The sequence below is a fragment of the Sporothrix brasiliensis genome, assembly GCF_000820605.1.
Source record: "Sporothrix brasiliensis 5110 chromosome Unknown Cont17, whole genome shotgun sequence".
NCBI lineage: Eukaryota > Fungi > Ascomycota > Sordariomycetes > Ophiostomatales > Ophiostomataceae > Sporothrix > Sporothrix brasiliensis.
Window position 1 is genome coordinate 2,820,675 of NW_024467136.1, and position 214,327 is coordinate 3,035,001.

General features: G+C 55.5%; 65 protein-coding genes and 2 non-coding genes across 67 annotated transcripts in view; 34 read left to right on the forward strand and 33 right to left on the reverse strand.

The window, feature by feature from the left end:
* SPBR_02636 (microfibrillar-associated protein) overlaps positions 1 to 923 on the reverse strand; it is a gene marked incomplete at both ends in the record, with an annotated part of 1,731 nt that extends 808 nt beyond the window's left edge. Inside the window, one exon of the mRNA XM_040760939.1 lies at positions 1 to 923. This exon is cut by the window's left edge and continues 808 nt beyond it. Within this exon, the coding sequence (XP_040620834.1) occupies positions 1 to 923 (923 nt within the window).
* An 885-nt stretch (positions 924 to 1,808) lies between these two features.
* SPBR_03016 (hydroxymethylbilane synthase) lies at positions 1,809 to 2,846 on the forward strand (the record flags this gene model as incomplete). The annotated part of the gene is made up of 1 exon (XM_040761319.1): positions 1,809 to 2,846. The coding sequence occupies one exon, from the start codon at positions 1,809 to 1,811 to the stop codon at positions 2,844 to 2,846; it is 1,038 nt and encodes a 345-aa protein (XP_040620835.1).
* Positions 2,847 to 3,335: 489 nt separating this feature from the next.
* SPBR_03263 (glycine cleavage system H protein) lies at positions 3,336 to 3,947 on the reverse strand (the record flags this gene model as incomplete). The annotated part of the gene is made up of 2 exons (XM_040761566.1): positions 3,336 to 3,739; positions 3,821 to 3,947. The coding sequence occupies 2 exons, from the start codon at positions 3,945 to 3,947 to the stop codon at positions 3,336 to 3,338; spliced, it is 531 nt and encodes a 176-aa protein (XP_040620836.1).
* Positions 3,948 to 6,759: 2,812 nt separating this feature from the next.
* SPBR_02919 (Rab family, other) lies at positions 6,760 to 7,965 on the forward strand (the record flags this gene model as incomplete). Its single annotated transcript, XM_040761222.1, has 3 exons — positions 6,760 to 7,659; positions 7,727 to 7,801; positions 7,867 to 7,965. 3 exons carry the CDS (start codon positions 6,760 to 6,762, stop codon positions 7,963 to 7,965), a joined length of 1,074 nt encoding a protein of 357 aa, XP_040620837.1.
* A 1,129-nt stretch (positions 7,966 to 9,094) lies between these two features.
* SPBR_02889 (uncharacterized protein) lies at positions 9,095 to 10,339 on the forward strand (the record flags this gene model as incomplete). Its single annotated transcript, XM_040761192.1, has 1 exon — positions 9,095 to 10,339. The coding sequence occupies one exon, from the start codon at positions 9,095 to 9,097 to the stop codon at positions 10,337 to 10,339; it is 1,245 nt and encodes a 414-aa protein (XP_040620838.1).
* An 810-nt stretch (positions 10,340 to 11,149) lies between these two features.
* On the forward strand, positions 11,150 to 15,315 carry SPBR_02193 (cullin-binding protein; the record flags this gene model as incomplete). Its single annotated transcript, XM_040760496.1, has 3 exons — positions 11,150 to 11,388; positions 11,445 to 11,826; positions 11,854 to 15,315. The coding sequence occupies 3 exons, from the start codon at positions 11,150 to 11,152 to the stop codon at positions 15,313 to 15,315; spliced, it is 4,083 nt and encodes a 1,360-aa protein (XP_040620839.1).
* A 375-nt stretch (positions 15,316 to 15,690) lies between these two features.
* Positions 15,691 to 17,215, reverse strand: SPBR_02742 (uncharacterized protein; the record flags this gene model as incomplete). Its single annotated transcript, XM_040761045.1, has 2 exons — positions 15,691 to 16,679; positions 16,954 to 17,215. The coding sequence occupies 2 exons, from the start codon at positions 17,213 to 17,215 to the stop codon at positions 15,691 to 15,693; spliced, it is 1,251 nt and encodes a 416-aa protein (XP_040620840.1).
* A 9,282-nt stretch (positions 17,216 to 26,497) lies between these two features.
* SPBR_02439 (uncharacterized protein) lies at positions 26,498 to 28,712 on the forward strand (the record flags this gene model as incomplete). Its single annotated transcript, XM_040760742.1, has 3 exons — positions 26,498 to 26,937; positions 27,015 to 27,223; positions 27,301 to 28,712. 3 exons carry the CDS (start codon positions 26,498 to 26,500, stop codon positions 28,710 to 28,712), a joined length of 2,061 nt encoding a protein of 686 aa, XP_040620841.1.
* A 2,287-nt stretch (positions 28,713 to 30,999) lies between these two features.
* SPBR_09497 lies at positions 31,000 to 31,106 on the forward strand. The gene has a single exon. It is a non-coding gene; the product is annotated as a tRNA-Ala (tRNA).
* A 3,011-nt stretch (positions 31,107 to 34,117) lies between these two features.
* On the forward strand, positions 34,118 to 39,937 carry SPBR_02171 (phospholipid-translocating ATPase; the record flags this gene model as incomplete). Its single annotated transcript, XM_040760474.1, has 1 exon — positions 34,118 to 39,937. The coding sequence occupies one exon, from the start codon at positions 34,118 to 34,120 to the stop codon at positions 39,935 to 39,937; it is 5,820 nt and encodes a 1,939-aa protein (XP_040620842.1).
* A 356-nt stretch (positions 39,938 to 40,293) lies between these two features.
* On the reverse strand, positions 40,294 to 42,210 carry SPBR_02549 (glutamyl-tRNA synthetase; the record flags this gene model as incomplete). The annotated part of the gene is made up of 1 exon (XM_040760852.1): positions 40,294 to 42,210. The coding sequence occupies one exon, from the start codon at positions 42,208 to 42,210 to the stop codon at positions 40,294 to 40,296; it is 1,917 nt and encodes a 638-aa protein (XP_040620843.1).
* A 428-nt stretch (positions 42,211 to 42,638) lies between these two features.
* On the forward strand, positions 42,639 to 43,553 carry SPBR_03102 (large subunit ribosomal protein L1; the record flags this gene model as incomplete). The annotated part of the gene is made up of 1 exon (XM_040761405.1): positions 42,639 to 43,553. The coding sequence occupies one exon, from the start codon at positions 42,639 to 42,641 to the stop codon at positions 43,551 to 43,553; it is 915 nt and encodes a 304-aa protein (XP_040620844.1).
* Positions 43,554 to 48,233: 4,680 nt separating this feature from the next.
* Positions 48,234 to 50,495, forward strand: SPBR_02434 (bzip transcription factor; the record flags this gene model as incomplete). Its single annotated transcript, XM_040760737.1, has 1 exon — positions 48,234 to 50,495. The coding sequence occupies one exon, from the start codon at positions 48,234 to 48,236 to the stop codon at positions 50,493 to 50,495; it is 2,262 nt and encodes a 753-aa protein (XP_040620845.1).
* A 2,732-nt stretch (positions 50,496 to 53,227) lies between these two features.
* On the forward strand, positions 53,228 to 54,647 carry SPBR_09122 (uncharacterized protein; the record flags this gene model as incomplete). The annotated part of the gene is made up of 3 exons (XM_040767248.1): positions 53,228 to 54,418; positions 54,483 to 54,551; positions 54,609 to 54,647. The coding sequence occupies 3 exons, from the start codon at positions 53,228 to 53,230 to the stop codon at positions 54,645 to 54,647; spliced, it is 1,299 nt and encodes a 432-aa protein (XP_040620846.1).
* Positions 54,648 to 56,432: 1,785 nt separating this feature from the next.
* Positions 56,433 to 62,366, forward strand: SPBR_02169 (uncharacterized protein; the record flags this gene model as incomplete). The annotated part of the gene is made up of 1 exon (XM_040760472.1): positions 56,433 to 62,366. The coding sequence occupies one exon, from the start codon at positions 56,433 to 56,435 to the stop codon at positions 62,364 to 62,366; it is 5,934 nt and encodes a 1,977-aa protein (XP_040620847.1).
* A 430-nt stretch (positions 62,367 to 62,796) lies between these two features.
* Positions 62,797 to 67,131, reverse strand: SPBR_02190 (uncharacterized protein; the record flags this gene model as incomplete). The annotated part of the gene is made up of 1 exon (XM_040760493.1): positions 62,797 to 67,131. One exon carries the CDS (start codon positions 67,129 to 67,131, stop codon positions 62,797 to 62,799), a length of 4,335 nt encoding a protein of 1,444 aa, XP_040620848.1.
* Positions 67,132 to 70,560: 3,429 nt separating this feature from the next.
* SPBR_02619 (MFS gliotoxin efflux transporter GliA) lies at positions 70,561 to 72,327 on the forward strand (the record flags this gene model as incomplete). The annotated part of the gene is made up of 1 exon (XM_040760922.1): positions 70,561 to 72,327. One exon carries the CDS (start codon positions 70,561 to 70,563, stop codon positions 72,325 to 72,327), a length of 1,767 nt encoding a protein of 588 aa, XP_040620849.1.
* Positions 72,328 to 73,206: 879 nt separating this feature from the next.
* SPBR_02590 (Quinate permease) lies at positions 73,207 to 75,021 on the reverse strand (the record flags this gene model as incomplete). Its single annotated transcript, XM_040760893.1, has 2 exons — positions 73,207 to 74,841; positions 74,920 to 75,021. The coding sequence occupies 2 exons, from the start codon at positions 75,019 to 75,021 to the stop codon at positions 73,207 to 73,209; spliced, it is 1,737 nt and encodes a 578-aa protein (XP_040620850.1).
* A 738-nt stretch (positions 75,022 to 75,759) lies between these two features.
* SPBR_03080 (methylisocitrate lyase) lies at positions 75,760 to 76,713 on the forward strand (the record flags this gene model as incomplete). Its single annotated transcript, XM_040761383.1, has 1 exon — positions 75,760 to 76,713. The coding sequence occupies one exon, from the start codon at positions 75,760 to 75,762 to the stop codon at positions 76,711 to 76,713; it is 954 nt and encodes a 317-aa protein (XP_040620851.1).
* Positions 76,714 to 77,241: 528 nt separating this feature from the next.
* SPBR_02390 (uncharacterized protein) lies at positions 77,242 to 79,692 on the forward strand (the record flags this gene model as incomplete). Its single annotated transcript, XM_040760693.1, has 1 exon — positions 77,242 to 79,692. The coding sequence occupies one exon, from the start codon at positions 77,242 to 77,244 to the stop codon at positions 79,690 to 79,692; it is 2,451 nt and encodes an 816-aa protein (XP_040620852.1).
* A 2,949-nt stretch (positions 79,693 to 82,641) lies between these two features.
* Positions 82,642 to 84,405, forward strand: SPBR_02621 (triacylglycerol lipase; the record flags this gene model as incomplete). The annotated part of the gene is made up of 1 exon (XM_040760924.1): positions 82,642 to 84,405. The coding sequence occupies one exon, from the start codon at positions 82,642 to 82,644 to the stop codon at positions 84,403 to 84,405; it is 1,764 nt and encodes a 587-aa protein (XP_040620853.1).
* A 1,186-nt stretch (positions 84,406 to 85,591) lies between these two features.
* On the reverse strand, positions 85,592 to 86,800 carry SPBR_02916 (uncharacterized protein; the record flags this gene model as incomplete). Its single annotated transcript, XM_040761219.1, has 1 exon — positions 85,592 to 86,800. The coding sequence occupies one exon, from the start codon at positions 86,798 to 86,800 to the stop codon at positions 85,592 to 85,594; it is 1,209 nt and encodes a 402-aa protein (XP_040620854.1).
* A 1,058-nt stretch (positions 86,801 to 87,858) lies between these two features.
* SPBR_03293 (uncharacterized protein) lies at positions 87,859 to 88,398 on the forward strand (the record flags this gene model as incomplete). Its single annotated transcript, XM_040761596.1, has 1 exon — positions 87,859 to 88,398. The coding sequence occupies one exon, from the start codon at positions 87,859 to 87,861 to the stop codon at positions 88,396 to 88,398; it is 540 nt and encodes a 179-aa protein (XP_040620855.1).
* A 9-nt stretch (positions 88,399 to 88,407) lies between these two features.
* SPBR_02896 (microsomal epoxide hydrolase) lies at positions 88,408 to 89,640 on the reverse strand (the record flags this gene model as incomplete). The annotated part of the gene is made up of 1 exon (XM_040761199.1): positions 88,408 to 89,640. The coding sequence occupies one exon, from the start codon at positions 89,638 to 89,640 to the stop codon at positions 88,408 to 88,410; it is 1,233 nt and encodes a 410-aa protein (XP_040620856.1).
* Positions 89,641 to 90,074: 434 nt separating this feature from the next.
* On the forward strand, positions 90,075 to 92,059 carry SPBR_02521 (uncharacterized protein; the record flags this gene model as incomplete). The annotated part of the gene is made up of 2 exons (XM_040760824.1): positions 90,075 to 90,310; positions 90,370 to 92,059. 2 exons carry the CDS (start codon positions 90,075 to 90,077, stop codon positions 92,057 to 92,059), a joined length of 1,926 nt encoding a protein of 641 aa, XP_040620857.1.
* A 490-nt stretch (positions 92,060 to 92,549) lies between these two features.
* Positions 92,550 to 93,503, forward strand: SPBR_09131 (uncharacterized protein; the record flags this gene model as incomplete). Its single annotated transcript, XM_040767257.1, has 2 exons — positions 92,550 to 93,143; positions 93,213 to 93,503. The coding sequence occupies 2 exons, from the start codon at positions 92,550 to 92,552 to the stop codon at positions 93,501 to 93,503; spliced, it is 885 nt and encodes a 294-aa protein (XP_040620858.1).
* Positions 93,504 to 93,826: 323 nt separating this feature from the next.
* On the reverse strand, positions 93,827 to 94,531 carry SPBR_03226 (uncharacterized protein; the record flags this gene model as incomplete). The annotated part of the gene is made up of 1 exon (XM_040761529.1): positions 93,827 to 94,531. The coding sequence occupies one exon, from the start codon at positions 94,529 to 94,531 to the stop codon at positions 93,827 to 93,829; it is 705 nt and encodes a 234-aa protein (XP_040620859.1).
* Positions 94,532 to 95,029: 498 nt separating this feature from the next.
* SPBR_02624 (inorganic phosphate transporter) lies at positions 95,030 to 96,789 on the reverse strand (the record flags this gene model as incomplete). The annotated part of the gene is made up of 6 exons (XM_040760927.1): positions 95,030 to 95,569; positions 95,625 to 95,754; positions 95,823 to 95,955; positions 96,014 to 96,286; positions 96,343 to 96,636; positions 96,696 to 96,789. 6 exons carry the CDS (start codon positions 96,787 to 96,789, stop codon positions 95,030 to 95,032), a joined length of 1,464 nt encoding a protein of 487 aa, XP_040620860.1.
* An 826-nt stretch (positions 96,790 to 97,615) lies between these two features.
* On the forward strand, positions 97,616 to 98,371 carry SPBR_03188 (uncharacterized protein; the record flags this gene model as incomplete). Its single annotated transcript, XM_040761491.1, has 2 exons — positions 97,616 to 98,048; positions 98,106 to 98,371. The coding sequence occupies 2 exons, from the start codon at positions 97,616 to 97,618 to the stop codon at positions 98,369 to 98,371; spliced, it is 699 nt and encodes a 232-aa protein (XP_040620861.1).
* Positions 98,372 to 100,892: 2,521 nt separating this feature from the next.
* On the forward strand, positions 100,893 to 103,604 carry SPBR_02337 (uncharacterized protein; the record flags this gene model as incomplete). The annotated part of the gene is made up of 8 exons (XM_040760640.1): positions 100,893 to 101,386; positions 101,455 to 101,859; positions 101,927 to 102,323; positions 102,386 to 102,461; positions 102,533 to 102,603; positions 102,683 to 102,698; positions 102,771 to 103,089; positions 103,163 to 103,604. 8 exons carry the CDS (start codon positions 100,893 to 100,895, stop codon positions 103,602 to 103,604), a joined length of 2,220 nt encoding a protein of 739 aa, XP_040620862.1.
* Positions 103,605 to 103,725: 121 nt separating this feature from the next.
* SPBR_03133 (uncharacterized protein) lies at positions 103,726 to 104,598 on the reverse strand (the record flags this gene model as incomplete). Its single annotated transcript, XM_040761436.1, has 2 exons — positions 103,726 to 104,055; positions 104,146 to 104,598. The coding sequence occupies 2 exons, from the start codon at positions 104,596 to 104,598 to the stop codon at positions 103,726 to 103,728; spliced, it is 783 nt and encodes a 260-aa protein (XP_040620863.1).
* Positions 104,599 to 108,096: 3,498 nt separating this feature from the next.
* SPBR_03055 (uncharacterized protein) lies at positions 108,097 to 109,081 on the reverse strand (the record flags this gene model as incomplete). Its single annotated transcript, XM_040761358.1, has 3 exons — positions 108,097 to 108,441; positions 108,501 to 108,942; positions 109,041 to 109,081. 3 exons carry the CDS (start codon positions 109,079 to 109,081, stop codon positions 108,097 to 108,099), a joined length of 828 nt encoding a protein of 275 aa, XP_040620864.1.
* A 1,960-nt stretch (positions 109,082 to 111,041) lies between these two features.
* On the reverse strand, positions 111,042 to 113,182 carry SPBR_02460 (uncharacterized protein; the record flags this gene model as incomplete). Its single annotated transcript, XM_040760763.1, has 2 exons — positions 111,042 to 112,178; positions 112,247 to 113,182. 2 exons carry the CDS (start codon positions 113,180 to 113,182, stop codon positions 111,042 to 111,044), a joined length of 2,073 nt encoding a protein of 690 aa, XP_040620865.1.
* Positions 113,183 to 115,547: 2,365 nt separating this feature from the next.
* SPBR_03166 (uncharacterized protein) lies at positions 115,548 to 116,357 on the reverse strand (the record flags this gene model as incomplete). The annotated part of the gene is made up of 1 exon (XM_040761469.1): positions 115,548 to 116,357. One exon carries the CDS (start codon positions 116,355 to 116,357, stop codon positions 115,548 to 115,550), a length of 810 nt encoding a protein of 269 aa, XP_040620866.1.
* A 1,902-nt stretch (positions 116,358 to 118,259) lies between these two features.
* On the forward strand, positions 118,260 to 119,288 carry SPBR_03026 (uncharacterized protein; the record flags this gene model as incomplete). The annotated part of the gene is made up of 1 exon (XM_040761329.1): positions 118,260 to 119,288. One exon carries the CDS (start codon positions 118,260 to 118,262, stop codon positions 119,286 to 119,288), a length of 1,029 nt encoding a protein of 342 aa, XP_040620867.1.
* Positions 119,289 to 119,601: 313 nt separating this feature from the next.
* SPBR_02642 (mitochondrial carrier protein) lies at positions 119,602 to 121,323 on the reverse strand (the record flags this gene model as incomplete). The annotated part of the gene is made up of 1 exon (XM_040760945.1): positions 119,602 to 121,323. One exon carries the CDS (start codon positions 121,321 to 121,323, stop codon positions 119,602 to 119,604), a length of 1,722 nt encoding a protein of 573 aa, XP_040620868.1.
* Positions 121,324 to 124,063: 2,740 nt separating this feature from the next.
* On the forward strand, positions 124,064 to 127,498 carry SPBR_02232 (uncharacterized protein; the record flags this gene model as incomplete). Its single annotated transcript, XM_040760535.1, has 4 exons — positions 124,064 to 124,245; positions 124,829 to 125,200; positions 125,321 to 126,185; positions 126,320 to 127,498. The coding sequence occupies 4 exons, from the start codon at positions 124,064 to 124,066 to the stop codon at positions 127,496 to 127,498; spliced, it is 2,598 nt and encodes an 865-aa protein (XP_040620869.1).
* An 848-nt stretch (positions 127,499 to 128,346) lies between these two features.
* SPBR_02603 (uncharacterized protein) lies at positions 128,347 to 130,140 on the reverse strand (the record flags this gene model as incomplete). The annotated part of the gene is made up of 1 exon (XM_040760906.1): positions 128,347 to 130,140. The coding sequence occupies one exon, from the start codon at positions 130,138 to 130,140 to the stop codon at positions 128,347 to 128,349; it is 1,794 nt and encodes a 597-aa protein (XP_040620870.1).
* Positions 130,141 to 130,220: 80 nt separating this feature from the next.
* On the reverse strand, positions 130,221 to 131,826 carry SPBR_02702 (uncharacterized protein; the record flags this gene model as incomplete). The annotated part of the gene is made up of 3 exons (XM_040761005.1): positions 130,221 to 130,966; positions 131,026 to 131,566; positions 131,644 to 131,826. 3 exons carry the CDS (start codon positions 131,824 to 131,826, stop codon positions 130,221 to 130,223), a joined length of 1,470 nt encoding a protein of 489 aa, XP_040620871.1.
* Positions 131,827 to 134,125: 2,299 nt separating this feature from the next.
* On the forward strand, positions 134,126 to 136,900 carry SPBR_02323 (uncharacterized protein; the record flags this gene model as incomplete). Its single annotated transcript, XM_040760626.1, has 6 exons — positions 134,126 to 134,195; positions 134,316 to 134,335; positions 134,395 to 134,729; positions 134,802 to 135,443; positions 135,526 to 136,543; positions 136,817 to 136,900. 6 exons carry the CDS (start codon positions 134,126 to 134,128, stop codon positions 136,898 to 136,900), a joined length of 2,169 nt encoding a protein of 722 aa, XP_040620872.1.
* A 544-nt stretch (positions 136,901 to 137,444) lies between these two features.
* Positions 137,445 to 139,790, reverse strand: SPBR_02412 (c6 zinc finger domain containing protein; the record flags this gene model as incomplete). The annotated part of the gene is made up of 2 exons (XM_040760715.1): positions 137,445 to 139,604; positions 139,731 to 139,790. The coding sequence occupies 2 exons, from the start codon at positions 139,788 to 139,790 to the stop codon at positions 137,445 to 137,447; spliced, it is 2,220 nt and encodes a 739-aa protein (XP_040620873.1).
* Positions 139,791 to 141,456: 1,666 nt separating this feature from the next.
* SPBR_03378 (uncharacterized protein) lies at positions 141,457 to 141,717 on the reverse strand (the record flags this gene model as incomplete). Its single annotated transcript, XM_040761679.1, has 1 exon — positions 141,457 to 141,717. The coding sequence occupies one exon, from the start codon at positions 141,715 to 141,717 to the stop codon at positions 141,457 to 141,459; it is 261 nt and encodes an 86-aa protein (XP_040620874.1).
* A 511-nt stretch (positions 141,718 to 142,228) lies between these two features.
* Positions 142,229 to 143,317, forward strand: SPBR_02985 (uncharacterized protein; the record flags this gene model as incomplete). The annotated part of the gene is made up of 1 exon (XM_040761288.1): positions 142,229 to 143,317. One exon carries the CDS (start codon positions 142,229 to 142,231, stop codon positions 143,315 to 143,317), a length of 1,089 nt encoding a protein of 362 aa, XP_040620875.1.
* A 691-nt stretch (positions 143,318 to 144,008) lies between these two features.
* Positions 144,009 to 145,207, forward strand: SPBR_02920 (uncharacterized protein; the record flags this gene model as incomplete). The annotated part of the gene is made up of 2 exons (XM_040761223.1): positions 144,009 to 144,123; positions 144,189 to 145,207. The coding sequence occupies 2 exons, from the start codon at positions 144,009 to 144,011 to the stop codon at positions 145,205 to 145,207; spliced, it is 1,134 nt and encodes a 377-aa protein (XP_040620876.1).
* Positions 145,208 to 145,401: 194 nt separating this feature from the next.
* On the reverse strand, positions 145,402 to 147,176 carry SPBR_09117 (uncharacterized protein; the record flags this gene model as incomplete). Its single annotated transcript, XM_040767243.1, has 2 exons — positions 145,402 to 145,482; positions 145,545 to 147,176. 2 exons carry the CDS (start codon positions 147,174 to 147,176, stop codon positions 145,402 to 145,404), a joined length of 1,713 nt encoding a protein of 570 aa, XP_040620877.1.
* Positions 147,177 to 148,187: 1,011 nt separating this feature from the next.
* Positions 148,188 to 149,541, reverse strand: SPBR_02829 (methyltransferase type 12; the record flags this gene model as incomplete). The annotated part of the gene is made up of 4 exons (XM_040761132.1): positions 148,188 to 148,945; positions 149,112 to 149,194; positions 149,248 to 149,300; positions 149,371 to 149,541. The coding sequence occupies 4 exons, from the start codon at positions 149,539 to 149,541 to the stop codon at positions 148,188 to 148,190; spliced, it is 1,065 nt and encodes a 354-aa protein (XP_040620878.1).
* Positions 149,542 to 151,838: 2,297 nt separating this feature from the next.
* SPBR_02366 (uncharacterized protein) lies at positions 151,839 to 154,408 on the reverse strand (the record flags this gene model as incomplete). Its single annotated transcript, XM_040760669.1, has 3 exons — positions 151,839 to 152,723; positions 152,967 to 153,383; positions 153,461 to 154,408. 3 exons carry the CDS (start codon positions 154,406 to 154,408, stop codon positions 151,839 to 151,841), a joined length of 2,250 nt encoding a protein of 749 aa, XP_040620879.1.
* Positions 154,409 to 156,295: 1,887 nt separating this feature from the next.
* SPBR_02692 (annexin) lies at positions 156,296 to 157,922 on the reverse strand (the record flags this gene model as incomplete). The annotated part of the gene is made up of 2 exons (XM_040760995.1): positions 156,296 to 157,662; positions 157,898 to 157,922. The coding sequence occupies 2 exons, from the start codon at positions 157,920 to 157,922 to the stop codon at positions 156,296 to 156,298; spliced, it is 1,392 nt and encodes a 463-aa protein (XP_040620880.1).
* A 3,189-nt stretch (positions 157,923 to 161,111) lies between these two features.
* SPBR_09152 (uncharacterized protein) lies at positions 161,112 to 161,318 on the forward strand (the record flags this gene model as incomplete). Its single annotated transcript, XM_040767278.1, has 1 exon — positions 161,112 to 161,318. The coding sequence occupies one exon, from the start codon at positions 161,112 to 161,114 to the stop codon at positions 161,316 to 161,318; it is 207 nt and encodes a 68-aa protein (XP_040620881.1).
* A 1,733-nt stretch (positions 161,319 to 163,051) lies between these two features.
* SPBR_02223 (uncharacterized protein) lies at positions 163,052 to 166,663 on the reverse strand (the record flags this gene model as incomplete). The annotated part of the gene is made up of 8 exons (XM_040760526.1): positions 163,052 to 163,350; positions 163,432 to 163,539; positions 163,771 to 163,945; positions 164,663 to 165,695; positions 165,766 to 166,043; positions 166,107 to 166,158; positions 166,215 to 166,291; positions 166,352 to 166,663. The coding sequence occupies 8 exons, from the start codon at positions 166,661 to 166,663 to the stop codon at positions 163,052 to 163,054; spliced, it is 2,334 nt and encodes a 777-aa protein (XP_040620882.1).
* A 1,436-nt stretch (positions 166,664 to 168,099) lies between these two features.
* SPBR_03218 (uncharacterized protein) lies at positions 168,100 to 168,815 on the reverse strand (the record flags this gene model as incomplete). The annotated part of the gene is made up of 2 exons (XM_040761521.1): positions 168,100 to 168,619; positions 168,691 to 168,815. 2 exons carry the CDS (start codon positions 168,813 to 168,815, stop codon positions 168,100 to 168,102), a joined length of 645 nt encoding a protein of 214 aa, XP_040620883.1.
* Positions 168,816 to 174,768: 5,953 nt separating this feature from the next.
* Positions 174,769 to 175,702, forward strand: SPBR_03090 (pyridoxamine 5'-phosphate oxidase; the record flags this gene model as incomplete). The annotated part of the gene is made up of 2 exons (XM_040761393.1): positions 174,769 to 175,481; positions 175,567 to 175,702. 2 exons carry the CDS (start codon positions 174,769 to 174,771, stop codon positions 175,700 to 175,702), a joined length of 849 nt encoding a protein of 282 aa, XP_040620884.1.
* An 881-nt stretch (positions 175,703 to 176,583) lies between these two features.
* SPBR_03050 (uncharacterized protein) lies at positions 176,584 to 177,578 on the forward strand (the record flags this gene model as incomplete). The annotated part of the gene is made up of 2 exons (XM_040761353.1): positions 176,584 to 176,654; positions 176,723 to 177,578. 2 exons carry the CDS (start codon positions 176,584 to 176,586, stop codon positions 177,576 to 177,578), a joined length of 927 nt encoding a protein of 308 aa, XP_040620885.1.
* Positions 177,579 to 178,065: 487 nt separating this feature from the next.
* On the reverse strand, positions 178,066 to 178,578 carry SPBR_03302 (uncharacterized protein; the record flags this gene model as incomplete). Its single annotated transcript, XM_040761605.1, has 1 exon — positions 178,066 to 178,578. The coding sequence occupies one exon, from the start codon at positions 178,576 to 178,578 to the stop codon at positions 178,066 to 178,068; it is 513 nt and encodes a 170-aa protein (XP_040620886.1).
* Positions 178,579 to 179,057: 479 nt separating this feature from the next.
* SPBR_09136 (uncharacterized protein) lies at positions 179,058 to 179,858 on the reverse strand (the record flags this gene model as incomplete). Its single annotated transcript, XM_040767262.1, has 1 exon — positions 179,058 to 179,858. One exon carries the CDS (start codon positions 179,856 to 179,858, stop codon positions 179,058 to 179,060), a length of 801 nt encoding a protein of 266 aa, XP_040620887.1.
* A 3,693-nt stretch (positions 179,859 to 183,551) lies between these two features.
* On the forward strand, positions 183,552 to 185,624 carry SPBR_02484 (major facilitator superfamily MFS-1; the record flags this gene model as incomplete). Its single annotated transcript, XM_040760787.1, has 1 exon — positions 183,552 to 185,624. The coding sequence occupies one exon, from the start codon at positions 183,552 to 183,554 to the stop codon at positions 185,622 to 185,624; it is 2,073 nt and encodes a 690-aa protein (XP_040620888.1).
* A 939-nt stretch (positions 185,625 to 186,563) lies between these two features.
* SPBR_02464 (uncharacterized protein) lies at positions 186,564 to 188,690 on the reverse strand (the record flags this gene model as incomplete). Its single annotated transcript, XM_040760767.1, has 1 exon — positions 186,564 to 188,690. One exon carries the CDS (start codon positions 188,688 to 188,690, stop codon positions 186,564 to 186,566), a length of 2,127 nt encoding a protein of 708 aa, XP_040620889.1.
* Positions 188,691 to 191,274: 2,584 nt separating this feature from the next.
* SPBR_03120 (class II aldolase/adducin domain protein) lies at positions 191,275 to 192,165 on the reverse strand (the record flags this gene model as incomplete). The annotated part of the gene is made up of 1 exon (XM_040761423.1): positions 191,275 to 192,165. The coding sequence occupies one exon, from the start codon at positions 192,163 to 192,165 to the stop codon at positions 191,275 to 191,277; it is 891 nt and encodes a 296-aa protein (XP_040620890.1).
* A 625-nt stretch (positions 192,166 to 192,790) lies between these two features.
* SPBR_02924 (histone-lysine N-methyltransferase SUV39H) lies at positions 192,791 to 193,984 on the forward strand (the record flags this gene model as incomplete). Its single annotated transcript, XM_040761227.1, has 2 exons — positions 192,791 to 192,844; positions 192,959 to 193,984. The coding sequence occupies 2 exons, from the start codon at positions 192,791 to 192,793 to the stop codon at positions 193,982 to 193,984; spliced, it is 1,080 nt and encodes a 359-aa protein (XP_040620891.1).
* Positions 193,985 to 195,217: 1,233 nt separating this feature from the next.
* On the forward strand, positions 195,218 to 196,527 carry SPBR_02853 (uncharacterized protein; the record flags this gene model as incomplete). Its single annotated transcript, XM_040761156.1, has 2 exons — positions 195,218 to 195,388; positions 195,448 to 196,527. 2 exons carry the CDS (start codon positions 195,218 to 195,220, stop codon positions 196,525 to 196,527), a joined length of 1,251 nt encoding a protein of 416 aa, XP_040620892.1.
* Positions 196,528 to 197,335: 808 nt separating this feature from the next.
* Positions 197,336 to 200,338, reverse strand: SPBR_02292 (coatomer beta subunit; the record flags this gene model as incomplete). The annotated part of the gene is made up of 3 exons (XM_040760595.1): positions 197,336 to 197,484; positions 197,543 to 199,544; positions 199,634 to 200,338. 3 exons carry the CDS (start codon positions 200,336 to 200,338, stop codon positions 197,336 to 197,338), a joined length of 2,856 nt encoding a protein of 951 aa, XP_040620893.1.
* A 688-nt stretch (positions 200,339 to 201,026) lies between these two features.
* On the forward strand, positions 201,027 to 201,750 carry SPBR_03213 (protein mago nashi; the record flags this gene model as incomplete). Its single annotated transcript, XM_040761516.1, has 5 exons — positions 201,027 to 201,064; positions 201,128 to 201,165; positions 201,228 to 201,323; positions 201,388 to 201,451; positions 201,522 to 201,750. The coding sequence occupies 5 exons, from the start codon at positions 201,027 to 201,029 to the stop codon at positions 201,748 to 201,750; spliced, it is 465 nt and encodes a 154-aa protein (XP_040620894.1).
* A 2,845-nt stretch (positions 201,751 to 204,595) lies between these two features.
* Positions 204,596 to 206,147, forward strand: SPBR_02733 (vesicle-mediated transport protein; the record flags this gene model as incomplete). The annotated part of the gene is made up of 4 exons (XM_040761036.1): positions 204,596 to 205,357; positions 205,430 to 205,580; positions 205,654 to 206,011; positions 206,081 to 206,147. The coding sequence occupies 4 exons, from the start codon at positions 204,596 to 204,598 to the stop codon at positions 206,145 to 206,147; spliced, it is 1,338 nt and encodes a 445-aa protein (XP_040620895.1).
* Positions 206,148 to 206,866: 719 nt separating this feature from the next.
* On the reverse strand, positions 206,867 to 208,624 carry SPBR_02626 (tRNA (guanine10-N2)-methyltransferase; the record flags this gene model as incomplete). Its single annotated transcript, XM_040760929.1, has 4 exons — positions 206,867 to 207,222; positions 207,282 to 207,487; positions 207,550 to 208,448; positions 208,529 to 208,624. The coding sequence occupies 4 exons, from the start codon at positions 208,622 to 208,624 to the stop codon at positions 206,867 to 206,869; spliced, it is 1,557 nt and encodes a 518-aa protein (XP_040620896.1).
* Positions 208,625 to 209,021: 397 nt separating this feature from the next.
* SPBR_02870 (ribonucleases P/MRP protein subunit RPP40) lies at positions 209,022 to 210,305 on the forward strand (the record flags this gene model as incomplete). Its single annotated transcript, XM_040761173.1, has 2 exons — positions 209,022 to 209,694; positions 209,752 to 210,305. 2 exons carry the CDS (start codon positions 209,022 to 209,024, stop codon positions 210,303 to 210,305), a joined length of 1,227 nt encoding a protein of 408 aa, XP_040620897.1.
* Positions 210,306 to 210,361: 56 nt separating this feature from the next.
* SPBR_03204 (uncharacterized protein) lies at positions 210,362 to 211,102 on the reverse strand (the record flags this gene model as incomplete). The annotated part of the gene is made up of 1 exon (XM_040761507.1): positions 210,362 to 211,102. One exon carries the CDS (start codon positions 211,100 to 211,102, stop codon positions 210,362 to 210,364), a length of 741 nt encoding a protein of 246 aa, XP_040620898.1.
* A 1,533-nt stretch (positions 211,103 to 212,635) lies between these two features.
* SPBR_09504 lies at positions 212,636 to 212,708 on the reverse strand. The gene has a single exon. It is a non-coding gene; the product is annotated as a tRNA-Lys (tRNA).
* Between the last annotated feature and the right edge of the window lie 1,619 nt (positions 212,709 to 214,327).

Consider the following 214,327-nt stretch of genomic DNA (forward strand, 5'->3'; position numbering starts at 1 on the left):
CGCTTGAGCTCGCGTAGTTTCCACGCGGCGTACTCGGCCTCGGGGTCGACGTCGTCCTCGGTGTCGACATCGAGCAGTGCGGCGGCGGCCGCAGCCGCTGCAGCCGCTGCCGACGCAGCGGCCTCGTTGCCCTCGTCGTCCTCGTCCGACTCGTCGGAGCCCGAGCTGGCCTCAGCCTTGGTCTTGGCCTTGGCCGCAAGGGCCGCTGCCGCCGCCGCCGCCGCCGCCGCCGCGGCAGCCTCGTTGGAGTCTTCCCACATCTTCTTGCTCTTGCTGGCCACGCGCGCCTCGGCCCGCTTGCGCATCTGCTCTTCGACGAGCGCGTCAGCCGCCGCCAAGCGTTCCCGCTCCGCCTTTTCTTCGTCGTGTTCGTCTTCGTTTGAGTCTGGTTTTGGCGCAGACGAGGCGGCGGCCACCTTTTCTCGTTGTGCTTTTGTCATATACTTGGGCAGGACAAACTTGGGTGGTTGAAGGTCGTCGTCTGAGCTGCTCTCCTCGTCGCTGTCGCTGTCGCTCTCGTCATCGTCGTCGTCCTCTTCGCTTTCGTCCCCACTCCCACTGTCGTCGCCATTTTTTGCATTCGTATTTTGGGCTTTGCCATCGACTTCGTCCTCAGACTCAGTGACAAAGCCCTCTTCGGCCGCTTTCCGCTCCAGCTCGGCGCGCCGCCTCCGCTGCTCGTCGTCTTGGCTGATGGCACTCGCAAGCGTCGCGTGTGTCACGACGCGTCCGGGCCCCGTCCGTTTCGGTGCAGAAGCAGTTGAAGACGCTGTTGGAGGCGGCCGCTTTGCTTTGGAGGCCGCCGTGGTGACCTGTTCGCTGCCGCTCTCCTCTTCCGACGACGAGTCCGAGTCGACGCCTGTCGGTTTGCCTGCCCGATGCCGCGCCGGCCGCACGATCCTGGTCATCGGTTTCGGCGGCATACTGACAAAAGCTTGTGGAGCGTTCTCGATATGGGCGGCGACGTTGGGCGTTGTTGGCAGTGTGGTGCCGTGGATGTGGATGTGTCGATGCGAGAAACGTCACAGAACGCAATATCCAGCGTCTAACAATTTGAGTCCGCGATCAGCGATAAGGACTCACGGCTCCCTTATCACTAATCCAGCCCAGCACTGTTGTAACCCACTGGTTGATAGCGGCGTTAGTGTGCCACCCAGGCACTAACCACCACCCACAGCGTTCTGCCGGACCTTTACAGCAATCTCACATGCAAGTCCAGGGACATTCAAATACCAACACAACGACGGAAAGTTGAGAATGTAAATACGGTGAAACAGGATACAAGGCTATATTCAAAAGCTCCAATGACGTCTAAAAGTATAAATTAAAAAAGTCTGAGCGTGTCCGCCCTGTTTTCTAGCTTCTGGTGACAAATGCAGGCTTTCACTTATACAGCAAAGATGGCCTAAAACCCATCGCAGCATATGTCGAATTTTTAAATGCTCGTGGACCAACATCTGGAGTGTTACAGACCGGCTTTGACCTGCATTACCCTCGTCATTTGCTAGCAATTTATTTCGAAACCTCGCAGTTTCAGAGAGGCGGGATTCTCCACGGTGTCTTGGCTAGGCTCGGCCGGCGATTGGATTTTTACCCCACCAAAAAGGCCCCCAACAGGTACTGGTCAGTGCCGAATGACTTGCGCCCATACCGTCTACAAAATCTCTAGCCTTGCCGAAACAACATCCAGCCACCTGACGAGAAACGCGCGTTGCTTGCAACGCTCCCAGCAGACTACAGTCTTGTCAGACCAAGACCATACCACCTCCGACTCCCCCTATACACCCCGCACACGACCACACGCCACAATGGCTTCCTCGGCCCCGACGACCGTCCGCGTCGGAACTCGCAGTTCGAAGCTGGCCGTGCGCCAGGCCGAGACTGTTGTTGCTGCCCTCGAGGCCGCCAATCCGGGCGTCAACTTTGTCATTGACGCTCGCGAGACCGCCGGCGACCGCGACAAGGTCACCCCGCTGCCCAACCTGGGCAAGGGCCTGTGGACCTCCGAGTTCGAGGCCCGCCTTGTGGCCGGCGACCTGGACCTCGTCGTCCACTGTGCCAAGGACATGCCGACTGCCTTGCCCGCCGGCTGCATCCTCGGCGCCATTCTGGACCGTGAGGACCCCCGCGACGCCGTTATCTTCCCCGTCGGCAGCCAGTATACCGAAATTGGCCAGCTGCCCGCGGGCAGCGTTGTCGGCACCAGCAGCGTGCGCCGGTCTGCCCAGCTCAAGCGCCGCTACCCCGGCCTTTCCTTCCTGGACCTGCGCGGCAACATCGACACCCGCCTGCGCAAGCTCGACGACTCTGTCAACCCGAACCGCCCCGCCGACGCCCCCCGCTACGACTGCATCATCCTGGCCGCCGCCGGCCTCAAGCGCATGAAGTTTGACGGCCGCATCTCCCAGTACCTCCAGGACTCGACCTCGGGCACTCTGTACGCCGTCGGCCAGGGTGCGCTCGCCCTGGAGATCCGCGAGGGCGATGCGCAGACGCAGAAGCTGCTCGACCCCATCCTGCACAAGCCGACGACGCTCGAGTGCACGGCAGAGCGCGCCGTGATGCGCGCGCTCGAGGGCGGCTGCAGCGTGCCGATCGGCGTCGAGTGCCAGTGGAGCGGCGACGACAAGAGCGACCTGGAGCTCAAGGCGACCGTGGTCAGCCTGGACGGCCGGCAGGCGGTGAACTCGGCGGCCAAGCGGCGCGTGGCCACGGTCGAGGAGGCAGATGCGCTGGGCCTGCATGTGGCGAGCACCATGGTCCAGATGGGCGCACAGGCCATCCTCGACGAGATCAACAAGAACCGGGTGCCGCCCCCGGCGGTTGTGCCGGCGCCGACGGCGTAGACCATGCAGTGAAGTGACGCTGGATCAGAGGAGGAACTTTTCTCATACGCTATATATATGAACATATTGCGCGATCATGAGTCACGAGGCTAAAAAAAGGGAAAAAAGGCGTAAGGTCACAAAAGGGTTCTTTAGGACATGACAAGATCGTTGTTGCATGTACGTTGAGTTTCTAAAATACAAATCCCCAGGTCATCGTTGAAGTGAGATTGCTCGCGCCATTGTTGCATCGTTTGGACGTGCGTATGATTCATGGTTTTCGTTTTGTTTTCATAGGTCCGTCTTTCGACGTCGGCCCAGTCTTGGCTTTCTTTTCGTTTTGTTCTGTCAGTCTATCTATCGTTTACCCTTGCTATCCAGCCTCGCAATTGTTGAAATGGATCTCAGCTCTCCCACCAACGCAGTGGCACCAACGCCATTAAACAACCAAGAAGAAGATGGAAAGAAAGGTGATGCATTCGTACGCTGGGTCAGCCTTCGCCGTCTACTCTAGTGGTCCTCCGATGCAGTGAATGCCTTGTATTCGTCGGCGCTCATCAGCTCCTCAAACTCCTTGACGCCCTGCTCGTCCACCTGCACCTTGGCAATCCAGCCGCCACCCGCCGAATCGTCCTCGGGCGTCTGGTTGATCGTGCCGGGCGTCTCCTCCAGGCTGGTGTTGACGTGCGTCACCTTGCACGCAATCGGCGCATTGATGTCGGCGGCCGACTTGACCGACTCGACGGCACCAATCGCATCGCCCTGGCCCACCTCCTTGCCCTCGGCCGGCAGCTCAACGTACACAACGTCGCCCAGCGCCTCGGCGGCGAACTCCGAGATGCCAATCACGCCCGTCGTGTTGTCGGCGTTCAGGTCGACCCACTCGTGGTCCTTGGTGTATCGCCGGACGTTGACTGGAAGCGGTCAGTACGAGCCCACGCAAACGGTATGCATCCTGCGAATGGCTTCACGCCCCAAATCCTCCGCAAACTCACACTGTGCCGAAACAGAAAAGGCTCGCGCAGAAGGCATGGCCGGACGGAACTGAACGGCCGACCGGGCCACTGGGCGGACCGATGTCCGGGCAGCCACCGTCCAGCAGCGGGCAATCGAGGCAGCCATTGTGTATGTGTGTTTCTCGGTGGTCGGAAAGGAGTCGGAGTGGAGAGCTGATGTGAATGTCGCAGCAAAAAGGAGACCGTTGACGAGGTGGCTGTAGAAAAGGCGGTCGTTAAGAAGCGGTTGGCGAGAGTGAGTTCAAAATGGGAGGGGCAGCAAGTCGGAACGACAATGGAAAGCGCCGCCGGCTCAAGGTGTGAAAAACGCTGCTACTGGGCACTTTTTGTCAGATACGGCGGAGCTTGGGTGGAGGTTTTTTCCTATCTGAGCAGTCTTTCTTGACTTGGGCTAGCTCCTTCCCTGTAACGCATGGCTGCCAATTGCTCGACTGACGAAAGCTCCGTTTCCATTGGCTGCAGGGCGGACGAATCCGGACCACTGGCCCAAACGGCAGGAGACAGCATCCCAGGAGGGAAAATGCCACTAAAACGAGAAAGCACCACGGTTTGCCGCGGCAGAGTCGCAGGCACCTTCCTGTTTGGCGCCAAATTGGTCTGCTTAGTCAGTTCATGCCTGGGTTCACATGGAACCTAAGTTTACCGTGGCGGCCTGACAGCCAGACAGCCTGACGGCTTGTCAACAATATCACAGTCAAGTTGGCGGCCCGTCAGGAAATCACCCTCCGAGATACGTTGAACCGATAATTCAGACCTATATGCGCTAAGCTGCAAAAAGCATCAAGATTGCCAGCCCGTCTGTTCACTCGCACACGGCATGTGAAAGAACCGCTGGGACATTTAAAATTGGGACAGTGCCATCCGCCTGGCCGCGGAGTATTGCTCCATAGCAAAGAAGACGCACAGCAGGGGAAGAAGCATGGAAGAGAAAGATGAAAGCGGCTCTTCGCACCTGTCCCATCTATCCGTCATCCTTGTCCCGTACGATACATATCGTGTATATTTCGGGCTTCGTCTTTCACTCGTATTTGCTCATTGCCTTCCTAAACTTTGGTCTTTTCTCTTTTTCTGTCTCATGGCCTTTGTGCCCTCCGACGCCCATTCCAGGCATGGCGCGTCGCGTCGCGTGAGTCTCCACGCTGTTAAAGTGCACTGCCATCCTGGCTTCCCATTCGTTCTTGGCCACTCGCTTGGCCGCCTCAGTGGCGCGTTCCTGCAGGCTCTTTGGCAAAAGCAGACGCTAAATCGCAGCAAGCAGTCCTTAGGGAGCCTGTTTTAGGCCTGTTTTATTATGGGCTGGTGTTTTCAGCTGGTCTCGTGAAAAGTGTAAAGCAAGTTGCTCGTGCTTTTGTCTCCCGGCATTAGCCTTTTTGCTCGCACTTCCCTCCTTGGAAACGCGGTACTTAAGAAAGCAAACAACAACAGCAACCGCAACCACAACATAAATAAAGATACTGTCGGGACGGCTCATCGACGTGCCCTCCAACGCCCGAGTAAACAAATAACACAAGTCGTCCGCCCCTTATTGGACGTGTGATCTGCTGTAAGCGCCATCACGACCAACCCACGGCAGGCCCACTAAAGCACAGCTCCCGTGGGACTTTCAAGTGCACGAGCACACCTAGAATAAGCAGAGGATATTTAGAAAGTGCATCGCGCCTTTTGAGGCTGCACCACCCCACCCCTTCCTTGCTGTCCGGACATGTCTCTGGCTCTCCTGTGCCCCTGGCCTGGCCTGGTCCGCTGGTCTTGGCTGTCCATGAAATAAACAGAGCCAGCACAACGATTCCCCCTCATCCAAGTCCGATCGTTCCTGGCCAACCAAAAGTCGTGTATGGAGAAGGGGAAGCACAGCATAATTCCACGCATCTCACGAATATTCAGAGTCTAGCATCAACGCTGCTGGTAAACCTGCATTAGGCCAGGCCCAACTTTTCCCTCCCCATTTCCTCCTCCTTTTTCTCCTTTCGTAGTTTCCCGTTTCTGTCTCTCGATCGTGTTTGGTGTTATTCTTTCAGCACGTCGTCCGGAAAGAAGCAGTTGTGATACTTGCACGTTGTTGGTTTTGCTTCGCACCGTTCAAATCCCCTGTTCGTTCTTTCCTGTCGCTTCTTTCGTTCCTTCTGATTCTCATTCCCAGTCCCCTCTTTCCCGTATTAGCAATATACAACGTGCTGAAAGCCTGCTCGGCCGCCCTATTTTTCCCCTTCCGCACCCATCGTGCTCCACTCTTTCCCTCCTCTTGCATGGTGTCTCCTTCCCTTGAACACTCACGCAAGCCTTGTCGAAAGTATCCTCCGCTGCTGTCTTGCCTGGATCTCGTTGCATGAATTCGAGCCGTTCGAATACGTGAAACTCAAACGACCATCGTCGTCCATTGCACACCTTATCTCGACGCCCAGCCCTCAACACCTGACGCGACGAGCACACCGTATGCACGCTGTTTGACGCGAGTGGACACGGTGCCTGACGACCACTCTCGACACGCCCCTCGAGCACTTTGACGTCGTCCCCCCACTCTTTTTTCACCCTCTTCGCCCACGACATCCCTCGTTTTCAACGACACACCTCTTGCTCCAGCACTTGTCGTATCACTTTCGTCAAGCACAGCGTCGAATCCCTTGGCTTTCATCTTCACGACTATCCCCTTCCTACCCTGCTGTGACGGCCACCGCGTTTGAGACCAAGGCTTCACAAGTATAGCCTCGTGCTCTTCGGCTGGCAGTCTACTTACTACCTTGTCCGTATCCCGACAACCTCACGAACCGACTGGCTTCACGGCCGGAAGCCGTTGCGACTCTACCCCTCTTTCCACTGTATCTTATCTAGACCGTCGGCCCGCAGGGCACAGCGCCAACCTGGATTCCTCAACGCTCTCAGTAGGGTCGCCGGCCCAGTTCCATGACGCCCGCGACGTAATGGAGGCCGAGCCCCCGACCCCGACGTCGATGCAGGCCCCATCAGCCCTCCTGTCCCAGGACCAGGACGACTCGACTCTGGGTATTGAGGGAAGCCCGCATATGGGCGTCACCAACGGCCACAACGGCCGGACACACCATACACAGTCCCAATCGCTCGACCAGGGCCTCCCAAACTCGCCACGCCACAGCTATGGCGTCGCATCCGCCGGCGGTCCCGATGAGCTAGACCGGTACGCCACGCCGCCGTTGTCACAGCAGGCGCAGTACGCGCAACATCCACAGCAGCAGCAGCAGCAGCAATACCCATACCAGCAACACCAACAGTCCCAGTCACAAGCACCGCAACAGCAACATTACCACCACCAACAGCAAGCACAGCAGCATCCCATCTCCAGACCACCGTCTGGCCTGTCGGGCAGCGGTGCGGCCGGCGGTTACCCGGACCATGTCTCTCGCAGCAGCGGCGGGCAGGCCGAGGCCAACAGCGGACGGAACCACGTTGTGATCAAGGTGGGCATGGTCGGCGATGCGCAGATCGGCAAGACGTCGCTGATGGTCAAGTACGTCGAGGGCAGCTGGGACGAGGACTACATCCAGACCCTTGGCGTCAACTTCATGGAGAAGACAATCAGCATCCGCAACACGGAGATCACGTTCAGCATCTGGGATCTGGGTGGCCAGCGCGAGTTTGTCAACATGCTGCCGCTGGTCTGCAACGACGCTGTGGCGATCCTGTTCATGTTTGATCTGACGCGCAAGAGCACGCTCAACAGCATCAAGGAGTGGTACCGCCAGGGCCGCGGCTTCAACAAGACGGCCATTCCGATTCTGGTCGGCACCAAGTACGACCACTTTGTCAACTTCCCGCGTGAGGACCAAGAGGAGATTTCAAACCAGGTATGTTCATCCCGATGGCGTGGGAGAGTACAAGAACGAAACCAAACTCCCATGCTAATACTGCCAGGCTCGCCGGTTCGCCAAGGCTATGCGTGCTGCACTCATTTTTAGCAGCACGAGTCACAGCATCAACGTTCAAAAGGTCCGTTTCCATTCCTATCCTTTTTCTCTGAGCCAGCAACATACAAACGACTAACCCACTCGCAGATTTTCAAGATCGTCCTGTCCAAGGCATTCGATCTGAAGTGCACAATACCCGAGATCGAAAACGTGGGAGAGCCACTTCTGTTGTATCAGTCGTGCTAATATCGATCCTGATTCCCAACTGAACATTTCGAAACCACCAACAAATCAAACAACAACACTGCTTTCCTTTGTCACAACATTTTGTCTGGAACGTACAAATCATTTTTATGTCTTCTATTCTTTTCTTTGCGTTCACTTACCCTGATATAATTGATGCTTTATGCCCCTATCCCATTTTGTTAGTTAATAAGCTGTTTGGCTGTTTGGCCTGAGTAAGTAGCCAGGGAGTACCACCTCAACATGCTGTGCTCATCTGAGAAACAGAGAGGAAGAGAGACGAGAACATCGTTGTGTAAGAACTTGCCAGACAATAGCCTGGAGTTACCTTGTGAACACAAGACCACCCTGGAGCTGGACTGGCAAGCGGAAGCCAGACACAGCAATACGATAGTGTGGGTGGAAAGGGAAAAATATCAGACAATGCATCAATGCATAGCAGCAGACTGGATTTGTTTTCGATTCTTTCCTTTACTTCAACCCTGTGTCACTATCTGTCAATCATATATCAGTCCCGTCGTTTACTTTTTGTCCAATCGCTCGTTTTGAAATTTCGCTGTGGATTGCACGAGGGCTGGAGCATATCTGCGTTTATCGACTTAAATTATAAGACCATTCTGAGCGTTTTCCCATATGCCCTCTTGCCACATTGGGCGACCCCTTTTCTTTATTTTTTTTGGTCGGAAAAGGAAGCAGCGAGTCAAAGGCATTGAACAGGCAACGTATTTTGGCAGGAGCAACCTGTAGCTGTGTATGATTATGATTATTACCAAAATGGGAAATAGATGCACTTTCCATTCTGGTTACAAACTAGCCACGACACCTTCTGTCCTTTCGTTGTCTTTCTTCGGCCTCTCCGGGCCACAAATTGTTTTGTCCGCTTCTTGTACCATCGACATGTGTATCATCCTTATAGATCATTTGTGTACTCGACATTTTCGTCGCCTCTTCCTCCGTTTCGCATCGGTGAACATCCAATGATACCACCGTCCAATCCAAACTGCCCAAAGCGGTTACCAGCTGGCTTCTTGTAATACACCCCTTTATCAAGAAGCAAGAGGTTAGGCCTCTAAAAACAAAGCGTCACGCGTTCGAATCGAAGACCAACTTATGCGACACCTGCCATCTGATCATGGGACAAAACTGTTGCAAACCTTACAAGGGTTCCCGGTTCAACCGTCTCTCCAAGCTCAAGGCTGAGGCCGATGCTGCTGCCCAGGCAGCTAGAGACTCTGACCACACGGAGCCCCATCCTACACTCGTCCAGTTTCTCGAGAACAGCCACGACCCGTCGACGGCCGCACCCGGCTCAGAGCCGATGTCCTCTCCTTTGCTTATACCGCAGATCGATGCTAATCGTGAGATGCGGATAGAGATCGAGACCAACGATCCCCAAGGCACGACCCAAAACTTGCAAAAAAGTCGCCGCAGGAACTCCCGTGAATGGCTGCAGCAGCAGCGCAAGCGGCTCACGAAGTCCCGCTCGTTCGGCCAGCTCAAAAAGAACAAAGTAGCACTCGCCCATGACGAGGTCATCAGGCTGGGGCCGCATCCGATCACTGTGGTGGAAGCATCGACATTGTCCCGTGAAGCGAGCACAAACTCCAACGGAAGCCTCGAACCACTGCCGGCGGGAGGAGAGAGCATTGTCTTGTCACCTGGCGGGCCGGACGCTTGCCAAGCTCGTTATCAACAAGACCCAACGTTGCTGGCGCCCACGCCACGTCGGCCCATGGCCACCCGCTTCCCATTCTTGAACCCGGCCACGGTCAGCGCCACGACAACACACAGCAGCAACGATTGCGAGGAAAACGAGGGAATGGGACCGAGCCAGCAAAACATGGCCCAGGGCACCCAAGAAGGTGAAGCCGACCATGCAGACGATGGGGTCAACGTGGTCAACAGTGATTCCTTACCATCATCGGCAATCGTCGCGCTGCGTCCGCGCGAGGATCGCGAGCAGCGTTCCGAGTACGGAAGCATTCACTCGAACGCGCCGAGCATATACTACCTCGCTCCAAGCTCGCCACAGATCCCGCCCAAGGACAGTGCGGCTTCTCTCGTCCCCAAAGAAACCCATGCAGCCAGTCCGCACCATTCTGTCACTTTGCGATACGGGAGTGGGGCTCAAGACAACGCTGTGGAGACTAATGAGAGTCGGGACAATGAGGTAGAGGAAAGGTCAGAGCAGAACGGCGAAGTACACCGCAGTGAAGCTCCAGGCAGCACGGCCAAGGTGGATAACGAACTCGACAACAATTTCCTCTACGCAGTCATGGCGTTTGTGGCCTCGCAAGGACCACGTCCGCAGTCACCTTCGCCGAGTCATGAGGAAAGAAGATTGGAAGTTCTCGTGGCCGGCAGCGGCTCAGTGTGAGTGTCGAGCTGTCTTCTGCGCTTTGCAGCATGTGTTTTTACAGTATCTTATTCCTCGGGCTGTGTTTGGTAGACTTATATCTTCGTTTCATAATGGAGCATTGAGAGTAGAACTTGTTGCTTCGCTGTCTGCTGCACAAGAGTCGAAATGGCTTTCGCGAGTGACCTGATAATTGGTGCACGATACGAGTAATAAGATGTACCTTTTTCGCATCACTCCGTTGATGTTTTTGTCGTGTAAACAGACCCACAATTCAGAGAACACGGTGAACGCTAACCCCGCCTGACTACAGCAGTTGACAACGGCACGCAAACGACCCCGCCGGAGTTTCCAGTAGCTTACGAGCCTTGCGTCCAGGGCACGCTGACAGTCCATTCCGCACGCATTAACTCCAGCTCCTTCCGCCTCCTGCCACATCGACCAGCAACCGTTCGCACCTGCCCTCTGGTCGGCGAATTCCCAACCCCGAGCAACACCTTCTTTTCTTTCCTCATACATATTCGCCCATTTTCGAAGCATCACGAAATAACCATCACCTGCTTCAATCTTGCTGTCCCCCTGCTAGCGACGAGATTAGCATCGGCCTTCAACGACCCCCCGCCAAACGGCGGCATAGGTAAGCCTCCCCGGGTACCGACAGCACCGTACAGCAGAATACAGGATCTGACGAAAGACTTCAAGGCTAGATAGGCATTTTGCGGTCCCTACACACTATCGCTATAATCTCATAGCGGCCGTGTCCTCGTCTCGATCCCATCCATATACTCCTACCGTCCCGTACCACCGTCCCCGAGAGGGCTTTCTCTCACCATGACGACGATCAACCCGCACGTGGCGACGTCCTCGACCATCAGCGGCCTGCTGCAGAAGCTGGGCGACTCGGATCCGGATTTCCGGTTCATGTCGCTCAACGATCTGCTACTCGTCCTCGTGAATGGTCGGCCCGAGATCCTGCAGAACGACTATAACGTGGCATCTAAGACTGTGGACCACCTTGTTCGCGCGCTGGACGACCAAAATGGCGAGGTGCAGAACCTGGCAATCAAATGGTGCGAGCCCACGCGTGTTCTCCTGTGTCCGATTATGCCTAACCACTTTCAAATAGTCTCGGGCCCCTCGTGCACCGGCTGCCGCTGGCCATCATCGCGACACTTATGGAGAAGCTGACAGCCCTGCGGCTCAAGAACTCGGTCGATAATACCGTCCCTGCCATGGCCCTCAAGGCAGTGGTGGTCTCTCTCCCTGCCCCGGCCCCCGGCGAGCACCCTACAAAGGACAACATCGACGCGTATTCGACCATCAACCGCGTGCTGATTCCTCGCTTCATCGGCTTGCCGACCTCCTCCAAGGTCACCACGGGCAGCCGCACCAACACCCACCACCAGCGCCAAGTGGCTGCTTCGCAGGCGTCCGGTGGTGCTCCGGAAAGCATTCTCGACATCAACGCCAACCCGACCGCCGAGTCGGTCGACGTTCTTATCGAGGTCGTGCGTTGCTTCGGTCCCATGCTGCAGGTTTTCGAGGTCGAGGCCCTCCAGGAGGCCGTCTTCTCCGTCCTGCACGGCGACCGTGGCAATTCCGCCGTCAAGAAGCGCGCCGTAGTTGCGGCGTCCATTCTCGCCGTGTACCTGTCCGAGGACGCCCTGACCAAATTTATTACCATGACGGTGCAGGCGCTGAATAGGCCCAGCTCTGCCACCCAGCGGCTGTACATTTCTATCCTGGGCTCCATGGCACGCTCCATCCCCCTGCGCTTTGGCCGTCACATTGGCGCCGTCATTCCATTCATCCTGCACGCACTGAACGAAGAGGAGCTCGAGAAGCAGCTCGAGGCCATCTCCGACGGCAACGACCCGAGCGACTTCAACGACGTGCGCGAAGCCGCCCTCGTGGCCCTGGATGCGTTTTTGGCGTCGTGCCCCAACCAGATGCGCCCGTACACCGATGAAACCATGCAGGCGTGCTTGCGGTACGTCAAGTACGACCCCAACTACGTCGGCGATGACGACGACATGGAGGACGCCGATGACGAGGACGACGAGGACGACGACTTTGGCGGCGACGAGGACGATGAGTTTGACGCCGATGCCGGATTTGATGACGACGATGACGCGAGCTGGAAGGTGCGCCGCTGTGCGGCCAAGGCGATCCACACCCTCATCTCGACGCGGAGCAGTGGCGACCTGCTGGACAACGGTGTGCTCTACCGCGATGCGGCGCCGCTGTTGATCAAGCGGTTCGAGGAGCGCGAGGAGACGGTCCGTCTCGAGGTGATTTCGGCCGTGTCGCTGCTGGTGCGCAAGACCGGCGAAGGCATCATCCCCGAATTCTCGCTGGACAGCCTGGATTCACAGAGCGAGTCTGGCGCCCAGCTACCGCTCAGCCGCAAGCGCCGGCGCCAGAGCAGCGTAACCGCTCTTCCTCTGCGGCAAAACTCCATCACCAGCCCTACGTCACCGACACATGAGCGCCGGCCGTCTATCCCTACGACAGGCCCGCGTGCCGACCTCGCTGAGCAGACCCGGTCAATTGTGACTGCCTGCACCAAGATTCTCAAGGGCAAGCAGGTGCCGACAAAGCAGGCGGCCATCAACCTCCTCAACGACATTGTTTCTGTGCAGCGCGGTGGTCTCTCGGACTACTTTGAGCAGGTCTTGGACTTGGTGCTGGTGACAGTCAAGTCCCCCACAGCCTCGGCGGCTACGTCGTCGCTGTCACTCGGCGGTGGCAATGCCTCGGCGACACCGACGACGCTTCGCATTGCGGCGCTCCGTCTCGTCGGCCACATCGCTAACACCCACAGCTCCCAGGTCCTGCAGCCGTACCTGGCGCGTGTCGTGGACGCTGTTCTCACCGTGGTGTCAGACCGCTTCTACAAGCTGTCGGCCGAGGCCGTCTCGGCCAGTGAGGAGGTGATCAAGTCCATCACACCGCCCCGGTCGCGGTCAACGGCAGCGGCCAAGTTCAAACCAGAGATTCAAAAGCTGTACGACGTGCTCATGAACCGGGCCACCGCATCTAACGTTGACACGGAGGTTCGCACAAAGGCCATCCAGGCACTGGGCACGCTTCTGTCACGCACTGGTGCCGAAGGCGCTTCGCTGCTGGCCCTGGAGAAGCGCAGCATCGCTTTGGAATCGTTGCTTGAGCTGCTCGGCAACGAGACGTCCCGCTTGGCAGCGGTGCGGGCGATTGATGTCATTGCGGCATCGGCCACGACGGCTGTCCCCTTTGACGGCCGGTGGACGCGCCGGGTCACAGTGCACTTGGCGTCGCAGCTGGGCAAGGCTAACCACTCGCTCCGAAGCTCGTGCATCCACGCCCTGCGCCACCTTGTACAGAGCCCGGCTGCCCAGGGTGAGCTCGACGACACCACCATCCCCGTCCTGGTCACGGCGCTCTATCCCGTCATCTCGCGCAACGACCAGCGTCTGTTGAGCCCGACGTTGCGGATCCTCAAGGTTCTTGTCGAGATCCAACCACAGCTCGTTGTGACGACCGAAGTGATCGAATCCATCTGCCACCTGCTGCAGTCGAGCGTGGCGGCAACCGTCTTGGACCCTCTACTGCAACTCGTGACGGTGATTGGCCGCAGCGGCCATGGTGGTCCCCTCATGAAGGGCCTGCTGCGGGATGTCGGTGTTGTCGGCGACCCGGCCATCGTTGGCAAGGTGGTTGGCAATCTTCTGGTGGCCAGCGGCAGCTCAGCCGGTGTGACGATCGACAGCTTCATTAAGGAGACACAAACCTTCAAGGCCGACCAGGTGCGGGCCAGCCTTGCGCTGTCGGTCCTCGGCGAGGCCGGCCTGCGGCTGGGCAAGGACTCGCCCATTCAGCCCGAGCTGTTCGTCGAGCAGTTCACGAGCGACTACGACAAGGTGTCGATCTCGGCGGCCGTGGCACTGGGCCGTGCGGGCGCGGGCAACGTGCCTCTGTACGTGCCGGTGATTCTGCAGGGCATGGAGTCGGGCAGTTCCACACAGTACCTCCTGCTGCAGTCGATCAAAGAGGTGCTTCAGCAGGTCACTATTGACCACACGGACATTAGTGAGTACACGGCCGTGATCTGGGATAAGCTGCTGCAGATGGCCGATGTGGAGAACAACAAGGCGGCGTGTGCGGAGTGCATCGGCCGGCTGGCCATCACGGCGCCCGAGACGTACATCCCGAGGCTGCACAGTCTCCTGGGCGACCAGTCAGCGGTGCTGCGGGCCATCTCGGTGCAGGCGATCCGGTACGCGCTGCCGGACACGGGCGAGGCGTTTGATACGCTCTTGCGCGAGCACCTAGTGGCGATGCTCAACAAGGCACTGAGCGACAAGGACATGGAGATTCGGCGGCTGGCCATGACGGCGCTCAACTCGGCGGCCAACAACAAGCCGGAACTCATCCTAGGCCACCTCAACGAGCTGCTGCCGTACATTATGGAGGAGTCCAAGCCGAAGCCGGAGCTGGTTCGCGAGGTGATGATGGGGCCGTTCAAGCACCTGGTCGACGACGGCCTTGAGGTGCGCAAGGGTGCGTATGAGACGCTGTACGCGCTGATGGAGACGGCGTTTTCGCGCATATCGATCATCAGCCTGTTCGACCGCATCATTGATGGCCTGGGCGATGAGCACGACATCCGGGCGATGTGCACCATCATGGTCAGCCGGCTGGCGTACATTGCGCCAGAGGAGACGACGAGACACCTCAACAGCATCGCGGACAAGTTCCGGGCGACACTTTCGAACAAACTCAAGGACAACGCGGTCAAGCAGGAGCACGAGAAGCAGGAGGATGCCAACAAGAGCGTGCTGCGGGCGACGCTGCTGCTGGCGGACCGGCTCAAGGCGGCGCTCAACGATGGCAGCTCGACGGTGGACGTGGGCGCGCACCAGACGTGGACGCAGTACTGGGAGTGGGTCAACCGGGCCTTTGAGGCGCAGCTGCGGACGCTGCGCAGCGAAAGCCGTGACAAGGGTGCGGCTTATTAGTCGAACGGCCGGCCCTCTCCGACCAGCGAGGAACGCCATCGGCACGCCGTGGAGGAGGTGGAGACTGCCATCAATAACGCGCTATCCAGTGGCGACCTCTTACTTTCGTATTATTGAAAAAAACAAGCAACATTACAGAGCGGAGGGGAAAGGAATGGTGGTAAGAAAAGGGGCTCAAGTATGAGTATCGACGTGATGAGACGCCTAAAGTAGCAACTTGCAAACGAGAGGAATAGGAATTCGATTCGAGTTTATGGTTTGCAAGAATCTATATACGTCGGTATCTTGACAAGGTCTGCGGCGTATATGCTTTGTGTAGTCCGTTGTATAGTCCCATAGTGCCTTGGCCGGCTGTACCATCTTGGCTTCTTGGCTTCAGCTTGCCCAGCCATTGCGGCACACTGCTCCCTCGCCGCGCCGAAAGGCCAAAGCCCGGTTCACGCCCCCTATGTGCGTCACGGCCGCGGCCAGCACGGCCAGATGCATCAGCTGGTGGCTTGCGCCCACGAGATCAAAGTGCCTTGGCCACCGGCGCTCCGGGAAATGCGTCGTGTACGCCACGAATCCCACCGCATTGCACAGCAGCGTGCCGATCACGCCGGGCCAGAGGTCGATGCGTGCTGCCCAGTCGGCCGGGTCGGCCTGTCGCATCCATACCAGGGGTCCCGCGCACGATACAGTGACAAAGCCCAGAAACAGTGCGGCGCGGCGGTGGCCGTTGGCCGGGCCCTGGACGGATACCCAGTGAAGCATGGAACGTATGGGGTAAATCAGCATACGGTAGAGGCCGTTGTCCGTAGCGGAGGTGCGGGGGGCAGAAGAGGTGCACGGGCCCGGACCCTCCTCCCAGGTGGTGGCGGCGGCGAGCGTGCCGAGGACAGCCGTGGCCACGTAAAAGGCCTGGCGCACGTAGGCGTGCTCGCAGGCGAGGCCAAAGTGGATGAGCGGGATGACGGCGCCGGCCATGAGGACAAGGACGCCCGTAATGTCCATGGCCATGCCGCGGGCCGCGCAGTCGGCGCTGTGGCACATGAGCGTGTGAAAGAGGGCGGACAAGCTGAAGCAGACAATGACGCCGAGCATGTAGGCCGTGGCAGCGAGCTTGTCGGCCGTCGAGTTGCCGCTGTTGGGCATCACGTCGCGCGTCTGGAGGGACGGCAGGGTCCAGGGCCAGGTGTCGAGCCAGAGGGTGACGGCGAGGCCGACAAAGGCGACGGTGCCAAAGGCATGGGAGAGAATGTTGACTGGCGACCCGTCAGGCTGGTTGTTCTGATTTTTATGTACAATCGGTTTAACAGGCGACTCACCAGACTCGTTGTGCAGATAGGTCCAGCTGTAGAAACAGGTCGAGTAGGACGCGTGGGCTTCTCTGGGAGGTGTCAGTACATCCGTGTGCATCCATTTGCCAGTCGATGAGATGCCGGAAGAAAGAATATACCGATAGCCTGTCAGGATTCGCTCGCTTCCAGGCCTATATTGATATTGCGCCAGACTTGTCAGTGGCGTAGAAACACCCGCTTGTCGAAATCGAGAGATCTCATATACACGTACTGCTGCCATGGCGCTACCAAGACGTTTGTCAGTCAGCCTATGGGAATGTATTGGACACAGTTGGTCATCCGGAACACGGTGGCTTACCCAGCTCGTCCCATGTTAAGAGATGGCGACGGCGAATGCGCAATGCCGTCTTGCTGCCCGCCCTCGGCCCCGTGGCTCCTGTTGTGGTCGCCGCCCGGGACGCCGCTTGTCGACTCTCGCGCAGCAGCTGGCGTGCGATACCGGCATCGCTGTCGTCACTCGAGCTACTTTTCCGTCGTAATCGCCGTCGTGTCGCCACACGGACTGGTGTCGATGTAGCACTGGACGTGGACGACGCTGTGCCCGATGCCAGCGCAGTCATTGTCGGACGGGACCAGGAGAAGAGCGGGAGGCGGGGGACGACTATGAAGAGCGGCTTTAGGCGGGCGGACAGCTGGTCAGAGGACAGGGCTACAGGGCTGTGTCAAAACAAGGTGAGGTTTTTAAGCTGTTGTTTATTTCGTGACAATTTTCCAGCAGACGGGGTCGCTCCTTCCGATTGTGAGGATGAGCCTGCACCTTGCGAAGCTCTTTCCTTCTGAAGAATTCCCATACAAAAGAGTATCCCCCCCCCCCCACAGGCGATACCGGAACGCATTGGATCCGCGAGGGGGCAGTCGACGCGGGATGCTGGCCGTGTCCATGTCCGAGCGTAAAACAATTGTGGTTCACGAACTGGTTCGACTAACGTCTGCAGTATTAATTATTCTGTTTTCACTACTAGGTGATTTGGTTAAACTAGGCTTTGAAAATAGGTAAGAGTTAAAAATAATATTGAGAAAGAAAACAAAGGTATTTTATTTTTATATTATTATGTCTCCCGTTTCTGTCATAAAAATTAAATAAAATAAACGAATTGTTCAAAATAAGATTTACTTCGCAAATAATAGTATAATTTTGAATAGCATTTGACAAATGGTAGATTATGTCGTCACTAGTATCATTATCTAGTTTGTGACATCGTCCGGCATGATCTCGCTTTCCTATATTCCTTGCCATCACCATCTCGTCCCCTTTGATGGTGCGGACATTCGGGAGCCCTCGACGCTCTCGAGATAGCCACCCCGCGCAGTGACGCGGAGGCCTGGCGGAAGAACTCGTAACACGATACAATCGAAATCTAAACTCTCACAACGTGTGTCCTGTCTTATCAGTACGTGGTATTGCCGACCTCGCGGTGAAACGTCCTGCCTCGGATGATCCGGTACTTGCGGATGGGCGAGATGGATGCCGTGGAGCCCAGGCTGTCACCGGCTCACGAAGACTTTGCGTCGTTGTCCAAGACACAAGCTGCATGCATGGCACTATACAAATAATTATCCGCAGGACGAAGCACATAACAAAATCAACCTCTTGATGACGCGTAGACATACTCGTCCGAGCGGTGTCTAGATCAGAGCCGGCTTTGTCTCCCAGGTGAGAGGCAAAGACCAGGACATTGCATTGCATGCAAGACTTTCACGGCTAGGAAAGGTCATGGTGTGGATCCTGACAAGAGCTGACAAGCACCGCTTGTCTCTTGTGTTCTTTATCTCGCCGACCGACCACATGTTTAGGGGGTCGCGTTGAGAGAGGATGGCGCTGTCCTGCAGAGAAGTGGAAATGCATGACGGGTCTGCAGAGCCGTATATTATTATTGCATGGCGACGCTGCTGCGAGGTGGGACAGATGTCTCTCCCATAAATATTGCTGTGGGTGTTTTGGGCAATCCTGCAGCTTTTTTTGGCTTGTGTGGGGTGAGATGCTCACTGTTGTGTCTCGTTCATATTCAGACATGCATCACCACTACATGCTAGCCGCTTCTGCACTTGCAGTGCGGCGTATCTAGCACATTGTCATAGAGCCGGTGACGCAAGGGACAATCCACGCTGGTCGAAAGCTGAAAAGGGCCTTCGTCATTTCGGTTTCCCGGAAACCAGGGAGATCCAAGGCTTTTACTTGTCGGTCCCCTTCCGGCGCGTGTTTTCCAATGGTTTGTCTTATGAGACTGGTTCTGGCCGTTGCTTGTAAAGCGTGATTCTTGACATTGTCCGTCGCTTGCGAGGAGCAAAACAACGCCACACTCCGAGATTGAGATATGGCAAGGAGCGTGGTGTTTCTGGGACAATATTCTGTGGCTTCCGCGTGGTTTCCTCCGGTCTCTAGGATCCGACAACGGTAAAGCCCTGGCGGCATTGCAGTTCGTGTACCGCGTAAGGCGCTGGAGTGGGTATTCTGGGGGATGTTGCATGGGTCTTTCAGTCTTGTCTGATTTTGTCGCCGTATTCGCAAGGCATGAACGGAGCCAGGAGTTGAGTGCAAGACCAACGGGGCAGGGCACGGGAATACCTATTGCGTATTTCGTACATGATCTCTCAAGCGTCACGCCGTACCCCATTCTCTTTCCCACAAAGTTTGCTGGGCAGAAGCTCGAAAAGGAACAGAACCAGGGCTCGTGCACAACCTTGGCGCTTCGAAACGCATTTTCTCTCATCGGCGATGGAGAGAGGGAGAATCCTGTAGCAAGAAAAAAAGGAGGCCCGGCGCAGGATGCTGCCCCTTTGTGGTGGATTCACGCTTGAGGCACGGTCGAATGGAGCACCTACGACGCCAAAAAGACGTCTGAAGTCGCCAGGGGGCCGACTTTGCACGTTGTTTGGTTAGCGCGCACCCTGCATCAACGCTTCGACGAAAGCCGGAAAACGCGCTTGTGCAGGAACCCACCGACAAGCGTCTTGTCTCGACTCGTGTTCACACACCCTGTCCCTTCTGCCGCCTTAGGTACCTAGCACCAGTATTTTGTACTCGAAGGTTTTTCTTTCTTTCTTCTTGCGCCCCCTTCTTCCGACTTGGCGAGTCGACATTGATTCGGGAGGTGGCAGTGCTGTTAGAGCCAGTCAGGGAGGAAGTAGATGGCCGACGCCCACTGAGTGACCAACGGCCAACAGCCACAACAAATAGATAATAGACAGGGCGCACCTCGATCCTTGGGCGATACGTTCTTCGAGAAACGCACTGTTTGCGTGTAGCGATTGGCCAACAACCAGACCAAGCTGAAAAGGTGAGCAAAACGGCTCCAAAGGGAGAGGATTGAGAATGGACTTGAGGGTTGCCTTAGACGAACGGGGCTTAACCTGTTTGATGCTCGCAGCCTCCACAAGCCCAGGAAAATGGTCGTGCGTGAACATTAACATCCACAGCATGCTCGTGTCTCTCCCATTGCGAGGTGTTGACTTTATCGTGTCTTGTGGGCCTGGCGTACGAAGTATAAATACGTCGTGTCAGTTTCTGTGTTTGGGTTTGCGAACAAGTGGAAAAGCAACGGCAAAGCAAAAGCTGTGGGATGCCACGACTGACCTGTAGCAAATCAGTGGTGCCGTCACTGTTGTGAGCCTGCCTTTGCCTTCCCTCGTGTCGCCATTGCCTCAATCTTTGCTCTCGCCTCGTTTTTGCCTTTCCTATCGACTCCTACTTCTAATCAGGCCTTCACACCTCTCCGTCACTGCTGTTGCAGCCTGACTGATGCAAACTTCCGTACTTTGACGGTCACAGCGCTATGACGAAGAACGCAATGATTTCTGAAGCTTGGGGATCGCCGCCGGATAACCACAAACAACGATCAGAGCATGGCCCCAGTGTTGAGCAAGCCTAGGGTCCAACGGGCAACAGCGAGGCGAAAAAGGCGAGGGACAAGACGGGCTAAGCCCAGACAAGGCCAGGTCAAGCCAAGAATTGGCCAGCGCTTTGGTTCAGACTGTCTATTGAATACGTCGTAGGGTTGCAGCCGTGCTGTGGTCTGTGGACTGTCTTTCTTCGTGACGCATTTTTTCTCATTTATCGGCACTCGGCTTTTGGTTTGCGATCCACTCGATGCGGTTGAGATTTCCGTGTCTTGCTTTACTTCGTAGATGGGACCAGAGACGAAAATTCAGACGATCGTCCGCCGCGCGAAACTCTAAGTAGTAGTTGAGCTTGACAGCTGAAAAGGGGGAGCGCAGACCGACCGGTTTGTTCCTTCCGATTTGGGGTTCGTCGGCTCGTGCCTGCCTTACTTCGCCGTTGCTCCTGCCTCTCAGAGAGACATTTTGTCCGTACCTTCCATTCTACCTGCGTCGTAGAATAACGCTTCACTTTGCCGGCATCTGCTGCAGCTATCACAGTGGCTCCTTCGTGCCCTCCTTTTTCACGTCCCACCTGCTCTTGCCCTTTCCAAATATCGCGGCGTCTAGCCGGCGGCTAGGTCTTGCCATGGTGAACAAGAGGATTTTCGTCGAAAAGAGAAGGAACGGCCTGCCGTCTGTCGGCTGTTGCTGCTTCAACTCAGAGATACAAAGTGCTATGTTTGTCAAACCGCCCTTCCTATTGGCTCTTGATAGCACCGCTATCCTTTCTTTGTTCAACCATCAACTTACTTCGTACGCCGTTTGTGTCTCCGCCATTCGCCATCGGACTCTGTAAAATACCACCAAACAGTGTCAGTGCGGCGAGGCTCCATCTATTTTGCCAGCCTATTCCACATTTCTCATCATGGCATGCATCGTACCTGTTTGCCTGCCCAATTCTCGTTGTCCCTCGCTTCAGGCTGTCCGATCGTGACGGCCATCGAGCCGTTGCCCGTGTTTCCCTTTCGGTCTGCTCCTGTTTCCGCCTTCAGGAGTGTTTGGAAGTCAACTCGGGCACAAGGGTGACATACGATAACAGGGTGGAAGCGGACATTGAGAAGGCGATACAAAGACGAACAAAAAAGGACCAGTCAGGCGTGAGGAATGGTGGGTACCAACGAAGGAGCAAGTCCCACCCTATCCAGTCCCTTTCCCTTTCCCTCCCCTTTGCCCCCGTTTTCACAAGGAGGATACCACTCCGTGCTCCGCCAGATTCGCACAAGGGCCTGGCCAGGCCAGACCAGGGCAGGACAGGTCAGGAGATCGGAGCGGACTGCCCTCTCCGGCTGACTCAGTGGGCCACGCATTGAATGGAAGAAACCAAATGCGACGACGAACTGGGCACCGCATTGTTCTAACATGAGTTTGGTGATGCAGGGAGAAACGAGACACATGCGGACGTGGTATGATGCAAAGAGCAGCACCGCAACACCAACTGGCAACCAAAGGCCAACCAGAGCCCAAGCAGAGGCGTGCATGAAACGATACAAGGCGCGGATGCAAAGAGACACAAGGAAAACAGAAGCACGAGAGGCATACGAAGAAGAAACCTGCAAAGGCACTGCGAAACACAAAATCCATGAAACAAAATGGCCGGCGAGACTACGAAGTAAGATACTGAGTAGTCACATACCACAAGCACCCCTGGCCCGCCTTTTCGCCTTTTGCCTTTCCCTTTTTTTGGCGCCAACATCTCTCTGATCTCCCTTTGGGCTCGCGATCTCAGTCTGTTGTCTCGGTGGCCGCATCATAGGTACACTGGACCCTGGCCCGGCGTCCTGCACACGGATAAAAGAACAGGATAAGAGGTGCCAGAATGACTAGGCGCTCCAAAGCATTCGCCCATTTACTCTACTTCGTCTCTTTGTGTACGGCGTACTGGCAAACGGTTTTTTTCGTGTCTCGCCATCACTCTGTGCTGGGCAAGTTCAGGCGCCGCCTGCCAATCCACCCACCATTCGACCAGAACCCTGTCTTGCCCGAGTGTGCCCATCAAGTGGAGAAGACGAAAAAGCATGCGAAGTCATACGTGACTCGTCGCGGAGCAGACTGGGAGAAAGCGAATATCGACGAAGCCGGTGAACCGCATTGCGAATGGCAAGATAAAAAGACCGGACAGAGTCGTCCTCGCGGATCGGATGCTCAACTGACGAGGAACCTGTTGTTCGACGGTCCGTCGATTGCTGTTCGTTGTACAGAATACCGCGCCGTCATGCCTTGACGTGACTGTGTGGCTAAGGTCAGCTGGCTTCCCACACGTCCGCCTAGTGCAGGGGACTGCAGGCCGCTTGTTCGGTGCTAGTCCTAAACAGGAAGAAAAGCTGCCAAGGATCCCAGGGGCACAGAGGGCGTGCCGCTGCTCTGGCCAGCTTTAACCGGGCTGTACGATTTACACATATGTCGTAATACCTTGCAGGACACCAGCAGAAACAGGTCCCCCATGCGGAAAAGGTTCCTGTGTTTTCAGAGGGGACAGGAGGATCCCTCGCATGGCACCCCTTGTTCTGGTCACAAAGCGCGAAGGTAAAGGCAACAGTTGACAATCTTTGTGTTTTGCAAATCAGTGGGCATGACGTTAGGTTTGGGCAGCGTGACGGTGGATCGAACGTCCCGATACTTGCATGACACTGGTAATGTGTCTGTACAGAACTTAGACGACGAGATGTGCTCCGTTTCCTCCAGAAGACAAGCAAAACACTGCCTCGTTCGTCGCAAGTTACCCGCTGGTGCAAGGTGCACGCATAACTAACACAGATCTCGGCGTTTTGTCCACGAAACAACAAGCAGGTAAGATACTCAGCCTCATTCTGGGACTCTCTCAGCCAGTCTCATATTGCTGCCTTTTCTTTTTCCTTTTGTACCTTTCTTATTCTTCTATTCCAGAACTCAGAGAAAACGAGTCTCGCCGCATTGCTGGCTGCGGAGTCAGTGACTTTGAGGTGCTGTTGCGAGCCAATGGGAAGTTTGGTGGGCACATCCCCGTTTAGCCTTTTGCTACCCCTTTTCGTCCGGTGCATGCCCCCTTTTGTTTTGCCGCGATCGCTGTGCGTTTTCTGGTACTGATTGCCCACAAACTATGCAATACTCACGCACGCCACGATAAGGGGAAGAACAAAAATAAAGAAATAATGGGACGAAACAACACAAAAGCCGCACCGCCCAACATCACCCAGGACAATGTCCTGACGAACGTCATGTGCTGAACATAGCTTGGCCTGTTCGTCCCTCCTTGATTCGCCATTCGTTCCTCACGACTCTGCATCCCAAAGGTGCACAGGAGAAGTGGGTGTGAAGGGATGGTATGCTGACCACACCAACTCTACCCGTCTCACCAACCAGAAAGCAAGAAAGGACGGCCCAACGTTGCAGCAGATGGTGTGGTAGGGCCAGTCGGCGGTCAGGTAAAAGCGACGACAGGCGGGTACTTTGGACTGAAGAGCACAAAATACAATGCACGCGCCTCAGTGCAGGCACGACCAACACGACGCGCCACAGGACAGAGCACAGGAACAAGAGTTACAAGACTGACCACAAAACAAGGCCAGCCGAGGGCCCAGTCAAAATGCGAGTTTGGAGGGCCGCTGTCTGACAAGGAACGGAAACCAGGATTTGCTTGTGCAGCCTTGACGACAGGTGCTTGGTGATGGAGACAGTTGGTTGGTCGGAATTTACGCCGTAGGAACGGCCAATGCAGGTACACAAAACGGCGGAGAACACGAACGAACCAGAATCGAGACAGAACCAAGAAAACGAAACTCACAGAGTGATGCCCCTGTCCTACTCCGGTGGGTATTTTGGGTGGCAAACCCTTCTATGCTCGCTGAAGTGGCACGGCTGTCGGTCTGTTGAAAGGCGCCCAGCTCCTGTCGGGTGAGCGTCTGATCCGTTTTGTAGGGAGCAGGGCTTTGGAGCCTTTCCTTTTACGGAAAGGTCTGGGCAACATTCGATTCCCACCAAGGACGCGACCGACCGAACGTTGGCCACTATCTAGTAGCGCTGTTCGTTAGCCAGGAACAGAACGGAACCTTTGTCGTTGACTGAGGAGCACCACCACTGAGAGTCTGTGCAGATGGTGCGGGACGCACAGCGAGCTGCTTCTGGGCGAGACGACTTCTTGCCGCCGTTGACGCTGGCCACTGACTCCGTTTTGAATCTTCAACACCGCTGTTTGCACACGCTTCTCGTACCGGGTAACGATGTACGGAGCGCGGAATATGGCTCCGTATTCCCACCCACTCATGCAGCAGGAATTGCCTACTGCAGGAACGACGCAGGAACACAAGTGGTGTCTAGTACAACGCGTTGCAGACGGTCTGCACGTTGCTGCACCTGACAGGAGTCTGCGTCTCACGGACATCTCACACCTCTGCTGGGGGGTGAATAGACTGCCGCCAAGCCAGGGCCAAACAAGCACAGGTGTGGAAAGGGCGACTGCAGAAAGCCGTGCCAACAACTACAACGTCGGTGATAGTGCGGGACAAGGGGAAAGGAGCAGGGCGAGACAGAGACAGAAATAGGAACACGGCAGTAGATGCCTGGCCTGCTGGTTCGACCCACCAACGAGCACCGCTGCTTGTCGTGTTCCTGTTTCTTTGTGGGATGGAGAAAAGGAGAGTGTTTGGGCAAGCCTCAGCGTCAGACAAGGCTCAGTTTCGTGAACTGTTTGTTTTCTCTCTTCGTTTCCTTCGTCCGACATCTTGGACGATCATGACCCCGTCACTGCTGCCTGTCAGCGCGATGGAATACTTTCTCTGGCTCACGGTCGCACTTGAGCACGACGTCTTAAATCTTTCCTAGTGGAAATCTGCTTTGCCTTTCCGTGCTGCTTTCGTGTTCGATGCAACGCATCTGGTGGAGGTGTCTGTCCAGTGGGAGCCGCCCTTTCGAACGACCGGCCCACTTTCTCCGTCTTTTCCCTTTTCCCCTTTTCCCTTTTGCCTGTCCACCCCCTCGACCAAGACCAGCGCTCACACGCCCCCACCCCCCAAGATCCCATCCCTCCCTTCGACTTGTGTCTGCCAGTCTGAAGGTTGGTCGGCTCTTTTGCTGGCTCCTATTCTCTGTCGACAGTCGACCAGGCTGGTTGTTTGCTGGGACCCCCCCTTCAGGGTTTTCGTTTTTGTGGCGCCCCGTTTCCCTTATCCCATCCCTATCCTTTTCGTCTCTCTTCTCCTTCTTGTCTTTTCCTTTCCCTTTTTTCTCTTTCTTTCTTCTTCCCCTCTCCTTTCCTCATCCATCGTGGTCGTTCCTGTCGACATATCTCTCTCACTCTCTTTGTTGTGTCTTTCTTTTCTTGCTTTTCTTTTCGTTCGCTCATTTATCACACATTCATTTGTTCTCACCACAGTCGTTCTCTTATATGTAAATCCCATCGTTTTTTTTCAGCCCAGGACTCTCGCTTGACCCCCCATCCATCCGCTCATTTCGGCATCTATTCCACTACATTCTTTCGGCTTGAGATCCAACTTTATTTCGTCCACCACCTCTCTTTTTGGTGAACGGCCTTTTCTTCTAGCAGTTACTTGTGCTATCGATCTATTCTTTATCATAAGAGATTTCTATCTCGTCCTCAAAACACTTCCCCAGTTCCATCACCAACTCGGGAGGAAACAGGACCACACTCATTTGCAACATTTTGTTAACTATTGTCGGCGCTCTTTTCTTGCTTCGACATTCCGGTATCCAATCGACCAATCCCTATCTACACGAAAGACACATCGAACTCTCCTCAACCTATCATTTGCCTCCCCCCCGACGTCGTGTTCTGCCAAGCAAATCCAACTTTCGCTGCAGAGATACACGCAACCAAGTCAAACGTCCCTCGTTCTCGACAACCCACCGCCTAATCAAGGAGCTTTTCGCCTCTCCTTTGCTTTCGACGACGCGTACACCATCTTGGCAATTTGATTAACTACGAAAGACAAAAGACCCTGATCTGCCAGCTTCCACCACAGTCTCCCGAAATGGCGACTGACATCAAGGTTGAGATGCCGGTGCATCCAGGCATGATGATGCCTCTGTCTGTGGGCCATGACATGGGCCAGTCTGCCCCGATGCAACCCCCTATGAACATGAACCTCAAGGTTTCTACGCCTAACCAGTCCTCCTGCGCCGCGCCCATGCCAACTCCCAACTCTGCCATCACGACCAAGAGCTCTCAGACTCCTTCGCCGTCGGCATCCGCAACCAGCCAAAGCGCCTCTTCTTCGAAACGTCCTGCTCGCAAGAGCACGCTGACGCAGCAGCAGAAGAACCAGAAGCGGCAGCGGGCTACTCAAGATCAGCTGACGACGCTGGAGTTGGAATTTAACAAGAATCCCACCCCCAACGCCGAGACGCGGAACGCGATCGCGGAGCAGATCAACATGACCGAAAGGTCTGTCCAGATCTGGTTCCAGAACCGGTACGTTGACAGCAGTCTACCACGCATTTCCTAAGCCAATGATCAATCCGGAGCATACCGCTAACTAGTCAACACAGCCGTGCTAAGATCAAGTTGCTCGCGAAGAAGAGCATCGAGACTGGCGAGGACATTGATCTCATTCCCGAGTCGATGCGTGCTTATCTGGCCATGCAGGCTGCCGAGAGCGGCAAGGGCCTCGGTGGTGCTTTCTACGGCCGCACCGGCCTGATGGGCTATGGTCCCGGTATGCTCCTTGGTGGGGAGCACGCTAACCAGGGCAAACTTTGTATGTTGACTTTTTTTTTAACGCTACCCCTATTTTTAACGCGCGACGGTGTTCTAACACTTGACGTCTCGCTTCAGTGATCCACCATCTCACATGCCGGTCTCTGAGCATTGGCAAGTGGGTTCGCGTTGGTCAGAACACCATGGACCTGATCATCTTCTACTCTCCCCACAACGGCACTATGACGTACTACATCAACAATGAGAACGCCGGCTACAAGATCGAGTACCCGTTTTCGTACATCAAGCATATCTACCTTGACCAGGAGGAGGACCCAAACAAGTCCGGCGGTATCGTCATCGAGCTGAATCAGCCGCCCACCTTTATGATGGACTGCACCCCGAACGGCAGCGGCTTTAGTGTCTGCGGTGACTTCACCGAGAACCAGCAGGCGTCCCAGTGCCTTGTGCATCAGCTCGGCGGCAACCCCAAGGTTCTGAGTGGCCAGTTGGCCAAGCTCATCTCGCTCGAGACCTTTATGACCCGCCACAGCCCTCATAACCCTCACAACATTGCTGCCGCTGCTGCTGCCGCCGCTGCGTCTGCTGCCGCCACGACACCCGGTGGCCCCATTGTTCCCCTCGTCGCTCCCATCCCGCTGGACGCGGCCGCTCACAACCTGTCCGTCTCGGCACCCGTCTCGCCCACCGGGCGTCCGTCATCGCAGCCCAACTTCCTGCAGCCCCATGTGGGCGTGTTCCAGGAGTCGCAATGGGGCATCAACGCCATGCACTCTGCTGGTGGCATGCGGTCGGGCCCCGGTCACAAACGGCAGCGGTCTCGGTCGGTTCCCATGGCTATTGACTTCTCAATGCTGCAGGCCCCGATGCCGTCGTTCTACATCCAGCATCCCGGCGAGACGCAGCCGCAGCCGCACAGCCCCAGCATTTATGCGCCCGTGCCGCAGAACCCCAACGGCCTGAGCCCTGCGGGCTCCAACCTGCGGATCGACACGCAGGCCGGCTTCGGCCTCGACATGCGCCAGTACCCCATGTCGGCCACGACAGCGCCCTCGCCTTCCGAATACGGCTCAAGCCCCAACTTTTTCGCTCCGCCGGGTGGTGACAACGCTGGCCTGCCAGCCTCGAGCTACAACACGCCGTACGGCACCACTTTCCTGTCGCCCATGATGGGCGCCCAGAGCATGGTTCCGCCGCCGTCGGTGTCACCGCTGTCCTTTGCTGGCCGTTCCGATCCTGCTATTGTCGACCAGTCACCGCCTATGACGATGATGGGCCGCAGCGCATCGGCTGACATCTACCACCCGCTGAACGGCGGTGGCGACTCTTCGGCCATTTCGGACGACGGAGGCAACCTCAACGACATGTACTCGAAGCACTCGATCAACCTCCCGCTGCACCCGCATTCGCCCGGCCAGTATACGGACAACCAAGCCGAGCTGGATATGAGCCAGCTTGTGCAATTTGACCCAGTTGACGCCGCCAGTCTGTCTCCCGAGAGCCTGCCTCCTCATTCGGCAGCAGCATGAGAAACGAACGCCATGATTCACAAGTTTTGGGTGAATTATCGACCTTTGTTTCAGCTACTGTGGGAGACATCCTACCTAATATACTTGGCAGCGTTTTCTGTTTTCTTATTGCATACTGCTTCTTTTTCAGCTTCGTTTACGTTCATATACCCGCAGGTTGCGTATTTGTTCGTCTCTTGTCGAGACCGGCGTTTTATTGTTGCTCTCTCTTCGCCCCTACCGCCCAATCATCAACCACTCTATTATTATTACGTTTTGTCCTCTTGCTCTGTTCCCCAAGGCAGACGATTGGCAAGACAAGTCATTCCTTTTGACCAAACTATTTCCTATCTTATCATTTTTCTTTGTCCGCCACGAATCTGCATGACGATAACCTACATTCGGATCTCGATCATGCATGTCTGGGCACAGCGATCGTACATATACTTTTTTTTTTAGCTTTATTTCTTTTTCTGTTTTGGTTTCTTTTCCCCTCGCTCTTACCCTTCTCATCCGTTTTTGACCGCTCCGCCTGCATATTTCTGTTCGTCTATTTTTGATTTAATAGGGTTTCTATACCTACAGTGTCCTTTTGACTATTCGATTTTTTTTGATTTTTTTTTTTTTTTTTTTTTTTTTTTTTTTTTTTTTGGGCTTGGAGTTCTCTAATGTCCCTTGAACGTCCTAAGCCAGAACTTTCCGGTTGGCGCACCACTTAATACCCGATGAGATGGCTGTTGACCATCGCCATTGGCCGGCATTTTTTTTTTATTCCTCGATTTTCGTTCTGCTGTTTGGAAGAATAGCAGGACGAGGGGAATGTGTGAATTGGGGCGGGGAGATGGGTATCATGGAAGGATGGAGAAAAATGGCCCAGGTGGCTCGGGTTTTTTACTGTTGAGGTATTGCTTGTTTTAATATTACCGCTCTTGGATGTTTACTGTTTTCTATTTCCCCAAGGGAACGACACATTGGAGCCAAGACGTATCTTTTGCCTTGTGTCTTTTGTTTCCCATTTTTCTTCATTCTTCTTTTGTGTGTATCTCAGCGAACTGTTTTGTGAAGGAGTTTGGTTTTTGGTTTGTTACACATTTTGTTTATCCTGCTAGTTATCCTGGATGTTCTTTTACCTAGTACGATACAAAAGTTTTAAATGGCCTGTCCTCTGTTTTGTAGATTGCGATACAGATGTTGCTTTTAGCAAGAGCGTATCCAACGACGAACGCTCTTGTTTCAACTATGAATAGGGGCACACGTATGAAGTGCATTCTAGGCCATTCGCGTATTAATACTTTGTATAAAGACACGCCGCGGCTACCTTTCTTAATATCACGGCACAAAAAAACGGCACGGCCTCGCTTCCCTAAATTCGATCATTGGCGTGGTGTGTTTGCATATCATATAAATCATACGCCGCAATATTTTATGTATTTTGCGCTGGTATTTTGGCCGTTCCGTAGTCATAATGGAGGCAGGGCGATGCTTTGCCCCATGTCCACAGCCGCGTCAATATCTGGTGTGGCATATGACACGGACGCCCCGGACTGTTGGCACTATGTGAAGCACTCTATCTGGTAACATTGGACACAGGGACGGCACAGCACAAATGCAGCCCTTGGGCTTTGTGGAGAAAGGGCAATATTCTAGAAACGCAAAAGAATGGCGAAATGAAGGGACCTGGATAAATGCCGTCCAACGGACAATTGCAATGGTGCTTTGTGCTGCCGCTACGCACTCGTGGCACTCTTCCATTCCGCATAAATGAGTCTGCGCGGTTGGCCGGCGTTTTTGTATGTCGACTTCACATTGCCTTGCAAAATCCGTAGATGACGAGAAATGGTCATTGCGTTGTCCTTTTTTTGCTCGACGCTTTTTTGGCCCCGTTTCTGGTCCCTTCAGATGAGATCCCTGGAGATTTGTACATTTTCTTATGCCATGGAGCAGCCTAGCAAATGTGACGTTTATACGGCCGCCTCCATTGTACCGTCTGAGTGCAGGTTTTATTGCGAACAGCCTCTTTTTGCCTCTCTATCTCCCTCTCTTTCTGCACTTGTTCGCCTACAATTTGCTGGTCGCTGATCGCCTGTTTCTATTTTGGTCTCGTTGCCACGCCGAACCTTTTGCTACTTTAGTGCCTTGTGGCTGCTTTTTTCTGTCATTCTGTCGATGTTCTCTTGCCTCACTTTGGCGCAGTGGAGGCCTTTCGTGTGGAGTGGAGTCCGCACAGTGCAAAACAAGTTGTGGGTTGAGAAACGACATGCCTGGCTATATAAGATCTAAACCACCTCAGTCTTTCAACAATCAGCAAGGGCGTGTGGTTTAGGGGTATAACGTTCGCTTCGCATGGTTTAGTGGTATAAGCACTACGGCCTTCGAATCTGCGAAAGGTCCTGGGTTCGATTCCCAGCCCGTCCATTTTTTTCATGTTGACTTTTAGTAGTCTCGCTTTCTTTTTTTTTTGTTTCGTCTTTTATTTTATTTTATTATTTTATTTCATTTTTTTTTTTCAATGTGACTAGGTATTTGCTTACGTTTGCAATTTTATTAACCCATAAAATGCGTGTTCTTTGTTGATCTAAACTGTCTTCATTCCTCGCAGCCATCCCTGCAGATCTTGGTTCTGGTTCAATGAATTGTGATGCAACGCTGATGACGTCGCTTTGGCTGGAGTAGGAGTTTTCACTTTTGCTTCCAGCTCCGGACCAAGTCATGGTAGTTTTGTGACGGTTCCTTGGCTGGTTTGATAGACACGAGCTGGGAATACTGTTGATGATGCTTCGCTAGGCAGCGACATTTCGGCGTGGCTTTGTAACGTTTGTTTGAGGCGAACGACAGCTTACGGCGTACGGAGTACCTGCCAGCTGTACCGAAGATCTATTTTTGTAAATGTCAGCTCGGCCATATTGCCCATTGATAACTGGCATAGCTCGCGAACGGGCGCAGACTCTGTGCCGTGCTGTAGGATACGCCCGTATGGATGAGCACGGACATGAAAGAGTCATGTATCCAGAAGCTTTGGAAGGGCCCGACCATGCTGCGCCGCCTCATTTTTTGAGAACCACTGCAGGACGAACATGCAAACACGACAGGCAGAAGTGGAACCGTCGAATGAAACATCGTGAACAGGATTTACGAATGTGCCGCCACAACAAGGTAATCAATAGAGGTTTCCTCATAAGCCAACAGGCATAGTGCCGGGAAGCTACATTATAATTTAGAACGGAACAAAAGATTACAAGTTTCTGTAACATGTCATCTCGGTAAAAAAAGCGCAAAAAAGAAATAAAAGTAAGAAACGACATACGAACGCGCCTAAAAACGCAAGGTTCTACACATTTTCTGCACCGCCTTACCAATCCAACCGTCCTACACACCTCCGTCTCAAGCTCGTTGCCGGCCGATGGGTTGTCGCGCCCTGAGGTCTCTTGGCATCGGCAGTCTTTCGGGCCGCACTGCGGATAGACCAATCGGCGTGTTGAGCCTCAATTGAAAGTCCGTCTGTGCCGGAATCGCACTGCGGACGGCGATTTTGACAGTGTAATTCACTTCCGATGTCCATCTTCGGACACCAAGATTAACCAAAAAAAGCAACGCGGAACAGGATATGCACCGCGTCGTCTGGTCTGCGTTCTTGGCAAATCTCCCTAAGCAAGATGGACCAAATTTTATGGAATCATACAGAGAACGCGCAATTGCACGGATGCGGATGCTTTAGAGTAGGAAACAGACGACAGAGAATACCAGAAATGGTAAGAGCGAGGGCGGCGCTTGAAGATCGCACCCGAATCGCACCTGCTCCATCTACTGCTTCCCAGTGACTGCAGTTCATAAAAGGAAGGAGTCCTCCGTGCATGCCATGTGCATTGTTGTGCGTGTCGAGCTCTTTCCGCGTTGATATGCCACGATTCCCTTCTTCAGCCTTGTCGACCCCTTATTGTCCATCTCCAATTCCATCAACAAACGTCACTTCGTGCCACGGAGCATCTGCCAAAGAATGGCATCCGGCGTCCGGCAGAACGCCAACAACGTGCTTCCGTCCTACGAGTCAGTCCCTCTCGAACCTGCGAGCCGCAGCAGTAGCAAGAGACAACGCAGGCTGACCAGAGAGTCCAGAGAACCGAGACACTCGAGCGAGACAACATTCAGCCCGGCTGAGGCGACCTTGACAACGCCTCCCAGCAGACCGCCTGCCCGCTTGGCCTTTGTGCTTGTCTGCGCGATCTCACTGCTGGTCCTCTTCGCCCTCCTTGTCCGGCTACTTCTGACCACGATTCCCGATCAAGTATCTGTTTCCGCTGTCACAGCCAAGGTGACGACCACTTCTGGACATTTGTGATTGTGGACGACCGACCTTTCGACATTTACATCTGCGACGTACGACGCACTCGTCGTAAAGCAAAGTGCATGGCTTGATGCATCGGAGAATCTGTTGGTTCTGGACCTACCTCTTCAAGCAAGCATAATTGAATCAAGTCAAGAACAAGGGGGCGAAACAGCCCGGTCAAGGTGTTGACTTTCAAATTCTGCTTCACCCGCCTGGCTAGCCCCGCTCTTACTCTTATGGAACCCAACAAAATCGAATAAGTCGAGCAACAAAGAACGAGACGAGCCTAGCCCAATCAGCCCCAGTGGCCGACCTCGTGTCCAATCCCTCCGAGACCTGAATTTAGAAAGACAGTGCATTAACGCAGAGGCGCAGCCATCAATCAGCCGCTAATCCGGTCTCCTTCAGCATCCACACTGTATGCAGGCATCTTCGTTCCTTTTCGACGTCTCCTTCCCCTTTCGACCGCGGCCGCTTACGACCCTGGAACCAATACCAAAACAGCCTGGCCCTGCACCTCCAACGCATTCTTTTGCATTTGCAGCCTGGCTGGCCTTGTCTTGGATTGTCTCTCACTTTTACGTTTCGCTTTTCACTCCAAAAAACGGGGCACGGGCGAGACGAAAGAGGCAAGTTCCGTTCTCGGGCGTTGCGTCTCCTCCTTTTGTCCTTGTCTCACAGCGACTTTTTGCAGCGCTATCCCACACTGTCAACTTCGTTTCCGCATTTCTTCATTCTTGGTCTTGGCATCTCCGCAGCCCGTTCTCTGCATTCTTTGTGCCTGCATTCTCCCTGCATCAACAACGGGCGATGTTCGTGCAACACACGTTGCCTAAGCATCTGTTTCTATTGTGTTGTTGTGCCCCCATTTCCTCGCCGCCTTTTGTCTGCGTGCGTGCCTCTCGTTTTTTTCAGTTCGGACGAGAGACGACGTCGAACCGTTTTCTCGGCACCTTATTCGCGATACGACCGACTATTACACCCTCGCATCGAGCGCTACTCGGACGTCAATCGACCCTGCCCGGACTGCGATTGTTGTGACACATCGTGCTTTCGCTGACACGGACGACAACCGCCGCGGCTGCGTCAACAACAGACCGCCATGGCGGGCCGCCGCAGCGCCGACGACGCGGCTGCTGCCGACGCCGCGGCCATTGCAGCACGCATTCGCTTCTCCGAAGACATTCTTCGTGACACGACGCTGCGGGATCAGCCGAATAACGACGAGCGGCAGCACTCCCAGTCGCAAGCGCAATCGCCGACACAGTCGTCACAACCTGTACAGCCTACCCTTCCACCATTAGCCACGCAACCGACTTCGACACCACGATCGGCGCTGCGGCACACAGACAACCATACTTCTCTCTCGCCCTCTTCGTCTTCTGCTCTTGCAGCTCGATTTCCACCCGCCGCCGCCGCCTCCTCCTCCTCCTCCCAACAGAACCCTCCGTCGTTACGATTGAACACGAATCTATACACGATCCAGTCCAATGTTGAAGGCCCGGCTCCAACAGCCAACGGCGCAGACGGCGCAGCTGCAATGAAAGGGGCAGGCAAAGGCGGCGCTCTGGCAATTATTACCTCGCCTGTGCGAGACGACGGCTCCTCAGCGGCCACCTTGGTATCGCCCCAGGTACGGCGGCGATTACCTGAGAATGGCGATGGGCAGCTTCAATCACCAGCCGTCCAGCTGGGACGACGGAGCGGCGTCAGCTTTGTCGAGCCGCCACGGACTTCCATCACACGCAGGCGTCTGGGCCTGACTGACGGTGAGAGCTTTGACGGGCCTGTCAAGGCCTCGGCCGTGTCGTCTTCGACCAACACCCGTGTCACCGACGCGAGCGATACTTTGGCCCACTACCGAGACTGGCTGGACCGCCAGCGTGAGCGCCAGCGACGATGGACTACCGGCCCATACTATCGTTTCAAGAGCAGGACCGCCGGCATGTACCGAAAATACATTATCGAGGGCCTGCTCCGCCAGCGTCCCTTGCCGCCGAGCGTCGACGGCCGCCACATTCAGCTGGACCCGGGCCACGTTCGCACCACACCCTACACCGACGAACGCTCCGGCAAGCCATACATCTCCAACTTTATTCGCTCGAGCCGATACACTGTCTGGAACTTCTTGCCCAAGCAGCTTGTCTTCCAGTTCATGAAGCTAGCCAACTTTTATTTTCTTATCATCTCCATCCTGCAGATGATCCCCGGCCTGAGTTCGACCGGCACCTACACCACCATTGCGCCCCTGCTGTTCTTCGTCGCCATCAGTATGTTCAAAGAGGGCTATGACGACTACCGCCGTTACCGCCTCGACCGGGTGGAGAACCGCAGCACGGCATATGTCCTGGACCCGGGCCGTACTGTGCAGGCCGCTGCTAGCGAGAAATCAAAAAATGACAACACCTGGCACAAATTCCGGCCACAGAGGTGGACCAAGTCTGCCCGCCAAACGGTCACTGCTACCGGCACCAATGATGCGGATGAGGCTGGTGGGATCGGTGTGATTGGCGCCGTCGACGCCGGCAGCGTCCCCCTCAGTACAGTCACATCAGCCAACGTCGCTGCCGACCTCGATCGCGTCCAATCGAACTCAGGCGAATGTCCGCGCGCAGACGAGGACAATAGTGCTATCGGCCGCATGCCCTGGTCGGCCGTGCAATGGCAGGAACTGCGTGTAGGTGACGTTGTGCGCCTGCGCCGTGACGACCCTGTCCCAGCCGATATGATTGTTCTGCACGCCTCTGGCCCCAACGGCATCGCCTACATTGAGACCATGGCTCTCGATGGCGAGACCAACTTGAAGACGAAGCAGGCCTGCGCGTTGCTCTCCGAGCATTGTGAGTCGCTTGCCGGCATGGCCGCTTGTGGTGCCGAGATTGTGTCCGAAGACCCCAACCTGGATCTCTACAACTACGAAGGCCGTGTCCTGGTCAACGGCGAGGCGATGCCGCTGACCCTCAACCAGGTTGTCTTCCGTGGCTCAGTTGTGCGCAACACGGCGGACATGATTGGCCTCGTGGTCAACTCTGGCGAGGAGTGCAAGATCCGCATGAATGCCCACCGCCACAAGCGCGCCAAGGCCCCCGCCATGCAGTCCGTTGTCAACCGCATCGTCATCCTGCTAGTCATATTTGTTGTTCTGCTATCTGTCGGTTGCTCCGTCGGCAACGGCATCTGGGTCTCGAACTTTGCAGACCATGCCTGGTACTTGGCCGGCGCCAACCTGCCGCTCAGCCAGATCTTGTTCGCGTTCATCATCATGTTCAACACGCTCATTCCGCTCTCGCTGTACGTTAGCCTGGAAATCATCAAGATTGGCCAGCTGTACCTGCTTGCCGACACGGAGATGTACGACCCGGACACCGACACAGCCTTTGTTGCCAACACGACGACCATCCTTGAGAACCTCGGCCAGGTCAGCTACATCTTTTCGGACAAGACCGGCACCCTGACCGAGAACAAGATGCGCTTCCGCAAGATGAGCGTTGCCGGAACGGCCTGGCTGCATGACATGGACATTGCCCGCGACGAGGACGAGAAGGAACGCAAGCGGCGGCAGCTGCGGCACCGGGGCAAGAAGAGCAAGCGTGCCCGGTCCTCGAGCCGCCACCGGCCTAGCAAGGTGGAAGGCAAGCAGTCGCAGCAGCAGCCGTACGAGCAGCCCATGTCGCCTGGTCGGCTGTCTTCTTCGCCCTCGCCTTCCAACGCCCACCTGCCGATTCCCAAGTCACCTGGGACACCGTCCTTTGTGAGCGAGGTGCCCACCACCAACCCTCGCAACTCGACCGCGATTGAGTTTGAGGCTCCGCGCCGTTCCATGTCTTCAGCCTGGCGGTCGACCGCACGTCCATCCCGCCCGCAGCACGAATTGAAGACGGAGGACCTCATCCAGTACATCCGACGCCGCCCTCATACGGCATTTTCCCGCAAGGCACGCCACTTTATCCTGTGCATCGCCCTCTGCCACACCTGTATCCCAGAGAAGACCGCCAGTGGCGAGATCGACTTTCAGGCGGCGTCTCCCGACGAGCTGGCCCTTGTTCAGGCCGCACGCGACCTCGGTTACCTGCTCATTGACCGCCCGGGTCAATCCATCAAGCTGCAGTTTCACCAGCTCGACGGCTCGTCCGTCACCGAGACCTACCAAGTCTTGGACGTCATCGAGTTCAGCAGCAAGCGCAAGCGCATGACAATCGTCATCCGCATGCCCGACGGCCGCATCTGCATGTTCTGCAAGGGCGCCGACAGCGTCATCTTGCCACGCCTCAAGCTCAACCACATGGCCCTGGCCAAGGCCAGTGCTGTCGAGCGCCGTGCCAGCAAGCGCAAGAGTGTCGAGCAGGAGCGCGCCATGATGCGCAGGAGCACGACGATCAGCATCAACGGCGGCGGCAATGGCGGGAATGGCGGCATGTCCACGCCCCGTTCCAGCATGAACCTCGTCCGCGCCGCGTCCATGCACCAGTTCCGCAACCTGCCGCGCCTCAGCACCGGCAAGAAGTCGGTGGACAATGCCCACCGCCGCTCGGCTGTGATCTCGGGCGACATAGACGACTGGCTGCGGCGCCGTGAGCGCGAGGACCTGGACATTGTCGACGACGTGCTCGCCGGCAGCTCGTCCAACGGTGGCAGTGGAGAGGGAAGCCGTCGCCCCGGTGGCGGTCTGAGCCAACAGCAGCGCCAGTGGTCGCATGACAGCAGCATTGCCGCCGTGGCGGCAGCGGAGAGTCTTTATGCCGACCCGTACAGCGGCATGGTCGACGAGTCCATTGCCATCAACGAAGGCGCCGTGTTTGAGCGCTGCTTCCAGCACATTGACGACTTTGCCTCCGAGGGCCTGCGCACGCTGCTCTTTGCCTACCGCTACGTCGAGGAGGACGACTACCGCAAGTGGCGCACGCTGTACCAGGACGCCACCACGTCGCTGGTCAACCGCCAGGAACGCATCGAGGCCGCCGCCGATCTGATCGAGCAAGGGTTCGACCTGGCCGGTGCCACGGCCATCGAGGACAAGCTGCAGCAGGGTGTGCCCGAGACGATCGACAAGATGCGCCGTGCCAACATTAAGATCTGGATGCTGACGGGAGACAAGCGCGAGACCGCCATCAACATTGCGCATGCCGCCCGTATCTGCAAGCCCTTCTCGGAGATTTATGTGCTTGACGCCTTAATTGACCAGGACAACCTGCAGGAGCGGATCGCGTCGACGCTCGTCGACGTCGGCCGCGGTATGACGCCGCACTCTGTCGTTGTCATTGACGGCCACACGCTCAGTGTCGTTGAGGCCCAGGAGGAGATGCGGATTCTGTTTTTCGACCTCGTGGCCCGCGTCGACTCGGTCATCTGCTGTCGCGCGTCGCCCTCGCAAAAAGCAACGCTGGTCAAGTGCATTCGCCAGCGCGTGCCCTCGTCCATGACGCTGGCCATTGGCGACGGCGCGAACGACATTGCCATGATCCAGGCCTCGCACGTTGGCATTGGCATTTCGGGCCGCGAGGGCCTGCAGGCCGCGCGCATCTCGGACTACTCGATTGCCCAGTTCCGCTTCCTGCAGCGCCTGCTTCTCGTGCACGGCCGCTGGAACTACGCGCGCACCGGCAAGTACATTCTCGGCACGTTCTGGAAGGAGATGGTCTTTTACCTCGTCCAGGCCTTGTACCAGCGCTACAACGGCTACACGGGTACCTCGTTGTACGAGTCTACCAGTCTGACCGTCTTCAACACGCTCTTCACATCGCTTCCCGTCATTCTCTTTGGTATCTTTGAAAAGGACCTGCGCGCCGACACGCTCCTCGCGGTACCCGAGCTCTACACGTATGGACAGCGCAATCTGGGCTTCTGTTTCCGCAAGTACGTCGGATGGACGGTCACTGGTGTACTCGAGGCCTTGCTCATCTTCTACATCTTGTACGCCGTCTACACCACCACGCTGTTTACAAGTGACACGAGTTTGTACGCCATGGGCAGTCTGGCGTTTTCGGTCTGCATCATGCTGATCAACATCAAAATGCTTGTCCTGGAGATGCACAACCAGACGATAATCTCAGCTGTTGGTTTGTTGGTGTCCGTGGGTGGCTGGTTCGTTTGGTCGCTCCTGTTGTCCGGCGTCTACGCCGCCAAGCCCAGCGCTTACCTCGTCCACGGCACCTTTTTGCACGACTTTGGCCGCCAAGGCATCTGGTGGGTCACGCTGATCCTGGCGCTGGCGGCCGTCCTGGTCTTTGAGCTCATCATCAACGGCGTCCGCCGTGCCGTCGCGCCGACGGACCTCGACCTCGTGCAGCAGATCGAGCACGACCGCGACGTGCGTGCCGTCATGCGCGAGCACGCCGCCGAGACCGGCGAGGCGGGCGTGGCTGGCGGGATGGCGATGGAGATGGATGGCCGGCCGTCAAATGTCGACGGTGGACGCAAGAGCAGCATTGGCGACGACTACTTCAACTACCGGTCTTCCAACACGTACAGCGTGCACGGCAACGACAATATAGCACCGCCTTCACCGGCCGTCCTGCGGACGAGCTTTGGCGGTGGCAGCCGCTCTGTGCCGTCGCCGTTCTCCCCGCTGCCGACGGAGCGTGAGAATCCCATGGTGGCGGCCGTGACGGTGTCCTCGCCCACGCATATGGTGGCCAGCCCGACGATATCTGTGTCGTCACCGGCGGTTACGGCGGCCGAGGCTGTGACGAGCGTGTCGTCAGGCCCTGCCAAGGGCAAAGACACCGGGACCGTGAAGACGTCGCCCGTTGCTGCGCATCGCCCTCAGGTCCCTGCCCTCAACACGTCGTCCCGCAAGTACGTTGGTCACCATGATGTGGGTAGTCCGAGCAGCCCGTCGATTGCGACTTCGCTGGCGGCGAGCCCGGTCGAAGTACGTCTGCCGCAGGTGCCCGAGTCCAAGGAAAAGAAAGCAGGGGAGTAGGAGGGCCTCCCACCAATCTATTGTCTATCATCTTTCCTGACTGAGTCTTTTTTGGCATACATCCGTTATTTCATTGTATTTAGAGCGGTTAGAATGGTTCGCAAGTTTGGCATTTGGGTTTGCATTTTGGATTCGGATTTTAGATGCTGGAATTTTTGGGTTGGTTTGGATTTCAGTTCATAGTTTTATCACGATACCCTGACACGGCCGACAATTACACGCCCAATTTAACTAACGCCCTTGGATTGAATTTTTTAATTTTGTATAGGTCCCCATCCTCCCGGGCCACAAGCCATGCTTTGCATTTTGATTTTGTCTTCCACCATCGTCATCTCATACACGGCGCAGTTTTCCCTCTACGTCGACTTGCCGCTGGGAATCAGGAACATGACGATCCGCGCGCCCTTCTCGCCGGCCTGGCCCTCGGCCCAGTCGCCCAGGCCCTTGTCTACCCGGTAGAAGCCGCGGCGCTCGAGCTGGATGATGTCGTCCTTCTTGAGGTCCTTCATGTTGGCGCCGCCCAGCACATCCTCCTCAGTGGCGGTCACGGGGTTCAGGCAGTCCTCGAGCACGTCGTCCTCGGTCAGCGTGTTCTTGGTCAGCAGGTAATCAAAGTCCCACGCCTCGCCCTTGAGGAGCGTCTGGCCGGCGGTCGACAGCCAGGTCACCTTCTTCTCCGTCTTCTTGACGTCGCCGGCGAGGTGCAGCTCGACGGTCGCGGCGGTCACGACACCATCCGCGCCGGCCTGGATGTCCTTGACAATGGCGTTGCCCCAGGACATGAGGGTGATCTCCTCGCCGACCTTCATGAGCTTGACGTCGGCCTGGTCGAGCAAAATCTCGGACGAGAAGACGACCTGCTTGGTGCCGACGTCCTTGTTCTTGGGATGCAGCGGCTTCTCGACCGACTGGGGCGCCGCGGGCGCGTCGGCGCCGGTGACGGTGACCTTGACGGCGTCCTTGGCGGACACGACGGTGTGGCGGGGCGCGACGGGGTCAATCTCCTTCTTGTTGGCGGCCCAGAAGACGCCCCACTCCATGGTGGTGACGGAGCGGCTGGGGCCCTGCTTGAGGATAAAGTCGCGCAGGGCGGGGATGGTCATGCCGCGGCGGCGCACGCCGCGGATGGTGGGCATGCGCGGGTCGTCCCAGCCCCAGACGCGGCCGGTGTCGACGAGCTTGGCCAGCTTGCGCTTGGACAGGAACGTGCGGATAAAGTTCATGCGGGCAAAGTCAAACATGTGGACCTGGCGCAGCTGCAGGGTGGTGAGGAACCACTGGTACTGGGCGTTGCGGTCGGTGTACTCGGTGGAGCGCATGGCGTGCGTGATGCCCTCGTGGCTGTCGATGACGGGGCAGGCAAAGTCGTACGTCGGGTACATCTTCCAGGTGGTGCCGGTGCGGTGGTGGGCGGTCTCGACGTTGACGCGGTAGATGACAGGGTCGCGCAGGGTCTTGTTGTTGTCGTCGACGGAGATCTTGGCGCGGATGCAGTGCTTGGCGCCCACGGCCGTGGCGTTCTTCATCTCCTCGGTGAAGATCTGCAGCGTCTCCGCGACGGGGCGGTCGCGGTGCTGCGAGGCGACGCCGTTCATGCGCTGGTCGCGCATGGTGTCCTGGTCGGTGTCGTCGGCGTACGCGTGGCCCTCCTGGATGAGGCGCAGGGCCATGGCGTACAGGTAGTCGAAGTAGTCGGACGTGTACGACAGGGTGTCGGGCCGGATGCCCATGAGGCGAAGGTCCTCGATGATGGCGTCCTGGAACTCCTCCTTCTCCTTGGATGGGTTGGTGTCGTCGAGGCGCAGCTTGAGCGTGCCCTTGTACTGGCGCGCAAAGTAGTCGCTCAGCAGCGCGGCCTTGGCGTGGCCAATGTGCAGGTAGCCGCTCGGCTCCGGCAGGAAGCGCGTCACCACGCCCTTGTCGGCGTCCTTGAGCGACATGTTGTAGCTGCCGCCGGCGCGGCTGGCCGCCGCCACTTTGGCCTTGAGGGCCGCGCTGGCCGCCTTGACGCTGTCCTGGATCTCCGGGTGGCGGTCCTCGACAAAGAGGAACCAGCGCTTGAGGTTGACGAGCGTGCCGCGGCGCACAAACGACACGGCCGCGCGGTTCTCCGCCAGGGCGACCCAGATCTTGCTGTCGACATCGCTCAGGGTGTAGCCGTCGAGGTACGAGCGCAGGGTCAGGTGCTTGTCGAGCGCGGCCAGGGACGGCTCGATGGAGCGGAAGTCGCCTGCGAGCTTGGGCGGCAGGGCCTTGAGGTCGTCGGTCTTCATTGTGGAGGTGGTTGGGGGGGAGGGGGGGGAATGTGGCTCGAATGTCGAGGGACGCGTCGCGTGCTGTTTTGGGGGGGGAGTGAAGCCTTTTTTTTACGTCGTCGCCTGTCGATCTGGTATCGCGGGGTTGATACACGTCTGGGGGTAGCCTGAAAAGTGCCTGACCTGCCTGTTGGTTAGTGGGGTGTTTAGGCGCTGGAGGAGGCGACTGGGGGCGGCTTATCTTATCGGGTGGGAAAATTATTTTGGGCTAACTGACCACCACAGCCTTCCGCCTTAAATCCGAGGCACCAACTCATTTGCAAGGCCTATAGGGCTTGTACGGTAAATTTTGAAGCTCCAATTGACCCCCAAAACGAGACGATCGCGCGACCTCTCTTCACGACAACGTCTCGACGCACACGACCACACACAGTTCCCCCCTCACAATGGCCTCACAACGCCAATGCCTCGCCGCCATGGCGGGCACAGCCTTGTCGACAACAGCACGGCCACGGCCGCAGATGGCGTCGATTCCGCAGTTCCTTGTCCCAGCCATGGCCATTGGCCGTCTCCAGCAGCAACAACAGACACGGCAGGCCTCTCAGTCCAAGAAGCGGGACAAGAAGGCCAAGTTCAAGGCGTACCGGGTCCACGACAAGTCCAAGCTCGAAAGGTTCTCACTGTGCGACGCCATGCGCTACCTGCGCGCCGTCGAGGTCGGCCGCCCGCCGCTGCGCATCTGCTATGACCTTGCCGTCAAGCTGCAGACCAACAAGGACGGCGCCGTGCTGCGCGACCGCATCCGGCTGCCGTTCCCGACAAGCTCCGACTTCCGCATTGCCGTCGTGTGCAAAGAGGGCAGCAAGGTGGCCGCCGACGCGCGCCAAGACGGCGCCGTGGCCGTGGGCGAGGAGACGCTGTTTGCCGCCATCAAGGCCGGCGACATCAACTTCAACCGGCTGTTGTGCCACATCGACTCGGTGCCCGCGCTGATGAAGGCCGGGCTGGGCCCCGTGCTGGGCCCGCGCGGCCTCATGCCCAGCACCAAGACCAAGACGGTGACCAACGACGTGCGCGCGCAGATGCGCGACATTGCCGGCACGGCCAACTACCGCGAGCGGCAGGGCGTGGTGCGCCTGGCCATTGGCCAGCTCAGCTTCACGCCGCAGATGGTGGCCGAGAACATCAAGGCGCTGATGGCGCAGCTGCGGGCGGACATGCGCGCGGTGGAGCGCAACACGGTCAAGGTGGTCGACGAGGTGGTGCTGAGCACGACCAACGGTCCCGGCTTCAGCTTGGATGGCTCGTTCAACTCGACCGACGACAAGGTCACGCCGGAAATGCTGTCGACGGTGATGTAGGAACCTGCGAGCGAAGCGAGGACAAGCAAAACGAGAAAACGCGAGCGAGGCGAGGACAAATAAAATGAAGGAAACGCGAGCGAAGCGAGGACGAAGACATAAAACCGTTGTATGATATATCCAATTTGGGGCTCGGGCATATTTGGATTTACCTGTATATCACCACCGTAGCATTCTTTACAAAAGCACAAAACACACACACAGACGAGACATAAAGACTGCGTTTCATTACTCTATAGATGCATTATATTCGCCTTTTGGCTTGCAGTGAATGCCGTGACGTGGTCGAAAAACGGATGCGCTACCTCTCCCTCAAAACACGCACAGCCTCGTCTTCCCGGTCCAGCACCCGGTAGATGGCCAGAAGTTTCAGCAACCGGGCTTGTGCTGCCTTGTTCTTGCTCCTCGAAATCGACCGTGCCTCCTTGACGGCCGCATTGAGATCCAGTATCAGCGTGCTCTCGCACTTGTCCAGCCGCTCGTCCATCTTCTTGACAAACGGCAGCTGGTGTCCCAGGCTGTCGGCCAGCCGTGTGGCCAGCAGCAGGTCGCGTGCCAGCGCGCCCAGTTTCCTCGGCCCGCTGGCCACAAAATCGGGCGTTATTTCGTCGTCTGCAATTTCGTTTGCCGTCCCCCGAACCCCCCCGCCCCCGCCCCCGCCCCTGCCTCTTTCTCCTCCTCTTCCTCGTCTTCGTCTTCTTCGTCGTCGTCGTCCATGTCTGCAAAGTCGAGGCCGTCGTCGTTTTGTGTTTCGGCCGTCGGGTGTGCGCCGTTCTCGCCAATCGACAGCCGGTCTTCCAGCTGGGCTACCCGCTCGTCGAGCTCCAGCAGCCGCCGCCCCGTGTCGATGGCGGTCCGCACCTGGCCCAGCTCCTGGCACGCAGCGCCCACGGCCACGCGCCGCTCACGTACGCGCGCCTGCACGTCCTCGACGGACCGTCGGAATCCAAACAGGGCCACCCGCACGTCCTCGACCTTCTCGTCGCCGCCTTTGAGCTCGTCGCCCAGCCCCAGGAAGCTCGTGTAGTTGGCATTCACCAGCTCGAGCAGCTCCGCACTGATTGCGCTGCTGCGCTCGCGCAGTTCGGCCCGCAGGTCTTCGAGCGTCTGGTGGCGCAGCTGGGCCGACGTGCCGTCGTCGCCCGACCGGAAGAGGGAGGAGAGGTAGGCCGTGGCGTCGAACGCGGGCGTCAAAAAGTCCTTGCGCGAGAGCGCCGTGGGGAAGGGCAGGTCGAGGTCGTCGTCGTCGCCAAAGTCGTCGTCGCCGTCACCGACACCAACACCAATGCCCAAACCGTTGTTGCGATAGGCCCCCCCACTACCGCCGGGGCCGGCGCCGCTATCTGAGGAAGAGGATGAAGGAAGCTGGAAGCCGCCGTAGCTGCTGTAGGGGGATGGTGGTGGCCGGCCGCGGGCCGAGCTCAGTTGTGAGGACTCCATCTCTGTGTGTGTTGTGTACAAGAGAAGGCCCTGGGTCTGAGCACGTCGTGTCGGCTAAGTAGGTTCCGATGGATGGCTCTCTCGCCAAATGCGTCGTGTTGATGGAGCTTGATGCCCCTCGTGGGTTGGCTGTACACCGTGGCCTTCAGTGCTGACATAATATCACGTGCATCTCGTTCCTCAGTGGAATTACAGTTCGTGTAAATCGTACATCCTCGCGTAAAGTTTAACATAGTCGATCACCACTTTTGGGCTCATTTGATCTGACAGTTCAGTGGAATTCCTTTTCTCAAGCTTCTTCTGCTATTTCAATCCAACATTCGAAAATGCCGCCCCGGCCGGCAAATGTGCCCGAAAGTATTTTGGAAGAGGCATAATTCCTCCTTCACTAATGGTTCTTCGCCCTGCCAAACAACAGAGCGGTAAGTCCTTCGTTCTTGGCTGGGTTTGTGTACTTTCAGTTCATGGCCTCGATCCAGGTCTGCAAATTCGTGCATCTCTCGCAAATTGGTGTATTACTTCTTACTATTGCTGTCCATTCGCCATAGATTGTCCAAAGATAAGTTAGACGTGGGGGGCGGTGAACGTGTGAGACAGGGCACACAAGGCGCTACCACGAGCATGTTGGCGCCCTGTATTGCCTGAACTGCCTCTGGAGACTGTGCTGAACACACCAAATTGGCATCTGTGGGGTGAGACGAATCTTGTCGGCACAGAACGTGGGCATTTCTCGGCTTTCGTGCACTTTGTCGTGGCCTTTTTACCTCCTGATTCGTTCTTTCGCTCTATTATCGCCTTTTCTTTCTTTTCCTCTTTTTATCCACATCCCGGTTTTTTTTTCCGGCGCCGACCGCCCACGAATGGCCGTCCTTTGTCTCCTCCGATGAGATTGATAATCTTGCATGGATGTGTGCTTTGATCTGATAAAAAATCAACATCTCCCGTGCACCGCCTGCTCGCTCTTGGCTACCCACTCTCAGGATCCGGCATGCGTCTATGTAGATTGCATTTTGTTTTGGGTTTTCTCAATGTATTTCAAGCCGTGGCCGTTTCCAGCTCTTGACCACATAATTTTCGAAGACAACTAGAGTTCGTCTATTTTAAACCAGATTCGTCTCTAACTCATTGCACGAACGACATGAATAGATCCTCTGCTTTTCTATTCTGTGTATCATACAATGAATTTTGCTTCTCTCGAACCAAGCTCCCAACGGACTCCGAACCTGGTGCCGTATTTCCTGCCGCTGCATTTGTTGGATAAACGGGACAATTTGCTCGGTCCGTACTCTGAGCAGTCGTCAACCCCCACATGCCCACTCACCTACACGCCCGCAGAAGGGAGTGCAATCCCAACGGCCCTTTGGCTCGGCAGGCAGGTTTATCCAGCAGTTCATACGGTTAAACTTGCAACGCAGCAAATACCACACCATGCCAGACCGATGCGTCCGAAGTCGCTCCTCGTCTCTCGGCGGAACGAGTCGAGGCACTTATGCGACGTTGTCGTCTAGACCGACGCCGCTTGGCACCACTGCCTGGTCTGTGCCTTGTTGTACCTCTGTACCTCTTTTGCGCTACAGTCTGAACCTCCTGAAGCGCAGCAACATAGTCCCATGAGCCATGGCTGTACGGATTTCTCGCAGGGCATACAAGCAACCAATTCGGCTGACGCTGCATTGGGCCAGATAGAATCCAGGCTGTGGCCTCTAGAGTATCCCATCATGACATACTGATGCATCTTCCTGTAGAGTGGGGAGTAAGATAATAAATAGGAAACGAATGTTCCTGGAATGCGTTTGTTTAAAGGAAAACCCCTCTTCCGAGAGGCGCAAATGGCGCGATTTCGTGTCGATGCAAAGGGGGGATAAGAGTGAGAGACCGAAAAAGAGCGCGCGCCAAGAAGCCTAGTGAAAATTATCTTATCAATCGCATCAGTGGCCCCACTTTCCTTTGAATTTTCTTCGTGTGTCGTTTCCCTCGCTTCTTCGTCGTCGCCATCAGCCGAGCTAGCAAATCAGCGTGTTAGCCGGACATTGAGAGACTCCACTCCACCACACGCGGCCCATAAATTATGACGAGGACAGAACGCAAGAACGCCCAAGGAAAATGGACGGGCAGATGAGGGAAAGAGCGTTCGGTCGGCCCTAACTGGAGAAGGCTGCTCCTGACTCTCGTGAGCGGAAGGAACGAGGGAAGAGTAAAACGTACAGTTGGGAGCAGGTCCTTCCTTGCCAGGCCACCGCGTGATTTTGGCTGCTTCTTTTCTGTCGTGTGCCAGTCGTCTCCAACTACATTGTATGACTCGTATGACTATCGGTGCAGAGTCGCATTGGATGATCAGCTTTCACTTCCTTTCATCAGGCAATCCACAGAGGCAACAAACGGACTGCTCTAAATACGGTGTGGTGGGGTCGCTGTTCGAGTCCGCCACCGCAAATTTGCACTACCTTCTACCCAGGCCTCTCCAGGTGGCTCCTTCCGCACGAATGCGAGCTGTTTTTGGCTCCTTTCCACAGCGTGAGCTCCTTCCTGTTCTTTATCATCTGCCGTTGTTCTTTCCTCTTCGTCTTGACTGCCCCCTTTTCTTTCCCCTACATCCAATCTCCTTTTTCACATTTTCTACTCTGCATCCTCTCACCACATCGTTGAACCCCATCAATTGCCACGGCCTGAGCTCCCAACCCACGAGGGGCAAACAGCAGCTGCAAATGCGCAAGCTACCCGGAGAGTGAAACGTGCATCTCTAGAATTCCGCTACACGACCTTGGTGGGGCTAATACGCCAGAGCGCACGAGCGACCGATCTTTTTCCTGGCAGCGCCAAAACTAAGCGCACCAATTCGGCAACTCTGCGCCCTAACAGCCAAGGGCGATTCCGGCCACCCATCCAGCCGGCTCATGAAAGAGGGATAAAAAACGTGCTAATTAATAACACCCTTCCGGTCATCGCCGCACACTGAATTCGGATTTCCTCGCATTATCGTGCCTCGCCCATCGTATGACCACATCTTGCTTCGAAACATTCAAACGCAGCATATCGGTTATTCACGACAACACCACAATCGCCACAGGTTCAGCTTACTGCTTCTCAGATCCCATAGAACCTCACCTCGTCACCCATCACACCACAGATCGCGGTCCCGAGATCCCGCTCATCCTAGATCCGTTGGTCCGTCATCGCAACGATCGGCCTTGTGCATGACCACGACGCCGCAGCGCTTCTCAGTTTGAGATGTTTGCTGTCATGGCGCCGTCGTCACATAACCCGCCTCTCGCAGTACAGTCGCCACCGTCTGCGGCCTTTTCACCGGCGCCGCTCGCCTCGGCCTACAGCGGCAGAAGCAGCAGCATAGGCGGCAGCGGCAGCAACGGCAGCACGCCGATTTCGCCCGCCTCGCCCATGTCGTCGCACGACTCTCCCAAGCCCAGCACAGCAACCTCCACGTCGTCCTCATCTAGTACGTCTGTGGCCCCCAAGCCACAGCTGGCCATCAAGCCCGTGGCTCCGACACCAGCCGCTGCCGTGCGGCCACTACAGATGCAGATTGCCGCCAACGCGCCCACTGGCAATGCTATTCCCACAGCTTCCGCTGCATCTCCGGCACCCCAGTCGCCAGCCCCAGTACAGAGTCCGGCAGCGATCGCCGGCAAGCCACCCATATCCATCACCAGCAAGCAGTGGGTGATCCCGCCGCGTCCCAAGCCGGGCCGCAAGCCGGCCACAGACACGCCGCCGACGAAGCGGAAAGCCCAGAACCGCGCCGCACAGCGTGCCTTCCGTGAGCGGAGAGCAGCTCGTGTGGGTGAGCTCGAGGACCTCTTGGAGGAGCAGAAGAACGAACACGACCGTGCCGAACTAGAAAGCCAAAACAAGATCCGGACACTCGAATCCGAGATCCAGGTCCTCCGCAGCCGGTGCCAGATACTGGAGAACCTGCTCGAGAAGGAAAAGGCCACCAACCAAGCGTGGGCCAACAAAGAGCGCCAGGCATCACATTCGTCGGCGCGGAGCAGCAGCATGCAACGAGCCAACTCCATCCAGCCACAAAAGACACAACACCACCCACAGCAGCTGCAGCAGCAGCAACAACACCAGCAATCCGTAAACCACATCCACTCGCCCGCACCGCACAAACCGCTCCACCACGATCAGCAGCGTGGCAGCACATGCAGCTCCATCTCATCCGTTTCCGGTCGCCGTGTCTCCGCCCAACCCTTTTCCATCTCTCAAATCATCTCGCCACCTGACGACGAGCAGCTGACCTGCGGCAACTGCAACGTGAACGGCTCGTGCGCTTGTGCCGACGAAGTTATGGCTGCCACTGTCTCGATGGACTGTGGCAAGTGCACGCTTGGCACCAAGTGTGCCTGCCTCGAGGAGAGCATCAACGCATTGACGGGGGTTGGCTTCAGCAATATCTCGTCGGAGCTCAAAAGGTCCCACTCGAGCTCTTCGCCGACACCAATGGCACCCGAAGAAAAGCGTGCGCGCCACTTCAGCGACGTCGACACGAATACCGAGACCGACTTTACCCACATGTTCCCCCGTTCCAAGGCCGCCGGCGCCGATGCCCCCGTCCGCACGCCTCTGCCGTCTATGCAGCCCCGCCACCTACCGCAGCCGCAGCTGCATCAACAGCAGCAACAGCAGCAACAACAGAACCCGCAAGCCGCACCGCGCTTTGAGATTCCTCTCAAAGAGCGCTGTGGCTTCTGCTCGGACGGCACATACTGTGTTTGCGCTGACAGCATGCCGGGCGTCACGATGACGGGCAGCCTCGCCATCTCGGCCGGCACGGTCGTGGCCCAGCAGAAGACCCCACCCCCATCAGAGAACGACATGCCGCCCATGTCCATGCCGCTGGAAGTGACGCCTACGGGCGCCATCAAGCTGTCGAGCATGGCCGCTTTCAGACGGCAGCAGCAGCAGCAACTACAACAAAAGCAGCAGGAGAGCAAGCTTGTGCCTCCCACGCTAGCTGCGTCGTCCTCTGACACGACTCGTTCCAAGTGTGGACCTGCCGGCCCTGGTACGTGCGCCCAGTGCTTGTCTGACCCGGTCTCGGGCCTCTTCTGTCGGTCTCTGGCCGCCAACTTTGAGCGCCAGGGTGCCAGTGCCGGTGCTGGAGATGGATGCTGTGGCAGCGGTGGCGGCGGCGGCGGCAGTGGCTGCTGCAAGGACAAAAAGGGCGCACCAGCGGCCCCCGGCGGCGCGTCCTCCTCCACATCCACGTCCACCGTCGTGGGACCCAGCGGCAACGCATTGGCCGCTGACGCGGTCAAGACGAGCATTAGCCTGTCGTGTGCCGACGCCTACAAGACGCTGTCAAGCCACCGACACTTTGACGAAGCCACGGACGAGATCAGCACGTGGCTGCCCAAGCTGCGGGCCGCGCCACGGCACGACACCAACGCGCCCGCCCAGCGGCACCCCATGGAGGTCGAGGCCGCCAGCATCATGAGCGTGCTCAAGGGCTTTGACGTGCGGTTCGGCAAGGAGCCTTGAATCCCGCTCCGTCTACTGGACCTTTAGATCTTGTGACGTTTTTCTCTTGTTTCCAGCGACTACCCTCTGCATTTCTCTGTTCTGTTCTCACAACAGATACAGATATGACCGACGTGAAGGGACTCTAGGCCTAGGCTAATGCCCTTTGGTTTTCTTTATGTTATTTCTGCCTTTGCCTTGTTTGGGGATGTGTATGATATGATTTACGGGCGTGCAGAAAATTTGAAAGAGATACCAGCTCGAAGAAAGACGGATATCCCACATGGCCGAGTTTTTTGCCTTTTGTTCTTTTGCCCTGTATATTTTTTGCTCCTATTTCTTGTCACGGCCTTACACCAAGTGTATATAGTTGTACGAGGCACGTTTCATGGGCAGGTTCACATGGCCATGTTGTGTGCCCGTCTTTGTCAGAAGTCACGGCGTATTGCTCGATAAAATTCAAAAGCATGGTTTTTTAAATTTTATGTTTTGTTCCTCCATGCTGAGCATTATTTTACATTATGATTTTACTTTTTAAAATCGGGATATATCACGTCTTTTTACAGCTTGAATTTATTTTAATTCCATGTTTTCGTTGAACAAATAAAATTGTTACGTGTCAGAGTATATGATATTTCATTTGAGATCTGCCAATGTCATCAAGTTGCATTCAGTCGCTTTTGCCAACCAACATCTGTGTTACTTTACTGGCTGGAATATCTGGATGCCTTGTCTCATACGATATGCATGTCACTCGAACGAAACTTGGAGCTCGCATATATACAACCTGCTATATGAACAGGGTTTCTATTACGGGCCTTCCACGCCTGCCTATTGGTACGAACGGCGACAGGGTGTAGGCGAATGAGATGCGTACATGACGGCACTGCTGATGGTGGGAGGACGGAGCTTGCATACATACGTTGGCTCGTATGGGACTGTGGGTATGGGTAGTTTGTCGAATAATTGCATCGTTCACACTCTTTCGCGACCCAGCGGGCGTGTGTGCGTGTATGTGCACAAGTGATTGCTGCACGCACAGTCCTATCTGGCTAGGAGAGGTAGACGTAAGCGTTCTCGAAACCATGTACATGAAAGGGTTGCACGGCTGGAGACGTACATGTCCAGACAAAAGCCGTCGGGATGTACTTGGTCATGTGTTCCGCCTCCAGCACTGGAATTGTCTTTGTAGGGGTAAAAGCAGGGCGTTCCTCCTGCGACCTCTCATCAGCGACATAACCATTCCCGTATCATGATTCGTGATACAGGCCGAGTCGCAGAGCCAATGGATTGATCGGCTGCATCGTGTCTTGGCTCCCATCCCGTTGCTTGCTCCTATAAGAGGGCTCAGTTGCTTTTTTACATTTTTTAATGACCCTTTCCCGCCCGCCCTCCCAAGTGCGGCGAGAGCCGACCGATGAGATGCAAAACACGGACAGCGGCTTGCGACATCACATCTGTATTGCTGGGCTGTGGTTGGAGGGGTGAGAAAAGGGTCCAAGTGTACCGATGTCGAGTGTACCAAGTGGCCTACGTGACAAAAATGTGTTGGAAAGGAGCACTTTGAGAGGACGCAACATGTTTGCCACTGCTGGACGCAACCAACGGACGGCATCGTGCATACACGAAGACCACAAGACCATGTGGCAGGCCCCGTCCACGCGAAGAAAAGCGGTCAGAGAGCACAGCTGGCTGGATGGTCGGCACACATTCCCTCGACATCCACTCACCGATCACTTTGATACGCCCGCGCACACTTTTTCAGCTCTTCTGCCCCATCGTTTTAGTTCTAAATGTTCATTTATTTTATTTTACTTTATTTTTATGTCTATTCAATGGGATTTTGTTTCCTGGGCTTGGACTGTAGGAAACTACTTTGTAGGTTGTCGATTTGGGACCATAGGATGTCGTATATGTTGGCCGACAGCCTGGGACGGCCAAGGGGTTTTCGTAGACAACCTAACATGAGGCCGAGCTGGAGGCCCTTGTCGAGGCTATGTGTTGGCAGATGTTAAACAAAGGAAAACCGGTAGATGCAGCCTGGGAGAAGCGTGGAGCTCCGGGATTGGCTGGCTGCAGGCTGAGAAGGGTATTGGAGGCGGGGCGAGATGGGGTCCAAGATGAAAGAAGAGGGGGTGTCTCGTTTTTGGATCGGACGGACGAGAATGCTTGTGGTATGACATGACAATGCTAAATGGTGGTAAACGTGTTCTGGACCGACGAGTTGAGCGATTGGCGCGAGATGCCACCGAGAAAGAGGGTACTCGTTTTCAGTGGCTGATATTTCGCTGGTTTCAGGGCCGATGCCAGAGGACGAGACTGATTTGATCGCCGACGTGCGAGAAGAGGTCCGTCGATCCCAGACAAAGACCACGAACCCCTTCGTCTGCAATCCTGGGCTGCAATATAAAGAGTCAAAATGGGTTGGAACAATGAAAAAAAGAGCCCCAGGGTGCTGTTATCCAACTGATTGGCCGGACAAAGTGTGCCTAAACATCGACGCTTACTCAAGGCGCAGCATCGCCGTCGAGAGACAAAGAATGTAGATACACAGAACGACGTACGTCCTGTGCAGAAGGTCCCAAGACATACCGCATGTATCAGGCCATAAAAGGCCCTCCGCATCATTTAATGCCACCTCGAAACTTTGACGCCCTTGGGCGACATTCATGTTCAGATCATGTCACATCTCTATCCTCCCGGTGAACCTTGCACAAATCACGTTCCACAGCTGCATAGTTGTTGCTTGACACATGGACGACTTCGATGCTCTTGTAATAGTGCTTGACACTGCGCCGCTTCGTCCGACCGCTGCCCGGCCCCCTGAGGCTGCAGAGTTTATCCGTCAGTTCTTGACCGATGGCGAGGTTGTGAAGCTGGATCAAGAGTTCGACTCATCATGCGAGCCAAACAAGCAAGTCATGTGGACCGGAATCACTTGTGAGGCGGCACAGAAATGGGCGGACCACAGGGGCATGCAGACGCTGTCGACAGCCATGGGGCCGTTACGAACGCGCGACGCATTGCGAAAGCGCCTCGGGAAGAATGGGATGACCAAATACATGAGAGGCGCGTCAGCCGAATTTGCGTGGTATATTGCGAGCACCAGTCATGTCGTGACAGTCATCTGCCCACCGCCTCCGCAGCGATTTAACCCAAATGGCGGAACGAACATGCAACTGGTCGAACTGCCAATATTGACTGGCATAGTTGGCGGCCGCGCCGTTGCAAAAATCATTGCTATTCACCCTACGGTTCCAGAAGCTGTGGACTTCCGGTACCAGTTATGGCCAATCGACAAGTGTGACATCTGGCGGAAGAACCATGTCCAAAACGTCGACGGAGTGACACAATGGCTGCGGCGATCAAGAAAGGCCACCGTTACACGAATTGAAGAAAGGCTGCGCTTGATCCTGAACGGAACCAACGATATGGTGGCTTTGGAAGCAATATTGCCTCGAGACACAGCTGCAAGCACAGCAGCGACCTGGGGAGAGACGAGGATGGCAACAAATACGGCGTCAACGAGTAACAGGAGCAAGACGGAGGGAAAGAAGAAAGCGACGGACGAAAAGCAACGGGTGAAGGCAGCGCCAACGGCCTTGACGGATGTCGAAGATGAAGATGGCGCAAAATCAAAGATGAAATCCCAAACGACAACGATGACAGCACCAACGACGAAGGCCAAGAAAGAGATCAAGAATGAGACCAAGAAAGAAGCCAAGAAAAACATCAAAACGAATGAGAAAACCATCACGGAAACGACCAAAGTTGAGCCCCCAAATAAATCCAGGGCGATGGCCAGGGGAGAAACCGAAAGAAAAGCCAAAGAAACGGCCAAAAACATGAAAGAAAAGTCCAAAGAAAAATCCAAGAAGAAACCAAAGCAATATCCCAAGGAAACCAACCGATGCAGACAACACCAAAGCCCCGTCAAGGCACAGGTGTCTCAAAATCAAAGAGGAAAGCTGGTACTAAGAAGATGGACAAGCACATGCGCATCTCGAGAATGAGTTTGCCGGAGCGGGTGAGCGCCTCCGGCCGCACGGCAACAAGACCGTGGCAGGTGGTCGTGATGTTTGGATTGCAGTTTTTGTTGCTGTTGCTGAGGCCGGCTGTTTTTTGGTTCTTTAGTCGCTCTCTCTCAAGACCAGCGAGCCGATGCCTTCTTGACTTCTTGACCATGTCCGGGCAGAGCTGTTGATGTAGTAAAAGAATGGCGAGCGAGGACCTACTTGTTGAATATAGCAACCTCCGTCTTGTTTTGTGCCTTTCTGGCAGCATAAGCTTTTCCCCTTTTCAGTGATAAAAGCTGATTCAGCAAGGCTCCGCTGCGTCCATTACGGATGCGTATGGCAGGCGAGTAGGTCAAAGAAGAGCGGAAGGCACGATGGGATGCTATGTGCCCTCTTAAGCCGGAACAGAAAGAGCGAGGCGCACAAGCGGAAAGAAGCACCGACACGCAGGGCAACACGCCCGCAACGCATTACGCCAGAACACAGACAATACACTTGCACGAAAATAACCGTGGCAAAGGGTGTCGTGGGCCACCTGACCGGTCCCACGTTGCACTCAATAAGAGACATCGCCTTGTGTCCTGATTGTTGCCGCGTCGTCGTGTTCCAATGCGCACGTTCCGGGTGAACGTCGTATCAGGGAAAGAGCGGCGTGGTTCTTTCTACATTTGACCGCTGGCGCCTACCTTTCCACGCTTGTGGGCTGGCCCGCTTCATCGGCTCACAAAGTCCCAGGCCGGCCCTCCCTGGCGTAGTTTGCCCTGACGCCGCGTACGCTGACAGCTGTGTAGCGCGAAGTGTGGGCTCGCCGCGTTGGCGACGCTATCCTGATCCGTGGGGTAAAATGGTTGGCGTGAGGTCCCCAGCTCGGTTAAGCTAGGCCAGCCAGGCCAGGCCAGCCTGGGATAGGTCGGCCAGCTTGCGGTCTGCTCATCCGGCTAGGGCCCCTGGGTCGCTCCTTCTGGCTGCACGCACGCATGTACGCAGCTGCATGCACAGCACAGCACCTGGCAGGGAAGGTACAACGCATCACTCACGCATCCTGCAGCCGCAGTTCCCCTCCTGCCTTGGCTGGGGCAGCAACGAAAAAGTGAATCGCCGTTCGCCGCTTCCCTCGTTGGCCATTTGCATCTCTGGATCTGTCACCCTCCGTCGTCATCGCTTGCTTCCCTTCTTCCTTTCTTCCTCCCCCTTTTCTTCTCTCGTTGTTTTCTCCTGACCACCCTTTCGCTGCGGCTGCCCTCATCTGCATTCGCGCGTGTCCTACGGGCGTTACGTGTAAACTCGCCGCATTTCATCAGCCTCCGCACCATAATCGCCAAGTGGGCTGGCACGTATGTGGCGCCACGACCACTAACCTTGCCATCACCTGCGTCTTGTAATCGGGACAACACACGCATACAGACTCTTTTACGGATCACGGCATACGTATACACGGCTCTCTCACCACCCCTCGCTTTTCTTTCTTGTCCCCCGTCGCACCCGCCTCGTTGATTGCTGCGGCGTTGCGTACTGCCGTTGCTTGCCGCTCGCCTCGGCTTTGGCGCACGGCGAAACGCCTGGAGGCGCACCATCGGAGCAGTTTTTCCTTTCTACTGATACGACTGTCTTTTACTCGACAACGTCCAACGTCCACCCAACCTCCCTCCGCCGCGTTCGTACCGTTATGGTCCCTTTGCAACGGTCTCTCTCGTCACCTGTGAACAAAGACCTGTCCTGTATGTCGCTTCGTCCCGTATCCTCTGGTCACACGTTTGTCGTGACATTTTGTACCGTGCTGCTAACTGTCCGTTTAGCTCCTCTTCCGACCTCTAAGCCGCATGGCTTGGCGAGATCCCCGACACCGCCGCTCCTTGAACGCCAGGAGAAGAATGTCGATCAGCCGCGTCTTCCCCCGCCCGCGACCGCTTTCCGAAGTCTTGCGCGCCTTGCCGAAGGCAACATGTCGTACTCAAATCGTCGTAGCGACGGCGCCTCGCGAAGGACATCAGCCGGTCCGCTGACCGTGCCGCCGACATTGACCAACTTGATGATCTCCAGCAAGACAACCGCCGCTGCAGCTACCACTGCTACTGTGACAGCAACCGCCACAACGGCCTCCATGATCTCGACCATATCGTCTATTTCCTCCACCGAAGGCGCATCTCTGCCGATGTTGGGCTCTCCCCTCGTCGGACACTCCGACACTGGCACCGTGCCTGGGTACTCTTCGTCAGCTCCCCACAGACCGTCCGTCGTGCAGAGCCACTGGCCAATGCCGCCATCCATGCATGAGCTACCTACATCCTCACACGGCCAAATTTCTAACAAGAAAGCCTCTTCGCACTCTACCTCAAATGCCAGCCCTCCCGCCAGTCCAGCGGGCATCTCTGGAATAAAGTATCATTTCACAGCCAAACCACTTTTGCAGGATGCGTCCGTCAACCCAGGCGGACGTGCTGCCGCCGAGTCGGAAGGCACGTCGCTAAGCGAACTGGCTCACTTGGTGAGATTATCCAAATACCAGGAGCGAAAGCGGACACAGACAAGGACTCGGCTGCAGCTGAACCTTATCGCCACTGCCCTGACTGCTCGCCTGGTGCGATGCGGCGACATGGCGCACCGTAACTTGACAGAGTGCTTTCGCAGCGACGACCGCACCGGTTTCGCGAATCTGTACAACGCCGTCCACAACGTACGGAAAAGCTGCGACGAGCTGCGAAAGTATGCTCTCTTCGAACCGGAGCTGGACGCCCTGCGATCGCCGGCCTCAACCGCGAGCTTGGACACGGCCGTGGATGCTGGCTCGCTCAACGGAGCGGCACCTTCCCCTGGCACCATATCTACCGCTCCGTTCTTGAATGACATTTCAACCGAAGCCCGGGATATTTTCATATCGTTTTTGACCAACATCAGGAACAACCCAGATTTTCTGGCTACCCGGTTGTGCTCCTTGGGCACGGCCGAGTTGAGTGCGCTAACATCCTTCTACCAGGGCATGGAGCCGATTGACTCGGTTCTCCCCTTTCACAGCCGGCCGCCATCAACGCGCAGCGGAGCGCCATCAGGACGCACACCTCCGATCAATACGTCGCTCGGTGGCCCTGGAAAGGACGCGAACCCGGTGCAAAAGCTTTTGTCATTTCAACGCCACGACCCGCTGTCCGCTCTGATCCATACCTGTTTTGCCAATTCAGCTGGACCCGACAGTGCCGAAGACAGGCGAAGAACTGATATTTGGGCAACAGCATGCGCTCGGCTCATCTCGGAAAAGGGAGCAGCTGGTGAGCCTGTCTTGGTGGCCGTCCTCAATGCCTGGGCCTCTCTGCGTGACTGGTCAGGTCGATCCAACATGGAATGGTTCCTCATGAAGATTCTTGAAGACGGTGCTTTCCTCCTGGACCGCGCCGAGGACCAAAACGGAACGCGGTTCAACTTGAACGAGTGGACCACAAAGGACCAGATTGCTGCCGAGGAGTTTTATGACCGTGCCATTAACGACCTTTTTGACGTCATTGACGACGAGGACGCAACCGGGATCCCGGAGGGCCTAATTGAACTCGGCAACCAGATTTTGACGAAGCTGGACGCGAAATTCGTCGACAACACGCGAAGCTGGTTTGTTTACAAGTGGCTGTTTGGGGCCTGGCTTTTGAGTGTCATCATTCACCCTGAAACGCACGGCCTCATGGCCGAATACCACATCACCGAGTACGGGCGGCAAAAGATCCTCAAGGAAGTTGCTTTGCGTGCACAGAGGCTCGTCGTCGAGAAGACCATGTCTCTGAGCCATGCGCAAAATACGAAACCGGTCTCGACGCCCCCGTCTATCAAGGCCCACATCGACAGCATCATGAATCGGTTCCGCGACTCAAAGGCCCATCGCCCAGCAGCTCGGCTTCTCCCTGCCCGCTCTATCACGTCCCTGCGAGAGACTGTTGAGGTGCACCCGTACCTCGTTGTCAGCTCGGCAGATTTGGTAACCATGGTCAATGCCCTGTTCCCGGAACGTCGACCCCGATCCGCTCAATCCGGAAGCTTCCGCTCTGGACCCGGGTCGATTTCGAACTTCTCCGTACTATCCCAACCCGTCCCCGTGAGTGCGCAGCGAAGCAACACCGACGCCTACTCGGTCTTGAGCACGAGCGTATCTTCAGCAAACAGCGACGCGACGACGTCTGTGGAACCTCTCCTTGAGAGCCAGCAGACCGGCACATCGTCGTACCGGTCGTCCCCTCCACCTCCGTCACTCTCGGGGGCGGAGCAACGACGACGTAACAGCTATGAAAGTGACGGCTACAGACTCCGATTGGCCATCCAGGATATGGCCCATTTCCTGGGCCACGACCGCGTGCTCGGATCTTGCCACCCCTGTGCCGAACGCTGGGCGGTCCTGTTTATTTCACCAGACGGCAACACCTTGTCCACCCAAATGACATACGATCCGGACGAAGACGACGAAATTGGAGAAGACGCCACTTCGTCGTCTGATGAGGCGGACGACGACCCATCGGAAGATGAGCAATCGGGACCGGACAAGACCGAACTGGACACCGACTACCACCACATGCGAAACTCTATATTAAAACTGGTTGAAGACTACGAGATTCCACAGGCCGTCGACGCTGGAAGCGGTGTGACCCACACGTTCAGCAACAGAGCGAACCGTCTGAAGAAGTACCGTCTCAAGAACAACAGAGTGGTCACGACCGAAGCAAGCAGGACGTCAGAAGCATTCTCTCCCCTCCAGAGCCGCAATCCATATCTCCGCCGCGTGGATGCAAACGGGGAAGAACCAGCCAGGTCTGCGACGCACCGGACACACGAATCACAGGACTCGCAAGCGTCGTTTGACTCGCTCCACGGAGATACGGGGACGAGCTCCGTTGTCGTCAATGCAGATCAAGAGCCCGAAGCCACCGAATCTGTCCTGATTTCGATGCTCGCCGCCGCATCGTCCCAGTCACGTTCCCAGTCTGATTTCCTATCTGCACACCAGTATTGGAAAACAATACAGCAGCTGAATGCTCTCAACTCGGAATCTTTGCGACACAATGGATTTGCCGCTCTGCTCAATATCTTCTCTCGTGGCCCGCGGGATTCCATCCGTCGCTCAGCTGCTGCTGTCGAAGAGTACGAGGCCTGGCTCATTTGGCTAAAACAGTCCCAGGAGCGAGCAGAAGGAGCAATCGATGCGATGATGAGGCGCCTCAGAGCGCTTCGCGACAAGATGTGGTACGTCACCGATGTGCGCAACTCGGCTCCATACGAGTTTACGCGCAACATTGCCGTTGCTCTGAAAACAATGGGTACGAGCCGCAAGTGGGATGCCTATCAGCGCTCTCGACACGGCAAACAACGAGGACCTGCGGCATCGTATCTCTACCGAACAGAGAGCGAGATTGTCGAGCTCCTAGCTGCCACAGAAAGCCAAGGCGGGCCCAACAAGCTGTCCGACGACCAGGCCGAGAAAACGCTGCGATGGCTGCAGCATTGTGGCATTGCCAACTTTTGCCAGGGAGAAGAGCGTATCCACCGCTTCTCCTGCGAGGTCGCCAGCTGCACGGAGAAGTTGATCGGGGAGAGCATTGTCGATGCCCCCGTGTTGTGGTCCAGCGACTTGTACACGCGAGACCGGCAATACCTGGAGTCTGGCGGTCGCTCCGCCGGTCGGGACCAAGATGGTGCGGCCACACCCTGGGATGACGCATCCAGCATTCGGAGCTTCGACTCCGACAACCGGCGGTTCGGTGTGAGCCGGCGTCCCAGCACATCGATGCGTGGCGGTGATCTACGAGCGACGCTCGGCCAAAACAACCCCAGTGTACAGTCCTTTGACTCTGGCCGCTACAGCTTTTCGCGTGCCAGCACGTCGTTTTCGGAGGTCTTGGGCGGACAAGATTACTTTTCTGGCGGGCTGCACTCTCCCGTTCCGGCCATCGACACATCGACAACGTTTTGGTCTCCGTTCCCATCGTCCATGTCGCCCAGTGCGGCGACGTCTCGTGCGCAATCGCCGACTGCGAGCTCCACCAATCTCGCCAACCCATTTTCTCTGAACCAAACCTCCCGTCGCCCTCTCTTTTCTCGCCACGGTGGCATTGACGGGATACAGGCGTCGTCGCACGCCGCCAGTGGAGACCGACCGGGAACATCGGCGTCTTCTGTTGACACTGCTTTCCATCAGCGGGTGTCGGAGGAGAAGAGTTGGTTCCTGAACGACCTTCGGCAGACCCTGACGAGCTTGCTCCTGTCGGATCTCGGAAATCTGGTGTTTGCTCGTGGCTCAGAGACCGATTATTGGTTTGGCGGCCTGGGTCAAGAATGCATTGAGCGGCGTGAGGCCATTGAGAAGAGACAGCGACACGAGGCTGCGGTGGAAAAAAAGCGAAGAAACAACCGCAACTCTCTAAAGCAGATGGTCGTCGACAACATGGAATGGAAGAACGACTTGTACGACACGCGGACGGTTGCGACCGAAAGTAGCGGAGGTTCCGCTGGCGACCAATCCCCGTCCACGCTGAGTCGCCGAAGCCAGACACCGGATGCCAATGGAAGCGGGAGCCGCGCCAATGATAGCTCTGCCACAGCCAGCGACCACACGGCGACTGTGGCCCGTCACGAACGCTCCCCGCTGTACGCGAGCTCGAAACCCACGGGTGTACCGACGACAAAAAAGACGACTACGTCCGATTTCCCGTTCACCAAGGCGTACCAACGGCTCCTGCGGATGTTTTGCGTGCACCCCAACCCGCACGCGAAATTGGCAGCCTTGTTCGAGCTCGAAAATCTGATTACGGCCTCGCTGTCGTCGCGCAGCACGCGCAGGCGGCTGGCCTTGATGACAAAATCTGGCACGAGCCCCGTCGTGAGCCATGCCACAGCGCTTGGTGGCCAAGCCCCGACCGTGACGACCATTCTTAGCCCGCCGACCAACCGGCCTAAGCCACTCGAGGAGGCCATCGACAACGTGAAGGAGCGGCGATCGAGCACGCTTGGCTCTACGCAGCTGCCCGCCTTGTCCCGCCGTGGCAGTATTGGCGCCACGGGGCACGGTGCTGGTGCTGGGCAGAATCGCAGTGCACCGACGAAAGATGCTGTGACTTGCATCCTGCAGTCGCTGTTCTGCGACCCAACGATCCGGCCCAAAACTCTGTTCCGCGACTTGCAGTTCATCGCAGTATTTGTGCCGACCGAGGTGTTGGACCGATCGGAGCGCGGCAAGTCGTTCTGGGCAGCTGGCCTGGCAGCATTGCTGCTCAAAAGCGAGGTGTGCACCACGATGATCGAGGTGGCCGACGAGATCGTCGGGGTGTATACAAAAACCAGGAAAGCGCCCACGGCACCGCCCCCACCGCCGCCCCCTTCTGCGTCGTCGCTGACAAGCGACGGTTCGAATGGATCCCCGACGTCTTCTCCCTACTCGACACCACTCCCGCTATCGAGTGCCTACTCGCTCGCTGACGCGGCCCGCATGCTGACCATCACGGCCAAAGAGGGCGACCCGACGTCGCAGCGTGAGCTCGCCATCTTCTACCTGTCCAACCCGGAGCTGGTCGAGCGCACGACGCTGCCACTTTCGAAGCCACGCGAGGTGTTTAAGAAGGCGGTGATGGACAAGTACGGAGGCAGCGGAAGCAGCAGCGGCGGCGGCGGCGGTGGGGGGTCGTCTGGCATGATGTCGGGTGGACACGGCGGGCCTGGCGGCGGCGGCCCGGGCGGTCATGGTCATGGTCATTATGGCCACGGCGGCAGCGGCCCTGGCGGCAATGGTGTGTACGATGTGCGCAACGACCCGGCACTCATGTGTGTGGCCATCCACTGGATGGAGGCGGCCGAGCAGGGCGGTGACGAGCTGGCGCGGACCTTCCTGGGCCAGAACGAGATGATGAAATGATGGAGTATGCGGATTGTCTTGCTTTGTTTTGGAACCTTTTTTTTCTTTTTTTTTCCCCTTTGTTTTCTTTTTAAGGCAGTCGGTGTCACATTCGTATTGTTGCTTTTGAGTCTTTTTTGGCTGCGTGCTTTTCTGCATGTGCTTTTTCTTTTATGCCAGCTATTTTATGTCCCATTTTCATTTATATACCCGCATGTTCCTGTCAAAACACTCGGACATGGCTATATAGAAACTGATTCTTTGCTTATTTCTGCCAGGCCTTTGCATACTCGCTCACCTTCTCTCCCATCGGCACGACACACTTCACTCAACAGAGGATAATAAGCGGGTGATGATACACGTGAGATGGTCATTGCAGTCGTTCTATGAAAATTTGCTATCATACAAAACACGATCCGGATAGGCTAATTGGTGTGTTACTTGTTTCTTCTTACGGCCACACCCAGTGGCCGCCCAGACGGCCTTCTCGCTGGTCAGTTGAGATGGGTATGTTGTCGCCATCGTCGCCCTCGTCGCCGGCGGCATTCTCGGCACTGTTTCGGCCACCTGCGACCACAGCTGACGACGCCTTGTGTCCCGCCGCCTTGACCACGGTGGTCGATGAACGGCTCGTTGTGGCCATGCCACGGTCCGCCAGTGGGATGTCTTTGTCCGCTGAGCTGGTTAGGGCGTTTCCAGCGTGTGGATTGGCGCTGATGTTGCTGCTGCCGCTGCCGCCCACGTTGTTACCGCCATCATAGGTGGCCGTTGTTTGGCCAGAGGACAGGTCTCCCAGCCCGCCGTGCATCAGCAGATTCTCGAAAAAGGCAAAGTCCACACCCTGCAGGGTCCAGTCGTCTGCGGAGCCGCCGACGCGGGTGTCGCTGTCGTCTGTCACAACGCTGGAAGGAATCATAAAGGCGCCACCGGTGGTGTTGGAGGCGATCGCTGGCGTGTTGCCGCTGCTGCCGCTGCTGCCGTCGGCTACGTTGGTGTAGAACACTTGGTTGCTGGCCTGGGGGTTGGCATTGGCCAAGAACATGAGCGACGGGCTCGCCGTGCTCAGGGCACCAGCGCTCGACCAGCTGGGGCCCATGCCGAGCCCAGTCAGTGGGTTGACAACACGGGTCGCGCCGGCGCTGTAGGTTGGGTAGGTAGCGATGAGGTCGTTGTTGAAGGACGGGTTGGCGCCCATAGCGGGTAGGAGGGACTCTAGGGAGCTGAGAGGCGGTCCGTTCTGGAGATACGGTGCATGCTGCTGCTGCTGCTGCTGTTGTTGCTGCTGTTGCATTTGGAACTGTTGCTGGAGCTGCTGCTGCTGCTGCTGCTGCTGCCGCCGTTCCTGCTCTTGTTGCAACTGCTGTGTTTGCTGCCTGTCGTTTTGCATTTGCTCCGCCTGCTGCATCTGTTGCTGCTGCTTGGCCTGGTTCTCCACGTTGGGACCCCCAATCACACAGGTGACGCCGTCGTCTGGCCTTGTCGTGCCGTTGGCGCGACCGCCCGGGATGTTGCTGTTCTTGGCTTCGGGCGACAGGACCAGCGAGCAATCGTTGCCGTTGACGCGCAGGATGCCCTCCTTGTTGATGCGGATGGTGCCCAAGAAGGGCACCCACACGCGGAGGTCGTCGGGTGACTGTTTGGCCCGCGCGCGCAGCGTCTCCTGTGCGTCCTGGCAGCCCAGCGACGCGGCCACGGCCAGCGAGGCGTCCAGCTCGACGTCGAGCATGCGCCGCAAAAAAGCGGCGCTCTTGGCCGACAGCGCGTCGTCCTCGTTGAGACGGACCATCTCGTCCATGCTCTCGAGCACGCGCTCCATCATGCCGCGGTCGCTGAGGCGCTGGTGGGCCAAGAAGTCGTTGGCGACCATTTGGTTCTGCTGCTGCTCGTTGCGGTGGCTGTCGAGGTGGGCGAGACAGAGGGTCATGCTCGCGAGCAGAGCGAAAAAGTCAATGCAGCGGCAGAAAAAGGTGACCTGCTTGAAGCTGCGCAGCGACAGGAAGCGCGTCAAGACCTCGCGGCTGGCGCTGACACAGGTGATTTTGCTGTAGGCATACTTGTCGACGCTGCCCGCGCTGCTACCCGTTCCGGTTGCCCTGGACGTGCTGTTGGGGTCAGAGGCGGCGGCTGCCGAGGCCATCGAGGCAGTCGCAGCCGGGTTGCTGCTGGTGCTGCTGGTGCTGGTGCTGCCTGGCAACGAAAAGTCCGGCGGCAGACTCGTGGGCAGCTTTGAGCCGTCTCCCCGCAGCAGGTGTGCCGTCGGGCGGTCCATGGTGGTCGCCGCAGCCGCCTCCTCGGGGACGGTGCCCGTTGCAGACGAGCCGGCGGCCTCGGCGGCGGCGGCAGCGACTTCTTCTGCTACGGAGGCCGCGGCCGACTGGCACGTTTTCGTGCCCCGGCGCAGCATGTATGGCAGGTGCAGCTGGGTCAGCAGGTGGTAGTGGAACAGCTGGTCGACCAGGCGCTGGGTCTGCATGAAGATGGCGGTGCTGTCGCCGTCCCACTCGTCGATCTGCGGGGTCAACCACCAGCGCGCCGGCATGCTGCGCGAGGCGCGCTGCAGGGCCTGGTCGATGGACTGCGTGGAGAGCACATTGTTGACGTCGCTGTAGCCGTCGCTGTCCGACTCCGCGCCGTCGCAGCCCCGTTCGTCGTCGTCTTCGCCGCGCCAGGCCTCGTTGCGTTCGATGATGCGGCCGACAATGACGGCATGGACCTCTTCGATGCGGCGCAGGTCCTTGTACGTCGAAATGTAAGCAGCGGCGCCAGCGTCGTCGCCCTCGAGACTGCGGGGGATGGGCGGCGGCGGGATGTCGATTTGCTTTTGGAGTGCGCCGTCGGGGGACAAGGTCTTGAGAGCACCTTTGCCGTAGGACGGGTGAAGGACGGCCGCGTCGCCGGGGGCGCCTTGGGGCAGGCCCAGCATCAGCGAGAGGTAACGGTCGGCGTAGACGATGCGGAACCACAGGCACTGGGGCACAATGGGCAGATTTGTGCTGGCGTCAATGGTCTTGATGGTGGCGGCAGGAAAGCCGCGCTGCAGGCCCATCAGCTGGCCCATGGTCATGGCGCGGCGGAAGGCCAGCCAGGCGCGGCGCAGGTTGCCCTGGTTGGACTGGATGATGCCCTGCATGACGAGGCACTGCACGCCCTCGAGCGAGCCGATCAGGCTGTCGTTGCCCGTCACGACGGTGTTGGTGGCGCAAAGGGCGCGCTGCATGAGCTCGCGATGGGGCACCTGCAGCCGGCGCAGGGCCGGATCAAACTCGGGGTGCAGGTGCTGCAGGAAGGAGGCAAGCATCAGCAGCTTCTGGGCGACGAGCACGAGATGCGACCCCAGCGGTGGAAGGACGAGGACGGTGCTGGCGACGTCGCGGCTGAGGGGCGGCGACTGGGCGGCGAGCACGGCGGAGAAGGGCGTGTACACGAGCACCTTGTGCAGCCCCGCGCGCTCCGGCGCGGCGAGGGCGTCCAGGACGAGGCCGAGATCCTCCGGCGACGGCCAGGCGGCGGCCAGGGTGTTGTAGCGGCGCACGTACTCGTCGTGCATGTAGCTGGCCGCCTGGATGATGCGTTTCGAGACATTGGGCGGCGCGTCTGCATTGGAGGAGCCGCTGTGGGCAGGCGCGCCGGCTGTGGGTTGTCGGGACGGGCCAGCTCGGTCGCCGGCGTGGGCGGCGCTGTGGCTGTTGGTCGGCTGGGTGGAAGAGTCGCCTTCAGGGCCATCGGCTGCGTCCGCGTCGGAGCCAGCAGCGGCCCCGCCTTGGCTGCTGCCACTGCCGACACGCGTTGCTGATGTGCTTGCGGTGGACGCCGGGGTGGCCGGGCCAACAATCTTGGGTAGCATGGTGCCAGGCTGCTCCTCCTCGCCCATGCCTACGCCCCGCTCGTGGCCAAACCAGGTTGTGTACGTCGTCGGCCCTGTTCGCTGCTCGTCGGCATCCGTTGGGGTTGTCGTCCCCGTGCGGTTGAGGGCGAGGAAGCTTTCGCGGAGGCTGACCAACGTCTCGGGTGCCGGGGGCCGCACATTGAGATCGTGGCGCTGTGCAGCCGGTGGCTCGTGTCGATGCGGTCCGAGGCCGTCTGGCCCGCCCTCTTCTTCGTCTGAGCCGTCTCCTGTGTTCACGTGTCGGCGATAGCGCCGTGATGCTGCGGGCCGTGACCGCTCGGACGTCGGGGACCCCGCCGCGGTCATAGTAGAGGACGTGGACGGCGTGCCATGCGTTGGGCCGCGGCCTGTGCTGTCTTTGATGGCCTGGTATTGCTGTTGGTTGAGGCTGAGCTGTTGCTGTTGTTGCTGCTGTTGCTGCTGCTGCTGCCGCTGGTTCTGCACGAGCATCTCCACCAGCGCCTCCATGCGCCCCAGCCGGTCATCGACATGGCGGCTGTGGTTGGCGGCTGCTGACAGCGCCGTCGCCTCCGGCAGGTCTTGGCTCACACAGGGAGTGCCCCGGCGGCGGCACCCGTCGCAGACCAGACCGGCCAAGGCCTCGCCATCGCCAATCTCGTCTGGGTCGAGAGGCGTGCCATCGAGGGCGGAGAACGTGCAGCGGATCTTCTTGCGCTTGCAGGCCCAGCAGCTGTGCGTCCCCTTGCGAATCTTGCGGCGCTTGGCGGCATGTGTTGGCGGTGGTGAGTTGGAGGCGGCAGGGGGTGGTGGTGAGCCGGTGGCCGACCCCGAAGCAGATATGGAGGCGGACGAGGCGGCGACGGACGCTGGGTGGCTCTTGCCTGCTCGGGCAGCCGTGGCAGGGCTGGTGTCCGAGGAAAGAGCGCGTCGCGGGGGCATTGTGTGAGGGAAGGTTCAAGAGGGGAAGGTACAATGGAACAGGGCAGGTGCGTCTGTGGCTGACATCAGAGGAACACCACGGCCTTTGTGGATGACAGCACACCGTGCGTTGTGCGTTGTGCGTTGTAGTCTTGTTGGATTGCTCCGTGCCAGGCGTCACAGTGAGGATTCATAGATTGTGTTTTGCCATGCCTTTTCTCGGCGGAAGGACGATGGCCATTAAGAAGAGGGAGGAAAATAGAAGAGCAATTGACAAACGAGTAACAAGTAACGAGAATAAAGTTGAGCCGTTGTAGGGAAATGGATGACTATGAAAACCAGAATAGAGCCCAAACGGCTCACAACGGATCCCAGAGGATCGAGTGGTGACAAACACTTACACGCAGTTTCCGCCGAGCGCGGCGGACGAAATGTGCTTGGCTCCTGCTCAATCTGGATATATTGCGGAAACGGACAGTCATCGACCCGAGTCTTTGTCATCTTGACTTGGTGGGTGGCCCCAGCGCACCTTCCAGTCCACGCCTTTGCAGGCGCTTTCAGCTCCACAGCCAAAGTCGTGAAAACGGTGAAAGAGCTGATCTGTACGAAGTATGTCCCGTCTTGGCTTTATTTTTCTGCCTCTGCAATGACCGTGTGAATGGCCTGTGGTCTGGACCTCTGAAGTATTCACGCTCCGTTTGCACATGCCGTGACACACGCCATCACACCCGACTGGCAGAGCCTCCGAAACCGCCATTTGCTAAGCCAAACCTGTCTTGTGATGTTTGTAGATTGTGACGCGCCAATGGCCGTTTCTCATTGAAGCCCCTCTACCGCCAAGATGTCTGTTAGTCGTGGTACTTCTGTATAACGAAATGAGCTGTATGGGGTGGCTCGACCGCCGCACATATTGACTGTCCGTAGCCCGACAACCTGCTCAGAGCTGAAAGTGTCGACAAGAAGACGACAGGCACAAAGGCAGCAAAACACAGAACCGTGACCAGAGCCGTGAATGGGGCGCCATTACCATGTTTCGAGACTGACGGTCCTTCTGCACTAAATTTAAGGTTGATGCTGGCGCCGGGACTTTTGTGACCGTGGACCGATCGTGACGGGCGAAAGACGCGCAGTCACGTGGATGGCTTACACCCACAATGAGGCGGTATAAGCCTGAGACGGACGAAACGCAGAAGCACAAGAGCCAAGCGAACAGAGTGTCAGTGTCGTATTTCGAGAGGCGGTTTCGAGCACGGCCCGGACATCGGACTGAGGCAAGGCCGACTCCTCTGTGTGCTTTGTACTTTTCAGTTTCCATTGACTCTTGCTGACGTGAAGTCGGGCCAATGTTGTGCAGGGCGTGGTGTCGTGGATAGCAGGGAGACAACCTTGTCGGCGTCGTGCTGCATCGTGTTGTCAAAGCGGCGTTTATTTGGCCGATGATTGATAATGGACAGGACAAAGGCTGGCATAGGAACATCACATCCCCTTGGCCTTTGTATACGCTGCAGGATGCATGAGACAGGAGGAGGGAGTTTCCTGGACATCAACCAAACGAGCCATCAAGAACAATGTGGACAGAATGTGCTGCATGTCTGTACGTCGTGGGCATAAGTCGGCGGCCTCACGCAGACAATATAGACAGAATGCATGATACGATGTACCATGTGAGTTGCAGTGTGATGGGGTGCTTCATTCGTACTGCAGACATTGGTTGCTTGTCTTTTGACGGCCGGCCGGAGCTGGTGCCGCCAGTACTCTCATATCTAGCTTGACAAGCCTTTGTTGAACAGGCGCAACGTTGGAAGGATTCGGCTTGTGCCGACATAATTTTTGATCATTTGTAAACAAGGACAATGCATTCTTGTTTATAGTTCTGCCAAATCTGGATGCAGTGTCTGTGGACGAGACACTCTATACATTAAATGCAATGCTGTGTTCATAACAAAAGTAAATACTTTCCCAGTGATACACTTAGTTTTGGTCGTTGCAGTACTGTCTAACAGCCTGCTCAATCAAAAATCAAAACACTTGCCATCACGACTGCCAAGACAACCAAGACGTAAGCTGATTACCGAGGAATACTTTGCGTTGTGTATGCGATGGTAAATGGTCGTAGTCGGCACCTGTTTCTATCTTATTCCCGGCAGGTTTTATGCTCCTTCTGTCGTTTATTTTGTCTTTCATGGTCATGAGGTGTCTCTTTAACTTTCACTTTCGTCTTACGAACACAACTGATGTCCGTCAGACATATGCCTTTGGTGGTCCATTCGTCCGCCGCGCTCTCGGTGCTAACCCAGTTCGTGCCTTGGCCCACGGGCCCACCTGAAACGCTTCTCTGCCGCCATCCGTGCCGGATTAAACCTTGACTTAATTCCGTTGGTTTTGAATATTTGAATATCGTTCCGTTATCTCTCTATCTGCAAAGCTTGACTCTGAAAGCTAGACACCACCCCGGCGCTTGGTCTTGAGTTCTAGATTGTGTGCCGGCGAGCTGTTTGGCTGCGATTGATTCCGTTTGCATGTCTGCGTTATGGCTCCGTCTTTTTCAATCGTTTCTTTGTTTCGTATTGACTCCTTTCTGTTGCTCCGTTTCTCCTTTCTGACAAATGCTCCACAGTGCCCTCCTGCCCTCCTCAACATCACTCTGCGTGAAGGCCCTTCTGGTGGACTGCTTCTGTGGCCGTGTTGTCGGCGGAAAGAAGACAACAAACAGGATATCAAAAGGACCCAGAATCAGCCACAAACGCCAGTCACACCATAACGGCAGCCATCTCACAGGGCATCAAGGCTCCACATTGCACTGCCGATTGGCTCTTGATGCATCTTGTTGGGCGTGTCAGTACAGCATTTGAGCATGCCTTTGCAGACAAAATCGCAGTTCGTCGTCCGTCGTACGTTGCAATACATACACCATATGTGGTTTAACCTTCTTTTTCTACCTGCTCAGAGCGGTCCCTAGCTGATCGGGTCTGGGACATACATAGTACCGGATGACTGAGTGCCTAAAGCGTGCTCCGTAGCGTGACGGTAGATGCATGGTTGTTTGATACTTTTCACAGAAACGGCTGTCAATAATAACAGGGGGTTGCACAACATTGGTTTATGGGAATGGGGGCCACTGGCTTGAAGACAGTACCGAAAGAGAGAAAGCGAAGAAGAAAGAAAAAAAAAGGAAAACGACACGGTTGGGTGAAGCACCGGATGGGTTCCAGTGTGTATATAATACCAAGATCAAGCCACAACTGCCCAACTATTTATTTCCCGTTGTGTCTTGTTTCCTGTGGTCTCTTTACTCTTTTCTTTGCCAATTTCTGTGAACAGACCAAGTATCCCGTAGTCCACTAGCTGCACGGCTCTGTCCACGCTTCATTTTGTTTTCTTCGTCTTGACATTTGATTGTCAACACAAGCCCTACAGGACAACATCGACCAGCCACCACCGCCCAATATCATGAGCGGCGACAACACCCGCGTGCCGACGCCGGCCGCCAACCTCACAGACCACGAGAACAACGCCACCAGGGGCGGCGAGACGACCGACTACGACGAGAAGAAGGACGCGGCCGGCGGCGACGCCACGAGTCTCGACCTCGAGAAGACGGATGCAGCAGCCCAGGCCGCTGGCGCCAAGGACGGCACCAAGGACGGCGCCAAGGACGGCGTGGCCGTCGACGCCAACGGCGATGCCTACCCGTCAGGCTTCAAGCTCGTGCTCGTCGTGGTGGCGCTGATGCTGACGACGCTGCTGATTGCCATGGACATGACGATTGTGGCGACGGAGATCCCCAAGATCACCGACGACTTCCACGGGCTCGACAAGGTCTCGTGGTACGGTGCGGCCTACTTTATGTGCGTGGGCGGCTCGCAGTCCACCTGGGGCAAGATGTTCAAGTACTTCCCGCTCAAGACGACCTACCTCGTGGCCCTGGTCCTGTTCGAGGCCGCCAGCGCTCTGTGCGGCGCGTCGCCCAACGCCACGGCCCTGATTGTCGGCCGGGCCATTACCGGCTTCAGCGCGTCCGGCCTCATGTCCGGCGCCTACATCATCATTGGCTTTTCGGCGCCGCCGGCCACGCGCCCGCTGCTGACGAGCTTCGTGGGCGCCGCGTACGGCATCTCGTCGGTGATTGCGCCGCTGATCGGCGGCGCCTTTGCCGACCACGTCAGCTGGCGCTGGGCCTTCTACATCAACCTGCCCATCGGCGCCGTGTCCGGCCTGCTGTTCCTCGTCTTCTTCGCCACGCCGGCGGCCTCGCGCCCGACGCCCGCGACGCTGCCCCAAAAGATCTGGCACACGGACCCGCTCGGCGCCGCGCTGCTCATGGGCGCCATCATCTGCTTCATTCTGGGCCTGCAGTGGGGCGGCCAGACCAAGGCGTGGAGCAGCGGCAGCGTGATCGGCGTGCTCGTGGCGTTTGGCGTGATCCTCCTCGTCTTTGCCGCCTGGCAGGTCGTCCAGGGCGAGCGCGCCATGATCACGCCGCGGCTGCTGCGCCAGCGGTCCGTGTGGGTGTCGGCGCTCTTCTCGTTCCACTTTGCCGGCGGCTACTTTCTGATTGTGTACTTTCTGCCCGTCTACTTCCAGAGCATCGACGGCGTCAGCCCGACGGCCTCGGGCGTGCGCAACCTGCCCATCATCATTGCCGTCACCATTGCCACCGTCTCGTCGGGCATGATCATGGCCAAGACGGGCCGCGTGGCCGCCATGCTGGCCGCGGGCGCCGTGCCGGCGACGGTGGCCTCGGGCCTGCTGTACACGCTCAAGGTCGGCAGCACCACGGGCGAGTGGATCGGCTACCAGGTGCTCGCGGGCCTCGGCTACGGCTTCGCCTTCCAGCTGCCCATCATCTACGCGCAGAGCATGACCACCGCCGACGACATGGCCGCCACCACGGCCATTGTGCTCTGCTTCCAGACGATCGGCGGCGCCTTTTACGTCTCGTCCGCCCAGTCGGCCTTTGTCAACACCATGGTCCGCCGGCTGGCCGTGCTGGCGCCCGACCTCAACCCGGCCGTCGTCATCAACACGGGCAACACGCAGCTGCGCACCGTCTTTGCGGGCCCCGACCTCGCCGGCGTGCTGCAGTCGTACGCGGACGGCATCCAGCGGGCGTTTGCCCTGTCGATTGTCGGCGCGGGCCTGGCGACGCTGTTCGGCCTGGCCGCCACCTGGAAGCGCGTCGGCCAAAACCCGGATGCCGTGGGCGGTGCTGCGTAGAGGTATTGGGTTATGGAAGCTTTCAAATGCCATCCCGACGTCGCCCAACTCGACAGGCTGTCTGCCTCGGTTATTGCTGCTCTCATCTCATTACTGGTCATCGTCGCCGTTATTTTTAATTTCATCTTTGTTTTCACTTCCATCGACTCCTGTTGGATTGCCTTCACCCCCTGTATTAATCTTTGTTATTTTACTGTCGTGTATTTGTTATGCATCCATAGTAGCAAGTAAATCTACCATTGGACACCCAAGCCGGTATGCTGCCCGTTTCTCCGGACGTCCTTTTTTTAATCCTAGAAAATTTTGCCCTTGGCCTGCGTCCCCTTTTCTCGAGCACCGGCACGCTGACGGCCACGCGATGGACCTGGCAAAGACGGTCGCAATGGTCGGCGTCTGGTTGAGGCCGAAGACGAGCAGCCGCTTCTGGAGCGTCGTCATGTCGGCCACCACCACGTTCAGCGTGTACAGCAGGCCCAGGTACGTCCCTAAATGCTCTGCTCTTCTTTTGTTGGTTCCCAGATTTGTCACCCCCAGGGACTACAACAGACCTAGGTAGAGTGAGCAAACAAGCAAAGGACAAACAAAAGACAAAAACGACAAACAAATGACAGAGACAGAATGCACAGTTCGTTTCCGTCGAGCCAGCGCCAAGTGGGCCTGTGACTGTCCTTCAGAGGGTGTCAACATCACAAAAGGGACCAGTCTGCGGTTGGTACAGGCGACATTGGCTTTCGTCATTACGTTTCTCTTACCGTCTATCCATTCGTGCGCTGCGCATATTGAACTTTCGAGGACCTTTCGTTTTATGCTGCATATTATCCGACTACATACTGTTGGATTACACAATGAGATAGACAGAAGACCAAACAAAGCAAGCGACTACGCTCCCTCAATCTGCTCGACACCGCCCACCTGCACCTCCTTCCCGTCCGTCTCCAACCGGTGCACCGCGACCGCCGTCACACCCGCCGCATGCGCCGTCTCGTAGCGGCGACGGGCGGCACGCGCCCAGACCGGCGCCCCTGCGTCGAACAGCAGGTCCATGTCCTCGAGCGTGACGCCCTTGGTCTCGGGCACGAAGAAGTAGGTAAAGACAAAGCCGACGACGATCCAGGCGGCGTAGAAGAGGTAGGTGCCGTACTGGATGCTGTTGACCATGTAGGGCAGGCTGTAGACGACGACAAACTGGCCGAGGTACTGGGTGCAGGTGGGGAACATCATGGCGAAGCTGCGGACGCGCGTGGGAAAGACCTCGGCGGCAAAGATCCAGGGGATGGAGGTCCAGCTGGCGCTGTTGGCGATGATGTAGATGTAGATCATGGCGAGCGCGGCCTGGCCGCCGGGGCTGCCGCCGCCGACCTGGGCGGTGGCGGTGGCGGTGGCGGTGGCGGTGGCCGGGCTGCTGCCGACAATCTTGGCAAAGGCGCCGACATAAAACATGCAGACGGCCATGACGACGGCGCCGACGAGCATGGGCGGGCGGCGGCCGAAGCGGTCGACGACGAAAAAGGAAAACAGGACGCTGCTGACCATCTTGACGATGCCGTAGACGCCCGTGGCGAGCAGCGCGACTTCGGTGGTCGAGTAGCCGAGCTCCTGGAAGATGACGGGGCTGAAGTAGTTGACGGCGTTGATGCCCGTCAGCTGCTGCAGCATCATCAGGGCGACAGACAGCAGGACGCGGTTGCGCACGCCGGGGGCCGCGAGCTCGCGCCACAGACGGCGGTGTTCGCGGACGACGCCGGCGGGAGGGCGGCGTCCGCTGCGTCCGCTGCGTCCGCTGCTGCTCCCCACCCCCCTCCCATCGTCGAGCTCCTGCTCCAGGGCGATGCTGGCCTGCGCGTCGGCCAGCTCGGCCTGCACGAGCGCGTGGTCGTCCGGCAGGTGGCGCACCCAGGCCAGCGCCGCGCGCGCCTCGTCGACGCGGCCCCGCGTGAGGAGCCAGCGCGGCGACTCAATCATGCAGGGGACGCTGACGATGCAGAGCACGGCGGGGATGAACTGCAGGGCAAAGGGGATGCGCCACTGGGCGCTGCTGGTTGCGCCCGGCAGGTTGCGCACGACGCCGTAGTTGACCCAGAAGCCGAGCACCAGAAAGACCTGGACCATGATCTCGAAGATGGCCACCAGGCGGCCGCGGATGGCGTTGGGCGCGACCTCGGCAATGTAGATGGGCAGCACGAGCATGGCGCTGCCGACGGCGAGGCCGGTCAGGGCGCGGCCCGTGTACAGCATGGCGACGTGCGCAAACAGCTCCAGGATGCTGCCGACGACCATGGTGGCCATGGCGGCCAGGAGGGCCGGTTTGCGGCCGACGCCGAGCACGGCGCCGGCAAAGTAGCCGACGATGGCGCCAAAGAAGGCGCCCGCCTGGAAGGTGGTGACAATGTTGGACTTGAGGCCGGCGAGCGCCTTGGCGGAGGCGGCGTCGTCCAGGCCAAAGGCGTGCTGGAACGACGGCAGGGCCAGCGTGCCGCCGATGAAGCCTCCATCGTAGCCATAGCAAGCGGCGGCCTAGGGTGTGTCAGGATGGAGGTGGTTGGTAGAGAATGGCTGAATTGAAGCTCAGGATGTCAGGATGGCGTGACTCACCCAGGATGCGGAAAACGTCACGAGATAGGGCCGCCAGCCAAAGACCTCACGTGGGAGGCCGCTGCTCTCTGGGACGGCAAAGGGATTGGTGAGGTACTTCATTGCGGTGACGGGCAATGGAGGGATGAAGGGGGATAGCAATGCAGACAGACGACGATCGTCTCGTGGGACCGTCACCTACTTATAGCGATGCAAGTCAACGCGGCGCGATGGCACGAGGGATCCCCATGGGGTATGGGTGTCGGCTGCAGGTGAGACGAGTACCATAGGCAAAGGCAAATGGGATTGCAAGGGGACCTGAGTCGCGCACTCCCGGCAGAGTCGTCGGTGGCCGTCTGGGCCGTCTGGGGATGGTACGAGACGGCAGTGCATGGATGGTTCGCAGTCGCTTCGGAATTCGATGGACAAGGAAGAACGAACAGACACAGAGGAGAATTCACTAGCGTCGGTTGTCAGCTAGGCGAAGCAGGGGAAGTGAGGAGAAGGCGGAGCCATTCTGGGGTAGGCTGACATTTGTCGGGAAGCCGTCGGAAAGCCGATGACGTGAAGTTGTGAGGCTGGTGGCAAGAGACAACGCCGACTCGGGTCCGTGTCGACGGCACGCGAGCGAAGGGCCGAGAACGGACGATAAGCGACTTGAAAAAGACGACGGTGATGGATTTGAGATGGAGATACTCTGTATATAATGCGGCAAAAGTGCTTGGCCTTTTCGTGACATTTTCGACATTGCGCCCTGCATCCTTTCACAACTCCAACAGACATTGCCTTCACTCTCCGTTTCCTCCATAGCCGACATCTCCCCCCCCCCCTTATCACACTGACACCGCGAAAATCTCCACTATGGAATCCAACGCCAACGGCTCTTCCGGCCCCATGTCGGCGTGCGCGCGTCTGCGGCAGATGCTCGCGCAGCCGGACCACATTGTGACGGCGGTGGGTGTCTACGACGGCATCTCGGCGCGGTTGGCGCTGAACGAGGGCTTCCGGTGCCTGTACATGACCGGCGCGGGCACGGCGGCGTCGGTGCTCGGCATGCCGGACCTCGGCATCACCAACATGACGGACATGGCGACCAACGCCGGCATGATTGCGGGCCTCGACCCGACGGTGCCGGTCATTGCCGACGCCGACACGGGCTTTGGCGAGTCGCTGGCGGTGGCGCGCACGGTGCGCGCGTACATGGCGGCGGGCGTGGCCGCGATGCACCTCGAGGACCAGCCGCTCAACAAGCGCTGCGGCCACCTGGGCAGCAAGGAGCTCGTCGCCGAGGACGTGTACCTGCGGCGGCTGCGCGCGGCCGCGGCCACGCGCGACGCCCTGCGCGCCCAGACGGGCCAGGACATGATGATCGTGGCGCGCACGGACAGCCTGCAGGCGCTGGGCTACGCGGCGGCGGTGGCGCGGCTGCGGCGGGCGGGCGCGGCCGGCGCCGAGGTGGCGTTCCTCGAGGGCATCGTGACGGCGGAGCAGCTCGCGCGCGTCTGCGGCGACCTCCGCGACACGGGCATGCCGGTGCTGCTCAACATGGTGTCCGGCGGCGTGACGCCCGAGGTCAGCGTGGCCGAGGCGCGCCAGCTGGGGTTCCGCATCATCATCTACCCGTCGGCGGTGCTGAGCGTCGTGATGGAGGCGGCGCAGGCGCAGCTCAAGTACCTCAAGGAGACGGGGCGGCAGCGGATCCCCGCGTCGCGCAAGCACCAGGGCCCCAAGGTGCTGTTCCAGGCCATGGGCATGGACGAGCGGGTGGAGTTTGACCGCAAGGTGGGCGGGCAGTCGTACTCGACGGCCATTTAGTGTTGCTGTTGTGCTGTTGTACTGTTGTGCTGTGATGTTGATAGGTGCCTCGTGAATATATCATCACGTGTTTACACGTGTTTATGGCTACAAGTGATATTGGCACTGTATATACGTGACTTGGCACAACCACCGCAGGATTCATTTCAATAAACATACCAGTCAGGACACAACATGCCCTCTGCTACCGTCCTTTTATTCCCGTATTGTTCATCTCGCCGACTGACGATTTCCGTGGAAGACGCTATCACATCGGCTTTCCGACAGAATACCACTAACACAGCTAGTGTTGATTCCCCGCTTTCATTGTCGGATTTCCGAATCCTTCGTATTTGGCATGACCTGCTTTGCACATCCCGTCTGTGGGCATTCGGCATTCGGCAATCGTTTCCCATGGCGAGAGGCTGTCAGACGGGGTCGTAATGAGGACGGTCCAAGACAAAGCACGACACGACTCGGCACTGCATTGACAGTCAAATACAGTCAGCATACAGTCAACATCGCCACAACATCACCACATAACACCATATGCCTCCATCGACATCCTCTCCGACAGGTAAAGTCGCCAAGCAGCGGCACAGCAAGTCGTGCAAACGGTGCACGCGCCGCAAACAACGATGCCACGGCTTCCCGGTCTGCCGCGCGTGTGAAGAGGCCCGCGTGCCGTGCGAGCCGTCGGCGTATGCGATCCAGCTGCACGGCGAGGCAGGGGCTCCGTCGACGGCTGTGCAGCGCATCCAGGTGCTGGAGACGCGGCTGGCAGGGGCCCTGGCCGAGTTGGCCGTCGTCCGGGAGCAGCAGAAGCATCAGCAGCAGCAGCAGCAGCGACAAGAACAAACACCACTGCCCCAGCCGCCACCGCAAACGCAATCGCAAACTCCGCAGCACACGCCATATCCCGACCCCAACCCGTTTCTCGTCGACCGCGACATGCCGCTCCTGTTTGGCGATGCCGACGCGAGCACACTAGTTGGTGGAGGTGGAGGAGGGCGACATACGGGACAGCACTCACAACGCGTGGAGCAGAACGGCAGCATCCAGCCAACCGTCGAGCAGATGGTGCAGGCCACGGTGTGGTCCAAAGGACTGTTTTCGGTCGGCGACGGAGGACAGCCACTGCCGCCTGTGCCACCGTCACCCATGTCGCTCATGTCGCCGTTGCCACAGATGCCGCCGATGCCGCTGTCGTTTACGGTGCCATCGTTCCAGCCGCAACCTGAACCGCCTCAACAGATACAAACGCAACAACAGCATCCTCACCGTCCTCCGCCTCCGCCTCCGCCTCCGCCTCCGCCTCCACCTCCGCCTCTACCTTCCGATGCCATGGGATGCCGCATGCTCGACGCCTACTTTGCCAAGATCCATCCTCGCTACCCGTTCCTCGACCGTCATCACCTGTTCTCGTTCCACGAACGCGCCCAGCAGCACGACGCCGCGCCGCCGCCCTCCAGCCCCGGCCTCGCCCGCCGCTTCGACGTGTTTCGCCTCAACATGGTCTACGCCATCGGCGGGACCCTCCTCAAGATCACGGACCCGCTGTGCGAGGCGCAGGCCGAGACGTACCTGGGCGTGGCGCTGCGGGACGTGGCCGTCGTCCAGGACGCCCAGTCGCTGTCGACCCTCCTCTGCATCGAGGGCCTCCTGCTCCTCGTCCTCTACAACCTGCGGGCGCCCACGAACACGGGCATCTGGTACCTGACCAACCTGGCCATGCAGACCTGCATCGACCTGCGCATGCACCTGGAGGCGGCGTACCACGACGCGGCCCTGTCGCCGGCGCAGGCGCGGACGATGCGCCGTCTCTTCTGGAGCGCGTATGTGCTGGACCGGTTCATTGCGCTGTCGTTCAAGCGGCCGTTTAGCATCGCCGAGAACGACATTGAGACGCACATTCCCGACGGCGACGACGCCGAGCCCATGTGGCGCCGCTTCATCCAGATCAAGCGCCTCGAGTCGCGCATCCAGACGGACGTCTACGGGCTCGGCGAGCCGCACGCCGTCCGCCGCGCCAGGCTGGCGCCGCTGCTGCGCGCCGTCGACGCCTGGGGCGCGTCCTTGGACGTGGACGCCGAGTCGGCGTCGTCGCCCCAGCGGCAGCTGACCGGCGCCGAGCGCGTCTATCTCCGCCTCCAGTGGCACGCCGCCGTCGCGCAGCTGCTGCGGCCCTTTCTGTCCGTCCTGCCCGCCGACGACCCGCTGCTGGCCCGCTGCCTGCACGCCGCCGGCCACGTCTGCGCCCTCTTCCGCGCGATGCACATGCGCGACGCCTACGGGCACTCGTTTGTCTCGGCCCACCTGACCTTTCTGACGGGCGTCACCATGTGCTACTGCCTGTTCCGGGCCTCGTCGGCCGGGCGCCTGGGCCGCCTGCTCGACCACCGCGTGGCGCACCACCTGCGCGCGTGCTCGTCGACCATGTTCATCATTGCCGAGCAGTACCACCGGCTGCGGCGGCACCGCGACATTCTCGAGGACATTATTGGGCGGATCATGGATGCGCGGATGCAAGAGGGGCAGGGACCAGAGGGACAGGAACCAGACGGACAGGAGGGAGGGGAGGGACGCGAGGCGGCTGGGTGGCCTTCCACCTTGGCAGCGCCGGCAGACGCGTCCGGCGGCAACCGCCGTGCCACCGCGCTGGGACGCACGGCCGACGTGACCACCCCCGACGCGGCCCGCCCCCAGTTCTCCCAGCTGGACTTGGTCGCCGTCCAGAGCCTGCTGGACCTCGCCGCCCAGCAAGAGCCGCCGGCGACGTGCACATCGCCAGCCGCGTCGACAAGGGCTGCGGCGACGGTAACGCCCGAGGAGCCGGCCAACACGTACAGCGACCAGCACCAGCCGGCCAGCGCGATGCTGCCTTATTCGTGGCCGACCCTCGACTTGCACGCCACGGGCGCGTGGGACGTGGACCGCTACAGCCTGGAGATGCTGGGACGGATGATTTCATCGGGGGGCGGACAGATGCGCAGTTTTTGACACTGCCATGTGAAAGACCACGGGGCATGCGTGTCCGCAGCGTACACTATGCGATCGGGCAAATGTCATGCCGACATAAGAATGATAGTCATGGAGTAAAAACGTGAGAGAGAATCAGACCGTGTCGGCCATGCATGTGCAGTTTGTTGACAGCACAGTGTCTTCTTGGGCGCTTGGGACCCTCTCGGTTGGACAAGGTCAATGGGACTTTTGCAAGCGCAATTGCGGCGAGCAATAAGGAAGTACCTGCTTGGCCCGACCTAGAGAGCTGATCCAAACAATCGGCACTCTTCCTGTCTTTTTCGTTGGCCGTCACAGATCATATAGACTGGCGAACACAGTGGTACTTGCGGGAATATACGACCATTTCCGAGTTCAAATTCGACATCGGTTAACCTTCTGTTTATCTGACTGGCATCACTTGTTAAGGCACTTTTCTTTTTGTTTTATTTTATGTCTTGTTTTTAACTTGGTCCCAGTAATTACTCGCCTCTCGCCCGACCCCCTACTTTCTTTTTGCTTTTGCACATTCGTACCTCTTTACCCCAACATTTCTTCCTCGCCAACTAACAGACCCCTGTCACCACGCCGTCCTTTTTCCATTTTCGTTTTTCCGGACCTTTCATATTTCCCGTCTTTTTGCGTCTACTCAGTATTGTCAATCCCCCGCACAAAGAGCGCCAAGCAGGCCCCCCTGTCATGCCGTCCCACCAAGTTCCCAGAAACGACCCGATGCAACTGCAGATGCCGAGGCTCTGCGATTGGAAGAGCGTCAGGGCCAGGCACATGGGATTTTGGCATGCGGCGATGCCCTTTGTGAATCTCGCTCTCGCACCGTATTGCGTATACGACCTGACGACGTTGGGAGCAATGTTGGTACGTTGGACTCTAAGAATACTTTTATTTCTTATTTCGTGCATTTATTTTTTATTTTATTTGATTTTGTGAAAAGAACACAAGAAATACGAATATCCCGCAGGAAGCGTCGAGAGCAAAGTCACTCCCACGTTTGACATGTGCTCTTGCATCCCAACACCATCCGCTTCCACAATTGTCTCCATCACGGGGCCGCCATCGCACTGCACAGCTCAGACCCAACGCTCTGTGCCTCTTCTGTCGTACCCCATATTGCGACGCTCGCGCCCCGTGGCTGCCCCGTGGGGTTTGCCCGCCCAACACCCCGCAAACCCTCTCTGTGTCCGCTCGCCGGTTCATCTGGTGGTACCCTCGCATCGTGAAATATCCAGTGGCCCCCAACGAGCCTCATGCCATCCACCATCCACCATCCACCATCCACAGAATAATGGTAGACGCGGCACGTTACGATTGTGGTTCTATAGTCCGGCTTGTATGCGCTGCGTGTTGTATTCGTTGGCAACGGTAGAGAAAAAAGCAAACTCGTGATAGATCGAGCGATACTAAATCGATTGGGGAATGACCGCCGAGTGCAGGGTGGGCAGAGGCGTTCAATGCAAGATACACCGCCTGAAAAGAAGTACCATCTATTTTGCATGTGCTGCATTGTGTTGGAGCCGACGTCCTTGGCTTCGTCCTTTTGTCTGACCTCACATCCTGTCGTCCCTCTTTCACGACGATGCTTCCAAGACCCGGACAAGCCGCAGGGCCGTTTCGCCGGTCTCCGATGGTCTGCCAGTCCGAAAGAGGGCATTCCTGCGATGCGTACTTTTATTTCTCAACAACTCAAATGACCAAACGAGCCAGCGAGCCGGCGAGCCAGCGAGCGCCCACAGTCTGCTGGGTAACCGGTGACGATCCCCTTTGGAGGTCCACTCTTTGCTCACGACCGGCGTGCTTTGTCTCATTTCTTTTAGTTGTCTCATGAGTCTTCTCTGCTTTTCAGCTTCGGTCCTACCGTTTCTTCTTCACCCTTCCTGCACACGCCCAACCTGTCCGGGATCACGGTCCAGGGCGCATGTTCTTGTCCCTTGCGTTGATTGTTATTTCAGGTGCTTTTGTTCTTTGTTCTTTGGTCTTTCTGTCGGGATCCATTTATCGCCCGTCACGATGCACTTCTGCTCAACATCGTCGCTCTTCTGCCTCCTGCCTCATCGAGTTGTCTCATTTTCGGCCGACGTCGTCTTTTCCTTGTGATTTCCCCTCACGACGGCCCAACGTTATGTACGCCGTCTGTGCGATTCGTTGCGGCGCAGCGATCCGGCGTAGCCTTACGAGAGACGCCAAGAAAGCAGCATCATAGTCAATTTGCAAAGGTGTGGGTGGCCCTGGAATGGGAGGGCCAGAGGGCATACCGGGGGATGCAAAATCGGGCAATGATCGGCCAACGGCTCCGCGTTCTCCGCGCCAGCCAACCAGCCAACCAAGCCAAACAGACCACAGAAGCGGTTCGGAGCACAAGAACGATGAATAAATATATAAAAAAAAAAAAAAAGGCAGCAAGCACAACATCGTCACTTCTGGGCCATGTATTTTGCCCACTCCCCCCTCCTGCTCGCCCACATTCGTCGACCGTTGGCAGTCGCAAGAGTCATGCCCGCGCGCTGCTCAAGTTCTTTCTACACTTCTACTCCTGATGATATTTTTGCCTTGTCTCTTGTAGCCGCCTTAGCCGTCCTTGGTTTTCATGGTTATTTTTTAGTTTTAGTTTTTATTCTTTTGGGCAGAAGCCCCATATTTACTATTCACAAGGAAGGTCCACCAGGCCAAAAGTCCTCCCCGCGACCGACCCCGTACCCCAAGATTCCAACCAGCCGGTGCAAGCTATGCCATACGCCGTTCTCCGCTGAGGCACTGGAAACTATAAAGATGGTCTCAGATCCGCCCCGTTGCCCTCTCGCGATCGCCGCTTCTTGTCCACCAGCCTCTTCTTCTGTGGTCTGGCCGTCCCTCCCTCCCTCTCTCTGACCCTGTCCCGTTTTCGCTCCTTGTTGGCACATACTTTGTCTCGTCACATCCCATTCCCTCGCCGTCATGAAGTCTGTCTTTGCGACGGCCGTGCTGGCCGGCCTGGCCGGCTACGCGGCCGCCCACCCGGCTGCTGCCCCAGCCGCTGCCCCGGTTGCTGCCCCTGTCCCGATCCCCGTCCCGGTCGCTCCCCCCACCGCGCCGCTCGAGGAACGCGGCGTCGGTGTCAGCGTGACCTACCCCGAGGGCACCGTGAACGGCGTGTCGCTGCTCAACATTGACTCGTTCCGGAGCATTCCCTTTGCCGCGCCGCCCGTCGGCAACCTGCGCCTCAAGCCGCCGCAGCGCACCACAAACGTCGGCACCATCGACGGCTCGCGCATCGGCCCCAGCTGCCCGCAGATGTACATGTCGTCCGGCAGCGGCAACGCCATCTTCCAGCTGCTCGGCGACTTCACCAACCTGCCGCTGTTCCAGACCGTCACGGGCGCCAGCGAGGACTGCCTGACGCTCAACGTGCAGCGGCCCGCCGGCACCAACGCGACCTCCAAGCTGCCCGTGCTCTTCTGGATCTACGGCGGCGGCTTCGAGTTTGGCACCAACGCCATGTACGACGGCGTCTCGCTGCTGGGGCAGGCGGCCAAGATCAACGAGCCCTTTGTGTTTGTGGCCGTCAACTACCGCATGGGCGGCTTCGGCTTCCTGGGCGGCAAGGAGATCAAGGCCGACGGCGCCGCCAACCTGGGTCTGCTGGACCAGCGCGCCGGCCTCGAGTGGGTGGCCGACAACATTGCCGCCTTTGGCGGCGACCCGGCGCGCGTGACCATCTGGGGCGAGTCGGCCGGCGCCATCTCGTGCTTTGACCAGATGGCCCTGTACGGCGGCGACCACACCTACAAGGGCAAGCCGCTGTTCCGCGGCGCCATCATGGACAGCGGCAGCATCGTCCCGGCCGAGCCCGTCGACGGCGTCAAGGCGCAGGCCATCTACGACCAGGTCGTCAAGGTCGGCGGCTGCAGCGGCGCCGCCGACACGCTCGCGTGCCTGCGCGGCCTCGACTACCAGACGTTTCTGAACGCGGCCACGTCGGTGCCGGGCATCTTCTCGTACAACTCGCTCGCCCTGTCGTACCTGCCGCGCCCCGACGGCACCGTGCTGACCGACAGCCCCAGCGTGCTGGCCCTCAGCGGGCAGTACGCCGACGTGCCCTTTATCATCGGCGACCAGGAGGACGAGGGCACGCTGTTTGCCATCCTGCCCAACGACGTCACCAGCACCGACCGCATCGTCAAGTACCTGTCCGAGTACTACTTCTTCAACGCCTCCCAGCAGGTCCTGCAGGGCCTCGTCAACACGTACCCCACCGACATCACGGCCGGCTCGCCCTTCCGCACGAGCATCTTCAACGAGCTGTACCCCGGCTTCAAGCGCCTCGCCGCCCTCCTCGGCGACATGACCTTTACGCTCGCGCGCCGCGCCTTTCTGCTCATCGACAGCGTCAACAAGCCCGCCACCCCCTCGTGGTCCTACCTGGCCTCGTACGACTACGGCGTGCCCTTCCTCGGCACCTTCCACGCCACCGACATTCTGCAGACCTTTTACGGAGTCCTGCCCAACTACGCCAGCGGCGCCATCCAGACCTACTACATCAACTTTGTCACCACCGGCGACCCCAACAAGGGCGCCCCCGTCAAGATGCAGTGGCCGCAGTGGAGCGCCGGCCAGAAGCTCATGAACTTTTTCCCCGACCGCGCCGCCCTGCTGCCGGACAACTTCCGCCAGCAGAGCTTTGAGTACCTCGTCTCCAACATGGCCTCGTTCCTCATCTAACGGTCGTGTCGACGGGACGAGGCGGAGTGGAGTGGGGGGCTATGATAACGATGCGTCATGTACATATGGGGTGGTCTTGCGTTTGCTTTCTGTTTGGTATGCATCCAGCTCGTCATTCGGGTGGATGTCGGTTTCGCTAGTTCATGCACATAATTCATGTTTTTGGTCCTTTGCCGAGGTTCCTACTTGACCGTAGTGGTGATTCGTTTGTGATCATTAAGCCAGCCACGAAATATTTCAAAAATTCAGACGGTGTACTTGTAATGTACAATTTATTAGTAATTTATTATTTTAATATCTAGTATCTTCATGGCATCCGACACGATTCATTTATTTTCAAAATTATATATTCAAACAAGTCTTCAAAATAAAAACAGGAATAAAAATAAACGCACATGAAGCACTGTAAAAATTGTAACATATAATGACCAACACCAGAAAGGAAACAACAGGAATACACTCGCTCTTTTTTTCAGGTACAAAATAAACTGCTTCTCGATTCCCCCAAAACCGGAGCCGTCAAGTTTGGCGCAATCAATGTCTTGCACTGGCGGCCTCCCACAATTGGCGCCGCTGACTATTTAGACCATTGTCGTTCATTGCACCCCGGCATCTTGATCCCGGCGGTTCCTTTCCAATCCTCACTCTCCTTCACTTGATGTCCTACTTGGACGCCGAGATGAACAACCTCGGAGACTACCTATACGTCCTTTTGGTTAGTCGCCGATGAACCCTCAATGCTACTCGACCAGGGACAAGCACACTACCGACATGGCACTAATACAACTGCGGTACGGCGTAACCATGAGCAGCTAAAGTATGTCGAACTGCGGAGAGGAAAAGCGGACCTCGGCCAATGTGGCGGTCAATAGTGCAAAATGGCGGGCAATTAGTACATTTTCGACCAGGCGAGGTCCTGTAGACGACATTTGGAACGATGCTCTTATTGGCAGAGGACGACGGACGACGAGGGAAGTAAATAAAGCAAACAAAGTAGGAAAAGTGCATTAGTATCCATCTATTAGTACCGGCCGTGTCTTGTATACGACGACTCCGTGTTTTAACTATTATGCAGTCTGGCTGTTTGAAATACAATGTCGGCCTGTGTGTGAGATGCCTTGCCAAAGAAATGAGGCAAAAACGACGCAAAAATATCATCACCACCCTGACCCCACCCGCGACCTCCTCAAACGCTTGGCGCCCCCGGTGCAGTGGTCGGCTGGCACACGCAGCCCTGGCCTTCAATGCTCGTCACGGGCGGGGCCGCGCACGTGTCGGCGGTGGTCCAGGGCACGCCCGCGCCCGGACCCTTGTGGCCGTCCACACGGTCTGCACGCACGAGCACCGAGATGATCTGGCCCGTCGAGAGGGGAAAGGGGCGGTGGCCGAGCACGCGCAGTAGGCTGGCGATGGCGCCGCTGTGGCTCGTGAAGCTGATCCAGGTGCTGTCGTCGCTGCCAAACACGTCGTCCAGCAAGGCCTGGTTGCGGACGTCGTGGTCCTCGGGCGGCTCGTCCGTCGTGCCGGTCCACAGGGGGTCGTGCTCGGCAAAGCCGTGCTCGACGACGAACCCGGGGAAGGCCTTTTTGATGGCCGTCTTGGTCGACCGGCGGTCGCACGTGTGCGTGCTGACGTCTTCGCGCAGCCGCTCCTTGATGGTCGGCCGGAACGGGCTGTGCGCCGGCAGCGCCAGCCCGCCAAACGTCAGCTGCGCCGTCTGCAGGCACCGCGTCAGCGGGCTCACGTAGTAGCGCTGCGGCGCCGGCTGCTTCTGGACGGCCAGCTGATCGGCCCAGACGTCGTGGGCGCGCGTGGCCTGCGCGGCGCCGACGGGCGTCAGGTGCGCGTCGCTCCAGGTAATGGGCGTCGTGGCCGTCGTGTCCTTGCTGTTGTCGTCCTGCTGCGCCCAGTAGCAGTTCCAGGCCGGCGTGCCGTAGTACGCCTCGGCGACGTTGTGGTCGCCCTCGCCGTGGCGGCCCATGAAGAGGACCTTGTATTTGGCGCCCGAGTGCGTCTCGGCCGCCGCCGCGTTCAGGTCGTCGACGTACCGCGCAAACCGCAGCCACAGGGGCCGGATCTGCGCCGCACTCCCACCATCCTCGTCGTCCGCGTCCACGTCCGTCGGGTACGACCGGGAAATGAGGCCAAAGTTAGTCGTCGCATAGTCGAAGCCGTCGGCGGACGTGCTGGCCTCGCTCTGCAGGAAGACGCCCTTGACGACGGTGTACTTGTATCGGTGACCCTCCGTTGGTCGCCCCTTTGTCTTTTCACCCAAGGCAGCCATGATGCCCGGCGGCGGCCACGACGATCCCGACACGGAGCGCGCCAGCACCAACAGTGTTCCAACGGCCGCCAATAGGGCAAGGACACGGCGAAGGGGAAACGAGACGACCATGAGGAGGAAGGGAGGGGAAATTGGGGGAGACGCAGAAGAGAAGTATGCTGTGATGCGACTGCTACCAAAAACAAAAAAACCGATGGACGAGCCGGGACAGAGTTGAGTGCGGGATGGTGGAGATGCTCGCGTGGCAGTGGAGATAGAACCAAGATATATAGTGTGAGGCGAAAATGGGAGAGACCAGATGGGAAAAGACGATGCTGACGGCGCGGGAAGGAACGTAGGCTGGTAAGGTCCAGGGAAGACCACCAGTAAAAGACGGACCGGGAAACAGGGTTGCAGGGGCTACAGGCGGCAGCTGGCGGAAGGGGGACAAAAGTTCGCTGAAGACGACCTATCATGCTAGGCCATGCCTCATTTCCGCACTTTTATTGGCTCAAAACGGGAATGGTCCGTCCGGGACCCAGCAGCCAGTAATATGTTGTATCTTACGAACGAAAGCTTTGGCCAGAAAGGTCCCAATAGTGGCGCTTGTCACCGACAAATCGCAGCTACCCCACACCACTAACGACACTACACTGGTAGCGGCCTCAGCGGTATCTTGCCGAGATTGCGTGCAGCGAGCCAAAAGAGTATCGCATACGGCAACCAGGATACGGGATGCGCACAGGAAAGACTATGGAAGAAGACAAATTCGTTTGGAATAAATCTTATTTTTAAACATAAGAAAAAAGAAAGTACATCAACCTTTTTAAAAAGTAATCCAGGACAACATTTGTGAGCATCGCCAAATGGGAGATGACCGCATTTGCCGGCGCATTTTATACCATGATCCGTTGCATCGCGAAGTTCCTGGGGTGATTCCAGAGCAAGCAGAAACATTAAAACAGATTTACGTTCCAAATCAGAACTAACAGTGTTTGCCGTGGAGTTGAATTTCCTGGAAAATGCCGTCCACACCCTCAGGATCCAATGTTCCGATGCTCACGGCAACTGCCACTAACAGCAACCCCTCTTCTTCTCCGTCAGCGTCTGCTTAAATAACAGCTTCCATCACCAACGCAATTCTGTCTACAACCAGTCCAGGACAACTGCAACCGCGCACCTCTCGCATCATGTCGAACAACTCTTTCCCAACCGACGGCCTTCCGGCCGACTTCACACCGCAGGCCTTCCCGCTGCCTGTCCCTACTCTCCAGCCCGACTTCCGCCTCGTCTGCAACCTCGACGAGCGGATCCCCATCGGTCCGACTCCGACGGGTGGACAGCGCAACTGGATCGGCATTGGCAACGGCTGGTTTGCCGGCCGCTGGGGCACCGGCACCGTCGTCCCCGGTGGCCAGGACAACCAGGTGGTGACGCCCGAGCTCAGCACCAACATCGATACGCACTATCTCATGAAGACGAACGATGCCGAGCCGGCGTACATTACCGTGCACACCGAGGGCTGGCGCACGGGCGGCCCCGACGTGCTGGCCAAGCTATTCGACCCGGCACAGGCGGACGGCGTCCCACCAGACGCATACTCGTTTCGGCTGTATGTGCATTTGGAGACGGGCGATCCGCGGTACAAGCATTTGTGTACGGGCATGTGGGTGGCGTCGGGCGCGCGTTTGGGCGTGAAAGTCATTTATGATGCGTACAGAATCCGATAGACGGGTGTGTCAAGTGGCCGACGGCCTGAACTCGTCCTTGACAATATCAATAAAGTCCTCCACGTCCTGCCACAATCTGTCTGGCTGCTCAAACGCCGCAAAGTGGCCGCCCCTGTCGTGCTGGCGGTAGAAGACCAGCTGCCCCGTCGTCTCGACCCACGCCTTGGGCACGGGCGTGATTTCTTTTGGGAACCACGAGAAGCCCAGCGGCTTGTGAATGTGCCACCGCTTCGTGCCGTGGCTCTCTGCGCCGGGGCCGTAAAACTGCCGGTACGACCACAGACTCGTGGCCGCACAGTTGGTCACCCAGTACAGCGTGATGCACGTCAGAATGTCGTCGACGGGTGGATCCGCGTCCGTCCAGTCCATGTATTTTTCGCCGATCCAGGCCAAGAGGGCCACCGGGCTGCTCGAGAGCACAAATCCCATTGTGGCGGGCCGTGTCGCGTGGGCATAGGCATAGGCACTGCCCGTTTCTCTGAACAAAGCGTGTCGATCCAGGCCCGCCTGCTCTGTCTCGGTAATCTCGCTTGCCAGGGCGGCCGGCTCGGGCGGCGGCATTGGCCCCGTGTTGAGGTGGATGGCCTTGCACGCCGCATAGTTGGCCGCCACGACGCGCCCGATGCGCCCGCCGAGATCGCCGCCCTGGATCATGTATTTGTCGAAGCCGAGCTCGACCGTCAGGCCGTGCAGGATCCGCGCCGCGCCGTCCGAGTCAATGTTCTTGTCGATCGGCGGTGGTGACGAGAGCGTGTAGCCCGGGAGACTGGGCACGACCAAGTGGTAGGGCAGCGTGTCGGGTTTGTACCGCGCCCGCACCCCGTCGAGGATGCCTAGAAACTCGACAAAACAGCCCGGCCAACCGTGCAGCAGCAGGATCGGGATGGCATCGCTTCGTTGTGAGAAGAGGCCGACAAAGTGGAGGTCGAAATGGCCGAGCTCGCCGTCCTCGATCTGGGCCCGAAAGTGCGGAAACGAGTTGATGTACGCCTCTTGTTCGCGCCAGTCAAAGTCTGTCTCCCAGTGCTGCTTTGTGGCCGAGATCCAGTCGTGGCGAACGCCGAGTGTGCGTTGCTTATTGGGGAGGGAGTTCTCGTAGGTTTGCGGCGCCAGAGGTGTCACTTTGAGCAGTGCCTTTAGGTTGTCCAGAGACGCCTGGGGAATGTGCACTTTCCAGGGCTTAATAGCGTCCGATGCCCCTGTAGGCAAGTTGCCAAAGCCGCCGAAGCCATCGATTGCCATGTCGAACTGAGGAGATTGGTACGTTACGTGTTCTTTGGTTGTTCTTTCTTTTGGATCCTGGTATAATAAGCAGCTTTAGTGCGGAACAATAAACATAATTATAGTCTTCGACCATTGTTTCGAAATTAGACGAGAGCTGCTAAAGAAAGTACTTGTTGACTCTACAGTTTACCATGCTTCCGTAGCGTACCACCGCGAAAGGGCCAGGGCAGTCATTGCTGGCGAGATCGGACTTTGTGCCGCGTTTTAGCTCACTGTCCAGTCAAGACCAGTAGCACTGCGGCACAAAGTCCGCGGTTTCCTATTTTGAATCCCGTCCTGCCACACCCGCTTGGCATAACAGGAGCAAACCTCTCCACAAACGACAAGGCACTTCGCCGAGACACAAAACAAGTCGGCCGACGTTCGTTTCTCCTCACATCACACCTGCCATCATGTCGATACCCACGCCGTCATCGCCGACAGCGTCGGCGCTCGCCCTCCGCGAGTTCTTTGGCGACCGCAAACCGCCGGAGATCAGCCGCAAGATCACGGCCTGTGTCGCGTGCCGCAAGCTCAAGATCAAATGCCATATGCAAGATTCCAGACCGCCGTGCACACGCTGCAAGCGACGCGACCTCACGTGCACGGTCAACCACAGCCTACAGATGCTGCTCGAGAGTGATGTTACGTGAGTACAGGCGCTCTGCAGCGCTGCTGGTCATGGACTCGTCTAACTTTCAACCGCAGATGGAAACGATCCGTCGAACAGAAGCTGCAGCTTATGGAAGAACAGATCGCCAACATCAGCAACGCCACTGCCACCAACCATGCTCCCGCATCCACGGGCCCTGAGGCCACCCCGACGGCCCCGTCAACATCATCTGCAACACTATACGAGCTTCACAGTGGAACACATGGCGAGACACACAGCAATTCAGACACCGACGCAGGTGCAGACAATGCAGCCCGACGCCAGCCCGGCTGGGAGGTCGTCATGGATGCACGACTCAACCCGGCTGCGATGCCCGCCAGCTGCGTGTCTCAAGTACCAGACACATCTCCATCTGGGCAGTTGTCGGAAAGCAGCCGCCAGAACGACTTGATTTCCCGCGGTGCCATCGCCCTCGACATGGCGGAGCAGTTTTTTGAGGTGTACAAAAAGCTAGATCACTACGTTTACGGCATCCTCGCCAATCACGACAGCTTGTCGAGTCTACGTGCAGGATCCAGCCTGTTGACGGCCGCCGTCTGTGCTGTTGCCGCTCTGCATTCGAGCAGCCCCGGATACGCTGCGAGCTACGACGAGTTTGTGCGCGAGTTTGCCGCACAGTCTATATCCCGAAACCACACGCTGGATGACGTCCGCGGGCTCTGCATTGGTGCCTTCTGGCTCAGCGACATGTCGTGGACCCTGGCAGCAACAGCCGCCCGCATCGCCATCGAGATGAATCTCCATCGAGGCGTCTCCAAGGCCAAGCATACCTGCTTCGACAAGCCAATGGCCGACCGCATCTCCTGCTACGTACGCACACGCCTGTACCTTATCGTCTACGTCTGCGACCACCACTTCAGCATCGCGTACGGTCGAGCACCCATGACACGCGAGTTCACAGCACTGATTGCGCCGCGTGCCTTTCATGGCATGGAGCATGCCAACACCCCGGACGACTTTCGTCTGGTCGCGCAGGTCGAGCTGTGGTCTGTTCTTAGCCGCGTGTACGATACTTTTGGCGTCAATACGGACATGGCGATCCCGGCCCACCAGATGTCCGAGTTCCGCAGGCTGGGCGTGGCCCTGGAGTCGTGGCGCATCGACGCCTACGACAAATTGCCGGCCGACGCCGACTCCAAATCCATCGACGTCGGCCTGCACGCGTACTTTGCCAAGCTGTATCTGTGCACACACGCCTTCCGTGGCGTGACGCGCACGTCGGCCGTGCCCCAGGACATGGAAGAGTTTGCCGATGCGGCCGTCTACACGGGCCACTCGCTGCTGCGGTCTCTTGTCGTCAACCCCGACCTGCAAATGCATTTTCAGGGGCTACCTACCTACTTTGCCACCATGGTCGCGGCATCCTTTGTCTTTCTCCTCAAAATGACAATCAAGCGCCCTGCCAATGTCCGCTTTAACAGAGACGAAACGTGCGCCCTACTGCGTCAGGCGTCAGAAGTTTTGATTGCAATTTCGAGAACCATGCATTCGCAACACGTGCTGTACAGCATCGCCGTGAGCATTGCCAAGCTTGTCAACGGGGTACCGTGCACGACCACCAGTCCGCCGAGTTCTGCCATCGGCATGGACAGTATTCAGGTTGCCACGCGCGATCCGACCTTGGAGGCTTCACACCCGCTTATCAGTGACGACATGTCCTGGCTGCAAGATGGCGATTTTGGCATCGATTGGTTCGAGTTTGACCAAGCCTTACACAATACATAGCGACATGGGTCATTTGATGATTGTTGCCGTGGAAGATGACTGCGTAGATTGCCCTTTACGATACGCCAAATTGAATACGTGTTGTGCAGCCATGACTTTCCACTGTATCTTCCATCGCCACCATATTTCTTCCAGGATCAAATCACATACGGTCCCACCTTTCCTTCCAGAAGTAAAATCCCGCTAAAGGGCAACTGTTGCGTAGCCCTCCCAACGATATGTAGGTCCTTTTTGGCGTCCGGGACTCGGTGTTGATGGGACAGCTTGTTTTGTTGGTTGCGGATGTCATGTGACTCAGCGCACCATTTTCAGTTGCACCTTTTCGAAAACATTTGTGCCGTTGGCAAACTTGCGTTCACGTCCAATCCCCAGAACGACCAATGTACGAGCAGGGCTTTTGCTGTTTCCCGTCAATCTTTTGACATTTTGTTCAAGCTGCCATCACCATCTTCGCACTTCCCTTCGCCATGTCCCTCCCTCGAAAAATAGCATGGCCAGTGTCATAAATCCCTTTCGTGACATCTTTTTTGCTGACCTCCGGGACCCGAGCACGGACCTCGGGGGCCTCATCAGCTCGACAAGCATTACACAAACGGTCTTTTACTCTATCGTCGCAGTTGTTATCAACTGCGATAAAACGGCATTCGACATCCAAAATGACAACGGCGAACAAGTAGCGCGAGATGACGATCAGGTTCTTCCAGGCCGCTATCTCATCGTGTCAGACGAGCCCGCCATACAAAGCAAGCGGCCTTTTTTCACGCGAGCCCTGTCTACGTCGGCATCTACGCGGCTCGAGTCCTTTCGGAATCAAGTGCGCGCTCGAGACGGGCGCTGTACAATTACAAAGGTCGCCTCTGTTCTAGGTCCTAGTATGGATATCTGGACTGCCTTTGAGGTGGCACACCTTGTGCCCATCGCTTACACAGATGAGTGGCGTCGCCGTGGATTTTCTGATCGCATCACCGTCCCGCCGCCGCCACCGCGCGAACGGGACACCATCAACTCGGTTCAAAACGGACTGCTGATGCAATCTCATATTCACCAAGCATTCGACGCCTATCATTTTTCCATTTTACCAAGTGTGAGCATCCCTGTCTTGTCGGTCATATCACTTTCAGCGTGTAGGCCACTTTTAAACTAACTTCGCCAGTCCGGGTATAAACTCATTTGCTTTCAGCCCGACATTTTCGGTATCGCGGGAACATATTTGGATCAGCAACTACTCCAAGACCACCGCCGCCCCCCCGACGAGCTGTTGGAATGGCACTTCGAACAAGCTGTTTTGTGCAATGCCCGTGGTGCTGGAGAGCCGAATCTGGAATTTGATTTTCCGCCGGGATCGGATATGGTCGGAGAGATTCTTGCAGGGCCTAAGGCTGCAGAGCGCATGGAGTTCGAGTTGTTTTCGCGTCTTGACGAACTTGAGACGGAACAGGATTGATGAATATTTCCTGCAGCGCAGCGAACACGGGTCCAAGCCACATTTCATTGGATTGTTGAAGAGACAAACAAAAAAATGACACAAGGAGAGTTTGCTTTCCTGTCAGCATCCTTTGTATTATATTCTGATGCAGTTTTGACACTCCTTTGATTATGGTGGAATGCATGTCGGTTCATGCATGGTTAGGCGTCTCCGGCGTTTTGTGTTTATTAAAATTTGATTTGGGCTCCTCACTACTGATCACCAAGAACTTTGACGCGTTGTCGATTCCGCTGTATAGGTTGATACATTATCTGCCAACCAACTACCGGCCCGCCTCGCCCTTAGACCTTTTTCGCCACCGGTCCCAGAGGCACCGATAGATAGCCGCCGAACTCCTTGACAAAGTCCACGGACACGCGTGCATGCACACGCCCCTGCCGGTCTAGAATCCGGCTGTGGTCGTCCAACGGCACCACGGCTCCATGCCAGATGTTGGGGTGAATGTAGAGGCCCTTGCCGCCCGTGCAGCGAAACGCCACGAACTTTTCGGGCGTGACATCGTCGCCGGGGAGGGCCAGGGGCACTAGGAAGCCGCTGCTGTCGTCGGCATCCATGGGGAAAAAGAGCTGCCCACCGTCCGGATGGTAGTTGGCCCGCCAGATCAGCACCTTGTCCCGCGGATGATTGGCCGGTCCGGTGGCGGCCGCCTGCTCCGGCAGCACGCTCCACGCAAAGAGGTAGCTGTCGCCCACGGCGTTGTTGCGCGCGTACAGGGTGTCGCCCTTCCACCAAAACTCAAACAGGCCCTCCGTCACGCCGCCCTGGTCGCCCGAGTTGGCATCGACTGGGCGTGTGCCCTGGGCGGGCCACTGCACGATTTCAATGGGGAAGTTCTTGGGGTCGGTGTCGACAATCTGGCCGTAGCCTTTGATGTTTTCGGATGTGGCGTCGACAACGGGCACGTCAAACACCTTGGTGACGCCGGTCGTTGGTACGTAAGCAATCTCTCCGAGATCAATGTCGACGTCAGCGTCTTTGATGGCCATGTTGAGTGTCCGTGGGATGGGTGTGAGAACTATTGGGTATTGACTGTTTTAACTTTGACGGGTATAGCCAAGACAACATGGTATAAGTACTAAGGAAGCTCCAAGTCTGAGCTGCAATGGCCTACCAAATATCTCGACCAGGACATCAAACGAGGTAGAATTTGTCGTAGCGTATGTGTCGGAATCTCGGCCGATAATCGTTTGCCAGTGTTGTGATGGCAATTCTTCCATGCGATGGTGTCAGACGCTATATCGCGGCGATGCGCCGAGTCTCGTATCGTCGACTTGAACCACACGCCAGGTTTCCACAAACTGGCATACGAGCGGCTTCTCCCCGAGACACGTGGGCAATGCTGAAGGAAGCGTTCATTTCTTAGCCATCATTGATTTGGTACGAACAATTTCTATCCCTTTGCGATTTTTTATTCTGGTGTATTGGTGCATCGCTCTAGATTGTTGTCTTGGCTGAATCTAACAGCACTACGTTGGTCTACAGCGTTACTCCACAGGCTGACTCTTCTCCCCCTTAACCACAGGTGCCTCTATCTCCGACTCGCCCTCCACCTCACGCACGACCGTCACGGCACTGCCGTACAAAATACCCGACTCAATCTCCTCGAGTGTCCGGCCCTTTGTCTCAGGGATCAAGAGCGTGATCAGGGCGACCAGGGCCATAATACCGGAAAACAGACCCAGGACGCCCTTAAGACCGATCTTGTCCGTCGCCGTGCCGAATGTGAAGGCGGCCAAAATGGCACCGGCTTTGCCCGAGGCGGCAGACAATCCATGGGCAGTGGCCCGTACACGAGTCGGAAAAACCTCGACGGGGATCAGAAACGTGGTGGCACTGGGTCCGACGCAGAGGAAGAACTGGGAAAAGGTGAAGAGCGTGAGCAGCCCACCGGCCGATGTGTGGTCGGTGACGCCCGCCCAGATGGCATAGAAGACGGCCACGGCCATGCTGCAAATGACTTGTTGGCGGACGCGGCCCAAGAGGTCGGGCAGGAACATGGACAGATAGTAGCCCGGCAGGAATCCCTAGGACTGTTAGATGCTGGTCATCCCAACGAATATGCCCCGGGGTCTAACGTACCGCGGCACAGACGATTATGTTTCCAATAGCGGTATTGTGAAGCGTTGCCCATGGCGTAGGGCCCGTTCCATAGCCAATCTTTCCGAGAATAACGCTCTGGTTCAGGCTAATACCGTAAAATGCAATATCGCTATAACAGGAGTCAGCTCTATGGTCTGTTAAAGCAAAGGCAGGGTAGATTGCATTGTTGTAACGTACAAGAGAAACCAGGTCGAACAGGTCGCAAACAACACTTTGGCATGCTTCCACTCGGCAAAGTATTCACGGAAATCACGGAGCTGCTGCTTCAGACCACGGCGGCCCCTTTGCAAGCTCGCGTCGGCACCGACATCTATTGCGGTCAATGAGTCGATTTTTTCAAGTATTGTTAACCGTCGTGCTCTACTTACACTCCTCGTAGGGCTTGGTCTCGGGCATGGTGAGCCGAGCGTATACGGTCAATGCCGAAGGGATGATGCCAATGCCAAACAGAAGACGCCACACCCACTGCAGGTGGTCGATGTTGCTCTCCACAGCGCCTTTGAAGGCTTCCAGGAGGACGACGTACACGACGCCCGATGCCATTGTGCCCAGGCCGAGAGACGCAAAGACGAGGAGGACGAGACGTGCACGCGAGCCGACGGGGTTGTGCTCGGCCGAAAGAGATGCCGTCACTGGATAGTCTGGCGTGGATTAGTGGCATTCTGATAAATCGTTTCAAAGACCGTGGAAGACGCACCACCTCCTGTCCCTATGCCACTGAGAACGCGAAAGACGGAGAGCCACGCCACGATGCCGTTGTGCGAAATCGTCTTGGACCAGGGAAGGAGAATCACAAGCAGAGTTCCGATGATGGTCACCAGCAGCTCCTTGCCATAGACGTGTCGCCGGCCCAGTGTATCACCAAAAAGGCCAAAGAGAAACTGGCCGAGGACCATGCCAATGGACAGAGCGCCCTTGATGATGTCGGCAGGCACTGTCGGGACTTTGCTGCCCTCGTCCTGGTAGTAGATGTACCCAATCATGGGCACAACTGTGCTGTCAGTTGTGGTCCGCTTTGTTTGCCAAAAACGGCGCATCGAAACGACGTACCCAAACCAATGCTAACGTTCAGATAGCCGTCACCAAACAGCCCAATGCCTGCTACAACGAGGAACTTTAAATCGGAAAAAAATGCCGGAGCCATGGCGAATCGAATCAGAATAGAATCGTATTATGTGAGTGTCGAGAAGGAGATGCTATGCTGCCTGAATCTGCAAAGTAATAGCCGTCCTCTCCAACACAAATGACCGTCCGAGAACTCTTAAAATATGTTTCCTCACCATCCATCAGCTTCGAATCCGTCGGGCCATCGCCGCTCTCGACTTGGGTTGTCCATGGACACGGTCCTCGAAATCGCCATTGTCGAGACGAAGGGTGAAGATGTCATAAACACAAAACAACGCCACGTGCCTTTCGTAGCAGACACAACTGGCTCTAGAGGCGTGGCGACTAGGATGTGTGGCCCTATAAGTGCTAGTCGATGTTTTGGTGTGGTTTTGGGCCACGGCATCAAGTCCGTGTATTAGTCTGCTGCTGCCGCTGCCATGAAGTAAAATCTCACGAATCTCACTTAGGTCCAGATTAGACACGTGCGTAGCGAAGATGCCATGATGTAGTCTATTCGCAATTTCTAAAATTCTACACTTTTACCATCTACATCCTTTTTCCAACAAGTGACAGCCGAGACTTGTCGCTGCTGAAGTATGTGGAATCCAAGGTCTCCTGGTGCAGCGTAGCCTGGTTGAAGCCTGGTTGGTGGCGACAATCCTGCCTGGTTCAATGACTTCAATGACCTCTTTGTTACGACAGGATCTGACGGACTGCATCGTGCGGTATTGCATGCGGTCACAGTGACAGATCTGGTGCAATTCGAACAGTTGATGGGCATTGACAGCTCCAAGAAGAATCACGAAAAAGAAAAATCAGGAAAAAGTGACACTTTTGGCAAGAATTCACTACGCATACAAACCATGCCGCCGCACCTAACACACGCGGCCCTCGCTCTGGAACCAGCCACAATCGACGATTTGGAGACATTGACACGCATAATGTATGAGGCCACAGAATCGACAGCGCCCGTGCTTTCTGTGATCCATCCGCGCGGCGCAACAGAGGCAATCATCGCCAGCGATGTAGCAGCATACAAGCGCGCATTCTATCGCCCGGAAGTGTTTTATAGGAAGATTGTTGCAAAGAGAGTCCACGGAGACGACGAGATCGTGGCCATTGTGCGGTGGTATCTCTGGCCAGAGGGCCGCAACGATGCGGCCTGGACCCAGCCATACAAGTTCACGGCCGACGCGGCTCTGCCGCCGGACGACATCAATCTAGCTGCGGCCGATGCGTACTATAGCAGGGTTGACGCTATGAAAAAGCGGAACGTGCAAAACACACCGCATCTATGTACGTGGACGACGAGCTGTGTACTGCGAGCAAGAGGGTGCTAACCGCATGTCCCAGACATCTCCCTTCTCGCAACACGGCCCGGACACCAGGGCCATGGTTACGGCAAGCGGCTCGTGGAAGAGGCCGTGGCCATGGCGAAACGTCACGGACTCGACAACGTGTTCCTCTTGTCCGTTTCGGGATCGCGCTCGTTCTATGAGCGATGTGGCTTCAAGGTGATTGACACATTGTCGCTCAACTTGGCGGCCTTGTCGGGTGCACAAGACGATAAGGCAGACAAATGGGTCGATACATATATGATGCATGCTAGACTGTCGTGATCGGCGGCAAGGAGGCCGTTCGTCACAACACAGTGTATTGGAGAGATGCGGTCGCCGTGATCGTGTGCATGCTATCCGGTATCAGATATTTTCCTCCCACTGCGGTCTGTGGCAATTTTGTACCTCATTTCTTTTGAGAGTTGCGTCCAGCTAGTTGCCAATGGTTGGGATTCTCCGAGAAGCGTGAGAAATAAGATACTATGACGAATCGGATAGACGGCACGCCGATTATTCTGACATAAATGAGGGGAAGGCTACATCCACCCTGCAGACAAGAAAATTGCACACACCACTCCTGCTACAAACGTTGCGACTCTGCCGGAGCTGCAGGGCCTGGTCGTTTGCAGTTGGCTAAGTCGCGCCTGGTCTGACGATATCCGAGCATCTTGAAGCACGCGAATAGTCGTATTTAGGAGGCCTTTGGATGTCGGTTACAGCGCACCGGCTGTGCGGCCGTTATCTACCTGCAGGAGATACCCTGGAATGAGTAGCATACTGCCAACCTAGCCACTGAAAGCAAGCTCTGTGGGGGAAAGTCGGTCACTACAATGCAGCAAACAGATATTCTGTAATGGTGAACACAGAATGCCCTCATTAGTGTAGCCCCCGGTGACGCAGCCACCCGTCAATCTTGGCGGGCACATTAGCGACCGAAAGTCCCGTCTTTCCCGCCGCGACCGTTGTAGTCTCCGCCCAATGACGCCTGCCGCGGACCTGGCTAGTGGCGTTTGCCTTTCGCCAATACTTATTTTAGTGGCTGTTGTCTCCCACTGGCATCTTTGGGGCGAGCTTTCCTGTGCTCCGATGTTGCCCACAAACACGACAAACAGGCCACCGGGAAGCGCCAACATCCATACGGCCCTCAAACCAAATTTATTCCCCTAAAAATACTCCGTACAAAGTGCGAAACACTTACTTCTCCTGTCCGGGTGGCCTCTTGTAGCCTTTTGGCCCCCAATCAGGCGGCCGGCGAGGTGGGTTGCTTCTTCTCTGCCCCTGAAGGCATCAGCGACTGGCAAACAACAACAAACAGGCGGGGACACTGCCACCTATCTTTACCATATTTCCGGCAACTAAAGGCACGTCCGCAGAATCTCAAACATTATCGACAACACCATGATGCACACGCACTGTCGTATCACCCCAACCAACGGCCGAGCATTGGTCCATTTACGCGCTGGGCTCACTCTAACATGGGCTGCAGCATGGCCGGCGGTCAAGGCCAATCCGTCCTGGCCTGGCCACTGCACAGCCAATACGCAACCACGACGTAGGCGCCAGGTTGAAACCGACAAGCAGAGACAACAGGCCTCTCAGGTGGGTTGATTGTCCGTGGAGGGTTATCCGTGTTGATGCACGTACAAATTAAAGCACGCTCGCCGAACCATTTCTTGTTTCACAGCATCATCGGATATCCATCCTAAGCAGACACACGCCAGTGATTTGTCTACCTCAGCAACTTCGAACTTACCACGACCATGACAGCCGAATCCCAAACGAACAGACGGACGAGTTCAGGCCGCCAAGTGATTGTCAGGCTCCCTCCACCTGTCACCGCGTCTGGCAACGCAGCTACGCCCCGGCAGCCAGCGATTTCAAGACCACCGATGTTCATATTTGGTTCTGGTCCCGCAACAACAGAAACGACTCCGTCGCGAAGCGACAGAGGATTCGAGTATGCTTTTAGACCTGCCATCAGCAACACGCCCGACTCGCCCTTCGACTCTGCGACTGCATCGCGTCGGGACACCCCAACATCCAGCCGAAGCAATGCCAGTCTGTCCTTTCGCTCCCCGAGGCCCACCTGCCCGCAGGCGCAAGGCCATTCGTTACCACAATCGCCTTGTGAGGAATCGACGGCGTCTCCCATGGTCACATTTGCTACAGCACCGACCAGCCCGGCCGTGTCCACGGTTACAACGACGACGTCGACTAGAAACGGTGCTGCATCCGGGACAAACAGGGCCGCTACCATCATCGTGCCCATCGCCGAGTCTTTGCTAGCTACACACGCCACCGGTTCTGAACTCGATGGTGTGCCAACAACCCTCGCTCCTGGCCTGACACGGCCAGACGTGCCGGAGCTGGCATCTTTCCCAGCACCTCGAGCGGATACTCAACCCTCTCGACCATACAATCCATGCGAAGAGGAAGCCCCAGCCCAGCCCTTCTTCTCCCCCCCAGTGCAAAATGCAATCAAGGATGGAACCCGGCTGGCGCATGATATTTCTTTGGAAATTTCCAGACTCGTCTCCGGTTCCAGTATGGATGATAATATCAAGCACCTCCTCGAAGATGCATGTCGTCTTACGACGTTCCAGGGACGGAGTGACCGTACTATTGCCGTATTGGGAAATACTGGAGACGGTACGTATCTCACGCTTCCGCCCTACTTATACAGTGTCTCATGTTTCTGCAGGGAAAAGCAGTCTGATCAATTCTCTCCTGCACGTTCCGGGTCTTGCTCCCGAAGTACGTTTTTCTCAACATCGCCTACTGTATATGCCGTACAGCAACTGACATGACTCCTCGCCAACCACAGAGCGACAGTGGTCGTGCCTGTACGTCAATTGTCACAGAGTACCACCGCAAAAAGCCGAATCAGGAAGCGCCGTTTTTGATCGAGGTCGAATACTTGAACTCTGCCGGCATAAAGGCCCACTTACAAGAGCTGCTTTGGAACTATCGCCGCATCTACCGTCCGGATATTGACCCAGAGGCATTGGGTGATGCCGAATACAAGCGACTCGAGGCTACATCCAGCACGGCGTGGTCGACTCTACAGACAGCGTTCCGCCATGAACGTGGCTTTAGTTCCTCGTTTGCCCTGAACATGGACGACGGTTCCGACGAGCGCATCCTGGAACAGCTTGTCACATGGGCGGGCCGCATTGAATGGCCACGCGGAAGTGACGAGGGCTTCTGGACAACTACGGCCCTCTCCGTGGACGAGTGTTGTGATGCTACGCGGCCATTCATGGAGGATAAGTTCTGGCCGTTTACCAATCTTATCAGGTGTCTACAAGTTCCTGTACTTCCAACCCATTGCCGTAATTACATTTCACTAACGGATCTCGATCTAGGATATTTCTCAGTGCACGTGTGCTCGACTCCGGTATCATCCTAGCCGACCTCCCCGGACTCCAGGACGTCAACCTGGCTCGAGTCCGTGCGGCCCACGAATACGTTCTGCAATGTGACAGCATTCTTGTCGTGGGCCGCATTGCGCGGGCAATCTCTGATCAGTCTTTGCGGTCATCACTCTACACGTCCCTTGCAAGTCACGCCCCAAACGAGTGGCAGGAACAAGGCGCAGCCCGCCTAAACATCGCCGTTGCACTTTCGCATGCGGAAGACATTAATGTTCGATCTGCACGGCGTGAGATCCAAGACCCAGAAATCAAGGCCAAACTGGATCGCCTCGACATCGAGATAAACAATGCACAAGCCGCAGGTTCCCTTCGAACGGAACAAAATATGAAACTCATGTAAGATGATGGTACATCCCATCCACGGACGTCATGGCACATGAATCTGACATGTTATTCTGTGTAGGCGAAAGCGACTGTTGGTCGAGGAGAGAAACAAGAACGTCACGAAAGGCTTGCAGGATGCTTATGCCTCCAAGATGATCAACCAAAACAGGCAGTTGCCCGTTTTCTGTATTTCCAACAAGTGGTACGAAAAGTTTACGGCCATTGGAAACACAGAGCTCGTGCGGGAAAGTCAGATTCCCGCCCTCCGACGACACTGCCAAGCCATCGCAGCGGATGCCCTACTGGGCGAAGCAAGGCACTACTTACGAACAAGTCTTCCCTCTCTCGTCACCTCGCTCGACCTCTGGGTCACAAATTCCATTGCCACGCAGGCTCTGCAGGGAGACGGCCGACACGACCGATCTGATCCCTCCGTAGATCGCGTCCGCCAAGTGGTCCGCGGAATCGACGACGAAGTATGCTCGACGCAGATTTCTCGAATATCATGCCTTTGTCAATCTATCTAACTGTGCCATAGAATTTGCTAGGCCCGGAAAGTGACTGGGTCGACAACGTCGAAAGTTGTTTCAACGAGGAAATAATGGAATTTTTCGGTACGTCCGACACCCGAGCCCCAACGTCCACTCTGCCTATGATTGATCTCTAACAATGGCACAACAAACAGCCAATAGGGGTGACATATGGAAGGATCAAGCTGTCAACGAAAGCAACAAGTGGACTGTAAAGTCAGGTCCTGTGAGTTCGAAACCGCGCCCATCACCGCCCACCTTGAAACAAGTACACAAGGCTAATGACTCTGATTCTTTTGATGCAGAACTACTGGCATCAAAGTAAGAGAACCAAAACTCAACCCCGTCATCTCGCCTTGGCATGGCCGAATCACTGACGCCGTCTTTACGCAGCCCATTACAATTCATGGTGTCTTCATGATGGCGATTGGAGCACACCAAAGAAGCCACATGTCAACTGGAATGCCGAGTTGATCTGGAAGATGCGGACCGAGCTCGAGCTGCAGTGGGACATTTTCGAAGAGCAAACGCATGACGAGTTCAAGGCCGTACACGAGAACCTTGGTGCAAGCCTCGTTGAGCTGAAGGACGCTATTGGGTCTGCAACTAGCGTCCCAGGGCGTGAAGGACTGGTGCGCTTGATCAACTTCAGCTTGCACGAGTTCAAGCACTCCCTGGACCAAAGAGAGCGACGCTTCCTCGTGACGCTGAGGTACGTATACATGCAAAAGGAATCATCATGCACTTTGTGGCAACCGACTAACGCCTACGGCCCATCGGAGCAGGGCTACGCGCAGCAAGACCAGTGAAGCCACATGCGCGTCGTATATTGTCGAGCACATGCTTCCGGCATACCGCGACGCGTCGCTGGAGTTTGGGACCGGACGGCGTATCAGGCAGGAGACGATCATCGGCTCAAAGGTAAGCAGAGGTGACATATTTCTCAGCATGGGCAGTGCATTGGCGCGTGATATCCAAAGTCTTCTCCGACACACAGAGGAGGAGATCGAGCGCGCCATAGAATCGATGGCTGAACACATTCTGCGGAATGTCAAAATGGCATTTGGGGCCGATGAGACTCCTCACACGTCTGTGCCATCAGCTGCCCTGCGGAATGCCGAATACAACGAGCGCCTGCAGCACTTTTCGAGTATGGTCTCTGTCTGGAGAGAACAGTACTCGCTTTTGTTTGCGAGCGAAGATGGGGCGTTGGACTCTCTGTTGTGATTGGATGTATGTGTTTTTGCTTTCCCGGAATTGAGTTCATACTTTAAGTCTCTACATCAAGGTCGGCGTGATATTGCTCCAATTGGCCAAGTGATGGCAGAACTGCGTATGTCTATGCTAATTATGAGCTCGCGACTTGACGGATGATGTCAACAATCTTCTCCGGCATGTTGAGCATCGGAGCATGGCCTGACTTGATCTTGATCACATTTTCAAACTGCCCGGCTTGGATAAATGCCGTCTGATACTGCGGAACCACAGCTTGGTCCTCCTCCGTCAAGACCCACGTCTTGGGGATCTTGATATCTGACGTGACAAAGTCCGGGAACAACAGGAAACTTTGCCGCGATTGCGTTTTAATGAGATCTGCCCACGCAGCCTCTTGTGCTTCCGGTGTGAGGTCGCTGTACCAAAGAGGAACGCAGTCTTTTTGGAGGTGGAGGATGCCGTTCTGCACAGTGGGACGTCATGATCAGTAAACAGGACATTCTAGGAGAGGGACAAAATCAAGGCAGCACGAAAGGTATCATTTCTCACTCACATCCAAGATATGGTACGGCATAACGGGCGGCTCGCTGTCGTCTCCCATAATGCCCTTGCCCCGAACGGGATAGGCAACGCCGGCGACGGCGACAAAGGAAACGATCCCTCCCGGCAAGCCCCGCGCCGCACGCTCGGCAACCGTCTGGCCCTCGACGACAAGGCTGGCGGGGATGCTGCCATAGCTGTGGGCCACAAGGATGGCCGTGTTGCCCTTGTCTAGCTCGGGCAGCAACACGTCGCGAATGGCTTGGACATCCTCGGGGACGCCTTTAGCCGCCAGGTCCTTCCATTCGGCAGACTCGGCCGTCGCGGAATGCAGGTCTCGGCAGACCGTGAGAGCCGGCGTCAGGACGGTATAGCCCTCTTTGCGGAGCGGCTCGGTGACGGCGTTCCACGACGAGGGCCGATGGAAGGCGCCAGGCACGAAGACGAGAATCGGTTTAGAAGCCATGGTGCAGAGAGTGGGATAGTTTGTTCTGTTCTTGCGTAAATATCCCATAGCCGCATGACAGAACACAAGACAAGCACGAATATATATACGACCCCAGTCTCGCACATTCGCCGAGTTGGACGTTGGATCGTGCCTTGGGCCAGCATTCTGCGTTCTCGACCACTCTTAGCGGTGAAGCCTGCTTATTCTAGCACTGACGCCCTGACTAGATGCAGACGCATCCACGCCCAACCGTGAGGAGTAGCGCTTATTGTAAGCACTTGTTGCTCATCTGCCCAGCCCCCATGGATATCCCGCTCTGGTAAGGCCTTTCACTCCGCAGTGGAGTCTACGTAGTATTCTACAGGTGCTGCGGCATCTCGTAACAGCTAAAAGAGCATTACAAAGAAATATTACGTGAGTATGGTTTGAAATAGCAACCTTGCACCGGACTCTCGAGCCTCCGAATATCCGCGGGTTCGCAACAAGGCCTGTTGCTGCGCTTCCAGGGAGTCAAACCGCGGCCTCCATTGTACGAGACGTACACAGCTGTCAGAAACGTGCTCGCTAGCTTGCTGGTGGCCAGCTTCCATTCTGCCATTTCACATTTGTGGTTCTTGTGTTTAGTCTGATCGCAGCTTGCATCCTGTATTGTAGCTCCTTGCGCTACGCTGTCGTCTTCTTTTGTTTCCTGCGAGACTAGCCGTAGATAGTGTAGTGCTGTTCACCAGCTCGTCCTGATCTATTTGAACTTTGAACCCCCTCCCCTCACGCACCAAGCCGCCCACCGCGACAACAGCCCCTATCCTACGAATATCTGAACAATACGCAACCCAAGGATGCGGCACATCCTTTTCTAAGCCTTTTTCTAAGTTCTTCTCTTTCACCAACGTTCTCACCAGTAGTCCCTGACCACATCATCAACGAGAAAGCCGGCAACCCAGTTCATTCCGCAGTCGAGTCGTAGATGTACTGCATTTCACATCCACCGAAAGCATGCTGCGAGAATCACATCGGCCATATTGGCCGGTATCGGAAAGTCCACGTTTAATAAGACTCGAAGCTCAAAGTCATTGTTACCAGTGGCCATCATCCTTGACATCGCCCTGCTTACTGGCATGCTCACCATCAGTGAAAGCGGGACTAGGGATGGATTCAATGTGGCAAAGGCACTTCTCTGGGGTAGATGGCTCTGCTAGTCGATCCAAGTAGGGAGTTTACTTTCTGAGTAAGACAATGAGAAGGTGTAACGGATTAGGAATTGCCAACACGTGGTATGGTGGTTGTGATGTTTATAAGTAAAGTCGGCACAGGAATACAAAATACACCATCGTAGCGTCCCTCTCGTCGATCTGCCAATGTCCGGTGAGCCTCCAACTCATGCAGGCATTATTACCACCGTGTTGCAACGCGAATCGTGTTGAACCTTTTTTTTGGCACTTCTTACGTTTTCCCTTGCCATATACGTTTGCCCAATACGACATTCAAAAAGTCGCCGTTTTATTGATGCGCTCCGCCCCCGACCCTTCTGCCCACCTTCCATCATCATCTCACCTTTGCTGATTTATGAATATCTGCCTTATCTTCAGCCCCCGTCCGGTCACTACTTTTACTGACATGACTCGCCCCAGTTTCGTCCTCACTCTCGTTCTCGCCATCGCTCCTGAGCATTCGTGTCCATCGGTAACGTTTTTCTTTTTTGTGAAATGTCACATCATAAAAACGTAAATTTATATCGTTAACCACACGCTCTATAGTTATGGTTTGTTTACATTTATACATCCGTGCAAGAACAACCAGGCTACTATGGAAATAGATACGATAACACCCGTCCTATCATGTACATCTACGAAGACGTGAAAAGTCACCAAATTTACTGTCCAAATTTACCTTAAATTCTCTTCATTATTTGCCACTCGCGCCGTTATATTGACCAGCATTATCATGGCAAATTGCGCTATCTACATCGCCCTCTTCGGTTTTATTTAGAGAATATGGCGTTGGCGTCGACGTGATATGGGAGTATCACAAATTAAGTGCTCTGGAACGTTTTTTCTTTTTTTTGGTGACCCTCAAAGGATTTTATTCGAATTTGTGTAGCATAAACTTAAACTTCAGCGCAAAATCATCACAAAGTGCTCATTACCAGAGCTAGAAAATCCGAGGGGCTTTAGTAGCCATTCATGTTCTCGGGACAGCAACAGCAGAAAAAGAAGGAAAGGCAGCTGGTAATGCAGTTCGCATCATCAGACATCTTGGCAGTTTTTCGGAGGTAGTTGGACAGTTAATAATCAACGTGGGTGTGGAAGTTTCTAGTTGCTTGTATCGACCTGGATTCATATCCCAATGCATATGTCAGTACTGAGGCGCGCAGAAGACTTGTGTATACAGGAGACGGTGAAAATAGATCCGGAATGACAAAGATCTCAACTAAAGCCTTGCGTCTGGTATTGTTGGAAACGGTCTAGAGGAGGCGTATCTTACCTGTCAAAGGGTTTGCTGTGTTTGTTGCGAAGTTGCGGTTGTCGTTGGTGGTGGTCTTTTGGAGGGCTTGTGACTTGCTTTGCTGTGTACGGTGGTTTTGTGTTTGTTGTTGTTGTGGGTTGGAATTCCCAGATGTCTTTCCATGTGGGAGAAGTCTCCTCTTTATACATTTTCCGGAAGAGCATGTTGGTAGGAGAGAACGGTCATGGTCATGCGCATATTTAGAAACAGTGACTCATACGCAACTAATTACGAGACACAAATAAGTGACCAAGCATCCAACTTAGTGGTTTGTGGCACTGGATGAAAGGATTTTTGTGACTTGTTTACCCCGTCACTGCAACCAAAGGGCGACTGCTCACCTTCGTAACTGCCTCAAACATATTTGACGATCTGGTTCTGCTATATCTTACTGACATCCGTGTGACAGGCCGAGCTTCAAAGCCAGTAGTTGAGCCACGATGGATACGATACGCGGTAAAATTACCACTACCTACAGTTCTGTGACAGGTTTGTAGTATACACAGTGTATCAGCTATTCACCTTCGATAAGAACTCACCACAGCACACCAGGCAACTCAACGTTACTGTTGCTGCGAGAACTACGAATACAACAAGCTTCGTAACTTATTTACTGAATATGCCGTCTGCTAACGACCGCAGCGACACACTGCAGTGTCTCAAGCACATCCGCCAGCCATCGTGCCTAGAAAACACGTCCGGAGCTAACCGCGAGCTACTAAGCCCGCGCCTGAGTCCGCGTCTGATTCGGAGTCTGGGACCGAGTTATCCCTGGACGTTGGTGCCTCTTCACGGCCGAGTTTGCCAACTTGCCGCCACACGGGGCTTTTACGGTAACCTACTGCAGTGTACACAAAGTGTCCATCCGGACGGCATATACGCACATTGACGTGGCATTATAACTTACGCCGAATGCATATAAGCAGACTGTCGGCTATGATATCGACGAGAATAGTTCTCTATATTTACAACGAAAGTTTAACGTCAAGGCTGAACTAACTCCCCAAGTTAAAACTAGGTTGTCTTGTCTCGGCCTTGACTACCACGCAACCCCCATACGCTGACCATGTCCGTCCCTCTACCCTGTGGATATGACCGACGGGGGCTAATGTAGTCCAGCCTCACAAACGGTCCCTTCGTCGATGTGTCCGCCTCCTTGTTGTCGTCCACCTCCATCCCATTGCCACCTTCGGCAAGGAGGTTCCAATGCACCCCCTGCAACGGCCAGGGTGGGCCGGGCTCGTCGCGACTTTTAAAAAGCGGAAACTCCAGACAGACGAGCACGCCCGAGGGCCGAAGAAGCTCGTGCATCCGGCGAGCCCAGTCTTTGCGTAATGAAGGATGCAGCGCACAGAGGAACTAGTACACGTCAGTCTATAGTCATGGTTGGCCATTGTTCTGCCGCCAAGGCGACTCACCGTATAGTCGTAGATGAGATCGAATTGGGCCGTGCTCCATGCGTCGTCGAAAAAGTCGCCGATCACAATCGTCACGCTGCCCGCAGCCTCGGCCGGCGGCGCGGTGGCAAGAGCGTCGCCAAAGTTGTAGCCGTGCGGATCCGCCAGCTCGCTCTGTGCATACGCCCGCGCTGCTTCGGCAGCCTTGGGCGAGCTCTCGAGCCCGACAACGTCGAATCCGTGCAGCGCGAGCATGACGACGTCATAGCCGCGTCCGCAGCCCGGCACCAGCGCCGTCAGCCGCTCTCCATTTCGAGGGACGTTCGCGAGGGCAAGATGCGCCGGGCGCGCCTCGAGCCAGTCGATCAGAGCGGCCGACGGCGTGCCCCGGTCCCACAGTTCGCTTTGGTCGGTATCCCAGAGCTCGGCCCAAGCTTTCTTTTGGCTTTCACGGCTGGTGTCGCTGCGACGAGGTGGCCCAGAGCCGCGGGTCTCGAGTCAGTACCGGAACGTGGAACGATGGGGAAAGACGTTTACAGCAAGGGGTAAGAAACGACGTACCCAGACGAAAAGTAGGAGCGAAGGCGTCCTTGCTGCGCCATTGTGGGTTATATAAGATAGACGGCTGTCGAAGAACCATGCAATATAAATATTTGAATGTTTTATGCTTAAGGAGCCGGCAATACGCAAGGGCTGCCAGGCACGTCAGTCAGGTATTTGTACTCCGCGGTCTGTGACTTGAGTAACGACGTTGGAGAGCTGTCTCCTGTCTACGACAAACAGCACAGGAGAACCTCCGCAGCTCTGGTGCTTAGACCCACTTTTAATAGCACTTTGTCGCCACTCAACGCCCACGGTATCAACGCCTCCGAGACATCAAAAAGCTGAGGGCGGTGCGAAAACGAGTCTACCTTCGAATCTGAATTGGAAATGATTGGAAACGAACTGCTACAACGTCTTCCATGTAAAACACTTATTCTTATTAGACCGCCATACTTTTTAGGACGGGAATATAAGGTATCGAGTGAAAACTCGGAAATTTTGAAAAGAACAAAATAAAACAGTTCATAAAGTAACCAGTATGAAACTACCATCGGTAATAGCAGAGGCGTACAGTCACTTGATAAAATAATAGTGGCGTAGGTCGTATGGTATGACATCACGAAATCGTGGTTCTTAGACACCCGCTGGCTGTTGTACCCATTCAGGTCTAACGAGTTTACCATCAACCCGGACAATACGTGCACCAGTCTGAGGAGCCCTGACACACAGGTTTATGGACGAGTAGATCCCCTCGTCATAAATAATCACGTACGGTGACGTTACAAAGCTCTCGCCGCAATCATCAGAAGGTAGGTGCTTTATCACAACATATATCACCACTTACGATCTTGTGAAATGGCCGTACTCGAGAACGAATACTCATCTCCTGGGGCGTCATGCTGGAGTCCAAAAATGTATAAAGACGTCGACTGTCTCTTCGGTTAACACCAAATATTGTTCCTAGGCATCATCAGCGACTGAGCTTGACCGCCACAGCCAGCACTTCGTCGCATATCGGCCACGAGTCCAACATCCGCGAGCTTTTACCATCACCATCAAGATCCAGACAGCGACCATGCTCTTCAGACCATTGCCCCCGAAGCCACCCACTCGACCGCGCCCGCATCCAACTACACAGTCGAATTCGACCAGTTCGACCAAGGTGCGGAACTGATTCTGTTTTCAAACACAGTGTCTCACCATCTACCAAGAAGAAGGATGTAGATACACAATCAAGTGGTAAGACCATGAAGTGTTTCCATGACAGATAGCTAGTTCCCTTTTAAGCGATTGTGCGATGATTTTTAATACATTGGTGGTTTGAAAACTCAAACAGTAGCTTCTCGAATGCAATATAAGCTAGAATATCGATTATGAGTAGTGGGTGATACGAATTTGTTACAGTCCTCTGTACGGTCACTAGTCACGATCGAAGCAAGGTATCTGAAAAGCACTATATTGCGAAACTGTTCTGATTACATGACACCCCACGTGTTCAATCTCTGGAAATAAAGAACAAATATGTTCTTGCTGATTAGTCCACTACCCTTCCTTGCGACCCGACACCTTATGGTCGAGTTCCTCTCCCCCCGCGGCTGATACATTGGCCCTGTACATGACATATGCAGACATGAAATGGAAACAAACTGTGATTCCGAATCCCTTCCATCACACTAAAGATGTGAAATCATCACGACAAGTGTTGCACGAAACAAAACAAAGTCAGAAAATGAAGGAGGGGGCATCGCCCCAACACAGTGGCTGAGCCAGATCTGATGATCAGGCAACATTCAAAGTGTTGTCCTTGACAAGAAGACGACAAAGACAGTAAATGACGAAACATGCAAAACGAAACAAGCGGTGCATCTACCGTGCAAATCAATGAGTGGGGTGGTTGTGTATGAGAAAAATTGAAAAAAAAAAAAAAAAACGAACAGGTCACGCTTCCACCTTCAAAAGACAAAAGGCAACTCGACTCGATCGTGTGCAGAGCACAAAGTATTTGGACGATACCGCGACCTACTTGAAGCAACTGTTCATGGTCTTGAAAGTCAGCGCGGACTTGTTCTTGACACCAGTGGCGGCGGCTGTGGCAAACTCCTTGACAGCGCGGCCAGCCCGGCGAGCACGGCGCTTGATGGCGCCCTTGACCTGGTGGACGCCCAGCTTGCCGCGGAGACGATCGGCGGGGATTCTGTGCTTGTCGCGAATGGCAATCAGCAGGCCAGACGCCTGGCCCGAGCCAGAGCCCAGCGTGTTGTACACGGGGAAGCCACGGAGGTAGTAGTGGAACGACACGATGGCGCCAATGTCCACCATGAAGTTGTAGACATCATAGGTGGTCTGCTGCAGAGTGCCCTTGACGGCCTTGTGGGCGAGCACGGCCACCTTGGCGTTGTTGGCGAGCCCGTAGTCGGCGTCCTCCGCCACGCTGGGGCCGGCGATGCTCTTGTCCGAGGCGTCCACGGCTTTCTTGATGGGACGTGCGACGCTGACAATGGCCGCACAGACGCGTGCCCAATGCGTGATGGCAAAAATGTCAGTCGTGCCGGCGTGCTGGCGGAACTCGATGGTGCGCGGCCGCGTGCACGCATCGTTCGACTGTCTCCGCAGATTATCAAAATTGAAATTCATGCGACCGCCCATGGTCGCAGAGTTTCTCAGCAAGGACAGCGTGTTGCGCGCCGTCGGTGAGTGCAGGAACCGCACAACACCATGCCAGCCCATGTGCGGGTCCGCGGGGCAACGGGGGCAAAGCCCATCCCGTTCCAAATACGCCTGGATAGGAGCGGCCTCGCGAACACCCATCTTTTGCGGGCGGGACAAGGGATCGCGAGCTTGGGGGCCAAACTCATAGGCCACATCCGGGCGGCCAGGACGCACGTTGGGAATGTGGTACGCGATGGTCGCACCTTTGGCCACGTCAAAGGTGTGCGTGATGGGCAGGTCGCCAGGATCCTCGTCGCCGACGTCAACGCGGAGCGTCTGGCCGTCAGTGGCAGCCTCGGAAAAGTAGCGAATGCTGCGAATGTGCCCATCGCACGGGCCTCGGAAGACAGGATGGAAGCCGTCAAACAGAGGCGCGGCGGCCCAGACAAGGGCGGCGGTCGAGCGCATCCAAACGTTTGAAAATCCTTGAGTGCCATTTCCCACGTGCTGGGTTCTGTTAGCAAGATGACGAGTCTTTCGGGGCAAGGGGATGAGGTAGGCAGAAGAACACGCACGACATGAAGCCCGTAACTCTCGTTAGTTTTCACGTGGAAAGTTTCAAGAATAATCTCAAACGCCTTCTCGACTTCTCCGAGGCGCTTTGCGGTGACTACAGCCGAGGCGATCTCGACCGACTTCCACTTCTCCTTCTCCATCTTGAGGCCGTCGTCCCGGACACTGGCATCGACGCCAACGATAAAGTACTCGCTGAAGCGGTCGTTCTTGATCTTCAGATGGTCCACGTCCGGGAAGCGGAGTGCCGCATACGTGGGATTGACAAGGGCATACTGCACCTCACAGCGGGTGGCCGCACGGATGTTGGCATCGTTGAGAGCCTTGGCCACATGGTACACTTGAGGGAGGTTCTCGATCGTGCCCGGTCTCGTGACAGCGGGAGCGGGATAGCCAGTGTCGGGCACCTTGTCCATGTCCCCGTAGGGGCTGGACTGAGGGTCAATGAAAAACTCCCACTCGATACCGACGGTGACATCAGGGCCGTCCACCTCGTGCAGGTGGTCCTCGGGAGAGACAACTGGCTTATCATACTGCCATTTGGCTGCTTCCTCGGCCAATTCTTGACGAGACGGGGCAACACGGTCACCGCGAGGGTAGCCATGTCCGCAGTCAATGGTCTCGTCGCTGTCCGAGCCGTCACGCTGTTCAAAGAGACGAGCGACGTCGAGGTCCGGCTGGGTGGCAGACGGGACGGTGCCGAGGATAGCAGAGGCCGATACCGCAGCGGACCTGTTACGCATCACTCCCATACTGTTTGAAATAGTGATGGGACGAGCAACACGACCCTTGGCAAAGTCATCGGCGCGCTGCATGTCGACTGGGGCAGCGACAGACACAACGGGATCTTGGTCCGATGTCATGGACACGACAGATGAGCGGACCGACGGCGGCGTGCCGGGTTCATCGCCCAGGTCGAGGGTGAATATACCTCCCATTGTGCTTGCTTTCTGGTCTTGGCACTATACCAAAAATCAGTTGTTAGCAGCCAAACGGCCAAACGAACAAAAGAACAAACGCGAGACGCCTGACATGCAACGACACGATACGACGGCTTACCTTTGATAGACAATAGGGGTGTAGGAAATTGGTATTGCTGTCTTGTTGTCTCTCAAGCACAAGACAGAAGAGAGATGAACGGAAAACAGGAAGGATCCTGGCAAACAAGATTGTCAAAGACAAGAAGAGAGGTGGGAAAAGAAGAAGGTAAGCAGAGAGGGAGAAAAAATAACGGCCAGATTATATGTGAGCCGCAAAAAAAAGAAAAAAGAAAAAAAGCCAAGTGGCAGAAGGTGTGCAGAGAGTGCAGTAAACAACAGTCAAAGAGTGCAAAAATGCGCAGACGTGCTAAAAGGAGAGGCAAGCCCAAGTCGGCAAAAAACGACTGCAAGCTCTTGTCAATTTCTCAGATTCACGCCCTGTGCACAGCCAAAATCTGACGACGATCTGAAGAGAACCTGACGAGATGGAGAGAAGGACGTGCGAAGAGCATATTAGGCAGCCATGGCAGGGCATCTGCGCGCTTTTATTCGGAAGGGCGCACATCCGAGCAGGTTCTGCGCATGGGCAGCTGCCGTTCAAAAGAGGCAGGCACGAGTGCGTCTACGGAGACTACCCTCTGCGGGTGGCGTAGTGGGACACCGAGGACTCGCTTCATGCGGAAGGAGCTCTCTATTGTTCCTTCCTCGCGAAAGGGGCCCACGAATAAAGGCCGGAGAAGCTCCTCTCGCCCCTTTGATTTTGGCGGGTGGCAGTATCTGTGATGGGTTTGGAGCACTCTGCACTGGCCCTGCACTACGAGGTATACGGAGATTCGGTGTGAGAAGTACAAAGGACCACGAAGACGTATCAGACGTTCCTGGGCGCAGTGTGAACGGCCGGAGGACGAGCATACTCTCCCCGAGAGCTGCATCGTCTTCACGATGTTTCATCTCGATGTACGTCGACGACGAAGAGCAGGATAGTCTCTCTCTCTGCTCGTGTAGTGGCGGTGTGAAAGGCGATGACGTAGACTATGTGGTCGTATGACAGGGTCTGATGTTTCCTTGTCGTTGCAGTCATCACACGATGCCATGAGGCCACTTTTCTTCTACTGTATGTACGTTCGTGCAGGTTTGTGCTGGTATCTCACCCATCACAAGTATACACAATGGATGCAGCAGACAGCAGACTGGCGTAGGACTTCTATCAGCGGAATGAGCTCCCATTGAGCTATTATAAGCCCATGTCAAACGCAAGCTTACAGCTCGTTCTCAGTTTGTTTTGGGAGTCCGTCTGTTTCGGGTGCCTTTTACGGACTCACGGCAGCATCATGAGCTGTGCACTAAATTTTGTGCGTCTCTAAAGGAGTACATCTGCAAGAGGCGTCTCGTAGGGCTTGCTAATTTACAGAACAATAGACAGTGGTGGAGACACGGCAATCTGTTAGCCATCAGGTACCGATGTACCTCTGTCGCCCCGTCCAAGTAGAGGGGCGTGTGTTTATGGCATAGCTGCTAAGTGAGTCGCCTCTCGCGTTGAAAGAATACGCCCCTAGCTACGCGTAGGGCTCTGGAGGGGCGTCTGTTCTTGTTTTTCAAGGAGAGGTGGCCGATAAAAAATGGTGCGGTTGCTATGCTTTCCTTCTCGTTTTATTTATTATTATTTTTGAAAACAGAACGCGGCGACACGTCGCACGTGACATTGTCTGCTAAGGAGAGGGAGGAGGCCGGAGAGGCGAGAAGGGAGGAAGAAAATAATCGAGGCGAACGATGGACGAGTGGTGGATGTGTTAGGAGCCGGCTCTGGCGTTATTTTGTTTGACTAACACCGGCAAATCGTCCGCATGCAAGATAAAAACAAACAGAATTGCGAACGGTGACGGAGAGGGTTTGTTGTCGGTCGACTGGCACTGGAGGCGTACACGACAATTTTGGAGTAGAATCTCGTCTGTTCCCAAGCCCAAATGTGCACGGCACCTTTTGATTTTATTTTGATTTTGATTTCCAAAGAGTGCCAGGACTCGCTAGAGAACCATTTCTATTGCGAAGTGTCCATTTGAATCTATATAACAGATCTTCTACTCATACCACAGCGCTCGACACAACTCCCCAAAGACTCCTTGATCCTATCCTCGATTCGACATTCCCGTGCTGGTCCTACTAAAGTCCCTCTACCACCCCGAAAGCTTCGTTTCCGAGAAATGCCGTCCAAAGATAAATAATCAAAATAAGTCGAGGGAATGGCAAACCCAAAAACCAATCAACTTGAAGAGGATGAACAGAGTAAAGACAGAACTAGAGATGGCAATAACGGCCAGCCACCTTAGATGGCCGTCCAGCCGCGGTCGACCTTGATGACAGCGCCGTTAACGTCTTGTCCGTCCTCGCCGCACAGAAACACGACAAGACGGCCCAGCCGCCCGGTGTCTGCGAAACCGGCAGACACCTCGTTGACTTTCATCACGGAAGCGAATTGCTGGCCGAGGCTGCTGTAATCAGAGTCCTCTGCAATGGCCGTCTCCATGCTGCCGGGGCAGATGGCGTTGCATCGGATTCCCTGCTTCGCGTACGCGGCCGCTGTGCTGGTCGTCAGGCCGATCGCCGCATACTTGCTTGTCGTGTACGCCACGCCGGCCACGCCGCCGTGGAACGCCGCAATCGACGCAATGTTGACAATCGCACCGCCCGTCTTGACCTCGCCCGAGACGTCCCCGTTGCGGACGACACGGCCCTCCCGCAAAAACTCCTGCGCCGCCAGCCGCGACAGCAGAAACGCACCATTGACGTTTACGTCCAGCACCTTGTTCCACAACGCCACATCCTGCTCGCCGACGGCGTGGAACTTGTCCATGATGCCCGCCGAGTTGACGAGCGCGTCGACCTGGCCGAACGCGGCCACGCTCTTGTCAAAGACGGACTGGACAGAGGCCTCGTCGGTGATGTCGGCCGCGACGCCAAGGGCCTCGCCAGGATGGCCAAGCGCATTGATCGCGTCGACGGTGGCCGCCAGCTTCTCGGCAGCAATGTCGACGAGGGCCACCTGCCAGCCACGCTTCAGGAACTCCATGGCAATCGCCTTGCCGAGGCCAACGGCAGCGCCAGTGACGATAACGGACAGTTTTGTTGACGCCATTGTGTCGATTGGTTTATAGGCAGTCGAGAAGGGACTAGAGTCAGGGGCGATGGAGATGACAAAGAAAAGAAAAGATGAGGTAAGTTGGAGAAGTTGTGTCTGTTGGCTGTACGGGTCGAGCCGAGAGAGTCTTAACAGTGGTAAGAGCAGGATCTACAACGCTCTTTATACCTCCATAGGTCGTCAGCCCCGTCTACAAGCCGGACACCGCCATCCAGAACGGAATGGATTTTACATCCCCGAACTGTAGTCCATCCTGGTCAAGGAAAATGTACTTGTTCCTAGTGCTTGGCAAGTAAGCAGGATCGTCATTCAGTACAAAAATCAGCTTCCAAAGCTGCCCTTGTCTTCTGAGCCCCTCGCTCTTATTTGTCTTCCTGTTCTCTGTTTTGGTGTTGTTTGCTAACGGCGCCAGCATACCGGACGCAAATCTAGGTACTCCGGTGTTAGGCGCGGTCTGCGGAACAGCGTAATACGACATACATGTATGTTGTACGTCGTACTCAGTATGACCGTGTAATCGTACCCGTATTCGCTAGCGTCAGTTCGACATACAGGGTACGGTACCTCCAAGACGATATATGCTTGTTCTCAAGCACGGGCTAACGACACTATGCTGACCTAAACTACGCATGAATCCGAACCAACGAGCAGATTGCCATACGTCGTGCGTCGTAATCGTTTTCGAATCCGGCCCGCCTAGTGGATGTGAAGTCTGGAACGCGGGAAAACATGGGCAGTGCAATAAGAAGCGCAGAGAGGACTTCGTTGAGTTGTGCTGCTTTCTGAATCCAATGCTGCTGTAAGTTGGGGAGACACAACAATTGGAGTACGTGCGGATGGCGGTCTATTTCTACATCAAGATATATTCATATAGAATGTCTCGCTATTAAAGAAATCGTCCAAAGCTGACTTATGCCTTTATTATAGGTCACAGACAAGCAACGTTTCTTAGCAGAAAGAAGACGGTCGTCGACATACCCGATAATCCAATTTCCTCCCTATTCTACTCAACAACAAATGTGCCTCCTCTCGGCTTCCCTCGATCCCCTGCCCCTGCATCACGCCGGCGGAGTACTTTAGGTGCCGAATACCGAAGAGCTGGAGGACGAGATAGTTGCGACTATGGCAGGGCCAGTCGGTGGCGTGAGCTCTTGTTGTGGGTCTTTTTGGTTGAGCATGCGAAGTACGACATATTCCTTGCGGTCAACGCCATGACCTTGCCATCAGCGATCGACAGACTCAGCCGTGGCGGGCAGGCTCTGTCAAGCTTGGCAGACTTAGGCTGATCCAGGCACAATCGGGCCATCTGCCACGTCCGATCGGCTGTAAGTGCGTTCCGTGTTCCTGCCGGCGACTTGTTTATATACACTTAACATAATACTATATTCATTGTTTCAGGCAATATCGCACTTGCGGCAGGCTTGTTCTGAATTGTGTTCCTGGCCTTGTTGTGGTCGGAAAAAAGCAGGCCTCAAATTGCCCATATTGCCATCAATATAGATCCCGAAAACATGGGATGAAACTGACAGAGTCCTCTGTCGCCATAGCAATTTTGGAGAGCAGTTCCCCAAATGGCCACTCGAGTTTACCGGTTGCACACCGAATCCTATATCGCAAATGTCCATCTCCGGTGACCTGACCGGACTGATCAGATATGAAGCATATACATTATCTTGGCGAGGATCCCGTCTTCGAGATAGGTAAATTCCCAGTGGAACCGATTCCCATACCTTAAAAGTGCATACTATCCGAACATGGAACATGGGAGACAGGACGTGCTGTGTGTCTTCCATCTTCCACATATGAAAATATCATCTTGGCGAGACTTGCTTTGGTGTCTGTTCGTCATCTAGACGCCTGGCACTGTTTGCACCTCCTTCCTCCTTAAACATGATAGAAATGGCAGGAATTTCTCGGATACTCACCTGCGTTGCGATCTGTGCAATCAACCTTGCCCAGTTCACAGTCGCAGCACCAAATGGACAACAACAGCCTCACCTGCTCGGCCGGGACCAGGTACAAGGCTCCCCTGTGACTGAGACCACGACAATCCTGCGAAAGTCAAGCAATGCCGCACCGACCGTCCCTCCAACTCCAACAACACCACTTGCGCCCGATGTCCCTTTTTCACGCGTCACGCTGAACTATACAAAAACGTTCGAAACAACAGACACTGAGACGACATGGCTCACACTGACGAGTGCCGTGCGCGCCAACGTCACGTCCACCGCAACTGTCACGTCAACCGTCACAGAGACACAAACAGACAAAGTCACGCCGACGGATGCCGCCACGTCGACAACTGCGGCTGTGCCTATAACAGAGCGGTTCAGTGAGACGTACACGTTCTTTCGGACCAGCGTCATCTTTGAGACCATCTCTGCGGCCACGAATGCCACAGCGGCGCCTTCAGCGCATGCTCCAACCCCGAAGTGGTCCAATTCGTCGACATCCCTGACTGCCACGGGAGCTGGAACCGGGTTCCGCGCAACGTCGACCGTGGTCCTTACAAGGACTGTCAACACTACGTCTACCGTTGTTCGGACCGACACGACGACGCAAACCGCCACGGGGCCAGCGACAACGACGGAGACGGTATTCACAACAGTGCGAACAACTGCCACCGTCAACTTGACACGCATTGCCTTGTCTACAAGTACCATCGAGTTTACACAGACAGTCAATGTGACGGAAACAATATCCGGCAGCTTGCCCGCCGGTGCAGGCAGCGGCTGTTCGCCTACCGTTGCAGACTCGCCTCTGACATCCTCCATCCAGCGCAGTCACAGCCCGACCTTCCATCCTCTACCCCCAGCATTGACGGGATCTGGCTCGAAGCCATCGGTACAACCAGTGCCAACCAAACCCACCAAGCCGGCGGATCCCATTGGCGCGCCGGCAGATGGTGACAGCACAGACGATGATTAGGTTAGGTCAACGAGAGACGACTGTGCCAATGAAGACCTGTAGACGATGTTCATGGTAGACTTACACGGTTTCATGGCTCAGATTGTTTGTCTTCAATATGAGTTGGGTGGGGAGATGACGTTACAGGGTAGTTAGGCTATGTGTACTATATCGAGGCAGGAGAGATGACGGAAATCAAAGGTTGACCTTGTGGCCAGAATAAAATCAACGCTGTCTAATGCTACGCCGTCCAGATATGAAAAAAGTGAAGAGCAGAGAACCCAGTAGGAACCGAAATAGTAGAGAATGAGTAAGTGAACCGCACGTCGCCTTCCTAGCGGAGCAAAATATCATAGCCATCCTGGCTGATCCGCACCTCCTCCCCAGACATGCCGTACTTTCGCCGCAACAGCTCAAAGATGATCAGGCCGGCGCTTGTGCTCGGTACCTGCCGGATGGTATTCCACCAAAATCCGCGGTAGAGCCATGACATGAGCGAACGGCCCTCGGCCGCCGCCATGTCGGTACATGTGCTCAGTGTTTGTAAGTAGGCGTGGTAGTATGTGCGCATAAAATGGAACCGTGGCAAGCGGAAGACACGGCCGAGGCGGTTGCGTAAACTGTTGGTATTTGCAGTGCCGTTGCCCGAACCGTCACGGCCAGCAGCTCCGCCGTTGCCATTCGTCGTAGTAGCAAACTTGGATGCAGCGGCCCGTGCTGCTGCTGCCTCACGGTCGGCCTTCACTGCGGCATCGAGATCTTCCAGCATGTCCCAATGCACAACTTGAAAGTGTGTGAGCGGATGCAAGAGCACCTGCTGGGCAAACGAAGCACTGACCCCGGCCAGCAGCAAGAATGTTGGCTCCAGCGCATAGTGAGGCCGGATCACAAGAGGCATGGCCGCTTCCTTCTCTGCCCGCTCCCTTGCTCGAGCTTCCGCCCATGCCTTGGGGACCAGGGGTATCGGCGGGTGCTGGTGATGTATGTGTTCTTGGTCGGAGCTGTGCGCCTTGTCGCCATGTAGCGTGTGCTTTGCGCTCTCGACGCGGGCTTCGAGACCACTGACCTGGCCCTGCACCCACTGCTGCCGTTGCTGCTTCCGCCGCTCCGCCGTCTGCTCCCGCATCTGCTGCTCCATAATCTTTGATCCGTCGAGCGCGCCGTAGTAGTATGCCACAAAGCTGTAGTAGCTCTGGGCTTTGACGTATTCAAACACGGAAAAGAACACGCCGTTGCCGAAGCTGTCTTTGACAAACGACAGGCCCCAGCCGGCAAAAATACCGCGCAGCCCAATCTCGCGCAGCTTGGCTGCACTAAAGGCCCACATGCTCCGAGGGGCGCCTTTGCCGTTGCCGACAGCGTCCGCGGCCACGTCCCGATGGTCGTAGCGTGCCTGGATGGCGTCGAGAGGCGCCGCCACTAGACTCTGAATGCTTCCGGCGAGGAATCCAGCCACAAACGTCTCCATTGGTGCTGGTGGAGGGTATACACGCTTGCGCGCCTGGCCACTTTCCGGGTGGAGCCGGGCCAGGATCTGCAGGTAGCTTGTGTACAGCACGGCCGCCACGCCAATGTTGGCCATCAGCGGCGGCATCACCTGGTCGGGCACAACGGACCAGCCGTGCCGCTTGATGGCCAGGGTCAACACGCCCGGGGTCGTGCCGCTGAACCATGCCCAGAGCCGCGAGGATGAGCCGGCACCGTTCGCCGCGAATCCGCCGTCGGCGCCGCGTGCGTATGCCAGATAGTCGACCCGCGTGCGGAAGAATGCCTTGACCGGCGCACGGAAGTAGAACTGCAGTGCCTGCGCCGACAGGGCCCGGACGCCAGCGGCCGACGCTGCAGTGGCGGCGTCGGTGCGGCGGTCCTTGTTCGGAATGACCGGCACGCCGTCGGCCGGGACAGCAGGGAGAACGCCGGGATAGATGTCGCCGCCATAGATGCCGTCGTTTGTGCCGCCGGCACCAGTCTTGTCGCCATCAGCGCTGGTACTGCTGTTGCCACGGTTTCTGACGGGCCCCGTTCCAACAGAAACACTATCATCGCGCCCCTTCATTGTGCAGCCGATGCAGCATAGCCTTGTCCCGGCAGTCGTCGGGTGGAAGCTCTTGCCAAGAAGTCGAGCTTAATATCAAAACGAGGAAACGCGGCGCACTACGTCACTCAGAGCATCCGCCGGTTACCATCGCACTTTGGCTAACGGGAAAGCCAGGAACGAAGCCTCGTCCCGGGTGGCAGTAGCGGGGCCATAGTGGGGCAGCTGACAGCAGCTGGCAGCAGTGGGTCGTTAACCTTTATATGCTGTGGCTCATGTTCTCCGTGAAGCACCAAATCACTTTCGGCGTTTCCAGCATACTAAGCAGGAACGACATACAAATGTGTGCTTCAAGAGTTTCAAGAGCTTCACCCGTATGTCGCAGATATCAATATTCAATGTCAAAAGGACCACGGCGAGGTACGCGACAGCTTCATCCAGCTAGTTGGCAAAAATTCACGTGACTCTGCGTGGTTGCGGTCCACGTCGCGATACTCGAGAGCTTATCTCAAAGTACAACACAAAACCGTGCGTCGAGGCTCAGAAAGAGCAAAAAGACGGGATGAAATCGAAGGAAGAAAAGGGGGGACGAATGCTACATTGCTCCCTTTCCCTGCCATTTTGATTATTGGGCAGGGCTGCCCCAAAGTGCCACCATTTACCTTTCATGCAGGGCCTTGAAACACGCTTGGGTCCGCTGGCAGAATGGATCCACGGACGTGTACACAAATTGGCGCACCCCAGCTCCAGGTGAAACGCACCAAGAGCTGGCTTGGTGGGCCACCTCTGCCTTATTCCTGGCCAGTCCCTGCCGCACGTCATTCGTAAATGTCGAGCAGTTCGCGTCCGCGATGCTCATCTCACGTCGGTTGTCAACCAGCCATAAGGGACATTGTCCAGTTTGCAAAAACGAACATAAAAAAAGATGAAGAAGAAGAAGAAGAAGAAAAAGAAAAAAAATCGAATAAGTTATTAAAATAAATAATTCAGAAAATTTGGGGACAGGAACCACTCTCAACGGGAACAAGTGATCAATTTACGCGTACTTGTACGCCAGCATGGACATGGGCCTGGAAGCGTTATCAGGGATGGTGAACTAAACAAAGTTCGTAGATGAGGGAGGGACAGCACAGGCGTTTTATCTCGCCATGTCAGTGGAGATTATTTCACACTTTGTCTCGAGTATCGCGGCTAAGATTATGTCATAAATCAAACGACGGGCGGGATTGTTGTAAGGCCTCGACCTTTCAGGAAGGAGAGATGAACAGCCTCACACTCCGCAGGTGAGTATATGTCACCGTTCGCTCCTGCCATTATTACGCGCATACGGGTTGTATTTCGACACACGTGGAAGTCGCAGCCAGGCTACAAAAGCCGTCGAAACAAACATCGCCAACGGGATATCAATTTGCCCCTGGCCGTCGACATTCCAACCGCGATTTCTGACAGCCAACCAATGTGCTAATCTAGTTCCAATTCGCGGCGTCAGCCGTGTCCGCGTTCCCTCGTCTGTTTACACCTGTTGCAGCGACCGCCCGTCTAGACCACAGAGAGACCAAGAAACAGTGTGGTGCGATACGAAGTACGCCTCAGCTCAGAATCAACACCTCCATTCAGCTTGGCAGACTACGAAGTACATACAAACGGGTGGCTGTGTTGCGGGGAAAAGCGCCCATCACCAGCTGCAGACGACAAACAAGCGACACCAAAACGGCCAGGCTAAGAGACGCTACTCTGTGCACGCCACTCAATTAGGCACATTCGGTTCTGTCGCATTCAGACAAAGCAAGGTTCCTGGTCAAACGCACGACGCAACCCGCGACCTCTCCTTTTTCTATATCTTTCAAGTTCCCTCAGACAGTGTCGAAGGACGACACCCATTTCAACGTTGAGAGTGTTGACGATACTTACGCACGAAGCCGATAGCAACCCACGCGCCCACAGAAACATTTCTCGTCTTGACCTTTGAAACACGCGACCATTGAACACTACGTCACTTATCTCGACCCAGAATTACATCGCCCGCACGATCCTCCGCCGATAAATCTACTCCGTCTTCGACGGGCTGGATCCAGAACAACGGATGCCGAGGACAGTCGACTGCAATTTGAGCCCATTCATGCGCTTGCTTAAGTGATTCTTCTAGGCACCATTCTGTTCTTCCATTTGCCCTTGCCTCCACTCGGCCAGCCAAGATTCCAAAAGACGGGTGGTGTCGTGACGTGCCGTGTGGCATCCGGGATCGCTGGATAAAAGTACCACAATCAAGGTGGGCAGAACATCAGCCAGTGTCCCCACACGCTCAGGCGCACCCAGGAACGCACACGGCTGCACGATCGCCACGGCCTCGCAACGCAGCCGGAGAAGACATCAACATCGCGCCGTGACGTGCATCGCCGTGCCCGATGGGGGGATTTGCATGTTAGAGACGTCAAAGGCGAACAGGCATCTCCCCTGGACATTGGCGACACGAACGACATTTGCAGACGGCTCAAAGCAAACCACCAAAGGAGTGGTGTCAGGAAACGGCGACTCGGGGGCCGGCGTGACGAAGGATATATATCGGCGTTCTCGACTTCCATCCCATCTTGACTCGATCCGTTAAGGCTGAAAAACCAGAGCAGACGACAGACCAGTCCGATACTCTTTGGCACACGGACACTGACACGCCGAGTCCAACCCCCCCTCCCAAGAACGAACACAGCAAGAATCTGATTCGCAGGTCGTGGTTCGCGACCGTTGAACCGTCGTCACATCAACAATGTCAGGCTACAGCTACTCCATCCAAGGCGGTCCGGCGCCAGCCTTCCCACCGCGCGAGTTTGTGCAGCAACAACAGCATCAGCAGCAGGAGCACGAACAGTTGCAATACCAACAATACCAACAGTTTCAACGAGAATACTTGCAACAGCAGCAACAACATCTCCAACAACAGCAGCAATTGTAAGTACTTATGTCGCGTCTTATTACGTTTCTCAAGTTGTTTGATGGCCGTCCCGAAGAACGGTTACCGCAGCGGAGTTCGCCTAAACCTTCGAACGTCCACAGCCACACCCCTCAGTGTCCAGTCCCTTTGCACCCTTGTTCAGTGGATGAGGCCCCTCAACACCCCACAACATCGTCGCATTCTCCACCAGAAACCTCCCCTGGTGCAATTAATCTCCTTGTCCGGTCCAGTCCCTGCTTATCTCCCTCCCTATTTTGGCGTTGGCCAGTTCCTCAACCAAATTCCCCAGCGTTCGACCGCCCATCCTTGCCTATGGTGTCTTTCTCATGTTTCTTCTTCAGCGTCGTGGCTTTGATCTGTGCGAGTGGAACGGACAGCCAATAAACGGGACTTTCAGTAACTTGCCAGCTTGCTTTTTTGTTACGCGAATTGACTAGCCATTTTCCAGCTTGTTGATCTCGTCAGTGCTTGATCTATCACTCTTCTTTCTCTCGTCTGTCCTTCTCTACCCCCGTCAGCTCTTTCGGTTTTTTTTCCCTTCCTCGACGGCGGACTAACCTTGCGGACCGATACAAACAGAAACACAGCACCGTCTCAACACTCGCAGCTGCCTCCGGCAAGGAACCCGAAGCGAGGCGCAACTCGTCCCGCATCGTCCATCTACTCCCAGCCAAGTCCGATCAACACGACCTTTCAGGTACAGCAGCAACAGCCGCCACTGCAGGCGCAACAATACCAGCACCACGGCTATAGCCAGTCTGCAGGCGGGCAGCAATACCAGCAGCAACAATACCAGCAATATCAGCACCAGCAGCATCATCAACAGCAGCCATCCTACCGGTACCAGGACCCCCGATCGCAGTATCTATACTACTCGCAGCCCAAGGACCTCAGGAACGCTGACGGAGTATCCCCGGAGAGCTCTCCTGAACTTTCTGCTGCCGAATTAGCGTAAGCCGACAACCCCTTGTAAACCGGAGTGGGAGTGGCTTGACGTGAACGAGTATTTCCTGCGTCCGCCGCTGGCATAGCATACACACTTTCCACGTTCTCTCCTAACCGTAGTCACAGGCCTCATAATCCCCCACCGACTGCCCCAGATATCAGCCCCGTCGAGCGAAGCGAGCCTCATTTCGACATGGCTGCGACGCAGGCGACTCAACAAAGGGAACCGGCCCACGATGGCCGGCCGCCGTCTGCGTCGCGAAGCAACATTCCCATGATGCGGCGGGAACGGCGACAAACGGCAGACGCTGCTGCCAAGACATTGCGTGAGACGAAGTCAAAAGAACGCCTGCAACAGATGCACCAGACGCAGCAGGAGCGCAGCAACTCCATCGCCTCCTCTAAGCGCGGCTACAAGGGCGGCGAGGTTCGCTGGGATCCACAGACAGGCGAGCTGACAAGCTCCCAAAAGGGGCGGCCAAGCCAGGTTAAACCTGCAGAGTATGCGCGTGGTCTGGCAGTCGATTCGACGAGCCCGACAGAAGCAACCTTTATGGAGGGTAAATCGGCTTCCGGGGCCAGCGGCATTGCCAGCTTTGCCAGCCGGCTTCGTCGCACCGTACAGACTGGGACTGGTACGAAAAACCCGTCGACATCGTCTACCTCAGCAGCTCAACCTCCACAACCTCCACTGCCTCCCAAGGACCCCGTGTCGCCGCGGTCACCAGCGGTTGAATCCCAGCCTAAAGATTTTTCGTCATCGACAGATCCTGCTGCAGGAGCGTTCACGTCCAATCGACCTGCATGGCATGGTGCGAGCGGCCGCACAGCCCTGGTTGCGCCCGTCCAAGACACACCGGAAGCAAAGCCGCTTAACATCCCGCGCAAGAGCAGCAAACGCGTTGCCTCCCTGCCCAGACTTGCAGACAGCACCACTGCTGCAAATCCGTCCATCATCTCATCACCTCCTCGCCAGAACATTGCTAGCACTGTAAGTCCCCCCTTTCCCTCCCCCCCTGCAAGTGTTCACTCAGGGATGAAACACCAATCCGAGCGGTCGGTCGCCTGCAGCGTCGTAGTGGCCTTTCAGCACTCAGCACTTCAGCACTAACAACCCAAACACAGACCACCAAGACGCCATTGTCCCCTGCGACGCCCGGCACCCAAAGTTACCCGAGTCCCCCAATGTCTGCAGACCCCACTTACCAAGAGTCCCCGTCATCCCAACAGCTGAAGTCAGGTACACTGCCGCAGTCCACGCGCCCGGTATCGTCCAAAATTAAACGGAAGCCAACTCCTTCGCACCAGAGTCTGGCCAGTTACGATGAAAGCGACCCTTTCAACTACAACAACCGCGTTCATCCCAACACTGGCTCGTCCCCGGTCTCACCGCCGCCTCCCCCACAAGACAGCGAATGGACACAGCCTCCGTCCCGGTTCAGCACTACCACTTACAACTCCACGGTGCACGAGTCGCTGGCCGAATTCGACGCCACGGATGCGCCTGAGATGCCTTCCGTGCCCAACCCTCTGCGGTCTAGTCCGCCATTCCAATCGACAAAACGCCGGCCAGTGGTCCAAGTCGAAAGCAATCCCGTGCAACAGGCATCACCGCCACGACAGAAGCCAGTACCGATTGTCACCAAGCCGCTACCGGGTCCTGGCGACGATGGCAATGTCATGGACCGGCGGCGTCCACCACGCATGGGACATACGAGCCCCAACTCCATTAGGAATGGAAACGAGCCGATTGTGATCAGTCTCAAGACTCCGTGGATGTCTGGAAACCACTCGCCTTTGCGCGAAACGGAAGACGGCGGCGACTACATTGGCAACAGCAACGGTAGCGAGGAGGATGCTTTACCCGACGAGTCCATTTACAATCAGCTACGGAACAAACATCTCATGGGTGCTTCCAAGGGTGTGGATTCGTCTGACCGCATGTCCATGGCAGGGTCTATTCACAAAAATCTCCCACTGGCCCCACCCGAGATGACGGCCAAGGACCGCGTCACCATGTTCAACGCGCAGCTCGCCAGCCTTGCGCAGCGCCGCATCAACATTGGCCGCAGCATCAAGCAGATGACGGAACTTATGCCCACCGACAATCTCTTGGCGACGCCGGACGTTCTGCACAAGCGCGAGTTGGAGAAACGCAAGGTCGAGGGCCTGCGTACTGATCTTGCCGAAATCCAGCGCGAGGAGTACGAAATTGGTTTGAAGCTGCATCGTGCCTACAAGAGACTCGACAAGAATGCCGAATATGAGCCCACGACACTGTGGGTCCGCCGGGTAACAGGTTGAGAAAAGCTGCCCTCACCAACTCGTCTCCTTTTTGACCACTTATCGTCATTCGTTCATTCTCGCTACCTTACGGATTACAAGTGTCATGGCCTATTTCATGTTCGGCCATGACTGAAAACCTTTCTTTTGTTGCGACCGCAAGCGGCGAGCTTACTCTTTTTTTGGTTTTATTGTCTTTACGTTTTCCTTTGTCTACACAACAAACCCACTGGCTCGGGCCACCAGCTGTAACTCCCAATCGTAGCTTTTGCTTTTTCTTTTACTTTTTTTTTGTTTTTGACTTTTTGCTATTGTGCCAATTTGTGTTAGCATTTGGCTTTACACTACAAATTTTGTTGGTTCCCATACCTTTATTTTTAGCATCAGCCAGCCTTCTATACCAAACTGTTTTCTTAAGGACTTTCACCCATGCCTGACTTACAAAGTATTGCTTGACTTACAAAGTATTTATTCATGTTGTGTTATGAGTGCCGACTTCATACACGAATTGAGTAAGTTGCACGTAATTTATTTCCTGTCCTTTTTGTATAATTTTTTTTCCTTGATTTTTTGGAGCAAAATAAGGCAACAATATTTTTTTGAGAAAAAAAAAAAAAAAAACAAATTCAATAACTTGAACAAGACTTTTAACTTTGGCATTTTAACAGGTGAGTCAAACGTGTCGTTTTCCTAATCTGGGGTTCAAATAACACCGAATAATAAATAAAATGCATTCAAAGAGTCTATGAGATATAATCCATTTCCGACCAAATCTATCCGTACCGATTCAAAACAAACAAGATCCTACGATAAAGAATACGTGGATAAGCCATTGGACAGCCTTGTCCAATACCGTTCCGGTGCGTTGCTCACTGCCAGTTGACGACTTGGGGAGCCTCGCCGCTCACACCGCCCAAACCAATGCCCATATTCAAGAACGTGTCAATGTCGCCCATGCCTTCCGTCTCCAGCACGTCCATGAGCTCCATTTGCTGCTCGTGCGAAAGACTGCCTTGCCGCTGTAGGTTCACCGGGCCACCAGCACCAAACCCAAAGGCCTCATTCATGCTACCGTCCGACCCTGCACCCCCAGCACCTCCTGCTATGCCGAGGTTGCCAGCATAACCAGGCTGGCTAGTTGGCAAGCCGCCAATGCCACTCCCTCCGGCGCCCAAGCCAGCCGGCGCGCCACCGTAGATCCCAGTCAAGGGACTAAGAGGGTTGGTAACGCCTCCAAAGCCGCCGAGACCGTAGCCAGAAAAGGCTGCTGTGGGGTCCCCCATGTAACCGCCAGCGCCCCCCGTGATGGTACTGAACGCATAAGGTGAAATGAACGGAGGCTGTGCCGAGAACCAGTCGCCACCCATCGCGGATGTTTGCTGAGTCCGCTCCAAGGGAGCGGGCAGTGGTTGCTGCTGCGGTGCCTGACGTGGCTGCTGCAGCATCGGCTGTTTTTGCGAAGGGGGCCGTTGCTGTTGCTGTTGCTGCTGTGGCTGTATGGCATACGCAGGTTGCATGGGCTGCATAGGCGGGACAGAGATTGGCTGAGGAGGTGTGCGCCTCTGGTTAAGCTGAGCTTGCTGCGTTTGAGGTGTTCCGGTGGGGGTCGACTCAAACTTGATAGGAACCGGTAGTGGCACACCCTGTGAGAGACCCAGGCCCACGGGCAGAGGGCTAATATGCCGAACTGTGGGTGTGGGTGTCGGCGACGAGGCTGCCGTTATGGTTGTTGAAGGAGACGTGGTGGTGAACTTATTCGTGCTGGGCGGCGTAATGTACGATTCAGGGGACGTGATCATAGCCGGTGATAGTGCAGGAACGGTACTTGGCTGCGGCAATTCTTCGCTTTGGAGCGAACTGTCGCTGTTGGTCAATGGGGGCGGTCCTTCAGGCGGGAAATACGAAAACCGACGGCCCATCGGTTCCGTAGATGCTGGGTTCAGGAAGATAGAACCGGAACGGAACTGAGGTTGACCGGCGCCCGGCCCTTCGTCATACGTGTAGGAGGCTTGCGGTGCTGGTTCCGTGGAATTGAAGATATATCCGAATTGCGGAGTGCTAAAAATCGGGGCCTGTTGCTGCTGAAGTTGCTCTTGCTTGGCGTTTGCAGATCCATTAGGCGGCAGCGGCACAACTCCAGAAGCGATTGGCGAACTCGGGTCGACGTCTGATGACGGTGAGTGATAAGATCCTTCAGGTCCACCGTATTGCGTTGTATTAAACACCGGCGGACCGTGTTGCTGTTGCTGTTGTTGCTGTTGTAGTTGATGTTGCTGCTTCTGCTGCTGCTGCTGCTGCTCATCAGGGGTGTCGTAACTCTGGAGGCAGGCTTTGGCAAAGATCGAGTACAGTTGAGAGGCGGCGGAGGCACCGGGCCAGCGCTCTGAGCACTGGTCGACAATATCCAGTGAAGTGTTGATGAGCTCCTCGATCTCCTCGCGGGGATGCTTTCCCCTGACTTCAGGATACGAGACAGACCAGAGGATGGTATTCAACGACATGTAAATTGTGAGCAGGAAGACCCAGGTAATGTCGATGGCGGCTTTCTTGACCTGCTGGCTTCCAAGGTTTGTCACATAGGCAGATGAATCATAGCAGCGCAGGGCTGCCGCCGGCGACGGGTTTGGAACTTGGGGCGACGGACGGTACAAAGATACAATCATAGCATGATATCTCCCGGTGAACCTGCGAGGTTGGTTAGGATAGGTTTTAGTGCATGTGAGTAGGTTCATAGGGTAATGGCTTACCAAGGCTTGCACCAGGCAGGGTTCTCGGGTGCCGTGTCGAGCCAGTCCTTGATTTTCTTTTCCATTTCGGCGAACCAAGGGTGATCCTCGCTGCGCGGTTCTGGCCGTTTCTTTTCATAGAGCACGCGGCGGATCTCGGCCTGGCAGATACGCATTTTGCAGAAGTGGATTGCCACGCGTTTCTTCTCTGACGGAGGACCAGCCTGGATACCGTTCTCGGTGATGTACTCATCGTCCACATCGGCAAAGAAGCCGACATCAACCAGGTCGTTTCCCTTTGCGAGGCCGTTGGGACGGCCCATGGAATGCGCCAGACCGAGCTCCATTGTGGCTACGATCCAGCTTAGACGTCGGCGCATGTCAAGCTGAAGGGGATTGACTTGAAAGCCGCTGGCTATGGTTTTCTCGTCAGCAATAGCCAGCTGCTGGCAAATCCTGGTACCAAGGCCGACAATATGGTAAACGTTGGTGCGCGTCGGTGTGAGCAGGGAGTACTGTCCGATGAGGCCGAGGCATTGGAGGGTCCTGATGTCCTTTGGCCGGATGACATCTTCGAAATACTCCATGGCGGCGAGGTAGTAACTATCGGCAAGGCCTGCATACTGGGTATCCAGCTTCTGGAGGCTGATGGCCATGACCATCCGCACGGCAAAGTTCTTGTACGGGTCGGTGCTGCCGTCGAAAACCTCATCGACATGAGTGGCGAAGACGCGTTCGTGGAGTATCGGGGTAAAGACCTGCGCTGCACAGATAAGTTGGTAGATGTACGGAGATCATACTTTGTGGCGTGGAAATGCGTACCTCGAGAATTGAAAACTTCCACCAGCTTGTCCGCAATGGGGCGTGATGGCAGATTCTCGGCCGGGTGAGCGCTGATCATGGGATAGCTCTTCTTGCGCAGACTCCCGGAGCTGACGCTGGAGCCAGCACGACCCTGCAACCCGGCTATGCTCTGCATGCGTGTCAACCGCTCAATACGGCGAGCGTTTAGCTCGGGGATGAGCTCCGATATGCGTTGTGACTCTGTGTACCGCTTGGCTTCTTCCATAAGAAGCCGAGTCATCGCGATGCCGCTGCTGGGGCCAAGGTAGCGGGGCGTTTCGTCGGAGTCGCTGAGGCGAACGAAGCCGCCTGGCCGGATCATGTCTTCGTTGTCCTCGGGCAGGTCTTCTTCCGTGAACTGGGCCAGCTCTGCTTCTAACTGCCGCACCTTCTCCTGCAGCTTCACGACATAGAAGCGGCTGATCTTGCGGCCCTTGGTGCTGTCGTAGTATTCGCATACTGAACCGGAGCGCTCACAGGGCAAGCATCGGGGCAGGGTCGGGTCGCATCGCGTTTTGCGCTGCAAACTCAAGTCAGTAGAGAGATCAAGCTGGCGACCAATTGGTCAACATGGTGTCTCCGATGGGAGGCGCATACCTGCCGACAACGACAGCATGCCGTCAGCGTATGGGCAACACGACTCGGCGCGTCATGATCGCTATCGCGACTCTGTGGCGGCGGCTGAGTCCTGGAGGGCTGTTGGTAGTACCTCGGCTGGGGCGGCGGTTGACGGATCGGACCTGGGACGAAGCCCTGGCGAAAGATGTCGGACGCATTCATCGTCGGCCCGTGTTGGTCGAGCTTCCGCAGGCTGCAAACGTAGGCTGCTTGCTTCGTCTGTCGGGGAAGTTGCTAGAATGCCGGGGGGGTTTCGCCGGATATCTGCAAGGCGACAGGTTGCTATAGTTGCGCCTGTATTTCGGTGGAACACAGCAAGAGCACGCCGCTGACTGTCTCGGCTGCGCAGCTTCTCTCTCCCCCAATCGCGTTGCCGACAGGGCGGACAGCAGAAGGGTACAAACGGTGCAGATGTCTCACTCAGTTCACGATGAGGCGGGTGAGGAGAAGAGATTCTGCGAGAGCGATGCACACAACACTGAGCGTTGGCGTGTGACTGCACACCCTCTCTCTCCGGATGGGATGTATGGAGTCTGTGCTGGGCGGTTCGCGACGGGGCAGTATTTCGTAGAGTCGTCACGATCGCGTCACGAACTGATACGGTGTCGTTGGACAAGGCTTGGATCAACAGATCGCCGCAATTCGAACCAAAGTCGCCGTTGGTGATTCCTGCTGGTACACGGTGCCTTCGGGGAGAGTCGGGTATGCGAAAAGCATTCAGCAGTCGGTGTGCTGTTGTAGAAAATGTTTATCTGGCCGCTGCGCAACCTTTGAGGGTGAAAGTGTGCATTGCAGCCTCGACGCTCGGCGACTGTTTGTGTCGCTAGCTTTCGTCACCTGGATGGTCGAATGAAATCACAATTCGTCGTACTCGGAAAAGCCACGGGCGTGCGTAGAGGGGGCTACTTGCGACACATGGGCAGCAAGGCTACTTCCCGTTTTTCCTTGCTACCCCCATTCAGAGGCGTGCTTGCCGCTAATTTGCCCACTAGGGATCTCGGGGAAGGAGCGACAGACGACTCTGGTGGAGCCAGGGAGCGCAACTACAAAGACTCTGAAAACTCCGCAGGAAGGCGCAAATGAGGGGTATGGTGTGCCGTCTTGTGGGCAGCCTGGTAGCCTAGACTTTGCATATTATTGACCTGCAGTCGCATTTTAGGCGTGAGAAAGGGCCACGACGATGAGGTTGTAAGATAGCAGCGACAAACGAGTATTCGCCAACGGCACAAGGCAGCTGCCACAGCGAACAGCAACGGCGCGCAGAAGAAAGTACGACCGGCCCAAAAGGCACTTCTCACTACCGAGGAAGGTGGGGGTTGCAGTACTCCGACTCTGGGCCAGGCCAAGAGGGCCGGTGACAGTCGAATTGGGAAGGCATGGTGCGCATCCCTTGCCGCAAAACCCACAATAGGCAGTCACACTGCAGTTTTCCAGGGTTCAAACAAAGGCAGGAATGGGAAGAGCTACCGCAAGCGCTGGGCTGGACCAAAGCTGGCCAGTGAGGGAGTAAAAAGGGGGGATCAATGTTGGCAAGAGTGACCAGTCAAGCTGTGCGAATAGCCTTTCTGTTTTGTAGCTCTTCCGCTAAGGCGCCCTGTGGCAAAGACATTTCATGGGCATGGTGCAAAAGTCGCTGGTCGGCAGAGAAGTCGCCGGCCTGTGGGCACCATACGGCCAATAGGCCCGAACAACTGCATGCCAGCGTGAGGGGACATGTGTAGGTGATGGTACTTTCGCAACCGACCGATCGAATAGTGGGCCTCGCGAGCTCGCCTGCCAGACAGTGCGCACAGCGCCATATGTTTGCCCCGCGTTCAACTAAGTGAAAAGCTGGCGCCATTGTGCTTTCTCCACGCTGTTCTGTGCTGCGCAAGGTCGATCGTAGTTTCCAAATTCGCCAACGACGATTGAACACCGACGGCATGCAATAGGAAAGCTTGCGCCGACACCCAGCACCTTCCATTCACATTTTTCTGAGTATCTGGACCACAACTTCGTGAAACGCGTCTCGCTCTTGCTTTCCAAGCTGGACCCGTCTGCACCTGCCTCCCGTGCCTGCCCATACGCCCATCGCGAGACATCAACCCAGAGCTACCTATCTCGTGATTCACCCCAACGAAGACGACATCAACGAAGATATTGTCCACTACCTCCTCCCCGCCGCCGAATATCGCTTCCGCCCTGTTTCACTGCGCTCATACAAATTGCTTGCTCTCGGCAGCTTCTACGACCTTTAGCGCTGTTGTAACGAAAACGCAGAACTCTCCCAGTTGGACGTTCTGTTGGACAAGGCTTGCACGGTCTCCGTGACTGTCTTGTGGTGTTCTTGAGTATACTACACGTCGCCGGCTAGGACACTATCGAAAGGCCCTTCTCGCCCTTGCTGTGCTGGCCGAGCAGCACCGGCTGCCTACGCTTCGATCGCCTCTCTTATCGCGGCTCCCCAGCATCTCACCTCACGATGCCGCGGTCCAGCTTCTCAGACAATCCTTTGCTGCGTGTTTCCAGGCCTGTTTCTGCCTGTTCGCGTTGTCAGTATAACTCCACACCCGTGCCAGCGCGGCGATGAGACAAACTTACAAACTGGACTTCCTCCGTACCACCCGTCTGCGATGCTTGTTCTGTGCTAACGCTCCTTCTCGTTTGTCTAGGCCGAGCTGCAAAAGTCAAGGTAATTTACCTTACCACCCACGTCACGTCTTGATAATCTCGCCAGCTGACATGTGCTAGTGTGATGGGAAACTGCCGGCGTGTACGGCCTGCGAAAAGGCCGGCCGTGAGAGCGAGTGTTCGGCCGCCAATGATCAATTCGCTCGCGGCAAGGAGAGGAGCTACGTTGCGGCCCTTGAACTTCGCGTTGAGAAACTAGAGCGGCGCCTGAACTACGCCCAGTCGCGCAAGGCATCCGTAGCCTTTCACACGGATGGCGGAACGAATTTCCCAGGGCCTCCTGGTGCTGAACGAAAGGACTCGCTGGCTGTCATCCGGGCAGCAATACATCGCAAGGCAGCTCGTAAGAGGGAAAACTCAGACGTTAACTCCCTTGTGTCAGATTTCGGCTTCCTGTAGGTTGGATACGCTTTGCGAACAAGTCGTGTCTTCGACCCCTTCGCATTCACATTCGCTAACATACATAGGTCGGTAAACGCGACAACCCGGGATTTCGAGCCATCGGTTAATAATATGACCTTTGCGCGCCTCGTGCTCGCCGCTGCCGGAAACGACCCACTGCCCGAGCCCACCAAGGCATCTGCGAAGCTCCCCTCTCGACAAGCGTCCCATGGCATTGTCCAGTACTACATTGCCCACGTCCATTCCCTCTTTCCGTTCTTCCCCGAGACGTCGCTGTTTGCTCTCCTCGAGGAGCTGCATATCCAGCAGCAGCCGACCCAGCCGAACATGCCGCAACCTCGCTCGAACCTACGGAGCTCTGACTACTGGATGCTGTACATGGTGCTTGCCATTGGCTCGTCGGCCCAGAGCCGGAGTCGGCAGGACTCATTTTTCAACAGTGGTGTCGAGTACGCCTCACGGGCCATGCCGTACGCTGATCGCGCCCTAGCACCCGGACATGTGACGCAGATCCAGTCGCTGTTGCTTTTGACGCTGTATTCGATGCTCGACCCGGCGCATTTCGACAGCTGGCACTTGATAGGTTTTACGTGCCGTGCGATCGTTGATCTCGGTTTCCACCAAGATCCGCCGCAGTCACAGAGCATGGATGCAGCGGCCCTTGATGCGCGGAGAAGGACATTTTATTGTGCATACGCACTCGATCGGTGAGTAGAATGCAGCCGGCATCGTATCCAGCCAAGCAAAATTGTGGTGTATAAGACGTCTGACACTCTGACTGCCTCCCAGAGCCATCAGCATGGTCCATGCTCGAGCGTTCTCGTTCACCGACGACGCCATCAACGTCGCATTCCCGACAATGATTGGCGTCGTACAAACCCTTCCACAGCAATCGACGCTGCAAAACATGCAAGCTCTCCAGCCTCCACGTTCACCTGCGTCCGCCCAGCCGCCAATATCACCGTCGACGGTGCCAGCGGCCAACCCGGCGTTGCTCTTGTTCCAGCTGCGTCGTGCCCAGTCACATTGGTACCAGACCCTCTACCAATCGGATCCATCTGACCCGCTACCCGACCCTGCAGCGTACGTCTGGCGCATGTGTGCCGACATGCGCGAGTGGTATGACGCGCTGCCTGCCACGCTGCCCGGACGCATCCGCGAGATGTTCGATCTAGAGCTGCAGTATAGCTACGTGTACTGCATTGCGCCGAGCGCACGGGCGCCTCTGGTGACTGCGTACGGGCGCATGTTGATCTTTGAACATGTCATCGCATACGTGGACCGCATGATGGCACTCGCCCGAGGAGGACTGAACCCTGTGTGGCACACGTATCATGATTCACTGCGTTTGTTCTTCATGGGAAGTCAGTTTGTGGCTGTGCTCCGGGACACGGCGACCGCAGATGCCATCCTTGCTGGTGGCGGCTCAATTCCTGTGCCGCTGGCAATGCCAGGCGAGGCACCTCCGCCTCCGATGCCAGTGCGGAGGGCAGGCTCGCCGAGCACAAATTTACCAAACAACAACGGCAGTAGCGCCGCCAGCACTGCCAACAACGGCAACAACGGACTGCCGCCGTCGCTGGCTTCTGCGCACCCGAATAATGGCACCAACGTGGACAGGTCGGTTGCTTGCCTGGAGCGGGTCAGCTGGACATTGAGCGCCTACGGTGCCCGGTGGCAGGACGCCGAGCAGCTTGCCACGGGGTTCAAAACGATAAGCCGACCCGTGCTGGAGTCGCTCTGGGCGCGCCAAGCGACCCAGAACAAGCAACCACCTAAAAGCGCCGCACCCCCGGTTCCGACGCTGGTGTCTCATCAGCAGCAGCAGAGACAACCTCCACTCCCACAATACCAGCAACAGGCTTACCAGCCTCAACTACTACAGCAGCTGCCACAACAACTGCCACAACAACTGCCGCAACAACTTGCACAGCAGCTTGCACAGCAACTCTCCCAGCAGCTGCCGCAGCAGCAACAGAACTACTACCAAGCCCCGCAGCAGCAACAATACCAGCAGCTCCCGCCACAGCATCAACCGCAGCAACCCCCACCGCCACACATGCAGTACCAACCCCAACAGCTCAGGCAGCCGGCAGGACCGGTGCCAGTCCACTATCTTAATAGCATGCAACACCCACCACCACCTCCTGGAAGAACACGATAGAGTATGGTTTGCAGGATCATCTGGATGCCCACACTCGTGGTTATCTAGGGTACATGTGATTTCGGTAGGATTTTGGAAGGATTCACTTTATGGCCTCTTTATTATATTCTTTTGTCCCCCATGAATGTTGTAAAGGCGTTCACGTGTTCAGAGCCGAACCTTCCTATCTTCGTGCAGTTGATGACGGTAAGATAATGAAGGTGGTATAATAAAAAAGGCAGGGTTACCACACCATGGGTGGGAGCTAGCGTTGGCGCTTTGGCGTACCGATTGAGATCTAGACAAGGGCACCAGGGGATAGTTGCTGTTGGTTGCTATTCATGAATACGTCTTCATTTCAGAGGTCGTACATCCCGTTCTATCGACTTTCCTTGCCTTTAACTCCATGTTTCCATGTCTTCTTAGACCCCAAAAGATGTTTCCGTCCATAGATTCAAGACAAAACACGTTCAAAATGGATGACGTCCGTAATGGAACCAAGTCGTGTCGTTGCGCTGTTAAAACAAATCAAAATCAGAAGCTGGCAGATGGCGCCACCGCCGGATCAGTCATCGTCGAGATAGTTGGCCAGCTGCTGGCCCTTGGTGCCAATGTATCTCATAAGGAAATCGACCCAGATCACGTCGTCCGAGGTCTCGCCCGGCCGGTCCGGGTGTGGGCTCGGCGGGCACGGCTTGATGGGGACCGTACGGACCAGAACATGGCGCAGGGAGGTCAGGGGCAGCATCATGGACAGCGGACCGACGTCGCCCATCTCGTCCCGCAAGAAGTACTCAATGGACTGGCAGATGTTGTTGCAGACGGTGCGGGTGATGCCAATGGCGTCGTGGGCGGCGGCTTGCATGGCAGGGATGGACGGCGGGAATTCGCCGTCGGCAGTGGCCGATTCCGGGCCGGAGCCCGGCGGCATGGACTGCGACGGCGCTGCCGGCGAGACGGCAGGCTCTTGGGACCAGTTGCCAGCGGAAATGTCGTCGGCCGCCGTCAACGGATCGTCGGTGGGTTCCGGGACCCGAGGAGGGCCGGGCGCGTAGCTGGGCGACAGCTGCAGCTCAATGATGCGGTTGTACAAAACGTGTATCTGGTAGTTGACGACCATGGAGATGACCCAAAAAAGCACGACAGACTGGCCGATGGAAAAGGCTGGGAAGTGGAAGGAAACGGCAAAGGGTCGGCCGCGGCCGTTGGTGTCGAACACGGGACACGCGATGGTGGACAGTTCCGGCCAGTACAGAGGGCCGGCGACAATGGCCTGCAGGTCCTTGTGCCAGCGCAGCAGGCAGCGGTAGATGGCGTCGTACTGGACGATGAGGTCCCAGTAGCCGCGAACGAGGGCCTCGTGGCCAATGGTCTTGTGCGCGGCGGCTTCGGCCAGCTTGTCCGTCTGCTCCAGGAGCACGGGGATGCAGTACATCTGGTCCATGAACTTGTCCTGCGGGTCTTTGGCCGACGTCTGCCACGGCCGGTTGGTCCAGGCGGGCTCGCACAGAAAGTTAGCCTTGCGCATCAGCAGCGCATAGATGAACTGCTGCACGCGCATAAAGACAAACAGCGAGTGGCCGAGCGGCGTGATGTGGGCGTCGGGCCCGCGCATCTTGAGCAGCGCCAGGCCGCCCGTGTGGTGGGAGTAGTAGCCGTTGATGTGGCGTGACGGGCACTCGGCAACTTCGTACATGGAAAAGGCCATGCAGGCGGCCAGGGTCTGGTCGGCCAGCTGCGTGGCCGGGTCGTGGATGGCGTCTTGCAGCTGGCGCAGGCCCTTTGTGTAGAGGCGCAGGCTGTGCTGGACGAGAGCCAGGTTGCCGCTGCGGCGGCCGACGCGGGCCATGCACAAGGCAGTCATGGCGGACTCGAGGGCCGGTGCGCCGTCGAGCGACGTGTCTCGGAGGTTCAGCAGCCAGTTGCGCGAGCGCATGGACGTCGTCGTCGTCTTGCAGCCGCTGAAGATTTCCTTGGGAAGGTGGAAGCTGAGGAACATGGGGAAGAGCTGCTCGCGCCAGACGGCTTCAGAGCCGACGTCGTGGGCGAAGGGTGAGCCGACGGGCCAGACATCCGTGCCTGCGATGCTGATGTCGCGCGATCCCGCGGCTGCAGCGGATGCCGACAGCGCCATGGGTGAGGCAAAGTCGAGCAAGGCAACGTTGGCGCTCGACTCCAGGATGGAGATGACGCGGCTCAGGGTCTCGACGGTCATCGGTCCGCGTCGTGTGGCGATGATCTGCTGCAGTTGTTGCGCATTGGTGCTGTTGGTGTTGGGATGGTTGCTGTGCCCGCCATCGTCGGCTCCCGTCTCGGCGTCCTCCGTGTCGTGGTAGATGTACTGCTTCCAGTACTGCTTGATATCGGCCGGTGCCACCGTGGTGGAGAGGTCGACGGCATCAATGGCTCGCGGCGTTCCACTGCTTGACCTGCTCGGAGCAAGAGACGATGAATCTGCCAACTCGGTGATGGCAGCCTCTGCCAGGGTGGGTGTTTGTTCATGGGCTCGTTTTGGCTTCGGGTCCTTTGCGAGCGCCTTGGGGGTTTTGCGCACCCGCTTGCGCCAGCGGCCCTGTGTCATGATGGTGCCACCTTCTGGGTCTTCGACAGCGTCCGGTCCGAGGGCCACGTTTGACGACATGACAAAGGCCACGGGCCGCTTGTAGCCCGTGCATAGTCGGTTGGATTTGCGGCAGTTGCCGCACGCTGGCTGGCCACCATCACACTGAAAAAAAAACAGACGTTAGTATCGGATGAAAGTATGTGCAAACAAAATCAGGTGTGTGTGAATGTGATGGGAAGACGGAATGATCAGGAGACATATAGGAGACCGCGAGACAAAGAAACGCACCTTCACTTTCCGCTGTATACAGGTATTGCAACCCTTGGAGCGGCCTGGAACGCCAACCATATTGGCACTGCAGGTGCAAGAACAGGGATTAACGTTCGTGATTGCCAAGGCCAAGGCGTGGAGAAATGGGGGTCGAAGAACGATAGTGAAATACGAAAGAGCCGGATCAAGTAATGGGGACTGGCTATAGGAACTGTAAACGGTACGTCTTTAAACGTGAGCACCGAAACGGTGGTATTACGCGAGGGGGGGAAGTGAAGTCGGCAGTTGTCGTGCCGGTACCCTGTTGCAGAAACAGAGAAAAGGAACAAGAGAACAGAAGAAGATCTAGTCGAAGAGATGATGGAATCCGACAGGGCAATGGATCGAGGCGGTTGTGATTAAATGGGAGGTGGCGGGGTGGTAATTGGGAGTTACAGCATCACCTATACGATGTCGTCAATGGTCAATGGGTGTCGATAAGGGACGCTATTGTGCTCGAGCCAACTTGATAACGGTGGGAGGTCGTGATATATGAAAAGCTTCAAGTCGCGATGGTCTTGTGAATTCCTCACCACGTCGTTTAACCCACGGCTGGAAAAGGATGCTGCAGTATGTCCCAATATACGTAAGGAGCCGCTGGGAATGTCGAAATGTTTCTGCCTGGAGGCAAATGGCTCCTCTCCACAACGGTCGACACACGGACATTGCCGTTCTCGCAAGTGACGTGGTGACAGTGAAAGAAAGGCCCGACGTCGTGAATGCGATTGCGAAGCATCGCAGGCTCCGCCACCTCCGGCAAGTGCGAGCGACGTCACCCACGTCGCCCGGAAAAGCAGGTGGGTCCTCCACAGCACGACGGCGTCCTTTTAGCGTGGGCCGTTGCTGCAGGATGGCCCTACTAGAGCACTAAGCCCAATGGGGACCGATTGAGCGAATGCGACGCCAGACAAGCTTTACGAATAGTGGGGCGTGGCCTGCCTGCCCCGTACGGAAATCTTTCAGTGAAACTGCACTACCAGTAATGGTAAGAGCCCCACGCATTCCACGTCGTCTCGAACTGCACAATCGACGATGCATCCACCACACCTGTCAGCCTGGCGTTTTGCCTTATGGGCCACATACTCCGGCAGTCACCCCGACTGTCTGCAACGCCTGCACTGTTCCTGGCGCCAAGGGCCCGTCCAGATTATTCTCCGTTGGCCTTACCGTGCAGGGCCAACGATCTGAGCCATACGCAGCATCGGCCAGTTGACTCTTTCGACGGGCGTCACGGACATGACCGTCCTTCTCGTTTTCTATCCAATCCAAGTGGTATTTTTCTCTGTGTTCCCTCTTCTATCTTACGTCCGTTTATTTATTTATTTTTATTCTTCTTCGTGGCCCTGACTCAACGCCCGGCTGGTGTCATCACGTTTGTTGTGGCACACCTAAAACCAACAGAGGCCGCCAGTCCAATCTTACAGCCAGTTTCGTATCTACATACGAAGAACCAAATCTGACCGTACAATGTCCGAAGCCCGCTGCCAAAGCTGGGGACGAACGAGCCAGGCCGTCGTACCGCCGACAATTTGACCTCCGAAATCAACACTGGCCAGTCGAGGCCAGCAATGCCGTTTAGCTACCACTTTGTGAGACCCTTTCATTCATTGCTCACTCGACAAGCTCGACTTCCTGCAACTCGTTCGTACCTGAAACGCGTCTGACAGCTCGTTCTGCTCGGCGCCGTACGGCAACCAAGCGTCCTCTATGGCCTGCCAATAATTTCGCGGCCGACCGTGTCGTCAATATCCGGATACGTGCGTGTGACAGCCGGATAGTTGTCGCATAGCAGCAGGCCTGGCTGCTCCCTTCCGACACGGCAGAGCATCTTGTCGACCGTTGACTGAAGTGCTAGGTACTGTGCTGACCTCGGTCGTCGACGACGGGTTGTCTCGTTATCAAAGGCAGCCAACTCCGTGTTGATGGCCAGTCGGCGGCGCGTGTGTCGGCCCCCGATACAGAACATCGGGGGCGAGCACAGACCGTAGGAGCATTTGATTCCCCGGTTACGCATTTCCTCTTGTCGGTTGTCGTGAACAATGCCGAGAAGAATGTCTTGGAACGTTGGTTAGCATCGGGTGTCCTGCTGTGTAGATTTCTTCTTCTTTTACAGGCCTCGTGCTTGTCGGTGTGGCGTGCTTCAATGGCACTGGTAATATCCAATATTGAAAACAATAAACTGAAATAATTCACGAATTTACGTACACTGTTGTTGTTTCGTAAAAGGAGTAAAATTACCAGTCAATAAACCAATACAGTGAATTACTTCACTGAGAGCTTCTTTCGCCCCATCGGTCTGAATTAACTTACAAAAGGTCATCCTTCACACAACTTATGATATTCCTTAACAGGGAAGCAGTTTATCTTCAGTTTACAGTGCATTAACATAGCTAAAGTATTGCTCGCTCTCCGAATATCTTGAGTCTGCCAGTATCAGCGTTCTTGGCCAACCTCCACATGCGTGCAAATACAACAAGATGACCGACCTTGCACCTCAAGAGCAGTTTGCTTTCCCCTTTGTGGACAACTACAATGTGCCCGGCTCGGCATTTGAACAGACCGGATTTGACAAGCTGCCAAAGCCAGACGATGTGCGCCTCGGTCTCTTGCAATACAGAGAACGACGTGCGGATGCATGGGAACTCTCGAACGGTTTCCTGCGCCCGTCTGTGATGATGTACCGGGAGCTGGGACTGGCCGTCAAGTTTGGCCACCACGTCTCCGTCTCGGAGGCACACGCTCTGCTGTTTGTACGCAAGCACTGTCCAGAAGTTCCTGTGCCCGAAGTGTACGCGTGGCGCCGCAACCGCCGGCAGACATTCATCTACATGCAGCACATTGAGGGCCAAAAGGTGCACTTCGAGGACCTCGACGAAGACCAGCTGCGGTCGTTTGCACGAGCCCTGGAGCGAGTCCCCCAGTCTCTGGTCTCGCCCATTCCGTTTATTGGTTGGTGCCCCGTGGTTGCCTCCCCCATCATGTACGGAGACGCCTTGTCGTTTTCAACAACTAACAAGCTAGGCCATGTCAACGGCCGACCGCTCCGGAACTGGGAGTTTATCAACAGCGCAACGCCTCACGCCGGACCCTTTCCCAGCCTAGCTGCGTTCCACGACTGGCTGACGACGGACTTTGGCAAATCGCCATCGATGAGTCGCGGTCTTTGTGCGCCGACCGCCACGTACGATGCCGACACAGCGAGACGACACGTACGGACCGCCGAGAACCGCGCCAGACTCGCCACCAAAGTCCCCATCGTGCTGACCCACGGGCGCCTGGGGTCGGAGAACGTTCTGGTGCGGTACCCGGCACACGACGGCGGCAGCTCGAGCGGGCCGAGTCCTCCGCAGATTGTCGCCGTCTTGGACTGGAGTACGGCCGGTTGGATGCCGGCGCACTGGGAGCACTGCGGTGAGATGTGCAACGACGACAAGGCGTGCATTCTCCACGAGCAGTTCATCGACGGCCCATCCAAGAATGGTCATGGTGATACAGCCAAGGTGGACGGGGCAGTGCTGGACCACGTAAACAGCGTCGTTCATTTCACGCTCAGCGCCTCCCACTGAGAATATTGGAGACATAAGCGTTACAGTGCCTGTTGAATACAATCTGGACAGAGTAGATTTAGATGAAGAGGGATATCACTGATGTTTCTAGGAGGCACATCATGACGAAGTGATACGACAGACCCCCAAATCAATCCCGAATGCACAAATGACCTGAATGTAGAGAATTATGGTATTTTGAGACATCCACTCCCGAACAATGCTCCACCAACGCCATCAAGAACAGGTACCGTGGGGGTCAGCCGCGTCTGATCTACTATCTGATGAAAGTATGAGAGAGATATGAACGTACTGTGTGATCGCAGTATCATAGTAGCACTCACATGTGAACCAATTTGTATTTCTGATCTCGCCGACTGATGTACTGTGCCTCCATAACACTATCCATCTCATACCAGTTTATACTATCAGATCCATCTCATCGCCTTCTCGCCCTCACATTACAGACCTTTCTCTTTTGTGTTACTTGCCGATCACTGTTTGTGGAAGCTTCTTGAGCCGGCCAGCAGAAGGCCTTCCAAATATAAATTGAGACCGCATCCCTATCCCAAACCATTTCAGTGTCAAGGTGCAAGAGAATCTATAGCAAATCCTTTCAACCTAACCTAAAGTCCAGTCACTGGCTTACGCAGCTTCCGCAAAGACCCAAGCACAACCTTGTAAACAACGGCGTTTCCAAAAACGCCCGACCATGACGAACATCACAGCGTCCGGGACCGACGGCACGGCTCCTATCAACCCCCTTCACCCGTCTGTCGAGGGCTGTGTCGACGACAAGGTCAAGGAAATCTACAACGAATACCAGGGTAAGACGTTGACGCAGAGAATGCAAGAGGCATCTCGTCTAAGGTACCCATTGCTAACAGCACAGCCAATCGTCTTCGCGCCGACCAAGTCTCCTATGACGAGTTCAACGCTGACCGCCAGCGCTACGTCTTTCCCCGGGAGAAGGTGGCCGCCCCCTTCTGTCCCGTCGGGCTTGTCACGACGCACCGCGTCCCCGTCACCGAGCCGGAAGGCAGCATCGACGTCCGTTTCTACCGCCCCGAGGGGTTTGACGAGGCCGACGGCAAGAAGCTTCCCCTCTACATCAATTTCCACGGCGGCGGCTTTGTGCTCGGCGGACTCGACGACGATGACTCCATGCTTCGACGGATCTGCAAGCGCACGCCTTGTCTGGTGGCTAACGTAGCCTACCGGCTGGCGCCCGAGTTCCCCCATCCGGTCCCCGCGACGGACAGCTGGGCCGCCCTCAAGTGGCTCGTGGACCACAGCGACGAGCTGGGCATCGACAAATACTTGATTGCTGTGGGCGGCCTGTCGGCCGGTGGCTGTCTGGCGGCTGTGCTGGCGCAGATGGCCGCCATGGACCCGACGATGCCGCGTCTCACGCTGCAGGTGCTCATTGTGCCCGTCACGGACGCGCGCTACGTCCCCCTCGTGGCGCCCAAGGATGATGCGGAGCTGTCGACGCTGCGCGCGCCCTACGACAGCTACTATGACTTTGCCTTTGCGCCCATGCTGCCGCTCGCGCGCCTGGCCTGGTTCTACCGGCTCTGGCTCGGCGAGGATCCGGACACGCACGCGAAAAACGCTGCCGACGTGCGGGCCTCGCCCATTGTGGCGCCCGACAATGTCCTGCGTATGGTGTGCGCGGCGTCGATCCACGTTGCCGAGATTGACCCGCTCGCCAGCGAGGCGTCGGCCTACCATCATCGCCTGCTGGACATAGGCCGCTGGAGTGAGCTCATTTCGTACAAGGGTATGGTACACCCCTTTGCGCAGTGGGACGGCGCGCTTCCGCAGTCCCAGGAGCTGCTCGCCAACGTTGTCCAGGCACTGAAGTGTGGCTTTTTTTGGGGCTACCCAATTTGCAATCCGGAAGAATGAACGGGATTAACAAGGTTGCCGTCACACGGATAGAAAGACGGAGTATGGTCGGAGAAGGCACTGGAGACTGAACAATTGTGAATTTAAACCAGGAACCTGATTCGGATCCTAGAGCGCTGCTTTGCAAAGGAAGAAACAAGGAGAAATAGAGGGACAAATCATATCAAGGAGAAATACTCGAACATGTGCCGTTTCTAATGTTGCACGCTCGCCAGACTGGCCCGTAGACTGCCGACAACGGCAAACGACAGAATGGGCGACATGAGGTAGGAGATCTAACGGTAAGCGTCTGGACCAACACAATGCGGTCTATCCGTAGGAAAGGGGAAGGACTCACTGTCAACAACTTTGCAATGCTCGTTTCGTCGTCCTCGTCGGCATTGCTGACTTGCACCAGCGTTATGAGCTTCATTGCAGGCGGGCCTGTCGGCATCAGCATCAGAGCAAACCATAGCATCGGGTCGTCGCCGACAAGTTCCGTCCTCGACGCCAGCAGATAGACTGCAGCAATGGAGGCCAGGGGCCACAGCACAAAACGCAGAACCAAGATGTACGTCACGGCGCCAAGCGGCAGCGGTTTCCCACTATCGCTGTGCCCGGCTCCGACCTCTGCACTCTCGCTCTGCTGGCTGGGCCGCTTGCCCTCCGTCTTCTTAGCCTGCCCCATTGCCGTGTAGAGCGACACCCCCGCCACGACGACGGGCAGCGGCACAAACAGCCCGCCAATGTCGTCGAGGGAGGCTGTCAGCCATGCCGTGAAGACGCCGCCATCCGTCGCCGGGCTGAAAAACGCGCGGTGTAGTGTCGGCGTCAGGCCGACGACGGCACCGGCGAGCGCACCAAGCAGCGGCGCATTGAAAAAGTCGGCAATGAACAGGAGCCACCAGCGTGTGCGCGGGCCGAGGGAGCGCCAGGTGGAGCGGGGCACGACAGAGACCCGGCGACGGTTGTGGTCGTCGGCGTGTATGGCGGACGACGAGATCGACGTCGGCGCATTCGCTGGATAGGGAGACTTGTTGCGGTGCCGCGTCGAGGGAAAGAAGGAGTTTTGCGGCCGCGACGAAGACGCAAAGGGGTCGACAAAGCGAATGATGGACTGGCGGAACGAGGACTTTGTCAGGCTGTCGCGGTTGCTGGTGGCCGCTTCGTCGCGCGCGAGCAGCCCCGTCGTTTCGTTGACGGGCGCAGACTCGATGGGTGGGGCCGCCGACAGTGGATCGTAGCCACTGACGCTCGATGCGGGACGGACGACGTCATTGGCACCGTCGTCACCACCCTCCTCTTCGTCATACACGTCGCGACCGTTGTCGTTGCTGTCGTCGTACTCGTCTCCATCCTCATCGTCGGCATCGGCGTTGGTGTCATTCGCGCCTTGTACGTCGAGAACGTCATCTTTCCCTTCATCGTCGTCGCCCGTCACGTTGTCGGGCTCCGGCGCATGCTCCGAGTCCATCAGCCGCGGTCCAACGGCAAAGGTCAGGCAACTCGAGACGGTCGAAAACACCAAGAAGTACGACTTGGCGCGTTCTATGGCCTCGCGCGTCGTCTCATCCGCGCCGCTCGCATCCACAAGCACCTGCAGGATGCCCGTTTGGTCGAGCGCGCCAATCAGGAGCAGCGGGTAGCTCGTCGTGTTGTTGAACATGACGGCGACCGTGGTCCAGTCGGGCATGCCCAGCAGCAAATGGCCGGCCATGCCGAGCACAAAGGACACGGCATGGCACACGAGCGCCCAGGCGAGGACGACGACGTAGCGATGGGCCGATCCGCTGTGCAGCTCGGCGCCAATCTTTGTAAAGAGCAACGCGGGCAGGAAGAGGCGGACGCAGACTTTCGAGATGGCCTTTGTGCTGCTGGACTTGAGGAGGCCCAGATAGGCAGCGATGCCGCCGTAAAAGATGACGAGCAGGACCGAGAGGCTCGCTTGTATCGCGGCCACAAACGACTCGACAAGGCCGGTGGACGCCATGGCGGAGGTAGTCGTTGGGGTATCACAGCTGTCGAGATTGGAATGAAGCCAAAGCCGGATGTCGTGAGAGGACGAACTTCCCCGGTCGTGACAAGAGTCAACAGTTGAAGATGCGTCTCAAAAAACAACGAAATATGAAGGTGAACGTGGACGGATTGGCGCTTGTCAACGATGTGAAGTCGTTCGTGTGGATTTCACTTCAGTTCTTGGTGATAGCGCCAAAACGTGCTGAAAAGCGTACGCACGTGTTGGAGATACAGTGGGTCAATGGTCCAGGCGGATGCTGTCGCGCCAGTGGCAGTGGCACTCGATGTGACGAATGCTGGTCGTTGAGAAATCGCGCAGATGCTGGCAAGCTGGGTTGATGAGAAAACAAAAAAGAAAATAAGGGGCTGGATAGCAGAGGGACTGAAGCTAGATAACGACTTCTGGGCTCAGAATGGCGAACACGCAGATTGGGGGAACTGTCCAAAAAAGGAAAGGGCGAACAATACAAATGCGAAGGACGTCAAATGGAAAGGGCGAACGATACAAATTGGGAGGACGTCACGACCCAATGCAAAGCTGTCAAACAGAACGACCATTCGCAACGATGACATGTTGTGCCATCAGCGCCCGGAAACGACGCGTGGAGTCTCACGGACAGTTCCTTTCATTTCAGACTTCGACATACAGAGGACACTCTCCTCGGTCTTCGTACGCCCACATCGCCGCCATGCTATCCATGTACAAGACCAAAGAGACGACAAGAAACGACAAGAAACGAAAAGAAAAAGCAACGAGAGAAGACCGGATACACACCGATAAATCATAACTATATTCAGGAAGCACAGAACACAGAACACAGACCGCTCCAAAAGAGATGGAAGAACGCGCCAACCCCCCTTCCCCTCGCCAATGTCACAGTGCCACCACGTCTCTCACTCCGGTTTCTGGGCATAGACGCAAATGCTTCACGACGTTGATGTCAGTGCTCTGGCCACCAAGCCGCGACATCGCTGGGGAATCGACTTACATGGGGACGTAGCCGTGGTGGGCGCGGTCTTTGAGGGCGGCCCGCACATCGACCAGGAACAGCTCGACCTCCTCCTGGCTCCAGCCCCAGACCTTCATGCAGATGCTCATCGTGATGCCCTGCGCCGCCTCCAGCAGGTTCGTCATCATCAGGTGGCCGCGGATCTTCTGCTCGTCGCCGCGGGCCCAGCCGTTGGCCGGCACGGCAAACTTTTTTTCCGTGACATTGACAAAGCCAATCTCGCCGAGCCACTGTTTTGTGTGCAGCGGGGCCATGGGGTCGCCGCGGCCCAGCTTGCGCACGCCGTCGAGGATCAGCTGGTGCCAGCGCGGCAGCACGGTGTTTTGCAGGGACGCGTCAATGGCCTCGATGACCATGAGCGTCTCCATGATCTCGACGTGGCCGCCCGGCCGCAGATGCTCGAAAATGCGCTGCAGGGTGGCGCGCGGGTTTCGGAGCGACGGCAGGATGTAGCGGCCGTGGACAAAGTCAAACGGATGGCTGTAGACCCAGTCGTCTTCGACGTCGTCGACCTCGAAGCGCAGGTTGGGCGGCACATACTCGGGCTGGATGGGGCTGAGGTCCGTGCCGAGGACGTCGGCTTCGGGGTGCTGCTCGGCGAACTCGACGGCCCAGATGCCGGTGCCGGTGCCAATGTCGAGCACGCGGTTGACGCTGCCAATGGGCGCCAGGTAGAGCTTGCCTTGGAGCAGCCGGGTGGCTAGGTGGTGCTGCAGGTCGAGACGGTTCTGTTCTTGCTGTGGAGAGGAGTTGGGGTAAGTTTCGTGTGGTGGCTGGTGTGCGAGGCACACTTGAGCTTATGATCGCGACACACCTCGTCGTTTGGTAATAAATATTCTAGAATGGTCAGCGTACGGCTCACAGAGAGACAACGATGCTTTAGACGCCTTCTCACTTACTTCCTTCCTTGTATTTGTGATACGTTCGTCCGTACTCCTCGACAAATTCATAGACACTTGACGATGCCGAGATGCTCGAGCGGCTGTGTTGTCAGTGGAAGAAGACGGTGTCCAAACTGGTAGACGAACAACGTACGAGGTATCCATCTCGCCGAGATTGGAAATGGCATCGTCGTCGTTTGTGTCGATCTATTTTGCATTGCCGTCAGTTGCTGTATCGGCGCCATCCAACGACAGCCACGAGATGCAGGCAACATACACTTAGTCCAACCGAGAAACTGCTGAGAGATCGTGTCTCCGACTCTGCTGATCCGCCTTCCGCTGTGTCTTGTGGGTATCCTGGGGTCGTTGTCGCCGGTGCGGCCGGTGCAACTGCGGTGTCGTCTTGCGGCGCCGCTGGAGCGGACACCTCTTCTGATGGGTTGCTCATGATTGAGCGTTGCGTACGGCAAGGCTGTAATCTCTTTTCTCGTGGCCGATGGCCGTCAATGTTGTTGAAAGGTAATGCGTGGCGTGGGATGAAATGTTTCTCTACACAATAACGACAAGGTAAGGATCGTCTTCGTTTCAGATCAAGATCAAGGCTATCTCGCACAAGGTAGCGCACAGGACGCTGCTGTGGCGAGGCTGTGGGCTTTTGGTAGCGACCACTTCAATGGTTCGTCACTTATTTGTTGTTTCTTGACGCCATTTGCAGGTTCGTCCCCTGATCGTCGCTTTTCAGGCTGAAGTAGCGAGCTGCTCGCTGGCTGCCATGCATTTGCCGGCGTCTCGTGCTGTTTTTCTTGGTTGATCCGCTGAGTCGGTTTTGTGGCACTGTCTTTTTTTTCCTTCCTTTTGTCAACTCCTTTGGTTCCTACCGGAGATGGCTTTGCGTGTGGATTGTGGTGTTTCCAGTAGTTCTTGGTCTCAGTAGATACGTCGTATTTCGTTTCTGTTTTGAGGATACCTGCCCCCTTTTATTTCACACAAATCGGCGACAGAACGGCGAAAGACTAAAAATAATAGAAAAGAAAATGCCATGCGCAGGCTGTGGACGGCGCACCGTTTATCAAGACCAAACAGAGATCCTCTGTACAAAGAGGAGGGGAAGCCCGGCACAAGGCAGGGTAGAAACAACACTCCGTAAAGACAGCAACCAAGAACCGATGCGAGCACGAGACGGCACTCTCTATCCGCACATTCCGCTATTTGTGGTTTTGTGGTTTGGTTGCTTCCCATACACTCTTCTATCGTGTCCTTTCTTGGCCACACGCTATGACGGCAATTGTCGTTTGTAGACAGGATGTATTCAGCCGTCCCTTCAAACCAGAACTTGCTCTCCAGGGCCAAGAAATGTAAACCATACGCGTGTCGGACACGGGAAGATGCAATGCCATCACCTGAGCCTCGTGTTTCGTCCGTCTCTTCGTCGTTATATTAATCGCCATGTAACTATAGGTCAAACAGTAGGGGACAGGAGACGAAAGCAAACAAATGCGATGCTTTCATCTGGCCGGGTGTGTAGCAAACCATCTTTTGGGGCAGTTTTGTTATCTCTCTTCCTCTCTTTTCCTTCATCGACAAACGGGGCGTCCTGTGCCGCCCGTGCACACAGCCTTCCATTCGCCGCACGCCCACTCCTCCGCTCTTTGAGTGTCCGTCAACCCCCTGTCGCTCCTTGGCTGCTTTAAACGGCCTTCCCTTCCACCACTGATTTTGTTCTGCTTCGTCCCGTTCGTTATTCCTGTGCAGCGGCACAGACTGAAGCCAATTGAAGGCATTCGTCCGAATCTGCCATTGTGCATACGACGTACGTCAGTCATAGTCTGCAAGTCCAGAATCAGCATCGAATGCTTAGTCTAACTTGTCCCTCCGCATCCCTGTGACACATCCTGCCCTACCCAGCGCAAATGTACAACAAACGGCGTTAGCCAAAGGATCTTCCCGGCGCCACCCGCCTGTGTTACTGTCGGCTTTGCGTGGGATGCGGAGGTGCAATGAACAGGCACTACGCCATTAACGAGAATCCACTGTGGACGGGCGTCTGGACAGGACATCCTTTGTGGGTAGCCTATCGACGCGTCATCTCCCATACTCTCACATACTTCAAAAGCTAAATGGATAAAGAGAAGAGTCGTATTTCAGAGTAGTTACACCTCCCTGACTTATGGGAATATTACACATCAATGTACACGAAAGAGTTACCTCTCACATGACCCATTTTCGTTGGTTGTATCAAATACGTCAACGACGACAAGATGCGGTCATTAACTGGACGTTTTTCATGCCACATATCTCCACCTGCACACGCCAAACCCACTCGGTGTTGTCTATTTGCGCGAGTTATTTCAGTAATGTTTCACTGGATGGGGTGGTGTCGAAAATTGCGCGTCAGCCGTAAGCAGGCAACAGGTAAGGTAAACGCCAAACATATGGCTCTTTCTCTTCACAGTGCTAATGCAATATTTTTTTACACCGACTTTGAATAGAAATTAGATTCGACGAATGGCTCTTAATAGTACATTTTCTATCTCCCTAAATTGATACCATTTGGTAAAGCCTGCCCGAACGTTCAACTCCTTTTGTAAACTATCCCGTGTAAGACAAGCTGAATGTATGAATGTCATAATTAAAATGCCTCACACTTTCCCGAATATCATATTTTAAACCACCTTCTCCCTCTAAAAAAAAGACTTGTTGATTTCATACAAGGCGCCGCAGCAAAGGTTATCCTCCAGCGCCGGTCTACAATCGCTGGCTCGCACTCAAACTCTGCCGCACCGAGTCGGGCAGCCGGGCCGGGATGTCGTCGTTGTCGGATGACGAGTCCGAATTGTTGGCGTTGTCGTCATCGTTGTCCACGGGTCGCGGCAGCGGTTGCGCGCGGGGCGTCTCAAGCAAGTGATATGCCGGCGTAGGAGTTTTTCGTTTGGGCTCCGATGCGTCAAACGAGCCCCGTGAGCCCGTGCCATGCTGCGAGCCCGAGCCATCGTCTGTACGCATGCGCTTTATGGAATCGTAATTGGTACCGTTGGCTTGCGACGAGGTGGGCGTCGAACGGCTGCCATACGACCTACCGGTGGTCGGCGAGCTGTCTTTGGCGCCACGCAGCAGGCCCATGCGCGCCTTCTCCGCCTCAATTTCGGCCTTGGTGCGACGTTCACGCAGCCGTACGCCCCACTTTTTCCGGATGATGGACTGTCTCGTGCCAAACGAGTTCTTTAGATTGCCGATGATCGTCTGTCGCTCGGCCAGGTCGGCAATCTCTTCTGCTTCGCGGAACTTTTCGGTGTACATCTTCTCTGCCTTTTGAAGCTCTTCGTTCAGCGCCGCGAGCTGTGCCTCGGACAAGTGTGCATACGGGTCGGAGGTGGGCGTTTTCAATCCAGGACCCGACGGCGAACCTGTTTGAGACTCAATCGTGCGGACAGGAGTGGCCGTTGATCGTGCTGCCGGGAAGGTACTTTCCTTTGACTGGCCAAAATTACCACCTACAGCACCGTGCGCTGTCGGCTCCGGGGACATCGTGGCCGAAGGCCATGCTGTCGATGGCATTGCTGCCGGAGGCTTTGGCGCCGGGATAGCATCATTCCGTGTCTCGTATTTTGAGCAGGCGCCAGTAGAGTTGTGCTAGGTGTTGAGGTCAGAGCTTGCTTCCTGCTACGTGGTCTTATGCCAACACGCAGAACACGGTGCTACTTACATATGTTAGGGCATAATTGTTCTCAAAGCCTTGACCACAATTTGAGCACGAGAAGAGAAATCCTTCTTGGCCGTCAGGCCGCTGCATGCAAACTTGGTTGGCGACATGCTGCATAGAAATTCTTTTGTTAGCACATATGCTGGTGGCCAGAACTCATCCGGACGACTCACATAAACATAAGGTGGCTCCTTGTCAAAGACCCGGTTGCACATTCGACACTGCTTCATAGGCGGCGGAGCTGGTGCAGACGTTGGCGGCGGAGGTTCTGGCACGTTCTGCGGGATGACCCGTTCCTGTCCACTGACGGGCTCTTCAACAATGTCGTCCGGTTCGTAGCCAAGCCGCTCAGCACGCGCAAGAGCATTGATCAGCGGCTTCGCATCGATTGTACGCAATCGAGCTTCGAGTGCCGCGTCGAGAAACTGGTTGCTGGCCTTGGCCAGGATGATACCGGCAATCTCGTCAATGTCCGACGTGTCCAGATGTGACACAAGCTCGGCTCGCGCAATCTTCACTACTCGTCTTCCAAAATCCTTAATGGAGCCCTTTGCAACATCTGGCGGAGCACTATCAAGAAGCGCGTTGAGCTAGTAGGCAAGGAAAGGAAAAGCTCAAAGTTAGCCGCAGATAAATATCAAATGAAGGAACAGATGTTAACTCATACCATAAAGCCTTGGTGGAAGCTGGTACCCATAAGACACTTCTGCCAGTTCTGGCGTATTGCACACCGGACAGCAGCTGACACACTTTGCTCGATCGCAAAGGTCAGGCGCATATAGTCCTCCTGGATCTTGGGGTTCTCCCGCGCGTAGTCGCGCCCCGGTGACGGATGCGGGATACCGCCGCGGGGATCCGAGTAAATCGGCTCGACACGTGGAGGAGCCGGTGGAGGGGGCCCTTGCGGGGGTCGGTTGACAATGGGCGCACGGCGACTTATGACTGGGTCTGGTGGCCGAACTGGAGCATGCAGCGGCCGTTGTGGTTGGTGACTGTGCGGTACAGGCTGGTTCGCCGGGTACGATGGCTGCGGCGATGGTGACAGTTGTGAAGTCTTCCAAGCATATTGCTGCTGGGGAGGCTGCTGACGTTGCTGGGGAGGCTGCGAGGTTGGTACCTGCACTTGCCGAGGCATGCTTTGTGCGCGCTGGCTTTGTTGGCTCTGTTGTGTCAGATCCTGCCGTCGATTTTCAACGGTATCGACGTCTAAACTAGAACGCTGTTGTGGAGGCTGCAGTGGCGTTGCTTGTGAGGGACTTGGTGACGATACAGAGGACAGTGCCCGCACATGGGCAGGTGGAGCCGGAGCCGGTGCCGGTTTGGCCGCTGTGCCTGATGCTGGGACTAGAACTGGAGCTAGACCCGAAGCTGGTGGCGTCGGCGTCGAAAGGGGTACAGAACTTGTTGCCGGCCGCAAGGACGGCATGATAGATGGTGACCCCCCGGCCGTCAGAGTCGTCGGCGCGACACTGGCGCTTGTGCTACGAACAAGGCCAACTTGTGTCGTTGGCGGAGGCACATGCGTTGTTGCAAGAGCCGGCGACTGCTTGGGCGTGGAAGAGTAAGCCGCACCGGCCGGCGATGCTCCGGCCGGGGAGGGACTGGGTCCGGGCATCTTGCCAGCTGAGCCTGATGCGCGCCGTAGCGCCAGGGCCTCAACTGCAAAGATTGGCTCGGAAGTGAGAGAATGCCAGTCAGACTGCAAGCAAAACTACTGCTCGTCCATCCGCCGTGTCGTCGTCTCGCAAGGCAGTTGAGTTTTGCGTTCAAGCGGTGTTTTGTGCGGAGAGAACAAACCACAGGAGCCGTTCAAAAGCCCGTCATGTCAGGATTGTCGCGAAAGGCCGCGCCCTCAACGACAAGTGAGCGCGCGGGTAGAGGCAGTGTGAGGCGCAAACACGACGACTGGTGACAGTCTTGTTCAGCTTCGACGAGGAGCTGCCGAATAGCAGGAAAGATGAAAGCCAAGAAAAAGAGATCCAAATAATGTTCAGGGAAGGGGACTTTTGCTTTGCAGTGTTCAAAAACGTCTCACTGGTGACAACGCGGAAGGCGCGATGGAGTGTGTTGCGAGACGAAAAGAAAAACTGCACAAAACGGGAAAGCTCAAACGGCAGAGCCCAAGGGACAAAAGGGGGCGCGTAAAAATGAGTTATATGAAAATTTAGGAAAGAAGCTGAAAGCAGGAAAAAACGTGTATGAGCCGCAGGAAGGTGCGAATGGCTCTCACAGCCTTGTCTGTGGTACGTGACGCGTGATGAAATATTTGTGAGAAATCCCGAAATAAAGGTGATGAGAACCGCGCAATCGAGGCAAGCCAAGTACGCCTGTAACGATGGTAATGATAACCGCTAAAACTGAAAAGCGTGAAGCAATAATGCGCCGATGAACAGCTGATCCCTCACGGCGCAAACGGTTCTTGTCGTTGGTTCGTGGACGCGCGATGATGTTGCGGCCGTGAAGAGGTGAAGCGAGACAAGGTTAAAAGAATGGAGATTAAGTACGGAACACGAAGTACGATTGGGTAAGAAAGCGTGATAATTAAGTAAAATGGCCTTCGTAGCGACCAACTAGAAGCATGCGTTGGGGCTTTTGCTTTTTGGTAGTAATTAATAAGATACAGTGTCTATGTCTGCTAGAAATACCGACTTTTGCCAAACATGTATGTTGGAGGTTTCAAATGGGGGTCCGAATACACGGAAAAACTCGTAATTATGCAAGGAAAAGAATGGCGCTAGCCGAGTACATTCTAGCGTGGTTAAATTATGTACTAAAATGGGAATAACGTATCCACTATTTTGCATACCATTGGCTGAAGGGAAAGGCAACAATCGAGGTAAAACGGCTGCCAATCCTCATTTTTGTCACAGCAAAAGCACATTCGAGACTGGCCAGTCCCGCGTTTCAACCGCAACGAGCAGCACGGCGGCATATCATGCCGTGTGTATTCCGATTGTTGTGAGATGTGCGTTACTTTCAGACGGGGACAATCAAAGACGAATTTCTGAGGAAGTTGCAAAAACTACCGAGACACCAATCATAGCGTGTGATTTGCTAAGTTGCCACCAGGTAAAATGGTTAAAGTGGGGCTTCGGCTTTGTGCTGATACTATTCAATTTGGAGCCGCTGTTACTAAATTTACGGAGTATTAGCATGGCAATTAATGTTATAGCGTACTATGCCCGTACCATAGCGGCCTGCAGCAGTAAGTAATTTACACTGCGCACATCGATCACGCAAGTGCGACACAAAAGCATCCCAAGCACTTCATCATGGCGACACAACACGACACAGCGAGACAGCTACAAAGCTGACTATGCAAGACTATGGAGACGTGAAGTACATGAAGCGTGAGAAACGTGGCATATCGAGAACATGTGAAAATGTGAAAATAAGAGACAATTAAAAATGCAACCCAAGAAGAGCCTTCCGACAACCCACAAATCCTGGAGACCATTTGAAAAACATACAATGTACTCTTCTCTTCTCCCCTCTTCTTGCTTTAGTGTCTTTCGCCGAGACACGCTAGCAGCAACCGCTCAGAATCACCACTGGTCTCGCCGCGGATGCGCTGGGCCAAGCTGCGGCCGTAGCGCTTCTCGTAGGCGCCCCGGACGTTGGCCAGGTTCGCGCGGTCCCAGTGGACGCGCACGACGCGGCTGACGAGCAGCTTGTCGCGGGTGCCGGCGCCGACCATGGCGTCCTCGAGCAGGGCGGCCTGGTGCATGTACTTGTCGGTGGCGTGGCGCAGCTGGAACAGCAGGGCCTCCTCCATGTGGCCGGAGAACTCCTTGCGGATGACGTCCTCGAGGGCGCGGGCGTAGCGCTGGCGGTATTCGTAGGCGACGGCGCGCAGGTGGTTGTCGTTGCGCGTGCTGAAAATGCTGCACACGCGGATCTCGTCGGTGCCCAGCTTGGCCTCGGTGGCATTGTACAGCTCCTGGACGTCGCGGTCGACCTCGTGCTTCTGGACGGGCGCGGCGTCCTCGGCGCGCGTGGCCTGCAGCACAATCATAAAGTGGCGCTCCGTTTTCATGCTGAGCTCGCCGCGCACGGCGTCCTCGAGCGAGCGGCGGTACGTCTGCTGGTACAGGCCCTTGATGGCGCGCAGGTCGGCGTTGGAGCGGCTCAGCAGAATGTCGTTGAGCATCGACTCCTTGGTGCCGGGCCCGCTCATGGCGCTGTGCAGCATGTGCACGTCGTTGAGCAGCGGACCGCGGCACAGCGCGACCAGACCGTACTCGAACCAGCTGCTGGTCTCCGACTGGATGTCACTGATCAGGTCGCGGTTGTGCAGGCGGTGGTAGGTGTTGCGGATGGCGTCGACTTGGAGCGGGTCCTTGTCCGCAAGCACGCGAATCAGGGCCTTTTCGTCCGTGCCAAAGCCCTTCATGGCCTGGCGCAGCGCGTGCGCATCGTGGCTGGCGTCCCAGTTGATGGACTGCGGACCGGCGTAGCCGACCGACGGGGGTGTGGGCGGCACATTGGCCGCATACCCGCCGCCGCCGCCATAGCCGCCACCACCGCCGCCTGGTGGTCCGTAGCCGGCCGGCGGTGGGGGGCCCTGCTGCGGCTGTCCATATGGGGCTTGCTGTCCGTAGGGCGGCTGTTGGCCGTAGGGCGGTTGTTGACCGTAGGGGGGCTGCTGGACGTATGGTCCCTGCTGCGGAGGAGGCGGGTGCTGGCCGTAAGGAGCCGGTGGCTGTTGGGGGTAGCCGCCATATTGGCCTGGCGGTGGTGCGCCGTACGGAGGCTGCTGTGGAGGAGGTGCACCGTACTGCTGGGGAGGATAGCCGCCCTTTTGCGGGGGAGGGTATTGACCGGGAGGCGGTTGCTGGTAGTATCCGCCACCCTGCGGTGGTGGCCCTTCTGCGATGGCATTAGTATGCGGTCGCTTTATATGCTATGATGCGATAAGGAGGGTGACAGAGGTCACTGCTGCAGTTTATTGCATGTCGCATTGGTCGGGAAGGGCGAAAGAGGCAGGCGCACCCCGACCAGCTAGAGAACATGGGGAAGAGGGGCAGTCGCAGGGGAAAACTGCTAACGGCCTGAGAGCACGCGTGAGCGGCACAGATGGAGGACAAGTGTGACTTATACGTACGACCGTAAGGAGGATAGTAGGACATCTCCAGAGTCTGTTTCGCCGGGTTCGTTTGAAGCACGATGGTAATGAGGGTCGTCGTCAAGGCTGGCGGCCGTTGAGAAGGAAGATGAACTGGGGAAGACGAATGAACTGGTGACACTGTTGACGCTGTTTTATTTGGTCTAGACTATGGAGGTTGGCGTTTGGCGCCTGGTCATCCTGCATCAAGCCTTGCCCGAAGGAGCTGAAGGACTGGGCAAACGTTGTTGTTGGCGGCCAGGCAGAAAAGAACTTGATGGCGCAAAAGACGGAGAGGCTGAGTTGGTGGTAGGAATATCTGGGCGGGGCAACTTGGTGGCTATTGGCGCTGACCCGCTGTAAATACGTCGTACATGCTCAACCAAGGTCAAAGTTTGGCAGAAACGGTTGCTCTTCTGACGTCTTCTGGCGGTGCATTTGGAGCGTGCGTGCACTTGTACTGCGAGTGAGTGACGTTTTTGGAGGCGTTGGAGGCCTGGGAAGATGGGGGATGGCATGGATAGGTAACCTCGAAGACGCGGCGGGCGACCGTACACTTCGGCATGCAGCAGTCCGATATCGACTCTGGTACAACGCGGTCGTCTGCATGTATTGGGCGATATTGGAGCCAAGCGGAAAAGAGCTGGCACCAAAATTGGACGGTCGGTATACTGCAACCAGAGTAGATGCCCGACCAAAAGGAACAAGCAAAAGGTCAGGGAAACACTCTGGAGAAGACGACCAGTCGTGGCCGATATATATATCGACAGACAAGTAACTTCCTACCAACGGCCGAACGACAGCGGGAACGTCAGGATACAGACTGCCAGTACGCTATGACATAAGAACAGCCATTTGAAGCTGGTCAGCGGCGCCAAATGACGCCAAAGTGAACAGGTTCGCGCCGAAACAGACGTAACGTTCGGCGCAGCCGGACAGTGGAGGAACAACTGTGGCTGTGCGGTGGGCTGAATGCTCTTTAGCGACGACAAGTCTTGTTAAATGGTGCTGGGGACGCAAAGAATACCTCGGATAGAACACTTAGGCCGCTGCAAAGGACCTGTTTGCGACTGCAAAGTGCGCCAGCGGAAGTAGTGGTCTTGGCAATGCACCAATAAACCAACAAATGTTGGAGTAAGTACGTTGCAGTCCATCATGGGTTTGCGCTTCAGAGTGTTGCGAAGCAACGTCAATTCGACATCATAAAAGCGTCGAGCGCTGAACCGTGTCGTAAAAGGAAGAAAGCGTACGTCGTATAACCGTGAAACTAGGAGATTGGAAAATGGAAATTCGTGAAATATAACCCAGATCGTGATGTTGTTCCCGAGTGAAGTATGGCGGCTTCGGTATTGTATGCTTGTTTCTAGCCATATCAAGTGAATCGTCAGAATGTGCTAAACGGTGTCAAGGGAAGTGCTAGGCAGCGGTCTGGTGATGATCAGGGTCGGGAGTCGGGTGGGTGAGATTTCGTTTGGAATCATGGGTTTCGAGCAGTTCTGCTATGAATCTGTGAATTTGATTAGAAAGTCGTCACTGTCGAAATCCAAAACTATTTCGACACCTTTTACAAGTTGGCGTACGAATAGAAATATGTTGTTGGCGAAAAGAGGCCGCCTGTCTTGGGTTGAAGAGCACGGAGAGGACGACCGACGAAATAAAAGCTGAGGTTTTGAGGGTGTGAGTCGTGTTTGAACTGTATCGGGAGCATTTATTTCAGGAGAATCTTGGGCGTCTGACAGACACGGGTCGCGTTCCTCAGGCGATGACTGTAGGGTACTAGGCAAGATATGTATCCAGATGCCCGACGCAGTTGCGACAGAACGCAGCACCGTTGCAAGATCATGCAAGTATATATTCGACTTACGAGAACAAAGACAAGGCAGAAAATGTAGTCCTACTGAGTCTTATGAAAGCCGGTAAAATAGTTGAAAATACGCAGTGACGGGAGAGCAGAGGCGAGTTGGGGGAACATTTTTAGTGGCATCAGAAGACATACTTTCGCGCAGCTCTATCAGAGGACTCAAGTGATCGCAGTGAGTTGGTATTCAAAAATCTGAAGGGTCGGCCACAAGAATCTGGAGACAGAAGCCAAATGTCGAGAAGAGAGGTAACATCACTGTCGTGAAAATATGGGACAAGGTCAGAATCAAAATAAAGGCAAGCATTCATTCACTTTATATGTCGTAGTCGATAAAGAGAATACTGTAAAAACGCCACAAGCTCGCATGCAAGACCATTCACATCACTTGTTGGGGGCGACCTATGAACAGGGAGAACTGTCTGTTGGAAGGTGAGCAGATTTCTAACGTGAATAGAGGTGGTTTATGGCATTTAAGCAGGTTAGGTTTAACGCAAGGGGTGTCGAGAACACGGCAGAGGCGCGCAGTCCGAAATGCGTCAGCAGCTGTTCACTGCCAATGTGACACAACGGCAAGGCTGCCACTTTGGTGAACAAAGAACGTTGTTCACTTATTTTGCCACTTACAACAGTGATGTCCGCGCTCGTTTCATCAGCCTGGTGAAATTGGACTGTCTGATTGGCCTACTTGCGATCTGGACTCCGCTCCGGGGAACACGGCAAGGGATTACACTCCATATGCAGCTCTTGCGATTTTCTTTGTTTACCAATGTCACGATATCAAGGACTATATTCACCCAAACGGCCCTTTTTAATAATCTTCGACCATTTTTGGGCACTTCTTCTCGTTTTTCAGTCACCTCATCCGCGAAAAGTAGTCAGTCCGACAGTGAAGACGAAAATGCCATGCTGGACTTCCCGTCTCAAGGCACTAGAAGATGGAGAGTGAATGTGGAGGGAGAGAGAACAAGAGAGGAAGGACCGCAGTGTGTGTTGTTTTACTTATAAACGATGATGTTCTCTTGATGGTGTTCTTGACAAAAATGTAGAAAGAAATCAAAGCCATCCTGCGAAACGAGCATCATATGTCAACCTTTAGCTAATCTCAATATTGATATCACGAAGTTGTCTTTCAAGCTCCAACTACCGCCTCACAAAAGACAGTAGGTGTTACTACTTCTTTGTGGACTTACTTTGTTTTAAGTTGTCTCTCGCAAAACTTCCAACAACTACACAGGTGCAGTCACGTCAACGCCTTTGACTACTTCTAGTCATCTCCGTGCCAACAGCACAAGTGAACAAGACGACCAACAGTAGCAACGTTAAAAACGATCCTACCTCTGTTAGACGGCCGACATGCCCTCTGATGGGCAGTCTGCCACTTACTACAATGAGTCGAAGGCGTACAAATCGTCCAAGTCCAAGTCCTCCAAGGAGAACGCGGTCAAGATATCGATATCGTCCCCCTACGGGTCTAGCTCCAAGAGCAGCTCGTTCTACTCTAATGCCCACAAGTCATACAAGACTTCTTCGAGCTCCTATGGAGAGAATGGCAAGCACTAGTTGTCCTCAGCTCGCCGAGGTGTCGGCCGGTGCATCTTGGAGATCCGAGAAGCCGCACACCACTCCTCGGAGCACCTGAGTGGGCACACGGGCATCATAATATCATCAACTAAAGACCCGAAGTAACCCTTTGAAAACAGCCAAAAAAAAAAAGAGAGAGAAAGAAAAATGAGAACAAAAAAGGAATGATTTTGATGACTGGACACGACACAAACATCATGAGAAATTACTCTCGGTGATATGAATCACACAACAGCACCACCACTATACCATTTACCCGAACATCGGATTACAGATACCCCAGGTGCGTCACTACACACGACCTCACTTGCATCTCTCGGCTCTCAGGCACGTTTTATTTACATTTTACTTTATAGATATTCGGGGTTTTCACAGTTCAACATCAGTAGCATCATAACGGGAGAAGAACCAAGAAGAAAAAAAAGGAATAGACTAGAATCCTGGTCATTGGTCTCTCAGGTAGAACCAATCCAGATGATATGATTATCCTCCCTTAATTCTCTCTCATTTGTCTTGCAGTGCTCCATGTTATTATATTTCCACTTTGGGAATCGCTCCTGGCTGTACTGAGTACTCAGTACACAGTACCTTTATCATCAATCCATCCCCAAGACAAATCAGAACACTACGGCAGTGAATCAGATGTTGAAGATACTTGGACAGTTGCATCGTTCGTTTTGTGCCGCGTGCGGTGCGCCCAGACCAGCAGCTCGGCGGGCGCTCGATTTAAAGTGATATGGAAAACGGAGAAACTGGCTGGGCGACTTAGAGCTGCGAGCTACAGGCATTGTATCTTATGGCTAGGTATTTATTGCGTAGTTTGTCAACCGGCATTTCGCTGCAGCCAAATCCGGTGCTGGACCCTGCGCAAAACGTTCTATCGTGTTCTTTCGGCAGCGACAGGGGCGCTAAGTGAACGAGAGCGCTAGGAGTAAATGTCAACGGGAGGTTGGTTGAAATACAGCCCCACTTATTTTCGCCTGTTCCTGAAAATCAAACGGCCATCAGCCAATCAAAATTGCGCTCGAGCCCCTATTTTCCGTTGTTTGGTTTCTCTCCCCAGCCACAGTATTTCTCTGTCCGCCAAAAATGCTTTATTTACATTCGCCACGGCTGCAAATCACCGTTTCCAGCCTTCTGCATTTCTGCTGCATTTCCGACCGCATCTGGCCAGGACAGAAAAAACAAGGATCACTTGGAGAATACATAAGAAAAGGACCCCAGCATACTCCAATTATTTTTGGAGACGTGTTCTTCATCCTCGTTTTATTTCTTCACGTCAACATTTTTCAAGGTTTGTTTCCTTTGACTCATTACTCGTTCATTCACTTCACATCAGGCGGCATTTCAGCGACCTCACTTCACCGACATCACTTTAGCTCTTTCATAACACCTCACCACTCATCAGCTCCTCCAACTTCACCGCCAACCGCACAACATCACATTATCACGACCTCGCTCAACACTCAAGTTCTCCTTTCATTCACAACCCACCCACCAATAGCACAAATTACTACCAATCCTCATCTCCACACAGCCTGCTTCTGGCCTCCTCCTCTCGTTGCTACGATGCAGTTGCATCACCTCCCCGCGTCACTCTTGACTGTGGCGGTAGCCTTCTCCACAGTCGCCTCATCCCTGCCTTTTAGTCCCAAGCACAACGCCCCGAGAGGGCAGCAAAAACGAGACGCCGCAGTCGCTCCACGAGCTACCTACTCTGTCGTCAACATTGACGGCGGCAGCGGCAGCGGTGATGACAGTGGAAACGGAGGTGGCAGCGGCGCAACGACAACGTCTACAATACCGGCGTCGGGCACAAAAACAGCGACCGCGTTTCGCACCACTGTGGTTGTCGAGTCGGCTGAACCCACAGTCACCGACACGGACACGGTTGTGGTGACATCCACGACCAGACCAAAGTTGCCAGTGACGACACATGTCACAAAGGTTTCCGTGGTGGGCGTGCAGGGGCCGTTGAGCACAACGACAGACGCGACGGCAGACACGGCGTCTACGGGAGTAGTCGTCGTGACGGTATTGGAGACGGTGGTTCCGGCTCATTCTGTGGCGCATTCAGCAGCGTCGTCGTCACCGTCGTCGTCACCGTCCTTGTCGTCACCCTCGTCATTCTCCTCGTCTGTCTCATCGTCAAAGACACTCTCCACGCCGTCCTTGGGCTCCTCCACTCCGGCCTCATCGTCTGCTTCGTCCTCTCAATCTCATACACACTCTCCATCACTCTCCTCTACCACATCGTCATCCTCGATAACTGCGTCCTCGTCCTCAGCATTGTCCTCCTCCTCCACACTAATCTACCACTCGCCCGCTTCCACTTGGTCCGGAGGCTACGGTCCTCCCCGACCCAGCCAGTCTACGTTTTCCACTTCCACCACATCCAGTACAACGTATGACAACGGCCTCTGGCATCCACCCACACCCACCTCTCCGACCCGCTCCTCCTCTTCCACCTCGTCATCCTCCCCGACGTCTTCGTCCTCATCTGCCACCACCACCACCACCTTTAATGACGGGCAATGGCACTGGCCGACCACCAGCAGTGCCCCTCCCTCGTCTTTTTCGTCATCATCTTCCTCGTCGTCAAAGAGCTACGACAATGGACAATGGCACACCACGTACCCCCCAGAGAAAGGCACTGCTGGCCGCTTCCGTGCGTCCCGCTAATGCCAAAACGTTCTCTCTGCCTCAACGTTTCTATTCTCCCGCGGCAGCTCAGTTCACACCATGTATCATCACACACACACTATTTCCATTCTTATATTGTTCATTACTATATATTATTTACAATGCCCATGTACGAGGCACCCACGACGACAGAAGTAGACGGAATTCTGAGCACAGGCAAGCAGGGCAGAGCACGCTGCCGTCCGACCGAAATTGTACGAAAACTAATGATTAAGATTAATGGCCTATTGCTTATATTTATACAGTACGCAAATAGACAAATATGAAATACAACGCAGCCTCTAAATTCAAAATGATTCGTGAGTGAACTTCATTGTACTCAGCCAGCAAATTACTTGCTTTCGTCTACTTTCTCGGTCTTCTCAGTCGTTTCCGTCTTCCGTCTTCTCTGGTGTTTCTGTCTTGGCATTTTCAACATCACTCTTTTCCGTCTGGACCGGTGTGGGTTTGCGGATGTCACGCCAGCCCAGGAAAGAGGAGCAGACCAAGGCGGTAGCCGAGAAGGCAATTTGGAGGTACTACGCGGCTCATCAGCAATGCATTCTGACGAAAAAAAAAAAAAAAAAAAAAAAAAAAGAAAACAAAAACGACAATACGCAGGCTCGGCGACAACGACTCACATAAACATTGACCAGCGCCTTGTTGTACGCGAGAACAACGCCGTTGATCTCGCTGGCCGGAATCACACGGCGCAGGTCCGTCACGCCCGTGTTGATGACCGTCGCCGCGTCCACGGACGGCGCATACTTGGCCAGCGCCGCGCCAATTGTCGAAGTCAGCACCGTCCGCGCCGCGCAAATGGCCACGGCGCCGCCAAAGTACTGGCAAAACAAGACGTAGCTGACACCCAGCGGGATGTCCGAGGGCGGCACGTTCGCCTGGATGACTGTGACCAGCAGCTGGTTGACGAACCCGCGGCCGGCGCCACCCAGAATTTGGAACCCGATCCAAGAGCCGGCGCCCGTGGACGGCGAGAACGTCGTAAACAAGCCCGACGCGATGAGCACCATGGAGTTGCCGCTCAGGAGCTCGGGCATGTAGTACCCCGTGCGCTGGACCAGGAAGCCGCAGAGTAACGCCGCAAGGAGCTGCGCGACGATGGTGGGCAGCAGCATGACGCCGCTGACCACGGGCGTGGCGCCCTTGACGCCCTGGAACCAGATGGGCAGGTAGGACATGAGAACAAAGACGCTCGCAGACTGCGCCAAGGCAGTGATTCCGCAAAAGACGTTGACGTAGCCATACCGCAGCAGACGGAACGGCAGCAGCGCGCGGTCGCCCAGGTACTGCGACCAGGCGGCGAAGACCCCAAACAGCACGGCACCCGCAACCAGCAGCCCGATGACGACGCCCGAGCCCCAGGCGTACTTGGTGCCGCCCCACTCGAGGCCGATCAGGAACAGGGCACACGCAGCGGCGAAGCAAAAGAATCCCGGGAAGTCGATGCGAGCCACCTGTTTGTACGTGATACCAAGGTGCTGACGGCGGGTGAGTTGGGCCGGGATGCCAGAGCCAGTTCCAGCAGCATTGTTGCCGGCCTGATCGGCTGTGTTTTGTGCGAGAAGCTGAAGTTGCTTTGGTTTCTGTGTTGGCGCTGGCAGACGAACGACGAAGAGGAAAAGCAGGATGACAATGCCGCCAATGGGGAGGTTTCTATGGGGGGGAAAAAAAGCATCAGTCTGGTGTCTTGTCATTTCTATGAATGCCCGCGTATCAAGCTCACATATAAAACACCCAGCGCCATGTCACTTGGGCCAATGCACCACCAAGGAGGGGTCCGCCGACCTGGCCGAGTGCTACACCAGCCATGAGGGTACCGATGAACATCGGTCGCTTCTCGAGAGGACGGATCGTGGTGATGATGGCCGTGGCACCCGTGAGAATGCCCGAACCGCCGATCCCCGTAATGGAGCGACCGACAATCAGCATCGGAGACGATACAGCCACGCCGGAGATCAGGTTGCCAACCTCCAAGATGAAGACAAATACAATAAATGTGTACTGGAAGCGTCAATACGGAAACCCCATTGCGGTAGGAAAGGGGAAATTAGTCTGTCTGCGTACTCGGAGAGGGAATATGGCAAATAGTTTTCCTGTCAATGGCAACATTGCGCAGCTGTAACGTTAGTCACGGCAGGTGAACGGCCTGCAACCCGAGCAGAGCAGACTTACTTGGAAATCAGATAGCTCGAGCTATACCAGCCGACGTCTTGAATCGAATGAAATGCGTTGGTGATGGACGGTATGGCCTAGCTGGTGTTAGCAAGGACACAGATAGACAAATAAGAAACATGCCCTGTCCCGCCTACCGTCGAAATCATGGACGCATTCAGTGCGGACAGCAAAGTCGCCAGAATGAGCGAGCCGAATGTGAGCACGAATGGGAGGCCTGTCATGTATTGTTGTGTGGGAGCCTCGCTTTTCTCTGTGTCAGCCGTTTTGTCACCTTCGACATTGTCGCCGTCCTTGGCATTGCCGGCTGGACTCCCCGTGTCGTCGACTGCGTTGCCGCCCAGGACAGCAGAGCCCGGCTTTTCGTCGCCTCGTGCATTTGCGGAGACTGCTTCTGGAACTGCCGCTGGGGATGTGGACGACTCGCTCTCTTCTTTGTTGGACCCCATGTTGGACACTATGAGAACGACCCGGTGGAGTATCTCGAGGGCAGTGATGAGACGGGGAACTGGATATGATGGGGGCTCAGAGAATGAGAGGAAGCAATATTCTTTTATATGAAATTTCTGTTGGTGTACGATCCCAACAAACTTCAGAAGGCCCGGCCGCGAGTGCCACGCCTGGACCGCGCCTACCTGCCCATATGCCCATATGCCCTGGCTCGACGTCCGTTTCCTCCCCTTTAAAAACACAAGCAGAATACAACTATTGCGACTAACATGCTCCTCAGTACCACACGAATTAAACAGAGCGGCATGCCATACAAGGCGTTAGGGTTCAAACATGGGATTCTATTGTTGGCAGGAACGGGTTTCGGGTTTACTCAATCGCCTACTGCACCGCAAAATGAGGAAGGAGCCGACGTGGCCAAGATGGTCCTGTCGCAGCACGGCACGCCTTTTTGGGGAAGGACAAAGGGACAAGTAAAAGAAAATAAAATCAAGGCAACCCACAGCGGGTCTGTCAATGGCAAACTATGTTATTCTCTTGACAGATGACCCTCTTGCCTGGTGTTTTAGAAAAGTCCGTCTGCACGGCGTTTTCGGTAAAGCCCGCTCCGTAGCAAATGCATACGGCAGGTGCGACTAACGACAAATCAATGGATGCAAGTGAGTCGATGTGCCCCACTTTTAACCAACGTCAACGATGGCGCGAGCAAAGCGTACTTTGGCACTCATGGGTTCTTGTGTCGTCAGTTTTCCTTTTCTATGGTTGAATTGAAAGTGTTGAACCTGTTCATCGTTGGTATTCTCGTGTTGCTACTGTATTTTGATAAATAAATAAAAAATAATATCAGCACAACTCATGAACTAATTAAAAAGAATAAAAAACCCACGGAAGTAACGTTTTGAATTTACGTCTCCGAAAATACAACCAAATAGTAAATCGAAATTCAAGATGAGCTACTGGTCGACAGGATCCAGCCTGGACCAATATGAAAGAATTGCCATGCAAAGATTAGTAAACATAAAAGAACCAAGTCCCAGGGCAAAAAGGTACATCATAAGCGAAAACCAAAACTGCCGACAGCCGATGACCAGCAAGCACCAACCGTCATCAAGAAGTCATCCGTGCTATGTCGTATATCGTATTTCGAGTCAAAATCATTACCGAAAGAGAGGATCCGGGCAAATGGACTGCATCTCCTTCTATCCTCCTAATCCCGGACGGAGCTCACATGTGCAACTCTCGTTCCCTGTTGTCGGAGCATGGCCGTCTTTCTCTGCGCAAACCCAATGTGACGGCTGATATTAATAGCCCCAATTGGCCGTGCTTCCGGAGCCTATGGTCGGTGTTAGCTTGCAAAGACTTGAAATTATTTGCGTTTCTATTCACCCTGTCTTTTATGGCACGTCTTTTTGAATTTACTTTTTGTCTGAAGGGCTCACTCACCATAACCTTGCTGTTGATAGCCACCCTCGAGGTTTGGGTCGTATCCTTGTGCGGCACCGCCACTGGTATCGTACGCATACGCGCCGTAGTCCGTGGCCGTAGTGACGGGCGTGCCGTCGGCGGTAATGTATGTGCCGCCGCCGCCACCTGCGGCGCCGCTCGTTGTGTAGGCCATGTAGTCGCCAGAGGAGATCATATACGCGCCGCCACCACCACCCTCGCCGCTGGTGTCGTAGTATTCGTACTCGTAGCCGGTGTCCATGCCGGACGCGCTACTTGCGCTTCCACCCTTGGACGAGGACGAGGACTTGCCACTGCTGCCGCCCTTTGCCTTGCTCTCGCTCTTCTCGCGACGGCGCTTAAACCGAGCGACGTCTTGGTGCGAGACGCGTTTGCCGCGGACATTGTACTCGTCCTGCTCTTCCTGCTCGAGCAGCTCCTCATACTCGGTACCTTTGACGTACTTTGTCGTGAGGCCCCACTCCTTGAACTTGGTCTTGTACTGTTTGGGACTGGGATGTTGGGGTGTGTCAGTGCAAACTTGGGGTGGAGGCTGGCATAGGTATCGTCTTGAGGGACTTACGTTGCGCTGAAGAAATGCAGTGTCTTCATCTGCACAATGACTTCAGATAATGTGTTGTTCTGGTAGAGGACCGTGATCACATCGCGGAACTCTTCCCAGTCCTCGGCCTTTTCCGGGCGGAACATGTCGGTGTTGGATGACTGTTGAAGCAAACTAGTGTGAATGGATGCTTTCTGGAGAGTGTCGTATGTGGCACTTGACTTTGTCTTGGGTATATTGTCTTGATGCCTTGAGTACTGACCTTTTTAGGAACAGACATGTTGACGTTGGAGATGCCAGTTTATATAGTTTTTATTGGCTCAAGTAATATGGAAATATGTTGATGGTGGTATTGATGATGTCTGTTGGGCTGTCGAGCGGGAGCCGAGGCGTAAAGCAAAAATTAGGTTATAATGTGCGAAGCTGGAAAAGAATATCAACAAAACGCAGCGGGAAGATGATGTATTGATGGCTGATGAAACGACGGAAGTAAAGACCAAGTGCAATGAGGCGATGAGCATGCAAACTTGGCCCCCAACAGACGACGGAGAGGAGGATGTAAGAGAGCAGGGGAGGTCGTCAAGTAACTCAGGAAATTGAAGCATAACGACACAGAGTGATGCCAAGTGAGGCCAACAGTGCTGCTGTGCGTACCTTTTGTTGACATTCGGTGATAGTTGAACACGGGTGGCAAATGCAAGCCACAGAAAGGGGGAGAATCGAACCCAAAATAGACGCACAGTCCTTCTTACTCTCACTTTTATGCCTGATTCAGAGCCGTGCAGAAGCAAAGGACAGCGCGGAGTGATTATTTCCATAAAAAGGATTGCTGTTGATCGTGGTACCGGCGATGTGCGAAGCTGGTGTTTGTCATATGGAATAGGCAGATACATGGGGGTGCTTCATCACGAGGAACGGCCCTACTCCCACCACAGTGTCACGAGCCGCAGCCTAGTATAGATGGATGAAGTCATAGGCCAAGGGTCGCGGATCCGGGCCAGTCCGTAACCGTCAAGTGTCTACCTTGTAAGGCTTTTCCCTTTATTAACCAGCCCCCGTTGGCACATGAAACGAAACGAGGACGGGTGTGAGACAGATGGGGCTCTGACGTATATAGGAACGAGAAGATGCAAGTGCTCGGGAGCGAGAGACAGCAAGGAATTAAAAGGATGAAGTACACGGGAATAAGAACGGTGTCGAGGCACTATAGCCAGTGATGACAGGAGAAGGGTCTCGAGCGAATTGACTGCGCCCTGGTGCAAAGGGACTCGACAAATGACGGGCGTGTCCGTCGTCCTGACGCTGTGTTGGTGTTATAGTTCTCTTACCCCTGCGTATATGTCCGTGATGGCGACCGGAGTAGGCCCATGCTCACGGTCTCTCGAAATCCAGCTGCTTGGCCCTCGTCTCGGTTCGTTACCCTTGAGTTCCCATCGGGTGCCCGTCGCCCATCGTCGTCATATCTCATGAATGGGGGAACCACTTGACAGACAACTAACGCGGGCAGGTGCACATCATCTGCCACACACCCTCAGCTGCAGACCCTCACACCCTCCCGGTGTTTTCAAGGTCGCTTGCGTGGTCCCAGAATCCAGGGTGCCCAAACAGAGAGGAGAGTTTGGCTCTGGCCGCTTAGATAAGGAGTTTAGATCATGGTTTAAACGACTGAAAAGGATGGCAAGACAGGCAACGAGACCCAAAATGCGTACACGGATGGAGGGGGCGTGCAAAATGTCTACCCCACGCACGTCACCATACTCGGGGCTTGCGAGAGTAACACACCAAGGTGGAGTAGGGCAAATATAAAATAACATTAAAAATAAAAATAAACAGACCGGTCGACTGTACGCCCCATGGAAGGGGGGTGCATTTGTAAGTGATGTGTCTGTTGGGTGGAACGTAGGAGGGTATGTACAGTCTGTGCGAGGCTGAGACCATGAAGGTATGACGCATGATGGAAGTATGGGGGACGAATAGAATCTTCATGACAGCTCGACGCAAGGCACCGATGGAGCCGGAGGTGCCACCGTACCACAGCGTTACAGGGGCGCAGACTGTCCATGGCCTTTCCTTGATTCTTGGTTGGTGTTTGGGTTTCTCGCCGAAGGATCACAGTGGTACTGGTCACAGTCGGATCCTTGGGAACAATATAGTCCATACGCTGAGTGGACGACTATGGATATGTGAGGAAATAGGGGCCTGTGTTGATTTGTGACGGGCCAGGTTGTTTCGGAGACGACTGAATCAGGACTGTCAAAAGTCCGATTCGTGTAATAGGAAAGTGTACTTTAGCGTCTCATTTTTTTTTTTTAAAAAAAAAAAAAACACAATTCCCGTCGTAATACTTTGAAAGGGTAGTTTGAACTGTGCTGACCGGGAGGATAAGGACGGGGTGTCAGCTTTGAATCCTTCGAAAATGTTTATAGACGTTGGATGTGCGGACGAAAGAAGGCGGACGAAACAGCAAAGGAAGTGAATTACAAATGCTGTAAAGATCACTGTGAAGTAACATTCTTCAAAATCTATTGAAATTGGTTCCAAGGCTGCTAAATGGAATTGTCGTTTTCAATTTAATTTTTATTTTAAACTTATCGTGTCGTTCAATATTTGCTACGTTGGCTGAGGCTGGTAGCGCAGGATTTGGCAAAGTAATCGGATAGGACCAGAGCCGGGACGCGTGCGATTCATTCAAGAAGGACAACATATCCGACAACCAAACCTCAATATGACTTTCAGTACAGAAGTGACTCTACAGAGTCGAATTCAGGCACCTGCCAAGGAGGCTGCGGTTCAGACCGCAGCAACGGTATGGAACGAGTGCGCTGCAGTGTTCTGCCGTGATGCTGGAAACGTTGAGTGAAAACCGTTAAATGACACGCACTACGAGGGTACGGTCAGTATGTGCCATTGCGTGCAAAATTGAAAAATACGGTTATGAGGCAAATCGGGGTGCTGAGAAACGGGTTTATTGAGAAACCGCCCGTGTAGTTGAACCGACGGAGTATTTCCGTATAAGACTACTAAAACAGACATTCGTGTCGAGTCCAGCACAATACGAAACTCTGGAAAGGCCTAGATGTGAAGAGATGAAAACACCGGCTCGCGGTCAGAGAGCACAAGGTCACTGCATGGCATGTGACTCTCCCGCGCCCCAATAGAAACAAGAAAGTCAACGCTTTGCGATGGGCCGGTTTTGTGGCGGTGGTTCTTTTCCCGTCATTTCAGAAGTTGGTGTCGCTGTCGGGCAGAATAACTCGTAAAGGCGACTGCGCCGGACCGTCAAGTGTTGGTAGCCGATTTATTTTGGATCGGTATGGCGTGGACATTTGATTTTGAATATGGAACGTCTCTCGCAGTGATGTATGAATTAAGCTTTTTTGTAGTGTTCATACACAATTGGTCTCATCTCTCGTTTATCCGCGCTACAATCCTTTGTATTTTCCTTGGTCTAAAAGGTGACGTCTTCTGTGCACATTACGCTCAAAGGCAGTCGTAGGCATGTTGCAAAATTGGTTTGTTTGCCGCGCCAAACCTTAACGCGGCCGTTATATCCCCGACAGTTAAGCGTCGAATGTCAAGACCATCCAGTCGCCATTAGTTGCCTCAGGTAAAATAAAACTGGCGAAGCGGGTGGGACGGCCTCATTCTCCCCTTCCCGTTTTGCTTTCAACATCTTGGATGCAGTAAACGGCGTACTGCAACCGGCGAGGCCAAGCCAGATCCTGAGGTACGAAAAGGCGGAGTGGCGCAGTCTCGAAAGCTAAAATCTTTTCGGACACATACGAGCATATGGATCTTTCCCCGGCAGGCAGAAAAACGATGATAGAAAGGGTTGCCAACGACAAAGTACTTCCATAAACGTTACTTGTTAGAAATGTACACAAGTTGTCCAAAAAAGGAGACGAAGGAGAAACAAACAGAGGCGCACATGATGTCTTCGCCGCCGTGCCGCTTTTGACTTGGTCTTTGCCAGATAAAGGAGTCTGAATGCAATTATTTTGTGTACAAACTCAAGTCACAGAGGGCAGAGGACAGAACTACATGAGGACGGCGTTTACCGTTTAAACATTGAACCTTTAGAATACCACTGTGCCGTCTCGTTGTCCTTTGCCTAGAATTTGGGGGCGGTTCTTGCCCAGTCGTGCCGCAGTCCTTCGCCATAGTTCGGTTTCCTCATTCGTACAGTCAATTCAATTCTTTGTCTGCGTTGCAACCATAGTGGCCGTGGTGACAAATTCGCGACAAACTGTCCCTACGAACGTGGACTCCTTACGGCAACGTGAAAATCCTTTGGGATATAGAATCATGTTACAGGACGATGCGACTGGTGGATGCTTGGCTGTATTACTTTTTCGAATAATAACGTGTACTCCGTAGCCAGTCTACAATAGGCAAATGCCCCCATGTCGTCGCCCAACTCGTCTCACCCCCCTCCTCCCTCGCCCATGTTACATGCCCCGATCCTTTGGTCACACCCCCCCTCCCGCCTTTAACGTACCATTCATACTTGATCTTTGTCTTCCATAGGTGGGGGATCGAAACGAAGGATCGCATCGGCGACCCCTTTTACCATCGTTCTTCCCCATACGAGCGCCGGATGGGAATTCTTTGGGATGTTGGAGGGTGACGATACCAAGCCATGGCCGCTTAAGCTTGTTCTGAAGCCTGCCGATTCGTGGTAAGGCTGAAGTTCCATCTTACTCTCACCTCTGTCATGAGACACGAGACATGGCAGCCACCGAGCCAGGACGATTGTGGTAAGACAAGATGCAGCTGTCAGAAGCTGTAGAATGGGGTGGCAACATAGGGCTGGGATGTTTCAGACCGAGCGAGCCGGATATCCAGCTTGTGTGCTGTATGGACAGCAGAAGCTTAAACAGTTGGTTGCATCTCGCCCGAATAGAAACAACATTCACATATTGGCCTACCTTTCCTTGTTTAGACAAAGAAAAATCCCAAGACAAAGGTAAAAAATAACAAATGGGGGTAAAAGGGAGCCAGTTGCGGACGTAAATAGCCACAACAGCTGCACGGGTCTCAAACCTGGGTCGCACCTTGTCGTTAGGCAGATCAGTTCAGAACCTACACTCGTAGGAAGGTAATCTATAAGAAACCAACAGGAAGAGAAAATGGATAGAAAGTAACCATATGCGCTCCGTTTTCCGATCAGATGATATGATGCAGCACATTTGGGGGCCAAAACCCAAATTCAGGACCCGGCTAGATGACGCCGTACAGTGAAGGCTCGACACGGGGGTCCACGAGACCGGGCAATGGTCTTCAGTGCAAATTAATAGGACAAGAAATAAAATACACAGGAGGCAGTCAGAGACAAATATTTGGAGTAGAGGGGGGATGTGACAGTTTGCCTGTAAAAGAAGGAGGGAAGATGCGTCGACCCCACAATGCGGCAAGCGCCTCTCTGGGCGCCCACCTATGCGCCGCTCTTGGCCCAAGTATCCTGCAGACCGAGCCTGCTTGGCGCTCAGGTTTCCCTTTTCAGGTCTCATTCGACTTATTGCCAGCAGAACGTTGGGTCAGGATATGCTCCATGTACGTGGGATATTCAAAGAAACATAAAAAAAACATAAAAAAATCCCATGGTTAAAGTTTGTTTGTAGTATCACGTGACAAGACGTCACTCCCGAAACGGGACGAACAAGACCATAATGACGTGCGGGCAGCTCCTTCCGAACCAACGTTGTTTGAGTCACAGACATAAGCAAAGGTACAACATAACACCGGAGTCTCCCCTTCGTACAACCATACACTGCACGATAGACAAACGAGAGAGGCGGCACCACATCCATTGCGAGTCGGGTTTGAGAGTCGTCACGATAGTGATAACTGTCACAGCACGATATGTTCCGTGTCCACCAAACTGTGAGATAAGCGAAACGTTGCGAATGCAGAAGCGACAAAGTCTTTATCCTACGTTTCCTTCTCATCTTTCATCCCGTGTCCTAACATCACAAGCAGGCCAAGCATTGAGTCACGGCAAGGCACCGATCGAGTCAAAACGGCGCGAGGCCAACCTGCCCTGGGCTATTGGGATACGAAACGCAGCACAAATACGACTGGCCACATCGAGGCAACATTATGTCGGGTCCTTCATCTATGGCAGCGGCAGCTGCTGCCATCTCCGACGACTCAAGATACGTTGACGACAGCGACCAGATCCGCTCATTGCTTCGAAACTTGCCGTCGCTCAAGGGGCCCTACGCGCCTGTCGACTGGGCGGCCTTTCCGGCGACGCCCCAAGCAGCCTTTGTGCAGTGGCTCCGCGACGCCATTGCAGAGGGTGGCAAGACCGCCGCAGCATCGGCGACGCCCTATGAGCCGCACGCCATGACTGTGTCGACCGTCGACGCCGAGGGGCTGCCAGACGCCCGCGTTCTCATCCTCAAAAACGTGGATGGCCGCGGCTGGCATTTCGCCGTCAAGGCCGCCAGCCCCAAGGGCCGCCAGCTCACGGCCAATCCGGCGTGCTCTCTGACTTTTTATTGGTCGTCACTCGGCCGGCAGGTGCGCATCCGTGGCCGGGCCCTGCCGTTGCCGGTTGAGGAATGCGCCGCTGATTTCTTGGCCAGGCCACTGGCTTCGCGGGTCAGCGCGGTGGCGTCGCCGCAAAGCGAGGTCATGGTGGACCCTGGGACGTCCGAAAATGAACTCTCAAAGAGGACGGCCGAGGTACAGGCCCTGTTTGACAAGGACCCGGAGTACGTATCGCCCGGATGGCTCGTGTACGCCGTGGCGCCGACGGACGTGGAATTCTGGCAGGGAGCAACAGACCGCCAGCACCACCGACTTCGGTATGTGAGAGAAGAAAGCACTTTGGGATTGGACGCAGTCACCTGGAGGAAAGAACGGCTCTGGCCGTGATTACACACAAGCCAGGCAGGGCGGAGAGCCGCCAAAGCCAAAGATGGTCCGGTTCAGGAAGTTCGGCCAGACTCTCGGCTCTGCTGCCACGACCTATGAGCATGACTCTGTGCACACGAGGGACGTACTGTATCTCAAAGGGCATCTTTAATTCTTTGTTCGCCCTGCGTCCAGAGGAAATGGCGCCGATGTTGAACGAAGAAATGTCTCCGAGGTGGATGCTTGTTGGCGTGTAAGTGCTGAAAAAGTGGACCAGCGGACCGCCTGTCACCTAGCCAGGAACGTTAAATTGAAGACGAGTCATATGCCGAAATTCGATCTTGAAAACAACGGGCAGCAGGGCGGCGGTACTTTAAAACTTGGGAACTTTAGCAGACTGCCTGTTGTAACTGTCTAGCTTTGTACATTTACACGACAATGGGGAGTATTGTTGTGCGATGCAACCCATGCCAAGTGGAGTAGCAAGCAAGTCTCCATCACCACATCCAATGTCCAGACCGCATCACAACACTTTGCAATCATGGCGGTATATTTGAGCAAGTTTTGTCCTTTCCAAAAAATCATTTATCGAGCTAAGTCGTTCATTCCTAGTTGTAATTTTATTCTCGACGCATTGACCGGCCAAGAAGTGCCTTTCGGAGACTTTTCGGCCACAAAGAACCAAGAAGGTACGCAGCAAAAAAGTCTCCGAGAAGAGGCAAATTGTCGTCGATTCTGTATAAATACTCCTGAAAGTGTATAGATCCATGAGATAATTGAAAGGTATCATCCTCATGTTTGACATTGACATCTTCAACCCAAATCAAAAACACCAACCACTCGACTTGAAGCGTGGGACAGGTAATGCCTACGGACTTGGGCTACAATAAGCAACACCAAACGTCTCAAAAGTACGAAAAAAGGGCCGGCCTTCTATACAACACAACAGGTTTCCTTGCCCTCACAATTATTCTCACACTCCTCGCAGCCTACTTTGACCTTCCGTCTCGCCTTACAACAAAAGTCGCAACGACGTCGACGCCAGCCACCATCATGAACGTTGAAATTCCCAATCAGCCCAAGGACGGCAAGACCTGGAAGGAGGTTAACAAAGAACATTATGAGTGAGTAAAGAGGACGGTATGGGTAGTAATGCTGTGTATTCAGAGCCCTAACCAACTTAACTGCGTAGCAACCTGCCCGAGGACACATTCAAGATCAAGTGGATCGCCGACATGCACCGCCAGATCATTGACTACCTGACGACAAACCGCGTGTGGATCGGCGTCCCGCAGGGGGCCAGCGCCGCCGACGGCACAGGCATCCGCCTGCTAGACTATGCCTGTGGCAGCGGCCGCATTTCCACGGCCCTGGCGCCCTATGCGAAGCATCTGCGCGGCATCGACATCTCGTCGACCATGGTGAAACGGTACAACGAGGCGGCGGTGGAAGCGGGTTTCACGCCGGAGCGGATGCGCGCGGTTGAGGCAGACCTGGCCACCGGCACGGACTCTTCACTGGCCAAGGCAGCCGAGGGCGAGGAGTTCCAGGGGTTCGACGTCGCCCTCATCTCCATGGCCCTGCACCACGTGGAGCACCCGGTGGCCGTGCTGCAAGGTATGGCGAGCCGTCTGGTGCCGGGTGGCAAGTTGCTGGTGATTGACCTGCACATGGCGGAGGGCGAGACGGAGGATGTACCCACTGGCCATGAACACAGTCATGAACACGTTCATGAGCACGGCCATGAGCACGGCCATGAGCACGGGCATGATCACAGTCATGGGCACAGCCATGACCACGGCCACGGCCACGGCCACGGACACGACCACGGTCACAACCCCGATCACAGCAACGCCGAGGCACCTGGCGGCTTGCATACCGTTGTCCGCCGCGGCTTCACCGAAAAAGACATGCTGCGCATCTTTGGCGAGGCTGGGCTGGTCCATGGCGAGATTCGGGTCAACACCGAGGTGTCGCAAGTCCCACCGCAGATTGGCGGTGGCAATCTGCGGTTGTTTTTCGGCGTGGCGGAGAAACCGTCGACCTAGCTGCCTGGTGGTTGTAGTTGTATTCAGATCCCAAATGGGAGAGTGACCATGGCGTCACGCTTGTAATGGCACATTTTGTTATGGAAATAACATAAATATGGAGTCTATGCTATATTAGTAGTATACAGGATCATGAACATGGAAAAAAAGTGTGAAAATTGTACAAAATAATTACAGATGTATGTTAAAAATGGGAATAAGGAAGCAGTGCATGGTGGTATCGTCTTTATGAGAGTACAAATGTTGCTTCGCGAGTCGTAAACATCAGAAAACGTAAAAGAAAATCAGTGACAAAAATAACAACATTGGACATCATAGACCACGGCCAAGGATTAGCTGATGCCTTTCTTCTCATCGTCCGTCGTCACGGTAGGCGCAGCACCCACGGCAACGGCAGTCCGGTCGGTATCGTTACTGGCGCGGGCATACGTCTCGTCCTTCTCAGACACAAACGTGGGGTCTTTGTCCGTCGTCTTTTCCGTCATGTCTACCGGTATGGCGGGTACTGTCGCCGTATTGCTGCGTGGCCATCGCCAGTGGAAGATGGAAAAGAAGCCGCCCGTGGTGTCTCGTTGGCGTTGGCATTGGTATTGCTGTTGCCAGGTTGTGCTACTGCTCCGCCTTCCCCGACCGGCGCCGTTTTCGGAGGTATGTAGTTGTTGGACCCAATGCCGAACTGGGTGTTCCACTGGCGCTCCCATTCTTGCTGTATCGCCAGCTCCTCGAGGTCGTTCTTTTTCTTCTGGCGACGGTAGCGGATTTCGTTCCGGATGCCCTTGATGAGGTAGTAGAACACCATTACAACAACAATGAGAGTCACCGGGTTAATGGCGATGATCAGAATGTTGCGGATCCTCTCCTTCTTTTTCTTCGCACGGGCAGCATCGGAAGCATCGTCGCGAGTGGTGATGGACGAAAAGGATGGAGGTAAGAAGGCCGGGGGATGTGACAAATGATTGCTGATAGCAGGTGCCAGGGCGGTGTTGCTCAATGGTGCCATTGTGTGAGTCTCACATGGGAAGAATGAGGAGCAAAAGAACAATGGAATTGTACAAAGAAAAATTGAAGGCAGAGAAGAAAACCGAATCAGATGTGAGCCTTTGGGGTTGAAATAAGGTTTTGGCGGACGGCGGACGGGTTGTCAGCGATGTGGGTCGTTGGGCCACTAAGGAGTGGTCGAAGCAAGTGAGAGGCGGTTCCAAGGCAGCCTGTGTAAGAGCCTATCATGAGATGCGCCCAGCCAAGAACGACGAGTCGGAACGGTCAAGGCGAGCCTCATTCACGTCGTGACCAGTTTTAGGACGCATATCTGCACCAGTGTTCGTTGCTGTGTACTGGCATGTGAGGGGTTTAACTGGTTCAGGGATGGATGCCAACAGTGAGCTCAGCCTCGCCCGTCAACCTAGTGTTCTTGGCTGCATGTGAAGACGCTCTGCGCTGTTTTGTCTTGTTATTTCTTCGCTCACGGGGCGGCTGCAGCTAGAAAGAACCCTTGGCAAGACCACGCGTAGCTGCACCGCTGCCACCGGAGTTGTTTTTTCCATCGCTGGAGAGAAACGTCTCCGTGGCCTCGGCTGTCGTCTCATTCTTTTGCACAATGGGCGGTGGTGGTGGCGGTAAAACCTCAACAGCATCGGGATCTTCTTGGTCGGGCAAGTCGGGCATCACGACCACGGGATCCAGAGGCATCAGTGGACGGTTTAATGGCGGCGGTTCACGATTGTCACGATTGCGTATTATGGGTGCGACGGCGCCAACCCGGTTGGGATTGGCCGCGTTCGCGGCCGGCTTGGGCTTCCGACTATTGTTGCAAGCGCTGAAACACCCGACGACGCATCCGAGAAGGGTGAGTGGCAGCAAGATAGTGAGGAACAGGAAATACTTCAAGCCCGTAAGCCAGAGTTTACCGTAGGCTTTCCAAGTGCCGCCTTTGCGGAAATGGTCGCGAGTGCAGCTATAAAGGCACCACAGAACGATGCAGCCACCGATGATAGGCAAGATGATTTCGTAACGTTTATGATTCGTTTCGGTATCGGTCTCGTCGTCTCGTTTTGCTCTATTCTTCTTGTTGTCAAAATGCTCGAGGAGAACGCGGGCGACGCGGTGGAAGGCAATCGAAGGCGTGATTGGTGTCTGTGGTGGTGCGGATGTGACTGGGATCGTGGATTGAAAGCTTCGTGAGGTGAGCGATCCTGTTCGTAGAGAGGATGAGGATGCTGTGTTGGATATGTCGTGTGTTGGTGCCAAAAGGCGGCTCATAAAGGCTGGTATTGGTGCCATTGTGATTCGGTGCTGTGCGAAAGGTCGAAATTGTTACGAACTAATTGAAGAGGAGAGGTAGAAAAAAACAAAACAAAGCAAGGCCAAGAAAAGATGAAATCAGACGAATAAATCAGAAGCGAATCATTCCAAGGCCTGCAGGTCCCAGCTCTACGATTTCAAGGCCTCCAGCCGTGTCTCGTGCACCTTTCTGCTCGAGTAGATCGAGTCATTTGCTTTTCAGCCGCGCTGCGCCTGCGCCAGTTATGCCCAACCAACGAAGCGTCACACCCCCGTGTTCTCGATCGCAGTCGTTTTGTCCATTTCCGTCCTTCTTCTCGGCCGGTGGGATGAAAAGGCTGTCGGTAACCGTATTCTGAAGTGACCTTCCAGAGGCCTGGCCGTTTTGCAAAACTGCCAGGCTGACCGTGGCAAGCAGCTCTTGGAACTCGGACAGTTCAGGATAAGTGCAAGGCAGAAGAGCAACAAAAGGCAGTCATTGGAGGTCAGGGGGCCAATGAAGACCATCATAGCTGCCTCACTAGACGCCCGCGTCGGCACGGCCAGCCATAAACCTAGCGCGAAATCCGAGGCTGTGGTCGTATGGCAGCCTCCCAATCTTGTCGGTTCAGTCATTGCGCCCCAAACCTGGTTCGTTATGCTAAGCTTTGCTCTGAATGAAGGCTGAGTGAGGTTGACTGCCCTGGCAACATAATTGCCAGCATAACGACCAGAATTTCCTCACGAAGCGACCGACGGATGGACAGCTGAGAGCCTTTATTTGACCCTTTGACTGCCATCTTTTGATTTTGTTTGGCTTCGGTATCTCTTTGCTTTGTCCGCCTTGGCTGTGCTGCTAAAAGGCCCTGGGCAGCTACCTACCTTTAACTCGTCGCGTCTATGCGGTAATGATACCCGTGGCTTTCTTCAGAGACAAAGCCGTTCTGCGCCCTCTTAAACAAAAGCAGCATCGCCTAGCACTGGCCAACAGACTTTGGCCAAAGATGCGACTTCTTGGTCGACCCGGTCGAAACAGAGCAACTGTTGTCAATCAACAGCGGTCGAACTCGGTGCAAGCTTCTCCTTGAGAGGATCTTGAGAGGATGTACGGAATTGGCGTCAAGAGGCTCGACGCATAGACACCAATAGGTTGTGAGGGGAAGAAGTGTAGGCTGTCTCGATTCTTGTGGCCAAGTGGGAGGGCGACATTGGCATTCTCCTTTCTGGAAAGAACGGCTGCGGGGTTGTTGTGATGGCCAGCGCGGCAACCACGAACCTGGCAATCGGCGCCTGCGCAGTTGCCCTTGGGCCACTCCCCGCACCAACATTTATATGGACATGTCAAGCAGGCACGCCCTGTGACAACGGGACGCAAGACGCCGAAACGTTGCACAGCACCTGCCACTCTTATCGAATGCGAATGTGAGTGTCGCTCCTTCCTTTCCCCGTCGGATCTTGGTTGCTTTCCGTTGCAGGTCAGTCTTCTTCATTATTTACTGAGTGTTGTGCAGTTATAACAAAAGCTATTTTCTGGTTTGTCATCTTTGCTGTCATCATCTCTTCACCTTGCCCTCGCCTTTTGCTTCCAACTACTTTGTTTCTTCATTCACTTGCAGATCCCACCTCTAAACTTGCTGACAACCTCTACTGCAACTTGTCCTCCTGTGTTTTTGTGTTTTGTGTTTGTCATTCGTGCATGTCTCTGTGGTTGTGTTCTTGTACCTGTTTCTGTTTCTGTTCCTGTTCCTGTTCCTGTACTTGTGCTTGTGCCTGTACCTGTGTTCACTGATCGGTCAGATGTACGAGATCATGCCTATTATGCCTCCGTACGCAGAGCAGGTTGTGTGTTTGCAACTTGCCGCACAGGACAACTAATCACTGCTGGATGAACAGGCAAGGAATTATCTGCGGTGACCGTACCCACCACAGGTGTACTAGAGTACCAGAGTCAAAGTGTGGTTATACCTGCCAGCCGTAACGTATTTGCAAACGTGGAAAGATTCACACAATTCACGCTGCAAGATCGTCTAACCTGGTCGTGGGTCAAGCGATAAGCGCAGACCCGTTGGTGCGGTCTTTCTTTCTTTCTTTCTTTTTACTTCCCTTTCACAGTCTTCACCTCGCATCGCCCGATTTAGTCCGCCCGAAGTCATACAGAAACAATCTATCGGGGCGAGTACGACTGGACGTCTTGAGGAAGCGAGATTTGGCTGCGAGATTGATGACCTGCTTGCAGGGAACAAAACCAAAAGAAAAAAAGAAAGCAAAACAAGACGACAACAAGGACCATGGCCGGGACGATAAGACAGGTGTGCAGGACAGGCCTCCGACCCCCCGTCCCGATGCATGTTCCAGTACACGTAGCGAGGCGACTGGACAGGGTCGGGGCTCGTCCGCCATGCGTTCTGTTTGCTTGATGCAGGGGATAATGGCCTTCGTACGAACGGCATGCGAATCTGCATTGTGACCGCCGACCTGGCAGGCGGAGACGACGGCAACCATCCCAACAACTCGAGGTCTACCATCTCAAGAAACATGAAACTTTTCTTCGCAGTCATCGTCTCGTCGATTCTCCATGGATTCACTGTGGAGTTTTGCTACCTAGCCTTACCTGCCCCAAGTGCCCCTCCTAAAGCAAGCGAAAAGGAGACCAGGATGCTTGTTATTCGCGTCTAAGCCAGGAAAGGAAGTCGACCAAGGGCTTGATGGGGGAAACATAGTTCCTTGAGCGGAGATCCACGGACTTACGGCATGGCAATACGGAGTAGTGACCTACGTGGCTGCCATGAGTGAAGCACGGTGGTGAATTTGCCGCTAAAAAAACGTGCGGCCTGGCCGTCCAACGCCAAAGCCTCCGGTCCAGGGCCGCTAGCGACAAGAGTGCAGAGTGGGTACCGTAACCGGGGTAAAGACCCATGACAGATGGAATCAAAGAAACGAAAAAAAAAGTTGACAGGAAAATAATAGTCGACAAGAGGAAATCGACAATAAAAACGAGACACAGCACAGGCGAGACAGCAATACAGTGCAACCGGACACGAAGAGGTCCCAGGCGAGGACCCAGACAAGCAATAAAGCACCGACACAACCCCAGAATCGTCGACGGCAGCGGACTTTATTGACAAACGAAAAAAAGACAGGAAAGAAAAATAATAGCAAAGAGAAATCGAATAGGCAAAGATCACCACAACCTGCATTAACCTTTCTCTCCCGTCTGCTCACCCTCCGTGTCGGCCGTGGACTCGGGCGCCGGTATAGCATTGGTCCGTCCTCACGCAACTGCCCATATCTACAGTCTCCACGCAAGGTTGTCCTTTCGCTTTTCTCTGCACAACCCTTTATATTGGCCGGTTTGACTTGTCAATCAACCGACGACATATTTACGCCCTTCAGCTTGACAACCTTGACCCCCCCACTGCCGCTCGCTTCGTCGTGGCCGTGTCTCGCCCGCGACTAGGATAGCGTCGTCGTTCATCTCCGTTTTTATATTGTCGTCGGCTCTCTTCTTGTCTTCAACTTCCTGCCCGGGCTCTTGGCTCTATTATCGTATCATCGTAATTGCTTCCCTGTCTTGCCCCTTGACGCTTGACCTCTTCCCATCTCAATCTCCGTCGATCGATCCTTAGATTGTTCTCACACCAGCTTCCTTCTCATGTCGCATTACAACCTACCTCTTGTCATTTTATCACCAGCCTACCCACAGTCATAAATACAATGGCCCCCGACACAGAAAAATCTGAAAGGCCACCGTCGCCCAAGACGGACATCACCAGCGACGGCATCGACAACGAGAACACAGTCGATTATACCCAAAACGACAACACGCCGGTTGCCAGCCCACCCAGCCCATCGCCAACCGCCATGGACAAAAATACACTCCAACTCCGCCCAGTCCGCTCGACGGCCTCGTCGCGCCAGCGCTGCAACCCGCCAATATCCCACGACACCCCCGTCGAGTTTGCCGACGGCCACGGCGACGACGACGGCGACGACGACGACGACGGCGCCATGGACGGCTACAACGACGCCGAGAAGCTGCCCTACTCCAAGTGGCGCTGCATCGCGCTCGTCGCCACCGTCACCGGCGCCACCTTTACCAACACGCTCTCTGTCCAGTCCGTCGTCATCATCCTGCCCAGCGTCGGCCGCGACCTCAACATCCCCGACACCCGTCTGCAGTGGATCGTCTCGGCCTACTCGTTGGCGTTTGGCTGTTTTCTGTTGCTGTGGGGCCGCATCGCCGACGTCTTTGGCAAGAAGGCCATCTTCGTCGCCGGCTCGGCCTGGGTCACGGCCACCACCGTTGCCAACCCCTTCATCCCCAACGAGATCGTCTTCAACCTCTTCCGGGGCTTGCAAGGACTGGGCGCCGCCGCCAACGTGCCGACCGCCATTGGCATTTTGGGCACGACGTTCCCGCCCGGCAAGGCCAAGAACTATGCCTTTGCTGCGTACGGTGCCGGTGCCCCGCTCGGATCCGTCTTTGGCAACCTCATGGCGGGCCTCATCACCTCGTACGCCAACTGGAAGTGGGTGTTTGGTGCCCTGGCCATCCTCTCGGGCATTGTCACGGTTGTCGGCTACTTGATCATTCCCGCGCAGCCGCCGCCGCAGACGGTCATTCCTGTTCGGGCCGTCGCTGCCACCACGACTGCGACTGCTCCTGCCGATGCCAACGACGCCACGTCTCCCTCGGTCGCGCTTTCCGCCGTACCCGTCCCTGCCACCTTCCGCAGCATTGACTGGTTCGGCGCCTTCCTTGTCACGCTCGGTCTCGTCGGACTTTTGTTTGCTCTCACCGAGGGCAACGTCGTCGGGTGGTCCACCCCCTGGATTGGTGTCATCATTGGCCTCTCCTTGCTGCTTGTGGCTGCCTTTGTGGGCTGGCAAATGTGGCTCGAGACGCCCAGCAACGTCCGCAGGCAGATCGCCGGCCACGCCTGGCCGCCGCGGCCCCTCGTGCGCATGTCCATCTTCTCGCGCTCGGCGGGCGGCGGCCTCTTTGCCACGTCGCTCGTCATCATGGGCTTGTTTTTCAGTTCCTTCATGGGCTACCTCGTCTACGCGACCTATCTCTTTCAAGACTACCTCGGCCTCAGCGCCATCCAGACCACCCTGCGGTTCATTCCGACGGGCATCGCCGGCATCATCACCTGCTTCTGCGTCGCCCCGCTCCTCGGCCGCGTCCCGACGTATTGGATCCTGTTGTTTGGCAACGCCAGCGTGAGCATTAGCAGTCTTCTCCTGGCGGTTCCCATTCCGTTCCGCACGACGTCGTATTTCGCCTACGGCCTCGAGGCCATGGTGCTGTCGGTGATGGGCGCCGACACGGCCTGGCCCAGTCTCACGCTCTTTGTGTCCCACGCCCTGCCTCGTGAAGACCAGGCCCTCGGCGGCGCCCTCGTCAACATGGCCGGCCAGGTTGGCCGCGCCATCGGCCTCGCCATTGCCACCGCCATCCAAACGGCCGTCATGGCCTCGGCCCGCGGCGTCTCGGTGGCCAACGTCGGCGGCACCAAGGTCTACGACGAGCCCACACTACGCGGCCTGCGCGCCGCCAACTGGTTCAACTTTGCCCTGGGCGTGTGCTCATTCCTGGTCGTCCTCGTCGCCTTCCGTAGTTCGGGTGTGATTGGCAGCAACGCGAAGCCGCCCGCCCAGCCATTGCGTGTTGAGGCTGCCACCAGATCCTCGCCGTCTCCTTCTTCGCCCGAGCAGGCGGTCGATGTCGAAAAGGGCCTGAGCACAGGTGCCACAAGGCGCACGCCAACCGTGGCTGAAACGTGATGCTATGACGCGAAGGAACAAGCAGAAAAGGAGAAGACGGAGATATTGGACGAGGTCATGACGAGAGATGACAAGCAATCTGTCCGAGAACAATATGTCTTGGATGGCTGTCTGAGAACATATTCCACTGGGGTTTGTGTCCCATGTGTTTCGTGTCTTCCTTTTCTCCTCTGTCTGCGTTGATTTTGCTTGCATTTCTTTTCCTTTCTTTTTTTCCCCCTTCTCTTCGTATGCCGAGTTTTCTTTTCGTTTTCTTTCTTGTGATACCAGCGTCTTCCTGTTATTCTATTCTCAACATCTTCTTTCTCTTTTTCCGGATACGATTAGAAGTCCATGGCATTCTCGGCATGTTTACTTTAGCATGTTTATTCTCATAAATTTTCATATTTGTGTCACACATTTTTCTTATCATTTTTGAAAAAGTTTATTTCAAAGACACATCCACAACAATTAATAGCATGATTATTAATCTCCAAAGTGTCGAGCCATAGTTGCAAAGAGAACAAAAAAACAATAAAATACGGTCATTCAACTTTCAACTTGTTTACTTCCTTTTCCCCTGACTTTACCACGTGTACCAAACCCACGCGACAATGTCTCAGCCAGTGCGCCCATCCATCGCACATCCCCAACGGTGATCGTTTCCTTGGTGTATGTCTTTCTTTTATCATCACGATTCATCTATACTATCATACCACACGATTCTAGAAGATCGTGTGGTATCGTGTGGCGTTTGCCTCTGTCATCTCGCCAAGCTCTGGTCATACATTCGCACGAGTTTCGACATCTACATTAAAATTTATGAACCTTTGTGTCGCTGCGCAATGTCTTGACAGTGCTATTTGCTTCCGAATTTATTTGTATCCTTGAGCCATTTCTCATTCAGGGGTATTTTGTACTTTCTCTCGCATATCATAATATGCTGCACGAATTCTCCTTCTATGGATTCGCTTCAGTATATTGTGCTCCTCCTGCACCGACTCCCGGCACGTCTCCAATTCGACTGCCGTCTCGGCTGATTAAGCTGTCCATGCGCCCAAACGTGCCGCTGCTCAGCCGTGAGAAGCGATCGGTGTTGGCGCCATTGGCACCGCCCAGCCATCCCGGGACCGGCGTCCCAGTTCGGTCGCTTCGCACAGTAATTGCTGGCGAGGGCAATCGAGGGAGGCCCTTGGCGGTGCTGTTGGTCGGCGCACTCAGGCCACGCTGGTGGCCACGACGGGCGCCAAACGAAGCAGGCATGGGGCTTCCAGCACTCTTTTTCACCTGCAGCAACCGGCCGAGTCCTTCGCGTGATCGCGAGAAGGCCGCCCAGCTGCTCTCGTCAACATCGCCGCTCTCCATGGTCCCAAACGGACTGTCGTCCACCTCGCCCGAGCGCGTCCAGTGAGACGACCGTGTGGATGCACGGCTTAGAATGCTTCGGTCAGCCACCGTAGCGGCGTCATCGTAGACGCTGGTGCCACCACTTGCAGGCGTGTCCCGGCCGTCCCCGCCTCCCGTCGACGAGCGTCCTCGCATGTACCGTGACAAGCGGGACATCCAGCTAAGACGATTGGCACGGGTCGGGCTGTGGGCATTCATGCGTCTGGCAGGAATGCCCTTGAACTTTTGGATGCTCATGTATGAGTCGGCGTCATCGTCATCGTCATTGTATGACCCCTGTCTCTGGGGTACTGGGGAGCCCTCCAGTTCGGCATAGTCGGCCACCACACGCTCCGAGGTCGGTAACTCTGCCATAGGCGTGCGTGCCCGGCCAGGTTCCCTGTCTTCCGCGTTTTGATTATGTCGCCGTGGTACTGGACGGCGCCACCGAGCCCATCTCCGGTTGTCGCCCGTCAGGGTACTCCGCCGCTGCCAAGGCAGACGCGGTAGGCTACTCCACCATGCTCGTAGCCGGCGCCAACCAGCCTGCCAGCGAGGTCGTCTCCGATGGACCCAGGCGCCGACACCAACGGACGACCATCCAAGAGAAGAATTGCCATCGTGTACTGGGGGCTCGGTCTTTGGTAAGCCACGCCCTTGCTCGCTCAACTTCTGTTGTTGTCGAAGGTTGCGCCGTCTTGACAGAAGGAAGAAAGACACAATGGCAGCGGCGGCGACACTCAATATCACCGCCATGACGATGGTGGCTGTAAAGGCACTTGTAGGGGTTTTGCTGGCCAATGCATTGCTGGTGCCGTTGGTGGCAGTGGCGCCAGTAGAATCGTCACCGCCGTCGCCTCCGTTGTCAACGGACGGCGTTGGAGACGTCACCACAGTCGACTTGAACGTCAATCCGTGCGACACGACTTGGACAGTACTGGTGACTGGTTCTGGTGTGGACGAGAGTGACGCAGTCGTGGATTTTCCTATGACCGTCATAAACCCGACGGCAGTGCCGTCACTTGTTGCTGTAGATGTTGTTGATGGGGACGACGACGATGAAGACGACGACGATGATGAAACATGTGTGTTCTGCGCAATTTCTGAAGAACTGGTGAATGCGTCCGGTGTCTGTTTGGTCGGTGGCGGTGTCGGTGAAGGAGGCCGTGTAGACTGCGTTAATGGTTTGCCTCCTGGTAGTATCCGGCCCGGCGTCAGTGGGTGCGTTGCCAGTATGGACAAGTCGACGTCTCGAAACCGGATCTGAATGGCCGGCCCAACTGTGATAGTGGCACCGGCACCCGTGCTCGTCTGCGATACACCCCAAACACCGCCCCGGAAGTCGGTTGTGTCTGATGCGCAGGTCTGTCCGCTCGGCACACACCATGCCACAGTCTCGCCGGGAGCCACGGCGGGAAACCCCTCAGTTGTTCGTGGCGTGCCCGTCAGAATGCACTCGTCCCCAACTTCAAAGCCGTCTGGGCAGATAGCCGGCGAGTAGTACTGAAAGCCCTCGCCGGCCAGGTTGCCAGCCCACCCCGGTGGGTCGCACGTTGGTACCGCAACGTCGGCAGAAGGGAAAGACGGGAACTGAGACGGCAGTTTGGTCGTCGTCACCAGCCACGACGTCGGACAGGGAGGTGTGAAGACGGTAGTCAGCGCCGCCAGCGGGGCGGTGCCGCCGTGCAAGTCTGCGCTCATGGTGAGGATGGTGGAAGAGGGGACGACGGTGCGGCGCCGACGCACGCCATGGGAGTGATATTGATGCGATGATGTATGTGCATAAGCTGGTGATGTACGCAAAAAATGAGAGAAAGCAAAGACGAGAGAGGTGAGAAAAAAGAAAGAGGGTATCAAGGTGGTATATGGAGTGGACAATGATAGTCCCATAGGAAAATCTCAGAATGAGACACAAGACGGGGACATCGTGGGTAACAGCTCCCCGATTGTACGAGCAAGGAGTGAGGGGAATAGAGTTCCCCTCCCCTGTCTAGGATCGTGTCAGAGAACCACCCAGATAGCATCGAGGTGTGTGTCTGTGGCAGACCGGGGCCGGGCTGGCCTAGACGACCAGGCCAAAAGACAGGCTCAGCAGACAAGCCCTGTCTCTGGTCCAAGTCACCATCGAGCTTTCCATGACAAAGAAAGCAAAAAAAAGGAAACATGCCGAATCTCAGACCACCATCCACACTAGATGATGGTAATGGGTGGCCTTGAAGTGGGCAGTGAGAGGCAGACACATGCAGTAAGACTCAGGCACAGACCCGGAAACAGCACAGAGGATGTGCAAATATATGGCGAGGGTGGACAGAAACTCGCAGGTCGCCGGGATGCAAAAGGATGGGAAGGGGAAAGCCACAGGCGAGGGTGGCCAAAATGCAACCCAGGACCCGAGACAAGGGAAGGCATGTTTGTGTCTCGACTGACAGCAGGGGAGAAGTGGGGTGTCAGCAGGAAAGGGTGCAGCGTCGAGGCTTTAAAGGGCATCGCGGAGCGGTAAAAAGCAAGTATCGTGGAGAAAACGAGCCTCAGATGCTACACTGGTGACATCTTGGCAGCGCTTTATCTTGACAGGGCAGGAGCCGGTTGCCGGCTGAGGCTGTTCCTGCGCGGAAGGAGCAAAGGAGCAGAGCAGCAGGGCTGGGAAGGTGCATAGAAAAGGAAGGAAGTGCGCCTCGTGGCTTACAAGAACTAGGAACAAAAAAAAGAAAATGTAGGCCGCAGCTCAACACAGGACGGAGCAAAGGTCGATCGACAACGAATCAGGATTCTTATTTTCTGCATTTACCTTCACCATCATTGACTCTAGATGAAAATGAGACGCATTGTCAATCGTCTGCTTGTGTAGAATAGCTGGTCTCGCAGTAAGGCTTGTGAGTGGGCTCTTTCTGCTTTAGGAATATGAGTGACACCACCGCGTTCGGCGCAAATGGAAGGAACGTCCAGTCTATCAAAGATACGACGAGCGCTTCAAAATGGCACAAAAAGAAGGAGATTGTTCATCCTGAGAGGGAGAAGAGAAAATCAAATCCGCCACATCACAGATCACAGATCGCTCAAAATATCCCCGGTCGTCGATGAAACAGACAATGTTGGTACTAGGCGGCCGGGCCTGACTAGACCAACAAGGATTCCATCACAAATGTATGTGACGTTGTCGGCTGGGTCGGTTCTCTATTTTCTTCTTCATTTATTCAACTCTTATTCGAGGCGCTTGCTACGTTTTTAACCTTCGGCCTTCTTATCAGGTCGCATCCGTTCTCTAACTGCACGTTCTGCAAACCGCACTATCGTCGTTATCCCTCATCTAAGGCGGAATCCGTTTCAGTTTCGCATCCTCCCCCCTGCATCTTCACCACCCCTCACTCGATCCTACATCGTCCACAAACCTTGACAAAATGAACGAGAACGGGAAATAGAAGAAAATCAACGCGCCGGCGTCGACTAGCGGCTCTCATTTTTATTTTATTTTTCTTTAACGAAAGTAATCGTAAAAGAACGCAGGCAACAGAGGCAAGAAAGAATCAGAATCGCAAGCCAGACTAGGCTGCGCGTGGCGATCCCAAACAATCTGCTAGGAGTCGGAGGAAACGCCCATCAAGTCCCAGTGCTACCCAATGAGCCAATGCCTCTTCGGATACTCTGTGTTTGACCAGCGGTGTGTATCTGTGCACTAATCCTCCATAGAGGAGAGCATACGGAACGCGTATGAGGTATGTACAAAGTGTAACATTTTGACACATTGGTGCCGTTGTTCCCTCTACAATCAAACAAAAACATGCAGGCCGCCCTAATACTCCGTACCGCTCTGTCCGTGCTTGCTTGCCGCGAATAACCCGCAGACACAGCCACAACCAGGTTCAGGTTTGTCGTTTGAGGTCGTTTTGCGGGTTTTCCTGGTTTCTTTTGTGTTCGTGATTCAAGATGGGAACATGTGATGTGTTTGAACCCGCGGTCGCCCGCCAAGAGGCAAACATACAACACCCAGTCTATCACCCCCCCAGATAAGCTCAGGATAAGGTCGGTACCGCTGGCAGGACCTCTCATCCCCCAGAAGGATCGACCAGGGAGGATCTGCGTATGTGCATCACGTTCATAATAGCGGTGATGCGCTCCGTATCCCAACACATACCCAGAAAGACAACCACAGAAATATATCTCGCTCGTTGTCATACCGCTCTAGGCGCAATTCAAACCATATGTGCTGTATGCATAATGTACGGAGACTTTTGTGGAGCGAAAGCTGTAGTTTTCCTGTCAGCTCACATTAGCTGCACTTGCACGTTCACACTCCCCGTCCCAGAAACGTGCTCTCGCCAAATTCCTTCTCGGCCATTTGGAAGAGTGGCAGCCCACCAAAGTACCCTGCATCTGATGTGCCGATCGCCTTCCAGGAGTTGAGCGCTTCCTCGGGGCCGATCGTGGTCAGTTCATTCCGTCTACCACCAACGGCCGCCTCCGCAATCATCTGCACCCGGCTACACTTTTCCAAGAGGACGAACCAGTTGACCGCCGCCTCGATCGACGCACCCGCCGTCAGGATGCCATGGTTGCCGAGAAAGGCGGCTTTGCGGGAACCCAAGACCTCTGCAATGCGCCGACCCTCGTCCGTCGCCAGCACAACGCCCGCAAAGTTGGGGTAGACCACGTGGTCGTCGTAAAAGATGCAAAAGTCTTGCGTCAGCATGTCGAGTGTGCGCCCGGTAGCACACATGGCGCGGCCGTACAGCGAGTGCGAGTGTGCCGCGCACTGTACGTCCGGCCGTGCCTTGTGGATTTCCGAGTGGATGGCAAACGCGGCGTAGTTGAGCATCTTGTTGGAGCCGCCCTCGAGCACCTGCCCGTCATGGCTAACCCGCAGTAGATCGTCGTCTGTGATCAGGGCAAAGTGCGTGCCAAACGGGTTGACCCAGAAGCTGGACGGGTCGACGGGGTCGCGCACCGTAATGTGTCCGGCGATGCCCTCCAAGAAGCCGTGCTTTGCAAAGATGCGGAAGGCCAATGCAAGGCGGTGCTTGAGCCACGAGCGGTACTTGATCGGGTCTGTGAATACCGGTGGGCGGCCATACTCTTCATTGACGTGCGCAAGAGTTGGGTCGCCGGACACGTCGGCAGCAGAGACTGCACCCTCGGTTTTGGACGATGCGCCGTCCGCTTTGACAGCAGACGGAGCCATGCTGGTGTAGTGTACAGAATTTCGCTGAAGTAAAATCAATAACCAGACGACAAAAGAAGTTCAAATAGAGGCACGAAAAGTATAGTCCATCAAGACAAACAATCTCGCAACCCAATTCGGTTACTTACACTGGTCGCACCCACCCACAGATAGCTTTATCCAGCCAGCAGCCCACACAACTCCGGCCATCTCCGTTACTTCGTTATCAGAGCACGCGGATAGGCAGTCCGCCGGTATTGTGCATACGGTATTCTGTAGTGCATTGTGTGTAGTATGAACTGACCAGGCTACGAGGCTTGATTATTTCGAGAATAAGTAAATATAATAAAAGTATTGATTAAGAAGGCTGTTGTTGGGCGATATCGCCACCGCTGTTTTACTATGCTGGTTTTCACCACGAGTTGCCAAAGTTGAAGGCTCCACTTTAATCCGGAACTCACAACTTCCACTGTTCGCCGTAGAGCTCTCACCAAGCTCCTCATCTTCATACACGCCCCATCGCGTTGACGTCGACACGCGTGCGTAAAGCTGCAGCTACTCATCACCACCTTCATAGCAACACTGTACAACTCATCCTAACCTCCAACACACGCCTCGCATCCATCCACCCTTATAGCACGTAAATATGGGCGACCGCGATTCATACCGAGAGCATTTTTTCAATCACAACTGGAAGACTGTACGTCAAGGCCACCGAATGCCGGAATCTAGTGAAGTAGAGAGCAAAGAACAAGAACTGACCTTACAGGGACCTCCACCGCCGGCTATTATAGACGGGTGCCACTGGTGCCAGTTAAGGGCGTTTCCTACGCATCGCCAGTACCCGGTCACCATCGTCAACAAAACCGGCGATGGTGCGGCACTGCCCAAGGACTTTAAATTTATCACACAGTCGATCTTGACGCAGGGTGTACGTGCGGCCGAGGTGAGCTTCCGCAGCGGGTGCAGCTGCACGGATGCGCGAGCGTGCCGTTACGACGGCTGTGAATGTCTGTCGGACATGCTCTGGGAAGAAGAGCCGACAAGCGACGATGGTGACAGCGAAACAGAAACAAGGGCCAGCGGTAACAAGGTTGGCCGGCCTGCCAAGTCCGTAGGAGGAAAGCAGCAGCGTGTCAAGTTTGCCTACCACAGCCAGGGCGACAAGGCAGGACTCCTGCGCAGCCGCTACCTCGACAGCCGGGAGCCCATCTACGAGTGCCACGAAGGGTGTGCGTGTGCGGCGAGCACGAGCACAGAGGCGGGCGGTATTGGGGCAGACGTGTCGGACGACACGACCTGTGCCAACCGTGTCGTCGAGCGCGGCCGCCGCGTCCCGCTCCAAATTTTCCGCACCGAAGACCGTGGCTGGGGCGTCCGTACGCTCGTCGACCTTCGAAAGGGCCAGTTTGTCGACCGCTACCTCGGTGAGATCTTGACAGCGCGGGAGGCCAACCTCCGTCGCTCGGCAGCTACAATGGCCCGCCGCAAAGACGTGTATTTGTTCGCCCTCGACAAGTTTTCGGACGCCAACTCGCTCGACAGCCGCCTGGCCGGTCCGCCGCTCGAATGCGACGGCGAGTTCCGTGCAGGCCCGACACGCTTCATCAACCACTCGTGCAGCCCCAACCTGCGCATCTTTGCACGCGTCGGCGACCACGCGGACAAGCACATCCACGACCTGGCATTTTTTGCGGTGAGCGACATTGCTGCTGGAGACGAGCTGACATTTGACTACGTCGACGGCATCGTGGATCTGGCGTCGGACGCGCGGCACCACGTTGCCGGCATGACACCGTGTCTGTGCAAGAGTCCCAACTGCCGTAAATTTCTGTGGTAAAGACGCAGTGACAGCGAAGAGGAAAACGGTTTACGAGGACGGACACCAAGCGTCTGATCTTGACAGTATGCATGATACGCATCTGCCTCACGACATTATGACAAGAAATACTAAGCTTCGTCGAGAAAGCACATAACAGCAGGAAAATAAATATTTTAATTCAAGAATCGATACGAAGGCCAGGGTGTAGTCAGCCGGATGTTCATAGCCCGCGTTGGAAGTGCTTCCAAATCAATAAAAATAGAAGTCAGCTCCATGCGAGGCTGATCATGGGATCCAACGTGCAGCGGATTCACTGCCCAGTAATTCGTAGCGCCCACCAAAAGCGTCGCACAGCGCATGTTACAGCAAGCCTTCAGCCGTCAATCGCCACAGCCGCAGTGGTAACAGGTGGGTGTCGCAACGCGCTAGCGCAACCGTGCCCCCAAGCTCGGTCCACGTGGTGACGTCTGGCCACTTTCGAGCAAAAGCACTCCACTTTTCGTCATGTCGCTAAACCCAGCCTGACCTTCAGGCGTCGTTTAGCACCGCCCATTTGCAATACGCCAGCTTCTCCGCCCGTCTACACCGTCTCCCCTCCGTCGCGACTGTCGTCTGGCTTCTCAGTCTCTCCAGCAATGGCTCTGTCTCGGACGTGCGCACCAGGGGACCATTTCTACCCCTCTCGTTGATTCTGTTTTGGCACAAAGTCCTTGGCCGACAATAAGGCACGTAAGGGTCTTGATCACCTGTGATCTACGACCCGTTTTCCACGAGGCTGCACCTGCCGTTGCGCTGTCCTTGCGCGCTCTTGCCGTCTCCGCACGTTCGGTCGCCGTCTAGTTGCTCTTTCTCCTTTGTCATTTTGTCTCCTGTCCCCTTCCGGGCCCTCTTTTCTCAACCCATTCTACCCCATACATACATTCGTACCCTATCTGTGCATCTCGCGATCGCCCTGCCAGCGCCGCCGTTGCGTTCCGCGGGCCTTCTGTCCTTGTTTCGTTTTATCGTCTGTTGCCCCTCCGCTTCTGTCCGTTCCTACGTCGCCTGCTCTCTTCGTCCACCGCGCGTCTTCTCCTTTACCCTTTCAGCCTCGACCGTTTTCTTCGGTGACCATGTTCTTGTGCGAGTATTAGATACAACTACCATCGGACAACAGTCAATATGGTGAGCTCTCCCTCTTCCTCCACACTGCGTTCTCGTCATCCCAGAGCTTGCTAACACATCACCAGGGCTGCTGTTTCTCCCGCCCCGATGGCCCTAACTCGCCCTATCCCGGCGGTGCACCTACTGGCTCTGGCCGCGCCATCAATATCCAAGCTTCTGGCGCTGGTTCGGCTACGTCGGCCGCCGCCGCTTCTCTGGCAAGGACCGCTGGTGTGGCCGGCGCTGGTGCTGGTGCACGAAGTGGCGGCGACCGCGACGGTATAGATGCCGGCGGTCTCTCTTCCTCCTCGACACCCCCGACCGGTGGCAGCCGACAGCTACGAGCAGCCGCCGCTTCTGGCACCTCCTCTTCCTCGACACAACAGCGGCTGCCCGCACAGGAGCTGTCCAAGCATATCAACAAACCAATAAAACGGCGCCGCTGGACCTCCCGCAACCGCGTATGGACCCGGAGCGCCATCGACCGCGAACGCACCGACTTCTTTGATACCCGCGTTACAGGCCGCGCCGAGATCTGGCAGACCCTACGTGCCGCCCTTGAGATTATGTGGGAGGCCGACGTCGTCGATGCAGCAAGGAATGCCAATGCTGGTGCTGAGACCGATACCCAAGCAGCCACCACCGCCTCTCTAGCGTCGCCCACGTCGCCTACCTCACCTACATCACCTACATCACCTACATCACCTACATCACCTACAGCACCCACAAAAAGCGCAGGCTCTACGGCATCTTCTGAAGCTACGGAAGCTCGCGCCACCGCCCAAACTATCCTCGATGCCGCCGACATTACCCTGCCCACCGGTGACATGGCCCAGGGTGCATACGACGCCTTTGGTAACTTTTATGCCCTACCGGCGTGGATCGTCTCTGACCCCACCAACTTGGCCAGCGACCCAGAGCACAACGACTCCGACGTCGATGAGACCAAGGGCGCCGCCCTCGATGACCTGGGCAGCAAGGCCAACCTGTCGGAGGATTCTGACTATGACAACGAAGGAGAAGGCGACGGCGACAACGATGACGATGACGAAGATACGTGTGGCGACGAAGCCCGGCACCGCCTCGATACCGCGACCGCCTCGCCGACAAATCCCCGCCGCCGCCGCCGCCGCCGCGAAGAAAAGGGAAAGGAAGTCGTCAACATCGCCGCCGCTGCCAACCAGCTTACCGTCCGCGCTCGCCTCAGTGTCACCTCCCGCGACGTCATCGTCTCGCTCGGTCGCGAGGAGCCCGTCCGCAGCGTGGCCCACCGCATCTCTGAAAAGGCCAAGCTCCCGCACGATACTCGCGTCCGCATCGCCTACCTCGGCAAGATTCTCAAGGACGGCACCTCGCTCCAGGCCCAAGGCTGGAAAGAGGGCCATATCGTCAATGCCCTTGTTTTCGGGGCGACATAAAGGGCTGTGGCCGTCTACGATTCCTCGTCGCTCGCCTCACACGTTTCTTGTTCACTTTTGGCTGCACAATATCTTCCTATGTCTGTCTTTATTCTGCATTTTCGCTACCAAAATACCCCCATGCACTGTTCCATCATTTTCGTTTTCATTTACAAAGTTTTTTTTATCCCTCGCTTTCTGATCATCTACTCCATGACAAGGATGCCAACGGTCATACACAACCGCAAATAGGGCGGCTACATACTATTTTGCACTATATACCAAATTTGGTCTAAATGTAATCGCTTTTTTTTTTCTCGCTGTTTGTTGTCAACGGCAGCGCCATATCTCACTCTCTCACATATACCCAGAATCAGTGGCCTGAATGCAATATATTCATGACAAAACCGCATTAATGAAACTGGATCACGATCTCTGCTACTTCGATGTACTTTTGTATATTCCTTCTTTCCCTTCTACCCAGGTAATTTTGACTTAGTTTATGTTGCCAAACATCAAAGCGTCCTCCTTTATCCCATCGTGCAAAACATGCCCACTTTTTTTGGTGTCTCCGGCAGCATATGATAAACGAACCCGGAAAGGATAAAGTCAGGAGAGGGAGACAAATAATAATATAAGAAAAATGGAGCTAGAAACACGTCCCTAAAATGACACAAACAGGCAAAGATAAGGAAGACACCATCACCATCAACAGCAATCACCAGCAGCTGTAGCAAAGTAGCAGCAGGGTTGTGAACAACATCAGATTCAATAATTAGAAAGACGGCAGACCAAAAACAAAAATGAAACGAGAGCGCCCTTTTCCTTTTTAAGCCGCGACGCCAATCTTGCTGAGGCCCTTCAGCGAGCCCAGGCTGAGGGCCAAGCCTTGCGATCTGCTGCGTATCCGCACAAAACCCGTGATCGGGCCGTCCTCGCCCTCCTTTTCGATGCTCAAGTTGGCCAGAGCGTCCTCGCCTGCAGATGGTTAGTAGGGGCGTTTTCAACAAACAAAAGTGCAGCGACATGTACTCACCAAACACGCTGCGTGCGTAGAGGTTGGCGCTGAGGAACTGGCAGTCGCCCTTCATGGCCGCCTCGGGCGTCAAGCAGTTCATGTTCGTCGCCTTCATCAGGCCCTCGAGGAAGGCGCGCAGCGTCGGCGCCTTGCTGTTGATGTTCACCTTGTTCTCCCACTCGAACTCGGTCCACATCGACCGGAACTGCGTCTCCGTGCACGTGGCCGGCACAATGTAGTCCATGATGTCCACGTGCAGGTCGTTCAGAATCACCACGTTGGTGTCCGTCGAGTGGGCGCCGTCGTACACCACGTTGCCAAAGATGACGCCCGTGTCCGTGCTCGACACCTTGATCGTGCACTGCACATTGTGGAAGTCGTGCGGCGCCAGGTTCTGCGTCGTCGGCCGCTCCACGACCTTGAGGTCGCCTAGCGTGGCAAACTCCACCGACAGGTTCTGCAGCGTCTCCGTCGTCTGGTTCACCAGCAGCACGTCCAGCACAATGTCGAACTGGTGCACCTTGACGTACGCCTCGACGTACACAGGGTCCGAGAAACCCGTCAGCTGCACAACGCGCGACAACTTGCTCGACAGGTCCTCGGCGCCGCTCGCGTCGCCGCCCGTCGCCCGGTCCAGGTCGGCCTCCACCAGGTCCGTGCTGTCCAGCGTGTTCTTCTTGCTGAGCTGGCGGATCGACACCACATCGTCGACCTGGATGGCCGTCTTGGCCTTCTCGTCGGCAAGCTGGGCAGCGCGCTTCTTCTCCTCGGCGACCACCATGTTGCGGAACGCCTTCCGCGTGTCGTCCAGGAACACGGTCTCGAGCTCCTTGTGCTCGCTGAACTCGGCAAGACTGCGCACCGATGTCATGATGCGGTCCACCGAGTCCTCATCGATTGGCGCCTTGACGAATTGGGACTGACCGACACGCACAATCGAAATCATAATCAGCATAGCCTCAGCGCGCAGCGCGTTGGTGCGGGCTTTGTCGGGCGAAATCTCCGAGTGGCGCATCACCAGCTTGGTCAGTGACGCGGACAAGACAGTGGCGAGGTAGTAGTCGCCGTCGAGGATCAGCTGGCGCAGAGGCGGCTTCTGAGCGGCCTTGACGGCCTCTAGGCGAGCCGCAGCAGCCGAGGTCTGGCTCGTAAACGCAGTCTCGGTGGCGTAGGTACCGTCAGCGAGCACGCGTCTGGAGCCCGTCGGGGCAGCCGGCTTGCCGTTGCCGTTGACCTCCTTGGTCTCCTCATCCGGCTCGCCCTGGTCCAGGAGTCTCTGTTCGGACGCCAAGATGGGGATCTCGCCGAGGCTCGCGCGGATGCGCTTCCATGCCTCGCGAATGTCGTTCTCGTCCACAGAGTATTCGCCGATGATCCAGAGGATGCCACGGTACACCTTTCCCGCGCGCACCTCGTTCAGGGTCTCGAAGAGCTTCTGCACAATGGTAGCGCGCAGCTTGGGGAACTTCTCGACGACCTCCTTGACAAAGTTGATGACGTCGACGGCAGAGGCGTTGTTGAAGTCGGCAACCAAGTCCATTAGCAGGTCAACCACGCTGGCGGCCACTTCCGAGAACTTGATGGCGCATTGGTGAATGCTGTGGATGAGGAGCTGGCGGTACTCGGCGTTCTTCTCATAGTCCTGGTCCACCGTCTTGGACAGCTCCTTCTTGAGGAGCAGGACAACCTCCTCGACGTTCTTGCTCGAGACCATCTCCAGGCCAATGTCGAGGGCCTTCCGCCGAACATCAATGTCTGGGCTGGGCAGCACCCGGAGAACCTCCATGACCAGGTCGTCGAGGACGCCCGGGTTCTTTTTCCGCAGCTGGTCGACGCGGTCAAGGACGATAAGCTTGACGTTGTTGTCGGCCTCCTTGATGCTCAGCTCGATGAACTTGCCAGCGGCAGCCTTGACGGCGACGGGGTTGCTGGTCAGGGCCGTCAGAGACGACGCAGCTTCGTACACGACGGTGGACGTGTTGGCTTCGAGAAGGTCGAAAATGAGTCTCAGATACCGGGCCTGCAAAAAACATTAGGTCAGTATGCGCGCATGCCTCGCGTAGAGGCTAGGCCATGGTGGGTACGTGCCTTGTTGTGACTGTTCTGGACAGCATCCTTGCGGATAAACTCAATCTCGGCAAGCTGCAAGAGCTCCTCTGCGTTCGGCACGCTGTCGAACACGCTTGTGAGGTATGTCAAGGCAGCATCGTGGCTGATACTGGCCAGCGAGGCAAAGCCGTTGCGCTTGCAGGTGGGGTCGGTCTCGGTCTCGATAAAGGTCGCCAGGAGCTCGGCCGCGTCGGGGATCAGGGCCGGCGAGTGCTGGAAGATGGAGGCAATGGCAAAGACAGCGTTCTTGCGCACGTACGCATGGCGGTGTTCGAGGCACGAGCGCGCCGACGAAAGGAGGGGCTCGATCAGCTCGGCCTCGCGGAGCTTGCAGAGAAAACGCAGCGTGTTGCCACGAATGTACTCGTTGGGGTGCTGCAGGTCGTTGCGAATGCCATTGCAGACAAGGATCATCTCCTGCTTGAGCTTGCCAGCAGCGTCGAGCTTGGGGCAGATCTCGTAGTAGAAGTAGAGCAGCTTCTTCAACGGCTTGGACTTGGACGGCATGACGAAGCGGATGATGTGCATCAGGATGCCCGGCAGCGGGTCGCCGTTGAGCATGATGACCAGGATGCGGCGCATGGTGTCCAACTTGGACTCATCGTTGCCCTTCTCGAGCTGGTTCTTGAGGTCGTTGAGGGTAGGGACGTCGGCCGCATTGTCCTGGTGGATCAGGCTGTACGCCCCATCGAGAAACGCAGACATGATGGCGGCAGGTCCGAGACAGCGAGAGTATCGTGGTGCAATGTCCAAGGTCGATCGGGAACTAGATTAGGAGACAGGGGAGGAGGGGAAAGGGCCAAAAAGACGGTGGACGGTGAAAGCCCAATGCGAGGTCGCTTTCCGTGGTTTTGGCAAAGTGGCGGGTCGAAAAGGGGTGGGGGAAACGGTGCTCGCACAAACACGCGCTCCTGGAGGGATTGACTGTCAAAGGTATGCCGCAGCTTGGAGAGAGGTGTCGCGAACCAAAGGTGCGGCGTGGGTGATGGAAGACGGGCGCGAACGGGGTGACGTTGCAGGTTGTGTGAGGCAGAGAGGTTCGTTGCTCTCTGGTCGTGTCCTCCTTCTCCCTATTTCCCAAAGAACAGCGTGCCAAATTGGCCCTTGCCAATTGTGGCCTTGACCCCCCCTTTGCTGGCTTGTGCCTGCTGTGGGGGCTTACAAGCTAAGGCGGTGAGCTGCGGGCCAGGTGGCAGAAACGAATCGGGTTCGAGTAATGTCACGTGAAATATGGGCCGCTGCGCGACACCAGCCCTCAATTCGCACGTTGGAGAGAGTTGGCTTAGCAGCTAAGAGATCATTACCCACACTGTGCTTCGTCGACGACGCGAAAAGCTTCGTGTTTGGGGCTTGCATCTGTTGCTACCTTCGCCAGCGTACGACAGCAGCCACGATGACGTCCACAAATGAGCAGTTCTACCTGCGGTACTAGTAGGTCGATTTCTGGGGGTTCGCCCGAGCTCTTTTTGGTCCAAACTAACACTTCGTTTGCAGCTCCGGCCACTCGGGTCGCTTTGGCCATGAGTTCCTTGGTACGTTTGCAACTGCGTCTCTGCGCATGTGTCTCACAGGCTATTGGCTAACCGTGCTCCAGAGTTCGATTTCCGTGTTGTTGGTGATGGGCGGAGCGCCATTGCGCGCTATGCCAACAACTCCAACTACCGCAACGACAGTCTCATCCGGAAAGAGAGTATGTTTGGCTCTCTATCACCACCCTGCTAGCTTTGTGGCTGTAGCTAACAGTCTTACCACAGTGTATGTCAGCTCGGTTGTTATCGAGGAGATCAAGCGAATCGTCAAGCTCAGCGAGATCATGAAGTCCGTCTCTCCCCTCTACTGACGTGAGCGAACGTTACATCCTAGAGTCTAACAACTGTGGCGCAAACAGGGAGGACGATGCCAAATGGCCCCAGAAGAACAAGGACGGACGGCAGGAGCTGGAACTGCGGATTGGCAGCGAACACATCTCGTTTGAGACGGCCAAGATCGGGTCACTGGTCGACGTGACAGAATCATCGGATCCCGAGGGACTCCGCGTTTTCTACTACCTAGTGCAGGATCTGAAGGCGCTGGTCTTCAGTTTGATCTCTTTGCACTTCAAGATCAAGCCGATCTAAACGACACTCTTTTTGAGAGCTTCTAGCGGACGCCAAAGGGCAGGCAGACGCCCGTACAAAACAAATACGAAATCGATACCCGACCGGCGCAGAGCGGCGCAAGCGACAGGCACTCCTCCATATCGGGTATTGGGACGATAGAGGAATGCAACACATGCAGTTACGGGACATTTATTATACGGCACAACCGAGAAAGGGGATAGGCGATAGAGCACGTCGTGCCTACAGTGTCTCGTCTCATTCATGACCTATGCGGCAAAAGCCGACGGAAAACCAGACGGGTGCAAGAGACAACCCATCCCTAGGCACACGACGTGAACGATCTAGAATAATATATGAATTATAAACGAGATTTCACGACATTCAAATGACGCAGAGGGGGGTGACGCAATACTGATTCAAAACCAGGTCGGTGCTTGGGACAGGTGCAAAAGGAACAGTGCGCGTAGTCTGACGCCTCTCATGTGCTCCCTTTTCTGTGCCATCCTGTGAGCAATATCGACACAAGCGCAGAGACGAGTGCCCGCCTGATATTACTTGTTATATTAACTTGGGCATGCGGGCTGTGATCAAGGGCTGGTGCATGTCTCTTCGCTGGCCTTGACGTCGACGTGCATGCACATGTGAACAGGACTTGACCGGTGGGCGTTTTGTAGTAAACTGGTGAGATCGACGTAAACCAAAACATATCCAACTATATGTTGCACTTCTCTTCAGTCACAGCCATCCTGAAGTGGGGGCAAAACGCGACTCGCATAGATGTTTTAAATCGGAGCCATGAGCCGGCCATATTCAATCAGCCTCGGAATATTAGAGTGCTAGCGATGAACCCCTCTTCTAGCCATAGCTTTGGCTCCAGGCATACTCAGTTGTCATGTTTTGTTCTCGATTTTGCCATGCCTTTTTTGTTTGGGTGAATTCAAGCCGTGTGTTTGGTCTACATCGCGTACCATCCCGGAGGTCCTTGAGTCTGGGCCTGGCTGGGCAGGCCCAATCGTACCCAGCAGCCGCTGAAAAGTGCCCACAAGGCCAGGGCAGTTCGGGCATAGGCGATATCCACAGCAGGCCAAAACAGCTGCATCTTACCTGCAAGTGTGACATACGAAATATGTACGGCGCATGGTAATACTCTTGAGATATTGCTTCCTGCAAGCAACCCTCACAACTCCCACGTCACGCGTATTAAACGGCTTCGGCCTGTTGGGCTCATCTCACTCTGTACAAAGCATCAAATATGTGAAAATGAATGCGTCAAAAATGTGACAGTCGCACAGCATTTCTATGCGAAAACGGCCAACAGGATCAGATGCCGCGTTGGTAACTGCGCCGCGACCGCTCCTTCCCCCGGCAGGGCCTGCAAATCAATGCGTTGAGTCCCTGGGACGGCGAGACGGCATCCCAACCATCAACTGCCTGCTAGGGCAAGAGAGCCCCTCTTTTTTCCCAGTCTCTGGTCCAATGACCCCAGTCGTCATGTTTCTTTGTACCTTCCCCAAATGTGGCCCAAATGTGGCACCTGTGCCTTCTGCTTTTGATGTTCTCTGGCTTATTCTTGCATCTTCCTCTCGTAATCGATGTGCCTCTTTCTCGTCTCCTTTTTCTGCATCATCGCGATCCTATTCGTCCTCTTGCGGCTCTCCCACTGTCATATCCTTAGGACGGCTTCTTTCGCGCCCGGTCCTGCCCTTTTGCCGTCGCATCGTAACCAGACCTCCACCGTCTCGATTTCGTTAGTATTTGCTTTCTCTAGTGATCTTTAGCGGCCTTTTTCGCCCTGGTGCCTCTGCCCCATTTCGCCTTCTCGAACTGTCGACAGACTCACAGCACACGCCCAGCCATTGAATGTCATTTGGCTGCAAAGTCAAAGTGCCCTGCCATTCGTCGTTGCGCTCTCGCCTTTCCTCGCTATCTTCTTCTCAATCACGCCTTCGGCTGCCAACGCTCCTCAACCCCAAACGACTTTATTACCTTACAGGACGGCACTCATAGGAAGCCGTACGACGTGTCTTGCATGTACTTGCATTTTCTGCTGCGACGTGACCTCCTCCGGCCTCGATTATCCCTAGCCTCTGCCCGACTCTTCCTAAATCCTGTTGCTGCAGCCCGAATTTAGGACTCGTATCACGGACGCATCGTCATAGCCGTGCGCCTTCGTCGCTCAACCGCATCCGCCCGTGTCATTTTCAACGACCTTTCGCATTACTGCCGCTGCCGATCTACATTTGTCGTCGTTTTGCGTTTTCATCGGCTTTTGCATCCTTGAAATCACAAAATCCGGGGTTCAGAACATCTACGGCCGGCTGCCCCCTCTCGCGACACTGTGTATAATACGGCGCTGGCCCGTACACTGTCCATCAGTCCCATCCAACCTCTCGTCTCCTGTCTCCAGCCAACTTCTCTTTCTCTCAGCTCTCCGTGACCAACGGCCGACCCGTATCGACGGGCCTCGACGTACAACCGTATCAATTCGCTGTGTCGATCTTTTTCTTCGGCCCGCATCGACTGATTTTTTGCGTTTTTTTTGGTTCTCTTTTGCGCCTTTGGCATTCATCCGCAAGGCGACCCGGTGGCACTTGCGCACCTTGACACACGCTTCTCATCGGCTGATCGCCACCATTTCGTCCGCTCGAACCTCCAAGTGCGTCACTAGATTCGACGGCAGTATCGAAGCCGACGAACAGTCCACGGAAAGGGGCACGACGACCTTTGTAGGTTTTTCCTCGCGATTGCCCGATCTCGGTCCCTCTCATCTTCAGTGCGTCATTTCTATACGCGCCACGATCACTTCTACCGCCTCTACGTTTCTCCTCGCTCTCCATCCGTTCTTTCCGTCCTCGCACCAACCATGCCGACTCCAGCCTCCCGCGACGAAAACGATTCTGTCAACTTCAACTCCTCATGTCCAGATGACCAGGCGCCTCGTGCGCAATCTGGCTGGCTCCATCCAACACAGTCCCCCTACGAAGAGAGTAGTCACTCGCACCACGAAATTGCAATCGCCAGCGGTAGCGGTAGCAGTCTTTCACAGCCGCCGGCCGCAGTTGACGGCGAGCAGTCGCCTTTGCCCGCACCGTCACCACCAACCATGTCGCCAGTTCCCCCACTAAACACCGATCGACCGGCGGCCCCCGAGACCGAATCGATATACTTGAATGCAAGCGAATTGCATGACAGCCCGACGGACCCCGTGGATCCAGCCGACAAGCCATCAGACACAGACGAAGAGATGCCGGACATGCATACCCCCGGCACCACGAGCAATAGCGACAGCCACGATGACCAAGGCGATACCAGTGACTCGCACAGCCGCCACAACATGATACCCCGTCCCAGCCGTCCCAGTGACGTGCACATGCGCAGCCACGAGATTGCCCGGTATTCGATCCCCGAGATGGAGGTTTGGGAACCATATGGTACAAATGATGCCTTTCGGGGACAGGCCGAAGCGGCCCGGTCCGGTGATAACAGACGAGCAGCCGGACGCAACGATGGCTTGTTTCCGGCAGGCATGGACGGCGAGAAGGCCGAGGATCAAGACATTAAAGTCGAGGACGACTGGTCGGACTTCGCGTCTCCGTACGCTGGCTGCGATCCAACCTATCCAAGAGTATGCTTTTCTTTTCCCCACATGCTTGCTACGGCCCCGGCCATCCAACCGCTAACAAACGTTCCCATTCAGCTTATCCCTGCAGCGCCGTCAAAGTTCCTTCGTCCCGGTAGCCGTTTTGTCGGCACCCAGCAATCAGAGCGGCAAGTATACGATGTACAAGTAGAGATCAAGCATGTTGACTTGCGCGAATCGTTTCTCTGCGGCTACTTGCGGATACAAGGTGGGCATACCTTATTTCTTTCGTAGTCCTGCTTTTATTCCAAACCGGATCCACTAACACTCATGTGCAATAGGTCTTACAGAGGACCACCCGACATTGACGACGTATTTTGAAGGCGAGATTATCGGCTCCAAGTACGGCTTCAATACCAAACCAAAGTCGTGGGGCGCCAACGATCGCATTGACATGTCGCACTGGGCCAAGTTTGCTGCATTCCGGCCGTACGCAAAGCAGGCCAAGAAAGGCAACTTCACGATAAAGGAGCACCTGCAAAAAGAAAACATATTCATGCGCTGGAAGGAACACTTCCTTGTGCCCGACCATCGTGTGCGGACAATCCACGGTGCGAGTTTCGAGGGCTTCTACTACATCTGTTTCAACCAACTCGAGGGCGTTGTCCACGGCATCTACTTCCACTCTAAGAGCGAAAAGTGCGTTAATTCAACAAGACACCGCTCGTTGCATCTAAGTAGCACTGCCTTTGCTAACAATGTGTCTAGGTTCCAGCAACTCGAGCTCAAGCATGTTGAGGACAAGGGCTGCATGAGCGCCGTGGAGTTCCGATGAAGGGCGAGACGCTAATGATGTACGACAACACGATTAACCCATCTCGCATGCATGGAACACGTCCAAACCCGAATTGACAAATGGTCGTCGGGCAAGCTGCCACCTACTCGCATACCGGTTAGCCAATGCTCAGCCAACTGAGCATACTGTTTTCTCCGACCTCGTCTCCTTATACGACCTCCCACCGCGTCGGCGTACCACCTATGCATCGTTCCTTTATTCTTCCCTATCCTCATCTTCCTACAATACGACAGTAGTGGCGCAAATTGGACAACTAAACACTTTCTCCTGCTTTTATTGCTTTTGTTTCTTCGCGTTATTTTTATACGTCGTTTACCGGTTTCCTTCTCAGCCATTGCGTCACATTTTTGGAACATTCGTTTTATGCAGCAATTTTTCGAGGTTATGTAACTGTCAGCTCATGGTAGAAAGTTTGTTTTCCTTTGTGTCTGTTTTATTCCTTTTCCACTCTTTTTATATCCTGGAGACAAAACATAAAAGATTGATGGCAGCCTTGTTTCTTTGCTTACGATAGTGGATGGGAAACTGAAATCATGGAAATCTTCGCGTTGCTCTCTTTGTCATCTCGGTGTTTATTTTCGAATACCCTTTATAAATCGCACGCAAAAATGGACAAGCAATTTACCCAAGCTTCAGGTCTATTCTGTGAATCCAGTCTTTTGGTTCTTTTGTCTATAGAATCTCGTCATTTGGGCCTGTTAATCAGGAGCAGGGGTCGGCACCGACGTCACGGCCGGGCCCGGCCTCGAATCTGGCCGTGGTATTGACCCATTGGCCGCCGTCGCGGTGGCTGTGGGTACTTCTGACGCAGGAAGAGCGTCAGGGGTTTCCGCAATTGGATCGGGCTTTGCTGGTGTGCTATCACCAGAACTTGATGCCGCACTGCCAGACACTTCAAACTTGCTAAAGTAGCTCTTCCGGAATGGGTTGAGGTCGTTGGCTGTTTGGCCTTTCAGTTTGGGTGCATCCGAAGCGGCTTTCGTGACGAGTGCCAGTGCGTCGGCGTCGACCTCTGAGTTGGGCAGTCTGCGGAACGTTATCAAGCGTCGAGACCCTGGAAAGTTAGCAGTGGTGAAATGCGGTATACCTGCGTGGGAGGCGGGTGTGGCCTACATTTGTTAAACACCTGAGTACAGACTGAAATGAGTTCCAAGCAGGGATGCGTAGGCACAGGAAGCTCTTGCGCCTCGTCGTTGGCGGTAGGCATCCAGAAGCTGAGGCGGGCGTTGTCGACAAGTGTGTCGGCAGCAAAGCACATGAGATCGTTGAGGAGCGCCATAAAGCTGTATGGCTGCTTCGGCGGGATGAAAGTCGGGTCCCTACAAACCGTTAGTGGCTTACCATGGCACCCATAAATGCTTCCACAGTCCACAAAACGTACTTATACATCTTCTTTCCTGCTTCCACAGCCCACGGCTTCTTCTCGGGGTTCCGGACACCCAGCACGCGAGGTCCTTCACGGACACCGTATGGTGGGTCACAGATAATACCGTCGATCCACCGGTGCTCGGCACCGCGGCGCAGCGGGATGTGCGTCAAGTCAGCAGTGAACACGTCTCCAAAGGCAGCCAGCAGCCCGTACTGCTCAAAATTGCCTCGCACATCGGCCCTCCCGGTGCGGCTTCCACCGCTACCACCAGCGCCATTGATGCCCGCTGCCGATCCACGAACGGCCCGCCCATCAATGTCGCTGCCCCAGGCCGTGGCGCCCCAGTGCGCCGCCGCCAGCGGGAAGCTGCCGGTACCGACAAAGGGATCATAAAACAGCTTGCCAGGCGCGGCCAGTGCCAGATTGGCCGTCAGCAAGGACAACTCGGCGTCCATACTGGTGGTTGCTATATACCGGCGTTTCTTCAGGTCAAATGTGAGACTGGCGTCACGGGCGGTGTTGGCGACGAAGCGCCCCATGTAGAAGTGCTGCGGGTCTGGAAGCTTCTTTTGCACCGACCCAAACGTCCAATGCTCGAATACAGTTAAGACAAGCTCGGGATTGCGCATATCAATGTCGCCATCGAGCGGCAGGACGGCACCGAAGCTGTCGATGAGAGCGAGGCGATCCTTATTGCTGCGCTTGCCCTGGAAAGCGTCGGACTCCAGCTTGAAGCTGGACTTGACATAGGGAGGCCACAGCGGCGCCGCACGTCGACTGATGTCCGCATAGAACTCGTCTAGGGTATCGCCCCAACCCCAGAGGCTGTGTATAGACTGGGCCAGCAGAGAGCGGCGGACAAGCCGTGTGGCAGCATCATCGTCGGCGACCTTGATGACACAGAAGGGGGACTACGATGTGTGAGCGGGGGTTGCGAGTCAACAAACGTAAAACCTAAAGGATAAATACTCGCCTCCGTGATGTAGGAAACAATCTCGAGCTCAATGCCCTCCAGCGTGGCCAGCGCCTGGATCTCAGCGAGTCGAAACGACTCGTGCGACTGGCTGAAGCGCACGAGGTACTCCATGGCGGGCACTGGTGAGGTTAGCTCGGTCTCCTTGCGCCCTGTTCTCTATGAGTAGACTGTGTGGAAATGACTAGAACATACATAAATAGAACACCTGTGCGGCTTCCGCTTTGAAATTCTCCCCGTTCCTTCCTGTATTGTCGTCGGGTTGGGTTGACAACCACAAGTGACGTTAAACTTTTTAGTGGGGCAACTTAAAAATTATTGCGAGAAGGTGCATCCCACAGCGTGCAGCCTTCCCTCGGACGACTCGCTTACTCCCGCGACACTGTCACCAAACTAGTGCTGTCCATTGTAGACGTTCAAACCTTGCGACCACTATCTTTTTGTTGTTGTATTGTGTCTTGCTCGACAGTCGCCGACAGGGCCATCTTCTGTCACGTCGTGTCACGTCACCATGCTGCCCTTCGCACCAGAACCGTCTGTTTTTCAGGCGTCCAAATGCTTCTTTTCGCACGGCGTCATGGGCCATATTGATCCAACTCAACCACCAGCTATTGAGAGCATTCGGCCAGCCCTGTCGACACCGTCATCACAGTCGTCTGCGACGCGTGTGCCCAACACGGCCAAGAAGCTCAAGAAGCCCTGGTCCAGCATCCAGGCGCTCGGCTTCGTCAGTCGGCTCGAGCTCATTGTGCCGCAGACCTGTGCCGAGTTGGTCCAACGCACAATGGCCAAGCATTCTCCAGAATCTTCCGCGCGGCCACGGTATGCGCGGGTGGTCATGACGCTGGGCCAGGTACTCGAGGGCGCCTTTTTCACCGAGTACGTCAAGGCTGGCAACGTCCTGATGCTGTCCGACGGCCGTCTCGGCCAGGACAATGTCTTTTCGCTCAAAGACGGCCGCCTGACGCTGTACCTCGAGCGCGAGGCGTACGAACGCGCAGGCCTTGTGGGCAAGACGCACGGCGCCAAAGGTAGCCGTGGCCTGCGTCCGCGGTGGATCGTCGAGCTGGACCTCAATCCCAAGGCTATGTGGCCCGGCAAGAGCGGTTTTGACCGGCTCATCTACGCGTGCAAAAACGTGTTTAACACGGCACGCACCTGGCTGTTCTGCAACATGTTTGATGGTATGTACACGGGTTTGCATTATTGTCCGTACAAGATCTATATTTCTAACGTCACAGTCCCCAACCCCGATCCTCTCGACGCGTTTGCCCCGACATGGATCACAGTCGAGCCTGCTGTGACAACACACGCCAACATCGCACTGCCGCCACTGATACGCCCGCCCAGTCTCCTTGTCGGTGGTGGTCAAGGCAATGATCGCATGGAGACGGAAGAGGCCGTCACAGAGTTGTATGAGTGGCTCTCGCTCGTGCGACTCGGAAGCCCTCGCGTCCACGCAGCGGACTCCATCGACCCGTACCTCAGCCGCTACCAGGTGCCCGGATCTTCTGGCGACGATCATGATGTGGCAACACATCCTTCTGACAACATAGTCACGATTTCCTGCAGCGGATTCCTCTCGCCGACGTGGGCTTGCCAGACTCTTCTGGACATTCTCATCGCCTTTCAGTCGATTTCCTCTTCGTCTCCCACTTCAGCCTGGCTGTCCATGAGCGTGTCTGGGTTTTCGTCGTCTATGGGTCTGGCTGGCGACGGCGCCGAGTGCACATTCTTCCGCCCGGCCGATGCGCCGCGTGAGTTTCTACTCTGGGATGTGCACAGCCACGAATGACGGCAGGTTATGATGATTTCTGTCTTTTTTCTTTTCTTAAAACGTGGAACACGTCCTCAGTCCTGCCGCGGGCGCACGTTACGGTCCTCGGTCAGGTCCTGGCCTAAGAGCGCATCTTGCACGAGCTGCCGCAGCGCCGCCTGGCCTTGCTCTGTGTGAAAATCGGGCCGAGCTGCCAGCTCCTCAATCCGGCGACGGAGCTCCGGGTCCGGCTGGCCACCCAGCGCGTCGTCAAACGCGTTGGCGCTGCTGCCCTCTCCACCATTGTCGTTGTTGTTGTTGCCGCTGTTGCTGCTTTCTCCGCCCTCGCCCTGCTCGGCGTTTTCCACCGTGGCCACTGGCATCGCCCCCATCGTCACGCGCATGCCCTCGGGCGGCGGCGGCAGTTCTCCCTCCTTCAATACGTCGTTGGCTGCCGCCAGCATCGACTGCAGCCCCATGAGGTACTCTGCCACCTGCGGGAACTCCGCCTCGCCGGCAATCTTCTCGGCCGCCGTCAACCCGTCGTCTCCCCTCAGTGACGGGTCCAGCCCCAGCTCCTCCACCAAGCAGCGTGCCGAGTCCACCGTCTCCACAACAAACAGGGCCGTCTCGTTGTCTTCGTCGCGCAGGTCTACTGGCACTTTGAGCTCCGTCACCAGCGTCCGCAGCAGTTCGAGGTGGTTGTAGCTGGCGGCTGCGTGAATCAACGAGTAGCCATGTTCGTCCTGCTCGCGCGCCAGGTCCGGGTTGGCGCGCAGCAGCGGCAGCAGCGCGGGACTGTTGTCCGCTGCCAGGATGTACTGGTTGGGAGCCATTTTGTGCGTTTTGCGTGGGTGGTACGATGGTTCGTGGTTGTTTTTCAATATGCGGTTACCTTGTTAGACGGTCGGCGATGACGGCACAAAAAAATTACTGCAGTGCGGGGCACGTTTTTGCTGCTTCCACCGTGATTGCCAGTAGAGAGCCCACCACGCGCCGTGGGGCAGCTTCCGTTTTTAGTGGCGTTGTTTGTTAGTGACCATGAGAGTGCAGTGCCTTTGGGAATGAATATATTAGATAGCATAATATAAACAAAGCTTCCGTTCTAAGATTTTACTGTTCAATTTATTTTTGTATTTTCTACCCAAATATTCGTATTAAATATTACAAGGGCAAAAAATAAAAAAAGACAAAAACAAAAACAACTATAATAATAGCCTCTATTAAACGATTGTTCTATGACAAGACTTTACAATATATTATTTGTGCATTCATTTACCATATTTTGATCGTACAATTAAGTACCAGATTCAAATGGGTATTTCTAATTTCTCATTGACCAGGTCAACACAATAATCTCATTTTGTCTTTTTTCGATATTTCGACACTGTTTGTCAGCTACTCTAAGCAATTCACCCTTTGGATTATAACAGAGCAGAATGCTGCTGACTAGGATTCTGTTTTTTTGTTCCATAGCGCTGCTCCTAACATCATCAAGTCCGAAACGCCACGGACGGGGATATTTGCTAAATCAAATCGGTTCTTCGAGTCTGCAGAATAGCATTCCGCAGGATCGCAATGGATGGCTCGAGTCATACAACATTAGTGCTGGCGGATAAGGGTCACGGGCCGTGGCCATGCTCGCCACGGATCTGTTCCTATCTTGACTGATGCTTACATACAGCGTACAAAGCACAGCGTGGTAAGCTTCGTGCAGCAAAGTTGGGGGGTATCGTGCTGGTAAAGGTGTAGGGGAATGAGAGCTGAGTCAAGGTAGCTGAAGCCCCTAGACGTAAAGCGAAGGGCAATGCACGCAGCTTGCACAACGCGGAACAGATGAAGTTTTGCTGTCTAGGTCAGCTGCTCAACTGCTTCGTGCAAACAGCAAACAACATCTCGTACCTCCGTACACTGTAGACCCGTACCCGACAATGCGATCTTGGGACAGATGGCGGATATTCTCTGGGCTGATGCCCGCTCCCGTCGGATAGCAACAGACGTTCGGATGCGGGCCTCGGCCGGCCAGCACATGTCCTACGAGGGCTGGCATCTGTCCAGGCGTGTTTGTACGATCCTGCGCGGTTTGTCTCGATCTTCCTGGCCTCTCATGATTTCTGCAATCACCCAAAGCCTTTTTATAGTGTTTTTTTCTAGTTGACGCTGTACATCGCCCCGAGAAAGAGTAGAACAACAAGGGCCAGTACTTGATTTTCCAAATTTTCTCATAAAGTTAACGTCCTCTAGAGGCCCAATACATACATAGTGAGATAAAATGAAATAAAAATAAAATCGGGAATGCACGACGTACAAAAATCAATAAAAGATAAGAGTTCAATGCGGTGCCTTTTGGAAAGGCGCATCAGGATTTGAGCCCGATGCGGGGGTCGAACCCGCAACCTTGAGATTAAGAGTCTCACGCTCTACCGATTGAGCTAACCGGGCGTGACGCCGGCTCCTTCCTAGGCTCTATCTAGCTCGACCGTGCGGTTCGTTCCTTCCGCGAAACTATAGAAATATTGAAAACTGCTCTTTCCGTTTTGCGTTGTTGTTGTATGTTGTTGACAACTGCTTATTTTCAGGGGTTAAAAAGTGAAAACGGAAACAGTCTGCAACATACAACAAATCTCACATCGACATTGTCGTAATTTGGCTATTGCAACTCATCGGTCAGTGCACCTGCAGCATGCCGGACAGGGTGCGCACGGCTCTAACGAACGGCAGCCCAGATTGGAACGCCAGGGCACGCGCCCTCTCTCGCACACGCATCGACTTGCAAACCTAGTTGATTGCCAATCACACACAACACATGCACACACGTTATGTCGTACGGAGTACGCTCACTGACGAACCATATCTGGGACCAGTTTGTCGTCCGCCCAACCCGGTAAGAGTACGCGGTATTACTCTGTGATTATTCCATACAGAGCACGGCGTTTGCCTGCCGCCTCAGCTTGCCATATTGAATCTGGGCTGGTCGCATGCAAAGGCACGATATCGAGCACTCCCACGACAGCACGAATTTTTGGTTGTTTGAGCTCCATCTTCAAGCACGACATATTACACTACATATTACACTACGCCGCAAACTTGGCTCTTTTACCTGGGCTTTGGGTCAGCCTCTTACGAACTCTGGCCTAGGCCACTGCAAACAGCGCATTACGGAGGAATGACAATTGTCTTTTACAGGGATTGCTTTCGCCGCCTGTTGTTCACTTCTACACCTGTCGAAATTTCCACCCCCTATACCTTCCCCTTCTTAACTAATTCTTCCCTCCATCTCTCGATACCCTTGACACATTGTGTGCGTATTCATGACGCCTCCGTTCAACCCGTGTCAGCTCTTTGTCTCTGAATTTGGCCGTCTACTTTTGTTTCTTTCAGTTCACCTATCTGCACAGAACTGGATCACCTGGAAGCCAAACCGGCAGCGGCTTTGTATCGTGCGCAGTGTCGTACTGTAACGATTTTTGTGGTGCTCTCACGTCCTGGTCTCCTTGATCGCTCATTGTCTCCTCCACTGCTCCTGCTTATTGATTTAACTATTCTCCATCCTTCCAAGCCTTCTTTTAAATTCTCTGAATAATATTCTGTACAACCTTGGATTACATTGTGGGCTACCCGCTTTGCAAGAGACAAGAAAAGAAAGCCCGAATGAGAGCCGACAAAAGGAAGATAGAAAACGACAACGCTGGAAACACACCAGTATTACAACACCACAAAGGCCAGGCGAAATTATGACAGTGAGCAGTCGCTGCCCTACCGAGATTAGGATTGCACCACTAACTCCTCCCTCTTGCCGCCTCCGCTTCATACTACCTCGCGTTTTGTCAATTTTCGGTTTCGACGGCTAATACCTCTTTCTTGTTCTTTTTATATATATAAAAAAATCCATTACCGCTTACTTCCTTACTTCTTTCATTCATCATCGTCAACGGTTGTCAGCGACTGGACCAACCGTGTCGGGTAGAGTTCACGTTTTTTTGGTTCGTTCACACTCACGCGCCGTCCTTATTGCACTCTGTCCTTTGTACTTTAGCTAGCTGCTCAACACACGCCGCACC